This window comes from Zootoca vivipara, chromosome 16, assembly GCF_965207765.1.
Source record: "Zootoca vivipara chromosome 16, rZooViv2.hap1.1, whole genome shotgun sequence".
Lineage (NCBI taxonomy): Eukaryota > Metazoa > Chordata > Lepidosauria > Squamata > Lacertidae > Zootoca > Zootoca vivipara.
The window spans coordinates 32,227,820-32,473,169 of record NC_142599.1 but is presented as its reverse complement, the minus strand read 5'-3'; the positions used below and the strand labels follow the sequence as shown (position 1 = coordinate 32,473,169).

The 245,350-nt window shown below is 46.3% G+C and overlaps 6 protein-coding genes and 1 long non-coding RNA gene across 11 annotated transcripts; 6 read left to right on the top strand and 1 right to left on the bottom strand.

Annotated features, from left to right (window-relative positions):
* Positions 1-4,124: 4,124 nt before the first annotated feature.
* Positions 4,125-83,993, top strand: PACS1 (phosphofurin acidic cluster sorting protein 1). Of its 4 annotated transcripts, none has more exons than XM_035097680.3 (24): positions 4,125-4,662; positions 40,270-40,357; positions 40,937-41,026; positions 43,728-43,853; positions 44,916-45,060; positions 49,198-49,289; positions 51,430-51,510; positions 52,560-52,619; positions 53,483-53,643; positions 56,228-56,321; positions 57,218-57,298; positions 57,410-57,525; positions 60,169-60,307; positions 61,272-61,376; positions 62,730-62,836; positions 66,471-66,625; positions 67,594-67,704; positions 68,367-68,469; positions 69,441-69,483; positions 76,496-76,538; positions 77,376-77,511; positions 77,999-78,225; positions 78,581-78,700; positions 79,077-83,993. In XM_035097680.3, exons 1-24 carry the CDS (start codon positions 4,286-4,288, stop codon positions 79,187-79,189), a joined length of 2,913 nt encoding a protein of 970 aa, XP_034953571.2. In that variant the 5' UTR covers positions 4,125-4,285; the 3' UTR covers positions 79,190-83,993. The 4 variants fall into 4 exon arrangements, with proteins under 4 accessions (XP_034953571.2, XP_088516275.1, XP_060125464.1 ...); XM_088660149.1 differs by having other exon boundaries at positions 4,132-4,662; positions 52,563-52,619; XM_060269481.2 differs by having other exon boundaries at positions 4,158-4,662; positions 52,563-52,619; positions 61,269-61,376.
* Positions 83,994-87,291: 3,298 nt separating this feature from the next.
* On the top strand, positions 87,292-108,948 carry KLC2 (kinesin light chain 2). Its single transcript, XM_035097953.3, has 16 exons — positions 87,292-87,371; positions 92,747-93,003; positions 93,762-93,992; positions 95,291-95,363; positions 96,734-96,956; positions 97,780-97,867; positions 99,325-99,426; positions 100,635-100,808; positions 101,597-101,696; positions 102,302-102,351; positions 102,461-102,534; positions 103,493-103,601; positions 104,118-104,267; positions 104,474-104,598; positions 104,978-105,038; positions 106,530-108,948. Exons 2-16 carry the CDS (start codon positions 92,755-92,757, stop codon positions 106,608-106,610), a joined length of 1,890 nt encoding a protein of 629 aa, XP_034953844.1. The 5' UTR covers positions 87,292-87,371; positions 92,747-92,754; the 3' UTR covers positions 106,611-108,948.
* A 4,691-nt stretch (positions 108,949-113,639) lies between these two features.
* RAB1B (RAB1B, member RAS oncogene family) lies at positions 113,640-130,224 on the top strand. Its single transcript, XM_035097952.3, has 6 exons — positions 113,640-113,750; positions 122,710-122,782; positions 125,332-125,427; positions 125,648-125,743; positions 126,523-126,654; positions 128,294-130,224. The coding sequence occupies exons 1-6, from the start codon at positions 113,737-113,739 to the stop codon at positions 128,486-128,488; spliced, it is 606 nt and encodes a 201-aa protein (XP_034953843.1). The 5' UTR covers positions 113,640-113,736; the 3' UTR covers positions 128,489-130,224.
* Positions 130,225-144,411: 14,187 nt separating this feature from the next.
* CNIH2 (cornichon family AMPA receptor auxiliary protein 2) lies at positions 144,412-191,329 on the top strand. Of its 2 annotated transcripts, none has more exons than XM_035098642.3 (6): positions 144,412-144,901; positions 174,538-174,606; positions 180,987-181,034; positions 185,870-185,982; positions 187,287-187,430; positions 188,289-191,329. In XM_035098642.3, the coding sequence occupies exons 1-6, from the start codon at positions 144,821-144,823 to the stop codon at positions 188,314-188,316; spliced, it is 483 nt and encodes a 160-aa protein (XP_034954533.1). In that variant the 5' UTR covers positions 144,412-144,820; the 3' UTR covers positions 188,317-191,329. The 2 variants fall into 2 exon arrangements, with proteins under 2 accessions (XP_034954533.1, XP_088515278.1); XM_088659152.1 differs by having other exon boundaries at positions 144,534-144,901; positions 188,333-190,919.
* Positions 191,330-200,404: 9,075 nt separating this feature from the next.
* Positions 200,405-216,390, bottom strand: YIF1A (Yip1 interacting factor homolog A, membrane trafficking protein). Its single transcript, XM_035098641.3, has 8 exons — positions 216,165-216,390; positions 214,022-214,242; positions 211,453-211,557; positions 209,276-209,354; positions 207,911-207,968; positions 206,699-206,854; positions 202,871-202,964; positions 200,405-201,648 (listed from the first exon to the last, which is right to left on the bottom strand). The coding sequence occupies exons 1-8, from the start codon at positions 216,193-216,195 to the stop codon at positions 201,499-201,501; spliced, it is 894 nt and encodes a 297-aa protein (XP_034954532.1). The 5' UTR covers positions 216,196-216,390; the 3' UTR covers positions 200,405-201,498.
* On the top strand, positions 201,569-203,726 carry LOC148683154 (uncharacterized). The gene is made up of 2 exons (XR_015947362.1): positions 201,569-201,685; positions 202,779-203,726. It is a non-coding gene; the product is annotated as an uncharacterized LOC148683154 (long non-coding RNA).
* Positions 216,391-229,580: 13,190 nt separating the features above from the next.
* Positions 229,581-241,904, top strand: TMEM151A (transmembrane protein 151A). Its single transcript, XM_035099428.3, has 2 exons — positions 229,581-229,871; positions 236,797-241,904. The coding sequence occupies exons 1-2, from the start codon at positions 229,779-229,781 to the stop codon at positions 238,156-238,158; spliced, it is 1,455 nt and encodes a 484-aa protein (XP_034955319.1). The 5' UTR covers positions 229,581-229,778; the 3' UTR covers positions 238,159-241,904.
* The last annotated feature ends 3,446 nt before the right edge of the window (positions 241,905-245,350 follow it).

Sequence of the window (245,350 nt, the reverse complement as noted above, 5' to 3'; positions counted from 1 at the left end):
AAAAAGGGCAATTTTTATTATTCATAGATGCATATTTATCTCCCTCCTTTCTGTCCTGAATACAACTTAATAACAAACTGAAAAGGTATCAAAGTCAGAATGTTCTGCACTGAACGCTGAATAACTGAATGCTGGTGAAAGGAGAGGGCCCAGTGGGCCTCTCCAAGTAAGGAGGCCAAAAAACGCTTCTGTTCCAAATAACCACACTTCTTTCAGCTGTGAGGCTTCTGTTGGTGGCCTAATTGGGAAGGCAAGATCATGTGGTTCTTTACAGATCTTGGCTGCAAACCATATACTGTATAGGACTTCAAAGGTAAATCACTGGTGCTTTGAATTGAGACTGATTTCCTGAGCCTTCCTGGACTGCGTAGGTTAAAACCAACACTTTGAATTGCGTTTGGGAATGTATCGGCAGCCACTGCAGCTGTGCCAGAAGTAGCATTATATGCTCACTACTGCCTCATTTTTGTCAGCAATCTTGCTGCTGCATTCTTCAACAAAGGCAGCCCTATGTATAATGCATCTCAGTAATCTAATCTGGAGGTTACTAGAACACAAATTACTGTCCAGATAGAGGAGCAATTGGGCCACCAGTTGAACCTGGTAGGGCTGTACACCACTTATCCGACCAGAGGAACCACCTATTAACAGCATCTTGTTTGAATTGAGCCTCAGTTGACTGGTCCTCGTTTAGTCCATCACTGTGACTAGGCACATGATGAGTGAATACTGTACACCTATCATCTCAACTGCTGGGGAGGAAATTGAAAAATAGTGTTATGTGTATCAGTGGTAGACTGATGACAATACACTGCAAAACTCCTTATGACTGTACTTGGCAGCATGTAGACAAATAGGTTGGGGTCGGGTGACACCTGGCAGTCACATTGGTGCCATCTGTGCTATACATGACTACAGTATTGTTGTTGTTTAGTCGTGTCCGACTCTTCGTGACCCCACGGACCATAGCACGCCAGGCACTCCTGTCTTGCACTGCCTCCTGCAGTTTGGTCAAACTCATGTTCGTAGCTTCGAGAACACTGTCCAACCATCTTGTCCTCTGTCGTCCCCTTCTCCTAGTGCCCTCAATCTTTCCCAACATCAGGGTCTTTTCCAAGGATTCTTCTCTTCTCATGAGGTGGACAAAGTATTGGAGCCTCAGCTTCACGATCTGTCCTGTATACAATCTGATCTGTATACATCAGCTTCACGATCTGTCCTCCACGATCTGATCTGTATACATCATGCATATATAGTTCTACCATGCAAGAGGAATCCTGGGCCAATCAGGATCCTCTTTTTGGTGGACAGGCTCTTGACACATATGGGTGTTTTGAGGACCATATGCCAGGGGTGGGTTGGGGCAAGCAGCAAAAGTGGATGCAGCAACATGTGTGACTTTGGCCCTTTTTACAGTAGGGTACTTTCCCAGACACACAAAAGCCATAAATTTATACACCCGCCACACATATTTCTCTCTCCCCGTTCCCAGTGATGCAAATGTGTGTAGAGCAGGGCTGTGGCAGGATTATCTTGGGAGAGTATTGAGGGCCAAGCAGAGAAGCTCAGAGGGCCACATTTGGCACTGAGGTCCACCACCCCTGGATTATACCATAAGAAATCTGTGAGGCTTTAAGATGCTGGAAACCACCTTGGTCCTATAGGCCAGTGCTCCCCAACCTTTTTATCGCTGCAGACCAGTCAACGTTTGATAATTTTACCGCGGCCCGCTGAGGGGGACGTTGATTGTTTATATTTTATTTAGATTGTTTTGATTTAATAATTTTAATTTAATTGTATTTAAATGTTCCTTGGGCGGCCCGGTACCAATTGATCCACAGACCGGTACCGGTCCGTGGCCCGGGGGTTGAGGACCACTGCTATAGGCACTGCATAATAGCAATGTGTTTATGTTTTTAACTGTTTCCCGCTCTTGAGGACAGGTACAGTACTAACTGGACTGAGAAAAAAAAATCACCATTAGTACTGTATTGCTCCCCCTTCCAGTGTCAAATATATGCTGTGTTTATGTCTAATTATGCATTTACATTTAAGTTGCCCCTTTTCCTTTCACTTGGGTGGTACCATAGGAGGAGAGAGGGCAAGCAATCTTCCAAACTAGGAAGTGGTGGGCTTAAGTACTGTGGTGCTCCTACCTCAACAGAGACTGTTATTTTTCTCTCAGAGATCTTAACACGTGGGACACAACTTGTCCACCTAGAAATATACTTGGCTCTTCTGTGTCCCCCCATTTTCTTCTTGCGCCGCCACCGTCTATGTACAGTACTTTATAAATGTCATAATTGGCTTTGAAGGCTCTTGCAGAAAGTGGGAAATACTGTATACAGTATGCCATTCCCTACTATTTTTTGTTGGGAGCCCTCCAGAGTGGCTGTGACAACCTAGTCAGATGGGCAGCATATAAATACATAAATAATAATAATAATTCCCTCTCTGCCATAGGTGAAGCAGCAATGATAAGTTGCTTCAGATATATTGTGAAGACTGCTCTCTCTCTCTCTCCCGCTTTCCCTGACCTGCAAGGCTGGACCCTGTTTTACCTCCTTGAATCTTCCGAATTTGTTTTATTCTTTTGTTACTGTACTATTTTACTGGTTGTTGGCTGTGTTTTGGTTCAGTGTTGTTGTTGTTATACTGTACACTGCTTTAAGATATATATTTTTTGTAATGCTAAGGGGTATATAAATGCCTTCTAAATTGTTGTTGTTTAGTCGTTTCTGACTCTTTGTGACCCCATGGACCAGAGCACGCCAGGAACTCCTGTCTTCCACTGCCTCCCGCAGTTTGGTGAGACTCATGTTGGGAACACTGTCCAACCATCTTGTCCTCTGTCGTCCCCTTCTCGTAGTGCCCTCCATCTTTCCCAACATCAGGGTCTTTTCCACGGATTCTTCTCTTCTCATGAGGTGGCCAAAGTATTGGAGCCTCAGCTTCAGGATCTGTCCTTCCAGTGAGCACTCAGGGCTGGTTTCCTTCAGAATGGATAGGTTTGATCTTCTTGCAGTCCATGGGACTCTAAAGAGTCTCCTCCAGCACCATAATTCAAAAGCATAAATTCTTCGGCGATCAGCCTTCTTTATGGTACAGCTTTCACTTCCATACATCACTACTGGGAAAACCATAGCTTTAACTATACGGACCTTTGTCGGCAAGGTGATGTCTGCTTTTTAAGATGATGTCTAGGTTTGTCATTGCTTTTCTCCCAAGAAGCAGGCGTCTTTTAATTTCATGACTGCTGTCACCATCTGCAGTGATCATGGAACCTAAGAAAGTAAAATCTCTTGCTGCCTCCATTTCTTCCCCTTCTATTTGCCAGGAGGTGATGGGACCAGTGGCCATTATCTTAGGTTGTTGTTTTTTTTTGATGTTGAGCTTCAGACCATATTTTGCGTTCTCCTCTTTCACCCTCATTAAAAGGTTCTTTAATTCCTCCTCACTTTCTGCCATCAAGGTTGTGTCATCAGCATATCTGAGGTTGTTGATATTTCTTCCGGCAATCTTAATTCCGGTTTGGTATTCACCCAGTCCAGCCTTTCACATGATGTATTCTGCATATAAGTTAAATAAGCAGGGAGACAATATACAGCCTTGTCGTAAAAAATAACACAGTACAGAACAGTATATACTCTATACACCTTCACAATACGGATTCCCTCCACCCCCACCCGTTTCTAATTTAACGTGTAAATACAGGGACGTGTAGCGTGGGCTTTCCCCCTAAGGAAAGCATCGAGCACGTCTTGTTAAGAGTGAAGGGAAGGAAGTGAGGGTCGATTGGAGGAGAAAAGAATTTGAGAGAAAGAGAGAGAGAGAAGAGGGCGGGGAAAAGGCGTGCGCGAGAGAAATACACACTGTAAAAGCGCGAGCGCGAGCGCTAGATCGCTCCACCCAATCAGCGCGCGCAGAGCCGTCAAGGCGCCCAATCGCTGTCCTCCCCCGCGCGCGAGCGCCCCCTTTAATTTGGGTTTGAGCCCGCAACTGCCGCCGCCGCCGCCACCCCTCCAAATCTCCCCGCCCTTTTCCCAAGCAACCGTTCCTCAAATTCGCTGCCTCTCGCGCACGCGCTCCTCCTCCGCCAGCGGCCTCGCGCTCACTTGCTCCTCCTCCTATTCGGGAGCGCGCCTGCAGGGGCAACAGGAGTCAAACCTAGCCGCGCGCTGAAGGGGAAAGAAGGCGGCGGCTGAGGCGAGGCGGCGGCGCTAGCGGGGATTGAGGGAGACTCTTGTTGTTGTCGTCGTCGTCGTCGTCGTCTTCCTCCTCAGCCATGGCGGAGAGAGGGGCGCTCGGCGGCCAGCGGGGCTCGCTCACGCCTTCGCTGCACCAGCCGGCATCCAGCGCCTCAGCCTCTTCGGCGTCCCCGGCTGCACAGAGCGTTTCAGGGCAGCCTCCGCCGCCGACGGCGGTGCTACAGCAGCAGCAGCAGCTGCCGCCTCCTCCTGCTCCTCCGGCGGCGGCGGCGCCTTCGTTGTCTCAGCCGGCCGCTCTCGGCCCCGGAGGCGGCTCTCTGGCCCCGGGGGGAGGCGGCTCGGGGGCTCCCGGGTCAGGCGCGACGGCGGTGGCGACGGCAGGGGGGCGCCCGGTTCAGATGAACCTTTACGCCACCTGGGAGGTGGACCGGAGCTCGCCCAGCTGCGTGCCCAGGTGAGGAAGTGGGGAGGGGGGGAAGAGAGAGAGTGACTCTTATCTTCCTTTTACATTCTTTGGTACCGCCACCGTATACATTTTATGAATTCAATGACATAGAAATGTGGATTTAATAAACCGATTCCCTGAGGGGTAAGTAGTAGAGGCCGTGTCGCAGCAGCAGCAGCAGCAACACACACATAAAGACACACAGACACACGGAGGAAGAGGAGTCGTCTTTGTGGGCAAGCTGGAGGCTTAGCACGTTTATCTGCTTTTGTTGGGCTGCAGGGTTTCTTTCCCTCCAACCTCTTATATTCTTCTCCATGTCGTCCTCCCACCGCGTCTCACCCCGTTATCTCCCCTGCGTTTACCTTCGCAGGTGTGGAAGTCAAGCCCGACCCCACCCACTCCAAGACCTACTTGCTCTATCGCCTGCCAAAAAGGGAAAAGGGGAAAAAAACACGCAGAGAAAAGGCGCCTCCCTATTTTAAGTATTTACGTCCCTCCTCCTTGGGGAATAAAGGATGAAACCTAACCCTAAGACGTCATTTATCTGTTCCCCATATTTACAGTGTGTGGGGGGATGATAGCAAATTGTTTCTTTTAATCACACACACTTGAATGTTAAAGAGTGGTTCGCCTTTATGTGGAGCTGTGGGTTGATGTTTAAGCGGGAGTGGGAAATTGAGGGGGGCTGTACATAGAGGATGCTTGTTCCTCTCAATGGGGGGGGGCAGTTGCACCTAAAAGTTTTCTTACATGTGTATGTTGGGGTCCTCGACCTTTACAGAGAACTAGTACCCCCTTCCATCTATGCCTGCATGCCTTCAAAGAGAGTGAGTTATATTTTAGCTACCATCTTCCTCCTTGTGCATAAAGAAGGGGGTGTCATCCTGTGTGTGGGTGTAGATATTACTTTTAACATTTGTATCCTGATTTGAGTGCATATTTAAGTAGAAAAGCTGGAAAAGGCTAAAACAGAATAAATTAACTCCTACGTGTACAGATAAAACAGAACCAGCCCCTTCATCTTGAAACACCTACATCTGTCCCCACCCATGTAAAGGTGAATGAGGTTCTGTTAACCAGAACCCTCCCCCAGCAAATGTAAAGGATGAGGGATGTTCTCTTCCTTTATAAGTCAGAATGCTTATGTGGGAGGGGCTTGCCCCTCTGTGTGCTGGGGATGTAGGTTTTTCAAAGTGGAGCAGTTATTTAAATGATATTTAAGAGAAATATATATGAGTGAGGGGTGGGTGTTGGAATTTCAAGGTTGAGGAGTTGTTTCTCCAACAGTCATCCATATACATACAGCTCATTTTAAAACATATGTGCCCCATACCACATACTGTATAATAGAGGACAAGTCAACCTTCCTCACATAATGGAGAACTTGCCTTTTATCCTTCAAGATTTAGATTTTTCCCCATCAAAAGGACAACTAACACCCCACCCCTCTTTGTTAGGAAAGAAGGGGACCTATCCCTTTTCCAGAACATAATTTGACTCAGTACGGTAGGAAGATGTTCTGCCTAATAAAAGGAAATTATCCACAGCCCACTCACTTGGTAAAGTTGACATGATTTCCCAGGTGAAAGTAAGGTCTTCACTCATGTAGATACTATATTCTGATTTGCATATGCACACCCTGCTTCAAGGCATGAGCAAAATCATTTCCTTATTATGAAAGCAAGCTGCACCACCCCATCTTTGCCTTCATTTATGCCAAATAAATGACCTTGGCCTTTTGAAGTGAAACAGAGCACTGTTCTTCCTGTGGGGGTTTTCCATTAGGTGTTAGTAAACTTTCCCTTGGGGGAGATTGGGACTTCTGCCCTTTTCCTGTGATGATTGTTCTTTTAGAAACCCTCAGATGAAATCTGCCAAATCTTATAAAGGCAGCTACTTTCCAGTGAGGTTCCTAAAACAACCACTGATAAAGATGCTTTATTGATACAATGGTAACTCTCCATATACTCTGCTTGATAAATGCTTCTCGGGTAAATATGAAAAGAACCACCTAAGATATTAAAACAAACCTTTCTGACTCCATTGAGCTGCTCTCGCTGAAATATATGCAACAGTAGCTCCTCTAGAAATCATTCCGCATGCCACTTTACTGCCTCATTGACGGGATTAGTAAAAGTGGCTTTCCTGGATCTTTCCATCTATGCCTATGGAGTGTAGAAGAGGTGAAATGACCCAATGCTCTCTTAGTGTTAAGACCATTCAGTCCCCCTCCCCAAGGCACGTCTTTGTGCAGTCTTGTATTTTCATCCAGAAATCAAACCACTTTCAGTAGCCAAAAATGCCACCGTCCTACAACAAAACTTTTACTGTGCAACAAGGTAAGAGCTTACCATATGTGGAGTTGTCTTATAATCCTTATAATTATTTTATAATGTTCTATAAGGGAACCTTAAGAACTTCACTGTCCAACATAGCTGTCATGGTCATTCCCTTATTCTTGTCATTTGTATCTAACAACCCCTGTACACAGGACTTCAGCAGTGAAGTGTTTACTTAGGTTGGTTATGGACCAATCACCTTGCTATCCCGTGAGAGAAAGCTTGCTGTCTGCAGGTTATAGGCTCAACATAACCCCAAATGAAACATTTTGCATGAGTATGGCTGCCTTTTATTACAGCATTTGTAGCTTGATTTTCTTCACCTGGATATACTGTACTATGGGTAGTGCACAGAATTTAAAACATAAAACCTGATGAACTAAAAAACTATGAAATGCCTTCTGGAATTACAAGTTTTAAGTTCTTACTGAAAGTCTCCCTCACCTGTGTTGATGAGCACTTGTTCCACTAATTGAGTTTCTTCTATCAGAAATGACCTGTATTGTTTAATGTCCTTGTAATAACTTTGTCTATAAGTCCCCTTTTAGTTGCATGAAGTGAAACTGGCTAAACTATAAGATCAATTTTCCTCCTTGTGCTTAAAGCAAAGACATACAGTACTCCTCTCCTGCCTCTCTTCATTAAATGATATTTATTATTTGTGTTGAGCTGCTGCTGTTCTGAGGACAGCCAAGATAGGCAGGCTAGCCACTCTGTTCTGTCTGGGTGGCAAAAAAAATGGCATAAGTGGGAAACAGCAGTTTTTGTCTATTGGGAGATGAGCCACTATCTCACACTGATTGATTACAGTTTATTTTTAGTCTGCCTATACCTGTTTGATCTTGAAGAACCCAGGTGGCTGATTATTCTTCTCTCAAACAGACACCATGCTTGTTACAGGAATGCTAATCCCCTGTTCAGAACCTACATGAGACTTGGCCAATATTTTTTCTGCTAACAAGCATAATAACAGCATGTTTTTAACATCTATGATGCTGTGTTGTGGCATTTAGTGACAGCTGAGACTTGACTCAAGGGCAGTATTTTTCCTACCCACCTCTTAAACAAGAATCAAACAATAATGGGTCTATCGCTAATCTTTAGACAAAGCTTAATTGAAGGATTTGTCTCAATAGCTGAATAATTTGCTTCAAAAGCTGAATGTTAATTTGCTGTATTTTTTTTCTTCTTCATCCCCTTGGTTTGAATTCATGGTTTTGTTTCTCTGCTCAGCCACCATTTGGGGGAGGACCTTTTAAATGCGGTACATAGTTCAAATAGCTTTTTGAAAGCTGTAGGGAATAATCCTAGCCAGACTTGAACTGAAATACAGCAAAAAGCAAACCCCTTTCATGCAGCATGCAAAAACAAAAGGTCCAATATTTTAACAATTATTTCTCACCATATTAAAAAAAAACCAGTTGTAGTCCTATAACAATCATTTGTTTTGCTGAAATTTGGGATATTAAAAACCTTTCAGTACCCTGATTTTTAATGTTGTATTCAAAATGATTGATTAGTGTCCAGAGTACTGAATTTACCCCAGATGGGCTTTGTGATCCATGTCTATTGTCTGTTTATGATGAAGGGGTGGACTAACTAATGATTTGGGTTTATTTTGCATATGCAGCTTAGTTCCCTCACCCTGTTTCTGAGATAGCTGTGTTTGTTATGACTCAAGAATCTGCCTGTGATTACAGTAATCAAAAGTACACTTACTGTAAGATGGTATTCTTGTTTTTTAAAAAAAGGCTTCTGCTCTGAATAAGTCCCATGGTTTAAGGCCACAAGGGGTCATAACAGTCATTCCAGTGCAATATCTTGCCATGTTTACTTTTTGAATAAAACACAATTCTCTGTCTTAAAGCAGTAGGTCTGAGACTGATGGTTACTGGAGAGGTGTGAGCGGTTTTCTTTTTCTTGGGTGATCACTGTCCGTGTCTCAGTTGTACTAGAAATTGGTCCTCCTATGTTCTGTATTGCTTCTGGTTGATGTATCTATGAAACAGCCAAAAGTAGTTGATAAGCTCCACCTATTTCACATGGCTCTTGAGCTCAATTACATGACACCGGAAAGCATGTTGCATGCTTTACTAATACAGGAATTTAGTTCCTGCCACAGAGGAAGTTACTGTCTTTCCCATTCCAGAGGTGTCAATAGTGATTGACTCTTATACTTTGCCATTTTTATAGGGATATTTTAACATCATGTTAAAAGAATTTGGACATGCAGTATCTGACACAGTTGAGATGGCCTGAAATGAATCCTTTGCCTAGGGCAAATACATATATTTGTGTTGTTATTAATCCAACCACTTGTCTGACACCTCATGTCGTTATTATACTGTATGCTCATCTGGGAGTAAGTCTTACTGAGCATAATAGGCCTAGTAAAATCTTGTGCATGCCTACTCAGAAATAACTCTCATTGAGTTACATCAGATGTGCACCCAGGTAAGTTTAGATAATTGCAGCCTAAGTTATTTGGAACATGAGCTCAATATATCAATCCCCTCTTTGTGTAGTTCCAGGATAATAGAATTGGACAACACTTCCTTTTTTGTTTTTGTTTGTTCTCCCTATTACATTTTTTGGTATAAAATATGCATTTGCTGTGCTCATGTTTTCCTCCCTGCTGAAGGGCTCCGCTGATTTCCTTAGTGGAAAAGTAACTGTAGCAGGTGGAAAGGCAAGTTCTGCCAAAGCTACATTTTTCCCTTTCAGCAAAAAGTAACTTCTTAAATGTTTCCATTGAGTTTACTGACTTGTAAATAGAGCTTCAACATCTTTTTATAGTATGTGGTACCTCGGGTTACAAACGCTTCAGGTTACAAACACTTCAGGCTACAAACTCCGCTAACCAGAAATAGTACCTCGGGTTAAGAACTTTGCTTCAGGATGAGAACAGAAATCGTGCTCCGGCGGCACGGTGGCAACAGGAGGCCCCATTAGCTAAAGTGGTGCTTCAGGTTAAGAACAGTTTCAGGTTAAGAACAGACCTCCGGAACGAATTAAGTTCTTAACCAGAGGTACCACTGTACATAATACAACTCAGAGCAGTTTAATTTATCCAAGTTACATGTTTTTGTGACTCTTTTACATTAGAGTAATATTAGAAACCTTCTGTTGAGATAACATTTCTTCAGAGTATGCATGCATTTGAATCACACTGTTATCTAAATCTCCTTTTAAAATTTAAAACCTTTAAGATTCTTGAAAGGTTTCACTGTCTAGTATTAGTATAGCCTAAATTATTATGAGGTCTTTGACAGACAACATCCTAGCAATCCAATTTTTCCGACCCTGTACTACAGAAAGTTGTAACAAAGTGTTTGATGGTTTCTAAAGTAGGGAATATAGATTTGGTCAGTTCCTTTTAATTTAGATACTTAGCTTAGTTGCTTTAACCAAACATCGTTGCAGTCTTTAGTTATGCTTGATACTGATTTAACATTAGGCCATTTCAGGTTGGGATTTGGTTTTTCTCCCTGGAAAAAATTCCTGGAGCTTCTCTCCTTGACATGTTGCAATTATGGTAGCAAAATGTGGCAGACCACCATTCTGTGGGGATCGCTGTTTTCTCATTGTACTAATTAAATGTTGTCTAGAATGGGTCTCAGTGACAATGAAGGGGTTTTTTTTAATAAAAAAATGATGTGCAATTTTGATGGTTAATTGGTCCATTATGTATGTGGCTGGGTGGCTTCCCTCAGTGATCATGATTTGCAATTTACTTACTATTGGGGTGGAATGTGAGGCATGACTTGGGACAACCTAGAATTTAATTATTTATCTTCAAGACCTTTTGGCATATACAAGGCACATTTTGTAATAGATGAATTTAGGGTTGTTCCCTCAGAATCTTTGTGTGCTTTGTGGAACAACTAGCATTTAATACTGACACTAAATGTTGCTTTTACTTCCACCAGAGTGAGTTTTTCCTAACACCCCAAAGGTATGCTTATAATACTTTACTTCCATAACAATTTTTCTTGTTAAGGAGGTGACATAGTTTGTTTGATTTTGTCACACTGAATGAAGAAAACTCTTAGTAAGGTCAGTGCACTTCACAGCATGTTAAGCATTACATGTATTTGCCATATAACATATGGCCATCTACCCCAGGATGGGGAACCTATGGCCCTCCAGATGTTGTTGGACTCCGATTCTCAGCATTCCTGACAATTAGCCATGCCGGATGGAGCAGATGGGAGCTGGAGTCCAGTAACACCTGGAGGAGCATATGTTAGCTGTCTATGATCTAACCAATCATCTATAAAATAGTTGTCAGTTGTCAGTGGGTTGGATAAGAAATATGGCAACTCATATAACTTTTGCCAGGTGCTATTTCAGTTGCTGATTTTGTGATTATTAGAAAGCTTTTATAATAAGATGGGTGTCTAGTTAATTTTTAGTTGATTAATCCACCTACATTTTGACCAAATTTAAATGTGTATTAAGAAAAACTTTACTTTTATTCTTTGATAGTGAAGTACATGAGAATTTGAATATTTTGATTCCCCTAACAAAAACACAGAAGGCTTAAAATAGCTTCAAAAAAAAATAAACAAACTTGCCCTTATATTTTGGTTCATCCATTGCTTTTATTAATACAATTAAATTGTTTATTTTTTCTGATTAAAATGAACCCTGTTGATTATCAGTTAAAGTCTGCTGATTTTTAAAGCTTGCAGTCCTATTTCATAAATGTTTTCTGGCAGAAGTTGTGAAAGTTCAAAGTTGCATTAAGAAATAAGCAAATTGGCTTAGAAGTTTGGTTCCATTAGTTTAATTTTCTCACTTGTTCAGTTCCTAACAGTAACGCTTTTCTTCAGTGTGTTTCAATATTATTGTAGTAACTTATTGCTCTCCTGAATGACCTTGTCTGTTGTTAGCTTAGTGATAGGAACTTTACCGGTATTGTTGTGCCAATTAATCTGTTCTGGAAGTGTTTTGAATCAAGGAAAAACAAGGCCTATTCTTGGCACCTCAATCCTGCACATGTTTACTCAGATTAAGGCCTATTGTCACCAAAGAAATATAGCAAGCGGAAAAAAAGAGAACCCACACAAGTGATCCTGACACAAAACCCCACACATACACTAAGTAAAAGAATTGAAGCATTGCCACCCACCCCACCCCATACACCAGGGGTCAGCAAACTTTTTCAGCAGGGGGCCGGTCCACTGTCCCTCAGACCTTGTGGGGGCCCGGACTATATATTTTTTGGGGGGGGGGAATGAACGAATTCCCATGCCCCACAAATAACCCAGAGATGCATTTTAAATAAAAACACACATTCTACTCATGTAAAAACACCAGGCAGGCTCCACAAATAACCCAGAGATGCATTTTAAATGAGAGGACACATTCTACTCATGTAAAAACATGGTGATTCCTGGACTGTCCGCGGGCCGGATTGAGAAGGCGATTGGGCCGCATCCGGCCCCCGGCCTTAGTTTGGGGACCCTGCCATACACCATCCCCACCCTTCTCCTCTTCTCCCCTCTTTCCTTCCCAACCTTATACTGCATGGACACTAATAGGGTTGCCATATTTCAAACAGTATGTTGCTGAGGGTTTGGTTTGGTTTGGTTTTGTTTCAGAAACCCACCAAAATTGTTGTGCTTTTTTGGGAAAACCTCCCCTAAAATTGTAATTTTCAGCTTTTGGAGTTTTTTCTGCTGCTGTTTCCATCGCATTGGCATCCATTCAGGTTTTCTCTCCCCCTTCCCCATGCTATTTTTATACCTCAAAGCCAGGACATGTCAGGAATTTTCCTGATGTATGGCAAGCCTAAACACTAATGTCTCCCCAAAAATGAAATGGATCTGTAGAAAAAAACAAGTTGAAAAAATAGACAATGCACATATTTTTGTAAGTTAAAGGTAATGGGGCCCCTGACCATCAGGTCCAGTTGTGTCCAACTCTGGGGTTGCGGCACTCATCTTGCTCTATAGGCCGAGGGAGCCAGCGTTTGTCCACAGACAGCTTCCGGGTCATGTGGGCAGCATGACAAAGCTGCTTCTGGCGAACCAGAGCAGTGCACGGAAACGCCGTTTACCTTCCCGCCAGAGCGGTCCCTATTTATCTACTTGCACTTTGATGTGCTTTCAAACTGCTAGGTGGGCAGGAGCTGGGACCAAGCAACAGGAGCTCACCCCGTTGCAGGGATTCGAACCGCCGACCTTCTGATCAGCAAGCCCTAGACTCTGTGGTTTAACCCACAGCGCCACCTGGGTCCCTTATTTTTTGTAAGTTAAGAAATCTTTAATAAAAATTATTTAAAATATAAAAATAAGGCCTATTGGGTTCAGTTAATCTTATTCTGAAACAGGTTGCGTAGGCCTCAGGCTTAGAGTAATGACCAGCAATTTACATTGGTGTGGTCCCTCTGAGGTAAATGGAAATATATGAATGTTAAGTGTTTTGAGCTGGGCCCTTCAGAGTTCACATGGTTTGTGAATTAAGATTTTATTCTAGAGGTAACTAAAAGTGGGTTTAATGCAGGTTAGCCACCTCTGATCCAGCAATAAATATACCATTTAATATATATACAACTGTTGTCAAAATTCTGTGTTTATGCGACTATAGTTACTAATTTTTTTATATCCCTTGAATCCTATTTTCATCCCATCATTTTGTGTCTCATTTGCCTTGGATCTCTTCTGAATTCTTTGCTGTGGATAGACTTTGCTGGATAACAATTAATTAAACTGAGGCCAGTGGCTTTTCTGATATTGTATCTAATCTTCAAAATGAACAATTAATCCTCAACAATGCTTTCTGGTGACTCAGTTTTTATTTGACCTCTGTTCAGGGAACATTAGTGTTTGAAGTTAAACATAGGCATGGATAGGCCTGACATTGTAAATTGGATCTATTAATTGTTTTCATTTTAGATGAAAAGAAAAGAGCTCTTGTGCCGCTCTCAAACTCTGAGCAGTTTTTGGCCTACGCGTAATTAACCAAACTACAGACATCTTGGGAAAGCAATGGCTTTTTGTTGGAAAATTCATTAATGGATGCTCTCTTCACCAACTAATACTAGGCTATGTTTACAGGAACGTTTGCATTGCAGTAGCATTAGTAGACTCAAAGCAAAACCTTCATGTTAAATATCAAAATGCTCTATAACAGGCACATCCAACTCCCAAGAGATAGCGATCTACTCACAGTACTGTATATAAAAAAGGCAGTGATCTACCCATTGTCATTGGAGGATGGAGCAGAGTTGTTGTTGAGCTTTTTTTAGGAAGCCAGAGCTGTTGAGCTTTTTTGGGGGGTGAATATCACTAAGGGCCCGAAGATCGACCAGGAGCACACTGTGATCAACCTGCTGGACATGCCTGCTTAGGCCTAGAAATGTTTATTGCCATGCATGTTTTAATGCCTCATGGGAGATCAAGTTCTAAGGTGGAGCCATCTGGCAGTAAGAATTGCTGAGTTACGTGGATATACAGGATTTCTCAAAAGTTATAACCCCCCCCCCCCACTGAAATGGGGGCACAGAGGCAGAACCACTCACAAAATGGTAGCACAGGGCAGCAGTCATATCACAGAACTATAAAGTAAAATACAACGACACTATTACCAGAGATAGACCTTGAGGTCTCATTTCAGTAGTGCCCCGTGTGACACTAGAATTCAGCACCCCTGACTCTCACCTTCCATTTTTTATCATAGTTGTGGCAATCTGTGTGCTGTCCCTGAGGCTCCACATGCACTGTGCAACTGAACCAATAACCCTACCCTATATCCACCTCTGCTGTCACGATGCAGCATTGTGGGATGTAAAATGGCATCCCATGTCACCACTTCTGCTTCTTTTAGCCCTGCAGGCTTGGTGACCTTGGCTCAGTGCTTGTGAGGATAAAATGGAGGACCTCCCCAAAAACTTTACTTCCCTTGAGATAATTTAGTAAAAGGTAAAGGTAAAGGGACCCCTGACCATTAGGTCCAGTCATGGACGACTCTGGGGTTGCACACTCATCTTGCTTTACCATAGCTGCCAAGTTATCCCTTTTTTTAAGGGAAATTCCCTTATGCTGAATAGGCTTCCTCGTGAGAAAAGGGAAAACTTGGTAGCTATGCTTTACTGGCCAAGGGAGCTGGCATTTGTCCGCAGACAGCTTCCGAATCATGTGATCAGCATGACTAAGCCACTTCTGGCAAACCAGAGCAGCGCATGGAAACATCGCTTACCTTCCCGCCAGAGTGGTACCTATTTATCTACTTGTACTTGACATGCTTTTGAACTACTACCGGTAGGTGGGCAGGAGCTGAGACCGAACAACGGGAGCTCACCCCTGTCGCAGGGATTCAAACTGCCGACCTTCCGATTGGCATGCCCTAGGCTCTGTGGTTTAGACCACAGCGCCACCCACGTCCCTTTATAATTTAGTACCATTGCCAATAAAAAATTGTCTTTGGGAGAGTGACCACTAGACAGTTATTCATCTCCATTCTAAATTGTGGAAGGCAAAATTAATGCACAGGTAAAAAGAGCCATTGTGTATCCTTTTTTTCTGATACTGTATGTTGGAAAGCCTTCTAGAGAGGTTTCTTCACTTTGTAGCTTCACATTCATAGCTGTAGTATTGAATGCAAGTATAATACATGAACTAAAGTAGTCTCCTGTTTAATCACAAAAAGTAATTATGTGATCTGTGTTGGGCAAAACAAATATTTGGGCAAGGAAGGGTATAATTTTTTTTCTAGCAGGTTAAGTATTTGTTATAAAAGAATTTGGATATTGATAAAGATACCTTGTCTGTCAAACACAGACATTGTGAGTAAAATTTCTAAACCTTGAGATTTAAATTTATGGGGAGGAATCAAGCAGGACTTCACATTCCCCCTGGCAAGCCCTGCAAATTGGCTCCAGTGCATTCATAACTCTCTGGAGCATTTTTTGAGGGCATATGGAGAACCTGAAGGGAGGAGAGGAAGGTGAACTTCCGTTGCATGGGTGGAAATTTCTTACACTCACACATGGACTAGCATTACATGCAACCACTGAAAAAATCAGTGCCTTCTATATTAACAGGTCTTATTTTGGGGTTTGCTAAATTATAAATTTCTCAAAGCAAGTTGAACTTACAGTTTAGCCTCGGTATTTAAAAATGCTCTGCAGGATTAATGAAAGTATGAAGATGAATGGTAGCTGGTAGTGAATTTGAATAGATTAGATCCAGTTTAATTTGAATATCTATTTAAACTAGAAGTACAGCCTAAACAATTTTTTACAGGCTGCTCTTTTTGAATCTAAGGTGATTTGTCAGCGAGGATTAAGGTGCACAGTCTTAAATGTCATGTTATAATTTATTTTTTAGGTGTGCATAGATTACAATACAAAAATGGTTCATGTATTTAAAAACACAAAGGAAGCTTTTCAGAGCTAGAAAAATAGTTCACATTTCTATAGTTCACTCAAGTGCAGGGCCAGCTCTAGGGGTAGGCTGGGTGGCACGGGGCACCAGGCCGGCAGGGGGGCGCGTGCAGCAAAGCCGCGCCCGCCCACCAGGTCAGGGGCACCGGAGCGATCTCTGCACCACTGCGCCCAGGCGCCCGACATGCTTGAGACGGCCCTGCTCAAGTGCTTCTTGTTGTTTCCCCGAAAGCCTATTATTAGGAAGTAGCAACATAGAAATGAAGTAAAGGTGGCTCAAGGTCAAAGAATATTTATTTTCACCCAGAAGTTAAAAACAAATAATGTTCCACAGTTAAATAAGATAACAAGCTCAAGTAACTATAGTGGTGTTTAAGGCTCTCCAAAAACGTGAAAGGAAAGAATGTAAAGATATTGGAGAATAAGGCAGCATGAGTTCACCGGACCCATCATGTCTGAATACTCTGGTATATTAAGATAAGTCATCTTCTCAAAAGATCTGACATTCTGGGCATCACCAGTTTAGACTTTTTGACATGGTCGGCTATACTTCAATTACCATGTGTAGTTTCTGGAATATTAGCAAATGTTGTGATTAGGATCACATTGTGCTTATTCTGACATTTTCTGTTAATGTGAACAAAAGAAGACTCAAATAACATCATGTTGGCATAGCACTGATAGGGCCAAAAACGACAGGGATTTGTTTTGGCTGGCAAAATACTCCCAAATGACTTTAAGCTGCTCTGGCAGAAATACCTGGTCAGAACTGCTTAGCCCAGTGATATCGCAAAAACATAATAATGAGATGGATGTTGTGGAAGGAAAATATTAATTAACAGCAGTTGATTTGAAGGTTTGCATTTCCAAAATCCCACTTTGGTTGTGATGTAGAGTGAAAATAGATTGCTGTAATAGGGTTATTTAAATTGTAACCCTAGTATACCAGACTTCCCCCATTCCATTTTTGAAGAGGCAGATACTGAAAATGAAACTGTTCTGCTTTATATTGATTGCTGCTCTTGCGTATACAGTGGTACCTTGGTTTAAGTACACAATTGGTTATGGAAGTCTGTACTTAACCTGAAGTGTACTTAACCTGAAGCGAAGTTTCCCATTGAAAAAAATGGAAAGTGGATTAATCCGTTCCAGACGGGTCCGTGGAGTACTTAAACTGAAAGTACTGTACTCAAACCAAAGCGTACTTAAACTGAGGTATGACTGTATTGAGATTCTTTAGGAGTACACCCACTATGTGCATTTCTAGGGAAATTGTTGCTAGATTTCAGCTGATTCTATTCATTACCATAGCACAAAGAGTTTTGCAGCTATTTATTTTATTATTTGTATTTATAGTCCACCCTTCATCAAATGGTTCCAATTCCAAGACATTACAAAAAAACTTAATTAAAACAAGTATGTACACTGTTTAGTTAATATATTGAGAGTGGCAGATATTGCCGTGCATTGCCGTGCACTACTGTTATATGTTGCTGTTTTGTTGTTCTGAAGTTGGTGGCTTAGTTGATTTTGTTTTATACTGTAATATCTCTGAATCTGGACTTTTTGCCTTCATACAAAGCAAGATTTCACTGATAATCCTTTCTGTGGGTAGTTTCAACATGAAGGCTATAATGGTGCTGCAAGTTAGTTTGCCTTTGTTTGGTGTGGTTTTGGCTTTCATCATTGAAAGTGCATTTGTATCCACTTGTTGCTCCCAGAAACAAACATATCACATGGAGTTAATATGAGTAAGTGGGGTGCACTTGATTTTGGCCATTTTAGCTATGTTTTAATCATATATGGCAGGGTTTACTACCCCTTTTGGTCCATGGCATAGCTGCCAAGTCTCCCGCTGAAATTGCAGGACCAGCAGCGTCTGGACATGCGTCTGGGCATGCACAGAAGCAACTTCGGGTGCCGGTGCTGCCCAATTTATGGTGCCCAGACATTGGCAGAGCGGCACTGGAAGTCTCTTCTATGTATGTCTGGACATGCGTAGAAGCAACCTCTGGTGCCGGCGCTGCCCGATTTCCGGTGCCCAGGCATGGGCAGAGCGGCACACAAAATGGAGCCTCCCTGGCAGGTAAGAAATCCAGGGGATTTCCGGAATTTTTTCCTATTCAGGATAACAGCGGGAAACGGATCAAAATCCGGGGGTTTCCCGCGAAAAATGGGAGACTTGGCAGCTATGGTCCATAGGCACATTTGCAAACTTGACAAACTTTGATGTATACCACACATGTACTGTAACCAAGCTCACATCGCAATCTATTGTGTTGGGTTCAACAGAATGCTGCTTTCAATGTACTAATTTCAGTGGGGGAGGGGCAGAAGAGGTGGATACTATTATCCTGTGGATACTATTAAAGACCTCTGTAAGCACATATGCACCTTCAGGTGCCATGTTGCCGACCCCTGATGTAGAGACAATAAGTGTGCAGTTGCTCAAAGTGCGATGGAGATAGTAATTTCATACCCTTTTGATTAAACTTGCCTTTTGAACCATGGGGACTGAACTGTAGATTTTTTTGTAAAGCATTCCAGTGGAGTTTGGGATTTTGCTCTTAGTTAACCAGTGTTATAGAACTAGATTGTATAATGACATTAAGCACAATTTAATCTGTTACAGCATTCTCATGTTGCTTGAAGAGACACTAAAGCAGAAGTGACTTTGTTATAATTTTAAAACTGTATTTTTTTCCTTATTGGGGGGCCCCAGAATTCCTGCAGGGCTTTGCATATATAATTTTGCATGTAGAGTCTTTTCCTTATTTTTAAAGATAAAAAAGATGCTTGAAACATACATTTCTGCCATGATACCAATATAAAACTGGAAAATACCACACTTAAATATAGCTATGCAGTTATTAAAATTAAAAAGGAAGGTGCTGGTAGACAAACAACATCTGCTCAAGTATATGTACGGTAATTTAGACATTGGGTTGCACTGTCTATTGAATTTTTTGCAACAATTGCTGCTGTTTAGTTACAAGCTGGTACAGTACAGTAGATTGACTATGCTGCATCTGCAGTCCACTGTGCTTGTTACAACAGCTTATTTTCAACCACTAGAACCCTTTGGGTTGGGAGGGATCATCTGTGACTCATCTAGCTTGAGCACTGGGGCAGAATTGATTTAATTATCCTTAAATATCACTGATAGATGGGTGTCGAGAGAGAGCGCTCCGCTTTGGATCTCTGCAGAGCTGTTATCTGGAAGTGCCCTTGGCAATTTGTCCCACTGCCTGGCATCAAATATTTTTGCCACGTTCGAGATGTTTTTTATTATTGTGGTATTTCAGATAAAGGACTCCAGTCATGCAAGCTTGTTTATAACCATAATCAGATAATGTCCTTTAGGGCAGTGGATCGATCACAGGCATCTTCCAAATGGCAGAGTCCAACTGACTTCATTTGGGTCTCTAGTTCATGCATAGATGTTTTTAAGGAAGTTTTTAAGAAAGTGCAATGAAAATGAGTAATTCAGAAGCTGGATTTTCTGTACTATACTGGCTAAATTGGATGAGTGCTCTTTAAAGGATCTGAAAAGGATCTAGGAGTGTACAAAGGGGCTGTAGGGCCATGCCTTTTGCCCTGACTCCATTTTTACATGCAGCTTCTTCTGACTTCCCAGGGCAAGTATATGTAATGGGAAGTCAGCTGTACTTGTGTACAGCTCCCCACGTGGTTTGGAACCTTGATCATGCGGAGCTTGAAGCAGACTTCTCACTTCAGATATTTGTCCTAAACACACTGGAAACCAAAAGAGCCACGTAGCAATAATAATGGTGAGGCTAGAAGTGTGGTGAGAAACAACCAAATTAGAACAAGGAACAGTTTCCAACTTGCTATCCTGGCAGGCATGAAAACAGTATCGAGCTCATCCACTTCTTGGCCAAGCAGAACCTCCTGAGTGCTGTTCTACCTAACATTTCCTGTTACAATTTCTTGGCTGTCATATTTCATGTTTCCACCTTGCAATTTTTCTTGTTTGTATAATGGTGAGGCCATGCACTATTGAAGAACTATCTGGCAATGAATAAATGATGCAGCAGCTCTCCAGCCAACCTTAATGTACTACTTATGAAACTGCAATTACTAAAACATTTTATGAAGTTTATTACTAGATGGCAAGAATGACTCTGCAGAAATGGGCTCCTGAGATTTTAGGCATGTGAAAAAACCCTAGCTTTCAAAATTGTTTTATTTTGTCTTTTAAAAAATGAGCTGTGGTTTGGTGAGCACTGCTCTAAATTAATTTTTTCTGGTGGTTATTTTTTTATCCTTGCTGTTGGCCAATGATCCTAAAAACATGCCTCAACTCACCCTGGATGATGAAATTGTAAGGAACCATTAGCTATTTTTGAGGTAGTCTACAAGAAACAGCATGAAGAATTCTACCTGAGTTTACTTACAGAGCTTTGCTGTCTTTCTGTGCATCATAAGCTGAGTCAACACAACATGTGTTGATTTTGTAAATCCACAAACACAATAGGCTGATGGGTGAAATGGTATTGTGTGAAGGATTATTTACTGCTGGGTCTGCATGTATATGGTCAAAGAAGTTTAATACAATGATTACTACTTTATGTGTGTTTCCTCATTAGGGTCATGAAATAAGAATTTCAAAAAGAAGTGATTATGCAGCGTTTGTTCTTGGGAGTGCTATGGAACCTGGCCTCAAAGCTGTGAGGGTATTGAAATAAAGCATATATTTTAATTTCTGTGAGGATGTGGTAGGTTTGTAAAAAAAAAAATTAATTAGTCCCCCAATGAGAATCTTCTGCAGTTAACCACGCAAGCAAACATTTTTCAAAGGTTAGCTCTTTCCTTTATGCCACAAATAAAAAGCATAAGCATGTGTGGGCAAGTATTTTTTGTTATACAGTAATGGTATGATTGAAGATCCTGCCTAGAGTAGGAGATCCCCCTAGGCAAGGGATGGTGGCATGGAGTAGAGCAAGGCCTGGAGTATAGACAGGAACACACAGGATTGAAATGCATTGGTTTCCTTCAGATTAAAATATTAAACTGATCTGGGAAATCATAGGGACCAGTGGAGATTGTTAGGCTAAACCTAGGCAGTACTGCAATGTGTTGGTTCAGGATTCAGTGGTGAGGCATTGACTGTGGTCAAGAGATTCCTTAAGATATTTTGTGTAACTGAAAGCAGCTGCTTGACAATACTAAGGCTTACCTGGAAGTAGACCCCAAACTATCGCCAACATGAGATTAATTCTCACTATGGTGACCACAGTATAAAGATTTGACACAGGTGACAAGTATTAGATAGCTCATTTTTCCTGAAGTGGAAGTATTTGCTTATTAAATGTCCCTCTGGCCCTTCCCAGTGAACATAGTACAGATCTTTAAGTGCAGAGTGCTTCACTGTTCTTGGTTAGCTTATATATTTTGTGCAGCTGTAGTGAAGGAATGAACTCTTGAGGTTGCTGAAGTCATAGGCCATTCAGTTTCTTCCTGGTAGTCAGCATATGAGGTGTGTAGTAATCATGCAGAAACTGCTAATGCTTAATCATGCATTTTATCATTGGCCTTTTGCTATTGGTGTGTGAAGTGGTGTACAAAAGAGTCAAAGCAGCATTTTCCTCAAGAGCTTCACAAGAGGATGGTTGATCAGCAGGTCTGAAACTTAAACAAATGGGGACCTTGGGAATATGGCTCGAACAGCTGAAAATGGGAGCTTCTGTGTCCCAGATGAAGTGTCTGCATTTCTACAATGGGTAAACTCTCTCTGTGTGGTTTGGACTTGGTTGAATGTCACTTTATAAGCCTCTAGTGAGAGATGAAGAGAGGCTTTTGTCCTGGTGTGTCCATGCCTCTCCTTGGGTAAAAAGTAATTTTTATACAGCTACCGGTATCTACAGAATTAGATAACGGGATAGAAAGGAGCATGAATTTCTACCTGGAATGGAGGTGAGAGTAGGGCAGGTGTGTGTATGAAGAGTATTGTTCTCTATACTGGGTACAAAAAGGACTGACCAGGCTTTCTGCCTTTTAGGTGTCAAAGCTGGTGGGGTATACATGCCAAACTACTAAATCACTGTCATTCAAGCTGTTGTAACATGGTTGTTTTAACTTCTGTATGCAGCTGCTGAGACCAAGACTCTTGACTTTCCTTCTAAAATGATGCAGTTCTCTTTGATACATACCCACACTTAATGTTTCAGAAAATAGATTTTTTTTTCAAATAAGAACTAGTATGAAAAGGGTTCTGTGTTCATTGTTAAGAAATTAGTTTCAATTGTCATAATTTTTGTGCTAGTGTGTATTTGATTCTGGCTTTCTTCCATTTACCCTCAACACTTAAAAAGAGCTACTGTTGGCTGAATGAAATGTGATTTGTTTTCTAAAATGGCCACATGCTATTTCGATGCTAATGGAATCCTGCTGACTTGTATCAGTTCTAATTATTAAGAGCAGGTTACTTGACTCTGTACAGATCCTATGCAGAGGGAGAATAATGAAGAGTTTATGTAAACAAGAAACAGGTGGTAGCTTAAATTAAGTTGCTTAAACTCCCCTGCGTCGATGTAATGCCACATCTGAGAGACTGCCTTGGCTCCAGTTGTGTGTGTATTTTTGTGATGATCTTATTTTATCTTTGCAGGTCATGCTGTGTGTGTGTGTGTGTGTGTGTGTGTGTGTGTGTGTGTCTGGCCCAAGGTCCACCCTGTGAGCTTAGTAGTGGTTGAGCACAAATTTAAACCCAGTTTCTAGTGCACTGACAACAGTGCATTCTGTTAGGAGAGCCAAAGCAGGACTTTATCAAGCAGCATATACATATTTTTCCATGTGTAAGACGCCCCCATGTATAAGAAGCCCCCTATTTTTGGAGAGTAAATTTAAAGAAAATGAGGGGAGATGCTCCAAAGTTGTCGAGCTCTTTTAGGGGGAATTGCATGCATGCCATCACCCCAGCAGGGCCTTTGCTGGGGGTTGGCCAAGTGGACAGCCATTCCCCCCCAGCCACTGCAGGCACCAGCTGGCTGGCTGTGTGCAGCTTCCACTCCACGCGGTGTGGGAAACTCTCTCCTCCTGCAGTGGCATGGGGGTGGTAGTGTGCCTGTCAACCAGCTCCACCTGGTGGAGGAGCATGATTTTTGACATGTTTTTTGAGTCAAAAAACCTCGTTTAATACACGGAAAAATACGGTAGCTCTGCAAACTGGGCTCTCATCTACAGAGCCACAGTCTGTATGTGCCTTCCCCTACAGCATGTGATGAAGAAACCAGCTGCCCATCTAGTTAATTTTTGAGGTTGAGAGACATACCTGGTACTCCTGTGTTCTCTCCTTTTGGTACATTGCAGTTTAGATAGTAAGATTTCATTCTTGGGAGAGTGGCTAATGTGTGGTTTTGAAAGTTCTCTACTTTGGGGCAAAAGTGAGCTAGATATTGAGGTCTGTTATAGATAGTTCATGTGGATCTGGAACAATATTTTATTAAGAGACAGGTTGATGGCAACTTAAGTCTAACAGCGTGTGACTTAAGCCAATACACAATGTTAAAATTGTTTTTTGGATACTACAAGGGGGAAGGTCTGTGAGGCACTGAGATAGTTTACAATTCTCATATTTAAATTAACTTAAATAATAGTTACTATTAACCTTTAATTTGTGGCAGCTTAACTCCTGTTGGTGTTTTCTACACCCACATTAATAGATCTAAGAATCCATGGAGATGACTTCAGGATCTTTCATATGTGTAGTACAAAGAATGAGAGTCTCTTTAAAAGCTGTACTTATTTGCCTTCTTATATACAGCATGACTTTTGAAAATATTAAGCTTGTTAGGTTAGGTTATCAAACCAGTCACCGCTACTGACTATTTGTATATGGGGTAGTGGTGGAAAATCTGCACTTTCAGAAAAAGAGTATTCTGAACTTCTCCTCTGCCTGCTCTATTTTCCATGGTTGTCAGCAGTCAAAAGATATTGAGACACAGGGTTTTCTTCTGATGCAGGAACATGCAAGTCTGAACAGACCTTCTGTTCACTACCCTGATCTGTGAATTGCCCTGTTGCTGACTCAGGACATGTTTTGGCTTGGCTTAGTGTGGCTAATTGGCTTTGTCATAGCTTGGAATGCAAGGGAAGAGAAGTCCTTGAAATGACCTTGTTGGTAGCTGTTTAATGTGGAAGTTGTGTTTGACTTTGGAAATGTTGGTTTTTAGAACATGAGAAAGTAAGTTGTCTGTTGCCTCATTGTGAACTGGGAATTAAAATGTCACGCCTAGTGTGACAGAGTACTGTAGTACTAATGGAGTGGGGAGTAACCAGGAGGAGAAAACAGAGCAACATTACTTACTTTTGTGTGATAGTTGAATATTTAAAATACCAAAGTAACTATTTATGAAGGAGGTAGCAAAAATCACATAGAAAATACCATATATAAATTTCCCAGTTTTTGATCTCCTGATTAATATTGGAGCAGAGGGGAACTGGGAGAGTGAATGCATCATGGTGAATGCACTGTATAGGCAGGGGTAGGCAACCTAAGGCCCAGGCCCATTCACCTTCTCAATCCGGCCTGCAGACAGTCCAGGAATCAGCGTGTTTTTACATGAGTAGAATGTGTGCTTTTATTTAAAATGCATCTCTGGGTTATTTGTGGGGCATAGGAATTCGTTCATTCCCCCCCACCCCAAAAATATAGTCCAGCCCCCCACAAGGTCTGAGGGATGGAGGACTGGCCCATGGCTGAAAAAGGTTGCTGACCCCTGATAGGCCATACAAAGCAAAGCTTTTGAAGAAACGGTGTCCAGTGTCCTCAGACTTGTTTCTTAGAGCCTGCTGTGTTAGGCATCAACTATTTCAAAAGGACAAATGAATGCCCAGTTGTGTGTTACAACTCTTCATGTTGTTAGGGACAGGGGGAAGCCTTTCATTTCAGAGTTTGTTTTGTGATGGTGGTTTTTCAAATTTGTCTTATCCTTGAGTAGAGGTGCCACTGTACTTGTTTTTATGAAGAAAGTGATTTTTTTGCATTATTTCAGCACTGGCATTGCTAATGGCACTCAGGGTATTTTTCTATATGGGAATACAAATTATGAAATTGATTTTAGTAGTGGAGTTAAGCACATGCAACTCTCTCTGCTTTTGATTTACGGTACATAAAAAGGACGTTGAAAGTGCTTCAATTTAGCTACACAGGCCTGTTGCAGCCATCATGTTCACAATCTCCTAACTATGGTAGGAGATGTAGGAGTTTGCAGCCTTTTTTTCTTTCCCCTTCTGTTATAATTAATGTAAATTGTAAACTCCTTGGGACGGGGAATTGTATTTTGCTTATATTTTCTTAAAGAGCTTTTTACAGTGTTGGCACTAGATAAATTTATAATTTTGTACTATTAGAAAAAAATCTCAACTCAGCATTAGATTGTTGGCAGCCTTCCGTATGTTTTAGCTTTGTTTGAAATGCTCTGTGAAAGACAAGAGTAGTCTGGTTATCATAAAGTGGCTTAGAAACATAGCTGCAAGCAAAATGTCTGGAGGAAGTAGTTACAATTATTGCATAATTGGTTGCATTATTCTGCGAATATTAGTTGTAGAAATCAATAATGTTTAGATGTGTAAAAAGCATGTAAAGCTAGATGACAAACTTGAGTATAATGGCTTTTAAATGCTTGTAATGTGTGTATGTTTAAAATTGCCCCCCAAAATACTCTATGGTTTTAAATTATAGGAGAGACCTTTCATGTTTTAAAGCTCAGAAGAAGTAATATGGCCCCAACACATGCAAATGGACATACTCTTGACCTAGATTTTGCCATGGAACAGGCTGGTGTGAATCCATTGATTGATTGGGGGAGGGGGGCTTCTAGTAAGCCAATTGTCATGGATGGATCATTCTCTGATAAGACTTGGACTGACAGTGGCACACTGTAACAGCTGGGAGACCCATTGACTTGGTCTGCCTAGACTTAAACAAAGGCTTTCTGAATGCTCTGGGACATTTTTCCAGTTGACATGACTGACACTTGGTTGAAGCTCTGGTTTCTCTTTAGAATGGTGACAAGAGTAAAATACACAAACAGGAAGGTGGACAACTGGAGTACAAGTGGCATAAATCCTGATGTGAATCTGCCTGGACACAGATGACAGCACATTTTTGGTGGCAGCAGCAGCAGTGAAGAAGATGTAATTTTCTGCTACCATTGCAATATCTAGTATCTGTTCAACAGTGTCTTTTTGAGTGATTAGTGGGTTTGTAACATCTGGATAGAAAAAAGTGATGATGTGGCACCATTGGAGCTTACTGTGACAAATTTGCAGGACGCTAGAAGCATACAATTGCTCAGATTCACGTGGCATTGGATATCACAGAGCGAGTCCTGAGGAAATGTCCAGAGCTTTTAGTCAGGTTATTTTGGATCAGTTCCAGCTGTTGATGAGCATGTGGACAAGCCACTTGAAGGAATTTGAACAACAACATGCCCTTGCTTATCATAACTAATAAAAACTAGCTGAAGGAATGTGACTAGGCAAGCCCAGGAAGGGGTGAATGCCTTGCTATGGGTAGTGGGAGGTACCATTGGCCCTTAAGGAAGCAGTGGTGCATCCCCTTCTCAAGAGGATCTTCCTGGACTCACAGGTAATGGAACAGTTATCACCTAATAACCAGTATCCCCCTTTTTTGCAAGGTGTTCAAGAGGATAGTGATGGTTCAACAGCAGATATGTTTGGAGGAAGCTGATTTTCCGGACTCATTTCAATCTTGCTTTAGGCCTGGATAGGGCACCAAAATTGCCTTGGTCGTCCTGATTCATTATGTTTGTCAGGAGAGGGATGGGGAAGTGCAACCTTGTTTGTTTTGCTTGATTCTTCAGGAACTTTTGATACCATTGACCATGATATCCTCCTCTAGAGCAGCGTTTCTCAACCGCTGTTCCGCGGCACACTAGTGTGCCGCGAGACGCTGGCTGGTGTGCCGCGACGTGCGGCGACGAGAAGGGCGATTTGCATTGTCACGTGCCTGGCGGAAAGCAATATTTCTCCTCCTCTTTCCCAAAGCTCAGTGCAAATGAGCCTAGCAGCCGCCAATACGCAACGCTGACCCGCCGGAAAGCAATATTTGGCAAGTGTTTCTTACAGTCATAATTATAATATAGGGCGGCACAGAGTTAATTTTTTTAACTTTTTTAATGGTGGTGTGCCTCGTGATTTTTTTCACGGAACAAGTGTGCTGTGGCCCAAAAAAGGTTGAGAAACACTGCTCTAGAGGCTTTGAAGGTTGGGAGTTAGGGGCACTGTGTTTCAGAGATTTCATTGCTACCTCCAAGGCCTATTTCAGAGAGTAGCAGTGGGAGACTCTTGCTTAGTTCCTTGAGTTCCCATGTCAATCTTGTCCCTCTTGCTCTAACATCTATATGAAGCCATTGGGATATATCGTCAAGCGCTTTGGAGTGAGGTGCCATCAGTATGCCAATAATAGCTTTCTATTCCACTTGAATCAAAAGAGGCAGTTCAGATGCTGAACCATTATGTGCAGGCAGTAATGGACTATATGTGGACCAGGAAATTGAAACAATCCAGGTAACATGGAGGTACTGTGTGTTGCAGGTTCTTGAATCTGGGAAGAAGGGAGATGGGTGGTTCTGGGTGGGATTGCATTCCTGTGGAAGAAACAGGCACATAGTTTAGAGACACTATTTGACCCATTTATGTAATTTGAGGCTCAGGAAGCCTTGGTGGCTAGGAGTGCCTTTTCCAACTGATTCACCAGCTATAGCTGTTCCCGCACAAGAATAGCTTGGCTACTGTGATCCATGCTCTTGTAACTTCCAGACTGTACGTTGCTATGCATTCCATGTGGGACTGCCATGGACTATTCAGAAACAGCAGCTAGTGCAGATGTAACACCTAGTGGGTATTTATGGCTGCAGACGTTATGCCAGTCTGAAAAATTATGTACTGGTTTCCAGTCCATTAAGATGAATTTAAGGTGTTAATACTGACACAGACCCTAAATGATTTGGAGCCCAACCATTTGAATTGGCGCCTCCCACATAGACATGCCTAGGTGTTAAGATAGGTGAGTAGCTGATAGCAGCACTACCACCTTTTGGATTTTAAGGGGTAGGGGCGAGTGAGAGGGGCACCGTACACATCATTGTATGGTTTTTTGATGATTGGTCAAGGTGCACCAAGGCCTTCAGTTGAGTGGATGTTTCTGTGTTACTGGTCTGTGCAGGAGTTTACTTTATTTTGTCTTTGGTTACTTTTTGTAGTTTTTATTGATTACTTTAATATAAATGCAGTTTTAATTGGGATATTTTTGTAGCCCATCCTAGGAAGGGGAGGCTATAAGCACTAAATAAATAAATACATAAAATTTGATTACAAGAGAAATTATGCTTTTAGACCTCCTTCCCCCCAGCTCTAAAGTTAATTCAGCTATTAAAATAGCTTCCATTTCAGGAACCCATTTCTGCTGCTACACTCGAATGAAAAGTATTTTGAAGTTTACAGGATAATTAGACGGCAAGTGTCTGAAAAAATTGTAGGCATTCCAATCAACAGTTTCCCCAATTGTTGTGCTCTCCTTATAATCTAATGCATGCTTGGCACAAGACAAAAACTCTGTGTGTCTATCACAGCTGGAATGTTGCAAAGGAGGGAAGGTGTTTATTTTCTTCAGTCTATTTTGGTTTTGTTTTAAAATTTTCCTCCTCCTTTACTTTTAAATGGCACTTTTCCATTCTCCTTGAATTTTCTTTGACCATGGAAGGATACACAGCTACCTTCCTATTACACCACATACCCCTTCTTCTGCTTTCATTATTTTTTTGAGGAACTAGCAAATTTGACTTGCCTAAGCTTAATGCTCGCTTCTAAGCTGATTTTATGAGCTCTGATTCTAGATCACATCTCACACTAATAGAATCATAATCTACAATGTGGGTAGAACCAGCTTCTGAAAGCTAGTTGTGCAAAAATGGAACAGTTGTCGATGTGTGTGTGTGTCAAATGACAGGACTATGTGGAGGCAGAATTAAGTTGATGTATTTGGAAAAATCTGGTTGTGCTTCCTCAAGGTGAGGAAGGGAAACACAGCCCAGAATAAGTAAGGAGGTAGTACAAGAATACTTGGCTAGTTTAGATGTATTCAAGTCTCCAGGGCCAGATGAACTACATCCAAGAGTATTAAAAGAACTGGCAGAGGTGATTTCAGAACCACTGGCAATAATCTTTGAAAATTCCTGGAGAACAGGCGAAGTTCCAGCAGACTGGAGGAGGGCAAATGTTGTCCCTATTTTCAAAAAGGGGAAAAGAGAGGACCCAAACAATTACCGCCCAGTCAGCCTGACATCAATACCAGGAAAGATTCTAGAACAGATCATTAAGCAAACAGTCTGTGAGCACCTAGAAAGAAACTCTGTGATCACTAAAAGTCAGCATGGGTTCCTGAAAAATAAGTCATGTCAGACTAATCTGATCTCATTTTTTGACAGAATTACAAGCCTGGTAGATGAAGGGAACGCTGTGGATGTAGCCTATCTTGATTTCAGCAAGGCCTTTGACAAGGTGCCCCATGATATTCTTGTAAAGAAGCTGGTAAAATGTGGGCTAGACAATGCTACCATTCAGTGGATTTGTAACTGGCTTACTGACCGAACCCAAAGGGTGCTCATCAATGGCTCCTCCTCATCCTGGAGAGTAGTGACTAGTGGGGTGCCACAGGGTTCTGTCTTGGGCCCAGTCTTGTTCAACATCTTTATCAATGACTTGGATGATGGGCTTGAGGGCATCCTGAGCAAGTTTGCAGATGACACCAAATTGGGAGGGGTGGCTAACACCCCAGAGGACAGGATCACACTTCAGAATGACCTTAACAGATTAGACAACTGGGCCAAAGCAAACAAGATGAATTTTAACAAGGAGAAATGTAAAGTACTACACTTGGGCAAAAAAAATGAAAGGCACAAATACAGGATGGGAGACACCTGGCTTGAGAGCAGTACATGTGAAAAGGATCTAGGAGTCTTGGTAGACCACAAACTTGACATGAGTCAGCAGTGTGATGCAGCAGCTAAAAAAGCCAATGCAATTCTGGGCTGCATCAATAGGAGTATAGCATCTAGATCAAGGGAAGTAATAGTACCACTGTATTCTGCTCTGGTCAGACCTCATCTGGAGTACTGTGTCCAGTTCTGGGCACCACAGTTCAAGAAGGATACTGATAAGCTGGAACGTGTCCAGAAGAGGGCAACCAAAATGGTCAAAGGCCTGGAAACGATGCCTTATGAGGAACGGCTTAGGGAGCTGGGTATGTTTAGCCTGGAGAAGAGAAGGTTAAGGGGTGATATGATAACCATGTTCAAATATATAAAAGGATGTCATATAGAGGAGGGAGAAAGGTTGTTTTCTGCTGCTCCAGAGAAGCGGACAAGGAGCAACGGATTCAAACTACAAGAAAGAAGATTCCACCTAAACATTAGGAAGAACTTCCTGACAGTAAGAGCTGTTCGGCAGTGGAATTTGCTGCCAAGGAGTGTGGTGGAGTCTCCTTCTTTGGAGGTCTTTAAGCAGAGGCTTGACAGCCATCTGTCAGGAATGCTTTGATGGTGTTTCCTGCTTGGCAGGGGGTTGGACTGGATGGCCCTTGTGGTCTCTTCCAACTCTATGATTCTATGATTCTAAGGTAGTAGAATTATTTTTCCTGATATTTCTGATGAGCGTGTTACTCAAAAATGTATGATCTTAAAGTGGGGTGGGGAACTGGATCTGGTCAGTGGTGGGTCAAATCCTTATTTCCTTCACTCTCCCCCCCCCAGCAACAGGCAAACTTTGACAAGTGGGAAAGTTTTCCTTTCCTGCATGGTTTGAAATAAAAACTGATGTGGATAAAAGCACATGGTGTTAGTTGCAGTTGTTAGTGATCAGCTGATTGTCAGCCCTTGGAAAACCCTATGCCATGATAGTCAGCAGTTGCAAAGTGCTGCGCCTCCTCATTTGCACTAGAGAGTTTTCCTTTGGGGCTTGTTGTTAGCACTGTCAGCAAGTGCCACTTGCAGATCAACTCTTGGGCACTCAGTTTAAGAACCCAGTTGGTCAAGCAACTGCCCTGCCCTGCCCCCTGACATCACGTATGAGTGTGGTTTGGGAAAAATGGTGCCATGAGTCCAGGGGGGCACATCCTGACCTAATTAGACCTGCTGGCAAGCTGTTCCCAATCCATGGGCAAGATGGTTTCATGTTTTGATTGTACAATGCAGCTTCATATTTCTATGCAAAATGTGGAGTAGGGTGGTAAAAAAAAGGCAATGAATGCATTGTTGTCATATCTTATTGACAAAACTCCTACTGTTTTTTGAGTGGAGTAAAACATGTACTTGAGGATTTAAATGAGGATTCTCACCTGGGGAACATTGTTATGCTATTACTATCCTGGAGCCAGAGCAGAAGATATATAGTTAGGGTTGCCATACCTTCGGAATTTCCCGGACATATTCAGAATACTGCAGCCACAAGTATACAAAACTGAAAAGGCCCAACAACTTTTTGAAATATGGCAACCCTAATATAAGTATACTGTAAGTAATGCCAAGTCTGTCCAGTTTTGATCTGAAGTAGATGACCAATGGATATACCAACGTTGTTGTTGTTGTTTAGTCGTGTCCGACTCTTTGTGACCCCATGGACCAGAGCACACCAGGCCCTCCTGTCTTCCACTGCCTCCCACAGTTTGGTCATACTCAAGTTGGTAGCTTTGAGAACACTGTCCAACCATCTCATCCTCTGTCGTCCCCTTCTTAATCTTTCCCAATGTCAGGGTCTTTTCCAGGGAGTCTTCTCTTCTCATGAGGTGGCCAAAGTATTGGAGCCTCAGCTTCAGGATCTGTCCTTCCAGTGAGCACTCAGGGCTGATTTCCTTAAGAATGGATAGGTTTGATGTTCTTGCAGTCCAAGGTACTCTCCATAGCAGGGTCCCCAAACTAAGGCCCGGGGGCCAGATGCAGCCCAAACGCCTTCTAAATCTGGCCCGCGGACAGTCCGGGAATCAGCATGTTTTTACATGAGTAGAATATGTTCTTTTATTTAAAATGCATCTCTGGGTTATTTGTGGGGCCTGCCTGGGGTTTTTACATGAGTAGAATGTGTCCTTTTATTTAAAATGCATCTCTGGATTATTTGTGGGGCATAGGAATTCATATCCCCCCCCCCAAAAAAATATAGTCCAGCCCCCCCCCCCCAAGGCCTGAGGGACAGTGGACCAGCCCCCTGCTGAAAATGTTTGCTGACCCCTGCTCAAGAGTCTCCTCCAGTACCATAATTCAAAAGCATCAATATACCAACATACAGACACAAATTGCTACATTTGGGAGTTGCGACATGCAGCTTGGACAAATTTACTTAAACATTTGCTGGCAAATAGTTTTGCAAATAGAAGACAAGCACTTGACTTTAATCTTTCTCTGCTGCTTAAGCCACTACATGTGAAGTATGTATACAGATAATAAATTATCTCCACCTACTACAAGAGATATTTGTTACCATTTGTGGCTACAGTTGTCAGATTGAAGTGAGTAATGAATCTGATTGGGAGTAAAATGAAGTAAATGGATAAACAAAAATAATCTATAACGGGCAACCATATAACGTTGTTTAAAGAGGCTCAGTGAAGACCACCCAGGACAGGCAACAATTTGTGCATAGTTTGTCTTCTCTGATTTTTTTTTTAAGCAGGTCACAAGACAGAATGTTCTAGAGAACTCTTGTTATGCTGAGGATGGTCCTCCCTTCAGATTATAATATAATGTTAACTACCTGCCTCTGAAAATGTTTGTGCACAAAGCCATTTGAACAAATTCATTGCTAGCATATGAGCGTTGCAGTGGACATTTTTTTAAAAAAGTGTACCTGCCCACACAGGTGCTAGCCATTTTGTAGCCTAAAACATCCTAAGCCACTTTAAAGATTCTCTGCCTGATTGTATGAAGGCAGTTCTTACTTACCACAGGGAACCAGGTGAACAACATTTGCAAGCCTGTACTATGATTTAACAACTTCAGCTATATTTTCCTAAGGCTGCGGTCTATGAAGGGAAAACACAAGTGACAAAACATGAGGTTTGAGCTAGAAGTGGGGGAGCCATCATGAGTGATTAATTTTGAACTGACTGGGAGGGGGAAAGCGTTTTTAAATCTCCCCAAAGCCTTTATGTATACAAGATAGTAGACTTGGGCAGTCAGCCACCACTTCACATATAGCCTACTAGTACAAAGTCCCTCTCAGCTAGTGCTTAATGCAAAATGCCTGTGTGCTGCATGTGATGAGGATGCACTTTGTCGGGATATTTGCCCTATGAAATCTTTGTCCCAGACACTGCCTGTGGGTTATTCTTTTTAGCATTTAGCATGGTGTTGTTTTTAAGTGCTGCTGTTTCCCAAGTCCTTTCTTTTATATTTAACTTTCACTTGCCCTTAAACATAGGTGGCTGAATGCCAGCTCTTCAAAATCCACTTAGCCAGTTTTCCCTTTTAAAATGAAAAATTGCCAGAATGGCCATTCTCTCAAGCCTGAGGTTTAATGAAGTGTGAAGAGAGCATTGGTTAACCCCCCCCCCCGCAACGCTCTATGTTCCATTTTTAAAGGAAGAAAGGATAAACGTAGCCTTGTGAGCAAAGTATTTGATTGGTAAGGTCTGGATTTTGCTGTTTTTGATCAACCAGCAACTAGCACAGACAAGGTCCGCTTGAGAGAGGCAGACATACTGTCCTACTAGATTTCAATATGGATGAAGCCTGGGTCCAATGCTCAACTTGCTCTAGAATAGGGGTTATAATTTTTTCCATAAAACCCCTCTTTCAATCCAATAAAAAGAAATATAGTAACTGCAGTATGAACAGGGTTTGGTAGGGTTGGGTTTTTTTTGGATGATGAGACTCATGCTGGCTCAATTTTGGATACCACAACAAAACCATGGTTAAGGAGAGTTACGTATGGTTTGGCATGATGTTTGAATGGAGAAACTATAGTTAGTATCTTTTTGCTCTTCCCATGGATGCAATTGCACCACAGAATCAGGAGAGCAGACCTGGTAAAAAAATGAAAGCAGATAAGCAGCTCTTAACTATGGCTTTGTGTTTATGTTTGGAAGGCTGTCATGGTTTGGTGTGTTGTATCGTCCTAGACCCAGGACCTGAGAGAACATGATTTTGGGAATCTGTAGCATGTACTAAGTCAATTAGGGCACCACCTGCAATGTTTTTCAATCTTGGGTCCTCAGATGTGGTTGGACTTCAACTCCTATCATCCATGACCTTTGGGTAAGCTGCATGGGGCTGATGGGAGTTGCAGTCCAACAATATCTGAAGCCCCAAGTTTGAAGAACACCAGAGGAAGCTGTGCTCCAAGTAGAGAGGCATTCATTTTCTATATTAAATCAAGTTATATTTAAGATCAGCCCTTAGGGAATTATGACTGCTGGGACAGCTGTAAGCCCAATGTCTCGGAATGGTCCTGTTTTCCCATCTGTTTTCCCATCCCATCTCTTATTGAAAATGCCTTCAAAGTGATAGAAAAGCATTGTTCCAATATTATTAGATTGGATAACAAAGGTGGATGTTAAGACATCTTTCCCTTAAGCAATTCAATCAGATCAGGTGTTTCTAATGCTCTTTTCTTGATTTTGAATAACTGTGGGTTGCATTCCCCAACCTTCTAATATTAGGTTTCTTACCCTGTTTTTTTAATTTAATAAACATTATACTGCTCTTCAACAGAAACAATCAGGGTGGGTTACAATAAAAGATTCATATACTGTATAGAATTCCTTCAAGATGTCAGGCTGAGTATTTTTGTGAACTACAGGCTGAGTATTTATGTGATTCTGAATAAAAGCCTTTAACTTTCACAGAACTACCTTGTGGTTTCTTTGAGTGATTTGGCAAGGATCCAAAAAGCTGCTTGGGACACGCCCAGTCCAATTGTCACACATTAAAGCTCTCTCTCTGTGTGTGTGTGTGTGCAGCTCAAGGGCCATGTGGCAAACTATTTTGAGATGCCTCTCAGTTTCTAAAGAGCTGGGTGGGGTGCGCTGGGTGGATCCCAATCTTTGTCTATTATATCAACCTGTGGTGGTGTTGGTACTTTCACTTACATGACATTTCATAAGTTCCTTTTGTATCAAACATAACAACTTTGAAAATAAAACCCAGATACCATAGTTAAAACAACAATCAACATTTTTTAAATAAAAACAATAGCATTCCAAATCACGTAATAAAAACAATAAAATGGCACTAACTTTGTTGCCTGAGTGGAAAACAAATTAAATATTTCTGACAGCAAAATATAACCCAGGAAGTAGCTTGGTGGCTCTTACACTACAAAGGACAGATAATTCTGTAGGGTATAGGCCACTCCAGAGAAGACCTGCTTCCTAAAATTTATACACCTCTTGATTGTGAGGAAACCTTTAAGTGGTTTTCAAAAAAGATAAAACAGTAAAATTAGAAATAAAGCAATAACCATACATGAGGCACAAATAGAAAATGTATATGTAGGAAATGCATATGTAGATAATTGTGGTTGATCTGAAATCATAATCCTGAATCTTGTGGTACACGATCCACAGCTTGACAAGCTACAGTGGGCAGTGAAGGCAGTGTTCTGCTCCTGCAGTCAGCTTCTGACTTACGTTTGCTGTAGGTTAGCAGAGCATTTGTTCTGCAGTTCAATCTCACTATGAAGCTCCATGCCTCTCTTGGTGTTCATCAGTCTCTTTCCCTGTCTGCCCTTTAGAATTTGCTGCTGTTATAGGTTCATCAATTTGAGCAGATGAGAGATGGGCCATGGAAGGCTCAGGTACATCTTGGTACATAAATGGTGCAGTCAGAAAAATTTTCCTTTTAAGCTTACCCACCCCTTTTCCTCTTCACTGACAAAGATGGATGACAGAACCCTTAACAACAAAATTCCCTTCCTCCTCAAAGCCTTCCTGTGGTCCACTCATTAGATTTAGGCTTAAGCCAGCTATTGTCAACTTGCCATCTATCAAAAACCTCTTTCCTAAAGGAAGTGTGTGTTGGTCAATGATTAAAGTTTTAAGCTTTCCAAGACCTAATGGACCATCAAAAGCCACCTCCATCCATATGAATCTACCTAACCCTTGAGATCTAGTGAGATTTTGCTATGTGTTCTCCCCGTCAGTGGAAGAACGGTGGGTAAATATGAGAGAATGGCCTATTTTTTGGTGGCACAGAGAAAGTGGAATGTCCTGCCTGGCCTCATTGCCTCTAACGTTTAAAAAAATGACTAATATATGTTTTCTAGCAGGCATTATCTGCTATACTGTTTTAATGCAATGGTTTTTCTGCTACTGTCTGCCGGCTGATTTGTTTCTGTGGTGGTTTTTGAATTGATTTTTTATACATTGTGTTTTTCTTATACAGTGGTACCTTGGTTCTCGAACATAATCCGTTCCACAAGTCCATTCGACTTCCAAAACATTCGGAAACCAAGGTGCAGCTTCCGATTGGTGCAGGCACCCTGGAAACAATAGCCGACAGTCACATCGGATATTCGGCTTCCGAAAAGTGTTTGAAAACTGGAACACTTACTTCTGTGTTTTCGGCGTTCAAGAACCAAGGTTCCACTATATACTACTTTGAATATGTTTATAGAATGGTGGATTAAAAATGCTAAAAGTAAAAGATGATACAGTAGTTTGAAACTCAGTCACTTGCAGCACTTCCCACTCAGTTCTGTTTTTGTTAGCTTTTGCTGTTCAGTAACACACACTGGAGGAGACTCTTGAGAGTCCCATGGACTGCTAGAAGATCAAACCTATCCATTCTTAAGGAAATCAGCCCTGAGTGCTCCCTGGAAGGACAGATCGTGAAGCTGAGGCTCCAATACTTTGGCCACCTCATGAGAAGAGAAGAATCCTTGGAAAAGACACTGATGTTGGGAAAGATGGAGGGCACAAGGAGAAGGGGACGACAGAGGACAAGATGGTTGGACAGTGTTCTCGAAGCTACGAACATGAGTTTGACCAAACTACGGGAGGCAGTGCAAGACAGGAGTGCCTGGCGTGCTATGGTCCATGGGGTCACGAAGAGTCGGACACGACTAAACGACTAAACACAACACACACTATTCTGTAGCCCTTTGTTAAACTAATTTTATTAATTTTAAATGCATCAAAAAACCTTAATGAAAAATACCTGTTGGGGGATTCTGAAAGAAACTGTTTCTTCTTTAAGTGTGAGAACTTACTTATAGATTGAATATGGATTTTAGCTATCTGGTCTTATTTTTAGAAGAGAGGTCATAGGAACATCACTTGAAAATTGAACTCACTTTGGATACAGACTGGAAAGAAGTCATACTTTAGTTCCCTTTTGCATAAAAATTGGTGTAAGGAGGAGAAAAATGGCACATCTGTGTGGCCTGCATGAATCTTGTAGCCCTGAATTTCTGCTTTGCTCTCATTACCACTGATAAATGGTGGATTTTTAAATTGGTTATCAATGCTTCAGTTGATTAATCAGTAGATTAAAGTGTACATTCCTAAAAGATGCCTTACAGTAATTAACTGCATCTTCTCAAGGGGAAAGGCTAGTTGTTGGCTAACCTACACACAACCTTGCTCTTAATTTAGATAAAAGCTTTGGGGACCAAAGTACAGTAGTAATTTCTGGGTGGAGTTGGAGTCACCCTGTACTGTGTTTCCGCCCTGTATTCAAATCCTGCTGGCACTTGTCTGGATCTTACCAATTTAAGCTAGACATATTTGAATTTTCTGTCATAGCTGCATTCTTTCTTTGCACTTCCTGCAAAAATGTCTGGGCTTTTATGCTGGACTATAAGTTTTTAACCTTGGTCACAATGAACCCACCCCAGAAGTGTGGAAGAATTGACTTGAGCTATGTAACATTGAAGCAAGACCATTCAATTCCAGTGGGAACTGTGAACTTTCTCTCAGGCAATGAATGGGTAGAGCAGCCCTCCCCCCCAAACTAAGGCCCGGGGGCCAGATGCAGCCCAATCACCGTCTAAATCAGGCCCGCGGACGGTCCGGGAATCAGCATGTTTTTACATGAGTAGAATGTGTCGTTTTATTTAAAATGCATTTCTGGGTTATTTGTGGGGCCTGCCTGGTGTTTTTACATGAATAGAATGTGTCCTTTTATTTAAAATGCACCTCTGGGGTATTTGTGAGGCATAGGAATTCGTTCATTCCCCCCCCAAAAAAATATAGTCCAGCCCCCCACAAGGTCTGAGGGACAGTGGATCGGCCCCCTGCTGAAAATGTTTGCTGACCCCTGGGGTAGAGTAATAGAAAAAACACCTGTGCTGTGGTGTTGAGGTTCCAAAGGGTAGTTTTGCAGAGGTGGAGGTCTTGATCTGTTGGCTCCAGTGGTGGTTCATCTATGAGGAAAATATCCTTCCACTCAGACTATATTTCAAGGATCCAGGTTTTTCAAAGCCAAGATTTGTCAAGGCAATTCAATCCCAAGGCAGTATCAAGAGTTCAGGACCCAGGAAGAATTAGGTTGGCAGCTGGAGGAATTAAGACCTATTTCTGTCCAAAATTTGTACAGCTATATCTTTTCCACAGACTTGTTTTTATGTTCTGAAAACTCTCCTGCACCATTGTCAGTACTGTTGACAAGGACTGCTTGTTGACAAGGCAGAATGGGGCAAATTCAAAACACTAGGAGAGAGTATATGCCTGCAGATTTAGTAATGACTGCATTAAAATAATGAAAACATGAGCAACCGTAACTTTAGCATCCAGACATGGGAAACTTTCCCCTCTAGTCTTGAGGTCAGAGATTCTGGGTTCCCTTAGGAGGAAGGGCAGAATAGAAATTGAATAAATAATGTTCCTTTGCACAATATCCAAATGACTTATACATGAATTTATCCAGGAAATAAACCTGTGAAAACAGGCTTCCTGCTGGTGAGCAATTAAATCTCATGAAGTTTTGAAATGTTGTGATGACATTTGTGTTCAAGTTCAGAACCCAGTTTCCTTCCTCTGCATGTGAGTACTCTCCTTCTGTGCTGTGTAAGGTAGCATTTTAGACTCTCAAATTTGACCTCCGCTTTCCCTGTAGTCATCTGGGTCCTGAAGTAGCCACACACAAATGACTTGATTACTGTAATTATCAATACTTTATGTACAATACATCCAAACTAAATGTTGTACCATATTTTAAACGTAGTAATACCATTTCAGAACCTCTAGGGTTAAACAAGCTAGAAATTTCTAAACAGATAAAAAGCTTCGTATTGTAGAAATGTCAATAGTACAACAAGAGCTTATCCTTTATATAACATTTCCATTTCTTAGCTTCTGCTTACATTATTATATTAACTTTATAATATTGACAAAATGGAAAGCTTTCTAGTACACAGAGAAAGAGATGTGCATGTATGTGTTAAAAAAAGGAAATAAAAAGGACTCATTCTCCTGGCAAGTGCCACATGGAAATCTACCGTATTTTCTGTGCCTCTTGGCATGCTTGAAGCTAACAGTCTGTCTCACTGAAGTTTCAATCTGAGTCAAATGGATTCAGATTGCCTACACATGGAGAATTCATGGTAGGTAAAGGACAAAGATGGTAGCATTGCCCTGCCTCCTAAGCTGCCTTTTGTTCTGGAAGGCTGGAAGAGTGTGCTGTTCTTGATCATTTTCTTGGTAGAAATATGCAGTAAAATACTGATTTCAACATCCTTGTTTGGGGAGCTGGGAGTGGAGAGGAGAGACTGCTCCAGCTGCTTTATAGTTCAAGAAAAGGTAAACATTGTGTCCTTTCACAATGGGCAAATGTATTTATGTAAAAGTTTTTGTTTCAGGAGTTCCTGACCTATAATCTATGTTTTTAATGTCATTTTACTTGACAGATTGTTCAGCTTGACCTTGAAAAAGCTAATCATGCTGAAAGAGATGGACAAAGATCTAAATTCTGTGGTGATTGCAGTGAAACTGCAGGTACGTGTAATAAAGGAGCAGGGAATTTTTCAAGCTGTATATTGGCCATAGCAATTGCAAGGCTTGCTAACTGTATAGCTCTGAAGAGACCCAGTTCCCTTTCTCGTGCTCTTGGGGTTGGGGTGGTGGTAGTGTTAAGCTTTTCCATTTTCCTGTGGAATGGGCAAAATGTCTGGTTTGGAGCATTGGACTCTAATTCATTATGTGGAACTTCATGTTCAAATTTAACCTACTGTGCCTAGCCTAGCATCCTAGCCCTGTATACCTGAAGGAGCGTCTCCACCCCCATCATTCAGCTCAGACACTGAGATCTAGCTCTGAGGGCCTTCTGGCAGGTCCCTCACTGCAAGAAGTGGAGTCACAGGGAACCAAGCAGAGGACCTCCTTGGTTGTAGCACCCACCCTCAGGAATGTCTGAAAATGGCTCTGAAAATGGGCCAATTCCCTGGATTGATTAAAAAATTAGTACATATTAGTGTCCTTGTACCGGTTTCTTCAGTATGTTGTTTGGGGCTCAAGTACCCCCATGCTGAAGACTAAAAACAATGATGCATGCCTCTTGTTCTGTGTGAGTTGCAGGGTTCAAAGAGGATTCTGAGGTCCAACGAGATTGTCTTACCTGTCAGTGGACTTGTGGAAACAGAGCTTCAGTTGACTTTCTCCTTGCAGGTAGATACAGTTTAAATAAATTAATGGGGGTGCATAGATGGGAGGGATGCTGGGGGAAGGAGGGGATAGAAGACCCTTTCTCCATAAACTTCATCAACATACATTAGGATCTTTCTCCAAAACATACTAAAGAAACTCCCTGCTGATGAGGCAAACACAGTCCGTGCATGGAAGAGAAAAGTAGGCAAACTATCCCCATCCTCACTAACCCCCCTGGCCTATCACCCACTATTCCAACCCACAGCACAAAACCTCCAGAAATAAACCTGACAAGCCAAAGGCTTACACTGTCTTAAAAGACTTCTACAAAAACAAAAAAACCCAATACCAGCACAAGAAGTACAAGACAAACTAGGGGACACCCAAATACTTTGGCTAGCACACCATCAACTACATGCCCCCTTAAACAATCCAGCAGTAAAATCAGCAGCCACTAGGCCCCTGACCACCTTCAAAAACCTTCTCCTGTCAGCAGAGGGGCATGACAAAGGGATGGTATCCACAATATATGAAATACTTCTCCAAAATCCCACGCCCCCCCCCCTTGACACAATCAAACAATTGTGCATGAGATAGGCTATGAAATCAACCCCACCCAAAGGACTAGAAAGTGGTCTAAACCTCCCTTTAAATCCATCTCTGCCAAAAGATGGGAACTCACTCTGAAACTCATTGACAGGTGGTACTTAACACCACAGAAACTGGCACTGATACGCCCAGGAATCTCACCAAGATGTTGGAGAGGCAACATATCCACAGGCATATACCTCCACATGTGGTGGGAATGCCCCCAAATCCAACCCTTCTGGACAGCAGTCCTACAAGATATATGCAAAATAACTAAACAGGTATTAGAACTCACTCCAGAACTGGCCTTACTGAACATCTTCCAAGCTCATAATGACCAATCGCATTATACAGAGCTCATAACCTACCTAGCCAGACACTGGAGGGATCTGTCAGGAGTGAGCATAGACCAATGGTATCAAATAGTATGGGAAACGGCTTAACTAGAAAAACTAAACAATAAACTGAAACTGACACAGGGACAAATAGAAGAGGATGCCTTCGCAGCCCAATAAGACCACAACAAGAATCCACCGACAGCAATCTGGCTTACCTGACCAAACAAGCCCCCCCCCATGCAAACAAACCCTTTTTTAGCCAGCCAACCACACCCTGCCCCCCGATACCTCTCACTACCAAGGAAATGTAATAAATGAATAGAAAGAGAACCTACACAGTTGATGCCGACACAAAACGCCACATGTATACTATATAAAATAATATAAGCCTCACCACACCACCCCTCCTCTCCTTACTCTTCTTCCCCAACCTTATATTGTACTCAACACTAATGTCTCACAACAAATGTAATTGATTTGTAAGAAAGACTGTACAACCTAAAAAAAGAGAGAAGGCATGTACTTTTGTAAACCAAGAAATTCTTTATTAAAATTTTTTTAAAACATACCTTAGCATCTAATCCTTAGTCTTTAAGGTACCACAAAACTTCTATTGTTTTTAATGTAATAGGCTTAACATGGCTTCTCCTTTGGAAATAGCATAGTGTTAGTGTGCTTCAGATTTTCTAAAGAAGAAGCTTAATAACTGTAAAGTGCTTTGGGGATATTTGAAGAGAGATTGCTGTGAAATTTCAAATCTCGTTACACCCACACTTCCATATTCCTAGGAAGCGATGTCACACTCTTCCTGCTGTGTGCCTAGCATGATAGGTTTTCAGATTGAGAATGTGAGGCTTATGCAATGTGTCAAAGATAGCTTTCCAGTGGATTTCTCTTCTGTGCTCCTTTTCTTCAGGGAAAATGCTCAACTTCTTTTTCTCCCTTTCATGCTACATAAATAGCCATTTCTCAACACATGGAGTTAAAAAGCATTGGACCTGTAGAGAACTGTAAACTGTTTGCAATCTGCATTAAACTGTTCAGCTTCACTGCTGTTTAGGGGGTGAATTACATTCTTAAAGCATCTGAAATGTTTATCTAAGATGGGACAGGGAGGATTTATACCGGTATGTTATCCTCTTCACCTTGCTAGTAAAATCCAGTGCAATCACAAAGCCAGGAGGTGATGAATCTGGGTGTTTGGGGGATGGTGATGTGCAATTTGTTTTAATGAGTTTTCTTCCAGAATCGTTCAGACATTACCTCTTCCTGAACCAGCTGTCTTGCATGGGGAAGTAAGCTTTTGAGTTGCACAGTTGTTGGATCCATTTTTAGACCATGTCCTTTATACTGAAGTGGTAATCATTTTTGGAACTTCATTCCTGACTCTAAGAAATGGCAAGCAACTATACAATGGGACATTTCCTCACACTTTAAAATCCTTTTGAAGGCATGAATTGAATGGAATATATTGATTGGGCTATTTGAAACCGTTTCCTAATCATCTGGAGAATATTTTAGCTAATAAGGATGATGAGTTTTGGGAAACATATGTGGGACCAACTGGCTGATAGTACTGCTTTGAAGCTTGACCATCTTGTTGACCATCTTGATTTCTGTCAATAGCTGCAGATTAGTACTGAGCTATCTATAACCTGAATACTTGCAATTCTTGTATTAAAGTTGGTTCAAGAAAACATAACATTCAGCCTGATCTCCTTCTATCAGGACTTACTGCTGTACAAGTTTGGTCTGCAACTTATTTACATGCCATTTCCTTTGGGTTCCTCTTGCAGTATCCCCACTTCCTGAAGCGAGATGCCAACAAGCTGCAGATCATGTTGCAGCGAAGGAAACGGTACAAAAACAGGACCATTTTGGGCTACAAAACTCTAGCTGTTGGCCTTATTAACATGGCTGAGGTAAGGGAAGTTGGGAGAACTGGTTTTATTGAGAAAAATAATAGATGTTGATTATACCTCCTAGTTGGATAATGTTTCTAGGGAAAGCATACTACATTGTGAAGCATTACATTTTTTGAAGGGGACTTTAAAAGTGAGCATCTCCCCCCGCCCACTACACTGTGAGAATTTATTTGGGGAAGTGCAAGCTTGGACAGCGAGGTTTTGCATGCAGGAAGGTCCCAGGTTCAATCCTCAGCATCTCTAGGTAGGGCTGGGAGGGACTCCTGTCTGAAATGCTGAAGATTTACTATTAGTCAGTGTAGTACTGAGCTAAATTGACTAAGTAGCCTGACTTGGTGTAAGGCAGCTTCCTATGTTCTTATATATTTCTCTCCACAAAAGTTGTGGCACTATAAACAGATATTTGGGGAAGCAAAGAGAGGTAAATTTGTTTCATGGTTTTTGGGTAGGAATCCAAAAGGTTTCAGCAAATTAAGTTCAGTCGCTGGCAGTGCTGTGCCAAATGTAGGTTGGAGGCATTTGCATCCATAGCACTCCCTTCCATCTTCACTACCCTGTTTCTCATATTTTAAGACATACCCATAAAATAAGCCATAGCAGGATTTTTAAGCATTCAAGGAATATAAGCCATACCCCGAAAATAAGACATAGTGATAGGCGCAGCAGCAATGCCGGACGCGGCAGGAGGAGGAGGAAAAAAATAAGACATCCCTTGAAAATAAGCCATAGTGTGTTTTTTTGAGGAAAAAATAAATATAAGACATGTCTTATAATATGAGAAACACGGTATTTTGTATGTTTAACCCCTTTAACAAGAGTGAGCTTTCCCAGTTGATTGAGCTTTTTGTCTTAGGCTCACATTGGTGTGTGCTTCATGTTCCTTGCTGTAGCAATCTCTTTTCTTTAGTAGATTGACTTACATAATTGCCTGCTGTGCGTTTTAGTTTTGCAATTTTCAGGAAATGTAATCAGATCATCTAGCCACTTTGCTATTCCTGTTTTCTCTATTTTTAAGCTTTCTGGCTGCATTCCTGAAATTGTACTGTGTTTCTTCTCCAGGTTATGCAGCATCCAAGTGAAGGAGCCCTGGTGCTGGGACTCCACAGTAATGTGAAAGATGTTTCTGTCCCTGTTGCTGAAATTAAAATCTATTCCCTGTCCAGCCAACCAATAGACCATGAAGGTCTAAAATCAAAATTATCTGGTAAGAATGTTTGTAAGACTTTAATTTCTAGATTTTGAGCAATCCCAGTAGTTGACATGTACTAATGCAGGACACAGTCCTCAAACAGTTGTCAAAATTTCATTTCTTTCACTTTTAATTTGTATACTACCATTCTATATAATTTTAATTTCTATACCACCCTTCACCTAAGGATCATGGAGCAGTTTACAATATAAAAACACCATGGGAAACTCCAGGTCTTAGATGTAGGAAGGTTCTCTGACCAGACTTCTACCCTGTATCTTGCTTTCTGCTTCTGATTTCCTGGTGCAGTTGCTCTGCTTCCCTTGGATATTTGTATTGAACCAAGAGTGAGCAACCATTTTTCCATGGCTATCTTAACAACCTTTTCTCAATAGAAGCAAACCAAAACATATCTGCAGTATTTGGACTAAAATCTGATTAATCATTTTCCCACAAGAAATTTGTTGTATGCTGTATCTGAGTATGCACCTTTGGTTTCTACAGCACCCATATGTTTAGGGTGTCTTTTGTGGTGGAGTGGGAAAAGGTGATGGGACACATAAAGTATCTGTTATTACAGAGAGGACTCACGGTATTCTCTAACAGCTGCAGTTCCAACAGTTCCTTGTGGTGGGGAAGGAGACCATGCCTATTAAGCTACTTTAGGTTGGGAGTGATAAATGTGGCCCAAATGTAATTCTAAATCTGTGACTTTCCAAAATACAGTTGGCTTATTCTGCCCATGTGCAGTGTTATATAGCTGCTATGCCAGTCAAAGCTGCATTGTTGGTTTTCCCCTCTTGTCTTGTGCTGATTGGCTAAGCCATAGCTCAGTGGTTTTGCATGCAGAAAATCTTAGATTGAATCTATGGCATCTCCAGTTGAAAAGACATCTATCTGGTAGCAGAACTAAGGAAAGCCTCTGGCTGAGATCTTAGTGATTTGCTGCCAGTCAGACTGAGCAGCACTGGGCTGTCTTGGTTATAAGTCAACTTTGTATGTTCTCCAGTGCATACATGTATCCATGCAAAGTCCATACAAAGCAGAGGAGATCTTGTGTTGGATTCCCTGCTGTGGTTGAAATTGTCCTAGTGCCAATAATATGGATGCTTGAGGCACAGTGAAAGCAAAGGAGTGCTTGTAGCAGCAGGCTTACAGCTGGTGCTTGGCAGCCTGTGGTGTGCTCAGTTGTTAGTCTTAAAGTGTGCAATTTTTCAGGAGAACAATCCCAATGCTTTTTGGATCTAGTACAGTAATGTCCACTCTTGCTGTGTCTTGTTTTGACAATCCAACCTAATTCCTTCAAACACTGCTATATTTAGCCTTCTGTCTTGGATTTTTCTGCTTTATGCTACTCCCTCCTGGATGGCTGCCTAGGCAGTAAATCTGGTTGCTAAGGAAACTGATGGAGATGCAGACTCTGTGCTGGATTTATTCTGATATTTGGGTTTATTACCAGCAATGTTGTGAGTGACCGGATGCGAGGGAAAGCTGGGAACTGAGATGAAGTCATTACACTAGGCTCCAGTGGTATTAGTGCATTTATCTGAGAATAATGGAAATGGGTTCACTTAGTTGCATAGTGTCAGAGTTTTAATCTAAAAATGATCTTATGCTCTTTATAGTGGAGAAAGACACAAGATACATGAACTAATATCCACTGTTAAATGGATATTCAATGGGACAGCTTTTTTTAAAATTACATTTGTGTATTGTTCTTGAGGGTGGCATGCCTGTGTATATTTGGTGGTGGTGAGGTACCATATTGGCCTGAATATAAGCCGCACTTTCCCTCCAAATTCTGAACGTGAAAAGTTAAAAGTGCAGCTTATATTTGCAACTTTACGGTATGCAGCCAGGAGCATGGGGCAAACAGTGGCAGGAGCGTGGTGAAGCGGTGCTCGCCCTGTCCTCTCCCCAAGGCTGCAAAGGGAGAGAGAGAGAGAGGAAGGGAAAAGGCTGCCGGCAATGCAGCAGCAGCACCACCACCCCCGCCCAGCATGCAGCCAGGAGCAGCAAGAAATGGAGCGGCTTATATTCGGGTTTTTTTTCCCTCCCCCCCCTCCAATTTTAAAGGTGCAGCTTATATTCAAGTGCGGCTTACGGTATATTCGGGCCAATACAGTACGGTATTATGATATTTACCCTTGCAACCAATTTGTGAGTTAGGCTAAGTGGAGAATGATTGGTCCAAGGTTTCCCCAGTTGGCTACTTGGCTGAGTAAGGATTTGAACCCAGATCTCTGCAAACCCAACCCAGTATTCTTTCTATTCCATGTAGGCTATCTTAGTGAGAATATGCTGATGGGGTTGGATTTGGGCACAATTGTCCTTTTAGTCTGCATTTGTGAGACTTAAAGCCTGCCATTCTAATACTGTTCACTAATCAGGATTCAAGCCTGGTTAAAAGCAACACCTACTGCCAGACCTGGGGATAGACTTTGGTAACTTAGGTCTGAGTTGAAGGAGCAGCAGTCAAGCAGATTCAAAGTCCTTGTTTAAGCCCGTGTGTTAGATGGTATCCCACTAAGGCCAGCATAATATACTTCCATTTCCTAATCCCTACTGCATGTAGGAGACAAGCAAGTTCAAATTGTAAAGCTTATTCAGATAGCTGAAGTCACTTGTATGGCACATGGACACACTGAAAAGAGAGGGGTATCTGCTTTTGTCAGGCTAACCATAAAAGCAGATTTTGTTTGTGAAATATCTGCCTAAATAATGGCTCTAGCCTATGTTTATATTCTCTTTAATTACTTCCCCTAAATATCTGGGAAATGTTTGCTGTAGGTGACTATGTATTAGGCTTGATGGAGCATTTGGCTGATTGGAGAGGGCAGTTGTGAAGCTTGAATTGTGCTGTTTTGCTTGTAAGCCCCATCCTCAAGAATGAATGATTAGCTGTCAGTCTGAATGAGAAATATCAAGTTTGAGGGCACCCATGGGGGTTATGCAGATGCAATGATTTTCATAGCTACTTATGCTGTCTGGTCAGACTTGAATCGACCCTTTGGATGAATATTTAAATGCAGATCCCTCCGGTTGCTTCATTTCCCCGATATGATACAGAAATATCATGTTCTTCAGTTATGATCCAAAAGGCTCATATTGGCCTGATTTGAAGGACACAGTAAGCCATAGTAGGAAACAAGCTAAGGCTTACTGCCAACAAGCAGCATGCTAGTGCAAACTCCTCAGTTATCCCCATTTTTCTCTGCCCCGCCTGGAGCTGAAAAACAAATGATAGAGCAGCTGGCTTAGTGTTACATGTGGCCCAGTGCTCATCATTCATATTTTCTCTAAACAAACCATGAGTTGAAGCTGCTTGTTTGTGGTATTCCTAACTATGGCTTACTGTCAAGTACTAATGGGGCCATTTTATTTATTACTGGCTCACCTAATGTGTTTGTTGTATTTCTGGGACTCTGTGAATGTTAAAATTGTTGGCATTCCTGCCAGTTCAAAAATTAAGATCTAATCTACACAAACAGTCAAGTGAGGTGATAAGATCCTGAAGTAACAAGGGTAGATTGTTTGCTGAATTTGAAGAGCATAAAGGGGGGTTCTCGGTTGATAACAAACAGTGCCGTCCCCCCTGCAACTGGGAAAGCAAAACTAGTATCAGAGACAGATTCAGCCAGCTCACTCCCTGTTTTGTTAGTTTTCTATTTTTTTATGCTTTCTGCCTTGGGAGGACTTTGCACAGAAAGGCAGCATGCACATATTGAAATAAACTTTTTAAGGACTTAGATTTTTTTATGTAAGAAAATATTTTGTTAAAAGGAATATATCTCACCTGCACCCTGAAGTGGTACAGCGCGGTACTCTACCACTTCATTGTGCTGTATGCAAGAAACACTTTACTGACCCACCATGAGACTCCTAGAACTGATTTTCATGACATGTATAATCAGTAAGACAAGATGACCAACGAAAAGTGGGGGGAAGTTACATATTCTGTTGGGGCACAACATGCTGGCCACTCAACAACCAGATGCCTTCTTGCTTTACATTCTTCTGAATTTGCATGACCTTTGTCCCTTGAACCTTCACACTGGGGCAGCCTTGACTCCAGTTTGCATATGAAAATGTATTCAGTTTAGTTGCAAGTTTGGCAAGTTGGCATTTCATAACTCTCAAACTATCCTCCAGATCGCTCTCCTGACATTGACAACTATTCAGAGGAGGAAGAGGAGAGCTTCTCTTCTGAACAGGAGGGGAGTGATGACCCCCTACATGGACAGGTAAGCTTCTCCTTTCACCTAATCAGTCCCTTCTGTGAGGGCATGTTGTGAATGAATCGCTCAGCAGACTCCTAAAGGAACTTGGGAACTCTGACACCTGTTCACAGATGATTACATAATAGTTTATGTGTACTACTTCCCTCTCCAATATCCTTTATTGCATTAGATTCATTTTAACCTTTTCTAGTTGTTTATTAAAGCTGAGTTGGAAACCTGAGGAGGAGCCAGGTGAGCCCTCTAAAAATAGTTGCTCACCAAATCCTGATGTAAGCTGATTAGAAAGAACATAGTGTAGCAGAAAAGAGTTCATGGGAGTTGGCTGTATGCCACTTTAGAAAAGAAAGAAAGAGAGTCTTCCAACCAAAATTATGCAAATACTGTCTGAACACAAAAACCAGATTAGCATAATAACACAAATAATTAAAATAGTAACAACAAGCAGTTAACAACTGCTATATCATGCACTACAAATCTTTAACAAACTACAGTAGTTTCACTTATGCAGTATACAAAGAATACAAAACTATATGCTATTTTGATCCCTTTGGCATTGTTTACAATTTTAAAAAATTCAATGTGGCTTTAATGCACTCCCAACAGTGAGTATCAAATTATATATTCCTGAACCTGATTCACTTAATAGATAACAAAAGTGATTAATTATTCAACCAATTTATCATAATGCTGTCTGCCTTCTCTCTTGATGGTTTGGTTGACCATACAAACTATGCCCCATGCTTTATTTAACCAACCAATATTGGAGACCAGGAATTCTTCAAATTATAAGCAAATGTTATATGAGCAGCTTCTTCTTCTTTCTTTGGTGATCACTCGTAGCCGAGTAAGATTGTCTTCCATAAACACAGTTTTAACAATGAGTCCATAAGTGACTGTGGAGGCCAATTCTGGATCCACACGTCCTTCCACAGTGGGGACATTGGTTTCTGGGTGGGAGTTGATCACGATGTGGATTTGCCAAGTGTGCCTTCCTCTTAGCATGTTTCTCCCTTGAGTCCTGAGTTTGAGTGTCTTCAAAACCCATGACACTTTTGGTAAAGGCTGTTCTCCAACTGGAGCGCTCGCAGGCCAGTGTTTCCCAGTTGTCAGTGTTTATATTACATTTTTTAAAGATTTCCCTTGAGACAATCTTTAAATCTCTTTTGTGACCACCAGCATTACGCTTTCCATTTTTAAGTTCGGAATAGAGTAGTTGCTTTGGAAGACATCAGGCATCCGCACAACATGACTAGTCCAACAAAATTGATGTTGAAGAATCATTGCTTCAACACTGGTATCTTTGCTTCTTCCTGTACACTGATATTAGTTCACCTGTCTTGAGCAGCATTCAGCAAATGAAGAACCATCTCTTGTTGTTTGTTAAAGTTGAATCTTTAACATAACCCAGCAGGAGGGATTAGTGGATCTACTGATAAAGAACAGCTTGTTACACTTTCTGTTTCTGTTACTACATCAACCCAAAAGTGCCTTAGGACAAGACCATGGCATTTCTAATACTGAAGGCCGACTCAAAGTGTCATAGATCAGAGGTAAAAGGTAAAGGTAAAGGGACCCCTGACCATTAGGTCCAGTCGTGACCGACTCTGGGGTTGCGCGCTCATCTCGCATTATTGGCCGAGGGAGCCGGCGTATAGCTTCCAGGTCATGTGGCCAGCATGACAAAGCCGCTTCTGGCAAACCAGAGCAGCACATGGAAACGCCGTTTACCTTCCCGCTGTAGCGGTTCCTATTTATCTACTTGCATTTTGACGTGCTTTCGAACTGCTAGGTTGGCAGGAGCTGGGACCAAGCAACGATCAGAGGAGGTTAAGATAAAAGAGGCAAACCTGTTACCAGTTAATATCATGAATAGGAATGGCTGAGAATGAGATACATAGGCTTCCTAAGTAGCTTTGGCCAGTGTTGACCATCATGGAATCTTCAAGTATGGCTGTGTTCATGAATGAAACTCATGAGATAGAACTACACAGGTCATTCGAAGCCAGATCAAAATGCCAAGTCTGGTATCCCTAATGTTTCATGGGCAAAGAATGAGATTTTGTCCTGCTTTGGAGGACCCTGTTCATAACTGTGTGGCTGGGTGGTTTGTGTTCTGAAGTGGTTTCTCCCTCCCACCCCCTAGGATTTGTTTTATGAAGAGGAGGACCTTAGGAAGGTGAAAAAGACTAGGAGGAAACTGACCTCAGCTTCTGCAATTACTCGGGTGAGTAGCACTGCAAGTGGACTTGTCAGGTGAGGAGTTTGGGGCCTGCCTCTTCGTTCCCCCCATCTTCCAGTCCATCCTGCATCTGTCTGCTTGGTAATCCCAAGAGACCAGGCATAGGTGGCTATAACATACACCAGTGAAGATGCTTCACAGTCTCAAGAAGAGCAAATGTTTACCTCCTGTATTGTGTGGCCACAATGTGCCAAATATTGAACTTCTGTTGGTTTGTGTGTGATTAGAAGCTGTATTAAAAAGGGTCTCCCATGTTGGTACTCAGCCATACCTGCCTAATTGACTGTTACCAGATTTGTTTTAGTACCAAGATACAGAATGAGTAGCTGACCTTTGATGTTGAGTTTTGATACTCTACCAAAAAGAATCTGCGAGCTTTTTTCAAGCAAAGCTTAATGAGAACAACCATTAGTTGACCACCACATTCCCACACCTCTGGGGGTAGCAGCAGAGTTTCCAGGCAGTCTTGACCTGCTTTTTAATAAATTAAGCACTTATAAGATCTTCCCTCCCCCCCTTTGTATGCATTGCTCCTTAATGCTTAGCTTTAACGATGAGTCTTTGAGAACTAACTTTCTGAGCTACCTTCATGAAATATGTACGCTTTAAAGCTGAACTCTTGAGAGTTGCATTCTTATCAGGTTTGCAAGCTAAGCAGTGTTGCTCTGGACCAGTTACTGGAAGGAGAGTTTGAGTAATGCAGAGGTTCTGCAGAGGTGTTTTTTTTCTGGCGTTGTGCTGCAGAGCTACTATTTTCCCCTCCCATTTGGTGTAGGTTTATGGGCTTGTTGAACACACTGTGTTACTTGGGTTCAGCTATATATGGTGTGGTGTTCTGACAAATCTGCTACCATCATGTTCTGTGGTTGGGTTGCTAAATTGTGGGGAGAATTGTCTTAGGATTTTCAGTGTGTGTTTCACCCTCCCAGCCTCAGCACTCATCATGCACTGTGTCTCAAGAACTCTGCTTGTGCCTGTCCTAGTCAACTGATAGGTGGCCTTTCTAATAAGTAAATGGTACCTCTTTTTCACAGCAGCCAAATATTAAGCAGAAGTTTGTGGCTTTACTGAAGCGGTTCAAGGTATCGGATGAGGTAGGTATGGCAACATTTATGGTCTAGATTCCTGTAAGTGTGGTTCCTGGTTATTTTGCAAAAGCCATGGTAATAAGTGGATATTCAATGATGGCAACTTCCACATGAAATGTACCTGGCAATGTTTGATCTAAAGAGAAGGGCTGAAGTTCATTGGTAGAGCACATGCTTTGCATGGAAACGATCCCAGTTTCAATCCTTGGCATCTGGTAGGGCTGAGGAAAAACCCCTGAAGTCAGTCCATGTAGACAATACTGGCTAGATGGATTACTTTGGAAGTATAAGGCAGCTTCCAAAGTTCCTAAGTAGTAGTAATAGTAGTAAATATTATATTATATTATATTATATTATATTATATTATATTATATTATATTATATTATATTATATTATTTATACCCTGCCCATCTGACTGGGTAGTTTTATGAGGGTAGTTTTGGGATTATTGGTATGGCCTGGAGGAACCCTGCTTACATTTCAGTAGCAGGGGCTCCTTTTACCTCTGGAAGTTAGATTCAGGTGTCTGCATGTGTGGGTACAATCAGAAGATGATTTGGCTTGCTGTTTTTGTCTTGTATTTTCATTATAAGATGTGTCTGTCGCTTATATATTTAAGAATACAAAGCAATATAGTTTTGTTTGTGTGATCTGAAGGAAGACACAAAATTTGCTAATAGTTTTCAGGTGAAACTTTCAAAAACCACACATTTGCATCACTATGCAGAAAGAAGATACAGCATACAACTTAGCAGAAAGTTGCCCCTCTGAGAAACAAATAATTCTGGGCCTGTCTTAAAGAATAGGAAGTAGTGTATTTGGAGCCTAGGAGTTTTGAGCACCCTGGTAACTATGCCTTTTTTAACAGGTCGGGTTTGGACTGGAACATGTCTCCAGGGAGCAGATCCGGGAGGTAGAAGAGGATCTGGATGAGCTCTATGATAGCTTGGAGATGTACAACCCCAGTGACAGTGGCCCTGAGATGGAAGATACAGAGAGCATCCTCAGCACACCAAAGCCAAAACTCAAGTAAGTGTGACTGGAAAAGTTGGACACCTTCATGTGTGTCAGAGCTGGGAACCAAGATTCCTGTGCGAGATATAAAACTGCTGATATGCTGTTCTTCCACAAAACTCTGAGGCCTGAGTGACTATGCTTAAGTTTTGTTTTCTTCTAACATCAAAAAGATTTCTATTTTTGAGTGAATGAGGCGACAGAATGCATCACTATGCATAAAGAGGATACAGGGTTGGTGTCAGTTGTTAAAATTTTAGGGCTCTTTAACCAAGTATCAGTCCTTGGGAAAATATTGACGGACTTCTATGGTTTGATTCTGGAACCTTTTGTGGATAATGCCCACTGTTTTTAAAGCATTCCTCTGCCACCTTGAGACCCAGCAACTTTAAAATACAAAGCCTCAAAATTTTCATAAAGCTGAATTATGTGGGAAATATATGTGCATGCTGTGTGATATGCTTGTTGACGTGCATGACATATATTCAGACTTGTCCACTTTTAGGGGTGGATTATTTTCAAGCACTCTGAGTTTCTTTTAAATTCCATTCCCTGTCGTATTTGGATGGCTGCATGAAATGTGCAGAACCTTGTTCTGTAGTTCTAAGCATGCAATAGGAAAAAGAAAAGTGAAGTTTGTGCATAATAGAGGCAGGGAGGCAGAGAGTTCTTCCTCTGGCCTCCATTCTAAGGAAACACATTCTCTTCCAACAGGATTATTCCACGGTAGCTGCCAACCCACTCAGTTCCCTGTGCAGTCATTCTGTTCCATAATATGTCACTGTGTGTGTGTGTGTGTGTGTGTGTGTGTGTGTGTGTGTGTGTGTGTAAATCATGAAGGGTGGACCTTGCACCCCTCCCTGATTTTGGGATTTGTATTTCGCCCATTTCCTTTCCTTTTACAGAATCATTTTTTAAACTGAAGCTTAATCTTTGTGGTTGGATTATGTTACAGTTCTGTCAAAAACAATTGATCCCAACTTCAGGCAGAAAACAAAAAGTGAACAGAAATGCAGCTATTTCTACTGCACGCTTGTATTAGCTATTTGCGTATTGCCCCTTTTCAACCAAGAATGGTTTGTTACATTAGAAAGCAGTTTTTGTTTACTAGGCAGCAAGCACAATAAAACCAAAATACATAATGATGTGACAAAAATATAATACAGATAAGTTGATTAATTTATTTTTTAATTAAAGAACAGTAAACTAAAAAAAACCACCTAGCAGAAAGATAAAACTTGATCATGAAAGTTGATTCATACAAACTAATAAAGTCCCAAATGTCTTGGGGAATAGGATAGCAAAAAATGAATCTGAAAGGGAGTGGCATTTCTAAACCATCCATGCCACTCTTTAGAAGGTCCTTGGTAACCCCTACCATGAACACCCCACCAAATTTCAATATAGCAGAACAGGAGCTCCCAACTGAGAGGTTAAAATGCCTATGGAGGAAGTATGGACCACACCAGCAGAAGTACAGTTACAGCTCCTTGTTTAGCTAGCAGAGTTCCTTTCTGTTGGAGACAGGAAAATCAAGCTTGAGACTCAAAAGTAGATTGGGGCAGGTTTGGGTTGTTGGTTGTTTATTTTTATTTTTATTTTTATTAGCCTTGCACCTGGTCACAATAGAAAGCAGCAACAAGTTTCTCATGGGTTTAGTAAAAGTGACCTCACAGCTAAAAAGGATTCAGTTTCTCCCTAGTAACAAGACACACCAAACAGCTTCTGTCCTGTTCCTGAAGCCATGGTCCCTCCCATCTCCAGGTTTCTTCCTTAGGAAACCCTCTCCTGTTCTTCAGAAATTTTAGTTCCTGGTAGATGAGTCTTCCTGAGTTAGATTAAAACAAACAACCCAACAGGGAAGGATCAAGGTGAAAGCTGTCATTCACAGTGTGGACCTGATTTACCTGAAGGTTCCTATGCCTGTATTAAGGTATCAGAGCTGTAGTTTGTCCCAAATAGCTTATTTTCTGTGCCTTGGCTTCCCTTTTTATGTTTATTTGCCAGCCTGAGAGAATGGGAACTCTGAACCAAGAGTTTGGAGTTGTCATTGGCTATAAAGAAATGAAACAATGTGGTGATGAGTTAAAATTTTGCAGAGGCTTCCTGCAGTAGTATTTTCCCCACTGTACTACTTGAGAAGTCAAATTTCAGCCTTTCGGAGGGAGTAAACTATTGTAGATCAGGAGTGGGGAACCTCAAGCTCGCGGGTTGAATGCAACCCTCCAGGCCTCTCTGCCACTTTGGGCTCTGTGCCACTTCTCTCACTGTCCCTGCTCCACAGCCTCTTCAAGCATGTTTGCCTGGCTGGAAATTTGCTCTTGAACTCTGATAATGCTTCTTCCTTTCATGAATGGAGACCAGAGAGAGGTGTGTATAAAAAGGGTTTCCCATCCCTGTTGTAGATCATCTATAAAAGAAAGCCAAGGTTTGTTCCACTATTAATGCAAGTGGAAGTTCTAAATGGAGAAGAATAGCTGCTGTGATCTAACTACGGTACATTGTTTTTTACGAATGTCAGTCAGCCTTTTTACCCTGCCCCCTGTAAGAATGTCTCCCCCCACTCCCCTCTTGATTTCACTGCTTTGTTCTATACTAGGCCTTTCTTTGAGGGAATGTCACAGTCAAGCTCCCAGACTGAAATTGGAAGCCTTAACAGCAAAGGGAGCCTCGGCAAGGATGCCACCAGCCCAGTAAGTAACAAGGATGGAGGAGCCATGGATTGTTCTTATTTACTCTACCAACCTTATCATTATGGTGAATTCTAATTAATGCAGAAGGAAACCAATCTCAGCCTTTTACGAGAATTATTACCATATTCTACTGGTTGTGTCCATGTGGAAACAATGTTTTTCAGAACCACTGTTGTGAACTGATTGCTGTGTCCCTGTCTGAAATGAATGAGATTGGTCTGTCTTCTGTCTACATGCTGTTTGCAAAGCTAAGATGAAACCCAATCTGCCTCTAGCTGTGTACCTGTATTCCAATGAAGGGTGGAGTGTGTAGAAGGGATCAAATTGGCCGGGTGTAACAGTTCCTGTGATTTATATTCATATTTATTATTTTTAATATTTAAAAGGGGATGGGACAGCAGGGCAATTTGGAAGCAGTTCTTTTAAACTCCTCTCCCCTTCCTTTAGGTGCTGTTAGTCCTGCAATTAAAGCTTAGTAACAAAGAAAATGGGAAAATGTGTCCCAGCACTGAAGGCTCTTCTTATGGAAAACTCCCCTCTAGAGCATGGCTTGTAATCAGTAGTGATGGGTGTTGTAGTTCAACAACTACTGCAGGGCCACATTACACCTCAAAATTCTTTGCCTTTCCTCTCCTTCTGACTCCAACACAAGTTCCCTTCCTGAAGGACTAGAAACTTGTGTTTGGAAACTGGGTTTCTCAGGGATTTGAAGGGTGATTTACCTTCGATGCTAAGGATCAATTGTTGTCACTCCCAATGCTAAGAAGTAAAAAGGTCCTAGCTTTATAATCTGCATAAACAACAAATCACCTAGTGACTGTAAATATGATCCTTCTGAATCACAGCTTGCTTTTTTCATTTTTTCCTATTTCTCTCCAATGCTGTTATTTATCCAGATGGAAGCATCCATGGGGGACAAACTGAAACCTACCCGGAATAAAAATGCAGATGACAGTATCAACGAAGGAGACACACTGGTAGGTACATTTGTCCTTTACTGCTGTTAGCAAATGTCCTCACCAATAGTATAATCACCTACTTTTATGACTAATATTAATTCTGAATGCTCTTCTTCTTCCCTTCTCTAGGAAGGAAATGGTCAGGATACATTTGGAGACTCAACCACCACCTTGGTCATCCCAGAAAAAGTCAAGACACCTATGAAGACCAGCAAGGGAGATCTTCAGAGCATGGCATCACCTAGGTAGTATGCACCAGGTTTTGCTTCCTTACATATTGCTCTTCCAAAAATTGGCCAGAACACTCTGTCAGCTACAGCAGGGGTGGGGAACCTGTGGCTCTCCAGATGTTGCTGGGCTCCCATAAACTCCAGCCAGTATGACCTGTGGTCAGGGATGATGGGAGTTTGTAGTCCCAACAACATTTGTAGGGCCACAGATTCCCCTTCCTTTAGCAACAGTATATCTGAAATTCCATGACAGGGCAACTAGTAGCTTGTATTTTCGCCAAAGAGATAAAGATGAGGATAAAAAAAGGTCATTTCCTCCTCCCTGCAATTGAACAGCATCTGCCATCTTTTCTTGGAAGGTTAGCATCAAATTCTTTAGCTATCTTGAAAAGAGGAGATTTTACTAAATTGTTCATGAGTAATTTACCTAGATTGCATACATACACTGCCCCACATTGGTTTGAGTAACACCAAGGGGGGTGTCCTTACCTCAATGAACTTTTAAGTCACAACAGCCTGGGACAATGGAAGATGCACTGAATGAAATATGAGCAAACTGCAGATACACATATTTAGGCTTCATTTCAATAGGAGTTGAGGACCTGGGGGGTGTAAGCCAAAGGCTGCCCGGAAAAGGAGAATTTTGAGGAGGGGTTTGAAAGAAGAGGAAAGGGGCATGGCTTACGTAGCCTTGTCAAGGCATAAAAGGAAGAAAGGGGTGAGTTGTATAAATGAGGAGGAAACTCTCAGCCCAGGGCAGGTCGCAGGTGGGGGGAGGTACAACAAGGCATAAGGGCAGAGTTTATTTTCAGAATGCTTTCCATCGACACTGAGTAACCATACCTGCCTTATGGCATTATTGGTGGTCCAGGTCAGAAGGTGTGGCTTTTGGACAGGTTTTACCCCTGGCATCTCTCTGGAAATTAACTCCTGGATCTATGCATTTCTGTCTTACGTGTTCAACACCTCCCACCCTAAGACTCAGACTGCCTCTCCCAAGATTGATTGATTCTGTGTTCCCCAGTGAAAACTTGCTACTGAGCAGTGGTGGTGGGTGAGCATGGAAAGATTCACTGGGCCAGTGGCTGCTCAAGAACTTGCCCCCTTTTGTGCATTCTGAATTTTCATGGAAATACATATATTTTGGGGGTGGGAATGGGGAGGGTGTCTCCAGCTGCCCATATGTCATGCATGGAGAATCTTTCCCCCCTCCCAAGAGTTGTGTTCCCTTGGTGGGTAAGGCAAACCCATGCAGCTTCCCACACACCTATCCCTCCACACACCCCATTCATCAGCCTTCTATTCATTTCACACTGTCCCTTGCACACTGTCCCTATTCCATTCCTCTTCTCCCACCTCCTTCCTCCCAGCATGGCAGTTATGCTTTAGAAGGAAGGCCTCACTTGTGCTAAGCCTAAATGTTGCATTGTGGGAGTGCGACCAAGGAATGGAAACCATGGGCTAGATGCAATAGAACTGGGCCTTCACCACCCATTGCTCCTCGTGTCTTTCTCAGTTGAATTGTTCAGTTTTCTTGTGACTAGTAGTGACTCTTCAATCACAAGAGTTCAGCACTCAGCTTCTGATAGCAAATGGTGCAGCTTCTTAAATTCCTGTGACTCAGGCACCTAGGTAAGAATTTGACCCCCAAGTGCTCTGTTCTGTTAGAAGTCTTTGCTGTTTGGTTGCTATCTGAAATGTGCCACATCTGCCTTTCTCTGTGGTGCTTGGGGAGGCAGCAGATGACTACTGCTTAAATGCAAAGGTGATACATTCCTAGGGCACCTCCTGCTTCTCCTTTTGCAAAGCAGATGCTTAGCAGCTGACATGCTCAGCAGCACTTTGTTTGTTTGCTCAGCTCCTCCTCTTTGTTTCCTTTTTTCCTTGTTCAGCGGTGGCGGCAGCTCTATGATCCACTTATTTACAGAGGGCATCAAATTCTCAGAATGAGAGTTTGCACCTTTTGCTGAATGCCTCGGATGGCAGCAGAAGGTTGGATGTGCCTTCGGGCTCCCTCAAGCTCATTGCCATTCTGGGAAATGTCACTGGATAGAGGGTGGTTTCCTTGTAGCATCCAATTCGAGACTGAATCTTCAACTGTTTTTCTACCTGATTGCATTGTGATTCCTCTGAGAGTTGCTCTCTTTCTCTATATCATGAACTTGCAGTAATTGATACCCAAGGTTGTGCACATTCTTCTTTCTCCCCCACTGCCACCAGGTTCCTTATGTTTATTAACATTCACTTTACGTAGCTGATATAGCCTTAAGGGTGTTCATTTTTCTCTGCAGTAATGAGGGCTAGAAACTTGGCAGTGTGTGTTGTTTTTGGGGGTTGTAAGGTGTTAGAATATTAGATGTTACACTATGGTAGTAAGCCTGCAGGCACAAACACACCCTTGCAAATTGTCTCAACTTAGTGGAGCTAGAAAAAAAATCCAAGGCTCTGTTGGTTGGCTGGCTGGCTTGCTTCCTCGCAAGTATTAAATGTAAGATGGGATCAGTTAGTTCTGAGACTCTGCTAGTTTCTTTGCAATGACCTTGGATCAAAGTTTCTGTGTTCCCCTGCAGGTATAACATGGTTTGCATTCTTCTTTCCATGTTCAGTAAGTTTGGAGAAGATGAGGCATTAATATCATTGTTTTTCTACCGGTCACAGCAAAATGGACAGTGCTGCGCACACGCCCCGGCAGAAACGCAGCACTCCACTCAAAGAGCGTCAGCTTTCAAAACCCCTCAGTGAAAGAACCAACAGTTCGGACAGTGAAAGGTCACCAGATCTGGGTCATAGTACACAGGTAACCAGCATTCAGAGATTGCAGCTCTGGGGCTTAAACATTCTTTCCCTAATTTTGGAGGAGGAGTGGAGGTGGCATTCCTTAAATACAGACTTGATAAAAGCCAACTGTTGTTGGGGTAGCTAGTTGCTGTAAGCTTATTTGAAGTACTGCAGTATCTTTCCAGTTGTATGTAGTCAGCTCTAAAGAGATCCTGAATCAAGTAGGCAAAGTTGTTTGTTTGTTGCATTTACATCCCATTTTTCCTCCAAGGAGCTCCAAGGTGGCATACATGGTTCTCCCCCATGCATGCTATCCTCACAAAAACCCTGAAAGGTAGGTTAAGTTGAGAGACAGTGACTAGTCCAAGGTCACGTTAGTGAGCTTCATGACTGATTTGCAATTTGAACCTTGGTCTCCCAGGTCCTAGTCTAGCATTCTAATCACCCACACTGGAATTTTTGCTTCTAAACTTAAATCCAAGAAGGAAAGGAGATTGGAGCTGTATGATTAATTAGTAAAGGGTAAGGAGCATTTGCTATGAGAGATACAAAACCTTTCCCCCCACTATCCGTCAGACTTGGAAGCTTGTCCAAAGTCCTCTTTTTATTTTCTGAGTTTTTTCCAGATACCAACCACTTACGTTGGATTTTTTTTTTTTTACAGTCACAGGACTTACAAGTATTTCCCCCTTCACCTGCCCAATAAATGTAGGCATGAGGAATGTGCATTTCTCAAATTATAGTATCCTGCTGAGGAGTAAATAAGTTGTGGGGGAGAATGTAATTTCCCATAGTATTAAAAGGTGCTCCTAGAAGTATTGTCAGACAGCAAGAATAAGAGGAATGCGTCTCTTTCTCTCCCCATCCCCTCTCATGACATATGCATTCCTGCTCCATGTTGCAGTTGATATTATTTTACTTTATATTTGAGTTAGCAGTTATGTCAATGAACCATGCTTAACCATGCAACTTTCCCCCAGCAGATTCCTCGCAAGATTGTTTATGATCAGCTGAATCAAATCTTAGTGTCAGACTCAGCCCTGCCAGAAAACATCATCCTAGTGAACACTATTGACTGGCAAGGCCAGGTAATGAGGTTGTTGCTGTGTGTGTGTGTGTGTGTGTGTGTGTGTGTGTGTGTGTGTGTCCGTGTGTCTGTCCTGTTCTTTGCACCATCCCAGTCTCTGGTCAACAGAATTAAGTAAATTAGAAAAAAGAATGTGTGCTGTTGTCCCTAACTGGTTCCATTTTCTGAGTGCAGAATGTAGCTTTGCCTGTAGAAACCTGGACTTGCTCCCCAAATATTAAGGAATACAAATTATTGTTATTATTATTTAATAATAATAAAACAATAGTGATATTCTTATGCACTATTGGTAAATGTAACAATTTACAGAATAACATAAATAGGTAGCTTCCAATACAAATGTTTAACAGTACTAAGATAATGGGTGGGGATGTCTTCTTATTACCAGTTAATAAAGGTAATTTCCCCAACCATCAGAACCAGATCCTGCAATTCAGTCCCAGCAGAATAAATTATTCACTTTAAGCACATTTTTTCAATGATGTTTGATTTATTAGGTAAACTCAATTTAGCATTATTGGCAATCAGAAGTGGTTGTGCTTAATCGGTGTCACTGAAGCTAGGCTACATGGAAAATTAAGCACCAGTGGGATTGTGCAATATTGGCAAGAGGATACTGAGTAGGAATGAAGAGCCATAAAGAAATTTTGCCCCTTCAACTGGCCATTAAATTTCATCCCAAGCCCTGTCTCATGTCAATATGTAGAGAAAATGTATTTATCTTAACTATATCATTGAGGCTGTTTGGTTAGAAGCCAGGTGTCTTGTATAAAATGAAAGTTAGCATATTCAGAATTTGACAGCTAACCCAGATTCTTCACTGAATGTCATCCAGTAACTGAATGTTTCTGCCAATGGGAAAAGGGGAGGGTATATTGGTGCCAGTGAGAGGCCATGTCTGGGTTGATTATCTTGAGATTCTGCTTTGTCCTGTTGAACCCTCCTTCGTATAAGCCAGGACCTTAAGTGACTGGAACAAGATCCTCAAAAAAGGAGGGAATCATCTTAAAACAAATGGGTCTGTCACACAATATTTCATACCCATTGTTGTCCCACTGCACCTTGATTGCTTTCCTCCACTCTTACCTACTAGGGCAGCAATAAGATGAGTTTCAGATTTCCATCACCTGAGTCGTAACTGTGTCATGTTAAGCTTGTATCCAGGGTGCTGAATGGTGCTCTGTTACCAAACCTTTTGTCTGAGGTCATGTGGCCAGTGATTGCTAATCAGGGAAGAAGGGGTGTTGTGTGGCAGTTGTGTAAACAGAGCACCAAATCCCTTGCTTGCTTGCTTGCTTGCTTGCTTGCTTGCTTGCTTGCTTGCTTGCTTACTATGTACTTGTTTTACTTCCAGTATGTAGCTGATCTCCTTCAGGACCAGAAGAAGCCAGTTGTTTGCACATGCTCCACAATTGAAGTGCAAGCTGTCCTCTCTGCAATTCTCACGAGAATCCAGCGATAGTAAGTGCACAAAGCTATATCTGTGGTGTCCCCATTTTTATACTATGGAATTTGCCCTGAGAAAATGGGAAAGAAAACCAGATTCCAAATTGCTTGAAAAGGATGCCCCAATCCACTTTGATTAGGGCTGTCCATCCTTGTCTGCACTCAAATAACTGAAACATCACTTATCCTTAGAACTAAAGACTCTTGTCTGGCAGGAAGTATGGGGGAAGGATGGTCTTTATATCTGCAAGCTTTCAGTACTCAAATGTGTTTACAAAAGTACCTGCCTCCTTCCTAAGGCAGGCACACAGAGAGAAGATAAGGGTTGTGTACAAGGCATGCTTTGACTTCAGCCACAGGAAGGGAACACAATCCTATTGTGAAAGCTGCCTGTATGCAGAGTAAGAAAGGGGGGGGGAGAGGAAGAATTCAGTGTAAGTGCGCAAATCTCCCATCTGGGTTTGATGCCTTGTAGTCAATAACCTATACATAGATGAGTTGCAGATGAGGAGCATCTGTGAAACCTTCTCCACATTTTAAAAGTCTCAAATTCTTCCCAGTGCCTCTTGCAGGACACTCAGTTTTGGGAATATGTGTTCTGAAGTTACGGTTCTTATGACCACAACTCAAAGAGGACACATTGCAGGTCAATCAAAGAAGACACCTTGCTAAACAACAGGTCACTGATAACAACCCAGTTCCTACCATACAGGATTGGCATCATCACAGATCTCTGGTGGCTCCACTCCACATTGCTCTAGTATCATGAAAAGCAAAGCAGCCTGAGGCCATTGCTGCAGCTGGAATAGACACATACATGCCCCCCCAGTGTTGATCCTCATTCCTAAAAATATTTTATTTGTTTAATCGTTAGTACTTGCACCTTCAGTAAAAGCAGCTTCCAGGACAGCCACTGTGGAACTTATTGGAAAATATTTTAACAAAAAGCAACCATCTATTAAAAACCACAGAATCAAACACAGCATCATTGGTGGGGCTAACTAGAATAATTAAATTGCTTTTGAAATAAAAAAAATAAAAAAATTGTCCAGTAGCACCTTAGAGATCAACTAAGTTTGTTCTGGGTATAAGCTTTCATGTGCATGCACACTTCTTCAGATATACAGTTGCTTTTGAAAGTTCCTTTTAAAAGGCTTGGGAAAACAAAAGGCTTTACCCAGCATGACAGTGAGGATGAGAGTCAGGTCAGGTTCTATCCGAAAATGCACCCTTCACAGCAGTGGCGGAGCTAGGGGCTTTGGCACCCGGAGCGGGGGTGGCATGCCGCCCGTGGTGATGTCACCCCCCCCCTCAGGGATGGAACCAGGGGCGGTCCGTCCCCCCTTCCTACGCCACTGCTTCACAGTTGCCATCTGCTTGACTTTAGAAAATGAGAGTGCTCAGGAAAGGGCCTTGGAGTTCGTAATGAAGGGGTAGATGCTTTTAAGCTTAAATGCAGATGTAACCTTTCTCTAGCACATTCTATTGTTACATCGGCTTGAGTCACCAGAGGAACAGCAACTACATTGTTTCAGTAACATAAGGACAAGCCCTCAATATTTATTTCCATCCAGCACCATAATCCAATAAATAAGATTTAGTTGTGTGCTCCTGGCTCCCCTGGGCTTCTTTGCCATTTTCATGCCAGAGTCATCCTGGAAGCTGCTGAAATGCAGGCCTGCTTTGCCGGCATAGGCTGGACTGGCTGCCTACAAAAGAGGCTCTGCCCTCAAATTCCAGCATCTTCCTCTCTCACAGCCATGATGGGAAGTCAATACCCGTATAATTAGAAGGACCTTTCTTCACTGTACTCTTTGTCACTGCAAGATGACAGTGGTTGGAGAGGGCAAAGTGCAAGTCTCCCAGGACATGATTCACACTATACTGTTTTGTCAGGTTAACTGGAGTCATCGCTTAGCTCTGTCTAATGCCAGGGCACAGGCCTCAATGCATACAAAATAATGAGTGCCTTTTGAGCATGTGCTTGAGTACCCACTGTCAGGCACCAAACATGGAAACAGATCTTTAAAAGCAGATGCCATGCAGGATTGAGCCCCAGCACCTCTCAGAAATTAAGTACATGCAGAAATTTGGCTGCTTTTAATTTCAAATTCTGCATCATGACATAAAGATGCCTGTGTACTTTTCCTCTGCTTGAGACTACACCTTACTGAAATTCAAGGTAGGAGAGATCTCTGTGCTTGTTGGAATCGAGGTGAATTAGGTTTGGCTCTTCCCTCATCTCTCCCTAAAGTTCCTGCTCCTCATAGACTCTACACTGAGGGTAAAAGTAAATGTTTGGGTTCTTAAAGAGTTTGCAAGCTTTCCTGGTCCTGCTTAAAAGAAAAATACTGTGTTATGTGTTCTCAGTGTTGTGTCTAGAAGCAGTAAAGCTGTAGGCATCATTGAGGGGTGTACAGTAAATGCATTTTTCTCCAGCTCTTCAGTGCCCTCTAGTGGCCTTTGGTCATGCTGCTGATTTACAGGTTAAGACGGATGCTTGAAGCTTTGAAGAAGTGCTCACTTGTTCAGTGTGCAGGAGCTTACAGTTCACAAACAGTGAATCCCTCCCACCCTCATAAAATACATTTAAATTGCTCTTTCAGATGTATGGAGCATGTAAGGTTCCTAATAGCTGAGATATAGTCTGCAGAAGGTTGTCGGCACATTGTAAAAAAAGTGGAGCTACCATTTCACCACTGTGGCTTGTAATGTGTGAAGGGGAGATATTTATATCTCCTAACATGTGCTTGGGCAGTGCAGTTCATAGCTTTTGAGTGCATATTCACCATATGTGATATCACACATACCTGGCCTATGCACATTAGTGGGCATCATGGGAACATGTGGTGGCTAAATGAGAGCTCATATTTTCCTGTAAAGTTTGAAGCAGCCTTCTAACTGAGTGTGAGTGTTGACAAGCTAGTAAATTGCAGTGCATTTAAATTAATGGCCTAGGAGCCATAGGATTGTTGGGAAGTAAGTGACTGTGGTCTTGATGAGTGCCTGGATGAGAGAACCTTGCAAGTCCTTTAGGGCTATCTACAAGGAAAAGTTGGAGATAAATGAAATAAAGGTCCCTTTGAAAGATCAGGCTGTGCTTTAATTAAGCCTCGGCATGTATTAAGGCAGGGTCCCCAAACTAAGGCCCGGGGGCCGGATGCGGCCCAATCACCTTCTCAATCCAGCCCGCGGACGGTCCGGGAATCAGCATGTTTTTTCATGAGTATAATGTGTGCTTTTATTTAAAATGCATCTCTGGGTTATTTGTGGGGCATAAGAATTCGTTCATTTTTTTCCTTCAAAATATAGTCCGGCCCCCCACAAGGTCTGAGGGACAGTGGACTGGCCCCCTGCTGAAAAAGTTTTCTGACCCCTGTTAAGGCCTGTGGTTATATAGTCCTTAGTCTGAAGAAGCCAGAGTTGTATTGCTGTGGCACCTCCTATTTTAAGGAAACAGTTCCTTGCAACTCCCTACTTACTTGGGTGGGGTGTAGGTAGATCATATGCATGGTTTCTTTTTAAAACTAAGAAAGAATTCCCAGTTCCACCACTTCTGTTTTTCCCTTCTGCAGGTAGATACTACTATAAATGCAGAGCCTGGTGCACAACTATCTTAACTGTCCTCTTCTTTCTTTCCACCCATCAGCTGCAACTGTAATTCCTCCATGCCACGTCCTGTGAAGGTGGTGTCTGTCGGGGGACAGAGTTATCTCAGCTCCATCTTGAGGTTTTTTGTGAAGCAATTGGCAAACAAGACATCAGACTGGCTGAGCTATATGAAGTTTCTCATCATCCCACTAGGTAATACCGCCTGTGGCTCGCTCGATTGGTAGGTGGCTATTGAGTTACACATCTGAAACCCGATAGTTCTACATTTCAGTGACCCAAAAGCCACCAGGTATAGTAGCTCTCTTCTTACATACAGAATGAATGAGCTGAACTGACATACCTTCCTCTACTCAGTCCAAAAAACGAAGCCACCAATACTTGCCAAAAGCTCACTCAACGCAACATTCTTTCTCTGGATTTTTTTACAGCCCATGATACCCTTCCTCAGAACCAGTGGACTCAGTTTCAGTTGTTGAGGGCAAAATTTAATTGGTGGGTCTGAGCTTTAAAAACGTACTTGCTCAGTTTTTGAGGCTGTGTTTTCATTATGATGTGGTACTGAAGTAGGGAATGAAGGGCAAAATGTTGAGGTGGATGTTTCCTTTTAATAATGAGTGACATCTTTTGTTATCTCACACCTAAGTGTTTTCTAAAGTCAGTTTTGTTGAGTATTTGGGAATAAGAAAATGCTTAGGTTTACGCTAAAGCTGGTAATCAATTACAAAAATAATAATGGCTGAGCAGCCTCAATTTTTTTGTAGTGAAATATGTGATGTGAATTTCCCAATCATTGGGGGGTAGTTTTCTTGGGCTACAAAGAGATTACCCATTTTTGTCTGTGAATAATAAGAAGCACTCTACAAAAGGAGTGTTGTGGTAAAGACAGTTGCAGTTTCTATTTTTTAATGGCTTTCTGATGCCAAAGGGTCTGTTGCCTCAGCAGCCATCTGTCGGTGCTAGATATGTGTAGCTTGCCAAGGAAAATCATAGCAACACAAAGGGAGAGGTGGGAGTATTGGGTTGTTTTTGTTTTTATTATGTATTTTGTGTTTTTATATTGTGATTTTATGTTATGAACTGCCCTGAGACCTCCGGGTGTAGGGCAGTATACAGATTTAAATAATAATAATAAATAGGCCTTCCTCTCATTTCTCCACCAGGTTCTCACCCGGTAGCCAAGTACATGGGCTCTGTGGATAGCAGATACAGTGGTATGTTTCTAGATGCCACCTGGCGAGAACTCTTCAGCAAATCTGAGCCACCTATGACGGGTAAGAGCAAGTTTTCAGTTCACAGTGAGTTATAGAAGTAACATCTTTCAGAAAGGTCTTTATTCTGTCTTGCCAGACTGAGGACTCTCTTGTATATGTGCTGCTTTTATGTAAGTTAGAATCAAATTAAGGTGAGAATCCAAAGAATTTGTATGGGTCTTTTGGTATTACACCAAACCAGTGCTTGGTAGATGTGGACCCCTCCCTGTGTCCAGCTAGTGTTTAATAAGACAGTGTTGTCATTGGCAGACAAAGGTAGGCCATAATGTCATTTGATAGAATGAGCAATTCCAGCCAAGATGCAAAGTCACCTTTCTCATGACACTTGTAAGTTTGAAGACACAGAGAACTACATATTGATCAGCAGGATTATGGACTAGGTGGAAAATTTGGGCAGCTAGGGTTGGGGTTGGGTGAGATAATGGCATTTACCACACCAGGATAGGGTCCATACTTACACTTGTACATCTTTTTGTTAATCCGAGTTCTCCTGCCTCCCTCTCCCCATCAGCCATATCTCTGGCTTGTCACTCTTTGTGCCTCAGTGACCAACTCCTGTATCTTAAAGCCAGCATCTTGAAGGTTCTCCCACTTGCTGGCTTGGGTATTGCTCTGTGTGCCTTTCCTGCTTGACGCTCTCCTTGGGTTATCTTCTTCCTCAGAGCCTTTTGATGTGGTTGGCCGAATCATGCAGTATGTCAGTGGAGCAAACGTGACCCACCAGCTGCCTGTGGCCGAGGCCATGCTGACCTGCAAACACAAATTGTAAGTCCTTCCCCACCCACCCCTCTGTCATGGGCTTTTGATTTCAGCGTGGTGGGTGAGTGGGCTCAAGTTGCCTCACCCACATAGCTAGAAGAAACCTAAATGTGAACTATAATGTTTGCAGTGTCTGTATTTATTGAAAGTTCATTCAGAATCCCCTTTCTCAGTCTTCATTTTGTTTGTCTGCAAAGCAACACTGAGATAAACCACTGTAAAAAAAAGTGGAAGGTGGCTTGCTTGTGGTTCTCAAGGAAGGCTAGTCTGTGCATTGCGATGTACTGGTGAAAGTGTTGTGGGCACATTGCAATGACACACACGTGTACTCACGTGACAGCAATTAGGTTTGAAAAAGTGTGTTGGCTTTCTCTCCCCACCCTCAAGCCTAATGCGGCTAGAGATTATCTTCTTGGAGAGTATTGCTAGGGAGGCACAAGTCACTCTTCCATCCTCAGCTGCAGTTTCCAGGAAGGTCACTTCCTTACCCACAGCAATTAAGCTTGAAAAAAGGACTTCTATTGGAGCCAGTAGAAGGCTTCTTTCAAGCCTAATTATGTGTGGCTGAGGAGGGGGGTTAGCTAGGGAGAAAGTTTACTGTGTGCCCATGTGAAGCTGCTGTAAAACAATCAGAGCTATAAATTCTTTTGGAATCTCTTACATATGGAATTATTGGACCCATGTGGTACCCTTCTTTCAAGAGTCAAGAGTCCCAATGTGAAACCCGTTGCCAAGTGGAAGCATCCTCCACACTGAGGCTATAATGTGATGGGACTGACCTTCCAGACTTCATGTTCTTTTTGTCTAGTCGTGTGCTTGCATAATGCTGTTTCTTGAAGCCCTAAGTTTATGTTCCAGTTTCATTTGTCAGATACATAAAATAGAAAAGAAGGTGGGGAAAGCCTTTGCCTTTCAGCATTGTTTGTTTTCTCTTTTCCTGTCATTTGGATTTTTAATGGCTGTTTCTTTACCCACAGCCAAGATGAAGATTCTTACCAAAAGTTCATCCCTTTCATTGGGGTAAGAGTGTTACATTTCTTGGATTTTTCATCTCTGAATATGAACGTATCTTATTCAGGGCCAGTTTACCTGAACTCTTTTATAGCTCTGGTAACTTAGATAAAGCCTACTTTTTGAAAACAAATGTGTGTGCATTTCTGTAGCTGTAGTTTAACTTTGGCAGCCACCTCACTTGCAGAACTGTCATTTTCACCTACTGTGTTCCTTACCCTGCTGATGCTGAACGGAAGTTGTTGTTAAAATTGAGATGTGGTATTTAATCAAATGACATTGTGTAATTTAGCTTGGGCTAAATTTATCTTTCTGAGTCGAGGACTTGGGAGTAAGCCTGCCGGGATCCCATCTGATGAGTGGTGAAGTCATAAACAAGTGAAAGCAGGCTTCCCATGTTGAAGAGCTCATATAATTAGACTTGTTTGTTTGGTTTTTAAATACCAGTTTCACTGTCCCTAAATTCAGGCAGCTAGCAGAATGTTGGGGGTGGTTGACCAGTTTGTAACCAGTTTGTAACCTTGCAAATAGAGAGGTTGCATACCTGAAACATGGTTTTCATAGTGCAAATCTAATGCTTAACCATGGTTAATGAATGCAATAGTTAATTTGCATACATTCTAGCCATGGTTTCACCTCCTGGTTTGTGGGTAATCCTTATCCACAGCTAAGTTTGCTTTCAACTGTAACACTTAACTATGGTTAAGGAAACCAAACCAGGGGGCAACGCATTAAGTTTCCAGATAGCTGTAAAGTGAATGTAGCTTTTTAAATAAAAAAACCCACCCAACCCTGACGTTCAGAAGCAAAATAAGGAAATGATGACAGCAGCACTGTTGCAATCCACTTGCAATCTGCTAGATATTGGTTAACATCACCATCCCTTCATCACTTCCCTGGTTACTGCTGCCAAGAAAATGCCAGAGGTAAAAAACTATGCAGCTGCCTCTGAGGAGATGCTCTCGCCCCAAGCAAGGATGAAATCATGTTGGGAAAAGATAGCTTTATTCCCTTGTGGCCACTGTGCAACCTTTGATGAGCAGTGCTTGTAGCATTTTTGTCACCACTGCCTTTTTTTAAAAAAAGCTCTTAACATTTCCTGTGTTTGCATTTCTGTTTTTATTATGAAGTGCCTGTTGTCAGCCAGAAAGTCAGTCAGAATGTAAACATTTCTAATAAAATAAATAAGCTTGCACATTTAAGATCAATGCCCTGTATATTACCCCACCTTTTGTTTCCATAGGGCACTTTGTGCTCTTGCAATATACAAGGCAGCTCACTTTAAATTGAAATGTTGCATGAAAATACATCCTGTACAATTAATGAAGCATAAAGTGGGGGCTTTTTGCAGCAACTGTCTGTCTGTGATCTTTGAGCTTAATTTGATGGTGACTGAGGAAGGCCAAGAGGGGTGTACTTGATTATATTTTAATGGTTAGAGGGGAAACTGTTGCCTCACCTACATCACCACTGGTCTAGGTTTATCTTGACTCTTTTATTGCACATGATTTTGGGGGGGTAGATGGTCACAAATAATTATTTGGAAGAAACCTTTTCTCTTGCCAAGGCACTCTATCTCAGTTTTTGCAATTGTGGTGTTATAAATCTTTTGGAGATTTGTTATTTGCAGGCCTCTGCTGCATCCTCAATAATTGAATCTGTTTCAAAGCACAGATCTCCCAAGGGAGGGCCCATGCAAAGCAAAAAGTTATCTTTCCTCTCTCTCTTTTTTTAAAAAAATTATTTAATCGATTTTTTGATACAAACATCAACCACAAAAGACACATACAACAAAAACCATAAGAACAGTAATAACACAATTTGGCAATTCAGATTTGGATACACTAATATACCTATGACTACACCTTTTTAAACAATATTTTCCCACCTCTCTCTCCTCCCTCTACTTCCCACCACTATCTGCCTGATCGCTTAAATATTAGTTCCAGATTTCTACATATTTATTCATTCTTATTTTGCGTTGACATGCAATTCATTCATATGTAGCTAATCTGTCCAGATTATCAATCCATGTGCTCAATGGAATCTTTTTGCGGCTCTTCCAATTCATCAAAACAAGTTTTTTTTTGCTTCTAATATAGCATAAACTCCTGCCTGGCACTCAAAGTCTCTGCTAACAAATTTGCTCTCCCTTTTCTCTTCCCACCCTCACCCAAACATATTGGGCTATGTTTGACAAACTAACCTCTGCTTTGACAGAGGAGGATCTTAAAGGTTAAAGAAAGCTCATCGTGTTTGCTAGTGTGGCCATTAGGTGGACATGAGGGGACAACTCTTTCCCTGCAAAGGAACTGGTGTGCCTGGCAAGAAAGGCAATATTCCCCCCCCCCCCCAAAAAAAACCCTGCAAAAAGATTATTTGCTCTCCTTTTTAAAGCACAGAGGAAATATGAGTCAATCTGAACCAGGCAGGGGTGGAGGGAGTGACTCAGCAGACTGTGACCCACAAGTGTGCGCTGGAACTGCTGATGTGATGACAACCAATTAAGCCGAAACCACAGATGCATTAGTTTTTAGAATGCTCTCAAGCCCCCATGCTATTTACAGGAGGAAAGTAAAAATGTGTGCATTATTTGATGGAACAGTGTGGGGAGCTTGAGAGTTTCAAATTTCAGGCTGTTAGCTTTTTTAGGAATGTTGGCAAGTATATCAGGCAGACCTCCTGGTTGCAGGGCACATCTGAAACACAAATCACCTGATGGCAAGCAAAATCCTTCTCCAGCCTAAGAGGACCCATGGCACAAAGCAGAAAGTGTGGCCTTGAATCAACACTGCCAGAACCACCATGCCTGAATTTTGTGAACACTTCTCTCATTCCATCGAACAAGCTCTAAAGAACTGCACCAGAGACAGTGTCGAAACAAGGTGGAACCTACACCAAAGACGCAATCTACAACACAGCTATGATCTCTTTTGGCAAAAGAGAGCAGCAGATCTGCAACTGGTTTGAGGCCGGCATTAAGGACATGGAGCCTGTTATCACTGCAGAGAGCGAGGCTCTTGTGAACTGCAAGCGTGCAGCCTGTGGCAAGACGCTGGCTGCACTGAGAAAGACAAGGAGTGGTGCTAAGCAGATTGCCAGATGATGTGCCAGTGACCACTGGCTAAAAGCTGTGTCAGAGCTGACACTGTCACTGCTGACAGTGGCAATGCTTAAAAATGTACAAATGCATGAGGACAGCCTTTGGAGTTTGGAGCAACAATCAGGAAAACTGCACCACTGAATACCTTGTCTGGAGAGGTCATCACAAACCGCAGCAAGCAGATGAAGCAATGAGCAGAGCACTATCAAGAACTGTACTCATGGGAAAACATGGGCTCTGAAACAGCAATTGACAGCATCCAGACTCTTCCTGTCTTGGAAGCGTTAGATGTCCCTCCCTCGACATGCTGAAGAATGCCATCAACTCTCAGGCATGTGGTAAAGCCCCAGGACAGGGCAGAATCCCAGCAGAAGTTCCTCCCTCATTATGCACCTCCATGGTCTTCTCTTGCAGTGTTGGGGGAAAGGATCTGTGCCACAAGAGATGTGTGACCCTCTGAGGCTTCCGGATTCAGCGCCAGCGTCGATCGGCGGGGTTTCGTCTCGTCTCCGAGACGGCCCGTCTCTGCTAGGAGTGGGGAGGGCAGCGAGAGCAACGCTGCGCCCCTTAGAACCTCGGGAAGGGCGTCCCGAGGGCAATTTGCTCGGCACAGACCCAATCCGGACTCCCCAACTCTTCGGTTAGCTCTAATAAGAGCTCCGGAGCGAGGAGGGTAGAAGTCGCGGGGGCCATTTTGAGCGGCAACGTTATTCTAGCAGGGAGAAGCTTCAAGCCGAAGGCGGAGAGCGCTGGATTCTTCCGAAAATAAAACGATTGGAAAAGACTGTAAGTAACCTCACGATTTGGATTATAAAACAATTTGGTCTGGGAGAGAGGGGAGAAAAGAGGAAGCCACCCCCCCCCCCCACGGCAACAAAGAGACAGTAAATAGAAACCCGAAGCCATAAACAGAAGATTTGTAATTCAAAAGGATCCCTCAAAGGCATCAAAGAGAATATCCCCTTTGATGCAGGGTGAAAAGGGGAGAGAGACTGTGGTTTATGACTGCCCTGCAGCAATGAGGTAAAGCCTAAGAAAAACCTTTCTTTCCCTCGGGAGCCGGCAGCCTAGGCAATTCAGTGAGTTGATCAGGATTTATAAGTCAATTTTTACTTCACTTTGTATTTCTGGACTTTGTGGAATTTCTTTTTTGGCTTAAGTGCTTGTGAAATGTGAGTTCGAACTTTATTGTTAACAAGACTTGAAGAATGCAGCCAGCTTGTTAAAATGGAGTCGAGAAAATAAACTGTGATCATATTCCACCCCACGTGATAAGTTTTGACCTTGGCAGGACTGAAATATGTCAACAAAAAAGTGTTCCCCTGAGTTCCAGCGGTCTGTTTTGACCTTAATGTGGGAAACAAGAATAGAGTTATGTCAAGAGGAGACACGACGACAGGAGTTACAGCAGAAATTTCAGGAGGTGATGGCGGAATATGATTTTCTAGGAGATGAAGCTTTTGACACTGAAAAAGAGCAATGTGAGAATGACAATGATGGGGAAGGAAAAGATGAAGATGAGGACTGTGATGATTCAACACAAAATGAAACACACCATGAAAAAAATGATGACTCTACTCTACAAAAAGTTGGATGGAGTGCCCTGTCTTTGAGGGGGGCACGATTGGTATTATTGGAACTCCAGAACGCCCACAGGGAAGAAGGAAAAAATATGCAGAGAAGAGAAGAAATTCAGGGGTCCTGTATGGTGACCTGGATGGCAAGAGACTGTAAACAGGGGGTGGGGTGAAGGGAAAGTGATGTTGTGATTATAAGGATGGATTAACAGGTTTATAACTGGTCTGCTGATTTTGGAATTTGCTGGATTGGGGGGGGTGGAGCCGGTAATCGGGGATGTAAGGTTAAATTGAGAATAGTTATAGTTTTAAAAGTGAATGGATTTTGGAAAATGTGAAAATATGGAGGCTTATAGAGGGAGAAAAAAAAAATTAGGCACGGGAAGAGAAAATGGGAGTTTGAATTTTCAGTGATTTGAATATTAGATGAAAATGTTAACAATTGATTTATAAGTTGTATAAGATACAAAGGTGTATTTTTATAAAGTAAGAAACTGTTGCAGATGATAAAAAAGGGATGAAAACCGGGGAAGGGGGGGAGGGGAAGCCCATAAAATATGGTTTTTCAACTATGAATGCAAGAAAAATTTTTCTGTTTTGTATTGTTTTTTTCTTTTTCTTTTTTTTCTTCGCCCTTTCTTTTTCCCCTTTTTTTCCTATTTCTATTTTTCTCTTTTTTTGGTATAACAATAGATGGTTGGATGGATGTCCTCCTGCGTACTGCCCTGGTTTGCTGGAGCTCCCTGGTGGCAGGGGGGGGCTTTGGGGTCAGGGGAGGGGGAGGAGGACAGAAATCCAAGCATAAAATGGACCATTTCTGACTGTTCACAAACATGGGATACTTCTGTGGCAGGGGAGGACCCATGTGGGTGGGTAGGAAGGAGGTGGAAAAGGGGTTTAAGTATGTACCGTTTTTTTGTTTTTTTGTATTTTGTAAAATTAATAAAAAGTATGTTTAAAAAAAAAAGAGATGTGTGACCCTCTATAAGAGCAAAAGTGGCCACCATGATTGTAACAACTACCATGGAATCTTCCTGCTGAGTACTGTGTTACTCACTGACAGGGTCTATCCTGAGTCACAATGGGCTTCAGAGCTCATGTCGAACAATCAACATTATTTTCTCACTGTGCCAGCTGCAGGAGAAATGCTGAAAGCAGAGATGCCCCTTGTACATCGCCTTCATAGACCTGACAAAGGCCTTTGACCTTGTCAGCCCAAAAGGACTGTCCACACTGCTCAACAAGATAGGGTGCCCACCTAAGCTCCACAAGATGAGCATGTCTTTACATGACAACATGCACAGCACCATACAGTATGACAGTTCATCCTCAGACACCTTCTTTATAAGAGTGGTGTGAAATGGGGCTGTGTTCTCACTCCAAATCTCCTTGGCTTATTCTTCTCCCTGTTGCTCTCCTGTGCCTTCAGCTTGACCTAAACCCACATTCCTAGCATGTTCTCACTTCTGTTTCAGCATCATCTATGCTGGTTTGGTCATGTACACAGAATGGAAGATGACAGGATCCCCAAGGGCATGCTCTATGGGGAGCTGGCTTCAGGCAGTAGGCCTGTTAGTAGACCAACTATGCATTGCAAAGATGTTTGCAAACATGACATGAAGGCTGGCAACGTTAACCCTTCCACTGCAGACAATTGCAGTATCTGGAGACAGTCAGGTTTTGTATCCATAGCAGTGACCAGAGGAGGAATGACCACTAGGAGGAGCACAGAGAGAAGATTTCCAGTTTTGCTGCTTCAGGTGCTCTATGGCGTATAGAGCACCTGAAGCAGCAAAACTGGAAATCTTCATCTGCCCCGCCATCGATAAAACATGTCTCTCCCATATCAGTCTCTACAGCCACAGTAGGGGCTGTAACTCTCCAACGGTTTGACTTTATCTCTGAAGGCACACTATTCCATTTGTCTCCTAAGACAGATGGATGCCAGCAACAACAGATCAGGCTAAGAGCAGAGGGCCACACTTCCACTGTTTAGAATAAGAAAGAGGGGGAAAGAGATTTTCATGCTTGAGTCTTCAGCGGCTTCCTGAACTAGGTCCCAGTTTCAGGCCTCAAACAGCTGATAGTAAATACTGAGCTGGGGACAGATATGGGAAGAAAAACCCTAGGTATGTACTATGAATGCCATGTTTTCATTATAGTTCTAGAAGGGATAACTGTCCTGTGCTTCTCTTCTATAACTTTGAGATAAAGTGACTTTCCTTAGGAAAGTCAAATGTGTTTCTTTTCCACCTGTAGCTAAATTCTTTGTCAGGCTTTGTTTTTGAAGTGATTTGCCTTCATTGTTTGCTCTCTCCTCCTCACTCCCTGCCCCCTGCAGGTGGTTAAAGTCGGCCTCATTGAAGACTCGCCTGCGGCTACAGGTAGGGCACACCCACCAAGATCCCTGTGCTGCTTAGAGCAAAGACTGGTTATCCTAGTTACTCCACTTCCTCCGTTAAGTGAATACGAGCATGAAATTGGGTGGTCTGCTTCAGTAATATTGACTAGGAAATAGCTGACCCAGCTTGACAGAGCATGAAAAACCTATGCTTTTTATAGTATGCTATAGCTGTACAGTATCAGCCAGCAGTGATTTTACCAGCTGGAGTGCTAGGAAGGGTCTGAAATGTGCCTGTAAAAAGTTAAGCTACTAGGATGGATCCATCCAATACTCTATGCCTAGAGTGGGGAGGTCCTCATGCAGCATTAATCCCACCTCTCTCTGCCAGCCATCGAGCAAGGGTATCGTAAGAGGGGGTTGTGGATAAAGATGTCCTGGGATGCAGCCTGCTATTCGGCTGACAAGTGTGGAATAAATCCCAGGTGCATATCTATTGTTCAGAAACCCCCAATCCAATTCCTGAGACCTGAATTGACTGAGTAAATAAGAGTTTAGGAGACAAAATCAAAGAGATTTATCCCATAGTTGTAAGGAGGATGCCTACCCATTGTTCCAGAAGCTGATTAGAATACTGCATGTCTTTGTAAAAGCAAAAGTGTAGGTGTTTCTAGTCTAAGAAAAGTAAATGCCATGACCCAACTATCAGACATTTGGAAAATGCTGGCATAAGTAATAGTGCTAGAGAAACTTTCTTTAACTTAGGATAAATGCCTTGTAATTAAAATGAAAGGCTCAGCAAGAGAACCTGAGAATTAACATTGCTTCTATTTAGCAGGTAAATCTTCCTTCTCCATCTCATGATTTCCTTCCTTTGCAGGAGAGGGAGATGATTCTCCCATCATCAGCCTCACAGTTCCCTCCACTTCTCCCCCTTCTTCTTCTGGGCTTTCCAGGGACGTCACTGCCACCCCTCCATCATCTCCCTCTATGACTAGTGGACTGGCTGTCATGGGGTAAGTCTCTGGGTATGAAAACAATTTGTGTGGATGGAGGTTGTGCTATTTCTCCTTATCAGGTTGGGAACCCTGGACATATTTGCTGGGAAAATAAATTATGAAAGATCCTAAGAGCAAAGTAAATGCCATAGACTGTGTACATACCACCGTCTCTTTACTCTGATCATACATTAGAATACTATTCTAGTCAGTCTCCCGAAGTATCGGGGCATCAGAGCTTAACTCCCCGTTTACTCTTATCTCCAGAGTGAATTCAATAGTCAAGATTTATGCCTGGCTATCATCAGTCACCACATAATTATCTCCATCGGCAGCCTGCCAGCAAAAAACATTCAGTCCGCCATGTTCTTTCCCCAAAAGTCCTAAAGTCCCTTTTTCAAATATATCTGTTGTCAGTGCAAATATGTCAGTTAGCAATAGCTTTTTCAACAATGCAGTACTTGCTCATGTTTTTTCCCCACTTTTTCCTGTCACTTGATCACAGGTCCCCCAATAGCCCTTATGGCGATGTCATTGGGTTGCAGGTGGATTATTGGCTAGTTCAAGCCATGGAAAAAAAGAAGGAAGGGGAGAAAAAGGATGCCAGCTCCAAAAATACACTCAAGAGTGTCTTCCGCTCGGTGCAGGTGTCACGGCTTCCAAACAGTGGGGAAACCCAGTTGTCTGGGACCATGGCCATGACTGTTGTCACCAAAGAGAAGAATAAGAAAGGTGAGTTATGGAGAGTGACACTTCCTCTTTACTGGAGGTGCTCCTTTCTGGAGGGCAAATTGCCAGCAGGCTTTTGCATGATAGTCTGCCCCTTGAACCATTTAGCACTGCTGAAGACTTAACCCTACACACTGGCGGAGGAAGAGGAGTGCGGGTGGAGTGCACCGCCCCCAGCAGGGAGATCCCGTGGGGTGCCATCGCGGCTGGCCCCCCACCTGCCCTCCGCCCCCTGGTGCCAGAGCATGAAGCTCCACCACTGACCCTGCAAGTCTTGCCATAAGCATGCCAACTCTTCTACTTCATGTTTTAAGAGAGAGACTAGTTTTCACTAATTGGAGGTCCTTGTGCTTTCTAGTTCCCACAATTTTTCTGAGCAAGAAACCCAAAGAGAGAGAAGTAGATTCCAAGAGCCAAATGATTGATGGAATCAGCCGGCTGATCTGCTCTGCAAAACAGCAGCAAACTATGCTGAAAGGTAATGCTTGCCCCTGGGATCAGGGATGCCTGATAGTATTGAAGGTGACTGGGAAGGATTTCAAAATGGCGAGGGACCTGATAAACCAGAAGGGATTTCATTATATTCTTTATAATAATTTATAGTGGGTTAGGGAATTGGATCCAACCAAAGAGCCAGATCCAGAAGTGACCAACTCTTCATTTCTCAGCACAGCTGTTGTGTTGGGGAGCAGAACAGAGTTCAGTGGATTTAAGAGGTCCCAGATTCAATAACTGGAACCAAGCAGTAGGGGATGGGAAAGGTCCCTGCCTCTAACATCCTGAGTGTACCAATGAAGAATACATTGTATAAGACAGCTTCCTATGTTCATAGGAATCTTCTCTCTTCTCCCTAGTTTCCATTGATGGTGTGGAGTGGAGTGACATCAAGTTTTTCCAGTTAGCTGCCCAGTGGCCAACCCATGTGAAACACTTCCCTGTCGGACTCTTTGGCTCAAAACCGGCCTGATGATGACAACATGGTGGTCCCTCCTGTGTCCTCATCACTCTGCTGCAATGCGGCATCACCTATGTCCAAACCATCAGCCAAATCAGAGCTGTCCTGTGGTAACTTCACCCATGTTGCATTACTGTGTGTTGATCGGGTCTCGCCAGGGAGGGACCAGCCTCTGGTGCCAAGAGAGATGCTACATTTTTGTCTCCAGCCAAGGAGCCACCCGCCAATTGCTTTCTCATATTTTTCTGCCACATCATGTCGTGGGTGTCCAGCTTCCATCTGTGCTGAGTGCATTGCATTTTGGGAACGAATCCCAAAGTATTTGGATTCTATTGGTTTCCCATCACTCCTGGCGCACACTCCTTCTCTGAGCTGGCATGCCTCTGTCTTCCTGAAGAATGTGTTTGAGAACTTGTGGTCCACAAAACTTCGCCTTTAACAATATTGTTCTTTTTTACATTTTAGCTTTTGCTGAGCCAACCGAGAGCTTTACTGAGCACCCACTCTCAAAGTTCTCCTTTTCAACCTCAGCCTTTCCAAAAGCACAAAGCTTGCAAAGCCCACATTGGCTGTTGTGTTAGCAACCAAACTCAACCCTATCTGGTTCTTGCCATTAGCAGGCAAGGCCTTTTCTCCTGCCTCCAACCCATCCTGTGTCACGTTGCTAGGTCAAACATGCCAAGTTGGTGGAAGGAGTCTCAGCAATCTTGCATGGTTGCCACTTATTGCAAAGATGAAGAGCAGAAAAGTCAGTTGTAGGGAGCTAGAAGCAGACGCTTTTCTTCGACAGCCACATCCACTGAGCTCCGGTGGCTGTGTCCCTTCACTCTTTCATTTTTTGTACTGCTCTTTTCTTACACTTCCCCTCCTCATCTCACCTTCGAAATGTTTTTTAAAAGATCTTAGGTCACTGTTTGCCTAAGATACATTTCCATTTCTTTGTAAGACTCCACTTGCTAGTGTGGCATCACAGTGCAGTGAGGGGTGGGGGAGGTTGTCCACCATACTGAAGAGTTGGATAACTTCATTAGACAGCCTGTCCTGAAACTCACCCTGTTCATCTGTGTTTGGCAACAGTTCTGAGAGGTGTGTGCTCTCAGCCACATGCTACAGTCAAGAGGAGAAGTGACACCCTGTTCCTCTGCCCTCTTTCTGGCTCCTGAGCCTGCCTTGTGGTGTGATGCAGCTCAGCACAAGGAGATACTTTTTTTTGGGGGGGGGGGACCTGCTCAGCCATCTGTGCAGTCAACTTGCCACAGCCATTTATAAGGCATGGTTGGGATCCCAGCAGCATTCCTTCCCTTTGGGCATTTCAGTTTTGGGGTTTTTATTTGAAGTAGCCCCATGTTGCAGAGCCTCTGGGAACTCTATGTGCCATACCAGAAGTAGCAGACCTTGCCAAGCATTCCTCTTCTAAGCGCTCGCCTTGGCATGCAAGAGATCAGCCTTTGCCCTGAGACTTGAAGGGAGCAAGTTGAATAGCTGCAGGGGTTGGATGCATGGCTGAGACCAGAGGTTCCTTGACAGTGATGCAAAATGGTTTTACCAATGGCAACATAGTGATGCTTAAGGAAGGCTGGAGAAAAGGCTACTTTTGTGTAGTAAGCCTGCACTTCAGAGGGCAGTTTTTATGTGCTTGATATGCACTTCTGTCCCTCAAAGACCTTCCCTCCTTCCTTCTCCAAGCATTGGCACTCCTGTTTTGTTTTTTGTTTTGCTAAGGTAGTAAAACATGAAAACAAACCGGGGGCCCTGAAGCTGGTATTGCAGGGGACAAATGGGAGCCACCTTGCCTCCTCTCCTAGAGCGCTTTGTCAGCAGCTCTGAGGTGCTTCCAGGGAGCTGTGCTGCTTTTTATCTGTCCCTGACCAGCAATAAATCAAACCACCCCTACTGTGGGGGTTGGCAGCACATCATCAGCCCACTTTATTGGCTGTTTGAAACAGCCATTATAATGCTTAAGCACTTAACTGCTCATAGCATACAGTGTGGCTCTGTCAAACAGTGGCGTGTACAATCCACATTCAGTCTTTTAGATGGTTTTTAGATTTTTGAATCCACATATATTTTCAGAGGCCCCAAAATTCAGCTTAAAGTAACTGTGTGTGTAAGCAGAGTGAAATTTTGTCTAGCTGGAAGTGGTGATTCTGGTTTCTATGCTATTACAGTGGAAGGGGAAATGTGGAGGTGGCAGGGAGAGAGCTGGATTTATAAATAACTCTTGAGCAATCTGCTCTGCTTCCCAGATTGAAAGAGGAGGATCCAGGCAGCTCTTTGCCTTCAAGAAGTTTCTCCCCAAGGCCAGTTCTTTTAGGCCTGTCCTTAAGCCACTGCAGCTGTTTCTTGAGAGAGAGATCCCAAGAAGAATGACTACAAGTACCAGCAGCTTCGTTCACCTTATGCCCCTGGGTGGGGTGTCCCCTCCGAGGCTTAACTGGCCGTGGGCCCCTGGATCGGATTGCATCTCCCTCGTTGTGGAGTCTCAGTGGCAGATAAAAAAAACCTGTACACTTTTTTCCGTTTCCTTCTCTTGGCTCCTGCTGCTGTGACTACGTTAACAAATGTGGCTTTTGTACTACTCTGTCCCAAGCAATGCTCTCAGAGCCACACAGTGAACTTGATCTTGTGCGTCTGTCCTGAACACTGCAGCCCCCTGCTTCAAGGAGGAGATGTCACAGATATCTTGGCATGCTACATATTTCCTTTTGAGTTAGATCTCTTTTTGTGTCCTCCCCACTCATTGAATTCTGAATAAACTCCTTGGCTCAAATGTGGGAGCCATGGGCTTTGGGGGCATGAAAGGGAGCAGTGAGGTGCCACCCAGAACACGGGGTATTTAAATAAGCACAACTCTGAACATTTTCTTCCTACTTGCTGTGTAGAAATGCTTCCCGTCTCATTTTCATATTCATTTGCCTTCCTCCATAAGCAAATGTCACTTCCAGTGAAATTGCTTCAGGTCAAGGGTCTGAGAGAGCCAGCAAAAGGCAACCCATTTCCAAGTTGGGAGAAGCAAGGGAGCAGTTTGGCTCCAAGTAGCCAACGTCCAGGATTCTTTGACACGGAAACATCCACCCTAATGGGCTTCTATTTTAAGATCCTTTTTTAAAGTTTGGCCTGTGAAACTTACGACCTTCCCTAAACTGAGTGGGGTCCACCAGCAGCACATGGTAGCCCACCAGGGGCTCAGTAAGCTTGCTATTGTTGTTCAAAACTTTAGAAATGGAGAGATTGTTGAGCACCTGGCAGGCTACGGTCAGTGGTGGTGGTGGGCCAGGGTCACAAGCTGTGCATCTCGAGAACAGGGTGGAACTTACGAGTGGATGGGATTCATTCAGCAGCCAATCAACTCTGCCTTCACCATGGTTTAACTTTTATGACTTCCTCTTGGTTGCCTTTGGCCAATCGGAAATGGATGTGGGAGAAGGGCAAGTAGTGACAGAAGTCTGTGTCTGTAGCTGCATCCTGGGCTTCTATAGAAGTGCACACTATTGCCCCCGCCCACTCCGCAAGTCAGATTGGTGCAGTGTTGACACCGTATGTGCCCATCTGTCAGTCAAACCAGCACAGGACCGCCTCACATGTGTTGGATTTTTCTTTGTGACCTGGCTGTTCAGATTCATGCTTTGTAAAGGCACGCACACACTCTTGCTCTCACAGCTGTGGTCAGGGACAGAGAGGGGCTTGTTGAGCTTGGGCTTGTTAGAATTTGTGAAACCACCTGCAGGACTAGGGGCAGACAGCTGGCTTGGTTCCCCCCTCCTTTTTCCCTTTAGGTTCTCCAGTGTTTAACCTTCCTGCACCCATAATGCACAAGGGAGTGGAAGGGAGGTTTATTCCAAGAAGCAGCTGTCCAGATAGCTCTGGAAACCAAGTCCTTCAGCTGCTTGCTTTGGAATGGGTGCACATGCAGCATCCTCCCAGTGTAAACTGTTGGCACTGTAGGAAGGATCCTGGCACTCTATCCAATCCCTTCTGAATGGGTGGTCCTTTCTCTTCCCTGAGGAATGCAGGTTCAGGAGGCTAAGCTGAATGGATGTGCCTCCGAGGATGGATAGGCAGGAGTCGCTCCCACATTAAGCACTTTGTCCTTTGTGCCTAGCGAAAGGTGAAAGTAAGTCACAGACTCCTAGCCTGGAAGGAAAATCACCCTGCCTCAGGGACATGCAGATGGGGTAGCAACTCAATGACCACACACATCATATTCATTCCCTGAGCATCATTTCACTTGGTTCCTCCTTACCCCAATACCCACCTACCACTCCTGAGCCAGCCCCACGAAAGAGCCTACCAAAGAGTACACTCTTCCCTAGGGAATGACACTCCCAGGAAAGAGCCAAGATAGGGAGGCACTCTGCTCCAGGGAGCTCTCCAAGGTCTCTGTTCATTGCTTCCGTACAGCCTTGCCTCAGGCCTAATTTCTCATGTCTCGACTGTTACAGTAAGTGTGTCCATCTGAGGACCATTGTGTTTCCTGTTTTTGCTGTGTGGATTTTGCACATTCTGGAACTTTTGTCTATAAATTCAGATTATCTGGATTTTTGTGTCTGTTATGTATCCCAGCCACTGTACATAAATATGAGTTTTGTATATAATCTCATTTTATTCTCCTTTCTTTTTGTAAGTGTGTTGATTGTCTTGGTTTGTACTGCAGGCTCCAAGTGATCCACATTAAGAATCTCTGCTTGGTTAAATTTTGGAGCCTTGTTGGTATTTGATGCATTCTATCCTTGGCAGGTGGGGTCTGTTGTCTCCCCACTCCCACTCACTATTTTTGGAGTTTTTCATTAAATAAATTGTGTTTTTTAAAATAATACTTTAAAATCTCAAGCTTGATCACTTTATGCTTTAGTTCCTCCTTAAACCTCATTGGATATGGTCCACATGAGAAAAGCAAAGGGGCAATACAAGATAATTAGCCACTAAGACTTTACTTTTCCAAAATCTAAAAGCAGAGAACTGGGGCGGGAGGCCTTATAGCTGAAATGGAGAAACTGCATTTCAACTTGCTATGTTTTGCTTTTCTTTGCTTTAATGCACAAAGAATTTGAATACTTTGCAACTGGCACAACAGTCCTCTGGGGGAAAACAAAAGCTTATGAATCACAGAAGCAAAAATATTCTGACACTTTGGCAATGGGTAACAGCAGTGTGGAATTTAAAGCTCTCCTATACCTTATACCAGAGGTTTCCAACCTCTGAGTCCACTGCTCCGTTGACAAACTACATTTTTCTGCAGCACCCCTGTGGGGCGTAGAAGCCCAATTATGTTACCCTTGCCTCAGAACTGGCAGTCTCTCACCCTTTTTCAAGCACCCACCCTTGTGGAGTGTTCCTTCAGCCTCCTCTCCCCTCTCCTTGGGAGTCCTCTGGGCAGTTGCAGCTTCTGCCCCTGGTATCTGAGCTCCCCACCCCACCCCAAAGAGAGGTGCTTCCTCCCACTGTCCCACAAGGGTCTGGGAACCACCCCCTGGCCAGTCCCAGAGGCACCATTTGCCTGCGGAGCTTTTAGCCAAGGCTGCTGCACCAAACAGCTGTGCAAGCCTTAGGGAGGCAGAGATGCAAGAGGGCATCAGAGGAGGGAGGGAAGGAAAAAGGGACAGAGGCCAGTGTTGCCCATGGTACCCCTGACCATCATTCAAGGCACCCTAGGGCACCACGGCACTCTGGTTGAAAACCACTGCTTTGTACAACAGGTGTTTGCCTGCACTGGTGCCAGTCTAGAAAGAATTGGGAACCCGCACAGGAAGGTCCCCCTTTGTTGTAGAACCTTAGCCCAGATGAGCAGACCTCATGGTTGTATCCTTCCGCAGGACACAAATGTTCCTTCAGCTGCTTCTCAACTACTTTTCATGACACGGCAGTAAAAAACTATCCTTATCTTTAATATGGTCAGAAAGCCATAAACATGGCCATAAAGCAATCTAGATAAACAAAAGATACGCAATATTAAACCACATTGCTAGGTCCATTATCTAAATGAATTTTATATATATTTTTATTGCTGGTTTGTTTGCCATTCTGGGCTCCTTTGGAAGAAGTGTTAGGATATAAACTTAGCAGCAGCAGTAATGCATGTTATAAAACTCACGTCGGGTTAGCTAACAAGGCACACAAATAAAACTACTGTAGGAAAGAGTGTACAGTGCTAGATAATTCCTTTAGCAACATACACATACATTATCCTGACACCACTCCTCAAACGTGCTAAAGAATGGGATTGCCTTTTTAAAAAAATTATAGGTGTCCTATGGGGTTTCTGGAATAATTATTTCAGTACAAAAACTTAAAACACCTGTCTACTAAAATACATTTTCAGATTACTGTATAATAAAGTTTTCTAATCGAGTAACAAACTGGTCTTGCTGTGTAGATATTAGGAGCTTCCTTTGAAGAGAAAATTTCTTTAAACTTCCCACATAAGCATAGGAGGAGAGAAACTTGCATTATAATCCCACAAATGTTTATGCAAGCTGCAAACCTCCCAGAGTTCAACGAAACTGATTCTCTCGTTAGTGTGTTTGGGATTATTGTCTTTGGTATCTCTAAAAAGAGAAATCCCATCCTGGAGGGCTGCCACCTAGCAAATAAAAAGAAATGGTGGAGGCAACAGCAGTAGGCAGCTAGAAGAAATAGAGGAGCACTAAGTTCTTACCTACTTTAAGTGTAGGCCAAACCTACACTATACTAAACATTGCCACCACAATCCCCTCTCCCCCTTCTCTCTCCCCTCCTCCTTCCCCTACCTGATGTCTCACATCACATGTAAAAAAAGACTTTACGATTTGGATTTGGGAAAAGAAAAAGATAATGCACATTTTTTGTGAACCAAGAAGATATTTAATTAAAAAAATTTTTTTAAAAAAAACTTGGCTCTTCTCAGTGGAACTTACTCCCAGTTTAAGTATGTGTTGGATGGTTGCTCATTCAGCTATACATTGAGGGAGTGAAGACAGGGGAAAACTGGTAATGGAAGCTAATGTGGTGTGGTTAAAGCACTGGGCTAGGACCAGGGGGTGCCCAGGTTTAAATCCCCACTAACCCTCATGAAATTCATTGCGTGACCTTGGGCCAGCCACTTCTCTCAGCATACGTGGCCACATTCACAATACTGTATACAGGTAAAGCACTATGATGCCACTATGATGCCATGGTTCCCTCAAGCATTTCTGGGAGCTGTAGTTTAAGGGTGCTGAAAGTTGTTAGGAGACCCCTATCCCCCCCCCCCCGAACGACACTTTTCAGAGTGGCTTAACAATCACTTGATCTTCATAGGGAACACTTGGGCAAAATCAATTAACTAAATCAGCCGACCTACGGAATCGGTCTCTCTGCGCTAGGATCATGCATAATCCCCCCTTCTAAGAAACAAATTCCTAAGCGGGGGGGGGGGGTCAACCGGACGCCAGAGTAAGTAAAAGGCCTCCCCGCAACGCAGCCAAAGGGAAGAAAAGGCTCCATTCCCCCTAAAAAAGAGGGGACTTAATGGTAGGAGAACTTTCGCACGCCAAGGAGGAGGCGATCTATGCACCGTTAGCAGGGCGCTAAACCACATCGCACACGAAGATTTGTTTCGGAGCAAACTTGCCTAGGATAGGACCGGGTGACTCACCGTTTTAAGAATAAATTTGCAATTTGCGTTCTGTTTGTATGTATGTTGTTGTTGTTCCAGAGAACCCCTGATATGAGGCGATAACGATAAAATGTAGCGAATAAATAAAATGAGAGGCCCCCGCCCCTTTAAACACAGCGGGACTTTTCTTCGTAAACACGCAGTTTCCCGCTCAAACAAGGTGGGGGATAACAACCCCCCCCTCAGCTAGTAGGGGCCCGTTACCCCACCCGGCCGCATTTACTGACATATAAAAAACACGTGCTTACTTATTAAAGATACAAAAGGAAAAGCACCAAGTAAACTGGTAACGACATCGGAAAGAGAACCCAAGGAATCCTTCCCATCCCCTTTACGAAGGACCGGCGGCGCTCGTCCTTATTTGTCCTCCGGCACTATTTTCCCTGGTCTCCCCGCCACCAACAACTTGCAGCGGGCAAGCTTGCCCCCTCCCCTTTAAGGCGGTTGTTTTGGGGCGGGGCCGCGCGGCTGCCGGTGCCGCAGTGCCTGCCGGGAAGGATGTGAGGCCGCCGGTGGCTGGAGAAAGAGCAGAAGCGGTGGCGGCGAGGGAGGCGCCCGCAGGTGCGTTGTGTCGTGTGTCGTGTCGGCGGTGGTGCTGAGGTGATGGGTGATGGGTGATGGGCAGAGCCCCCCCCCCATATATGGCGGAAAGGAGGGGGTGGGTGGTCGCGACGAGAGTATGTGAGGGGAGGGGGGGTCAGGTAAGGAGTCGTCCTCCCCCCAAGTAAAAGCCCCCTATAGGATGAAAATGAAGGGTGGGTGGGTGGTCGTTCGTCGAGTCGTCCTGTCCCCCCCCCCAAGCAAAAAGCTACCCGAGTGCCCGGTTGTTTGGGCAGGGAGTCTCCATTCTGCCATGTAAAATTCCCCCCCCCCACGCCAATGGGGTGAAAACAAGGGGTTGGGGGTCATGCAGAGAGGGCCACCACCACCCCACACACACACGCTTAGGGTGAAAAGGAGGGAGGGTGGTTGGGCAGAATGTATCCCCCGCCCAGGATATAAGTGAGAGGTGGCCTCTCTCTTGAGCAAAAACTGCCCCTCGCAGAAGATGGAGATGGGGGGTGCAGGTGGGTGAGCGAATTCCCTCAGCAGAGGATTGTACGGTGTTGCTACCCCCACCCCAAGAATAAGTAAATTGTGGTCCTTCCTTCTCAAAGCTTCCTCCAATGGGGGTCAAGTGGAGGACAGGTGGGCGAGTTCCTTCAGCTTGTTATAAGGGCTTCTCAAGAAGAAGCCGATGGGGCAGGCAGAGGATACCCCCACCAATTTCATAAAGGTGCCCCCAGAAACACACATTGTGAGTGGGGGGGGGGTGGCTAGCGGGGGGGGGGGAGGATGAGTTATCCCAGACGAAAGAGAGGGACCTAAGATAGATGTTTGTTTGCATTTCCAAAAAGATGGGGGGGTGGGATGGAGTGGGCAAGGACAAAACCTTCTTAAATGGAGGGATAAGTTTTCCCAAGCCAGGAGAATGAGGAATGTGATTAGAGGGGAGCCTTGCAAGGGATTCCCCTGCACAGCAAAAAATAAAGACAGGGTTGGGTATTCAGAAGTTGTGGGTGGGGGAGCTAATTAGACACTCTTAAAAGGATGAGGGCCTCTCTAAACCAAAAGGGGTTCCTTCCACCAGCTGGATGAGGAGTTGGTCAAGAGGTGAGTCCTCTCAAGACAAGAGGTACTAGAGAAAAGGAGAGAATTATTCCCCAAAAGGAAGGTAGTTGGGTAGGTAGAAGAGGGGACCCCCTAAGTCCCTCATAACACTGAAATATCAGAAGAGGCTTTTGCAAATCTTCAGCTAGCAGGAATAGAGTAGAGGGAGATAGAAGTTATTAGAGTTCTCTCGATAAAAAGAGAGTGGAGGGGCACCATTGTAGCAAGAGGGGCAGCAGAGTGTCCAAAATATGGGACCTAATGTATTGTGTGTATTTTCGGGGGGGGGGTGAGATGAGGGTACCTTGTGGGTTGATTTGAGACAACCACCCTTCAATGAAAGGGTGACGGACGTAAAGTTTGGCACTCTCTCTCTCTCCCCCCCCCCCCCCCGCCACAAATCAATCATGGATGAAAATGCCTCTGGAGTTGAAGTAGATAATTCCCTTTAAGATGGTGGAGATTCAGAAACTTTTACCCCAGAAAGAAGAGATGGAGGCCCCCAGGAGAGGGGGGGTATATATAGGTGATGTGTGAAGGTGAGAAGATATTTGAATAGCAGGAGATCCACCTGCAGAAGGGCATTTGCTGGGCCACCAGAGAAGAGGAATGGAGACTTGTATATATCATTGCTCTGCTGTAGTGACTCTTGTATCACCGTTTATTTTATTTTATTTTTAATATATAATATAAACTTTGGTTAGTAGGCAGGTATAAATACTCCTAAATAAAAATAAACAAAAAGTGAGACAGGTGTATCCTACCTTCAATATGATCAAAGAGAGGAGAGACGTAATGTACCTTGAAGGAGCACAGTCAAGGCCAGCAGAGGAGGAGTGTTGCTAACTGGTTGGGCACAGACTGCAGAGAGAAAAGGAGGCATGGTGGGTTGGTTAAGAAGTTGGGAAAAGAAAGGGTGAAAAGCAGGAAGATTGAAAAAAAAACCCCCAATAAATTAGAGGGATTCTGCAACCAATGAGACTATCCTCCTAAAGGTTTAGGGGGTGGCTGAAATAGGAGAAAGGGGTGAATTGGTAACAACCCATAATTCATGAAGACTGCCAGCCTGAAGATCAGGCTAGGGAGACAACCCAGTCTAATTGGAGATGAGGAGAAGGTGAAGCGGATAATATTGAATGAATTAGGATCACCCCTTGAACATCAGAGGACAGAAACGAGCTGGGTTAGGGGGAGTGGAACCCCAACACTAAAAAAAATAAGCTGTGAAGGCCTCAGAGTCAGTACCATTTCAATGCTCTGGAACAGGCATCCCCAAACTGCGGCCCTCCAGATGTTTTGGCCTACAACTCCCATGATCCCTAGCTAACAGGACCAGTGGTTGGGGAAGATGGGAATTGTAGTCCAAAACATCTGGAGGGCCGAAGTTTGGGGATGCCTGCTCTGGAAAGAACTCAAGTAAAAGGGGATAAATTTGAGGGGGTGGAACAACAAAGTAGCCCCATGTCCCCCAATTTCCAGAAATAATCCAAGGCTAAAAGGAAAGGTTTCTGGACAAGAGATGTTTTTATAGGCCAAGAATTCTGGGAAAGGCACATAGGATGCTCTTGAGGGCTTGGTTATATCTCCCTTGCATCTTACACTTGATTTTGGAGGTGCTTATCTACAGTTGTGTGGGCCTAATGCTGTGTGTATGTATGCATTGTTGTTTTGTCGTGTCCAACTCTTCGTGACCCCATGGACCAGAGCACACAGCAAGGAAAGGTCATCTGTTCAGAAGTTCAGGTCTTGTTTCTTCCTTTTTTCTTTGTTGTGATCTTCATCAGAAATCCTGACTATCCAGTTTCTCGACATGACGGACATGCTTGTTGGATGGTAAAGAGGGATTTCCTTTAAACAAAATCAGAGATGAAAAGAGTACAGAAATCTCAACTTTTGTCCTTTAAAAAGCCCCAGAGTGGAAAATCAAATCTGCAGAATACTTTACAACTGGGGTGGGCAGGTGTGTGTGAGAGAGAAAGAACAGATATGCAGTGCTTTGCCCTTTGTGATGTGGAGTGGATGGGTGGATATCTCTTGTGTCGTCCCCCCTCCTTTTTTTGTTTTCTGTACCTGCCCTAGGTAAATAGCAGATCCTATAAAATGGAAGAAACTGCCCAAAGTTTCTCAAAAGATTCTTAAACCTCTGACCAAAAGCATTTCCTTCCTTATTTCAAGGGGGGGGTTGCACCAATCCATCATTCATCCTTTCCCCTCTCCTCTTGATAAAGACACTGTTAAAAGGGCAATGGAAAGGAGATTGAAAATAAAAGGGTAGGCTGTGAGGGAGAAATCCTTTTATAAGCAAATATGGCTGGGGGTGGGGTGGGGGACAGAGCACACTTCATTTAAATTTGGGCAGGGATCAGTGCGGTTCTCATCTTTGGATACAAGGACTTCTGAGTTTCAGCGCTTTCTCAGATCAAGTAGAGAGGGTCAAAGTGAGATATTAGACATGGCAGTCTGGTAACTTAAAGGGAAAAGAAGTGTGTTTGATTCTATCCTGTGTTTCTGTGTGTGCATGCGTGGGAGAGGTTAAAGCGATCCCTATTCCGCTGCGGCTTTGGTTTGGTTTGCTGGGCACGGGACTCCACGCCGCATTGCGTCTCGATTGCTGGGGCCTGAGCCAGCCACCTACTGGGGGAGCCGGGAAGTGCAATGACAGCCGGACAGGAGGAAAGGGGGGGGGTTCCCTCTGCCCCTCTTCTCTCCCGCTTTTCCTTTCCCTCATTTCAAAAATGGTAGAATTAGAAAAGGTTCAGAAAAGGCCAACTAAGAAGATCAAGGGGGTGAAGTGACTCCCCTATGAGGAAAGATGCAGCATTTGGGACGTTTTGAGCTTGGAGAAAAAAAGCCGAGGAAGAGGTGGCACGATAGAAGTTTAGAAAAATCATGCCTGGTGTGGAGAAAGTGGAGAGAGAGAAGTTTTCCTTCCTCTCTCATAACACTAGAACTCGTAGGCATCCAATGAAGCTGAATGTTCAATTGGGGGAGAAGAAAGTCCTCCTTCACACAGCACATAGTGAACTATGGTACTCGCTCCCCCAGGAGGCAATCATGGCAACCAACTTGGGTCACTTTGAAAGAAGATTGGATAACTTCATGGAGGAGAGGGCTATCAGTGTCTGCTAGCCATGGAGGCTATGCTCTGCCTCACTAGAGTCAAAGGCGGTGATTCTTCTGAATACCAGGTGTTCTCAGGTCCAGCTTGCAGGTTTCCCATAGGCATCTGGGCAGACACTGTGAGAACAGGATGCTGGACTGGATGGGCCATTGTCCTGATCCAACAGGCTCTGATGTTCTTTGATTCCTGAATTGCTGGGGGAGGGTCCAGCTGCACCTTCTGCCAGACCTTTTTCCTCATTCCTGATGGAGCTGTGACTCATCGCCCCGGCGTTGTAACTACAACCATTCCAAAGTTGAACTCGAGCATACCTAACAGGTTCTGGTGCTCAGCCTGGCCTCAAATTAAACCCCACCCTGTGCCACATCCTCGCCACAGGTATGCAAAGCTCAGGTGTCATCTGGGTCACTTAGAGCACAGGCCTCTTGCACTCCAGAAGTCAAATCCCACTGTGGTTGTTTGATGGTAGGGTTGCTCCCTTGTTTTAGGATTGCTGCCTAAGGGTACGTGTGGCTCCCCCATGTGGGAATAGCAGGTAGTAATGTTCATTAATGTTCATTCAGTAATGTTCATCAGTAATGTTCAGTAATGTTAATCAGTAATGTTCATTCTCATGTGCCTAGGCTTTAGAGCAGGGTTTCCCAACTTGGCTGTTTTTGGACTATAACTTCCATCATCATCACTGACCACTCATCCTGCTAGCTGGGGATGACCTTCCAACAAGCCTTTTAAATAGAGATTAAGATCCCAGTTTCCATCTGTATCAGAACTGTTTTTAAGAGGTTCTCATTGTTTTATTGCTTGTCTGTTTGCCACCATGGGCTCCTTGGGGTGGAAGGGTGGGATGTAAATTTAATAATAATTATTAATGAATCCATAAAAATTCACTTCTTCACATGTACTTGTATACCAGCAAAAGTCATGTATTTCCTCTAAGACAAGAAAACCAACTTGTGTGGTGCTTCTGCGCTTCCTCTTTCAGTCTAACCTACCTCACAGGATTGTTGTCAGGAGGGGCCATGTGTGCTACCTTGACCTACTTTGAGGAAGAGTGTGACAGAGCCATCATTATTAAAACAAATAAAACAACCTTGGTTTAGTGGACCTATTCCAACTCTCTCCACCATACTCTTTTCTTTCTCTCTCTCTCTCTCACTTTGTGAAGGCTCAGTGATGGCGACCATGCTGTACCCCCGTGAGGAGAAGCTGGAGAAGATGAGCCAGGACGAGATTGTGTTGGGCACCAAGGCAGTGGTGCAAGGCCTGGAGACACTGCGCACTGAGCACCACTCGCTGCTGGCCGCCCTTCTCGACACCGTCAACCGCCTGGAACAGCAACACGAAACAAGCGCTGCCCAGGAGAAGGCCAGCCTCTTGCGCAAATCTCTGGAAGCCATCGAGCTTGGCCTTGGGGAGGCTCAGGTAACAGCCACTAGTTCAGGGATGAGGAACCCTGTGGGCCCTTTGGACATTTGGATGCAGAGAAATGGTGGGAGGAACCAGCTGGGGAACCACAAAGGGAAGTGGTGGCGACATAACGATGAGTGGTCAGAGGGAGAAGAGTGGGAAGAGGAGCTGAAGAGGTAATAGGGGGCTTAGTGAGCTGGGAGACTCTGTGGCAGAGAGAAGCTCAGAATCGGAGACCAAAGCTGAAGCAGGAGAGTGGGATGAGGGGGGCTAAGAGGCACAGATAAGTCCAGCTGGTGAAGAGTCACAGGTGCCTCTCCCACCTGCTGTGACAAGCTCCCCTCCTCCCTTGTCTCCCAGAGCCAGAAGAGTCATGAAAAGCGTGGAGGAGAGGTTGGCTGCACGCAGGAGCAGTCTCTGATTGTTTGGGAAAAGCCCTGGAGAGGAGATCTAGACGGCGGTGGGGAGGCGGAGACCTTTAGTTTCATAAAGTAAGGCCTAGAGGGAATGAATGGCTGCGCTTGTTAGGCCTGGCACTCAGCCAAGTCTGTGAAGATCATGTTTTTACTAATGAAGAGTTAATGTCAACTTTAAACTGCATGACTTACTGACTGGATCACTCAGTGCCTGCTGAGCTGACTGGGGTTGATGGGAGTCCCAGCAGTATCTGAAGGGCCAGAGTGTCCCTAACACAAGTGTTCCTTTGACACCTGTGTCCCCTTTCCTAGTTGGAATTTCACAGGCCTGTGTTCACACTAAGTCTCTGGTTACAGGTGATCATTGCCCTCTCCAGTCACCTGAGCGCGGTGGAGTCGGAGAAGCAGAAGCTGCGGGCTCAGGTGCGGCGCCTGGTGCAGGAGAACCAGTGGCTGCGCGATGAGCTGGCTGGGACCCAGCAGAAGTTGCAGCGGAGCGAGCAGTCCGTGGCCCAGCTGGAGGAGGAGAAGAAGCACCTGGAGTTCATGAACCAGATTAAGAAATTTGATGATGATGTTTCGCCATCGGTGAGCCTTCTCTTTTTCTTCTTCTGATTTTTCTCAACCCTACGCTCTCCTACTCATGACCCTCCATATTTAGAGAATGAGCTGCACTTGCAATGTCCACCAACCTAGATGGCTGGTGATTGATTGCTTGTTTCATGCCATTTGCCCGAAGGCCCGAAGGCAGATTACAGCATTAGAACACAAGAGCAATTTAAAACAACTTAACATTATACAAATAAGGTATGTCTTAAAAGCACAGAACTCAAGCATCAAAGGCCCCTAAACCTCTGAGGGCAGAGGAAATGCCAAGGTGGCCCCCTCTGCCATTCTCAGCAGCCAAGAGAGATCTGTAGGGAAGGAGGGGTCATTACAGGCATTTGGGGCCTAAGTCATGTAGGGCTTTAAACATTAATGTGAGCACCTTGAATTGGATGCAGAAACAAACACAGGCAGACAGATTTATGAACGATAAGGTTCTCATTAGCTACTAGCCTAAACCAGGCAAAACCATTCCTCTTCTCCCACACCTTTGGCTTTTAAACTGGGGGGAGTATTGCTTTTGTTTACTATGTTCTGTATTGTTGTGTTTTTATACTGTAAACCACCCTGTGATCCTTAGATGAAGGGTGGTATAAAAATGTAATTAATCAATAAAACAAAACAAAATAAAAGTCACAGTGGCTGTGTTCTTCCTCTGCTGTCCTTGTACCTGAGAGAGCCCAGTATCTGTGTACAGTTCTGCTCACCTCACCAAGAATATTGTAGAGCTGGAAAAGGTTCAGAAAAATGGCAACGGAAATGATCAACAGGTTGGAACAACTCCCCTGTGAGAAAAGGCTACAACGTTTCGGGGCTTTTTAAGTTTAGAGAAAAGGCAAGTAGGATATAATATAATAAATATAATATAATATATAATATAGGTATAAAAATTAGGTAGGGAGTGGAGAAAATGGGTAGAGAGAAGTCCCACTCCAGCCCTCTCAACAGTAGCATCTACCTTAAATCAGGGGTCGAGGAACCTGTGGCTGTCTGCATGTTGTCAGACTCCCATCAGCCCCAGCCAGCATGGCCAATGATTAAGGATTATGGGAGTTGTAGTCCAGTAATATCTGGAGGGCCAAAGGTTCCCCCATCCTTGCTATACATGAACATCAGCAAATTGGGAGTGGAACACTGCAGGTTTGGCAGTCCCCAAGGACTGAATCAGAGGTGTGAGCTTTGGTGATTTGGGTGGTGCTGGGCATTCTTGCCATTTCCTTTTGCCCTTGAAACAGTAGGAGAGTTTCAAGCCCCCATTATCTTTTTTTCTTTCTGCCCAGGATGAGAAGAATGGGGAGACGGGCAAAGACTCCTTAGATGATCTGTTCCCGAACGACGATGACCAGGGACAAGGTGAGCTACCTTGGGTTAAGTAGACCATTCTGATCCAGCAAGTCAGTTCTTACGACAAGGAGCCAGAATACTAGAGACAGTGGCCTTCAGAGTGCAGCATTTCAGTCCAGGCTGTCAATAACTGCATGAGGACTAGAAGCTTAAAGCTGGAATGGCAAGGAGTGTTCTGTTTAGGAGTATTCTGCATCAGAGTCATCATCCTTGTTAACATCAATTGACCAGAAATAAATACTTACATACCTAGGAGCAAATATATTGTATAAGAATGACTTGATCTGACAGCTAAGGAGATCACCAGGGAAATAGATTAGTGATGGGGAACCTGTGGCCTTCTAGATGTTGCTGCACTCCCGGCTTCCATCAGCCCTATCCAGCATGGTGATGGGAAGGAGGGAACATCTAGAAGGCCAGGAGTTCCCCCACCCTCAATTTAGATGATCACAGGTACTGGAATAAAAAGTACAAGACCTGGGCAAACCCTAAAGTTGTTGGAATTCCAGCAAAATTTGAGGAAACTAAAAATGTTCATGGTTGTAGGCAGTGCTACTCCTGCTTGGGGTAGACCCATTGAAATTAATAGACATGACTAACCTTAGGCCTGTTAATTCCAGTGGGTCTACTCTGAGTAAAACTGAGTTGGGCATCTCCCCATGTCTAGCAAACATAAACACTTTTCAATATCTCAACCACAAATAGGTTGGTTAATATACTCTTGACAGAAGAAAGGAATGATCATTTATTTATTTGAAAGCAGTTTTGCCCTGCTCTTCATCTGAAAAGGCAGCTAGAGCGGTTTACATATCAGTAGCAAACAAGACAATCCCTGCCCCTCATGTGTACAATGTTAAAAGACGTGACAAATTGAAAAGGGGAAGGGGAGGGGATAGGAGAATATGCAAATTCAGGCCCCTTGTCCCATGCATTTACCAAATTCTTAGGCTGACTTCTCTTCCTTCACATAGCTCTTAATTCCAGCCATGAAACACTGTGATCATATAAATTCCATAGGATGATGGTGCATTATGTGAAGTCCACTAGCTCTCTGTCCTGAGCCTGCTGCCTATTCGTTTTAAGCAGGCATCCCCAAACTGCGGCCCTCCAGATGTTTTGGCCTACAACTCCCGTGATCCTTCGCTAACAGGGCTGGTGGTCAGGGGTGATGGGAATTGTAGTCCAAAACATCTGGAGGGCCGAAGTTTGGGGGTGTCTGATTTTAAGTGTGTGTAGGTGTTTGTGTTTCAGGATTGTGTGTTTGCAGGTGTATATATACCTGCTTTGAGTGTGTCTGTATAGCATACTGAAGAACTGCTTTGTGGAGAGTGTGGGCAGCAGATCCCACCTCCTTTGATGATGCCAATGTATATCTTCAGGGCAGACACATGGTAGTGGAGATGCAGCAGCCCAACATGGTGGTTATGAGATTCCGGCACGGCTACGGACACTCCACAACCTGGTGATCCAATATGCTTCCCAAGGGCGCTACGAGGTGGCTGTACCGCTCTGCAAGCAAGCACTGGAGGATCTTGAGAAGACCTCAGGGCATGACCACCCCGATGTGGCTACCATGCTGAATATTCTTGCGCTGGTTTACAGGTGTGAGGCTTGTCTGACTTGGGCTGAGGGCAGGGGACTGCTTTTTGACCTTAGATCTAACTTGGACATGCGGAGAAAGCGTGTGGAGCTGCCCTGCTGAGACTGTATCACTTTAGGCTGCAGTTATTGAATTGCTTATTTGCAGACTCTCTTATGCTGAAAGAAAAGAAACTCAGAAAAGCTCCCTGCATTTGGAAAGTTAGCTTGTCAGGAAGATGACAAGTTCCTTGGTTCCAGGTTCCTTGGAGAACAGTATTCAGACGTGATCAGAAGCCACCCCCTAGCCTGACATTGTGCAATCTAGAAAGGACTGTACCCCATGCCTTTTGTGTACTGTACATTCAGATGTGGGCTTTTATAATTTATTTTATGTTCTTAATAGCATTTAGAAACAGCTTAGTATTTTTAAAAAATCAATACAGTATAAAAATGAAAAATATAATCGGAACAAAAGTACAACCTGAAACCAATAAAACAGCAGTTTAAAGACTTATAAAAGCATATTAAAAACAAATGAAACAAAAATTCAAACCATTCACTTACATAAAAATGGGCCCAGTCTTATGGGTCAGGGAAAGCCACTCAGCTCCCTCGCCACAGCATTCTGCACCAACTGCAGCTTCCAGACCAATTGCATGGGATGTCCCACATAGAGCTCATTACACTAGTCCAGTCAGGAGGTTACCAACTCATTGAATCACAGTGGCTAAGCTACCTCTGGCCAGGAAAGGGAATAGTTGGTGTACCAGCCTAAACTGGTAATAGGCACTCCTTGCTTTGGAATTCTCTAGTCCAAATGATAACTTATTTTTCTTCCTGCTAGGGACCAAAATAAGTACAAGGAGGCTGCTCATCTTCTCAATGATGCCTTGGCCATCCGGGAGAAGACCTTGGGAAAGGACCACCCTGCCGTAAGCACCCACATTGAATCTTGGTTCTCTGCACTTGGAAGCATTTTCAGGTTCTGCAGGTCGAAGAAATTATGCATCGGGAGGAAATGGGATAAGTTTATATCTCATTTGTTCCTTATGTTTGCAGTTCCACCGATGCTCTCTCCCTCTCAAGAACGTTGGAATATTTTGAGCGCTAGCAATGTCAGGGCGACGGCCACACATGCAGTGGACAGAGTCCTACACATGTTCCTTGTTCTTTTTTCTTTTTAAAAAACTTGTACACTGCTTTATTAGGAGACACACTCAAAGCAGTGTACAGTGGTGCCTCACTTAACGAATGCCCTGCTTAACGAAATTTCCGCTTAACGAAAGGATTTTTCAAGCAGAGGTTGCCTCGCTAGACGAATTCGTTTTATGAAAAATTTGTCTAGCGAATCGCGGTTTCCCATACCGGTAGGAATGCATTGAAATTCAATTAATGCATTCCTATGGGCAAAAAAAATTTCAATGCATTCCTATGGGATTTGCTAGATGGATTTTTCGTTATAAGAAAAGACCCGTGGAACAAATTAAATTCGTCTAGCGAGGCACCACTGTATATAAAAGCATTTTAGGTTATTAAGAACTGAAGTAACCAAATCCATAACTCAGACAACAATGCAACAATAATATACTGTTGCTAAGGATTAATTCTCCCAAAACAGCAGAGTAAGATATTCTGAACCTGTTTCAGGAGTGCTGTGGAAAGGAATTCTGGGGCAACCACCGAGAAGGCTCTGCTTCTTATGAAAGCCAAGCTAGCTCCTATGGAAGACTGAACTTGAAGCAGGGCCTTATTAAGTGATTTAAAGTTTTGGTGGAAGGCCATATAGAAGGTGATCGTGAGTGGGGAGGTGGGGTTGCAGGCAAATTTGCTAAGTTCCGTTCACTTGAGCGACTCGCCCAGATTTCCTTTCCTAGGGCTCGTCCCCTCCCCTACCCTGGAGAAATATTCTCGTTACCGCTGAATTGGAGCGAATGTCAGTTGGGTTTTCCATGAATTGATGTTTGCTCCGATTCAGCAGTAAACAGCAGGTTTCCCCGGAGAAAGCGGCTGGGCAAACCGAAAACTGCTTGGACCCATGTTTTTTTTGCACGGGATAAGCGGAAGTGCAGAGGAGCCTTGATTTTTTGCAAACCACTTTGAGGTCTTTTTTAAAAACAATCAAGCAGTGTATAAATTTTATTAGATAAATAAATAATTTCAGAGCCTCTAGCAGAAACCATCTGGATGCTTGAGGTTCCCCCTCCCCCTCGATAACCATGAGGACTAGTACCTTAGATCCTCTCTTTGCCTCCTTTTTCTTTAATGGATCACCTTTGATTCTGAATCTGCTAGCCTGCTGTGATATCCTGTTTGGAAGTAGACTTCTGAGGTTCACACAGCAATCATATCCTAGAGTTTTGAGTTGTACAATGTACCTTTTCATCCTTAGGTGGCTGCTACCCTCAACAATCTGGCCGTGCTGTACGGTAAGCGGGGCAAGTATAAGGAGGCAGAACCGCTGTGCAAGAGGGCTCTGGAGATCCGAGAGAAGGTACTTAAAGAAAGCTGCTACAGGCAGCAATACTTGGGGCATACCCCACCCACCCACCCCCATGCTTTCTTTTTCTGCATTTTTCAAAGTTCATCAGTTACAATGCATGGATGCTAACTATGAACACAATATAAGGCAAGCTTCTCAGCTATCAAGTTTTTAGCTTGTACTAAATTCAAGTAAAAGGTACATGGTAAATTAGGTCACTTTCTAGGATATCATAATTGTTTCCCAACGCAAACTGGAAATTTTCTGATGCAAGTTACCCTGATGAGCATGGGGGAAATGTTCAGGATATAAACAAATAAAATATGGAAGAAAACAAAACTGTTAAACAAAACAAAATGCTGGAAGATCTGATAAGTCCGTGGCCTGCAGAGCCATTGCCTGTGGACTATGGCTTCACCCTCCCCACTCCACACACCTTTGTTGCTGTTCTGTTGTCGGGGATCTTCATCCCCACCCTTTTGCTCAAAGTCATATTCCCTTGACAAAAATTACAGTACATGCACTGCGCTTGTTAAACAAGTTGCTTCTGTTTAACCCCGTCTCTTCCAGGCTGTCTCTCCCCCCCCCCCCCCGCGCTCTTCGTTGTCTGCTGTCCTCCTTTATTCAGAACATTGAGGACTAGAATCTTATTTGGGAGAGTGGCCACATCTCAGAGCATCTGCTTTGCATGCAGAAGGTCCCAGGTTCAATCCTCAGTGGCATTTTCAGGGAATAACCCCTGCTGCCAGTCAGATGGGATGAATAGCCTGATCTGGTTTAAAGTAATTTTCTATGTGAAATTGATGGTTTGGGCGATCAGCACTGGGAACTGGGATTTGGCAATAACATGGACAAGGTTTCCTTAGCACCTCAGCCCTTGCTCCCCCCCCCCCCGCAAGACCAATTGCAGTCATTAACAGTCGTTAACAGTCATCAACAGGTTTACCACTCCTATCAGCCCATCACCCATTCCCATCACCCCCCACCCACCCTCTGAATATACATAAGGGTCTGGTTCTGTTTCAGTGTATCTGAAGAAGTGTGCATGCACACGAAAGCTCATACCAAAATAAAAACTTAGTTGGTCTTTAAGGTGCTACTGAAGGAATTTTTTTATTTTGCTTCGACTCAGACCAACACGGCTACCTACCTGTAACATGGACAAACTTTGCTTTCTTTCTTTTTTAAGTGATCAGTGTCTCCTCTTCCCAACCTCTCAGGTGCTGGGGAAGTACCACCCAGATGTGGCCAAGCAGCTCAACAACTTGGCTCTCCTTTGCCAGAACCAGGGCAAGTACGAGGAGGTTCAGTACTACTACCGCCGCGCTCTGGAGATCTACGAGTCTCGCCTTGGGCCAGACGACCCCAATGTGGCCAAAACTAAAAACAACCTGGTGAGAGGGGCTGATTGAAAAAGTCCAAGAGAAGCCTTTGGGGGTGTGGGGATGATTTAAGGGGGATGGGGTGGAATCTATGCAAAGCAGTTTTCTTCCATGCCAGATTTTGGTTGGACTACAACTCCCATCATCCCCAGACACCTTAGTTTAGGGATGATGGGAGGTTTAGTCCCAACAACAGGGGACCCAAGGCTGAAGAACACTGATAGCATGCTTTAAAGTTTGTATTAAGTGCTTTAAAGTTCTATTAACTTTGTGACATTTAACAGTGTGATGTTTACTGTGGGCCCCAGGGCACTGCAGCCCTCCAGATGTTGTTGGACTACAATTCTCATCAATCCCAGCCAGCAGGGGGTGATGGGAGTTTTAGTTCAATGTTTCCTAGACAACGGCAGCTTCTGTAGCCCCTGATTTGCATAGTGCTCATCAGTTACATCAATACCGTTGCCCTGGTGGGAGGCAGGAAGGCAACTTCCAGGTGCGCCTGGAGTCCTTCCATCCTCCTCCCCTGCCGCCTACTGACTGGTGCCTTTCTGCTGTTTTTCTTTGCAATCATTGGCCACGCCACTGGAAAGCAGGTTAATCCCCTGACTGACCAGCTGGGTTGAATACTGGCCTGTGCAGTCTGCCTCTTCTCTCTGCAAGCGAAAGGACAGCACTTCATAGAGTTATGCTGCTAGTAGAGAATTCTGGTGCATGTAGCATCCAGCTTTTACTAGGCATCGATGTTTCCTGATCCCTGTTGCCACAGCCTGTTCATCTGACCTCAGAATATGCCCCCACAGGCCTCCTGCTACCTCAAACAAGGCAAATACAAGGATGCTGAGGCCCTCTACAAGGACATCCTGACCCGAGCACACGAGAGAGAGTTCGGCTCAGTCAATGGTGAGTGCAGGAACAGGTGGTGGGACCTCATGTGTACAGAGGAGGGTTGCTTCCTTTTATTTTATGCACATCAGGTTTGGGGCAGGAAAAGACACAGCTGGGACAAAAGGGGGGTTGTGGCTGCTGTCAATGAGCTGATAAAGGGCACCGCTAAAAGCATACCCTTTGCCAGCGCTGACTATCAGCTGATTGGCAAAGCAGTGTGCCTTTGCCCACAAGGTTTTAATGTTGTTGTTGTTTTTGTTATTACATTTGTTTCCCACCTTTCTAAGGAGCTCAAGCTGGCATACACAGTTCTCCCCTTTCTCCCCCTTTTTCCTCACAGCAACCCTGTGAGGTGGGTTAGGCTGAGAGCGTGACTGGCAAATTGGTTGGTGCACTGAAATGTGGATTCTTCGTAACCCTCCCACCCAACCCCCCTGATCGTGTTCTATTTATAACAAATTTATATCAAGCTTTTATTTATAATTATGCAAATGTACAAGAAATATTTTTAATGTCCTGAGGAGTCCCACAAAATGAACTGATGATCTGCCTTGGTTCAAGGCAGGTTCTTCACTGCTGTAAGTTCTTTTCCGTTCTCCCCCAACCACCATTCTTTGTAGGAGAGAATAAGCCGATCTGGATGCATGCAGAAGAGCGAGAGGAAAGCAAGGTACCTCTGCATTGGGAGGGAGAAGGGAACCCGACTTTCCCTTGGGGGAGGATCCAAGCCTTCTGACACACACCCTGCCCTTTAACCTTTAACCTTGCCTCCCCCGTAGGAGAAGCGCAAGGAGAAAGACAGCGCCCCCTATGGGGAGTATGGCAGCTGGTACAAAGCCTGCAAGGTGGACAGGTAAGGGGTAGCCCCCCCTTTCCTTTTTAAAAGGTTTTTAAAAGGTTGCTCCTGGCTTTGAGTTGGGGCTAGGACAGGCACCCCCAAACTGCAGCCCTCCAGATATTTTGGCCTGCAACTCCCATGATCCCTAGCTAACAGGACCAGTGGTCAGGGATGATGGGAATTGTAGTCCAAAACATCTGGAGGGCCGAAGTTTGGGGATGCCTGGGCTAGGAGCTTGAAATGAAAGAGAAGACAGATGCTTAAGAAGAAGAAGAAGAAGAGTGAAATTGCTGCTGCAAGTTAAGGCAGACATAGTTTCCTTATTTCACAATGGTTATTTCACAATGGTTAGGATTCATTGACTGTCTTGATAAAATGAGTGAACCTAAGTACATAAGAAGAGCTCTGCTGGATTAGGTCAGTGGCCCATCTAGTCCAGTATTCTGTTCTCACAGTGGCCAATGAAATGGCCTTGGGAAACCCATAAGCAGGATCCGAGCACAAGAGCCCTCACTGCTCCTGTAGTTTCCAGCAACTGGTACTTAACTGTGTTGTCTAACATGTGTATTTTACAACTTATCATATAAGATTGTTTCTGCATAAAAGAAACAATGCAAGTACAACAGTATTGGCAACCGTAATGCAGAGAAAAGGCTGGAGCGAAGTGTAGAAACAGCATAGGTGACCTATTGCTGGGCAAAGCAATCCAGTGGTTTAAACAGAGACCATATTTTAGCCCAGTGTGTCTGTCTTAACACAGCAGCTTTAAGAAATTTAACTGCAATTAGGACAGTCATAAGATGCGTAAATGAACAGAAAACAAGACAATTGATTGAAATGATTATAAAGACACAAATTTGACCCTTTATGGAAACTTTATTTTGTGAAAAGTTCCTTGAGGACAGCAAAAGTGCAAGGGGTACAAAGAACGCTCTTGACCTATCTGTCTTTGCATTCTCCTTTCCACCCACAGCCCCACAGTCAACACGACTCTGAAAAGCTTGGGTGCTCTCTACCGGCGCCAGGGGAAATTGGAGGCTGCAGAGACGCTGGAGGAGTGTGCCCAGAAAACCCGCAAGCAGGCAAGTGCTGCATCATGGTGGTTGGCGGTAGAAGGATAGGCAGAGCCTGCTGCTTCAGACAAAAAAAAAACACCCAGGTGGAATGCTCACAGGTGTCCTGCCGCCATCAGTACTGATTTGGTGCAAGATCGCAGCCATTTGGAATGAGATCTCACCCAAACTCATTCGAGATCTTGTGCACTTCACAAGATCTCACATGATTTTGGGTGAGATCTCGCCCCAAATCAGCGCTGATGGTGGTGCTACTTTGATGCGGCAGGGTTTGCAGTGGAGACACAGAGCAGGCAGTGGCAGCAGAAGCAAGGCAAAACAGCACTTATCGTTTCACACACACTGCCCCTGAGGATAAGCAGTGTTGTTCCAGCAGTGGGATGGATGTGTGTGTGTGTGTGTGTGTGTGTGTGTGTGTGTGTGTGTGTGCTGGGGGATAAAAAACAAATCTGCTCCCCCCTGCTGGTTTAAATAGGCAATCTGGCCCTTGGATGCCCCTGTAGATAATCTCTGTCTTCCAACTAGGGCATGGACGCTATTAACCAGAGCAAGGTTGTAGAACTACTGAAGGATGGGAACCGCTCTGAGCACCGATCAAACTGCGAGGGGGTCCTCAGCTCCAACAAGTGTGAAAACGGGATTGACCCGGAAGACCGAGCGGCTGAGTGGTCCAGTGTAAGCAGCAGCAAAACTTTACAAATTAACCCTAAAATGGAGGACACTTCAGTGTAATCCTATCCAACAAGGTGTGGGGAGTCTTTGGCCATGGGCCCTGTGTTTAAGCTTCCCTTCAAGGAATGTGGTTGGCCTCTGTGGGAACAGGAAGCTGATTTAGGCATTTGGTGCTGATCCATTTTCTGCTTTTCTCCCCACCTTCCCAGGCGGGCTCTGGAGCCTTGCGACGCAGCGGCTCCTTTGGGAAGCTGCGTGACGCCCTGCGACGAAGCAGCGAGATGCTGGTGAAGAAGCTGCAGGGGAGCAGCCCGCAGGAGCCCCGGAACCCAGGGTAAGTCTTCCGTCTGGTGGCTCTGCTTTGGGACCTGGGGTGGGCAGGATCTGCTGCAGACTGGCTTATGCTTTTAAGAGAAGACCAGTCCCAAGGTCTAGCCAGCCCATTTTTTATTATGATTGTTTCAGCAGTATATAGCTAGCTGCATGTCTCTGGGGAAACCCACAACCAGGGCATGAAGGCAACACCCTTAGTCAATATCAAAAGGGGCTGTGTCTCAACTGCCTTGCATGCAGAAGGTCCCAGGTTCAAACCCTGGCATCTTCAGGGAATATCACATGCCTGAAACCCTAGAGAAAGCCATAGATCAGTGAGCAAAAGGCCTAACTCCTTTGGCACTTATTATTATTATTATTATTATTTTGTCTCTCTGCAGGATGAAGCGGGCCAGTTCTCTCAACTTCCTCAACAAGAGCGTGGAAGAGGAGGCAAGCCAGGTATGCACACAGACTGCAAAACCCAGACTGCCTCTCTCTCCCTTCTGAGTTCTTTCTCTGTTGGGTAGGGGAGGGAAGTGTGGTTACTGAGAAATCACAGGTTCTTTCCTAACCACTACCAAAGCCCTGATTGAAAGGGCAGAGCAGGGACCCATCCAGAAGCACAACAGGCAACCTCATATACAAGGGATAGTAATTTATGTTGCATCTCTGTAATGAAACCCAGTGCAGATGCGCCACAGAATTTTCCACCCCCAGCAGAGGCTGATTGGGAGAAGGCACATTCAGATCAAAAGATCATGCAGAGGCACAGCAAGCAGACTCATCCACCCAAGACTGGGTGCTTTAGATCAGGCATCCCCAAACTTCGGCCCTCCAGATGTTTTGGACTACAATTCCCATCTTCCCCGACCACTGGTCCTGTTAGCTAGGGATCATGGGAGTTGTAGGCCAAAACATCTGGAGGGCCACAGTTTGGGGGTGCCTGCTTTAGATCATGGGTAGGCAAACTAAGGCCCAGGGGCCGGATCTGGCCCAATCGCCTTCTAAATCCAGCCTGTGGACAGTCCCCGGGAATCAGCATGTTTTTACATGAGTAGAATGTGTCCTTTTATTTAAAATGCATCTCTAGGTTATTTGTGGGGCCTGCCTGGTGTTTTTACATGAGTTGTGTAAGGGTGCTGTTGTGGCTACTCTTGAGTAACAACGTCTAAGACTGCTCTGTCTTTAAGAGTTTTGTTGTACATAGTATTTACAGTGCAGAGATAGCAAAGAACATGACCTCTCAGTCACTCGCAGAATCTGGGAGTGGACGTTTCTGGCTTCTGGACCAGCATAAGAGTTTGCGCACCCCGAAACGCCTCCTCCCGACCTTACGTTTGGTGGCACGCCTTAATTCAGGCACCAGAAGGGGCTGCCTGTTCCCCTCCACCTCTTGTTCCTGGCGGCGCAGGGGCTCTCCAACATCGCTGAGCCCTGACATCTCCATCCCGCTAACTTCCTGATTCCCCTCACCTGACCCACTGCTGCTGCTCTCACTGGGCGAAGTGCTGGTCAGCAAGAGGGGAGGAGGCTCCCTGTAGGAAGGCCCCCTGACAAGTTGAATGTGTGCTTTTATTTAAAATGCATCTCTGGGATATATGTGGGGCATATAACCTGCTGAAAAAGTTTGCTGACCCCTACTTTAAATCTTTGGGAGCCTTCAAGGCAGCGGTAGCCAATGCAGTGTTCTCCAAATATGGGAATACAACTCCCATCAGCCTCAGTCAACATAGCCCAAGGGTCAGGGATGACGTTTATAAAGCCCTGGCTTTTGAGTGGCTGGCCTGTTCTACAAAAGTATGCCTTGCACCCATACCTCCACCCACTTTTGCCCCTGCCCCTCCCCACCACTGGCATGAGGTGTTGTCCCCATGAATGGTTGCCCACAAGGCAGTGCAGCCCTCTGGCTGAAAAAGGTCTCTGACATGTTGACCCTTTCCCTTTTTCCAGGCATCCAGCAGTCTATCTGACAGCCGTGGCCTTAGCGCCAGCACCGTAGACCTCTCTCGGCGGAACTCTCTGCTGGCGTGAGGGTCAGCTTGGCCTGCACCTGCGTTGCATTGTTGAAGACCTGGGCCACGTCCGACCTTCTGCCTTCTCTCTTTCTCTGTCTCTCTCTCCCTGCTGCTCTGCCTGTGACCACTTGCGCCCGTGTTTAGCAGCAGATGAACCTCCCACCCCATTGTTACAGGGATGTCCCGTCACAATTTGCCCTGTGTGGAGCAGTGTGCAACTTTCTCACACACTTTCTCACACGTGTGCATGCACTCACGCATACACACACACACAGCATGCTGCTGTCACCCTCGTTGTTGTACTTTGCTGCTGGAAAAGAAACTGTAGTTTGCTAGGGTGAGTGTGGCTCTTAACTCTGCCATCTGTCCATCTCCTCTGCCAGCAGTTTAGCTTCTTGTAAAGGATAAGGTGATCCCACCTGCTCCAAGGTACCCCTAGGCTGCACTCCTCATCCATATACTGTATGCACTATATGTTTTTCAACTGCCCCCTTCCTGTGAATGCTAAGAATGTATCTCTTTTGGCGGGGAGGAGGAATCTGTGTCTTTCAGAACCCGCCTCCCCCCAAAAAAGGAATGGGCAGAGAGAGGCTTCTTACAGTGCTCCTAAATAAGCAATGCCACACCCTACTATAGCAAACCTCTGAGAGAACTGTGCCTGGGCTGAGTTACCCAACAATTCAGTTTGATTTGTTTGTCCCCAGAAGGGAGAATTGGGTCTTCCCAGGGCACCTACAGTTACCCTTTGCCATGTGAAGTGTCTCTCTTCTTTTCCCGCTGTGGTCTTCTCCCCATCTCTTTGCTTTGCATTTTTGTTTTGGCCTCAGGGAATCGCTGTTCTTTTTCAAAGTCCCAACCTCCACTTATGCAATTCTTCTCCCCCATTTCCTCCCTCTTCTCTTCTCTTCTTTTCCCCACCCAACCTCACCGGTCTCCCCTCTGCCTATGTACAGCAGCCTCTTTAGAATTCTTTGTCTTTCCATAGTTGTTTCGCTGGGGCTGTGTCATTTGTGCACAGAACAGCTGTTGCCAGTTTTGCCCTTTCCCTCTCCAACCCCCCTAAAATATTTTACGGCCAGGGGAAGAAGGCAGCTGTGGAGTAGCATCTCTGCAGTTTCCTGTGTCATGGATGCTGGTGCTGTCACACAAGCAAAACTACCACCCACTCTCTTCTATCAACAAAACTTGACTACATGGCATTTGCTGTTTCCCCTTCCTTCTGGACTGAGCAATAGCAAGGCATTGTGGAGCAGCAATGGCTGGCCTTCAGCGCTGGACGTTGCACTTTCTGGGTCATTCTGCACTGGACAACAAATTTCCCTGGAATGTTTGTCTCTGTTTCTATCAGACCGATGCACGGGAGTGCAGTCTAGGGGGACTTTTGATTCCAGGCGTTTTCCGTCTGCTGGGAGGAGTATGGCATTGGGAGTATGAAGGTATGGGTGATGGACGGTGTAAATTAAAGTTCTCCCTTGTAGTAACCCCCATAAATCAGTGCTGGAAAATATTAGCCCAACCCCTCACTCTATCGTGTGACCTTACTAAAAATCACGTTAGACCTGTAAGCACTATAAATGGAGCTGCCTTATTTCCTGGTGAAGGTTTTAAGCTGCAGGTGCAACGTGGCATGTGTGGTGGAAGAGTAAGGAATTTGAGCCATTCTCTCAGTGGCAGCCAAGCTGGCCCCCTCCATGTGACGATGGACTTCAACCCCAGTCATCCCCAACCATTGGACTTGCTGATGGGGAAATGGGAGTCCAGCAGTGCTTGGAGGAGGGAGAGCACCACTTCTGTTCTAAATTGACCCACCCCTCCAGGAGAGCTTTCTCCTTTGAGTCTGCTGCTATCCTAGAGTTTCTAGGCCAGGATCTGTGTGCCTTTTAGTAGCTGTTTTAAGAGGGAGACCATTTAAATGGTTGCAAATTCTCCATTCTGCCTCGGTTGGGAGGCAAACTCAGCTGGCATTGCTCCTTCCTGCACAGCTATTAAAAAGCATGGGTGGGGGGTCCTTGCAGTTTAAAGCTGGTGACTTTCCTTTGCCTCTTCATTAGTTGCTCTCTTAGCTCAGTATTTAAGCGAGAAAATGTTATTTAAACCAACAAAAAAGACAATAACACAAGCAGGCCCTCTCACCTGACTGTATCCCTCTCTTTCAGGAAAGTACATACAAATGGGCAGGGCCCAGAGTGACTTAGCATCAAGTGGGTGGGGGGGGGTGGATAACCTGATAGCTGCTCTGGGGTGGGGTGGGCTGAGATGAAGGGAATAAATGGGATGGGGCAAATTTTGCTCTGTATTTAATGATATTGCTGTAGAAAACGTAATAATAATAAAAATGAAAGCTCCTTACTGTACCTGGTTTTCTCTTTCCTGCTTCTCTGGTAATCAACTTTGCCCCATTCTTTAAGGTCACATCCACACCATACAGCTAAAGCACTATTATTCCACTTTTAAGTGTCAGGGAGACTCCTTGGAACTGTAGTTTAAGGGTGCTGAGTACGGTAGCTCTGGAAGGTCAAAACCCTTAACAAATTACTGCTCCCGGGATTCTTTGTGGGAAGAAACCATGATATAAGAGAGCTATAAAATACCGTATGTGTGACTTGGGAGGTCCGCCTCAGGCAGGTAGACTATCTCACTCTATATGTCTTGTCTAGATCTCAAAAATGTGGTGGGATAATTCTACTGGTCTCTGTAGCCCAGTAGGTGGTGAAGACAGGCTTCATGTGAATCATTAAATCGGAGCTTTCCAAACTTTTCATGTTGGTGACACACTTTTTAGATCTGCATCATTTCGTGACACAGTAATTCAGATTTACTAGCAAACTGGAGGTTAAACTAACCCATTTCCAGCCCCAGGAGAAGCGAGCAAGGTTTGTACGACACACCTACACACTGCAATTGACACACTGATGTGTCGCAACACACAGTTTGGAAAGCTCTGCATTAAATGAAGTCTGGACTCAGCATCACAGGGGAGCAACTGGCGACCTTCAAGAGAGCCGGGGCAACATGGGTGACCCCAGTCCCCTCATGCCAAGTTTAGAGTAGCAGTTGGAAGAAATCCTACTTACATTTTTAACATTATGAAGTTTATCTGTAGAAAGGTAATTTAAAACACACAACCAAAACCGATGTTTTCTACCTCCCTAAAACCCCACCTAAGCAACTCCAACCCCTACCCCTAAATATTAGTCTAAAAATATACAAACCTATGTGTAAAACATTACAGTATATAAAATTATGAAGGAGTGGTTCTGATGCTTCTTCAGAACTTTGAGGCACCTGACAGTCTGTCTGAAACATCTTGTTGAAACATCTCTATTCATATTCATATCTCCATTCCATATATCCTGATTTCTAAGAGAACTACCCCAATCTTTTAAATACAGTATGAAATGCACACCTCCCAGGTTTAGGGCTATTTATAACACAGCAGATTAGGCAATCTGCTTTACAAGCAGAGGTCTCAAATTCAATCCCCAGCATCTCTATGTAGGAATGGGATTCTTCGCTGTCTGAAACCCTGCAGAACTACTGCTGATACCAGTGTTGATAATAGTGGGGTAGATAATAGTGGTTTGCTATGATATAAGGCCAATTCCTATATAGATTCCTATGTTGTCTTTTAACTTGAGAGCCAGCAACCTTTCCCACAAGACACAATGATTAATTTACAGTATTTCTTTAACATAAAATATAAGATCTTTTTCACATATACTACTGGCAAGCCAGGAGTCTACTATCTTACTGTATATCTGCACGGCTGGTTATTATCGCCTAAGTGTAGAACCTTACATTTGTCCCCATTTAAATTCATTTTGATAGCTTGGGCCCAGATCTCCAATCTGTTAAGGTCATATTGAATCCCAATTCTGTCTTCACCCGCATTAGCTACCCCTTACATGCTCTTCCATAATTCTCGTTTATTTCATTTGGAATTGCATAGCTGCTTCCAGAACATGTCCATACCATCAAAGCTGAGATGGTGGTGAATAAAATAATGATTGCTTCCCTAAAGGGGTCCTAGCCTCATAGGGAGGACCGGACCCTCGGAGAGAGCACGTTTGTGGAGGCTCCTTACCGGTTGGGAATAACAGGAATTCCAAAGCAAAGTCTGATCCTTATTTTCAAAGACAAAGAAAAACTGTTGCAACAGGGTTCCCCAAACAAAGGAGCCACTTTTACTTATATACCCTTTCATTCACATACAGATCAATGGTACAGAGAATGACAGAAATGGCACGAAGAGAGGATTAACATAGGCAAGTAGAATGTTGTTAGATCTTGGGTGGTGTGAATGGAGATCTCATTTTCCTTGAGGTTTGAAACAAAAGGTGTTGAGCTCTTTTCTGTTTCTATCAGATCTTGGCTAAAATTTATGTTTTTCATTTATTTACAGGAAAGAACTCCGGAACTTCTGGGGTGATGAGCATGCAGATTCCATGACTGGATTTTCAGGAAATGGTTATCAGTGTTGGTGTGAAGGCCTGTTCTGCGTACTTATATTAATTAAAGTTAATTTTGTTTGCATTTTTGTGTGTATTCATGGGTTTATTTGTAGATCCAGTAGATGGCGCTGTGGTGTTACAAGGTATTTTGACAGTTTGTGAGCGGCAGACGATAAACTTGCTCACAGATTAGGTATACAGTACAACAATGCAGCAATGAAAGGAGGATATGAAGACATTAAACTATACAGTACAGTGATACAAAGTCCTCAATGATACAAGGTAAAGAAATACAAGCAAAAAGATACATTATTGAAGATACATTCTTGAAGTCAAAAGCACAATTCCTTCTCAAGAAACAACATTCCTTGGTAGCATACAAATACAAAAATGTGAAGCAAATACAAATATAGACAGGGCCATTTTTGAATTCTCTCTGATCATGGTTTCTCTTATGACAGTGGTGGTAGCTATATGTTTCTCAAACAACCTACTTAGGAACAATGTTTAAACTAACTTAAAGAGCACTAATCTCATCTAGACAGTTGGGCACAGAAAATCCAGTTTCTGAATTATTCGTTCTCATTCTATAAAACATTATTCTGTAGACACCTATGCATAGGCTAGGCCCAAATGAAATCAGCTGGGCTCTGCAATTTGGAAGTGATCCACTGCCCTAAATCAAGGAAAGGATATTATTTGCTAGGTTATAAACATATCACAAAAATAAAAACATATTGAACGTGACAAAAATATTTGATGCCAGGCAGTGGGACAAATTGCCAAGGACACTTCTGGATAGCAACTCTGCAGAGATTCAAAGCAGAGCCCTCTCTCTTGGTACCCATCTATCAGTGATATTTAAAGATAATATCTAACATTGTGTATGCCATCAAATGCCAACAGTGCCCTTCAGCTCTCTATATTGGACAAACAGGCCAAACCCTACGCCAAAGGATAAATGGACATAAATCTGACATCAGGAACCAGAAGACAGAAAAACCAGTAGGAGAACACTTCAATCTCCCAGGACATTCTATACAAGATCTCAAAGTAGCTGTCTTACTACAAAAGAATTTCAGAAATAGACTGGAAAGAGAAGTTGCTGAATTGCAACTTATCACCAAGCTCAAAACCATGGAGGGACCTGGTTTGAACAGAGATATCGGATTCTTATCTCATTATACATGATAAGCGATCTTCAGCCATCTCAACCCTTGCTTTTTCATGCAAAACCATTTGCAGTCGTTTCCGGTCATCAACAGCTATCAGTCAGTCAATCACCCATTTCCACCACCCTTCTGAGTGATCCCCCCCTCCCCATCCCCACCCCTCCCCACCCCTTCTCTACATAAGTGCCTGGAAACTTCCATTTCACTGTATCTGAAGAAGTGTGCATGCACACGAAAGCTCATACCAAAATAAAAACTTAGTTGGTCTTTAAGGTGCTACTGAAGGAATTTTTTTATTTTATTTAAAGATAATGAAATCAATTCTACCCCACCCCAATGCACAAGCTAGATGAGTCACTGATGATCCCTCCCAACCCAAAGGGTTCTAGTGGATAAAAATAAGCTGTAGTAGTAGACTGCAGATGCAGCAGTCAATATACAGCATGTAACTAGGTAAAGGTAAGGGACCCCCTGATCATTAGGTCCAGTTGTGACTGACTCTGGGGTTGCGGCACTCATCTTGCTTTATTGGTCAAGGGAGCCAGCATACAGCTTCCAGGTCATGTGGCCAGCATGACTAAGCCGCTTCTGGCGAAACCAGAGCAGCGTACGAAAACGCCGTTTACCTTCCCGCTGGAGCAGTACCTATTTATCTACTTGCACTTTGACGTGCTTTCGAACTGCTAGGTTTGCAGGAGCAGGGACCGAGCAACAGGAGCTCACCCCTGCGCGGGGATTCGAACCGCCGACCTTCTGATCAGCAAGCCCTAGGCTCTGTGGTTTAACTAGACAGCATGTAACTAGACAACTAGACAACAGCAATTGTTGCAAAAAAAATCCAAATAGCAGTGCAATCCAATGTCTGAATTATCTTACTAAACTGGAGCAGAGATTGTATACAGTACCAACACCCCCATTTTTTTATTTTGATAACTACATGTCTATATTTGCTGTATTTTATAGTTTTATATTGGCCTCAAATCAGAAATGTATTTGTAGACATTCTTAGTAAGATCTGCGTTTGTAAGATCAAATCATTTCATCTCGCCGCTCCCAGAAAGAGAGTCTGCTGCACTTTTGCTCAGTTGAGCGTTGCAACGCGAACTACACCTCCCAGAGACCTTTGGGCAGGCAGGGGGCGAGCCCAGGTCACGCGGTGTGAAAGCCGACTCGAGGCGGGGCATGCGCGAGAGGGAGGCTGACGTAGGATGCGAACTGCCTAGAACTCCCTTCCCCACAATGCCTCGCGGGGCCAGGAGGGCGATGGGTGGGGCTGCCGGAGCAAAAAGCATCTCGAAAACTGCTATCGAGGGCGGGAGGGGGAAGGAAAGACTACATCTCCCGGCGTGCTCCGCGCCCGGGCGCTTGCGCAGTGATAAGTCGCACCTGAGGGAAAGGGGAGGAGGGAGCGGCCGCCATCTTGCGTGAGGGAGAGACCGGACCAGCTTAGCCAGGAAGGAAGGAAGGAGGGAGGGAAGCAGCTAGTCAGCCGCCGACCCACCACCGCGGAGGAGCCGCCATGAACCCCGAGTAGTGAGTGTTTCTCTGCTGGGCCTGGCTGGAAGGAGGGGGCGGACTGGCTTCTACTTGGGCAAGGGGAGGGGCTGAAGTTCCGGGCTCTCTTCTTCCTCCCCCCCCCCCCATATGAGGCCTAGATAGACTCCCTCCCCCGGTTCTCCTAAGGGCGCCGGTGACAGTCGGTGTCGAGTGGGGGGGGAGAAGAGGCTGAATATATATACATATAATATATACATATATATACACGCATGCACACACACCTTAGCCCATTCCTTATAGGTGTGGGGAGTAGTATACATATACCTGGTTGGAGGGAACGGCTGAAACTCGACTCTTGTGCCAGCCCCTTCCTCTCCCACGAACTGTTTAGCCCCATTGCGCTATGGTGCCTCCTGTCCTTGGTGGCTTTTTACGTCTGTCCCCAACTTCCCACTATGTGTCTCCTACTAGTCTTCTTCACTGCACATTGGTCTTGTGCCATTCTTCCTCCTGCCCCCAAATTGCCCACTTGCCTTGTCTGTCTTTCCCTAACTTTCTGCTGTGTTTTCCCCGCAACCACTCCTCTGCCTCCGCCCTCCCCTTGCACTAGCAGCCTCTTGTGCTATTATTCCCCCCCACCCCACCCCGCACGGTGTTCATGATTCCCCCCCCCCTTTCCATTTCTTTTTTTACACACCTGCATACCACTCTGTTTCGATTATAATGCATTTAGTTCACTTATTTAGTGAAATAGCTAAAACAATGTGTGCAATTAAGAAAAGAGAGATATTTAGCCTGTTTTTAAGGACCGAGTCTTCACAGGGTGTTTGAAAGCAGATAGTGTTTCCTTAAGATGCATGATAGACAACCAGATGGTGGAAGAGGAAGATGAAAGCTCTATTCCCTGATTGAAGCATACATAAATGTTTTATACAGGTGTACCTGTGTGTGTGTGTGTAAAGCAGGGATGGGGAATCTGTGGCCCTCCAGATTTTGTTGGACTACCACTCCCATCACCCCTGGGCCATTGACCATGCAGGCTGTTGGGAGTAAAGATGCATAGAATCAGGATGTAAATTCCTGTGTCTATCTCACTTTCTGTTCAGTGGAATAGTCTTCTAGTTCATATAAACATCTTCAAACTCTATCTTGTGCTCCCACTATATTTTTGTGTGTGTTTTTTACTTTGTACAGGAAAGTATCCACCCAATCAGGTGAGTCCAGTGGTACCTTGGGTTGAGTACCCAATCCGTTCCAGGGTGCCGTTCGCACCCCGAAAAGTACTCAACCTGAGTGGTGCTTTAGCGCATGCGCAAAGTGCCGATAGAGCACTTCTGCACAAGCGGGCAGACCGCTTCTGCGCATGCGCGCGTGGCGGAACCCAGAAGTAAACTCTTCCGAGTCCGCCGAGTATGCAACCCGTAGCTTACGCAACCCGAGGTATGACTGTAGTTGTTTACAAATCTGCTGTTGGAACCTCCTATATTATATACCTGGCCACTTAAGTGACCACTTGCCACAACATGTGGTTTCTGACCTAGGAAATCTTATGCCACAGTGAACAATTAAGGTCTTTAAGATGCTGCAAGATGCTTTGTGTTTGCTGGAGTTTGTCTTCTGTAGAAGCTATTTAGGTGGCCTGGCCTAGCTTCTGTAGTTGACACTGTTCAGCTGACCGCATTCATTGAGGCCTTGTGAGGTTATCCCAAAGTTGTTTCTGGTAACTTTTCCTGCTGTGTAAATAGTCCTACAGCTGTGGTAGAAAAAAGTGGGGGGCTTTTACAAGTAAAGTTCATGATGCAAGCAAGCAAGCAAGCAGGGATTTGGGCATTAACTCAAACTCCTGCTTCTTTCAAACCATTAAGAACTTGAAACAAGTTTTGTTAAACTGAAGTAGTTTGTAAAAACAGTAATATCAAACTGTGTACCAAGTAAACACAGGTATTTGGGAGCATCTGTATTCCCATCTGCTCAGAATGGGAGATCCCCTTAACACACTATTTTGTGTATGCAGAGGCACTGGCTTGAAAGCTATTCTGTTATGGGCTAGCGCAATCACATTTCAATCCCATCTGTCTGTTTTAGCTAGTCCTACATAGAGTAGACTCATTGGCATTACTGGATACGACCAACATTGGGTCGACTCTGAGTAGATTGGACACAAGAACTTACATAGAACATAAGAAGCTGCCTTATAAGCTAGTTCAGATCACTTGTCCACCTAACTCAATTTTGTCCACGCTGACTAGCAGCGGCTCTTCAGACCAAAGTCTTTCCCAGGCAGCCCAGGACCTTTTGCATGCAAAGCATTGAGCTACATCCTTCTAAGACTCTGAGCAGAATATGCTGTTGTTTAATTCCCAAAAGTCAAGTAGTTGGACTTTTAGTCATTGAGTATGAAGGGAAAATAGGACATGGGTGGCGCTGTGGGTTAAACCACTGAGTCTAGGGCTTGCCGATCAGCAGGTCGGCGGTTTGAATCCCCGCGATGGGGTGAGCTCCCGTTGCTCAGTCCCAGCTCCTGCCAACCTAGCAGTTCGAAAGCACGTCAAAGTGCAAGTAGATAAATAGGTACTGCTCCAGTGGGAAGGTAAACGGTGTTTCCGTGTGCTGCTCTGGTTCGCCAGAAGTGGCTTTGTCATGCTGGCCACATGACCTGGAAGCTGTACGCCGGCTCCCTTGGCCAATAACGCGAGATGAGCGCCACAACCCCAGAGTCAGTCACGACTGGACCTAATGGTCAGGGGTCCCTTTACCTTTACCTTATTAAGGGAAAGCACTATGCAGGTGCTCAAAGGCACACTTTCTTGCAGATACAGAGTTCTGGCCATTGTATGTAGCACGGGAGACTCATGAATCTCATAATGGGCGCATGAAATCTTGGGGCCCGGCAATAGTGGGCCTGAGGCCAAAATAAGTTTTGGGACCTTTGGCCCTTTCTGCTGCATCTCTGGCTAGTTCTGACTTGTAAAAAATTACTTGCCTGATGTTCTGTAGAGACTAAATAATGCTTTCATGAAATCAACCAGGAGGTCATTGATTTTACATTCTTTCCAGGGATGGGGAGCCTGTGGCCTATCAGCCCCAACCAATGGTTAGGGTTGAAAAGAATTGTACCTCAGCAATATCTGGAGTGCCACAGGTTCCCCGCATATGTTTTATTCTAAGCTCTTGGTTTTCCAGTGTGGGCAAGCAGGCTAGAACCCCCCTCTTTGGGCCAGTTTCTTCTGTGGACCATAGCTGCCAAGTTATCCCTTTTTAAAAGGGAAATTCCCTTGTGCTGAATAGGCTTCCTTGTGAGAAAAGGGAAAACTTGGCAGCTATGCTGTGGACTTTGTTTGCAAAGGATTAACAATTACCCATCAGGATGGTCTGCTGCACCTTTTGGGAATGGCTACTCCAGGCTTCCTCAACCTCGGCCCTCCAGACGTTTTTGGCCTACAACTCCCATGATCCCTTGCTAGCAGGACCAGTGGTCAGGGATGATGGGAATTGTAGTCTCAAAACATCTGGAGGGCCGAGGTTGAGGAAGCCTGGGCTACTCTGAGCCATCCTCAGAAACATTCATCCTCATTATCTAGGGTTGACTGTGGTTGCCATAGCCTCTGCAGAGGCTACTGGAGATTGTCAGGGCAGCTTGGTTTAAAAAACAGGAGTTTCTTCTCTGTCAGCTCTTACTTGGCTGGTCATGAATGCCACTACCATTGAAGTGATGTGTTAGCAAAGTTACAACTGGTAGTGGCTGCAGACTTAGTGGCCAGACTTTGTTTCATTGGCGCCAAGGACAGGAGTATCTTTTCTCAGCATTGAGCCCAGGCTATATACCGTGTTTCCCCTTTTTTAAGACGTAGTCATTATATAAGCCATAGCAGGATTTCTAAGCAATTGCGCGATACAAGCCATACCCCGAAAATAAGACATACTGATAGACCCTTCACCCACTAGCAATAACCCCCCTCCTGCCAGCCAACTCCCCCCTTAAAAATCTCTCCCCATTTTGCTGTCGCTCCACAGACACGTATTTCCTTTAAAAGCTTGTAAAAATGCACCGAACAGCCGTAGCTGCTGGCTGCCGAAGCCTTGTGATTTCTCTTCCCCGTTTCTGAGAGCATTTTTTTAAATAAAAAGATCCAAAAATAATTTTTTTAGCCAAGCTGTGTAAGCTCTACTTGGTGAAGGGGAGAAAAGTGGGGTGGGGAGGAGATGAAGGCACGAGGAAGAAAAGAGGGGCGATTGAAGAATGCAAAGGCTGTTTTCCCTTTTAGGGAGAGACCTCCGTGCGCGCGTCTGTCTCTCTCCCCCCCCCTGCGTCTCTCTCTCTCTCTCTCTCTCTCTCTCTCTCTCTCTCTCACACACACACACACACACACACACACACACACACAGCCCACCTCTCGCTTCCCCCCACCTTTCCCTAAATTCCCTTCCATTCAATGCACGTTGATTTCCTCTTAACGGGAATCTCCCGTGTCTGATTGTTGTCTCATTGCTTTTACCGGGCATAAAGCAGCCTTTTAAAAATCCTGCTGCAGTTTTCTTTCTACCTTATGCTGCTTGGTTGTCTGTGGAGCTGCCCCTTTAAGGATTTGTAAGTAGTCTGGATCGCAGTCCTTGCCTTGGGGACTTTTATTTATTTATTAAGGACTTTTTCCTTCGCTGTTTGCGAGCTGCTAAAAGGAGCTGCTAAACGCTGCTTTACACAAAAGTTAAACTGCCGGTCCTAACAACACGTGCTTCCTCACCTCGCTGGCTCAATTGCTTCTCAATTGCTACCATTTACCAAGTCAGCAATCTTAATTGCTGCTTAGCTGGCTTCTTTGTTCTCAGCAGGTAGCTTCTTTGCTATCAGTGATAGCACTGCAAAGTGCTATGTTGTTGGAACTTCAGACAGTCTTGCAGTCTTGGGCAGCTGGCTGGTAGAGATCCTTACTTGCTTTAGGTATAGGCTACTGCTAGGACTGTATCACACAGATAGATTCCATTATACTGGTTTAGATTTAAGAAGCTCCAGTGTAGCAGATTGCTATTAAGTGAGTCCCCACCTTGGAGGAGAGAGAGAGCAGCCCTTCGCGAACATCCCAGGGCCGGGGAGAGAGGGCTGCACCAGGGACGCACACACCTCCCTTCCCTCAGACTCGTAATAAAAATACCAGTAAGACATCCCACCAAAAATAAGCCACCCTGTGGTTTTTTGAGAAAAAAAAGTAATAAGACGGTGTCTTAAAAAGGGGGAAACACGGTAGTTTACTGTGGTGGAGAGCTAACAAAGCATAGTGGCTAAGAAACTGAGCTGTGGAAACAAGAAGTTCCCAGTTCAAATCTTGCCTCTTCTTTTAACTCATTAAGGGCAAGCTAAGACACTCTCAGCCTTCCAGCTGCAATGTGGGGAATCATAATATTGATCTACCTTACAGGACTGATGTATACATTACTGATAAGATGTCTGTGTAGCACTTTGCTACATGCTAATCATCACAGTAAGTGCTTGGCTGCACAAATCCAGAAAGCATTTTCAGGGGTGAAGGTGGAACATGATGCTGCACTAGCAGAAATCTTGGGTTGCTCAGCCCTTGGGTCTGTAAACATTTACTATGGATGGCACCTCAAGAACTACAATGGTTGTTTTGGCTTTGTACAGACCTCTTTCTTAAATAGGTAGAGGTTTCTAGCCTTGAAAGGATGTCAGTTACGTCCTATAGCAAGCTGGTGTTCTGAAGCAAAGGGGTGTTGTTTTAAAATAAGGAGAAAGGGGAAATTGTCTTCTGTCTTGCAGGGGGAGAGAAGTGTATATAAAGTGTCAACAAGATGGTTTGATTGTCATAACTACTCTGAAAAACAATCTTGAGGTCTCTTTTAAGGGTCTTCTTTCAAGTGTTCAAAGAAATGACCTGAAGATCATGTTCCATCCTTTCCTGGCAGAATGGATTTGCTGTCTTGCTGCCCTTAACTTTCTAGGACACCTTGGTCTTCACAGTTCAAGTTTGTTGACTGCCTCTTTAGCAGCTGCTGGCTCCCCTACCCTGGTAGCTGTGAGTTGGTTGGGGAGAAACAGATGCGTTCTAGGTTGCGGTGCAATCTTGCAAATAGATCAGAAGCATGTGATCTGGGTCAGATGCCTTTACTCTGAATTTAGGCTCAACAGAATTGGGGCTACCTCTAGCTCAGGCTAAAACCTTTTGAAGTCTGTTTTTCAGTTGTTTGTCCCTTTGGGCACAGGGCTTGCCCTTCCTTTCTCAAACCTGCAGTGAGTGAGGAACAGCTGGGAATTGGTGGCATTCCTAAGGTCAGCTGAGTCCATGACTGAGGCTTGGGACTTTAGATTTTATTGGCATTCATTTGCTTTGTGAATGGCATTGCCTCCCCCACCCCCCAAGATTAGGGATAGTCCCTTCCCTCTGTGCTTAATCAGGAAAAGTGCCAGCACACCATCTCGTGACTCGCCTGCTTCCTGTCACCTCTCCCGCACACTAGTCAAACACTCCAATTAAGAAACTTCCTTCCTTCTGACTGTTGGCTATATTTGCAGTTTGGTACATGGGAGAGAACAGCCTGACAGTCAAGTGCCCTGTTGTGCTTTTGGGGTAGGGGGATCCTTGGCAGCAGTGCTGGTGGTGTGGCAAAGGGGTGGTGTTGTGAAACAGATTCCAGAAGGTTTCTGTGGTAGTCCCCTGAGCTGCAACTTCAGATGAATTTGGGGATAATGGGAAGTGATTCTGGGGCTTTTCAGAACAGGAACGGCATAAGACAGTGGAACGATCTCCCTCTGTGGAGGTTTTTAAGTACAGTGGTACCTCAGGTTAAGAACTTAATTCCTTCCGGAGGTCCGTTCTTAACCTGAAGCTGTTTAGCTAATGGGGCCTCCGGCTGCCACCACACCGCCGCAGCACAATGTACAGTCATACCTCAACATCTGAACGCTTCGACTTCTGAAGTCGACAACCCCGGAAGTCTTTTTGCCGTGCGTGCCTGGCGTGCATGGTCGGTGCATGCGCAGAAGCGCAAAATCGCGCTTCACGCATGTGCACAAGCGGCACTTCGACAGCGGAACGGATCGTCTTCGTAAGTCGATGTACCACTGTATAGCGATGGTGCTAGATGTGTCTCTGTATGGAGGGAGTTCCACAGCTTAGGAACTGCCATAGAGAATGCACTCTCCCAGGTCATCCCTGTCCTGAGCTTCTGAGGGCAGAGGATCTTCTCTTAATACCCAATACCCCTTCTGCTGATCTGCACACCTGAGAAGGTCTGTATGGAAGGAGGCAATCTTTCATATATTTGCTTGCTTTAAACCAGGCACCCCCAAACTGTGGCCCTCCAGACATTTTGGACCACAACTCCCATCAGCCCCAGCCAGCACATTGTAGTCCAACATTTCTGGAGGGCACCAGGTTAGAGGAGGCTGCTCCAGGTGGCAGAAGCTAGCCATGATTTAAAATTGAGCCCGTGTGTGAAACAGTTTGCAAAGCTAACCATGGTTAGAGTTGATGTCGCTGTAGGTTAGCTCTGACAAAAGTGAAGCAAGGCGGGGATAAATTTTCACTAGGGTGTGTGGGGAGGAGAGTGCATGAATCACTGACTCACTCCCTGTTGCTTAACCATGAGTAAGAGATTGAGAGAATTATATTTCTACTGGGCCTTACTGTCCCTAGTGCCAGTTAACCATACTGATTCATAGGAATTATTAGACATACTGCCAGAAGTCCGCTGCTGCATTTGTCATTGGCGACTGCATCTTTTAATTGGGCAAGGGGCTCTACCCCTCTTGTTGAATCTGGAAAAGGTAAGGAGATGCTCACCTTGAAGTTCAGACTCTCAGAAAGCAGTGAAACTTCTTACTTCTTTTTTAGTGCCTCCACTACAACCCATCCTTGGAAAACCAGATATTGTGGCCTACAACTCCCATCATCCCTGACCACTGTCTGTGATGGCTGGGGCTGATGGGGGTTGGAGTACACAGGCTCCCTGCCCTGTTCTGAGCACTTCTGAAGCTAGCATTATAAGTCCCCCCTCCTTCCCAGGTCCTCCAATGCTCACTTGAAAATTGGAGCGGAGACCTTAGCCCACACCTTGGTGAGTGCCGAGGCCAAGCAACATTTCTAAAACCCAGCAGAGTACATCATCATGGCGTATACACAGAGCCTACCCTATGACTTTCCAAGGAAGTATCTGCTTTCGATGAGTAGTGCATTGTGACAGTTCCTACAAAGATGATTTATTTGGATAGTGAAGTCAGACCTGAACAATCAAACAGAACATGCAAACATTGCTCAAGGCTTGTGCATACACAGCAAACTCACCTAAATGATAACCTTGTCAAAGTAACAAATATGGTGGGGTATTTAATGCAATTTGCTGCATGTCAAATACATGTTTTGCTTTGTGTAGAGGTGCTCCTTTACAGAATATCTGCCGGCCACAGATAATCTGGGGTTTAGCCATATCTCAGTGCCAGAGCATCTGCTTCTTATGCAGAAAGTCCCTGGTCTAATCCTGACATCTCTAGGTAGTGCTGGGAACATTCCCTTGCCTGAAACTTTGGAGACCTGCCTCCAGGCAGTGTAGATGCTACTGAGCTATGTGGACCAGTGGCGTGACTTGGTATAAGACAGATTTCAATTTCCTGTTGGGTGAGCAGGGACATGAGCTTGAACAGTGAGGAGGCTGATTAATTTGGGGGGGCAGGCAGCCCCACTTGGGACCTAATGGTTTCTGCTTTGGCCTGCTCTGACTTCTGGTTTCTTCAGTAGATAACAATCAAGATGTTTTTGTACCTCCCTTGAGCAATTTCACAAGAGAACTTGGATTTTTGGGGCAGCCAGATCCTGTGCTATATTACTTTAATATTCAGAATACTCAAGCTTAGTGTAAGAATGTCCTCACTCTGCCGAGTCAGGTACAGATGATGATGATGATGATGATGATGATGATGATGATGATGAGTGTTACTTTTTCTATCCATACAAAACTTGTCTGTTCTCCTCTTTCTATTTTTCAGTGACTACCTGTTCAAACTGCTTCTGATTGGTGACTCCGGTGTGGGGAAGTCATGCCTCTTATTGCGGTTTGCTGTAAGTATTTACTTTTGCCCTAAGTGGCAACCTTTCTTCCTAGCCTGGGGAGCAAATACAACCCTCTAGGGCTCCCTGCCTGGTCTTTGGCATGCTCCCCAGGCCACACCCCCTCCTCCAGACCACATCCTCCTTAAGGCAGCTGCCTCAAGTGGCGGAATCCATGTGGTGGCACTATGAGTGCCACATGGGTTCCTTGCCTACTGCTGGTGGAGAAGCTGCAGCTTCTGGTGAGATCTTGCAGGGCTCCTGCGAGATCTTGTTGGAAGCTGTGGCAGTCAGCACAACTCTTCTTCCATGGTGGGGCACCACCACTGGAGGAACAAGGAGAAACGGCAGTGCTTCTGGGTTCTGACAAGATCTTGTGGACCTTCAAATGCTGCATTTTGAGAGGTCCACAAATCTTGCCAGAAGCTGCTGCTGCTTCTCCTTGTTTCTCCAGTGGTGGTGCCCCACCATGGGAGGAGAGTTGCGCTGACTACCACAACTTCCAACAAGATCTCACAAGAGCCCTGCAGGATCTCACTGGAAGCTGTAGCTTCTCCACCAGCAGCGCATTTTGCACCTGGCTACCAGCCACTTGCGACCAAGTGAAGATGCCCAGGCACCAGGATGGCACCTGACATCTCCACCATCTGAAGATGCACGCCTGGGGATCCTTGGATCTTGCCTGTTTTCACACACACCATGTAGAATTTTATCCATGATATTTTATCTACACAATCGGAACAAATTTCAGGAAGCAAAAACTAGTATTTAGTAATATGACTTTCAAGCCACCTGGCCTCAAAATGGCAACTAGACATTCCATTTTGTGGACTGTAACCCTGATTTAAGGAGCCATTTGGCGCCTAGCTTATATATCTGAGTTTGAACCCTGATAAGTGAGGCTTCAGCAGGGGCAGTAGTAGGATGCTTTCCTGTTTCACCTCAGGTGGTGAAATGAGATGGGCCACCCCTGACTCTGCTCATCCCTCTTTATTTTCTGGATGGAGGCTACTCTGTTCACTTTTGCCTTTCTCCCCACCCATCACTGGCATGTTGCCCTCAGAAGCTTGCCCAGAATGGAATGCAGTCCTCAGGGTGAAGGGGTTTCCCCAACCCTTGTCCTAGCCCAGGCATCCCCAGACTTTGGCCCTCCAGATGTTTTGGACTACAATTCCCATCAACCCTGACTACTGGTCCTCTTAGCTAGGGATCATGGGAGTTGTAGGCCAAAACATCTGGAGGGCCGCAGTTTGGGGGTGCCTGTCCTAGCCTATCATTAGTGAGCCTTAGAGAAAGCAACTGACTGGAGCTGCCTCTTGGTGATGAGTTTTCTTAAAGCTTTTCAGGGGATTTGAGCCAACGGAAGAGGCACAAGACCTGTGACTAATCCCCTTGGAATCTCTTATCTCACCCCCCTCCTCAACACACACAAAAATACAACATTCATTATGGGGAAGCTTTGTTTTCTCTGTTTGCCCCTCAGGATGAGCAGCTATAGAGATACAGTTTTTAAACTTTTCTGGTCTTTGGGAAATCCCTCTCCCATACCAGCAAGTCTGCCAAGGAACCCTAGTTTGCAGTGTAGAGAGTTTTGCTAAATGCATTGCTCACATGAACTGAGCACAGGTTAAGAAACAGAGTAGTCATAATGAGTCTAAAAATTCTGAGTATTATTTATTAAATTTCTATCCCATCCTTCCTGCCAAAGAAGCATAGGGTGGCAAACATCAAACAGTTTAAACGATGCAATTTAAAATAAAATAACCTATTTAAAACATTTGAAAAATTATCTAAAAACATTTAATGGCAATCACAGTGGTACTGCCACCAGTAAGAGACCTCCCATTTCTGGGTGCTGTATTAGACATACCACCTTGTCTGCAAGCTTACAGTCAGAAGGTAGAAACAAAACAGGAGGAGGAGGAGAATCAAACTGGAGAAAGCCAGGATGAATAGCCATTGCACTGGAGTTGCCTGCTAGCTACCCCAACCTTCAGACTCAGACACTGATTGTCGAAAGCCACAAGAAAACCTTTATTAACTGTGACGTTCTTGCTGCTGAACTTATTCCCATTGAGAAATCCTAATGGGATCTTGAAGAACCTCTGAACTTGGAACAGTCCTGGGGGCGAGGAATCATTGGTCTAGACTGCGCAGGAAGACGAGGGAAAAGTTGGTTTTGGTGGATTCCTCCCCTTCCCTCCAACTGTGTAATGCGTGGTTTATACAGTGGTCTCACACTACAGTTCTTCCTTGCCAGTTGGCATTCTAGGCATATGCCAGCCTTCCCCAACCCTGTGCCCTTCAGATGTTTTGGATTACACCAACTCCCAATAACCCAATCCAGCATGGATGTGCTGGCTGAGGTTGGTTGGATATGAATGCCGTTACCTAAAATGTACACTGCTTTTGTTTCATATGTGTTTGGGGATCTTGAATGTTAGAGTTGTTGGTTGCATTTTGATACACCTTTTCCCCCACCCGAAAAAAGAGAATTGAGAACAGGAACGATGACTTCTGTCCGCAGCTTCTTATTGTTGATGAAACACTCTCTTTCCTAGGATGACACCTACACAGAAAGCTACATTAGCACCATTGGGGTGGACTTCAAAATCCGCACCATCGAGTTGGATGGCAAAACTATCAAGCTGCAAATTGTGAGTCTGTAAATCTCTTGGTTTCAAAAATGACTTTAGAGGAGTTTTTGGAAGTGGGAACTAATCCCAGAATTCTGGGTTGTTCATTGATTCCTCTGTGGAGAAGATGAATCGCATTCCTATAGCTCTGTCTAAAGGTTTTGCAAGGTCCACAGTTTCATCCATGGGTTGTAAACTAATGGTGCTGAGCCACAACTGTTATTGTCCCTTCCCTCTCCAGTGGGACACGGCCGGGCAGGAACGGTTTCGAACCATCACCTCCAGTTACTACCGAGGGGCACATGGAATAATTGTGGTGTACGACGTAACGGATCAGGTAGACTAATGGCTGCATTGTGGTGGTTAGAGCAGGGGTGGGAGATGGGGTAGGGGAAGATGGAAAAATCTGTGTTTGTCTGTTTAGGGAATCCAACTCTGGGGATGAGGAGGAACAGTGGGAAAGAGGGACCATGAGTGTAAAAGGCAATCACCTCATTTCTACAGAAGATTGTCTATGGCTGACATCTGTTCAGAAGGGTGTACCAAATGCTCCTATTTCCAGATGTTATGTTGGTAGTGATATCTTGAATCAAAAGGCAGCTCTGTCTAACTAGAGACCACGAGAAGCAATTCTCTCTCTATCCCTGATTAACAGCTGCAGTTCAAATTGTAATGTCAAGACACCCAAAATGATGAAAGCAGAACAGTTAACTGTGAGCAAAGCTCCATTCCAGCACATTTTTACCTCTCTTCTTGATGCATTTTGCTGATTGATGCATGGGATGGATGTCCTACTTGGAGTAGACCCATTGAAATGGATGGACCTAAGTTGTCATGCTCATCAATCTCAGTGGATGTTCTCTGAACAGGACTAAAGTTGCTAGGGCCATAATTTCAAAGAGCTCAGAATTTCCTAAGTTCTCCTTAAGGCTGAAGTTCTTGGGGGGTCTGAGTTTTGCACTAAGTATTCTGTGATAATCTTTCTAGTGATGACGCTGTCTAGTCTGCCTGCAGCCCTTTCCAATGCCAAGGGATTATCAGGTTGATGGCCAGGCTTGGAAGTCAGAGCTCTGCTGCCTCTCATCCTCTTCCCTCTTCTGGGCTCCCACCTTTCAGGAATCCTACAACAACGTGAAGCAGTGGCTGCAGGAAATCGAGCGCTACGCCAGTGAAAATGTCAACAAGCTCCTTGTGGGCAACAAGTGCGACTTGACCACGAAGAAAGTGGTGGACTACACAACTGCCAAGGTGAGCCGCTGGAGGCAAGGCAGATGCCAGAGCCTGGGAAGAATAGCAAGTTCGAGGAGTTGCTCTTGTGCTTTAGGGCTTCCTGTCACAGACATCTGGTTGGCCACTGTTAGAAAAGGATACTGGACTAAATGAACCACTGACCTGATCTAGCAGCCAGGCTCTTCTTACGCTCTTCAGATGTCTTCTTATGTTCTTCAGGCAGGCGCAAGCAAACACTGCAAATCAGCAACCTTTTCCCTCTCATCCTCAAGGCAGGAAGTGGGGCAACATTCCCTTCCCCCGTCAACCTTCTGGAGGCCATATACCAATGGTGGGCGGGGCCAGAGGCAAAAGTGGGTGGGGCAACAAATGTAATTTTTCATTTGGCAAGTTCTGTTCTGCGCATGTTCATACACTCTCCCTCCTTTATCCTCAATCCAAACAAGTGTGATCAGAGTTCGACACAATACCAGCCAGCAAAAGCACTCCAGGAAGATGTGGGAGGAGTGTAGCCTAGGGAGAATTCAGTGGTCCAGGTAGATGGCCTGGAGAGGCACATTTGACTCCAGGCCTGAGGTTCCCCACCTCATCATAAGGCCTGGTCTGCATGTGACAGAGTACAATGTTGTTGAAAGGCAGCATAACTCTGCAGGCAGCTTAGGCACAAATAGTCCTTAACGAAACACCTAGCAGCCATAGGCATAGTTTAGTGGGGGGAAATGTTTTTAAAAACACAGAATTCTTTATAGGCTTGGCTCTTGCATATAACACTTCAGCGAAGGAAGGCAAAGCAATTCAGTTCAAACACCCCATTGTAAACAGCTGTCCTGGATCAGCAAATTAATTATTATTTAGTTTTGCCTTTCAGGTGCTCCGAATAGAGGCAGTGTTCTGCTTATTTTAGCTTTTCAAACTATACTTGATCTTATGGCACAGGCAGGTGTCTAGATCATATCTTTGAATGTCAGAATGCCTTGGGAACCTCCTGGCCCTTCCCTGGAACATTTGCTTTTATTTGCTTACATCAGGGATAGCCAACAATGTGCTCTCCAGACTGTAGCACATCAGCCCTAGTGAGCAAGGCTAAGGATGGTGGGAATCGTAGTATAGCAATGTATTAATGGCACCATGTTGGCTACTGCTGATTTACATTATTTATATCTCACACCTTCAACCTAAAGCCAGTGGTGGTTAGGGTGTTGGATTAGGGCCTGGGAGAGCAGGGTTCAAATCCCTGCTCAGCAAAACATGCTCAGCCTAACCTGCCCCAAAGGGTTGTTGTGAGGATAACACGGGGAGGAAGAGAAGCATGTACACTACCTGAATCTCCTTGGAGGAAAAGGGGGATCTAACTGTAACAAATAAATGTCCAAGGGCAGCTAACAAGAATAGAAGCAAAGTACATTGTATTATTATTGTATTATTGTATTATTATTAGTAGTAGTAGTATAAAAACAGCAAATTAAAGCAACAAATTGAAGGAGAATGTGAAGAAATGCCTCAGGCAACAATCTCAGTGTACACGTGGATTGATTATGGGAGATGGTTCAGCTGCTGGCCTTGCAGTTGAGGTCCTGCAAGGAGCCTCTGACCTATATAATAAAACCTGGGACTCTATGCTCCTTCCTAACCTCCCCTCTCTCTTTTCTCTGGGCAGGAATTCGCAGACTCGCTTGGGATCCCCTTCCTGGAGACCAGCGCCAAGAATGCCACCAATGTGGAGCAGTCATTCATGACTATGGCGGCTGAGATCAAGAAACGCATGGGCCCGGGTGCCACAGCTGGCGGCGACAGACCCAACCTGAAAATTGACAGCACTCCGGTCAAACAAGGAGGCGGCGGCTGCTGCTGAGGAGGAGGGACATGAGGATAGCGTGGGGGGGCGGCGGGGGGGCAGCCTGGGGGGCAGGCTGTGGGGAGAGGTGGCCTGCCCCTCCCCTTCTGGTCCAGCCCCACCTGCTGCTTCTTTTTCTTCTCCGAAGGTGGCTTTCCCGGATGATACCTCGCCGGAGGGGGACGGGACCTCCCTCCCCTTCCAGCTCAGCTGCTCCAAGTGCTGTTGAGTATCCTCGGCCTGTTTATTTCGGTTTTGGGGTTTTGTTTCTTTTGTCACTTAACTCTGTAGGGGATTTTGTGGGGGAGGGGTATTGGGGTTGCGGGAGGCAGTGGGTCGGGCTGAGGGTGGGCTCTGTACAGGTTGCAAGCTTCCCTACAACATGGGGAAGTGGGGGGTGATGACACGCTTGTCTGCCTTGGGGCCCTCCTTCCCCCTCCACATCCCCCAAGGTAGGCAAGGCCTGGGCAATGGTTCTCTTTGCTGGTTTCGTTATGCTGCCCTCCCTCCCTTCCTTCCATCCCTTCTCTTCCCCCACCTCCAAAACTGTGTTTCTAATCTGGGGCAGAGCGTTGGTTATCTTTTGCTCCAGTCTCCCTTTGCTTCCTGCCCCCATGAGTCTCTGGACTTTGCTAGGGCAAGCCTGAGTTCTTGTGTCCTGTCCTCCTTACTGGCATCTGACTGGTTTGTCAGCAGGCAGGGTTTAGCTGGCAAAGGGCTGAAGTGTCTGTGCGTCTCCCCCCGTCTCCAGGCCCCATTTGGGCAAGATGTTGTGTGGCCCACCGCACTCATTCCCCTGCATGTGGCAACTGCTTTCTTTTTCTGCCTGGGGCAGGAGCTTGGTGTCCCTTGCTTCCTTGCCATTTTTTTCTACCACCACATCCTTTCTGCCCCGGCCACTCCTAAAACCTTTCCTCTCAGGGCACCCTGTCCCACAGCTCCTCACTTTCCTAGGTGTCTCCTCCCTCCTGTGCCCTGTTTTTCCCAGCCTGCTCTAGGAAAAGACATCCTGCTGGCCTCTAGTAGGAGGAGAAATGTGTAATATGGCCTCCCTCCATCACTAGCGCTGCTGCTGCTGCTGCTTCCCCTTGCCCAAGTGGCGGGTGGTTTATTGATCTAATTTAATCCTTCTTGAAGCCTGAACTGGGAGGAAGGAAGGTGGCTCACGGGGTGGGGTGGGGGGCTTCCCAGCTCCTGCATTCCACAGTCGATGAATGTATCTTTTGGACAGCTGGGCAAACTCTGTGAGTGTGCTTCAGGTGTGGTCTGAGCAGGGCCCTGCTCACCTGTGGCCATCTTGGCATGCTTTGGCCCTGATCTTCCTCCCATGCCACTCATTGATTCCCTTGTTGATATTGCAGGTCCGTGTAGCCAAACCCTATTATTTCCCACCCACCCACCTTCCTTCCCTGGATCATGACCAAACCAAGGCCCATCCGTCCCACCCTGTCGCCCCCACTACCCCCGGTTTTGGGCTCTGGCTCCCAGGAATGCTGTATCGTCTTTTTTTTTTTTTAAGCACCAGGAAGCTGCATTTTCCATATTGCTTCACTACTACATACGTCCCGTTGTCTTTCCCCCTTCCCCCACCTTATTTAAGGAACGTCAGGGACCCCGCTGGGCCAGGAAGTGGGTGGAAGGTGGTTTTGTTCGTCAGCTTCTTTTTCCACAAGTGAAATTTAAACACAAATGAGAGGAAAAGAGAAAAAAATCCAATAAAACATAACCAGCCTCTGCAAAATGAGGGATTTTCAGGCTTGGCTGTGTAGTCCTTATCTTCCTTCCTGCAAGGGATGCAAAAGGGTTGAGCTGTGCTTGTGGATTGTTGGGGTGGTGGTGTGTTGCACTCTTGAAATGCTGCACCCAGAGAGTGGAGGATGTTAGTGGTCTTAACTCCCACAGCTATGCTGGTAACCCCAAGCATCTCCTCTTCTTTCCATTCCCTGCCCTGATGAAAAGCGATCAACTGAATTTGCAAAAATGTCGCCATCCAGTTCTGGCTGCAGGGAAATAAGTGTCAGCTGAAAGAGCGTGCCAGACAAGAGTCTTGTGTCCTTTTCAGGAAAAATCAGGTTCCTTTGGGTCTTAAACATCTTCTTGAGGGGAGTAAACTGCAGCTGGGAATGTGTCTCTGCATCTTGTTGGGCTCCCTATGGAAAGATTTGCCTTCCAGCTGAGGGCCACTAGTTTTTAATGTTTATTTTTAGCTTGGTGTAGCCAGTGCCATGTCTGCTTTTGTGCCTCATCCTGGCTGGTAAAATCAGCCTCCATCTGTGACCTTATTGTGCAAGGCAGAGTTGATACTCCAGGGTGGGGCTCGGGTACTCTTTCTTTCATGATTCCACAGAACTGCCGAAAAGCAGAACGCAGGAAGCCTGATTGTGCAAGGTGGATTAGGCAAACACTTCCAGGTTATCTGTAGATTTGTGGCTTTCGCTAACGAAACACGGCTATCTTTTTAACTGTGGCTCAGGCTGACTGTGCTGGCTCCTGGCCTTTCATGAAGCGGGATTCAGAGAGCTCAGATTCTCACTGCCCATTCTCCAGGTCACACCCTAGAATTGCTGTGACCAATGTGGTATAATGGACTTAGGGGCAGGGAAGACTTCAAAGCTATGTCAAACCTGTGCATGTGAACGAGAGAAAAATGGTAGGCTCCCCCCACCCCTGCTCCACACGGTGCCATCCAGAAGCCCTGGACCACAACTCTTATTGACACCAATGGTTATGCTGGCTGGGAGTGATGAGATCCGCAGTCCAAAACATCTGGAGCACACCAGCCTAGGAAAGGATGAAATAGACTGTTTCCTAAATGGCCTCGGCCCAGTATACCTGAAGGAGCATCTCTACCCACCTCGTTCTGCCCGGACACTGAGCGCCGAGGGCCTTCTAGCGGTTCCCTCACTGCGAGAAGCAAAGCTGCAGGGAACCAGGCAGAGGGCCTTCTCAGTGGTGGCACCCGCCCTGTGGAATGCCCTCCCACCAGATGTCAAAAAGATAAACAAGTACCGTACCTGACATTTAGAAAACATCTGAAGGCAGCCCTGTTTAGGGAAGCCTTTAATGTGTGACATTTTAATGTATTTTAATCTTTGTTGGAAGCCGCCCAGAGTGGCTGGGGAAACCCAGCCGGATGAGCATGGTACAAATAATAAATTATTATTATTATATGGTTATGTGGGCCACGGACTTACCTGTCATCAGGCATGGGAAAAGGTGCTTTCAAAGCCTCCATACAGTGGGTTTGCTCTTCTGGCAAAGCTTGTTGTGCAGGATGTGGCTGTCGGAACACACTGGGAACCCCCAGCCACTTGTCAAGCTCCTTGATCATGCAGCCGTCAATGAAATTTAGGCAGTGGTCTCCTGTTACCTGCTGGTGCTTCTTGCTGAAGAGCTCAGCCTGCAGTGGGCAGGAGAAGTGGTTCCTCCAGTCTCCAGCAATGCCTTTCCTCATGAACAGACTCTTGCTTGTATCGATCATCTCATGAGGGATGTGTGTACCATTCACGAATCTGCAGTGCCTCCAGGTGGAATCCAGGTCCTCCTGCAGCTCATCATAGGTGACATGGGAAACCTCCAGCTCCTCCTTGCAGCTGAGTCAGACTTTGGTGTCCTCAAATCAGGAGCCATGATGCTCTGTGCCATCCAAGTAGCTGAGGAGAATCTCATGGAAGCAGCCAGGGTGATGGAAGAAATTGGCCATGCTTAGAAATGAGAGGACGACATGGCGACGCCTTCAGGGTTTCTGACCAAATGGATCACCTTGGGCTTAGATTTCTTCAGGGACAATGTTGGACATCCCTAGACGAGGCAACAACTGCAGTGTATCAGCCTTCATCGGCATGCTGTTGTTGAACTACCCTTAAATCCAAAATAGTTTATCGCACATTCCTTCAGTTAGAGGGAACTGTAGTTATGGGTGCTAGGAACTTAGCTTTGTGGGAGGTAAAGTTCCCAGGATTCTTTGGGGGAAGCCATGGGCTTTAAATATATGGTGTGGAGGCGACCAAAGCCTTTAGGGTACCACAAAGCTCTTAATGTATTATTAAAAGATTTAGGAGTAACGGAGATTAGGGATGCAAGGGCACTCATAACTGCTAAGAGTTAGTGTATGTCAGAAATTAGTAAAATGGTAGAATTTAGATACTATTTGGGATTCTGAAGGGAAAATACAGGCTGCAGCAGTTCTCCTGAACTGGGCACACAGAAGTTCCTGAGTTCACGTAAATGAGCCTTGCTGGGCTAGCTAAATGCAGAGTCATTGAGAAACAATGAAGAGTCAGGTACTGGGTTATTAAGGCCCATTGGCAATGCATAAAGCTATATTTTCCTCCTGCTCTGAGATTTGGGCAGTTGCCCAAAGAGATGGGGGGCAGCAGCATGGTGCCACACAGGAAAAATGTGCCCCTTTTAAATGGAGAGGCTGCTTAGCAAGTGTTCTTGGGAAGGGGAAGGAGGTGCCAGAGCTCCAGGCAGAGGCCAGGTGGGGCAGAACCATATTGGCAGGCTGGGGGAAAGGCATGGAAATGGTGTGCAGGATGCCATGAGCTCCAATGCTGTGAACTCTCTTCCTCTACCTAGATCCAGGTGTAAGGTAAAGGGACCCCTGACCGTTAGGTCCATGCGCGGATGACTAGCTGGCGTTTGTCCACAGACAGCTTCTGGGTCATGTGGCCAGCATGACTAAGCCGCTTCTGGGGAACCAGAGCAGCACACGGAAACTCCGTTTACCTTCCTGCCAGAGCTGTACCTATTTATCTACTTGCACTTTGACGTGCTTTCAAACTTCTAGGTTGGCAGGAGCAGGGACCGAGCAACGGGAGCTCACCCCGTCGTGGGGATTTGAACCACTGACCTTCTGATCGACAAGCCCTAGGCTCAGTGGTTTAACCCACAGCACCACCCACGTCCAGGTATACAGAGGTGTAAAAGAAACCATATATCTTAAAATGCTACAGTCTCTTACATGCCTGAATTCCTAACGGAAACAGGACCCTGGGTAAGCGCTTGGAACCCCCTGGAAATTTGCTACCACTCTACCGCGATTGGGGTGGTGTGCAACCTTTGTAACAGTATCTATATAGGCTCTGTACACACGGGGATTAAAAGCACATTTGCAAGAGAGACTTTCCGTCATAGAATTCTGGGCACTGCAAATTTTCTCCTCCCAGAATTACAATTCCTAGCAACCCTTAATAAACTACAGTGCCCAGAATTCTTTGAAGAGGGAGGGAATGTGGTTTAAAAGTACAGTGTGAACACAGCCTTAGTTGTCCAAAGCTGTCCCCAAAGGAGCCACTAGAGGGTGCTGACCCTCTAGGAAAGTTTTCCAACCAAATCTTAATTGCCCCATTGTGAACCCAATTTGCTCTCAGGTAGGAAACAAAGCGTGACTATAGGAGACAATAAGAATTTGCTTTGCTCAGCAACCTCCAGCCTGGCCGACCTGTGCCAGGGTGGCTCAGAACAGCCGGCGAGGGACTCTGGGCCGCCATGGAGCAGGTTGCTTCTGCTGCCATTGGTAGTGTGAATGATCTATATGCTATTGTCCTGTTTCTCCCCAAGTCTCTATTTTAAGCCCTCAGCCGGCAAGTATTAAGGTCAGTTCAAGGCAATGGGAGCAGACTCAGCAAAGCATTTCTGCACAGGGGAAAAGTCTACATGGCCACAGTGATGCCCACACTATATTTTCTGTACCCTCAAAACACACCATACCCCCAATGCAAAACTTTCTAGACTAGAGGAATAACAGCAAAAAAAATTAGAAGTTTTGTAACAGCTTTAAAAATAACAAATGCTTATGATGGCAAAAGCTTATGTAGCAGTTTGTCAGATGCATAAAAGGTTATCCTCGTTTAGCAGGTATATAAATACTTGTTGTTATTGTTAATTTACTACCTGCCCTTCACCCTAAGGTCCCAAAGCAGGTTACAGAATTAAAAACAACATTTAGAACAACTTCCATGATGGTCTAATGACATTGCAATATAACAATTAGAATACCAAACCAGAAAAACTACTGTATGGAAAGTTTGACTGTAGCATAGCATGAAAATCCTCTGTTACAGAATATAACTATGCCAGCTAATTTTAAACAAGTAGCTGGACATTTGTTAGAAAGAATATTATGTAGCTGCCTCCTTTATCTTGAGCAATCAGGCAGTGATGGAGGGCATAGTGGTAAATTTTGAATGGCAGGTGCTTATTCTGGTAGCCCATATAGTCATTATTAGGATGAGAACAACTGCAGTCCTATGAATAGCTTCTTAGGAGTGTTGGTTAGTTCTGACTGCATGGGTTCAGCTTATGAAGCAGGCATCTTTTAAAGGTTTTCATCCCACTGAAATGCAACGTCTAATTAGAAATGCAAATAGGCGTTATTATCTAAACTGCTGGCATGAAGCTGGAACCTCATCAAAGGAAAGGAAAGAAGCGCCTAGCCTCTTGTTTCCCTCTACACAGTATTCTAATCTGTTACAAATTTGAAAGCTTTGTTAACACTTCACTCACTTGCCAGAACAAGGAAAGTTATTTAACACTACCAGTGCTCCAACCAGCAGGTGACATCATTTGCTCCTGCTCTGGGGTGGGGAGTAGTAGTCCTAGAGCTGTGTTTTCCCTCCACATTACACCACTGCTAATACTTTCTATTAGGTAAAGGGTAAAGGGACCCCTGACTGTTAGGTCCAGTCGTGACTGACTCTGGGGTTGCGACGCTCATCTCGCGTTATTGGCCGAGGGAGCCGGCGTACAGCTTCCAGGTCATGTGGCCAGCATGACAAAGCCACTTCCGGCGAACCAGAGCAGCACACAGAAATACTGTTTACCTTCCCGCTTGGAGTGGTACCTATTTATCTACTTGCACTTTGACGTGCTTTCGAACTGCTAGGTTGGCAGGAGCAGGGACCGAGCAATGGGAGCTCACCCTGTCGCGGGGATTCGAACCGCCGACTTTCTGATCGGCAAACCGTAGGCTCTGTGGTTTAACCCACAGCCCCACCTGCGTCCCAATACTTTCCATTCAGACCAGCTAACATAGTAGAAAGGAGAAAGCCAGCTTTTGTGTTCAAGGTTTTGTTTTGTTTTGATAAATTAATGCTTGTTTCTTTCACTGTGACCTTTTTGAGGAGGTGCAGGGAACCTTTGGGCCTCTGGATGCTGCTGAACTACAACTCCCGTTTGCCCCAGCAAGCGCAGCCAGTGGTCAGGGATGATAGGAGTTGTAGTTCAGCAACATCCAGCGAGCCAAAGATTCCCTGCTGCTACTTTAGTTGTTCCCTAATGAATACTGTAATACTGTATGCGCTAATAAGCAGTTCTCTTGCGTGCCAGTGCTTATGGATCTGCATAACGTTCCAGAGCATTGGCCGTAAAAATAATAAATAAAAAGTAAAGGTGCTACAAGAGTCCCAGCAGATTGGCCATGAAATAAGTGACGCTGCTATGGATGTTAATGGCAACAAAGCTAGAAAGATTGAAAGCAACGCAACTACTGCTGTTGTAAACAGGCACAGTGCTTATCAGGGCTGGGGGACCTTTGGCTCTGCAAATGTTGCTGCACAACATCTGGGCGTGAGAAGTGCTTTGAACACTTGAGAGAACAATACAGATGGGAAGCATGGTATTCTTTATAGCAAGTGTAGCCAATGTAGTGCCCAATATGGTAGAGGGAAGTGTGGGGGGGGGGCAGATGGGGCTGGGAAGGTAGCCCATCTAGGAAAAGGAAAACCCTGACCCTAAACCTCCACTCCCTTACGAGGTATCTTTGGGAGAAGAAAAGGCTAAGGCAGTTGTTTTCAACAAGTGTGCCGTGGCACCCTGGGGTGCCTTGAATGATGGTCAGGGGTGCCACGGGCAACACTGGCCTCTGTCCCTCTTTCCCCCCCTTCTTCTGATGCCCTCTCTGGTATCTTTGCCTCCCCAAGGCTTGCACAGCTGTTTGTTGCAGTGGCCCTGGCTAAAAGCTCCACAAGTGAATAGTGCCTCTGGGGCTGGGCCTCGGAGTAAGCAGGCAAGGGAACCCAGCCAGCCAGCCCTCCAGCCCTTGCTGTTGGGAATGGACAGTGTGAGGCACGTGAAGTGTAGGTGGGTTCCCACAAGGCAAGACACAGTGATAACAGAAAGAAGCTTTATTGAACTACATAACTGGGAAACGGGCAAAGCAACCGCTTATACCGTGTTTCCCCCTTTTTAAGACACCGTCTTATTCTTTTTTTTACTCAAAAAAACCCACAGTGTCTTATTTTCAGGGGATGTCTTGTACCTTAAGGCCTCCTCGGAGGGGCCAGGCAGCTGGCTCGGGGTGCTGCTGGGCGCTCTGTGCGGTGCTGCTGCAGCAGCCGGTTCCAAGCACCAAGGCAGCAGGCTGCTGGCTCAGTGCTCCGCCTGGTGCTGCTGGGCGCTCCGCTCTGCAGCTGCCGGTTCCGGTGGCAAGGTGGCAGGCAAAAAAAAGGAAGAAGAAGAGGCCAGGCCGCTCCGCTCCCTCCAGCGTTGCAGGTTGCTCCGAGCGATCGCCGCTGCGGAGCGCTCTGCTGTGCAGCTGCCGTTTCCGGTGGCGGGGCGGCAGGCAAAAAAGGAAAAAAAAGAGGCCAGACCGCTGCGCTCCGCCCGGCGCTGCAGGGCGTTTCGAGCGCTCGGCGCTGCGGAGCGCTTCGCTGTGCAGCTGCCGGTTCCGGTGGCGGGGCGGCAGGCAAAAAAGGAAAAAAAAGAGGCCAGACCGCTGCGCTCCGCCCGGCGCTGCAGGGCGTTTCGAGCGCTCGGCGCTGTGGAGCGCTCCGCTCTGCAGCCGCCGGTTCCGGTGGCGGGGCAGCCGGCAAAAAAAAAATTAAAGAGGCCAGGCCGCTGTGCTCCGCCTGGCGCTGCAGGGCGTTCCGAGCGCTCGGCGCTGCTGAGCGCTCCGCTCTGCAGCTGCCGGTTTCGGTGGCGGAGCGGCAGGCAAAAGAGAAAAAAAAAGAGGCCAAGCCGCTGCGCTCTGCCCGGCACTGCGGAGCGCTCTGCTCTGCAGCCGCCGGTTCCGGTGGCGGGGCGGCAGGCTGCCTCAGGCAGGCAAAAAAAAAAGAGAGGCCAGGCTGCTGGCGCGGGCGCTCCAGGCGCTCGCTGCTGCAGCAGCAGCCGGTTCCAGGCCCCTCTGGCTGGCTGGGTCCCGCTGGCTGGCTGGGGCGCTCGACGGTCTCGTTCTACACGGCATGGAGGTATGCCTTATTTTCGGGGGGTGTCTTATGTTTCACTAATGCTAAAAAATGCTGCCATGGCTTACTTTCTGACTACGTATTAAAAAAGGGGAAACACGGTATACATTTCTGAAAGCATGGGCCACTCCCACTCACAATGTGATTGGCTGTCTAAGCTTCCAAGCTGCAAATCACAACTCAGAGTTCAAGGGCCAATGGAAGAGGCCCAAATCCTGAAATGTTCTGTGATTGGTACATCATGTATCAATTCAGAACACATGAGCTCAGAATCCTTAGTCCAGACTCAAGCTCAGGCAAAAACAGACCACTGAACACATAACACCACGTCTCTTTGGGGTGGGGGAAGATCAGAGACCAGGGGCGGCAGCAGCAACAGCTGGTGCCGGAGGACTCCCAATAAGAGGGGAGAGGAGAGGAGACTGAGGAAATTCCACAAGGGAAGGGTGTTCGGAAAAGGATGAGAGACTGCCAGCTCTTCAGGCAAGGGGTGACATAACTGGGCTCCTGAAGAAGAAGAAGAAGAAGAAGAAGAAGAAGAAGAAGAAGAAGAAGAAGAAGAAGAAGAAGAAGAAGAAGAAGAAGAAGAAGAAGAAGAAGAAGAAGAAGAAGAAGAAGAAGAAGAAGAAGAAGAAGAAGAAGAAGAGTTTGGTTTTGATATCCCGCTTTATCACTACCCAAAGGAGTCTCAAAGCAGCTAACATTCTCCTTTCCCTTCCTCCCCCACAACAAACACTCTATGAGGTGAGTGGGGCTGAGAGACTTCAAAGAAGTGTGACTAGCCCAAAGTCACCCAGCAGCTGCATGTGAAGGAGTGGAGACGTGAACCCGGTTCCCCAGATTACGAGTCTACCGCTCTTATCCACTACACCACACTGGCTCTCCCCTGAGCCCCACAGGGGTGCCACAGGAAAAATGTAGTTGGTCAAGGGAGCCGTGGACTCAAAAAGGTTGAAAACCTCTGGGCTAAGGAGTAAACCCTACAGAAACCGGAGTCTGTAAGATGGTGGGTCCTGCCTGCCGGCTTCCTCCTCCTCAGTCTTAGTGTTGCTCAGCGAAGAGGAGGATGTGAGCAAAGCTAGAGTTCGCTGACTCTGCCTGTCCTTGGCTCTGGCTCCACCTGATTTGGGGCTCCCTGCCTTCTGCCCCACAAGTCCCCATGGCACACCAGCCACCATTGTTTACATGGGATGCATCCGCACGAACTTGGCTGCATGAACAAAGCCTGTGAGATTATCAAGGTTGCAAAGTCGAGGATTTCAGTTGCCTGGGAAACCTAAACCGAGCCTCCTCTCCCCCAACCCCATCGCTTTTCGGTTAGTGACATGGTCTTAAAGCCAGGATCACACAGCGACTGCTGTTTCCCTAAGGTTCTTGCCTCACTTGGGTGCTCTGGGCAGGGAGAGAGGGGCTGGTGGGTGGATCTCAATGTTGTTCTTGCATCGTGTAATCCAAGAGATGGGATTAGTTCCTTTAAAAGCTGCGTGAAAGAAGAGCTCAAAATTGAATTAACAATACTGAGGGATTTGGGGGAAGGTCGGGGGGGGGGAGAGCCCCAATGTGTTTCGAGCAAATTGAACAACAACAACAACAAGTAGACAAAGCCTCTAAGAGTACAAAGCCCAGATTCCGGGGATTTGCATGGGGTTTAGAGCCGATGTTTTTGTAAGGTATGTTATGTGCCAAAAACCGCATCTTCTTGTGTGTGCCCTACCCCACCTCCCTGGCCTGTCAACTGATTAGGGCATTTTTTTGGCTGACTTAATTTGGATCACTTGCAGCTGATCAATCAGTTAATAAAGCTAAATGCATGTGTGTACTGCCCAAACCAATATATATATTATTGCTGTTATTGTGATGAAACATTTGCAATATCTGAACCCACACATGTAGAAAATCCGAATCTGTGTCCAAGCCTTTAAGGGGGGGGGAGAATTCTATTGTTGTGGTTATTACCAGTATTTAAGTTTATACCTCGTCCTTCCTCCTGAAGGAGTCCAGGGCAGCACACACAGAGAGCAGTTCACACCTTCGAAACAATCCCAGTACAGATGTAGACTGGGGGGAAATCTCATCTTAAAGGACTTGTTAAAAGGTCTGCAGCAGGTGCTGGAATGGCAAGAGAGACCATGATTAATGGGAGGGAGATCTAAAGGGGTAGGTACCACACCACACAACACAGGCCCAATTCCCATATCAAAAGATGATATCTGCCTCTCCTGCACACTCCCATCAGCCCATCTCCCATTCCCACCCACCACCCTCTGTATATATATAGGGTCTGACACTTCTGTTTCTAGTGTATCTGAAGAAGTGTGCATGCACACGAAAGCTCATACCAAAATATAAACTTAGTTGGTCTTTAAGGTGCTACTGAAGGAATTTTCTTATTCTCCTGCACACAGTGATCGATTGGGTATATAATCTTTAGGTATCCTGGTCCCATGCTTGTAAAGGGGCTGTATAGGCCTCCCTGAAATAAGGTTCATCCCCATTTATTAAAATGTGGCGATAGCATCACCTTTTTGACATAATTGAAGGCTGCAAGGCTGGTGTCAATGGTTGGCATGGCTGGGCATTTTGTTTTTCAAAGTAGGTTTCTAGTCCTCAGGAGTGCTGGGGTTCCAGTTGGAAAGGCAGAAGTCCGAGCAGTGAGGAGCGACTCACTGAAGGAGAGAGGCCATGGGGTCTTGTCCAAAGGTTCTCTAGAAACCTGGTACTGGGAAGAAGTGTGAGAAGGTACAAGCGAGCTGCTGCACATTACTGTAGTAGGGGGATAGTGCTCTTGCATAGCCTTTTCCCGTTCTTTTCGACTGTAACACACCAGAACCAAAATGGCCTCCCTGAAATAAGGTTCATCCCCATTTATTAAAATGTGGCGATAGCATCACCCTGGTTCTGAGGCAGGTGGTTGGAATGGTCAAACTAGGATTAGGGAGACCTGGGTTCAAATCCCCACTCAGCCACGAAGCTCATTGGGTGACCCCAGGCCAAATCTCTGCTTAACCTACCTCACAAGATACTGTTGGGAGGATTGAAGGGTAAAAGATGTGGGGATGAAGAGCTCTTTGGAGGAAAAATGGGGTATAAATGGAATAAAGAATTGCATATTGAAGGAGCCCTCTATTATTATTATTATTATTATTATTATTATTATTATTATTATTATTATTATTAACATTTATATCCCCACCTTTCATTCAAGGAGCTCAAGGTGGCATACATGGCTCCCCTCCCCCCATGTTATCCTCACAACAACCCTGTGAGGTAGGTTAGGCTGAAGTACAGTGAATGGCCCGCAATCATGGGCTGGATGCAGATTTGAACCCTGGTCAAAGTTGGGGTTGTGAGTCCAGCGCTCTTACCACATACCTCTTAAGGCTGCCTCCATTTTAAAAAGTTGTGATGCTGAATTTGTTTAGAATGGAATATGAATGTTCAGGAAGGAGCCTGGAATATCCCTGAGGAGAGAGACACACACAGAGACACACACACATTCCAATCACAACTTAAATGAATAAAATATTCATTATTGTGTGTAACTACCGACTGATTCATTGGAGCAATAATCTTAATTGGAATAACATGTATTATTGAAGTTCTGTTGAAGGAGGGGGGGTGCTCAGACACTACCACCCCATTTAAAAAAACACATGAATCCCCAAAAAGGGATCCAACAGCTTGCTTTGGCAGCTCCCGTTGACAACTGATCGATGCTTCTGACAGAATAGAACATTTTGTCAGATTTCACCAGCGTGTGAGGAAAAAAAGCTCTGAATGTGTGTGTTAAGAGCCGTCTGTCTTTTTTAAGAGTTGAAGGGGGGAAGGACACACCGAGAGACAGGCACAGTGACCAGGGCCACGGACACTCCATATACTGAACACACATTATTTTCTCCTGACAATCCCGGGAACTGTAGTTTACCCCTAAATAAGCTACCATTCCCACTGGTTGTGCTGGCTGGGGCAAGTGGGAGTTTTAGTCGAACAGCATCCAGTCAGCACCATGTTGGCTGCCCTTGTACCTTGCAGAAGGCACTTCTATGTAGGAATTATTGAATAAAACACGCGTACATATTTGTTGGCTTATAAATTTGTTGACTTAAAAAAGAGGTTCTCATAGCATCTTTCGGCCCATGCACACCACACATTCCTCTCACACCCTGTGCTTCTGACAATCAGTCACTTGGCATCTCTCCTCCAGGGCTCAGGATGCATCGCAAGCACCGGGGGAAGATGCTGCCATGGACACAGCCAGGCGGGACAGGACACACAGCCTGCGGGAGTGAGACAGAGGACACCAGGGGTAGCCCAGGGGTAGTTGTGTGGGCTGCGTGCCAAATGTCACCCCCGGGCGCGCCGCCCACCCGCGACTCCCAACTTGGCAGGGGGGTGGTGGCAAAAAAATGTGCCCCGGGTACCACATGACCTTGCTATGCCCCTGAGTCGCACCACTTTCCCTCCCTCCCTCCCTTCCAGTCACAACACTATCTCCTCATGTTTTTACACAAGTGTGCCCATGCACACCAAAATGGAGCTGCCCTGGCTTCCCATTCTGCTCCCTTTCCCTTCACATGGAGACCCCGTGCGATTCTTACACCCACGAACACACCCCTCTTTGTTTTCCACCTCAACCCTTGTCTGTTCACACGTCCTGCCTGTGGTGAAGGCACTGTGTGTGTGTGTGTGTGTGTGTGTGTGAGAGAGAGAGAGAGAGAGAGAGAGAGAGCGCTTGCAAGAGAAAGATAACAATTGCATACAAAAGGGAAACGTTGCGAGGAAACCGTGAATATGAGGGAGCTGGCTGAAAATACGGGTGAGAGGCAGGAGGAGACATAGGAATGGATTTGGGCGGGAAAGAGAAGAATTAGGTGTGAGGAAGAGCCTGGTACGACATAGCACAAACACACTCCTTCCTCACATTTCCCTTTCATGTTTCCCCCTCATAATCCACACTCCTACACAAGCCTTTCCTATTCACTCTTTCCTGACAGGATATGTGCCCCATTCTCCCCTGTCTGTCTGTCTGTCTTTCTGTCTGACACACACACATACACACACAGCTCTGCAATACATTTAAAACACAGACAGAATCCTGGCAACAGCCGTTTATTCCTTACAGAACTACAACTCCCAGCACCCTTAGCGAACGACAGTTCCCAGTTTATTTGGTGGTGGGGAGCCATGTGCTTTAAACGTATGGCGTGTAGGCAAGCCAGTTGCCCCCTCGCTCTCCTCTATGCTCTCACAGGCCCCCCCATGCATCCACACAATCACAGCGCTCCCCAATTTCCTTCCCCCACCTCTCATTTTTGTTTTATGCATCTATTATCCAGATGTATTAGCCACCACGCCATTACATAAAACTTTCCGGGGCTCCGAGCAATAAATGGGGACGTGCGGGTTCCAACTAAGTTCTATTCACAAGCAGAGTCGCTGAAATGAAGGGGCCTAAATTAGCAGTGTGCTTTTATTCCAAAGTGGCTACACTTAAGTAGATGTAACATGATGGGCTGCTGCTCAAACTATGCATGTGTATATGGGATCGTGCCCCCCGAACAAACACGACCTCTTTCACACTCCGCTTCCACACACTGGCGCGCAACCACATCCGCTTCGATGTTTTCACATGCACCTGTATGCAGCCCCCGCTAAACCACGCCCCCTTTCAGACATTCACAGCCGCAGCCACGCCCCCTCCGGCTCACACTTGACGCCCACGAACGATCGCTGACAGCCACGCCCCCTTTTCACACGCGCGCACACTCTGCAGGCTCGCCCCCTTTCAACGCAGCACCGCAGTCATAACATCTCCTTTTACGCATCATTTATTATTATTACCCAAGGTTCCAGGGCGGGTTACGATATAAAACACAACATTAAAAAAACTTTGAAAAGTGGGTCCTATATCTTTGTACTGTAATACATGTCTTTATATCTCTATACATCTCTATACATGTCGAAGGGCAGCAGGGGAAAGACACCTTTAATACCTCCACACTACTGTATGAAATCCTTTACCCCCAGTGTAAAGGCGTAGCAGGCACCCCCAAACTCGGCCCTCCAGATGCTTTTGGGACTACAATTCCCATCACCTCTGACCACTGGTTCTGTTAGCTAGGGGTGATGGGAGCTGTAGTCCCAAAACATCTGGAGGGCCGAGTTTGCGGATGCCTGCCTAGCCCAGGAGTGCTAAGAAAATCTGGTGGGGCAAGTGAGCCCTGTCCCGCACCATCAATTACACGGCACGGCACACACACACACCACTTAAATGGCAATGCTCAACTACTTTATTGGAGAGGGGCAAAGAGACCCCGGGCCCTAGGAGTTGGCTCCTACGGTACGCTCTAAGCCAGGCATAGGCAACCTCGGCCCTCCAGATGTTTTGGGACTACAACTCCCATCATCCCTGATCACTGGTCCTATTAGCTAGGGATCATGGGAGTTGTAGTCCTAAAACAGTTGTAGGGCCGAGGTTGCCTATGCCTGCTCTAACCACTGCACCACCACTGCCTTATTCTGACTGTAGCCCCACGAGGCTCCCTCGCCCTTCCTCCTCTCCGGGCGCCTTCCCCCACCAGCGCAGCTCCGCCACGTGCTCCTCCTTCCCTGGGAGCCGAGCAGGGGACTCTCCCTCTTGCCCCCCACCCACCCGGGGGGGGGGAGAGCGGTGCGCGCACCCTTCCTAGGGCGACGGCGGGGGGGTCAAGACACCCTCCTCCCCGCCCGCCCTCCTCTTCCAGCAGCTCCTCCAGGTGGAGGGAGCCCCGCCAAGGAAACTCTCCTCGGTGGCGCCGCCCCGCTCCCTTCCCGCCGCCGCTTGCAGCTCCTCCTCCTCGTTGTCGGCGAGGGCGCCTCGGTCTCCCTCTCCCGGCAGACGGCGGCGAAGGAGCAGGATGAAGGGGGCGTCGTCGCGGACCTCGCAGCAGCAGCAGCAGCTCCTCTAGCCGCCTCCTCGCACCTTCCTCGCCTGCCGCTCTGCCCCATGGCGGAGTAGCTGCGCGCCCGCCTTTGCTGCCTTCGGGGCGGGGGGTGGGGAGGGAGGAAGGGAGGGGAGAAGGAGAAGGAGGTTGCCAAAGTGGGGGGAGGTCGCGTGCCGCCCCCTCCCTCGACAGCACCGCCGCTACTAGGACGACCACCGACGGCGCGCCACCTCCGCGCCATGGCCTTCACCTTTGCCGCCTTCTGCTACATGCTTACCTTGGTCCTCTGCGCTTCGCTCATCTTCTTCGTCATCTGGCATGTGAGTCGTCGTCTTCCCCCCCACCCCGGGAAGGGGGGAATGTGGGGTGAGGGGTGAAGAGCTGGGCTGGGTGTATGTATGGGGAGAGCTGTGGGACCTTCCAAACGGGGCAGCATTTATAGGCAACAGGACTGGGTGGGCGGTTACAAGTGGGGCAGCAAAGGGTGGATTTAAATGCACCTGGGGGTCGAGGCAGATCCAAGCAGGGGAGGCTCTGTAAGGGGCTGGGGGTTCGCTGGAGAGCCCTTATGGAGGGGAACACCTGGGGTGCCCAGGGTGGGAGGAGAAAGAGAGCAGGGTCTCTGGGGGGGACACAAGAGGCAGTGGGGGTGCAAGTGCAGAATGAGCGGTTCGTTGGGATGCTGTGAAAAATGGGGGAAATAGGGGTGGAGAGATCAGGAAACAGGGGGGGGCAGTGAGGGAGTAAATGGGATTAGGGAGGTGGGGGGGCAGGGGACTCCTCAATATGGGACTCAAAGGAGGAGGAGGAGGCAGCTGCCAAAGTGTGTTGGGGTGGGGGTGATATGAGACTGCAGAGTTTTCCAATGGGGCAGGCATTGGGGTGGGGGAGTAGGGAGGCAAGTGGGGTGAGAGAGGGGTCAAGATAGGGCAATTAAAAGCGATAAGCAGTGGAGGGCTAGGGAATGGAATGGGGGGGAGCGCAGGCAGGCAGTGTGGGGGGGGGGATAGATGGCAGTGGGGGGGAGACTGGAGAAGACTGGGGCTGGCGGAAACCCCACAGGGAGGTTTGGTGATGGGGAAGTTGGGAGAGCTCATCTCCAAAAGGGTTGGTGGCAGGGCAGTGGTGTTTTCACCCAGTTCTTGCTTGGCTGCATGTCTTTCCCCCCAGTCCCTTGAACCCAGAGCCAGCTGTCTCCCATCTGGAAGGAAGTAGAGGGGGGTTAAAGTCCCTAAGGCTGTTGCCCAGTGAGAGGGCATGAGGTTTTTGGGATGGGGGTGGCGGCAATTGCTTGATCTCAAATAGTGGGTGCTGGGGTCACAAAGCAAAGAGGGTAGATGGTTCAGGTGGGCAATGGCAAGGCGTCCTGGGCAATGTGGTTAAACGCCAAAGAAACAGGCCCCCAAATGTGGGGCACTGTGAGCAGCTCTCTTATCTGCAAATCTGGTCTGTGGGACGGTTTGTGGGGTTTCTTTCTTGCTCCCTGCTGGAACGCAGGTGGGTTTCTGAAAAGAGGGGAGCATGTGGATGAGAAAACCAAACAGTGGGGGGGGGGGATTTATTTGGATGAGTGGGGACTAGGTGTGGTAGGTAGAGATCCCTCTGCGTTTGGGGGGTCCGTAAACATGGCACTAGAGATTTTCATGGGTTTGGGTTGGGAAGTCGGGCAGTCGGCATCTTGTATTCCAGGAACCAGTGTTTCTGTGCTACAAAATCCAGCATTATTTCTGGGCCTATTGGATACTCTTTTTTTGGGGAGGGGTGGGTTTCTGTTACCGGGCAAAGAATCCCATTTAAGGGGACAGTGGGAGAGGATTTGAGAAGCCAGCAGATCTTACTTTTGCTTGATCCAGCCACTACCTGCTGTTTCTTTCCCCTTGCTTCACCTCCTCTGCTCTCCCTATAGTTATTAAGGTTTGTGGGTTTTGTTTTTTTGTGGCTGGGGAGAATTGCACCTTGCACAGGGCTGCACCTCTGGCTTGATATTTAACACCCTCCCTCTCTATCTTGCCCATTCCATTGTCATTTGAAAACTCTTTTTCGTTAAAGAGGAAGAAGAAAGACAGCGGTGAGGAGGGTAGAAGAATTTTTTTTTGGGGGGGGGGAATATGCACTTTTTTATCTTGTGGGGCTCAGAATCCTCTCCATCACCCTCCCCACGTGTTCTCCCTATTACAGTATTGCATTTTTCTCTGCCTGAAGAGTCAGACAGAAAATAGGGGAGGTTCGTATTAAAATAGCTTTGGTTATCTATCCGTTTGTATTCCTCATGTGCCTTTTTCTGGGACGACCTGACTCTCTGTCCTCTCTCTACCCCCCCTTTTTTTGTTCCTTCCTTCCTTCCTTCCTTTTCGGTGACGCTTCCAGGAATCCCAGAAAAGAAAAGAAAAAAGGGGGACACACACACACACACACACACACACTTTCCCTCCCTCTATTCCATCCATCCCCTCCTAATTTTGCTTTCCCTTCTCTCTCTCTCCCCCTCCCCACCCTCCATCCGTAACCAAGGAACCTGGCTCTGGTTGCCATGGAAACTACATATGTTTACAAAATGATGCTCCCTACTAATAATCCGGATGCTACTGTCTTTTAACCCCTCGGCTGCTGCAGCCCTGTGTCTTCCTCTCCCTTCTTCTGCTTGTTGGATACGTTCTTCCCTCACCCACATACCCATGCACGCCCACATGCCTTCGTTGGCATCGATAAGTCGGTGGTGGGGTGGGGTGGGGGTTGTTTATTATTAACAATACGTTGAAAGGTTAGGGAACAGTTTGGGGAAATGAGGCTCACAAATGACAAGCCGTGGCAAGGAATCCTGATATGTGCGGTTTAGAACAGAGCGCCCTGCACAAACCCTTCTACAGCTCTGGCGCATAAGACCCACATAGCACAGTCCGGTTACCTCCATCAGGAGCTTCAAGCCTTATCAGTCATCTTATGCCCTACCAGAGTGGCCTGGGGATGGAGGCAGCCCCCAGGGGTGTCTGCTTGCCATCGGGACTGATGGAGCAGCAGGCAGGGAGGCTGCCAGCAGGTGGCGCCAGAGCCAATGGCAGGCAGAGCCAGCTGAGTCCTGCTTTTCCCCCCTCCCTCCCCCTCCCTGCTGAATCAAGGGGCAACACTGAGACTAGGGAGGAGGAAGAGGAGGAGGAGGAGGAGGAAGCTGGCAGTCAAGGCCACCCTCTGGACTGGCTGTAAGTAAGAAGGTAGGCTGAGAGCAGGCTCAGGAAAGGGGCATAGCTGCTTTTTTGGGGGGGGTGTTAATAAACATTAAAATGGGAGGGGAGAGGAAAGGGCCATAACTTTGTGGTAGAGCACCTGTTTTGTATGCAGAATCCAAGTTCAATTCCCTGCCTCTCCAGGTAGGAATGGAAGTGTCCCTGCCCAAAACTCAGGAGAGCTGCTGCCAGTCAGTGTAGGCGTTCCTGCGCTATATGGTTGGCATTGTATATAATAAGGCAACTTCCTATGTTCATACAGGGGGTGGGGCTGTGCCCCCATTCGCCCTACCAGAGTCGCCTCCCTTGGCCCCTCTTCTGTTGTGTTAGGGGCTGCTTAGGGTTTTGTTCTGTGCTTGTGTGCGTGGAATTGCGTGGTGGGTGGGCAGTGATGTGGTTAGGCAATTTCAGATTCTGGACGAAACGTTCTTGTAAGAGTCTTGGGGTTCTCCTTGGATAAAAGTGGGGGTTATTTAATGCACTTCAAAATGTGGTAAGCCAGCCCCTCCTTTGAGAAGGCCTTCCCTGACAGCTCCAGATTCTCTCAGATGAAATTACGCCATGTGCGTCAAGTGTGCCGTCCCCAATATGGCATCCCAGTCTGCCCTTCTCTCTGTCTCTGCCTCCTACGCTCAGGTATAATATGCACAACTGACTGGCATGGCTTTTCTTAGCCAGGCTTAATTTGAAAGGCAACAGCACAATCGAGCATGTGCAGAGCACCTTTGGTCCCCCCCCCCCGAGGATGTTTGGAGAGGGAGCTTAACTCAGAACTGCGCCGTAGAATGTTTTCTGTGCAGGATGTTCCAATGGTAATTGAGCATGTGCAGAATGCATTTGCTTTTTCCACCGAGGGAGGGCTCGTAGTGCAGCAGTAGAGCATCTGCTTTCAGGTCCCAAGTTCAAGCCGCGGCCTCTCCAGCTAGGGCTGGGAGAGCCCCCTGCCTGAAACCCGGGAGAGCTGCTGCCAGTCAGTGTAGACAGTACTGAGCTAGACGGACTGGTGTTTTTGCTCATTATAAAGCATCTTCCTCTGTTGCTAAGGGAGAGGGAACAGAATCTCTCTCTCTCTCTCTCTCTCTCTCTCTCTCTCTCTCTCTCTCTCTCTCTCTCTCTCTCTCTCTCTCTCTGCCTCTCTCTGCCTTAGAGAGCCACTGCTGGCCAGAGTTGGCAGTACTGGACTAGATGAAGCTACAGAGGCTGCTCAATAGCCTGATTCCTTAAGGCAGCTTCCTGCGTTTCTAATAAAGCAGTACTAATGCTTTGTACCTAATAGAAAACAGGGGGCTGAAAGGTCACAGAATCTAACCTTGTATATGAGACACATCTCTGTGTTCCATCCTGTGTTTGCCGATGAGACTAAAAGGGCTTTTCGAACTTCATGCCTTGTGTGATTTGTGTAAGCCAAATCAATCGTTTCCGCAGAACCGAAAGCAGAAGGTGTGTTGGGTGTGTGGGGTTGTAACGCAAGTGAGTCTTCTGACCAATTCATTCCTGGGACATTTATTCATTTAATATCCCCCCCTCCCCCAGTTCTGCATGGAGCACAGGGCTGGCTTGCACGGCTCTCCTCCTTTAATCCCCACAACAGCCCTGCAAGGTAGGTTAGGCCGATAGCCAGTGCTTGACTCCAAGATCACCCCGTGAGCTTTGTTCATGGCCGAGTGGGGGATTCGAACCCTGGCCTCCCAGGTCCTGCCCCGACACTCTACCCACTAACACTGCACCGGCTCTCATCCCTGACCATTGGCTGTGCTGGTTGAGGCTGGTGCGGGTTCGAGTCCAGCCACATCTGGATGGCCACAGGTTCCCCAACCCAGTCTACCCACGCCCCCGTTGAAGCAGGAACGGCTTGGAGCCTCGTGTGTGGAGCCGGGGATGACAGCTAGCTGAGCATGCAGAGGCTTTCAGGCTGACGACCTGCCGCCTCCGTTAAGAAAAATAGAAAAAGGACGCTGGGATCAGTGCAACTGCTGGTTTGCCTCTCCTGTGTGCGTATATCTCTTTCCACCCATCTGTGATTACTGTGGAGGGAATCTATCTCAGAGTACACGATGTGCGAGGCTGGGTTTGAAGTCCGCCGTTTCTCATTTTGAGGAGCATGGGGTCGCGGTGACATGCCAGTTGCGGCAATCTGTGCCGTGGTCTGGGAATGAATTATAAAGCGGTGGCAGCAGTGGTGGGTGCAGCCCTCTTGCCTGCTTCTTTACAATACATTTGCCTTGGACCCACTGGTCAGGGGGAGGCTTGCCGGATGTTGCAGGGGGAGAAACGAAAAGCCATGTGCTCGGCCAGCTTGTTGGTGAGAACGAGTGTCCTGCTTACCAGCCATGAGGCTGTGTGTGTGTGTGGGGGGGATCTCCTTTTCTTCTCCACCCTTGCAAAGTCAACATGGGCTGCCCCTCGGGATTTGCGAGCCCGGGGAGTCAAGCGAGTCGGCTCACCGCAAGCCACAGGGTCAGGCAAGTTGACACACATTCTCTGGTTCACTCCGAGAAAAGCCGGATTTTAGCTTCCAAAACAGAAAGCGAGGGCTGCTCCGCAGGCCAGATAAGGCAACAAAGGGTGGGGAGGGAAAGGATATCTGCTTCTGGACGAGACACCCCCTCCTCAATCCAATTGGTGCCCCCCCCACATCGGGCGTGTGCACATACCTTTGCCACTTCAAAAACACTTGCTTCCTTCACTCACACGTTGAACTTTTAAGTCACGGAAGCCGTAATGGCTGCCTAGTAGCATTCGATGCCGCCCTAAGCTTCTAGTCCTCATGAGGAGGTAGGGGAAATCCTTACGTTTCAAATACACATAATGCATTTGGAGCACATCCTGCCTGTGCCCCCTCAAAGGACCCTGGGAACTGGAGTTTGTTAAGGGGGTGCTGGGAACTGGAGCTCTGTGAGGGATGCAAACTACAGTTCCCATGATTCTTGGGTGGGTGGAAGATGTGCTTTAAACGTCTTCCTTATTTGGGTAGCTTTGAAGCCTGCAGTCATTGCCGGAATATTTAAGGGTTTTTGCAGGTGTGCAGGTAGCTCACTAATCTGCGTCTTTGCCCATCAATCCCTGTTTTCTTTATTTCCATTTTTTACATTGCCTGCGGGAAGCGGGTTGAGGTGTGTCCCCTCCTCCTAGGAAGAGCCCCTCTGCTCAGGGTTCCTGCCAAGAAGCAATGCTGCTGGTGCCCATTGGGGATGTAGGGGCAGAGGGCAGGGGAGCCCCAAAGGGGGCGGAGCCAGAGCTAGTGACAGGCGCAGCCCTCCCATTCTCCCCTCCCCCTCCCTGTTGAGTTCTTCAAGGGGCAACACTGAGACTTGGGAGGAGGAAGGTGACAAACAGTGCCACCCTCTGGACGGGATGTAAATGGGGCAAAAGATTCCTGCATTGCGGGGGGGGGGGGTTTCCTTCCAGCTCTCCAACTCTATGATTCTAAGGCGGCAGGCGAGGGACGCAAGTGGCGCTGTGGTCTAAACCACTGAGCCTACGACTTGTTGATCAGAAGGTTCGAATCCCCAGGACGGGGTGAGCTCCCATAGCTCGGTCCCTGCTCCTGCCCACCTAGCAGTTCGAAAGCACATCAAAGTGCAAGTAGATAAATAGGTACCGCTCCGGCGGGAAGGAAAACGGCGTTTCCGTGCGCTGCTCTGGTTCGCCAGAAGCGGCTTCGTCATGCTGGCCACATGACCTGGAAGCTGTACGCCGGCTCCCTCGGCCAGTAAAGCGAGATGAGTGCCACAACCCCAGAGTCGTTCACGACTGGACCAAACGGTCAGGGGTAACTTTAACTTTAAGGGGGCAGGCAGGTGGGGGCTGGCCCAGGGCAGACTGAACAGACCGGCCCTTCTGAACCAGCCTTCGCTGTCTGCAGGATGCTATAAGCTCAAACATTTTTGTTATTACAATGTTTGTATATCACCTTTCCCTCAAGGATCTCGAGGTGATAGATATGGTTCTCACTCCTCCAAGTTATCCTTAGAGCGACCTTGTGAGGTAGCTTAGACTGAGAGATGGCGATTGGCCTAAGATCGTTTGTATGTGTGGAAACTGGAACTCTGGTCCAACATGTGGCCCACACCTCCCAAGTTTTTAGCCTTCTACCTCCCCCCCCCCCACTCATTCTGTGAGTGATGAGGGTGTTCGATCCTCGTTGGGGTGTTTTGAGGATGGGTTGCCCTCTTTGTTTAAATATTTCTTTTCATTTCTTCAGCCCTCGAGGTTCCCTCGAGCGTGCCGATACCTCTCCCTCTTATGTCTCAGTTCTGCAGATTTATTTAAAAACCTTCTCTTCTTGGGTGTAAAAAGAAAAAGAGTGAAATGTTTGTTTTTATTTTATTTAACAACCTTTATACATTACTTGATTGTAGTAAAACCTCCCAATGGGTCGCAAGCGGTATTGAAATTATAAATAAAAAACAGTGAAAAGCAGTGAAAAATAATTAGAAGTAAAGGAGATTAAAACAGGTCAACCGCTGCCTGTCTGGATAGGCTCAAGCAAAACTCCTTTAAGCAGGCACCAAAATTATTGGTTAGTGAATGTGGTAAGTACAGTTTTGCAGGCCCATCTATCATATGCAGGTATGCTTGTAACGGAACAATGTCAAACGTGGTGTGGTGGACTATTAGGAGTGTCTCTCTAGGACTTGGAAGACCAAGTACAAATCTGTCCACGCTGGGTAACCTTCCGGCCAGAACTCTCTCATCATCAACCTCATAGGATGGTTGGAAGAATGGTAGAGTCATAGAATGGTAGAGCTGGAAGGGACCCCCGAGGGTCATCTGGTCCAACCCCCTGCAATGCAGCTAAGGCACCCCTGGCAGATGACCACCCAACCTTTGCTTAAAAACCTCCAAGGAAGGAGAGTCCACATCTCCAGGTAGGTCTGGGGGTGTCCATTGTGGTGGGAGCGATGGCCTGAGTCAGTATAAGACGGCTTCCTAGGTTCTGTTGTGGAAGGGCCATGGGTGGCTCAGGGGCGGAGCATCTGCTTTGCATGCAGAAGGTCCCAGGTTCAATCCTCCCTGGAGAACCACGGCTAGCTTAAGAGACAATGCTGAGCGAGATGGAGCCGTGGTCTGATTCAGGAACACAGGAAGCTTTGTTTATCCTGTGTTCTCATCTTCCACGAAGGTGTTCTGCATGGGATGTGCAGAGTTTCTTGCCTGTCTCCCATTTAACTGTCCTGGACCCATTTTGCCCCGTTCCTCCCGCAACATGTACCCAGAAGCTCGAGAACAGCTCTTGTTCACATTTCAAAACAAGGCTCCCGATTTATTCCAGAAACTTATTTTAAAAAAACTAAACAAAAATTGTTGCGCAAATACCATAAGCAATTCATCTATAAGTAGCTGCGCCAAGCCTTTGCATCATGCCAGCCCAGTGATAAACTCCGCAACGTGGCCCCTGCGAAATGCAAGTTATCTAATAACATAAATTATCATCTGTGCTCAGGTGCAACTAAAAACATACGGCATATTTAGCACCACCAGCAGCAGTTTGAAAAACAGGGTTTTAGAAAGCCAGCAGCCGCAAGACCTAAACGCACAAACGGTGTTCAAAGTGTGTATACTCAAACACATATGAGCTCTGGCTGGCAAGCAAGACTCCAACAATTTCTTTGAAACTTGGTACCCTTTTTTTGGGGTAATGTTCTCCAACGTTTTATTAATCTCTGTTCCACGGAGGGGGGAACAATCTGGTGGGATTTGTTTATTTGTTGTTTTGAAAAACCAACAAATCTTTAAAAACCAAAATGTGCAAACCTAGCTCTAAACACGTAACAACAGACCCTCTGTCGGCTCTCACTTGGGGGCTTTCCCCATAACTTCCTGCGGCGGTTGGGGGCAGTGGGTCAGCCGCTGAGGTCAGGCCCATGCCAGCCTCTTGATTTGCCACCCTTCGTGCCGGGCTGCGTAAGCAGGTGCCCCATCTCACTTGGCAGAAGGGTCTCCTTGGCCGAAAGGGTGTTTTAAAATAGAGCCTGTGTGTGTGTGTGTGTGTGTGTGTGTGTGTCACGCAATGGGTAGCAAATCGATGTTGGAATGATCTTGTGAACGTGCCCTTGGAGAGCTCTGGCAAGGCAATCTTGCCCGCTGGGTATGGTTTTAACTCGCTGGGTCCCCTCAATTGGCAGCTGTTGTTGCCCTGGCAACCAACCGTACCTCCCAGGTCTGTGCGGTTGAGGTGAAAAAGACTCTGCTGTATTTATTTCCCCCCCTCCCCCTCCTCCATCATCTTCCCCCCTCCTTCCCCATTGGGGGCAGGTTCTTTTCTCAGTGGGAACAGGGCAGAGCTGTGCATCTACGGGGGCGGATGGAAGTAGAACAGCAAATGAGCTCCCAGGCCTTTGATATCCGTTCTCACTGTGGGGCGGGGAGAGGAACAGCTTAGTCCTGAAAGTAATGATACGTGGGGCACACGTCGCCCCCAGTTTCAGTTGTTTGGCTCCAGATTTCTCAGTGACGAGGTGATAGGGGACGGGGGGGGGGTGTTTCTTCACGAGGAAAGAACAAGGACTTGTGGGGGGAAATGGCAGGTATCTAGGCAAATTGCATGCCCGGATGCTGAAAAACCAGTGGCAGAGATGACGGGGGGACATCTTTTCAAGAGCCAGCGTGGTGTAGTGGTTAAGAGCGGTAGACTCGTAATCTGGTGAACAGGGTTCGTGTCTCCGCTCTTCCACATGCAGCTGCTGGGTGACCTTGGGCTAGTCACACTTCTCTGAAGTCTCTCAGCCCCACTCACCTCACAGAGTGTTTGTTGTGGGGGAGGAAGGGAAAGGAGAACGTAAGCCGCTTTGATACTCCTTCAGGTAGTGATAAAGCGGGATATCAAATCCAAACTTCTTCTTCTTCTTCTTCTTCTTCTTCTTCTTCTTCTTCTTCTTCTTCTTCTTCTTCTTCTTCTTCTTCTTCTTCTTCTTCTTCTTCTTCTTCTTCTTCTTCTTCTTCTTCTTCTCCTCCTCCTCCTCCTCCTCCTCCTCCTCCTCCTCCTCCTCCTCCTCCTCCTCCTCCTCCTCCTCCTCCTTCTTCTTCTTCTTCTTCTTCTTCTTCTTCTTCTTCTTCTTCTTCTTCTTCTTTTTCTTCTTCAAGAAAGAAATGCAAAAGGGGTTTGGGGTTGTACAACTTTGGCAGCCTGGAAAGGCAGGAGTTGGAATGGCTGGCTCAGAGATTCATAATAAAACTCGCTCCCAGGGTCGTTGTACGCAAAAGGGGAATCGTGAAAATGTGAGGTCACCATGGATCCATTGGTTGCTTGCGTCAATTTTGTTCATGGAACTGTAGAGTCGGAAGAGACCCCTGTGGTCATCTAGTCCAACCCCCTGCAATGCAGGAATCACAGCTAAATGATTCCTGGCAGGTGGCTGCCCAACCTCTGCTTAGAAATCTCCAAGGAAGGAGAGTCCAACACCTCCCAAGGGAGACGGTTCCACTGTCAAACAGTTCTAACCATCAGGAAGTTTTTCCTAATGGTTAGTCGGATACACTGGCCTTCACAAAAGAGCTCTGGGTGGTGTCCATGGGTGTCTCCCCCCCCCCCAAAGTCTATCCTAATATCATCCTTGTGAGGTAGGTCAGGCTGAGAGGTCAAGAAGAGCCCTAGAAGAAAGCCCTGCGTTCATCCCCCAGCATCTCCAGGTAGGACTGAAGCCTTGGAGAGCAGCTGCCAGCCATTGTTGACCAGGGGTGGGGAATTAAAGACCCAAGGGCCACATTCTGCCCTCCCAGCCTCTCTGTCCAGCACTCTGGACTTTTCCCAGGTCACAACACCTCAGTGGTGTAGCATGGGTTGCTGGCATCTGGGGCGGGGCAAGTGTTGTGCCCCCCCCCAGTGGACTGGGCAGCTGGGGTGGGGGCACACGCCAGGGAGGGTGAACTTTGCCCACTTCCAACAGGCTCCTTGCCCACTGCCTCCATCCACCTGCTCACTAGACCAACCCTCCTGCTTCCACGCCTCAGCTGCCAGGGCTCTGCGCCTGTTGTGGAGGCACCCCTTAAAAAATGTGCGCCCACTTTACCTCTGCAACACCTTTCCAGCCCTGCTTTGTACCCTCTTTGAGGACTGTGTCCTTGAACTGTAATAAAACGCCCTGCTTGCCTGGAATGAAAAGCAGTGGGTGAGAGTGTTTAGGAACCACTAGTTTTCCCCTGGCTGCAGCTTAGCCTGCTATATAAAAAAAGAAAGTGTATAATAATAATAATAATAATAATATATTTGTACCCTACCCATCCGGCTGCGTTTCCCCAGCCACTCTGGGCGGCTTCCAACAAAGATTAAAATACATTAAAATGTCACACATTAAAAACGTCCCTAAACAGCACCTGTTGCTCTGCCCATCACTGACGGGGAGCCCCAGGAGGGTGCGCCACGAGGCAATGGAGGTCTCGGCCTGACAATATGTCCCCCACCTCTGAGGCCCCTTCTGCACTCACTGTGCATTTAAAGCAGAACCGTGGCATTTTAAACAACCATGGCTTCTCCCAGAGAATCCTGGGAATTGGAGGGTGCTAAGAACTGCCCCCTATTCTCTTTCCAGTTGTTAAACTACTCTGTGAACTGCAGCTCTGCGAGGGGCATAGGGGTCTCCCTACACACACACACACACACACACACACACACACAGGATTCTTGGGGGTGGGGGGAGCCATTGCTGTTCAAAGCGGAGCCTTAAAGGCATACTTCAAATGCATACATTGAGTTGATGAGCCAGTTTTCTGATGTGGCATGAGCCATCTTTGTAGGGTGGGTGGCCTAAGAAAGTCAGAAGAGTCTGGAAGCTGGATCAGGCCAAAGGCCCATCTTGCCCAACATCCTGCTCTCACAGGGTCCGACCAGATGCTCCGCCGGGAAGCTTGCAGGCAGGACCCCTGAGCACAGCAGTCGCACTCTCCACCTTGCGATTCGCAGCAACTGGTCTTCCGATATTGGAGGTGGTGCCCAGTGGGGAGGCTGGTGACGTGTTTCAGAGTTTGTTATGGAATCCTGATTAGTCTGCACAACTGAGAGAATATGCTTAGCTTAGCTGCAGAGGGAAGGGGAGGAAAAATAAGATAATTTCTGCCCAGGGCTTCATTTGAGTGAGAGTTCTCTTCAAGGTCTGGGTTTGGTCCCCCACCCCCCCTTTAATGCAAGTTCCTGAAGCATATGAAATAATCATGCTTTATGAGCTTAGGGAGTTTGTTGTCCATGAAGTGCAGCGACCTGAGATGGCCTTTTAAAAAGGACTTGGACAACTTTGCAGAATCAACTGCTTTTGGCAGTGATTAGAGGAGAATGGAGCCCCTCCTCGCCTTCAGAGGTGTGGTGGTGATAATAATCCTGCCCCTCCAGTTTGCCAGATTTACCAGATGTTGGGATCAACCACCGATAGCAAGCAGGAGAGGAAGGCGGCTGCGCTGATTAACCCTCCCCTCCCCAGAAGTGACTTTTCACTGACACCCAGTGTTAGAAATTCGGATATATAAGCTAGGCGCCAAATGGCTCACTAAACCCAAGGTTGCAGTCGCCAAAACGGAATGCCTAGTTGCCTTTTGGGGGCCAGGCGGCTCGCAAGTACGACTTTTTGGTTCCTGAAATTTATTCCGATTGTGCAGATAAAATATAACTGACAGAATTCTGCAGGATGTGTTGCTACAGTGTGTGAAAACAGTCCTGATCCAAGGATCCCCAGGCAGGAAACTCCAGAGAGTGGAGAAGTCGGGCTCCATCCTGGCACCCGGCCACCTTCACTTGGCTGATAGCAAGTTACAAAATGTGCCTGGTGAATTTTGAACGAATTTTGACACCCCATCCCTGGAATGCCTATTAGGCTTGCGAAAAAGTTTCATGGGCATCTAAGGAACCTTCTGGGTTGTTTTTTTTTGGGGGGGGGGGAATAAGCCTAATTGTTGCAAAGGGAGGAAAGCCACAAACTATATCTGGCTCCTGGGAAGCAGGTTTCGCACCCCGAGCTATTTGTAGAACACAGGAAGTTTCCTTTGCTGAGTCCATCTAGTTCAGTGCTTCCTACACTGACTGGCAGTGGCTTTCCGGGGTTTCAGGCAGGGGGTCTTTTTCAGCTATTCCTGGAGATGACAGGGACCGAACCAGGGACCTTCTGCATGCAAAGATGCTCTGCCAGTGAGCTACGGCCCTTCCCCCCATAAGGTAGCAGGTGATGGCAAGTGCCTTTCTCTGCACTGCCAGGCCTCTTCCAGGCATCCATTCTTATTTTTCATTCATGATGGTTTGTGCTTCTGACGGTATCAGGGCAGTTATAAGCCACATTTCCACAGTATTTGTGTCTTGGACAAGGGCACCTCCTTCAACTCACGGAAATCTCCGGAATAATCTACTGAGACAATGAACGTGACGTTACCTAATGCCCATGATTGATCTCGATTTTTACGCGTGATTTGTTAGATAAATCACCTCTGTGCGAATGATATATATCTACACAGGGAGCGAATGGGGAATAGGAGGCTCTTTTGAGCCAGGCGGTTTATCTGTCTTTATTGCCGAGGCTGTATAAATAAAGGCTATTACAAAACATCATTTCTCCCCGTGGAAGTTTTGGGTGTCTGTGAGGTTTCGGTTTAAAATCGGTGCCTGTCCTGTAACTTTCTGCACCGCAAATGTTCTGCAGGTTGCGTTTCTTTGTCCCCACTTTTGTTGTGCTGTAGTAGCCTCTCTAGGCAACAGTGTTGTGGTAGCGTTGAGGAACTGCCACAGAACAACAGATGGAATAAATCAGGCATCCCCAAACTTCAGCCCTCCAGATGTTTTGGACTACAATTCCCATCTTCCCCAACCACTGGTCCTGTTAGCTAGGGATCATGGGAGTTGTAGGCCAAAACATCTGGAGGGCCGCAGTTTGGGGATGCCTGGAATAAATCAATCACTAGTGTGTTGTTGTTGTTCTTGTGTCAAGGACATGTTGCAGAATTATACCCGCAATAAAACCCCAGTGTGGAGGGGCTTTCTGTCAGAACTGATAGTACATGGCAGAGAGGGGGCTCTCCGAGGTTTGGGGTGGGTGGGGTGGCCTGGGAGGGGCTGCCACAGAGAACAGCCCTTCAAGCTGTGGGATTCCCTTGCCTGGCACCCTCACAGTACAAATTTGGGGTGAATGCTGAAGACAGACCTCTGTCCCCTGGCCTTTGACACCTCAGATGTGTGTTCTCATGACCCACCCTGCTCCAGCGACTGCCAACTGTTCCTGTTTTTGAAATAACCTTTATTAAATAATAATTGTTGCATGTTGAACAGGAAAGAACTGACAAGCTGAGGAGGTTTCTCCCCCAAAATCAAACGGTATATAAAGTTTACGAAATACACATACACCCCACTTTTCCCCACCCACCCCAGCTTGAAGACATTGCTCAGCTCTAAACAGGAACACCAATCGTTTATGAAGGAACTGGCATGTAAAGCGTCCACAAGTTGTTAATATTGATACAAAGGAAAATGTTAGCATAACCATATATTACGGAATGAGGCAGGTACAGTTTGTCTTGTAGCGACTCTGTGGGTGCTAAATAAATGGACAGTCTCCCAGGGGTTTTTGCCCTCTAGCTACACAAAGTGTTTGCGTCAGTTTTTCAGGAAGTGCTATGTCCCAAATTACATTATACATTTTTTTTGTACATTTAAACCCTTTGTGTCTTTTCAATTCCTTGCTGTCAATATTATTCTTGCTGCCACTAATAAGTCACCAATTAAATGTTTATGTAATGACCTTTTGGTTGCTTCCTCTGTCATTTGTTTTGGCTGTTTTTAATAGTGAATCTTAAATTGTTTGTTAACCTGCCCTGGGACCTGCTGGAGAAGGGCAGGCAATAAATTTATTATTGAGAACAATTCTGAGTTAGGTGAAGCCATAGTAGCCTGATCTCCTAAGGCAGCTTCTTATTGTTCTCCTATTCCGGTAACAGATGGGGGACCTATCCATAGTCCTGAATCTACAGATACAATGGGAGCTCATGTGATTTTAATTCTTCCTCCGATGGAGGCAGAAGACGACATAAAATCAGTGGGTGGTATCCAAATTCTACTTAGACCCCTTGGAAGTAATGCACCTAAGTCAGTCATCTTGATTAATTTCAGCAGGTCTACTCTGAGTAGGACTAACACTGGATTTGTTGTTTAGTCGTTTAGTCGTGTCCGACTCTTCGTGACCCCATGGACCAGAGCATGCCAGGCACTCCTGTCTTCCACTGCCTCCCGCAGTTTGGTCAAACTCATGTTCGTAGCTTCGAGAACACTGTCCAACCATCTCGTCCTCTGTCGTCCCCTTCTCCTTGTGCCCTCCATCTTTCCCAACATCAGGATCTTTTCCAATGATTCTTCTCTTCTCATGAGGTGGCCAAAGTCTTGGAGCCTCAGCTTCAGGATCTGTCCTTCCAGTGAGCACTCAGGGCTGATTTCCTTCAGGATGGAGAGGTTTGATCTTCTTGCAGTCCATGGGACTCTCAAGAGTCTCCTCCAGCACCATAATTTAAAAGCATCAATTCTTCGGCAACCAGCCTTCTTTATGGTCTAGCTCTCACTTCCATACATCACTACTGTGAAAACCATAGCTTTAACTACCGGCATACGGACCTTTGTTGGCAAGGTGATGTCTCATTTAATCTGAGCCTAGAAAATTAGAATTGTAGAATTGGAAGGGGTTATTTGTTTGTTTGTTATTTATTTGTTTCATTTAATTTATATACCACCCTATACTTGGGGGGGGGCCCTCAGGGCGGTCATCTAATCCAACCCCCTGAAATGCAGGAATCTTTTTGCCCAACGTGGGGCTCGAACCCACGAACCTGAGATTGAGTCTTGTGCTCTATCCACTGAATTATTTAGCACGTAGTCAGTGTTAAAATGGGCCAATGACTACATAATGATTTGTGTGCAGGGTTGCCTGAAGCCCTGCTTTCCCCGGGGTCCTTTTTTTGGGGGGGGGGGGAGAGCTTCCCTTTGGTGTCCTGCTCTGATTTCTGTTTTTTTTCCCCAATTCATTTTTATTGTTTTTCCATATACAAAACAAAACATCCAAAGAAAGGTATCACAAAAAGTTCAAAAAATATTTTAACAAGTCTATATACGTATTTGTCCTAATTAATACATTCCAGTATATACAAATGTTCTGCCAAACCTGACTTCCTTCTTTCCCCTCCTTGGCTTTCCATTTTCTTCTCAACTTTCTGATTTCTGGATGTACCAGAGATATTCCTTTTGGTGGGATCAGCATTTCTTTGCTGTCTTCCGCTGTCTGCCTGTCTCAGACCATCATTTGTCTGTCTGAGTTTCTTGGTTTGCTGCATTTCTGTCTTCTCCCTCCTCCAATAATGTCGGTGACTCTGTGTGTGATGGCGAAGGGGGCTCATATCAAAATATCCTGGCAACGACCTGGGAGGTAGGCTTCAGTGGAGAGAAAGCAATTCAGCCAAAGCTCTGGTGAGCTTTTGTTCCTGAACAGGGATTTAGATTTGCATCCTCTGGGTTTTCTCCAACTGAGTTCTACTTGGCAGTAGACCCATTGAAATTAATGGACGTAAGTTTGCCCTGTTTATTAATTTCAATAGGTCTACTTTGAGTACAGGTTAGACTGAATACGGCCCGCTGTGCCCAAACCCAGCTTTCAAAACTACTAAACTGTGTTCGCTGTCTGATCCTGGAGAACCTGTTATAATATGTAGCTTTCTTTTTTTCTAATTTATTTTATTGGATTGATTGGTTTTTCTTTTAAAGCGTCTGTCCTGCCTTTTTGCACCAGGTAGACTCTAGAGTGGCTCACCGTGTTAACACCTTAACAGGGTACAAGAAATAAAGAATTATATCCTGCTTTTCCTCTACAGCAGGGGTAGGCAACCTAAGGCCTGGGGGCTGGATGTGGCCCAATCGCCTTCTAAATCCAGCCCATGGACGGTCCGGTATTCAGCGTGTTTTTACATGAGTAGAATGTGTCCTTTTATTTAAAATGCATCTCTGGGTTATTCGTAGGGCCTGCCTGGTGTTTTTACATGAGTAGAAGATGTCCTTCTATTTAAAATGCATCTCTGGGTTATTTGTGGGGCCTGCCTGGTGTTTTTACTTGAGTAGAAGGTGTCCTTCTATTTAAAATGCATCTCTGGGTTATTTGTGGGGCCTGCCTGGTGTTTTTACTTGAGTAGAAGGTGTCCTTCTATTTAAAATGCATCTCTGGGTTATTTGTGGGGCACAGGAATTCATTCCAAAATATAGTCCAGCCCACCACCTGTTCTGAGGGATGGTGGACCGGCCAACGGCTGAAAAAGGTCGCTGACCCCTGCTTTTATCCCACAACAACCCTGTGAGGTAGGCTAGGCTGAGCAATAGTCAAGGCCACCAGCTTTGTGACTGCCTATTTGAGCCGAGCGACTGAATCCCATCTTGTGTGCACCAGGTCCCCCATCCTGCAACAGGAGTTCCTCTCCCCACACACTGTCAAGATCCGCACCAAGGGTCCTCCAACCCCTTGGTGGTTGGAAGGGTGGTTTCCGTTGCACAAGCAAAGGTCTGAGTGTGGATTTAGGCAGAAGGAATGAAAGGGAAATGTGTGTGAGAGAGAGGAATGTGTTTGTGCATTATGAAGTGCCTGGTCTTTCCTCACACCTAACAGTTCTTTTCCCCACCCAAATCCATAACTGTGTTTTCTTCCATCTCTCACACATATATTTGCAGTCAACCCCCTCCTATTCAAAGTTTCCTCGCAACGCATCTCTCTCTCTCTCTCTCACTCTCATACACACACACACACACACACACACACACACCATATTTTTCTCTGTATAAGACAACGTTAAGGTAAAGGTAAAGGGACCCCTGACCATTAGGTCCAGTCGTGACTGACTCTGAGGTTGCGCGCTCATCTCGCATTATTGGCCGAGGGAGCCGGCGTATAGCTTCCAGGTCATGTGGCCAGCATGACAAAGCCGCTTGTGGCGAACCAGAGCAGCACACGGAAACGGCGTTTACCTTCCCACTGGAGCGGTACCTATTGGTCTACTTGCACGTTGACGTGCTTTCGAACTGCTAGGTTGGCAGGAGCAGGGACCAAGCAACGGGAGCTCACCCCGTTGCGGGGATTCGAACTGCTGATGCTGACCTTCTGATCGGCAAGCCCTAGCCACAGCGCCACCCAGTCCCATTGAGACAAGGTTATATTCTTTTTAAAAATATGCTAAAAATTCGGGGTCATCTTATACACAGATAGGGGAGAAGTGGGTTGGCCGATTGGTGGCTGCTGTGAGCAGGAGATTGTCAGCCACGTTTTTGTGGGCGATCGGTGGGCACGTCAAGGTCTGCCAGCTGGTGCTGCAATCGGTTGTGGAATTGGTTGTGGCGATCCTGCTGGTGTGCTGGTGAGCAATCTTCGGCAACCCCTCCTCCCAAAAAAGCTCAACAAGTCTGGGCACCCCCCCCCCCATTTTCTCAGTTTGGAGTCTTATACACAGGGGCGTGTTATACGTGGAAAAATACGGGGTGTGTGCACGCGTGTGCACATACAGTTATTTCTTTCACTCAGAGACACACTACCGTCACTTTTTCAGATAAGTGCAGGGAAAGGCAGGGTGTGTGAACAGACACAGGTTGGGGTGAGTAAGAGAGGTGTGTATGTATGTGTGTAAAAATTATATTGTGAAAGAAAAGGAGGAGAACGGGAGGCCAGGGCACCTCCATTTTGGTGTGCCCGGGCCCACTTGTGTAAAAACAGTTGAAGTAGCTCATTCGGCAGAGCCTGAGGCTCGCGGGTTCAAGCCCCACCTTGGGCAAAAGATTCCTGCCTCGCTGTAGGGTTGGGCCGCTAAACAGACAGCTTGGTCCCTTCCAGCTCTACAATTCTGTGTAAGAACGTGAGGAGACAGTGTTGTGGCTGGCGAGGAGGGAGCTGTCTGGGAGAAAATGGTGTGAGTGAATCACAGAAATGGCGAGTGTGCCGGGGAAACTCTGAATCCGACGCTCTGACCATTGTCCCACACTGCTCCTTCTGGCCGGAGTGCAGAGAGCTGCTTAAAGGTTCTGCCCGCACCACTGTTCCTTTTTGACGCCTGCATGCTTGTGGCGAGGGGACTCACTCTGTCTCTTGAAAATTGTTTGTTAAAAATATTCCATTAAATTCAAAACCGAAAATGTCGTCTTATTAGAATGCGTCGATGAAGTGAAGGCACCCTCTTTAAGCGTCTCATCGCTCCCAATTGATTTATCCTTCTAAACTCCGCAGCTTAAGAAAATGTATCTCATTAAGAATAGTGTACCATATCTAAAATAAAATAGTAAATAGGATCAAGAATGCATGGCAATAGCGCCAAACAAAATTCTTCAGCTGATGAGGTCTTGGGGAAAATATTCTTCTTTTAGGAATAAATCCTTTTTAAAAAACCTGCTTCTAATATTACAGATGCAATGTTATTGTTCTTAAATTCCCCATATCAAAATGAATGGTAGTGGAAATCTTATTAATAATCAGTATAAACCATATATTTTTGGCACTGTTCTCCTGTGGCTGGAACTATACAAACTATACTTTTTTTATATAGCTTTCGGAGGTTTTTTATTTTTATGGCACTTTTGAGCAACCATAAAACATACTTACTTGAGGGAGTGCCTTATCCCTACATTGCAGGGGGTTGGACTAGATGGCCCTTGGGTCCAACTCTGCAATTCTATGATTCTATCCCATATGTACTGATGTGATCACTTCAATCTGCAGACTTTGCCCTTCTTCAGGAGTCATGCAATGATCATTCCATGTTTGTACGGAGCCTTTTCTTAAATGTGGCCTGTTCTTTGGAACTCACTGCTGATTGACGCCACCCCCACCCCCATTTAGACCTCTGTGGAAAATGTTTCTATTTCAGCGGGGTCTATCCAAACATGTGATTTGGTTACATCTGTTTTTCAATTTGTTTCAAACGTTTTGTTGTTTTTATTTTATTTTATTTTATTGTTATTCTATTTTCTTTACCAATACCCTATCGTTAGGTGTGTTTGCTACCCTGGGCTCTCTTTGGGAGATAGGATAAATAAACAGATAGATAGATATTTTAAAAAAATAACTTACGAATAACATAAGAAGCATCAGACGTTAAGGGACCAGGATAGGAAAAATACAAGAATACAACACCAAAGTTCTTTTCCTTCAATGACAAAACAGCAAAAGAACTATAGGGTTGAATATTGTCTTGGGATTTATCGTTCTACAATATCAGAAAAAGACTCCATTGCTCTCTAAACTTGTTTGGCTGTTGATCTTCAGACCTGCTTTCGTAGTGTGTCAATTTAGGTAGCTGTAGTCTGTATTTTTTTTATATAATAAAAACCCAAATAATTTGGTGCCATTTCCCCCACTCCTAAAGCTGGTCACTCTACTGTTCCCAGCAGCAATGATAAGAAGGATAACCATTTCCAAAACACCACCAAGGATTAAGCCCTTTAGATAAACATATTGGGGTTTCGTGGCAATTTGGGGGTGAAAATTCAAGGTTCTATTAGAAACACAATTGGTTGTTCCCCGCCATAGAACATAAAAAGGTTAAGGTACCCCTGACCGTTAGGTCCAGTCGCAGATGATTCTGGGGTTGCAGCGCTCATCTCGCTTTACTGGCCGAGGGAGCCGGCGTACAGCTTCTGGATCATGTGGCCAGCATGACAAAGCCACTTCTGGCGAACCAGAACAGTGCACGGAAACGGCGTTTACCTTCCCGCTGTAGCAGTACCTATTTATCTACTTGCACTTTGACGTGCTTTCGAACTGCTAGGTTGGCAGGAGCTGGGACCAAACAACGGGAGCTCACCCCGTCGCGGGGATTCGAACCGCTAACCTTCTGATCAGCAAGCCTTAGGCTCAGTGGTTTAACTCACAGCGCCACCCGCATCCTATTTTCCCTTCATACTCAATGACTAAAAGCCCAACTACTTGATTGGTAAGCCCAAGAGGCTCAGTGGTTTAGACCACAGCACCACCTAGTATTGACACGCAATCGAATATTATGCCGATTGGCGTCCTTCTGGCTTGTGGATTCTTTAATCCAGGGATGGGGAACTTTGGGGAAACCTTCAGAAGCTGTTAGACTTCAATGCCCATCAGCCCCAGCCAGCACACCCAGTGGTTGGGGATGATGGGAGTTGGAGTCCCACACTCTCTGGGAAGGCCACAGGTCCCCTGATTTACCGTAATCTACCCTACCGATTCTCACATTCCTCCGCACTCAATGCAAGGGGTGTGCATTGCATACATCCTCCTCTTGCCATTGCCTCTTAGACAAACACGTTTACTCAGACATGGCTATAGCCTCATACAGAGTCCCAGACCATTGACCCACCTATTTCAGTGTTGTCTACACTGACTGGCAGCAGCTCTTCAAGACTTCAGGCAGGGAACTCTTCGAACCCTCCCCAGAGATGCTGGGATTTGAACCTGGGACTTCTACATGCAGGGCAGGTGCTCAACCACTGAGCTACAACCCTTCTTCTTTCTTCCTGCCATCCAAATACGTTTTTTTAACTGCAGCCCTGTCCCCAGGACTTTAACCACCTCATCCATTTAAATCCCACCCCACCCCCACCCCACTCACTACACAGCAAAAATCTTCCATTATTATTATTATTATTATTATTATTATTATTATTAAAAACAAGCCCACCCCAATCTCATGCTTACCCTTATCTAGGGATTGGGGGGGATCTGATTCAGCTTGCATTTAGCAGGCGGTCCTCCCTAATTTCTGAAACAATAAACGAACTGGAGAACAGCCATCCTTTGGGATTTGCACATCTCCAAATTCTGCAGTTGTATGTCCTCCAGGCATGCAGCGCATACGAAAGCACACATATTAAGGGAACGTGTGCGCATAAATCCATACATTAATGAAAATGACATCTAGAAAACAAGACTGTAGGTTGAAAGGCACGACATAAATAAATGCACGCTTTAGAGACAATTGCTTGTGCAAATGTGTACATTAAGGTGAAATTGTGTTGCAGAAATGTACACATTGAAAGAAAATTCACACTAAAATGCTGCCATTAGACTCTTCTCCTCCCTCCCCCAGTGCAAACTGATGTGGAAATGTGGAGAACTGAAGATGGGTGGGGGTGGGGGTGGGATGAAATCCTGCATTTGACTTATTTGCTCTCCTTAATACTGCTTTTTTGTATCATTTCCTTTCAAGGTCTAGGCTGATGACCTCAGGAATCTCGCCCTCCCCTTCCTGCCCTGCCCCTGCCCTGGCCGTGTTTTTGGGCACTTGATGGCCAGTGAAGGAGAAAGGGAGGAAGCAGAGGTGGTTGGGGTAGGAAGCGAAGGAACCCAGGGCTGTGGGAATGTTCTCCTGTTCCAAACGGAGGAGAACGCAGCGTGCAAGTGTCGCTAGGCAACCCACTACATGCGCCTGTAGCGCACAGTGTGCCTTTGACAGGCGATGAGTGCCGGTTCAGTCGTGGCTGTCAGAGGAACGAAAAGGGGAAGAGGGAGACCTTAGGTGTGCGGAGAACACTGTTGGCCAGAGCTTAGAACATTAGCAGGACTGTGGAAAACCACTGCAAAGGGGAATGGCCTATTCAGAAGATCCCTCCAGACTGGCGGTGGGTTTTCCATATGTGCGTGTATTCTGCAACAATGCAATTGGCACACTCATAGTGCAATAGGGGAGGATTTTTGCAGATTGCTCCATTTTATTGATGGTGTTCATATCGCTACTCCCCACCCCCACCCCCCAAGGAGCTCAAGGTGGCGTAAGTGGTTCTCCCCCTCCTTGTTTGATCCACACAACGACCCTGTGAGGTAGGTTAGGCTGAGAGGCAGTGACTGGCCCAAGGCCACCCCGGTGAACGTTGTGGATTTGGTCTCTCCCAGCTCCTAGCCCGGCACTCTATCCACTATGCTGCCCTTGGAGTTGTTCTGCGGTGTTTCCCGCAATGTTAACTGCGTTGCAGGGGGTTGGACTAGATGACCCTCGGGGTCCCTTCCAACTCTACGGTTCTATGATTACCATCCGGAGGGAGCTGTCTTGCGTTGCTGCAGTGCAGCGGAAGCAGGATAAAACAGCAGCAGCAGCAGCACCCCCAGAACATTTTGACTGCCTAAGGACTAGCGCTCAGATAGTTATTTGTGTGTTCCATCCCAAAAATTGCATGTTGCATTTGATTGTAAGAAGAAGAAACTTCAAAGCGGTTTGCAAAAAGGATACAAAACAAATATATATAAATTCAGTAAATAAATAAATAACAATACCAATGAAATCATTTGTTAAAAAAGTTTAAAACAACCATTTGAACATTCCAAAGATAATGGAAATCAACGATAAGCTAAGAACCAGATTAAAATACATGTGACGTTCTATATGCCTAGGTAGGCTTGCCTTTAAAAAAACCCTGCTTTTGGCTGGCTCCGAAAGCAGTACAACGAAGGTGCCTTTCTAAATGTCAATAGGCAGGGAGCTCCGAAGTGTTGGGTGCTGCCACACGATAAAAGATTGGCTTCTTATAAATGTAGAACGAGAATTATGCAGCACCTGTAATAATAAATATCATAATAACAAATTTTTATTTATACCCCGCCATCCCCAGTCAAAACCAGGCTCAGGGCGGCTGACACCAATAAAATTACAGTAAGACGTAAAAGAAAGAAAAACAATTAATTAAACTATGGGTTTAAATACAATTTAAATTTAAAATTTTTAAATGCAGCCTCTTTTTAAAGTAGCCCAAATCAAAACCATAAAGGAGGAAAACACAGGGGTCAGACTGAGTCCAGCCCAAAGGCCAGGCGGAACAGCTCCATCTTGCAGGCCCTGCGGAAAGATGTCAAATCCCGCAGGGCCCTGGTCTCCTGTGAGAGAGCGTTCCACCAAGTCGGGGCCAGTACTGAAAAGGCCCTGTCCCTAGTTGAGACTGATCTAACCACCTTATGGCTCGGGATCTCCAAAATGTTATTATTTGTGGACCTTAAGGTCCTCCGCAGGGCATACCAGGAGAGGCGGTCCCGTAGGTACGAGGGTCCTAAGCTGCATAGGGCTTTAAAGGTCAAAACCAGCACCTTAAACCTGATCCTGTACTCCACCGGGAGCCAGTGCAGCTGGTAGAGCACTGGATGAATATGGTCCCGCGGCCGGGACCCCGTAAGGAGCCTCGCCGTGGCATTCTGCACCCGCTGGAGTTTCTGGGTCAGCTTCAAGGGCAGCCCCGCGTAAAGCGTAACAGGGCTACAGTACTAGTTACAGGTAGGTAGCCGTGTTGGTCTGAGTCGAAGCAAAATAAAAAAAATTCCTTCACTAGCACCTTAAAGACCAAATAAGTTTTTATTTTGGTATGAGCTTTCGTGTGCATGCATACTTCGTCAGATACCTGATGTGTGCATGCACACGAAAGCTCATACCAAAATAAAAACTTAGTTGGTCTTTAAGGTGCTACTGAAGGAATTTTTTAATAGGGCTACAGTAGTTCTTCAGAGTGGGCATATAAGGTGTAAAGGGGTTTATATGTTTGGGTAAGGCAAATTGAGACAGAAATTGGTATGTACATATGAGACTTAGTTAAAGCTTCTTAGCATAACGCTAGCGAGAAAGAAGGCTGAACGCTTGTTTTGGATGCTCAGGGCTGCCATCAAGGAAGGCCTAGGTCAGGCACTTGTATTGGGCCTGGTCTCTGGAGGTCCTGGCTCCAGCACCGCTCCACAGCTGCCCCACTTACTTGCAGATTGCATTAGCTGACCCAGCAGGAGGAATCCATTTAACGCACCCGGCAGCCGCAAGGACAAGTTTCAGAGCGAGGCGAAGGAGCCCTTGAAGGAGCTCAGGGGAGCCCAAACCCAACCCTCTCCACTGGCAGGCCAGGCTTGTTCTCGGGAGGGGCCCATGCCACTCTGCCCCACAGCTGCTGCCCCACTTAGTTGTGAGCTGCACGAGGCAAGCGTGTCGATTCAGCTGCAGATAAGGAAGAGGGTTGGTTTGTGCACCTTCGAGTTTGTGAGCAGGGAAATCTGTACAGCGGCACCTCGGTTTACAAACAGTCCCGTTTACAAACGCCTCCGTTTACGAATGCCACGGACCCGGAAGTGTTTACATCCGGGTTCCGCGGCGTCGGATGCGCAGACGTGCTCTATCGGCGCTTCGCGCAGAAGCATGCCTTCAGGGAGCGAATGCCTCCGTTTACGAACGCCTCCATGGAACGGATCGCGTTCGTAAACCGAGGTTCCACTGTATCATCCTCCTCTATATGGCCACATTTGTTTGCATGTGGTATATAATTTGTGTGTGTATGTGGGGGAATTCAACAAAGTTTTACCCAGAGTAGACCTATTAAAGTTAATGGACCTACGTTAGCAGTGCCAGATTACCAAACAGACCTATGGGCCTCACGCCTTTTAGAGCGCCCCCCAATGGATCAAAATAATACTGATTTGATCTTGAAAGAAAATAAAAAATGTATTAGGAGATAATTTGCAAAGGGGTCCCTGAGATTTCAACTGTCTAGGGGCATCCACATGGTTTAATCCAGCATTGCACGTTAGTCATCTCCATTCTTTCAATAGGTCTACTCTGGGTAGGACTAACATTGGCTACAACCCATATTCCCCCACTAGTTATAGGAAAGAGCATAGGATGTGACTTTATACCAAACTGAACAATCCATACCTGTTGTATTGTCCAGTTTGCACCTAACACTAAACCACGGTTAACGTAAACCATGGTTAAAGGTACCTAAACTTTGGTTTATTGTGTCACAGAATAGTTTAAAAGTGACAGCAACCAAGACCTTGAGAGAGGTCTGAACTTTTGCCTCCCTTTTCTCACAGCTCTGTAGATTTTGGGCATTGATAGCTCCTTAGCCATAGTTTAAAAGAGGTCAGGGTCTGTGTTCCCACATACTGCTAAGCCATGGTTAACCTTAAGTATGGTTGATAAGCCAACTAGAAAACCTCGGTTAACAAGCTGCGTTTAACCATAATTAATCAACCTTAGTTAAGATGATGGGCTGGGTTCACACAGAACAATAAGCCGTGGGTTTCATAAATCACAGTTTAATAAACCATGGTTTAGCATTCTCCAGGGTACTTTTTTCCAGGGTACTACTTTCTTGGGCCTACATGGAGATGCTTGGGATTGAAACTGGGCAAGTGCTCTCCCGCTGAGCTACAGCTCCTTCAAGAAGACAGAGCTCACACAGGCAGCCCCCTCCCCAGGTTTTCCTGTAGCCCTCATTCATTCCATGTATAAATGTTTGATTCCATCGCCAGTGTTGGCTGGCGACTATTGGAACCGGTAGGGCAGAATGCAGGGAGCCCAACAGCAGGTGGCACCAGAGCCAATGACAGGCAGAGGCGGCTAATTCTAGTTTTATCCCCATCCTCCTCCTCTTTAATAACCTAAAATCTTTTGTTGGGCTCCTTTGCCCAGACTGCCCGGAGAACTCTCAAGGGGGCTGTAATAATTAACAGCGCAGCAGAGAGATTAAGGAGGAGGAAGCTGACCAGAAGGGCCAACTCCCTAGAGCAGGCATCCCCAAACTTCGGCCCTCCAGATGTTTTGGACTACAATTCCCATCTTCTCCGACCACTGGCCCTGTTAGCTAGGGATCATGGGAGTTGTAGGCCAAAACATCTGGAGGGCCGCAGTTTGGGGATGCCTGCCCTAGAGTACCGTAAAAAGGCAGGCAGGTAGAGGCTGGCTGAGGCCCCTAATGGACCACTCTCCAAAGTGCACAACGTCTTTGCAAAGGATCAGAAAGCAAGTCCCTGCTCCTGAGGAGCTTACAATCAAAAATCTGATGACAACAGAGGCGAGGGCGACCACGGGAAGGATGTGCAATTCTATTTATGTGGAAGACTAAGCAGTTGGCCGTGCCAAACGTTTCAAAGAACAATAATGAATTTTTAAGAGTGGTAAATGACGGATTAATGCAATGTGTGGTGTTGGGACCCTGTTCCATCCTGTTCCCCAACCACTGGAACCACTGGAATTGTTCAGCAAGCCCTCTGGCTTCTGAGAGCACTGAAAATGCAGGGTAACATCTCTCTTCAACTGGGATGAATAAAGACATAGGATTCTTATCTCATTATGCATGATCAAGCTTTCTTTAGCCTCAGCCCTTGTTTTTTCCCCCGCAGGACCTATTGCAGTAATCAGCAGTCGTTAACAGCCATCAACAGGTTTACCACTCCTACAGCCCATTCCCATCACCCCCCCCCCCTCTGAATATACATAAGGGTCTGGTTGCTTCTGTTTCAAGTGTATCTCACGAAGTGTGCATGCACACGAAAGCTCATACCAAAATAAAAACTTAGTTGGTCTTTAAGGTGCTACTGAAGGAATTTTTTTATCTCTCTTCAATGTTACCTAGCATTTTTAAAATTCAGATTCTCAAGAAGCTAATAGCTGTCTTGACTTTGTATACCCCCCCTTCTAAAAGCCCTCTAAATCTAGGTTTCCCTGGACATTACTGGGATTTCAAAGGCGGAATTGACATGGGGGGGCTTTTTGAAAGGCTGCATTTTGCCCTAAAACAGCATTTTTTAGCCCAACAACTTTTGGGGTGTCCTGGTTTTTACTTTTTTGAAACACGGCAACCCTATCTTAAGCTAGCAGCCACCAGCGGTTCACCTCTTGTGGCAATGAGTCCCAGGGGATGTTGCAATTGCGTAAGAACATCAGCTTGGTGGTTGGCAGAAACCCTCGATCAAAAGGCTCTGCCACTCGGCTAGTGATGATGGGGAGGCGGCACCTAGCCCCGTGGGTGGCTTCGGCACATGCCAACCAAGCCCTGGGGGCTCCGAGCCAACATCCTCCCCCAACTTCCCCATCCCCACTCTGGAGACTTTGTCACTCTGAAGATCTAGGATGACTCACCCGGTTTGGCTGCTTCCTGTAGGCCTCCTTGTTCCTGAGAAGCTGCTTTGGGTAGGAGACCATATGGCACTGAAGAGAGAAATGGAGACACCAGGGGTCGGCATGTTAAGGGAACCTTCTGGGTAATTAAATCCACCCCCTGAGCTCCGCGAAAGAGGCATGACGTCTGGAAATTTCTTGTGATTTTGAAGGGCGGGGGAGTTGCGCATAGTGGGAAGCGAGGGGTGAACCGAGAAACCGGAGAATCCTGAGTTATGGCAGCACAGATCAGAATGAGGCCGTCAGATGAAGACCTCTTTCTCGGAGTTTGATTAAGACCTTTAGAGGCCCTAAGCACTGAGGAGATTATGGTGCCCCGTCCCCCCCGCAACCCATATATAATTCAAAATAAAAACCAATGCTAAACCATAAAACGTTTTATTGTGATGAAGCTACACGAAACTTACAGGCATGCCCAAACTGAAATACAGTGGTACCTCTGGTTACAAACTTAATTCCTTCCGGAGGTCCGTTCTTAACCTGAAACCGTTCTTAACCTGAGGTACCACTTTAGCTAATGGGGCCTTCTGATGCTGCTGCCGCCACCGCACGATTTCTGTTTCCTTATCAATTATATATTTATTTAACAAAATTTGCAGCCCGCTTTATCTGTAAACAATAAAACGTTTAAAGCGGTTTACAAAGACTGTAACATACGTATTAAAATTGTTAATAAAACAAAAGTGATGTTAAAAACAAGTTGATTTTTAAAACAATCATAATGTTATGGGCAGTTCAGGTTCATGCACATTTTTTGCAGCTGAATGTCCAGGTGGCCGTTGTGGTTGTTTTTAAAATGGAATGTCCAAAACAGGCATCCCCAAACTGTGGCCCTCCAGATGTTTTGGCCTACAACTCCCATGATCTCTAGCTAACAGGACCAGTGGTCAGGGATGATGGGAATTGTAGTCCAAAACATCTGGAGGGCCGAAGTTTGGGGATGCCTAGTCCAAAATGAATCTATCTATTATCTACCTTTCTGTATTGCTCAGGAGGCAATGGGCGGTTCACAAGCTCATAAAATTTATTTATTAATGTATTTATTTCACGTGATTTATCTACCGCTTGGTTGCAATAAAACCTTAAAGCAGTTTACATGAAGAATAAAACAATAAAATCATCAGTAAAAAAAAATTGTCTAACACATTCAAATAATAATCAAAGTTAACAATAAGCTAAAATCCAGATTTAAAGCACACCAGCATTCTACAAGTCTGGGGAGGGTTGCCTAAACAAAAATGTTTAAAGCAAGCACTGAATAGAGTACTGCAAATGTGCCTGCATGTTGTTAATAGGCAGGGAGTTCCGAAGTTTTGGGTGCTGCCGCCACGCTATGAAAGATTGAATTCTTATCAATGCTGAACAAGTATTATGTAGCACCTGGAACAGTGCTAATTCTGCAAAAAATGCCAGAGATGAAGAATAAAAATAAATAAAGAGAGTGAAATCTGTGGCAGATTAATGCATCTGGAGAATAAAGCCACTGGCAAGTGCAAGACTGTAAAAGAAAAAAGGAAAAGCCATATTTGTTTTATTTTCAAAAGAGAAGGATGGAGCAGGTTCCCAGCCTCCAGATGTATAACTGGTGGGAGCTGCGTCCTTCCTCCGTTGCTCCATCTCCTCTTACCCCTTGCATTGAAAAACTCCCTTGCACAAGGAAACAGCAGGAAGAAAAGCAGAGCACTGGATATAAGCGAAGCCATTCAATAAACGACAGGAACATATCCTTGATTTACATAAACACCTGCGTTGGCGCTTGCTGATGCTACAGTTTGATGTTTGCATCTCATAGCTTGACAGGTCCTCTCAATAATATCTCTCTCTCTCTCTCTCTCTCCCTCTCTCCCTCTCCCCCCCCCCCCATTTAGATAATTGCCTTTGACGAATTGCACATGGACTTCAAGAACCCCATCGACCAGGGCAACCCAGCCAGGGCAGTAAGTCTATACATGTCGTGTCAGGGGTGTCTCTGTGTCCCATTCGTTCATCTTTCCCTGCCTCCAAGTCCTGTCCTTTGGCGGTCTTCCTCTTTCCTTTGTCGTGCAGACCCAGGCCCGGTTTACATCTAAAAACCGGCGAAATGCAAGGCATTGTGACAGGCAGGAAGAATATGCAGGGGAAGCAGGGGGGAGGGGGGGCGGTGCCTCTCTAGGAGTGAACTTTCCCACATCTCAGTGGTAAAGCTCGGCATTCAGAAGGTCCCAGGCTTACTCATCGCCTTCTCTACTTCAAATTTATTGTGATTTATTTTCGCTTTTTATATCCCACCTTCCCTCCACGGACCTCAGGATGGCGTACTCACCCTCTCCGTGTTATCCTCCCAGCTACCTTGTGAGCTTTGTGGTTGAATGGAGGATTCGAACCCAGGTTCTAAGGGACTGAAGGAAAAGGTTGCAATTTGGGGTTTTAAACTGTAGGGGTAGGGCAAAAACTCTTTCATTTGAAGCGACAGGTGAAGATTCAGGGAGGAGCCTGGAATATCCTCTGAGGGAAATAAGCGCACACAGGGAGTCACGTGTTGTCTTCCCCACTTTCCTTTCTGGCATTTCCTGCCATTGCCATGTGGCCTCAGCTCTGGTTGTGTCCCCAAGGGGATCTGGGACTTTTTGCAGTTAGGAAAGTGACAGGGGAAAGTGTTGTGTAATGATGAGAGCATTGGGAGAGACAATGGTTCGAATTGCCTCTCATTCATGAAACTCGGCCTAGACCACCTCGCAGGGTGGTTGTGAGGACAAGTGGACAAGAGCCGCGGGAAATTAATGTAATAAATAAGTAAAAGCAAATCCACTGGAAAGTTTGGGGACGAATGGAGGCAGTAGGGTAGCCATCTTAGAATACCTGGAGGGCTACCTCAAGGAAGAGGGAGCAAGCTTGCTTTTCTGCTGCCCGAGAGCGGAGGGGTGAAATGGCAGGAAAGGAGATTCTGACTAAATGTTAGCAAGAACTTTCTGGTGGTACGAGTTCTAAGGAAGTGGAACGGACTCCCCCAGGAGGCGGTGGGGCTCTCCTCGATTGGAGGTTTCTGAACAGAGGTTGGACGGCCACCGGCAGGGGTTCTTCAGCTGCGATTTCTGTATTGCAGGGGACTGGACAACTGATCCTTGAGTCCTTTCTATGATTCTGTATCTTGGTGGATGGATAGAAAAGCTGAGGTGCCTGGAAAAGGCCCCAGATTCAGCCCTTGGCATCTCCTAGCAGGGCTGGGGGAGACCAGCCACCTGCCATGCATGCTTTGCAGGGGGTTGGACTAGATTGCCCTTTAGGGTCCCTCCCAACCCTACAATTCTATTATTCTATGACCTCCTGTCGGAAACTCTCAAATAAATATAGGAAAGGCCACCGTGAAGCAAAAAAATAGCAGCTGTGCGGTTTAAAGCATCAGGAAATCACCCGCCAGGATGTTTGTTCGATAACCCCCACCCTCCAATCTGGGTCTGTAGGGTGAGCTCTCAGAGCAGAGCAGATACATTGGACCCTCTGGAGAAGGAGGTAGAGGAGGGGGAAGATGGGGTGGGTGGGTAGTGAGGAAAGAGCTGCTTTTGAAAGCTGGCAGGGCTGTTGTACCGCAATTGGGAGGATAAAAGGTGGCTTTCATCCGCCGCTGAAAGAGCACAAAGGAATGGCAGGAGCCGGGAACATTCAGCCATAGGAAACCCTTTGAAATCCCGCCCTGAAAGTGTCGCTCAGCAGCCTCCCCGCAGAAGCAGGGGGAAGCCGCTGCCCCCTCCCCAGCGCTGCGCTGCCACCCCCGCTCTCGCTGCCGAAGACAGGCTGGTGGATGTGCTGGCGCTGTTCTTTCAGAGATAAATATCAGAAGAGGGAAGATATCAGGAGGTTCTCAGTCCAAAGGCCCGTCTGGTCTAGCATCTCTCATCCCCCAACCAGGTGCGGATGGGAGTCGGACAAGCGGGACAGCAACAGATCTGGCTCCATCTGCGCTCTCCAGCTAAAGCAGCGTCACACCACTTTAAACAGCCCCAGAGGATCCTGGGAAGTGTGGTTTGTCAAGGGTGCTGAGAGTTGTTAGGAGCAGACGCTTCCTCCCCTTGCATAGCTACACTTCCCAGAGTTCCTAGGGAAGAGGGCTTCGTTTTTATATATAGCTCTGTGTGAGGGGAACAGGGATCTCCTAACTACTCTGGGAGCCAGTGTGGTGTAGGGGTTAAGAGCGGTAGACTCGTAATCTGGGGAACCGGGTTCATGTCTCCGCTCCTCCACATGCAGCTGCTGGGTGACCTTGGGCTAGTCACAATTCTCTGAAGTCTCTCAGCCCCACTCACCTCACAGAGTGTTTGTTGTGGGGGAGGAAGGGAAAGGAGAATGTTAGCCGCTTTGAGACTCTTTCGGGTAGTGATAAAGCGGGATATCAAATCCAAACTCTTCTTCTTCTTCTACTCTCAGCAGCTTTAAAAGTCATGTTTTCCCCCAGAGGATGCTGGGAACTGTAGCAGGCCCATGTTCCCCTCACAGAGCTACACATTCCATAGTGGTTTAAAAATGAAGCCCTCTTCCCAGGGAACTCTGGGAGTTGTAGCTCTGTGGGGTGAATTGGGCCCTCCCAACAACTCTCAGCATGCTTCAGCTCCCATAATTCTCTGGGGGAAGCCATGATTCTTCAAAGTGTTATGATGCTTTTTAAAATGTATGGTGCCGATGGAGGTACAGTGGTGGGGAGCCCTTTAAAAAATAAACGGGGCTGAAAACCATTCCCCAAGTCTGACTTAACGTTTTCAGAATGGAAGCTTTGCTTTGCACACTTCAAACTGCTGTGCGTCTCAGGATTCAGGGATTGCCCTATGAAAGAGGACAATACAGTTCTCTATTGTCAGACTTCAACTCCCATCAGCCCCAGCCATGGGCATAGCCAAGGGAGGGTAGGCGGGCAGCTGTCCCCCATCAAGTAAAACAATAGAAATACTTAACTAACTGACCAATCACATCAGTTCTGCCCCCCCCCAAAAAATCTTGGCTACGCCCACGGCCCCATCCAGCTTTGTCCAGTAGCCTGGAATGATGGGAGCTGTAGTCCAGCAGCATCTGGAAGGCCACAGCCCCCGCCTCCCACCCCCCTTCCCTGGTGCAAAGGTTCTGCAGGCCATTTTTGGCCCTCATTTAATTGGCACTGACAGCAGGCCAGGAGACGGCATTATATGAGTAAAGTCCACTATCCTCTGTGCTATCCACTTCATAGGATAGTTCAAGTCGGTAGAGCATGAGACGCTTCATCTTAGGATTGTGGGTTCAAGCCCCACGTTGGGTGAAAGATTCCTGCATTGCAGGGGGTTGGACTGGATGACCCTCGGGGTCCCTTCCAGCTCTACAGTTCTATGAAATGGAGGTGCAAAAGATCAAGGACAGCTTGGTAACAAAAGTTTTCAAGCAAGGGAAGGAAATATTAGGTTAGCTCCTGGGCTGTCCCTGATAACTCTCAAACACAAGAAAGAAAGAAAGAAAGAAAGAAAGAAAGAAAGAAAGAGAGAGAGAGAGAGAGAGAGAGAGAGAGAGAGAGAGAGAGAGAGAGAGAGAGAGCTGGCACAGTGCCAGGAAGGTGGCACGTATTCTGGGTTGCCCCCTCCCCTCCCCTCCTGCAAGTATAAATAGTTTTGTTTGACCTCAATTTCTCTCCACGTGTCACAGGCGCCAGAAGAGGAACTCACGGCGCAGGCCAAGGCTAATCTCCCGTCCCCGTCCCAAATCTCTCCTGGGATTCACCACGTGGCCTAAGGGGAGGGATATTGGGATTTTGGCAAGTGGGCAAAATGGCCTCATGGGCTAATTTGGACAGGTGGGTGGGGACGGCCAACTGCCAATCATTCCTGACGTCACAATGACACCAGGTTCAGTTTTTGTGCCTCAACTCGGCAGAACCACATGCAAGAGGACACCCAGCTACCATTTTGGGACGGGGGCCGCAGCCCATTTGGAAGGGACACTGTTTGAGAGTTGGCTCAGCAAGGCACCCCACAAAGCGCAAGATAGCAGGAACAGAACTGACTGGCAAGATCGGAAAAAGTGGGTTCAGGCTGCAAGGAGAATGGCAGGGTTCATGGGTCAGTGCCGAAGGGTGTCTCTGCGTGGAGCCGCTGCTCTCGACCTCCCAAACGATGCGGGTCAGGATTTGAAGGGCTGCTGCCAGGGCTTACAAAACAATTACCACCAATTAGTTAAAAAAAATACAATTTTGGGATTAAGGGCCTGCAAACCAGATAAGGACAGAGCGCTGGATAAATGCGATTTTTGAACGGTTCATTATCCCCGTTCGCTGACAGATGTATTCCCCACGCACCCAGAGGATTACACGGCGTGTTGCATTTTGAGAAAAGCAACCTGATGGGCTGCTTTGCTTATGTTCATGCTTCCGGTTCAGATTGCGGTGCTGGTGCCAGGATCCAGCCTCCGAGGGTCAGCAGCCTTGTTGGATTCCTATGTAGCATGGAGAACTTTGCTTCTTTTGCTCTGGCAGTGGCAAGGAATAAATAGCTGCACCCTACTCTCTTATTCATCTTTTATTTTAAAAATGCCTGCTTTGGTTTGGAAAAAATATTTTGTGCATGTTAGTCAGCCTCTCTCTCTCTCTCTAGTTGCTTTAGGGCAGGCACCCCCAAACTTGGCCCTCCAGATATTTTGGGACTACAACTCCCATCATCCCTAGCTAACAGGACCAGTGGTCAGGGATGATGGGAATTGTAGTCTCAAAACATCTGGAGGGCCGAGTTTGGGGAAGCCTGCTTTAGGGCTTCTTGTATTTAGAAAGTGAAAAGGATAGTTGTATGTTGTTCTAAATTCCTTTGGGAGTAAAGGCAGAAGAGAAATATACCATAATCCCTGTGGTCAGAGTGTCGGACTAGGACCTGGGAGACTAGGGTTCAGATTTCCACTTGGCCATGAAGCTCAAGGGGGTCACCTTGGCAGCCTAGCCTACCTCACAGGGCCGTTGTGGGGATTAAATGAGGTGGAAGAGACCCATGTAACCCTTTTTGAGATCCTTGGAGAAGAAAGGTGGGATATAAAGTGTGTGTGTGTGTGTAATGTATATATCTGTGGGTTAAACCACTGAGCCTAGGGCTTGCCAATCAGAAGGCTGGTGGTTCGAATCCCCACAACGGGGTGAGCTCCTGTTGTTCAGTCCCAGCTCCTGCCAACCCAGCAGTTCGAAAGCACATCAAAGTGCAAGTACTTCCAAGCGGGAAGGTAAACAGTGTTTCCGTGTTCTGCTCTGGTTCGCCAGAAGCGGCTTAGTCATGCTGGCCACATGACCTGGAAGCTGTACGCCGGCTCCCTTGGCCAATAACGCAGGATGAGCGCCGCAACCCCAGAGTCGGTCACGACTGGACCTAATGGTCAGGGGTCCCTTTACCTATACCGGTATCATCTATATCTATATAATCTATATCTATATCTATATCTCCCATACTCTCAGTAGACCTAGTGAATGAGTCTACTCTTGAGTAAGACCAACATTTGATATGTGTGTGTGTGTGTGTGTGTGTGTGTGTGTGTGTGTCACTTTTAACCCCCCAGAATGAACTCTAAGCAACTTGTGGAAAACAAAGATTAGGAATAGATAAAAAGGAAGGATAAAACCAACCTAAAATGCTCATATTAAAAGTACTCCTGGAGATGCCAGGGACTGAAGCCACCTCCTAAAAATAAAGGAAGATCCCCCTTCTTGTGGTTCTAGATGGAGCCCAGGAAGCAGCGGTATGCTGAGTCAGACCACTGGTCCATCTAGCTCAGTTTTGTTGACCCTGACTGGCAGCTGCCTGTCTTGGAGAGACCATGGCTTGAACCCGGGGCCTTCTAAATGCAAAGCAGATGCTCTGATGCTGAACTACGGCCACTCCACACATCAGAAGGCTTTTGCAAGGCAATCTTAGAAGAAACACAAAAACATTTAGGGGGGGGGGACTCCAAAGGAATGGGGAACAGGAAATGACCCGCGGCCCAATAAGGACTCATCAGCAAGCTCACTGGGTGTGGAATGCTGACTGTTGGGGGGTGGGAATGGAAAACTGGTCCAGGGGGGGTGGAGGAGTGGAATGGAGTATCCAGGAAACGGGCCGATCTGCCTGGTTAGCTGGCATCCACAATAAGAGAACTTTGCGGTGCAACATTCTGTTGCTGTTCAAATCCCCCCCACAACCTCCCCCTATACAAATCCTTACAGAGATAGTTAATGTTCTCTGGTTACATTCCTGAGGGTCCATCGACTCTCCCCCTGTCCTCCCCCTCCTCCCTCCATCTTGCCCGCTTTGCTCCCCTAGCAGTTTGACTAGTGTTTATTTCTTTTTTATTTTATTTCTATATTTCTGCGTAGAGAGAGAGGTTGAAAAACATTGAACGCATCTGTTGCCTCTTGAGAAAGGTGAGTGTCTTTTTGCCTCTTTGTTTGCTGGTATCTTTCACCCTCATTTAACCTTCTCCCGTTGAGGACCATATGACTCTCATCTCCCTGATGGGCAAATCTGTCAATTCCGGTTTCTCTCGGTTTCTCATCTTTCTGGTGTTAAGGTCAGTCCTCCACATTTCCACATCAGTTTGTGATTCCCACCCCCTCCCCCAAATTTCATGAAAATTCATCAGCACTTTAGTGCAAACTTCTTCTAATACACACATTTTTCTGTGACATTTTGCTCAATATATCTATGCTTTTGCAAGCAGTTCTCCCTAAAACAGCCCCTTTTTCAACGTTGGTTTAATTAATATATGCATTTATATGCATATGTTTTTTGCACTTTTGCCTACTATACGTGTTTTTTTGCAAAGCATGTTTTCCATCATGTTTGTATTTCCACAAATATATGTTATTTTCATACACACACCCACACACCCACACCCACACACCCACCCACACACAACAAAACTCATCTTCGGCACCCCTTACCTTACCCTATAAAAAGCATTATTCAGACTAGCAGTTTGCACAACCCACTAAGGAAGATAATAACACAATAAAATCCAAAACAATAACAATTAATTGCACAGCTATTCAAAATGTGATTAAAACTCTTTAGTTTAATTAATTCAACAAAACAGAGGGGCTGGATTCAGTGATACCAGCTTTTCAAAGTCTTGCAGTCATTCACACCTCCAGTGCCCCTCTCCTGCCCCCTTGCCTCTGAGCACCCTCCTCCAAGTAATCCCACTGCCTCCCAGAGGGCGGCACTGCCCAATTTGGGAACCACTGCTGGAATTTTTCTACACATTGTTAAGAGAACTTCATGGCAAACCTTGGAGAGGTGCAAATTCCTAAGGCTGTTGTTTTGGGCCACAAAATATTGGGAAGTATGAATTAGTGTAATTCAACTTTAAATGCCTGTTGTCTTTGTCCATGGAGTTTTCTTGGCAGGGATACTGGAGTGGCTTGCCAGTTCCTTCTCCAGGTGGATCACGTTTAGTCGAAACTCTCCACTATGACCTGTCCATCTTGGGTGGCCCTGCATGGCATAGCTCAGGGGTTCCCAACAAAATTTTCTCGAGGACCCCTCATTGAGCCGCTATTGTGACAAGGACCCCCATTAATTGACTTACTTGCTTGAACATCAAATGCATTATCTTCCTCTTCATCTGTAGGCCTTTGTCGTTTTAACGAACCACTTTTTAACCAACAGTCCATTTTTAACTACGCGAACTGTAGCTTCCGCAAAAAACAACGCTTTGTTTACAAACACTACTGTTTTGCAAAGAGGCAGCGCGCGCCAGGGAGGAGGGAGGGGAATGGAGAAGACAGGGTACCTGCGCAGTAGCGCACAAATGAAGCCGACGTGCGCAAAGCATCTTGGGGAGGTGAGCGTTTAGAATGCGCGCGCTGCCTCTTTGCAAAACAGTAGTGTTTGTAAAGCGCCACCTAACGGCATACAGCAGAACTACTACCTCTATCTAATTCTAGTTTTGCGCTAGACTCTGCTCATGCAGGAAGCGGACAAAACAAAAGATCTGTAATCATACGAAATATAATTAATATATTTTTTATTCTAATAGCATCTTGCGGACCCCTCTGGCATAGCTCGCGGACCCCTGGGGGTCCGCGGACCACCTGTTGGGAACCACTGGCATAGCTCATAGCTCCTCTGAGTTATTCAAGCCCCTTCTCCACGACAAAGCATTGATCCATGAAGGGGATCAATGCCATACATCACCTTGCCTACAAAGGTCCGTATAGTTAAAGCTATGGTTTTCCCAGTAGTGATGTATGGAAGTGAGAGCTGGACCATAAAGAAGAATGATCACCGAATAAGTGATGCTTTTGAATTATGGTGCTGGAGGAGACTCTTGAGAGTCCCATGGACTGCAAGAAGATCAAACCTATCCATTCTGAAGGAAATCAGCCCTGAGTGCTCACTGGAAGGACAGATTGTGAAGCTGAGGCTCCAATACTTTGGCCACCACATGAGAAGAGAAGACTCCCTGGAAAAGACCCTGATGTTGGGAAAGATGGAGGGCACAAGGAGAAGGGGACGACAGAGGACGAGATGGTTGGACAGTGTTCTCGAAGCTACGAACATGAGTTTGACCAAACTGCGGGAGGCAGTGCAAGACAGGAGTGCCTGGCGTGCTATGGTCCATGGAGTCACGAAGAGTCGGACACGACTAAACAGCAACAACTTTAAATGCGAACTGAGTCGAATTTCTACCCCCCCCCCCGGCACACTCTGGGATGATCCTCCAGAGCACCAAAGGTGTCAGCTGATGAGCCATCCCTCTCTCTGATGTTCTGAGTATGCGTTCTGCTGTTTACGTATCCAAAACTGGGATAGCTCAGTCAGTAGAGCACGGGACTCTTAATCAAAGGGTCATGGGTTTGAGCCCAACGCTGGGCAGAAGATTCCTGCATTGCAGGGGGCTGGAGTAAATGACCCTCACGGTCCCAACTCTACAATTCTGCGACTCTGTGAAAACTGCCCCACCAATGCAACAAGGGGGTTATCAGCAGACATGGGAAGAACCTGGAGCTTTGCAGGATTACAAAAAAAGGAAGAATACTCTTTTTTTTAATAAAAAAACATTTTTATTCAATTTTCCAAATAAACAAACAAACAACACAGAAACAAAAAGCATATTAAACCTCTTATCTCCTCCTCTTACACATTGCTCTGCTGAGCTATGACTTCCCTCCCTCCCGCCATTCGGCTTTATTGTTCAATCTTATCTCACAGATCCTTGTTACCCACATTGTGCATCAATTCGTAGGATTTATTTTAGACCTGGAAGTGTCTTTAAACTTCTACAGTTCTTCTCCATATAGTCAATGAATTTACTCCATTCTCTTTGGTACTTTGAATCTCCCTGGTCGCGGATCCCGCAAGTCAGCTTTGCTAATTCTGCATAGTCTATCATTTTCGTCTGCCACTCCTCTATCGTCTGTATCTCTTGTGATTTCCATTTTTGGGCTAATAAAGTCCTAGCCGCGGTTGTAGCATACATAAATAGTCTCTGATCTCTTTTTACTATTTCATCTCCCATCAATCCCAATAGTAAAGCTTCTGGTTTTTTAGGAAAAGTATATCTAAATTTTTTTTTCAACTTGTTGTATATCATTTCCCAAAATCTTTTTACTTTTCCGCATGTCCACCACATATGATAAAGTTCTCCCTCTTTATCTTTACATTTCCAGCAAACTTTACTATTTGTTCTATACATTCTAGCTAGTTTAACTGGTGTTAAGTACCATCTATACATCATTTTCATCACATTCTCTTTCAAAGCGGTACATGCCGTGAATTTCAATGTTTCATTCCACAATTTCAACCACGCATCATATTCAATATTATGCCCAAAATCCTTTGCCCATTTTACCATCACATCTTTTGTCAACTCATCTTTCGTATACCATTCTATCAAAAAGTTATACATCTTTGACAACAGTTTCACTCTGCCTTCCAACAATTCTATTTGAAATTTGGACCTTTTTTCCTCAAAACCTATCTTCTTGTCCATTTTCGAAATGTCATTTACCTGGTGGTACTGCAACCATCCTGTCATTGTCTCGTTTATTTCTTCATATGGTTTTAATTTCCATCCTCTATCTGATTTCATTAAGATTTCCTCGTACGTGGCCCTCCTCCCTTCCAGGCCCCCCCCCCCAAACTGTCCAGTGAGGACTGAGTATATTCAGTGGCTACAGAATGCTGACTGATGGGGGGAAGTGGAAAAGAGAAAAAATGGAAGGAGAATAGAATGTAGTGATTAGGGAATCTAGAACAGGGAGGACTCTATACTGCAACATTTAGATGCAGTTCCCACTGGTCAAGACCAAGGCCACACCTACACCCATTTAAAGCACTGTGATACCTATTATTATTATTATTATTATTATTATTATTATTATTATTATTATACCCCGCCCATCTGGCTGCGTTTCCCCAGCCACTCTGGGCAGCTTCCAGCAAAATATTAAAATGCAATAATTAATCAAATATTAAAAGCCTCCCTGAACAGGGCTGCCTTCAGATGTCTTTTAAAAATCTTGTAGCTGTTTTTCTCTTTGACATCTGGTGGGAGGGGATTCCACAGGGTGGGCGCCACTACCAAGAAGGCCCTCTGCCTGGTTCCCTGTAACTTCCCTTCTCACAGTGAGGGAACCGCCAGAAGGCCCTCGGCGCTGGACCTCAGTGTCCGGGCAGAACAATGGGGGTGGAGACGCTCCTTTAAGAGTCATGCCCTCCCCACAAAGAACCCTGGGAACTGTTGCTTGTTAAGGCTGCTGAGAGTTGTTAAGACACCCTTCCTAGAGCTACAGTTCACATAGTGGTTTAACAACGCATCCATCTTTCTAGGGGACTCTGGGAATTGTAGCTCTGTGAGAGAAACGGGGGGGGGCAGCACCCTTAGCAAACGAGAGTCTCCTGGATTATTTGAGGGGAATATGTCCTTTCAATGTGTGGGAGGCATCCAGCCACACTTAATTCCTACACAGCTACAGAAGAGCTGTAGCAAAAGAAGGGTGCCCGGGTGCCCTACTTTCCAGGTCTATGTTCGAAGGACTTCTCTGCTTGAAGGTCTTTAGGTTCTAAATATGGCAGGCAGGGTGGGGAGAATTGGCCCACAGGCTCAGGGAGTTGTAGTCCCAACATTTGTGAGACACCAGGTTTTGGGGGAGGCTGTTTTTAATAGGGTATTTTTTTATCTGCTGTGTGTCACACTGAGTGCAATATGTGCCCAAAATAGCCTCACTTTTTGACCAGAGGGTTTCTCTTGCAGCTCGTCGTTCCCGAATATTCCATCCATGGCCTTTTCTGCCTGATGTTTCTCTGTGCAGCTGAATGGGTGACTCTGGGACTTAATATCCCGCTGCTTTTCTACCACTTGTGGAGGTGAGGCTGAACTCCAACACAGCCTAAACACACCCCAGTGCTTCCATGCTGCAGTTCACGACAGGGAGATTGTAGCCTTCCACATGTTGTCGAACTGCAACTCCCTCCAGCCCTCGCCGTTGGACATCCTGGCTGGGGGAGACGGGAATTGGAGGCCAACAATATCTGGAGGTTCGTCGTCCGTGGTTTAAGCACTGGGAAGTAGTTTAACACCAGAATCAATTTGTACAGCCGGCAGGAAGACACTGAAATCTTTCACTTCTGTTTTCAATTAACCACAGTTTAGTGTTACATCCAAACCGTAAACTGTGGTTATTTTTAACTTAGATTTGTTTGAAACAAGCCAGCTTCAGAGATCATAATTTGAAGCTGGCTTATTTCAAGCAAACCACAGCCACAGTTCTGGCAGTTTCAGACAACACAAGATGAATTGCAATTAATTACAAATGGAAACTGTAGCTGATATGTAACTTACGTTAAAAGAAAGGAAAGTTGGCTTATTCGTTTTTTGAAATATAGCACCTGGATTCCAGGACTTATTGTACTGGGTGCTGAACTGAAGTTTGGATGAAATTAAAAACAATATACACCCCCCCCACACACACACATACCATAAAACCTGACGCAGGTTTTTTAATTGTGTTAGCTGTGAAACTTGACCTGTTTGCAAAACATAAATAAATAGCTTTAGGGGATCATCTCATTCCCTGCACTGGGACAAAACTGTAAGGATAGTTAGATTATAGTCTATTTCTGTATATCTCTGTAGGTTTGAAGTTGCAGCCCAGGAAATTGATGCTTATAGAAACTTGTGCAGGAGAGGGGATTCAGGAAGCAGGAGGGGAAGGAAGAAATGAAATATTTCAGCAGAAATGAAATATTTAAATTGTATCATTAGACCATACCTGCGCCATGTTTCTGGGTCTGAGAAAATAGGAAGCTGCCATATACCCAGACTATTAATCCCTCTAGCTCACAGTTATCTACTTTGGGGCCCTCCAAGTTGTTGGACTCCGACTTCCATCAGCTCCAGCCAGCATGGCCAACAGTTGAGAATCCCAAAGGTGACAGGCAGGGGAGGAAAGACTAATTGTGATAATAAATAATGCCTTGCCTAACTGATCAGGGAACACCTTTTTTGCACGTCTTATCACGAGGTTTTCAGTAAATGAATCTAAGCAATTAATTGGCTCAAATGTAGCAGATCTGCTTTAAGACAACCACCACCTCCACGAGAAGGAAATTTGGAGGAGAGATTGGACATTTTCACTCACCTCTTTCCTCCCCCCCCCCCCGCCCTCCAGGTACTTCCACCGCCCAGCAGATGGCTCAGAAGTGATGTACGATGCTGTCTCCATCATGAATGCCGATATCTTAAACTACTGTCAGAAAGAATCGTGGTGCAAACTGGCCTTTTACCTGGTGTCATTCTTCTATTACCTGTACAGGTGAGCTTCGCGTGGTCAGCTCTGATTTTAGAGAGGTGTTGCCTTTGGGAAGTTGGGGGGGGGGCTGCTGCAGACTCACTATGCACAATAACAATCTGCTGTGTAGAGGATCTTTAGGGCACAATCTTTGAGGTCCACGGGGGCTGCAGATTTAACTACGCTTTAGCAAAGGCGATCCTGTCTCTCCGTTTCCGTGCAAATCCTTAAAATGAGAAGGAGTTCTTAGACAATGCTGCTATTTTAGAAATGGATGTTGCTGCTCTGTCCATTTGAAGCGATACATCAGATAATCGCCGCTTCAAAAGCCGCGATAGCTCCGGGGAGGGAAGAGATAATCCTTCCATCCTGTAATTCGTGGGTAGGGGAACCTGTGGCTTGAGGGCCAGATGTGGCCCTCCAAGCATCTCGGGACCCCCCCCCCCCCGCCACATTCTCCTACTCTCTCTGCTTTGCAATCTCCTTTGGTGTTTCTGCCTGGCTGGAATATGCCTTTGAAACTTGGATGATGCCTCTTGCTTGCTTGCATGGATGGAGGATGTTTAGGGAAGTTTTTAATGTGTGACATTTTTATGTATTTAAATCTTTGTTGGAAGCCACTCAGAGTGGCTGGGGAAACCCAGCCAGATGGGCGGGGTACAAATAAATTATTATTATTATTATTATTATTATTATTATTATTATTATTATTATTCAGAGGGAATCAAAAAGTATTCCCCGGCCCTGCTTTAATTACTAAATGTGAAAGGCTCAAGGTAGCTCCACGCTCCTTATTAATCCTGCTGTCTTAGTCCTGACTTTGGTGATGGCTTCTTCTTCTTCTTCTTCCTTTCTCGCTGCACGTTCCTGCTGGCTGTCCAGTATGGTTTATACGCTGGTGAGTTTCTAACAGACACCCTTTGCAGGGTGGGGGACGCCCACCTCAACTGGACTACGAAGTTAATGTGCCAAGACTGTGTGGCAGGGTGGGACGGACCCATGACAGGCCCGAGGGCCCCACCCCACCCCACTCCCATGTCCGAAGCCAATTAACGCTGCAAGACTGTCCTTTTCCTGGCTGCCTTGGACAATGATACTCTGCTGCCTCATATCGGATGGGGGGGCCTGCTGTACCACCACCGCCACCACCAAACCCCCCCAGCCCCAGAAGTAACGACCGCCGGCTCTATATTTTGGAAAAGGAAGCCGGAGCCGGCCTCTCCGCCGATGGACATTCCCGTTGCAAGGAGCTCATTGAGGGAGGCCGCAGTTGGAATGGAGTTTTTGGTTAAGGGGTCCAGACAGTTTTGGGGTGCAGGGCACTATGTGTAAAGCAGAAGTAGGGTCTCTCTCCAGCTGCATTTATCTCCAGCTCTTGCTGGACAGGGAACCTTTTGTGTGTATGTGTGTGTTCTTCTACTGCTTTGAGATATTTATATTAAAAAAAAACAATCTGGGGAGAAGGCGTGTGTGTGGTTCACCCCACTCCCCGACTTCTTTCCATGGCCCCAGCTCCTGGGGTGGTGTTCCTCGAGATATAGTTGAATGTCGCGTGTCCCCCCCCCCCCCCGCCTTATTTTCCCCGGTAGGTTTGGTGACGGTAACAACTTCTCCACAGTGGAAGGAAGTGGAGGGCTGGAGAGGGGAGGGAAAGCGTCAGCAAAACCACGGTGGCAAAGTTGGGTGGCCATTTTGTCACCCTTGCTAGTGGAGGAGATTCGGGGAGGGGGTTTGGAAGGGGAAGCCCCCCTCCCCAATTCTTCTGCTTTTGTTTCCCCTCCTCTTGCTCCAACAAGAGCAATCAGTCTGCTGTGGGAAGTGGGTATTCAGCAAGCGCAGTTTCCCTTTTCTTCTCCTTTATTTCCTTCTGAATTGAATTGCTGAATGTTGTCAGATGGGGATGTCATGGAGGCACTCTGTCGTCATGGCAACTCGCGGGCCTATCTTTCCCGCTGGCGCTTTTCCTTTTTGGTACAACTCCTGGCTTTCCTGGGAGGGGAGTGAGAGGCCTCATTGTGGCGTCCACTTTCATGGGAGGCGAACCCTGGTTTTATTTTATTTTATTGATAGGACCAGAAATCACTCCCTGCCTGAAACGCTTGAGCTTCTGCAAGCCAGTGTAGACAATACTGAGCTAGATGGATGGTGGTCTGATTCGGTATAAGGCAGCTTCTTGGGTTCTTTTCTAAAAACCAGCCCTTTCGCTAGAACCATGAGGACTGGAATCTTCTTTTATTTTTAGGGGATAGGGCCAAAACTCACATATTCCAGTTTTTTTATCTGGAGAAAGTGCTGGCTCTTTCGGTTGGCGCGGTTTTGCGAAACAATTGGCGCGGTTTTGCGAAACAATTTATCCCCCGGGAAAGTGTGGAATCACCGTGCGAAATGTGTGCAAGATCACAGCAACCCCAATGGCTGCCATGTTCTCATTATTTAAAAACAAAACAAAACACGGGAAGGTGGCATCCTGGATTTGGGCTTCATGGTGTTGGAGGGTATGAACTCAGTGGCGTAACACCTGCCTTGCGTGCAGGAGGTTCTGCCACCATCTTGACCCTAAAGGCAGATGTTGATAAATCCAAAATAAGAACCTACAGTATATAAGAAAAAAACAGCCCTGCTGGGCCCTGGGCCCAAGTTCTTCTTAATCCAGCGTCCCAAACAGTGGCTAGCCAGATGCTTTGTGAGAAGCAGGGCTGGAAAGGAAAGGGCCTTGCCCTCATGTTGCTTGCCCTCTGCTTATGCTAACTGCTCCTGAACATGGAGGCTCTATTACCTATCATAGCTGACAGTTGTTGATAGACTTATACCCCCACCCCCTTCAAGAATGTGCCTCATCCTTTTCTAAAAGCCATCTGAAGAGAAAGCCCACATGAGCCAGGAAGGACCACAACTCAGTGGGAGAGCATCTGCTTTGCAGGCAGAAGGTCTCAGATTCGAGTCCTGGCAGCTCCAGGTAGGTTCCCTGTTGCAGCTGCTGCCAGTCAGTGTGGACAACACTAAGCTAAGATGAACCCACGGTCCGGCTTCCTCTGTTCCTAAAGGCCCTCACTGTGTCTTGAATTGAAAATCAATTCGGCATCAGGATTTTTTTTAACAAGCCTTTTCTTTTGAATGTTTTCTTTTATTGCACTTAAAGACTCCACTTTGCAATTAAAACAGCTTACAGATAGTAAAATCCACATCCCAAACTTAACTGATCCACATAAGGGACACTGCAGTAAAATCAGATAAGTGGCTGTGTACAAATAATAAAATTATTATTGGGAGTCAGTTTAAAAGAAGTATAATTAAATGAAAAATACAGATTAAAACAGTAAGCAGCAGAGAAAAATCAGCCCAGTAGTCCTCAGCACTTAATTTTAAGTGAAAGGGGGGGGCTGCCTATTGATGGATGGCTATCAATGATATCCAGATACTATTTTTTGTAAAATATCTAAATTTTTTAATGAATAATCATTTAAACCAGGCTTTTTTCTGGTTTTTAATATCCTAGTCCTTGAAGCTGTTTTTCTACTCAAAAAAAATCCAAATCCAAAAATATATAGTTATCCCTTGGGTACTACTGAAATCATTGAGATTTATACACAAATAATTTCTTCTGGACTGAGGTCTGAACATGGTAATTATTCTCACTCTTACCTCTTAGTCTAAGACGCACACACACAAAATATATACGTACACGTATACACACACGCACACACGTACGGAAAATATTTTTCCCTCAAACAAGTAATGATATTTTTAATCACCGAGAGGTGGAAATAGCAGAACCAAAGCTGGGTGTTACATCATCTGTCAGGCCAATTTGTTGCTCAGCCCAGAGGTTCTGCAATACACCATCTTATTTTATTTTATTTTTTTCATAAAATATTATATACCGCTTGATTGTAAAAAAGAGAAAAACCTCAAAAGCAGTTTACAGAAAGAATAAAACAATAAAATCCTCGGAAAAATAAATAAAAACCTTTTCAAACCAATTATTGAAAATCAACAATAAGATAAAAAACCAGATGAAAGGCCAGCATTTCTACACATTTGGGTAGGCTTGCCTAAACAAAAACGTTTTTAGCAGGTGGCAAAAAGGTTCCTGCTTGATGCTAATAGGCAGGGAATTCCAAAGCAGTTCTGCTGGCACACTTAGACACTGACTTCATACAAATGTGGAATGAGCATTATGTGGCACATTTGCTGCTGTCATTTGGAGCTGTCAAGTGGGCATATAAGGGGCAAGGCCACCTTGCAAGTAATATCGATGGATTGATTCGATTTCTTCACCTTCCTTCACCCTCGATAAGGTCCCAGGGGCAGGTTACAGCAATACAATTGTAAAACAACAACAGATAAAGCAGTTAACAATCAAAACTGTTCCCAATAGAGCAGAACACTACAAATCCAACAAAAGAGCTGGAGTCCCACAAACCAAAATACCTTTAACTGCAAAATACCTCTCCTGCTGCATACGGCAGAAGCTGTGCAGTGTGACAATGCTATATAGACACCTCTCTGTGCAGGGGGAGTCCCAGCCATTCAGGGAGCTGCTACAGAGCAAGCCCTCTCCCAAAAGGTCGTTCCCTGAACTGCCGAAATAGCCTCCCCTGCGCCCCCTCCCCCCGCCCCCTGGTAGATCATTACACCCAAGAATGGTAGGGGTGGAAACGGCCTTTCAAATCCATATATTTATGTGCGAGTTTTGATTACAGATCTGGATACCCTCTCCATCAAATCCCACATAAATCTATTTGTGTGCGTGTGTGTTTGCGTGAAAGAGTGAAGGCTGTGAAAGGCACTCTGTGCGTTCTCAGAGGCTCCTCCTGCCAGCATTATTTACAGCGCACGGAAACTTGGATGAAAGTCCTGGGCTTAGGGGCTGCCAATTTAGCAGGTTTTTTTTTTAAAAAAAATAATAATCTAAAAAACAACCACAACCCAAAACCCATCCTGGCCTGCTCCTGTGATTTTTATTTATTTATTTATTGAACACTTGCTTGACCTTCAGAAACCAGCAGGGAATGTGTTTCAGAACATGTGGATGAGTATTATCCTTTCTTAACATTTGTAAGGTTTTCGGAGCAATGGTCAGTTAATTAAGTTGACCACCCTTTCTTGGGACCTGGTTAAATTTTGTGTGTGTGATATAACCCTGTGACAACCTGCTTTCTGTTTGGATTTTCTTGCCTTGACTGTGCTTCTTAGCTCGTTAGGGGAGAAATGCTTTTGTCTGGATCCAGCCTGCTTATGATGCATCCAGTTTAGGGGTGGTCAAAACAGAAACAAATGGGACGGACAGCAAATGAAATCTGGAAAGTCCGGTCCTAGAGGATTTGGGGTGGTGGTGGTGGGAGCGGTCACCTCACCCCCGTGGTACTATTGATTCCTATGCCCCTTCCCTTCCTTGCGCTCTTTTTTTAAAACTGATACCCCCCCTCCCCAGGGGACTGTTGTATAAAGAAATTCTGTTGGAAATAAAAAAAGAAACGATTTGACTGTGGCTGGTGAATAGTCCCATGATCCTGATATATTGGGGTGGGGGCTGGGGCTCATGCACACAAACATTTCCCTCCAAGGGTTAGAAACTCATAAATATAAGCTAGGCACCAAATGGTTTCTTAAACCAAGGCAGAATGTTTAGTTGGCAAGCAAGATGGCTCCAAAGTCTTATTTTTCAAATATTGGACTGGTGGATTCTCAGTTAAACATCTGGCTAGTTCAGATGACAATCTTGAGCTCGGTTAAGAACTTTGAGAATTTAAAAGAATAAAAAGGCCCTTGACCCAGGGATAGTCCACATATATATTAGCCTATTCTGACCTCTTTTTCTTAATGGTGACATGAACCATTCACAATGTAAGAATATTCTTCACAACTGTGAGCAGGGCAGTTGGGTAAGTGAAGACAAGTGACAACAATGCACTATTGCATTGCTCACTGCCCCCTGGCTCAGGCTGCACAGGAAAAGAATTTTTGTTCCTGAAATTCATTTCAATTGTGCAGATAACTGATAGAATTCGACAGGATGGGGTATTAGTGTGTGAAAACAGTCGAGATCCAAAGACCCCCCAGGCTTGCACCTCCAGATGGTGATGTTGGCCGTTGGTCGAGTGTAAAATGTGCCTGGCTCATTTCAAACACTGTTCCCTCCTCTAAAGTGGTTTGCCAACTGACCAGGAAAAGGCCAGCCAGGCCTGCTTTGTGTGTAGCGAAAGCACTTGCTTGATTGGTTTTCCACAGCAACCAGCTTTTATATCCAGGGCTGGGGAAACGGGCCAGAGGTTGCCCATCGCTGCTCTGCAGTTATGTCCCAACTCACAACACCAAATGTGCCTCCCTGTACAAGGACAAGCTAGACCAGGCCAAAAGGGGGCAGCATCCTGTTCTCGCAGTGGCCAACCAGAAGCCCTAATGCAGGCATAAGCAACCTTGGCTCTCCAGATGTTTTGGAACTACAACTCCCATGGTCCCTGACCACTGGCCCTGTTAGCTAGGGATCATGGGAGTTGTAGTTCCAAAACATCTGGAGAGCCAAGGTTGCCTATGCCTGCCCTAATGTGAAGCCCACAAGCAGAAGCCGAGTGCAACAGCCTCGCCCTTCTGCATGCAAAGCAGCGTTCCTTACCACCGAGCGGTGTGCTTAAATGCTCGGATGCACTTAAGCTACGTTTCGTTTGGGAGAAAGGATTACAGAGGGAAGGCAAAGGGCTTAATAGGAAAAAAAATTGAGCAGCAATTTGGAATAAAACAAAGAGGGAAAGACAGAGTCCTGCTGGATCAGACAAGGCCTCCCTCTGTAATCCAGCAACACACTTCCTACAGCCTTCTTCTGCTATTCAACCCTGGTTAGAGGCTGGATGACTTTAAGGCTGTTTGGGACAGAGGTGGGGATCCTTTAGCACCCCAGCTGTTGGTGGACTACAACTCCCATCATCCCCCATTGGCCAAGCTCACTGCAGCTGGTGGGAATTGCGGTCCAACAACTGGAGGGCCGAAGGTTCCTCAACCGTGCTTTAGGGTGTCCCAGCACCTGTTTGAGGTGCCTCATTCACCAGGGTCAACCCCAGCCAGTGTGGCCAATGGCCAGAGATGATGGGAGCTGGAGTCCAGCAAGACCTGGAAGGCTACAGGCTCCCCACCCCATCCCTGCTATAGGGCATCAGAGACTGTTACTGTTCTCACCTGAGTGATGCACAGATGTATCCCACGGAGCTTCAGCCGTCTGCAGCTGGATTCCTCTTGAAATAGCAACGCTCTCTCGAAAAGCGGCAGTCCCGGCAGAAATTCCCTCCCCAGAGGAGCCAGTCAACCTGGAAACGTTCTCTGCCTCCCGGCTGTTCCTTTTTCTGCAGCGGTGCAGAGGCCTCTTGCTTGATTTGAAACTAATGCACAAATTGATTTCGTCCAGCCAGGTGAGTCCCTCTCTTTTCCCATGCTCACAGAACCCAGATGCTTTGCCCCAGGGCAGAATAAATCCCGCTGTTCCACACACACAACCCAAATGTGCACCTGGTCTCCTGTGACTAGCAGGAGTGAAGGATTGCAGCTGGGCCCTTTGTGTGCAACAGCATCTCTCTCTGGATGTGTAACAGAGGGGGAAAGGAATTGGTTTTCCGTTAGTTCCACAGGCCCACATTTAGCAACAATTGGAGAATTAATGGCGAGCTGCGCTCTCGTTTTGAAGCAGCTGAGTTATTGTGCTGCGAGGTGAGTGGCTCTCAGCCTGTTTTTAAACAGCAAACCTGTGTTCACTGACTGAGAGACCGTTCCCTAAATAAAACACACACGATTTTTGTGACCTGCATTCTGTGACAGAGGGCAAGTGACCAACGGCTCCTGAGGATCTAAACTTGTAAAGGTACAGGATCTGTCCCAGAGCATTGCCTCTTATCAAAAGAATCCTAGGCTGCTCTCTGCCGGTTTCCCTGCAAAACCCAGCACGGAGTGGGGTCAGCTGTTAGACTGCGCCTGAGAATATTCTGGGGGCCAGGGGTGAAATGCGGATGTGTTTTGTATAGGCACAGTTTATAATAAGTACTGTGAATGGGGTGCCTGCGAGAGGCAGGGAAGACAGGACACAGAGAGACGCAGTTACACACACAAACAGCCGCCCCCACATCCACGAATGTGTGCAGATCTCTACTTGTATAGGCTGCAAAAAAATGTAATCTGAAGCCGTTTGAAGGCTGTCAGCAGAACCATCTCTCCATCCTTCCACACGTCCCCTCCCTCTCTCCCTTAACCTTCTGCTTGCAAGGCTAAACATAGCCAATTCTTTTCAGTCTTCCTTTCTCCTCTTGTTGCTTAGGATTTTTCCCCTTCTTCTGCCTCAAGCCAAAAGTGTAATTGTGCTCCATGATTTGGTTTCCTTTCGTGATTCATTTTAAACGCCGTGCTAACTGTTCTGCGTCCCCTGCATATATTGGGGACAGACGTGCCTTTGTGAGAAGGGGGTGTGTGTTTTGAACTGGGGAGCGGTGGGGGGGCAGTTTCCCCTTAGCATGCAAACTGTGGGACTCCCTCCTGCAGGAGGCAGCGATGGCCACCAAACTGGATGGCTTTAAAAGATTAGACCAATCCATGGCTGGAGCAGTGGTTAGAGCAGGCATAGGCAATCTCAGCCCTCCAGATGATTTGAGACTACAATTCCCATCATCCCTGACTACTGGTCCTGTTAGCTAGGGATGATAGGAGTTGTAGTCCCAAAACATCTGGAGGGCCGAGTTTGCCTATGCCTGGCGGTGTTGGGACTAGGAGAGACCAGGGTTCGAATCCCCCACTCGGCCACAAATGAAGCTCACACTGGGTGTAACCTTGAGCCAGCCACTGTCTCTCAGCCTAACCCACCTCACAGGGTATTTATGGGAGAGAGAACCATAAGGGGAAAAAATATGGTATGATACAAATGTTCCAGTCCTGCCCTCTAGGGAGCAGCAGAAAACAATCTTCCTCCATCTTGCAATGTGACAGCCCTTTAGATATTTGAATAAGGCTATCGTGTCACCTCCCTACTTCCTCTTCTCCAGGCTAAACATACCCAGCTCCTTCAACCGTTCCAGCAGGGCTGCCTCTATGCCTGTTGCACCCCTGCCTTCTCTCCCGACTTCATTAGCAATGCCGCAAACACGCCGCCTCTGCCCACACAAGCAATGCCCACCCTCCCCGTTGCTTTCTGCGCTCGTGGACCGAAGAAACAGCCGCTGCACGAAATCAAAAATTAAAGAGGTTTTGAGTTTCTGCCTCGGAGCACCTGGCATTTGAGATGCAAAGGGTGAAGCCCTGGGCCTGGGAGTTTGGAACGGAAGGGGGTGTACGGAAAAGAGGCTTTGCGCAAATTAATTCCTGACACCGCAGTTTCGCACTGCAAGTTATGCAGCCTCCGAAGGGCTGCGTACGGGCACACAGACATCTAAGGCAGCTTTGAAGAAAAGACAGGTGCTTGCAGGTATACATAGGTTTAAGTTTCTGAGTGTGGCTTCACACTTGCCATTTCAAGTGTTGACACCTGACCCGCGAGAAAGTGCCCAGTTCAAATGTAGCCTGAACCTCCCAGCACTAGGAGGAGACTGGGTGTCCCCGAGGGACGCATTTCGACCATATCCACAACATACAACATTCCACTTAAAAACAGTGGTGGCTTACCCCAAAGTATCCTGGGAAGTGTAGTTTCCTAAGGGTGCCAATAGATGTGAATTGGCACCTGGGAATTGTAACTCTGGAAGGGGAATAGGGCTCTCCTGACAACTCTCAGCTCCCTTAACAAACTATAATTCCCAGGATGGTTTTGGGGGAAGCCACGTCTTGTTTAAAGTGGTATGATCTGGCTTTCAATGTATACTGCAGATGGAGCCATAGTCAAAGAGGAAGGAAAAACCCAACGGCAAATGCTAACTGCACGCCAGGCAGATAATCATCTGCATATCTGCGTTTTCAAGTAAGCTTTGCTGCAGAAACTTCACTTACCCTGTTTTCCACCCCCGATAATGATGCCACAAGACAATGAAAAAAACCAACAACCTCCCAATCAACTACCCCCTTTCCGTGTAATTGCAACTGTGCAGAAGGTGGCAAGATGAGGTCCCCCCCCCCAATGCACATTTTATTTTGCAGGAAAAGCTGCAGAGGTTAAAGGAGGAAAGGCTTTCACATCCCATGTCTCCTTTTCCTGCACACGGGATGTCAACAAACTGCATTCTTCCCCAAAAGCAGCGTTAGAAACACAGGAAGATGCCTTCCTCCAAGTCAGGCCACCTCTCTCCTTGCCTGTACACTGACTGGCAGCCCTCCGCCAAGGTTTAAGATAGAGGTCTTTTCTCCCAGCTCTACCTGGAGATGCCAGGAATGGAAGCAGGGTCCGTTTGCATGCAAAACCAGCTGCTCTGCAAACGTTAAGACGAGCCCTGCTGGATCAAACCAATGTCCCATCTAGTCCAGGATCATGTTCTCAAAGTGGCCTTCCCAGGTGCCTCTGGGAAACCTACAAGCAGGAACAGAGTACAAGAAACCACTCCCGAGGCTTCCAGCAACTGCCATGCAAAAGCATTGCTGCCTCCAACCACGGCAGCAGAGCGCTGCCAACCCAGGCAGTAGCCGTTGATAAGCCTTACCCTTCAGGAAGAAGGAAATAGATCTTTGGAACTCCCTGCCTATTGACATCAGGCCTTTGCTGGGCCGTTTCCCGATACCTGCTGTTGTTGTCATTTAGCTTTTGTTATTGTCATTTAGACAAGCCTATCCAGGCATGTAGAAGAACACGGACAAGTATTTTAATGTGGGTTTTTGTGTGTCTGCGCATTGTTGACTTTAGCTTTTAAATGTCTCCAAATATGTGCCAAGCTTATTTTCAAAGGATAATTTTGAAGTTTTAACTTTTTTTTTGCAAACCGCTGTAAGGTTTTTTTTTACTACAGCTGAGTGTTATAGAAATTTTGTTAAGTAATAGCTATAGAAATATATAGATAAGAGAATGGTTTTGGAGGGCCTCTGTGGTCCTGAGCTTCCCCACTTCTGCTGTGCATACAAATATTATGTCACAGAGAGTTCTGTGGGGCTCGGTGCTTATTATGCAGTTATTTATTCCTGCTGACGACGCAAGAAAAGAAACAGGAAGAGTAAACACCGGAAATCTCCTTAAAAGCTGCATCCTGCCATGACCCCCTGCAGCAGAGGGCTTTGGCCTCTCACCTTTTTGAATCTCACCTGTGTGAACTGACAGCCAAAGGGAGAGTAGGCAAGGCCCGGCAGCTGCCAGGGAACCTCCCCTTCAACCCCCTCCTGGGAACAGGAAACTGCTCCTCTGTGAAGTTCCCCCATAATTGCAAACAGTGAACAAAATATTTTTTCCCCTTCACTCCAATAAACGCTCCTTCAGACAAGCCATTGAAACACAAACATGTGCACAAACATGCACACAAACATCCCACACACAGCCAAGTACCAAACCAGTCTCTCAGCAGCCGCTCCATGGTGTGTCTGCTGCCACCTGGTGTCAGAGGTGAGTAACTATTCTAAGCTAAGAGGATGGGAGGGTTACGGCGGCCAACCTCCAAGCGGTAGAAGGTAGCAGGGAAATGAAGGCCCACATTTGCTCCACACGTTTAAAAGCACTAGGGTACCACTTAAAACGGGACGCAGGTGGCGCTGTGGTCTAAACCACTGAGCCTAGGGCTTGCCGATCGGAAGGTCGGAGGTTCGAATCCCTGCGACGGGGTGTGCTCCCATTGCTCGGTCCCAGCTCCTGCCAACCGAACAGTTCAAAAGCACGTCAAAGTGCAAGTAGATACAGTGGTACCTCTACTTACTAATAACTCTACTTACGAATGTTTCTACTTACAAATGGAGCTTCGTCTGCCATCTTGGATGCGGTTCAGATAGGATTTTTTCTACTTACGAATTTTTAGATAGGGTTGCTTCTACTTACGAATTTTTTCTCCCAATGCATTCCTATGGGATTCGACTTACAATTTTTTTTGACTTATGAATGTGCATTCAGAACGCATTAAATTCGTAAGTAGAGGTACCACTGCAAATAGGCACCGCTGCAGTGGGAAGGTAAACGGCATTTCTGTGTGCTGCTCTGGTTCGCCGGAAGCTGTATGCCGGCTCCCTCGGCCAATAACGCGAGATGAGCGTTGCAACCTCAGTGTCGTCTGTGAATGGTCTTAATGGTCAAGGTCCCTTTACCTTTACCACTTTAAACAGCTGTGACTTCCCCCACAGAATCCTGGGAAATGTAGTTTATTAAGGTTGCCGAGTGTTGTTATAGACTTGCCTATTCCCCACTCACAGAGCTACAATTTTCAGAGTAACCCTAGCCATTAAATCACTCTAGGAATTGTGGCCCTGTGAGGAGCTAGGCCAGGCACCCCCAAACTGTGGCCCTCCAGATGTTTTGGCCTACAACTCCCATGATCCCTAGCTAACAGGAACAGTGGTCGGGGAAGATGGGAATTGTTGTCCAAAACATCTGGAGGGCCAAAGTTTGGGGATGCCTGAGCTAGGCAGTCTGTGAACGATACTCAGCACACTTTGGGGAAGTTTTTAATGATTGTTTTTAGTATTTTGTTGGGAGCCACCCAGAGTGGCTGGGGCAACCCAGTGAGATGGGTGGGGTATAAATAATAAAATTGTTGTTACTAACAGACTCCCCTATTCCTCACAGGGTCACAGTTCCCAGAGCGGCTACACAATATATCCCCCTTCCCAGGGAAATCTGGAAATTGTAGCTCTGTGAAGCAAAAAGGGGTCTCCTCACAGCACCCTTAACAAATGACAGTTCCCAGAATTCCCAGGGCAGTTTAAAGTGTTATCATGCCCCTTTATGGTGTGGGTGTGCCCAACGAGAAAACCACACAGGGCTGCTTTTCGCGGCGGTACTAGATCAAGCAAAGCTTATTTAGTCACACACCGTTCTTAAAATAAAGCAGCACAGGCACTTTGCTGGGGCTGGGGGAGGGAGAATGTTGGCAGCCACCCCCAGCCGGATGAAATGTGAACAAACGCACAAGTTGTCAAGCACATTTTTATCGTCGCTTCCAAGAACGAACTCTCTCATAAACAGATGGGGGGAAAGTTGAAATGTGAAGTCTTTCCTCTGAAAGTTGGCTACAAGACACAACTTAGCGGCTTTGCAGATTTTGTTAAGATTTCCCCCCCCCCCACCTCCCTGTCTACCCAAACCCACCTCTTTGCTGGCTTGTATCTGTGGCAGTATAGACATTCTTTAAAAACCCCAGCAAAGGTTAATATATATAAAGAAAACAAGCGGAGAAAAGTTTGGAAGTACCTCAACAATACAGCATCCGATGAGTTATGAGCAATAGTACACAGTCCTTGAGAGGGGAGGGTCTCTGCTCTCTGACAACACAACAGCAGAGGGTGGGGGGTTTTTTGGGGGGGGGGAGCTCCTTGCTCAGCAGGTGTCCGCTGTCAATGCTCCGGTGTTGGTGCTGGGGGGGTCAAAAGACCACGAGGTGGGGGGCAAGCAGGAGAAGTCATTTAAAGTAAACCAGCTGATTTTCAGAAGAGAGGGAAAAGGGTGCTTTGCTCCAGAAGGCAATAATAATAATAATAATACACCAGAAGTCCTGTTCTTAAAAAATCTTTGCATAGCAAAACTGCTCCCAGGAGCACGAAAGGGTATGTGTGTGTGTGTGTCTGAAACAACCCTGCCCCACCCTATCTGAGTCTGCCCCCATGCACACCCCAAGCAAGGAGACGTTTGCAACGACCAGTGGAAATGGAACAGGCCACAGATTTGGGAGTCAAGCCGGGGGTGGGGGTGGGGGCAGGCAGTGTCAAGCCTGGATAGTTTTGACAGTCCTCGCTTCCCCTCCACTCTCATGATTTAGGGGGGGGCGCGGAGCCCCTCGAGAGGACGCGGCACCTCCCTCATTCGGCATCATTCCTTTCATCAACGGAGCCCCCGTTGGATGGCCAGGAAGAATTGGAGTGTGTACGCCAGGGAATTTGGGGACAGTGGGTGGGAGAAATAAGAGGGCAGAAAGAGAGGGGGGGGGTCCTTGCAAAGCCAGCCCCCACCCCACCCCCACCCCAGGCAAACGTTGGGGCCGCCATGGATGGGTCCTCTCCTCCACTTCTCCTAATGAACCAGCTGTGCTGTCAGCCAATAGAGGATCAGAGGCTGGAAGGCGGCTGCTGCTAGGGTGACGTACATCTGCGCCCTCCCGCTAGGCCGGCTCATCCCTTCCTGCACCATCGAAGGAAGGATCTTCATCCGCAAGGAGCGTACCTGGTTCGGAGAGAGGAAATATGCCACACATCAGAGGGTAAGGAAGACGACTCTCCCCACCCCACAATTCTCTCCCCAGCCCACAATTCACTCCTTTATTGTAAAAGCAGGGGTGGGCCAACTGCCGCCTTCCAAGGTGTTCATGCACCTAGAAACTTGTGACCCTGCTATCTCACAGAATAATATCAAGTTGAAAGGGGGCCCTGGGGCTCATCTAGTACCAATCCCCTTGACCTGCAAGAATAAGCAGCTGTCCCTTAATGGGGATCGAACCTGCAACCTTGGCGTCATCAGCACCACGCTCTAACCCGCTGAGCAATGTTGCTGGACTCCTCAACTCCCACCAGCCTGAGGCAGCATGGCAAATAGCAGGCATCCCCAAACATCGGCCCTCCAGATGTTTTGGACTACAATTCCCATCTTCCCCGACCACTGGTCCGGTTAGCTAGGGATCATGGGAGTTGTAGGCCAAAACATCTGGAGGGCCGCAGTTTGGGGATGCCTGCTTTAAACCGTCATGGCTTCCCCCAGAGCACCTTGCAGTTTGCTAAAAGTGCTGGGGAGTGTTATGCGACCCCTTTTTCCATTCAGAGCTGCATTTCCCAGAGTTCCCAGGGACAGATTGTATAACCACTCTGTGTGATAACTGTAAGCTGGAGGGGGGGGGAGTGCCTCCTGATAACTCTCTGCTCCCTTACACAAACTGCAGCTCCTAGCAGGGCCGTCTTACCCATAGGTGCTAGGGGTGCAGGGCACTCGGGCGCTGGGCTCTCAAGGGCACCAGGCCTAGAGTCTGGGGCCTGAGATTTGAGTCCGAGGAAGAGCCCGTCCATCTGTCGGAGCGCCACAGCAGGCTCTTCTGCTGTGGGCAGCTCTGCGCCGCGAGTTTGGGGGCGACTGAGGCAGCGAGACACTGAGGCGGCCGGCCAGCTCTGCCCTCCTGCGCACCTGGGACTGGGCAACTGGGGGGGCGGCAGGCGGACATGTGCACCCTGGTGCTACATATGTGGGAAGCCACGACGGATTAAAGTGGGCCCATAAATGTATCCAATGTGAGTGTTGTTGTCGTTGTCATCTAGCAGCATGCAGAAGCTCACGGGCTCCTCATTCCCTTTCGTCTGATCTACCAGGAATTTTTGTATGTCCCCGGGAAAGGCCTGCCGACGAGACCTCCTGCCCCACGGCATCCTGGGAGTGCCGGGGCCCCGATCCCAGTACTCACCATGAAATACATAAGAGCACAGGAAGCCCAAGCCAAGGCGATATAATAGCCATTGCTGCCAAACGCGAGGCCGCCCATCACAGCGAGGATCATCCTGGAGGAGGAAATGGCAAGTGTGATCGTGGCTGTTAAATCCCCTCCTGTCAAGGCTGTCATCCGGACCCAGCATTCTGAGATTCACAGCTGCTGTTAAGATCTCTGCCAATCACCCCCTTTTAGTCAGGCGAGACGCATGTCAGTTCTCAGCACTGAAAGCTTTATAGAAATTTTAAAAAGCTTAAGAGCTGCAGGGACACAAAGGTGCCTACTAGGGTGATGACTTTTTCAATTTTTTTCTCAAAAATTATTTCCTTTAGCACAAATGGATGAACTTTTGCTTATTAATGACTAAAATGAGGTATATTCCATTGAAATATTAAAAAAGGTTACGCACAAACCGTTTTAAATTCTTTTGTATGCCGTTTTACAATTTCATAAAATTGTATTAACAATTCTATATATATTTCGTATCAAATTTGGACACAACACCACATTCCACAATGTGTTGTATTCTTAGCAACATAGGGTATACAAATGTCACACCTGTGCAAGGTAAAAGCCCCTTTTTGGGACCTCAAAACTTAGCCAGCAGACCCTGCCGAACATGCTGGGAAAAGAACCTACAGGAGAGGTAGCAAAACATCGTCCTCTAGCGGCATCTATACTGTTACTGCAGCTAAAAAAAGCTTCCTTGTGTGTTTGATGACCCTATATAATGTTGTATATATGTGACTCTAAAGCTTGGGTTCAATTTTATATCTGCTTACAGTCACTTCAAAAATGGTCAAAAACCTGATAAATAAAATTTTTAAAATCATTTTGTGTGTGAGGGTTTTTTTTATTAAATCTCTTTGAAAGTAAGATTTTGTCTAATCTTTAATGAAAGCTCATCAAATTATGATACAGAGAAATGAAGTTGTAAAAAAGTCATCACCCTAACGCCTACCCAGAGCATATTAAAAAGAAACTTTGGGGAAACGATGTGATCGTGAGGGCGGGGCGGGGGGGGGGAGATTCTTAAATTGTTGGCATAAATATATTTGGCGCTGGAATCATACCAGTTCAACTTAAAATTTTGGGAGAAATAGTTATAGGAAATATGTTCGAAAAATTAGCAATAATGCCATATCCATGCCAGCTTTCGAGTGATCAAGGGACAATACGAAGTAGAATTAGAAATGAAGGAGACATAAGTCTTTTGTTTTTTAGAATGTATTAGATAAAATGCTTACAGGAAAGGTTAATATTTGGAGTACATTCAATTTAAAGGGGAATCATATGCATTGGGATATTGACAGGAAGTCACCACGGATTTTTCTTTTTCTTTTCTTTCTTTCTTTTTTTATTTTACTTCAGGGAAGAAATAGAAACGTAATAATATATTTAAACATTATTGTATTAATCTGGAGGTATCAATGTTTGGAGGTATTAGTGTTCATATTTTTTTATCCTGTCATTCTTTCATTCTGTTATTTTGTTATTCTGTTATGTATGGAAATAAGCAATAAAAATAATTATTTAAAAAAATTGGGGGGGGGAGTAATACTGGAAGCATTATGGGAGGCAAAAATTCTGTTTATTTGTAAAAGCAGGTGGCGGTAGTTTTTTAAACAAGGTAACTGCAGAACTGTTTCCCTATATGTGACATTTATGTGTATGCATAATTTAGGGTTGCCAAAAGTCCGGAATACAGCAGTCAGAAACAGTGTCCAGGCAGAATTCGCTTAAATGTCCAGGAAAATCCGGACGTGTGGAAACCCATGTCCGAAGTCTAGATTTTGGCGACTATCCTTAAAAACAGCTCAAAAACTTAGGGTTGGGGGTTTTTTTGTTTGTTTGTTTTTGAGCTCAACAACTTTTGTGTCCTAATTTTCACTTTTTGAAATGTGGCAACTCTAGCATAATTATAGAGAGCCCCTGGATACTGCAAATATTAATCCCATATTTGCATTAAAAAATCGGTGCTAACTTACTGTGCTAGAAAATTTCCCCAGTACAATCTTTTTAGTTATAAAATTTAAATGTATATCACAATTTCAAATTTAACCAAAAAAATATGCCTGTGCATGTGTGTTTTTAAAAGGCTGCCTGTACATTCACCTTCTGAATCAGAAGTCTTTGCTTCCCATCTGAACATGGATGGGACATTAAGTGGTGGCTGTATTTGGCAAATGCCCAGAGGCACATTATAGAGAATTTTTGGAGAGTGGCAGGACCTAGAATGGATGGAGAATGGGGATGGTGCTCCACGTGTTGCTGGACTACAATTCCCATCATCCCTGATCACTGCTGGCTGGGGCTGATGGGAGCTGGAGTCCAAGAACATTCAGAGGGCTGCCCCTCACTGAGATGCCATCACAACACTGCATGGAGGTGTGTGGTGAAGTCATTGAAAAAAGGGAGTGGATAATAATAATAATAATAATAATAATAATACTCTGTATATTCCTCACAAAAGTGACCCAAAGCAACTTACAAACACAAGGTAAACACTATAAACAACTAGTCTCATTCAGCCTGTTAAGAAAACGGGCGCTAGAGGTACGACGGGGCCGCGGCCTTCCCTCCCTTTCTGCGCTCCGCCGCGAGGCGCGCCGGGAACACAATTAAACAAAATCGCTCTCCCGTCGTGTCCTGCGGCCGAGCGCAGAGAGGGAGGGAAGGCCGCGGCCCCGCCGCTCCTCCAACGGGCCAGGTAGGGTTGTCAGGAGGAGGAGGAGGCGGACCAAGATGGCGGCATTGGGGTCCGGGGCAGTGGCGGTGACCCCGGAGCCCGATGCCGCCATCTTGGTCCACCGCCACAGGGAAACGGGAGGCAGAGGGTTGAGGGGGGAGAGAGAGAGCGCATGTGTGTACGTCCCGCCTCTTCGTCCAGTCCCTGTGTCCGTGGGGCACATGCGCATTAGCGCGGACACAGGGACACAGGGACTGGACGCAGAGACACAGGGACTTTATTATATAGGATTACAGCAAACACAACCCTTCAAAACACAAACCAAAAACACATTATACGTACAAAATACAGGTCTTACAGATCCAGTCCAGGCATCCCCAAACTTCTGCCCTCCAGATGTTTTGGACTACAATTCCCATCTTCCCCGACCACTGTTCCTGTTAGCTAGGGATCATGGGAGTTGTAGGCCAAAACATCTGGAGGGTCGCAGTTTGGGGATGCCTGATCCAGCCCCACTAAAAGAGGCCACGGGTACTCTGATTAAGGTCACACTAAATTAAAGTTATTGCCTGGTGCCTATAGCTAGATAAAGAGGGTGCCAGGTGAGCCTCGCTGGGGAGAGCATTCCACAAGCAGGGAGCCACCACTGAAAAGGCCCGTCCCCATGTTGCCACCCTCTGGACATCCCAGAGAGGGGTGCACAGAGAAGAGCCTCAGAGAATGAATGCAAGGTCTGGTTCAGTTCACATGAGGAGAGGCAATCCTTGAGGTATTGTGGTCCTGAGCCACATTAAAGCCACAACGAAGAAAATACAAAAGTCAGTTTAAGCACCACTTGAGACCCAAGCGGAAGAGCCAGGTTGGATGAACATGTGGCAAGAAGTCTGACCTCACGTAAACACAGCCTCCTAGGGTCCCAAGGACCGCTAGGCCAGAGATGTGGCCCTCCTGGTGTTGCTGGACCCCAGCCACCATCATTTCTGACCACTGGCCTTGCTTGCTTGGGCTGATAGGAGCTGGAGTCCATCCAATATTCAGAGGGCTTGTGGTTCCTTCCCAGAGCGCTAGGCCCGACAGTGTACCGGCCACAAGGCAGAAGGGAGAGGCCCACTTACCCGACGTATTTGTAGCCGCAGTAAGCAAGCAGGTCGAAGGTGCCCAGGTCGCTCTGGACTGTCACAAGGTACAGGCCCAGCAAAAGGGCGAGGACCTCAATCACGACCCACACGAACGCCGTGCTGGCACACACGCCCAGGACCTCCGGTGAAAACCTAGGAAGGAACAAGGCGGAAAGAGCAGAACGGAATGACACAAATATGTCAGAAGCGTCTGGCTGTTGGAATGCAATGTTAATGTGCTGTCTAAAATGCCTAAGATATTATTGGAGTGTCAGACAAAGGACAAGCAAGTAAAATCCTCAATGATACATTGGGCAATAGATATTGGTTATAATATAGATACGGAAGCGTGGGAACGATTGTGGAATACAGATATAAAATTCGCAGTATGCTATGGCTTAAGAGAAAACTACTGTATATAAAAGTGTTGTATAACACCGAGTGAACTGGCAAAAATGTATAAATCAAAATTGAATAAGTGTTGGAATTGCAAAGAGAAAGAAGGGACTTTTGTCATTATGTGGTGGTCTTGTGGCAAGCTTACTGGGAAATGATATATAATGAATTGGAAAAGATGTTTAAAATAACATTTGTTAAAAAGAACATACACACACAAAAACACACACCAGAAGCTTTTCTTCTGGGAATTATAGGGGTAGAACTACCTAAACAGTATAGAAATTTATTCCGCGGCAAGAATGTTATTTGCCCAAAAATGGAAAGAAGAAATCCCAACGAAAGAAGAATGGATACAAAAATTTATGGACTATGCAGAAATGGCGAAACTTACAGGAAAAATAAGAAATCAAGATAACGAGCTTTTTTTTTTAATAAAAGCATGATATGGTTTATTGAATATTTAAAAAAACAAATTGCAAACAGATGAGGACATTGGCAGGATTATTGCAATAACAAGCAGTTTCATAAGAGTATACAATTAAAGTAGATGAAGAAAAGAATAAGTTAATTTGTAATATGCAGAAAATGATAAAAAATAAATTTAAGGAACCACAGAAAGAGGAAGGAAGGAAGTCGAGTTCTACAAGAGCATCTCTGCCTACTTGTAATCATAGAGTTGGAAGGCTCACCTGGTCCCTCCCAACTCTATGATTATTTAGCGCCATTACTACAGAGGGCAATTTATGAAATGAAGCCGGAATAAGGAATGTGTGACCTCCAGGTGTGGGAATTAAGAGCCTCATTTCTTACCTTTTCTGTAATCCAAGTGTCATCCCAGCAAGTAAGATATAGGTAATGAAAGCCATACCTGGAGAGAGGGGGGAAATAAGAATCACACTCATGAGAACCAGCCACTTTGATGGAACAAACTGCAGTTTTCTGGGGTGGCATGGATGGAAAGGGGAAAGGGTACTGAGAGTTGTTAGAAGACACCCTCCCCAATTCCCCTCACGGAGCTGCAATTTCCAACGCTCCCTGTGAAAAGGGATTCATGGTTAAGCTACTCTGGGAATTGTAGCTCCGTGAGAGGAACAGAGAAGTCTCCTAACAACTCTCAGCACCCTCATAAACCTATTCCTCTGGCCCTGCCCACAAACTGAATGCGGCCCCCAGGAGGCTGCACACACAGAAATGTGGCCCTCGGTCTGAAACTCAGCCACCCCCCGCCTCTGCTTTAGAAAGTGCTTTTTTAAAACTAACAAGCCCTGGGTATTAGGGCGGAGGTGAACGTCAAGAAACGCTGCTATGAATCACCTGTCCAGTTTCCCCCACAACTATCATCAATATGTGGACAGGCAACATAAAACCTTGCCACTCTAAATAAATTTTGGCATGGACGTTAGCTAGGATTTCAGCAGCCCAGTAATGGAAAACCCTGGAAAACAATATGCATTTGTGGTAAAAAAAAAAAAAAAAACTTGTGGACCTTGGCTACTGCGGAAAAAATAAACTGTGTTTCTGGGGGTACAGAAAGATGGCAGAGGATCCAGAAGACTTTCTTGTCATCGGATGGGATTTTATTCCCTGTGCTTCGTACTCCAGTGCTAAACATTCATCCTCCACAGCAGCTCAGGAAATAAGGATGGCCTGATTTATATTGGTGTGCCACCATTTATTTCTAGTGCTACTGATTGATTGATTGATTGATTGATTGTTTGCTTTGAATATGGTACGATGAAACACTGTGCTACTGTACCTTTGGGTTGTTAAAGTAAAGGTAAAGGGACCCCTGACCATTAGGTCCAGTCGTGACCGACTCTGGGGTTGTGCGCTCATCTCGCATTATTGGCCGAGGGAGCCGGCGTATAGCTTCCAGGTCATGTGGCCAGCATGACAAAGCCGCTTCTGGCGAACCAGAACAGCACACGGAAACGCCGTTTACCTTCCCGCTGTAGCGGTTCCTATTTATCTACTTGCATTTTGACGTGCTTTCGAACTGCTAGGTTGGCAGGAGCTGGGACCAAGCAACGGGAGCTCACCCCGTCACAGGGATTCAAACCACCGACCTTCTGATCAGCAAGCCCTAGGCTCAGTGGTTTAACCACAGCGCCACCTGGGTCAAATAAGGAAGAAGTAAAGAAACCCTCCTATGTTCAAGAGAGGGCCTCCACTCACTAGGAATGTAGAGGTCTGGAGCGTTGACGTCCTGCCGAGGAGTGAGGGGGACATCTCTGTGGTAGCGGACTTCCCAGTTCTGCAGAGGAAAGAGAACAGGCACAGGTGAGAGCTGGCTGCCCAAAACCTGTTTCAAAACACTACTATTAACTATTATTATTATTATTATTATTATTATTATTATTATTATTATTATTAAGGGGGGTTCACATCTGTTCTCAAATGGCACTGAAGATGAGGTGGGCAAAGCTCAGATATTTTATTTTTATTTTTCTGTACAGCTGTATCGCAGAATATTTGAGCAGCGTTCACTGTTAAAACATAAAGCATCACAGGTTTTGTTTTAAAAAATACACATAAGCATTGAGGTTGACGGGCAATTGAACTTAAAACATCTGCCTAGGCCCATAGCTGCCAAGTCTCCCATTTTTCACGGGAAACCCCCGTATTTAAACCCGTTTCCCACTGTTATCCCGAATAGAGAAAAATCCCGTGAATCCCCCGGATTTCCTACCTGCCAAGGAGGCTCCTTCTGCGCATGTATGGACATGCGCAGAACCGATTTCGGGTGCCGCTCTGCCCATGTCTGGGCACCGGAAATCGGGCAGTGCCGGCACCGGAGGTTGCTTCTACGCATGTCCAGACATGCATAGAAACGACTTCCGGTGCTGTGCCGCTGCTGATCCCGGATTTTTCTTACCGGAAGTTGGAGGGTATGCCTAGGCCTGATAGCATTAAAAAGTCTTCAAGAGACTCATGAAAGTCAACAGTGAGGGCGCCTGCCGCATCTCTGACTGAAGCGTGTTCAACAACTAAAGGCCCAACTTCGAATTGAAGACAGGCGGGGGTCTCTGTAACACAGGGGAATAGCAAGTTGCTCTCCTCTGAACGATCACAGTGATTGAGCTGGGATAAAAGGCCTCTCAGGTGATCCTTAAGGTATCCTGCACCCAAGCTGTCCCTTTCAAACAAAGTGTAAAGAGCATAAGAAGCTGCCTTCTAAGATGCCAGTCCTCATGGTTCTGAAATAAACGGCTGACATAACTAGAAACACAGAAACCTGCCTTATAGTTAACAACATACGCCATGTGAAGAAGTCCTCCCTTTCACCTGTCCTGAATCTACCCCCACTTTACTTCATTGGATGACCTCCATTTCCGGTTATTATGAAAGAGGGAGAGAGAAAAAACTCCTCTATCCACTTCTTCTGTAATTTTGTAAAACTTCACCTCGGCTCTGTATACCTGGAGAGTCCCTCATTGCGAGAAGTGAGGCTACAGGGAACCAGGCAGAGGGCCTTCTCGGTAGTGGCACCCACCCTGTGTAACGCCCTCCCATCAGATGTCAAGGAGATAAACAACTATCTGACTTTCTGAAGTCATCTGAAGGCAGCCCTGTCCGGGGAAGTTCTTAATGTTTGATGTTTTGCTGTGTTTTTAATCTGTTGGAAGCCCCCCAGAGTGGCTGGGGCAACCCAGTCAGATGGGCAAAGTATGAGTCATTGTTGTTGTTGTTGTTATTACTATTATTATCATCATCCCCAACCACCCCCCTTGCTGAGGCCCAGGCCAATGGCATGCGAAGGGTGCTCTGTACGTGCTTGGAAATATTGTGGGTACGTCTTCTCTTTTTTGAACACACCCAGATTCTCCCCCACACACACACCAATAGCAGGGAATGAAACCCAGCAGTGTAGTCTCTAAGTTGCTATAACGACCCTTTAAGTCCCTTCCTGTGAATATCCTAACTGCTGCCAAGTTAGCAGTCTGAGGAAAGAACTATGTGGCAAACACTGCCCTGTCCTCCTGAACTAGATGTCTGTCACCTGCTCTGCTCCAGGATCTCACCCATGGGGGCGACACTGCTCTTTATCAAGGGCAAGAGTGCCAGAACCGCCACTGACACAGACTGTACCGATAAGAACTGTAACTTTGGGAACCTGTGCTTGAGCTTGCTATTTTCCTCCTCCCTCCTCCCTCCTATTTCCTCACATGACATATCTTTTTAAGGTGGCTAGCCTGAGGGCAGGGAGGGACCATCTCAGAAGTGTATGCCACTATGAAGGGCCTTTTCCAGCTGAAGGGCAGGATGTAAATGCTGTAAATAAATAAAACCAAGACCCCCCCCCCCAAAAAAAAACAAAAACAGAGGGCAAAGCGCCGCCTCCCTATCTGTACCTGGTGTACATAAGGAAACACCAACAGGGCAAGCTTCTTCATCACGTAAGTGGTGTCCACTGCAAAGAAGTATTTCAGCTTGTTCATGGACATGAACCGATGAATCTGATGGAAGCAAAATTATAATGATTAAACCTGCCCTTGATAATACACACACACACACACACACAAAAAAAGAATGCCACCATGAAAATTATCCAGCTCAGAGGAAAGTATTCTTCTGAATTACACACCTAAAGGTAAAGGTAAAGGGACCCCTGACCATTAGGTCCAGTCGTAACCGACTCTGGGGTTGGGCGCTCATCTCGCATGATTGGCTGAGGGAGCCGGTGTATAGCTTCCAGGTCACGTGGCCAGCATGACAAAGCTGCTTCTGGCAAACCAGAGCAGCACATGGAAACGCCGTTTACCTTCCCGCTATAGCAGTTCCTATTTATCTACTTGCATTTTGATGTGCTTTCGAACTGCTAGGTTGGCAGGAGCTGGGACCAAGCAACGGGAGCTCACCCCGTTACAGGGATTCGAGCTGCCAACCTTCTGATGAGCAAGCCCTAGGCTCAGTGGTTTAGCCCACAGCGCCACCTGGGTCCCGAATTACACACCTACTATACACCTACTATACCTGGGAGATAGCTCAGCTGATAAGAGTGTGAGATTCTTAACCTCAGGGTCGTGAGTTCGAGCCCCACGTTGGACAAAACATTCCTGCATTACAGAGGGTTGCACTATTGACTAGATGACCCTTGTGGTCCCTTCCTTCTCTACAATTCTACGATTCCCTAAGGAATCTGACAACTGGACAGCATAAATGGATTCTCTGTGCCCTTACTACACCCAAAAGACCGATATTGATGCACTGGGAATATAAATCTATGGCCCCTTTCAGTCAATGGATATCTCAGCAATCACAACTTATGAACCCATTATTTGCTAATGGTGCTTGGAATTGTAGCTCTGCGAGGGGTGAACTACAGTTCCCAGGAATCTTTGGGGGGGGGTAGGGAAGGAAATACGCTTTAGATGCATGACACGCATGCAACCATGGAAGTTTATGTTACAATGACTTTAGGGCCCCCCGTGCACCTTACATTAAAAGCAGCATCGTACCACTTTATACAGGCTTCCCCCCCGACGACCTGGGAACTGTAGTTTGACATCGTTCGGAGACCCCTAGCCTCCTCCCAGAGCTACAATTCCCAGATTTCCCTGGGAACAGAGACTGCTTGCTAAACCACTCTGGGAACTACCAACTCACGGCACACTTAAACTACAATCCCCAGGGCCCTTTGGGGGAAGCCACAACTGTTGAGGAAGAGGTGTAACGTCATCATCATCATCATAGACTTTTATTGCGCTAGCCATAGGCCATGGCATCATTCAGAAAAATAACAAAAGGAAAAACAGCAATAACTATAAAAATCATCAGGCACCACACATACAATATAAACCACGGTCACAACTACTAAGATTGTTTGTGGCATAAAACAGAATAGCAGAAAATTCTCTAGTAAAATGTGCCAAATTAAATATCCGAATCCCCTTTGCAGCTGACCGCTATTTTATCTAGTTCTTTCCTCATGATCTTCTTAGCTGCCAACACATAGAGTGCTACTTTATAAGTCAGAAAATCATCAGTATCGCTCAGCAGCCATTTCACCCCTTCCACCCTATTCAAGTGAGTTCCATTCGGAAACAGGGGTTTTATGAATCGGTCTCTTGGGTCTATATATAACGGGCACTGCAATAAATAGCGGCACAGGTCCTGCACACAGGGTTGCCCACACAGACAAAGTCTCTCTTCATAATGTACTTTGCTATAGCGTCCGCCGAGGGCAACGATTGGAATCGTAATTCTGTGAAAGCGGTTCTAAGCCCGGAGAGTGGGAGCTTTGACACGTAACTGGCCCGGGTATGCTCCGTTTTAATAAGTGGGAACCATGGCGAACTCTTGGTAGAAGCCATCATGGTTAGATCCCTTTCTGCATCAGACCTAAAGAGCCAATCTCTTAAACGCCTCTTGTCTATCTTCATAGTCCCCTGAAAATCTAGGAAGAGGTGTAACAGCCGAGACCACATGACACTGGTCCTGAAAGACCTACATTGGCTCCCAGTACGTTTCTGAGCACAGTTCAAGGTGTTGGTGCTGACCTTTAAAGCCCTAAATGGCCTTGGTCCAGTATACCTGAAGGAGCGTCTCCACCCCCATCGTTCTGCCCGGACACTGAGGTCCAGCGCGGAGGGCCTTCTGGCGGTTCCCTCGTTGCGAGAAGCCAAGTTGCAGGGAACCAGGCACAGGGCCTTCTCGGTAGTGGAACGCCCTCCCACCAGATGTCAAAGAGAAAAACAACTACCAGATTTTTAGAAGACATCTGAAGGCAGCCCTGTTTAGGGAGGCTTTTAATGTTTAATAGATTGTATTTTTTGTATTGTATTTTTCTGTTGGAAGCCGCCCAGAGTGGCTGGGGAAACCCAGCCAGATTGGCGGGGTATAAATAATTTATTATTATTATTATTTTGGATGTACAGCACCGAGGCAACCCTAGTCCATAGGATGAATGCCGCTTCCTACCTCCTTGTGCACGATGTCCTTGCCCTGAGATGCGATGGTGGTGCCATAGGCCATCGCTACGTTGGCCACTGGGTCGGCAAAGATCTGGTTGAAACCCATGTCAATGGGTGGGGCGGGGTAACCCGGCTGCTGGGGGCCGTAGGCTGCACTGGTGTCATCAAAGAGCTGTGGGGCATCTGTGTTTTGCGGCACAGGAGGGATCCTTGTCCTGTGTTTAGAACCTACAAGAGACAGGGTTTAAGGAGGGAGGAGAGAGAATTTTTTTAAAAAAGAAAAGAAGGCATATCAGATGGTCAGGTATACCCTTGCCAAGAGCTTGGAAGAACAAACGCCTACCATGGGTTACATAATATCCCAAGGATCTTATCTGAGCACAATTATTATAAATGCCAATTTATGGCTTATTTCCTTACGGGACACTCCATTTCACAATGGTAGTTAAGAATCTCAGGAGGACCAAGCTCCTTCAGGAAGGAAACTAAACTACTATCGCCCTGTAATACGGTGGCTGCCAATTAGATACGAGGCCAAGCTACCTGGCCCCTGCTCAACGAGAAAGTTTTGGGGCCATGACAAAACAATCACCAAGAGAGGCAAGCCCAGCGAGAACATTTATGCTCCTGTGAGGGCCTCCAGCACCAGGAAATGCTGCTTCTGAGCCCAAAGGTGAAGAGTAGGGAAGGAAAGGGGCGACATGGTTTCTTGCTAAGCACGGCAGAGAGTCTTCTGCCTGCAGAGAACCAAGTGGGAGGTGAGAGACGGAAGACTGAGTGTTTGTGTGTCTGAAGGGTAGAAATCTTGAGAGAAAGGCGACTTGGCGGATGAGGTTTGCCTAAGGCGGAGGAGACTGAGATAGCTCAGTCAGTAGAGTGTGAAACCCTTATTCTCAGGGTTGTGGGTTCGAGCCCCACATTGGTCAAAAGATTCCTGCATTGCCGGGGGAGGATTGGACTAGATGACCCTTGGGGTCCCTTCCAACTCCACAATATGAGATGGGGGTGGGGGTGGGAGAGAGTAAAGCTTGCCATGCTTTTACTCTGACAGAGCTGCACACTTGTAGTTACACTTCAACTCCCATCAACCCCAGCCAACATGACCAATGGCAAGGGATGATGGGAGTTGTAGTTCAGCAGTGTCTCCCAAATTCCCATGGAGAACCTCCACAGGAATCCTCATAATTTTTTACTAAACTACGGCCTACTACCCCTTAAAGCCCACCGCTACAAACCTCTCAAGAGACCAGCAAACCCTCCTTTTCACGAGACAAGACTTCACTCCAGCTAAGCCAGTGTTACCGTATTATCCACCTGGCAGTGGTTCCCCCTAGCCTTCCCCCTTTTAACTGGGAATCCTAGGGGTTCATTTATTGGAATAAACGAACTAGATTTTCTTTTATTTGGAAAGGAGATTTGTGTCCTGCCTTTCCAATTCCAAAAGGGGTGGGGACTCAAGGTAGTTTAAATATACAGTATAATGAAAATCAATTAAAAACAGGAAAGGGAAAACACCCACCCGGGAAAACACCCACCCACCCACAACTTTTACAACACGTCACATTCCGGTAGCAATAACAACAAACTGTATCCAATGCTAGTTCGGAATAGACCCACTTAAATTAAAAAGCTTGACTAACTTAGGTCCATTAATTTCAGCACTTAACCCCAAGTGGAACTGAGTTGGGATACAACCCAGGACTAGTAATCATAATTTTAAAAACACACCAGAAAGTAAACGAAGGCACCAACATCATTACTGTATTACTTTCCCCCCTAAGGATTTGTGAAAGAGGCAAAGTCTCTCTTTCTCTCTCTTATCCACGAGGGCAGAACACGTAGCAAAGAGGACGCTATAATTATGATTATAAGTCTCTTTGGAATTGAACCCAGGAAAAGCACGTGCTCTGCGGCCGAGTTAAGGCCCCTTCCACTTAGCTCCCCTTAGGAAGCAACACGATTATCGGGGGCGGGGGGAGAGAGGTCTTTGGGTGCTAAGGCCCTTATCACGAGGCAAGCGCCCCCCTCTTCCATACTGTCTGGATACAACTGCGTGGGGGAAGGAATCGGCACCCCAACATTCACGCCACGTCCAGGGCCTGTTACCCCCTTTCCGTTTCCCCCCCTCCGAGTCCTCCTCAAGGTCTTACCTGGGCCCCCATAGCCAGGGGGATAAGCCATGGCTCCCCGCGATAGTTTGCAAAACGGGCCCCCCTCTTCTGAAAGTATGATCAACTTGAAATCAAAGTGGGGGGGGAGGGGAGACTTGAAGATAGATCAAAAGGAAGGGGGAGGGAGACGCAAGTCCAAGCCACGTCCTCAAAGCCTCCGGCGCTGCAATCATCAGCCTCCCATTGGCTGCTACGGTGGCTGCGCTCAGGGCCCTGAGCAATGATTGGCGGGAAATGTATCCATTTCACTCTCTTTTTTTCTTCGCTTCCTCGCAGCTGTTCCAAAGGGGCGGAGTTCCCCCTGTACATTCAGTAAGAAGTCTTCTTTAAGGACGCATGCGCGCGAGGAAGTTCCATTTTCCCCGCCCCTCTTTTGTCAAAGCAATTATTAGCAGTTAACTGTACAGTATATGACAATTGAAGAGTTTATGGCTCCTCCTATTTTTTATGCCAATGTGGTCTTTTTACAAAAAAATCTGTATGATCCTTTTTGTTGGATGATTCAAATAAAACGTTGGTTTTTTTGTTTTGTTTTTAAGATAAGCTTTCAAGATGCTGTATGAAATATAAAATGTTGAAAGCTTTCCCAAAGGCTTCCAACCTAAGAAGACACAATCACATTGGGCAGTGTGAGAACACCATGCTGGACTATTTGTGTATTTGGCCTGATCCAGCAGGCCCTTTTTGTTTTCTGATGATACAAGAGGAAGAAGGAATGCGGAGGGAAGAGGAAAGCAAGGAAGTGGAATGCACAGGGATGAGATTGATGTGTCCAGGCAGATAGCACTCTGTGATGCTCACAAGCAAGGCATAAAGAAACAGCATCTTCCTTTGTATACCAACCACCCAGCATCTGTTATTTATGGGTAGCTGCCTCTAACCATGGGAGTTCCATTTTCTTATCGTGCCCGATACTGCTTTTAATAACAATATATAAGCCAATGGCTATATTGCCACATCTTGTCACGACAAATCCCACTAGTCTTTCTTTTCAGAAACTTTCCCAGCTCCACAATCTTCTTTTGTCCAAATGTGGTCACTGGGACTGAACTGTATGCCAAATGTAGCCAGACCACAGATGTAGAATCATAGAATCTTAGAACTGTAGAGTTGGAATAGACCCCCTCCCCAAATGGTCATCTAGTCCAACCCCCTGCAATGCAGGAATCTTGACTGAATCATCCATGACAGCTGGCCATCAAACCTTAAAAACCTCCAGTGTGTCAAACACCTCTTACTGTCAGAAAGTTCTTCCTGATGTTTAGTCGGAATCTCCTTTCTTGTAACTTGAAGCCATTGGTTCGGGTCCTACCCTCAGGAGAAGAAAACAAGCTTGCTCCATCTTATATGTCACAGCCCTTGAGATATCTAAAGATGGCCATCGTATTTCAGTCTTCTCTTTTCCAGGCTAAACATACCCAGCTCCTTCAACCGTTCCTCATCCGGCTTGGTTTCCAGACCCTCAATCATCTTGCCCTCCTCTGCACACCTTCCAGCTTGTCAACATCCTTCTTAAATTGTGCTGCCCAGAACTGGACACAGTGTTCCAGGTGTGGTCAGACCAAGGCAGAACAGAGTGCACTTTTCTGTTTCTTTCTTTATACTTCCTGGTGTGGAATCTACTCACTGTAGTTGCACCCTTGAGTAAACTATTCCCAATGACCTCAAGATCCCTTTCCTACTCTCCACTAGTGGAGGCCCCATTGAGGTATAGAATGGATGGGTAACACCTGTCGTCCTCCACTGAGACCATTTAATACTGGTCCTGAAAGACCTACATTGGCTCCCAGTACGTTTCCAACCACAATTCAAAGTGTTGGTGCTGGCCTTTAAAGCCCTAAACGGCCTCGGCCCAGTATACCTGAAGGAGCGTCATTGTTCTGCCCCAGACACCGAGGTCTAGCTCCAGGGGCCTTCTGCTGGTTCCCTCACTACGAGAAGTGAGGTTGCAGGGAACCAGGTGGAGGGCCTTCTCGGTAGTGGTGCCCGCCCTGTGGAATACCCTCCCGTCAGATGTCAAGGAGATAAATAACTATACAGCTTTTAGAAGACATCTGAAGGCGGCCCTGTATATGGAAGGTTTTAATGTTTGAAGTTTTGTCATGTTTTTAATATTCTGTTGGGAGCTGCCCAGAGTGGCTGGGGAATAAATAATAAATTATTATAAAATTATTATTATTATTATTATTATTATTATTATTATTATTATTATGTTGGGAAAGATTGAGGGCACAAGGAGAAGGGGATGACAGAGGATGAGATGGTTGGACAGTGTTCTTGAAGCTACGAACATTAGTTTGACCAAACTGCGGGAGGCAGTGGAAGATAGGAGTGCCTGGCGTGCTCTGGTCCATGGGGTCACGAAGAGTCGGACACGACTAAACGACTAAACAACAACAACAATTATTATTATTATTATTATTATTATTATCCATATGTTATTATCCCAGACAAATCAGGCCCCAGCCAATCAGGGATCACATATTAAATGCACCTGTAGAGGTATAAAGAGAGGGTGGGAAGCCTGTGAAGCTCCACATGTTGCTAGACTCCAGCTCCCATCATCCCCAGCCAGCAGGGCCAATGGTCAGGGATGATTGAAGCTGCAGTCTGACATCTGCAGCAGGAGTTCTGGAGGGAGTCAACAGGAGAACAGAGCTTTTTCAGTGGTGGCTCCCTCCATGTGGAACGCATTCCCCAGGGAAGCTTACCTGGTACCACCTTTATGTATTTTTAGGCACCAGACCAATACTTCTTAGCCAGGCTTTTGGCCCTTCATTTGAAGGTGGTTTTTTTTGTAGTATTTGTGGCCTATTTTAGTAGGACAGGATCTCTAAAGCTTTTTATTGTTTGTGCTTATCCTAATTGGTTTTAGCATTTCTCTGTTGCTTTCAGTCATTTCCATTTATTTATTTATTGCATTTATATCCCACTGGGTTGTTGTTGTTTTCTTCCAAGGAGCTGAAGGTGGCATACATGGTTCTCCCCCCTCATTTAATCACCCCAACAACCCTGTGAGGTAGGTTAGGTTGAGAGGCAGTGACTGGCCCAAGGTCACGCCCAGTGAGCTTCCTGGCTGAGCAGAGGGGGATTTGGACCCTAGTCTCTAGGTCCCAGTCCAATGCTCTGACCACTAGGCCACACTGTATTATATAAGAACAACAACAACATATTTATTATTTTTATTGTTATTGTAAGTGCAAGCAAACACATGCACACACACTTTTCTATCCTGCTTCCATTTAATGAACGGCTGTGCGGCTGTGCCCATTTCACTCCGCCCAGGTTAAATTTAGAATACATTCACATTTTCTTAATTAACATCTTCTTCCTGGTTTTGGATGCGAGTCGCGCGCTCCCTTGTCACAATCTGTTCAGGGGTTCCTGCCCTCCTCCCCGGCAAACTCTTCCCCCCCCCCCCGTGTCCCACTCTACTTCCTACCATCTGTGCTCAGAGAACTGAATCTGCACAGGCTCCTTCAGGACATCTCGAATGTGTGATCGAAAACATATGGGCCGTAAAATCTCCGGAGGGAACCTGCGTGGCAGCAGCAGCAACCAGCGAATTCTTCAAGCCGTCTCCTCTTTTCAAAGCGCTGGTTAGGCACTGCACAGCCCACGGAAAGAAGGGGAGGCAAGAGAGGGGACTGGACCACTTTTGGCTGCAGGGCAGAGGTGGGGGAATTGATGTCACCCCCAAGGGCCACATTCCCTTCTGGGCAATCTTCCAGGGGCCATTTGCCAGGGCTGGGTGGAGCCAGAAGCAAAAGTGGGCAGAGCATTTAATGCAAATTTTACGAGTAGCTCTGGGCTTGTTTCTACATGCACTCACACACCCTTCTCTGTGCTCTTCCATGCAGGGGTCGAGGAAGGAGGCGGTGGGGGCAGGCCGACCCGGGTGTCCCCACTGAGGGGGGTGACAAAATGCTGGGCGGCACTCAGCACGGGGCCTGCAGCACGCCTGAGCCACGCATCTCACCTGGGAGTGACGCGGTGGCTTGGGCGCCAAAGGTTCCGCGCTGCTCCAAACGGTCCACCTGCTGCCTCCCCCTTAGCTGTAGAGCGGCTGAGTGGGAGGAGGCAGGCAAACTCCTTGGAACCCCCACGGAGCGTCCTGTCCCAGCTTACCCCGCCCCTGGGTGCAGGGCACGCGCGTTGCCCCAGGCACCCGATCGGCTTGCTCCGCTGCTGCTCCCAGGCAAGCATGATCAGAGGTCAAGGGCCCATTTCAGCCAGGCAACAACATTCAAGGAGGGTGCACAGCAGGGCTGGTGAGGGCTGTGGCTTGGGGCACTAGCGTGGCTACGGGGGAAGAAGAAGAAGATGAAGAAGAAGATGAAGAAGAAGAAGAAGAAGAAGAAGAAGAAGAAGAAGAAGAAGAAGAAGAAGAAGAAGAAGAAGAAGAAGAAGAAGAAGAAGAAATTTTATTTATACCCCGCCCTCCCCAGCCAAAGCCGGGCTCAGAGCGGCTAACACCAAATATAAAACAACTGGTTAAAATACAACTCAACAGCAAGACTAAATACATCAAAATTAAATTAAAAATGCAGGGAAAAGGGAAAAAGAAAGGGAAAATGGGGGAGGGGATCAGGTTGGCTCCAGGCCAAATGCCAGGCGGAGCAACTCTGTCTTACAGGCCCTGCAGAAAGAAATCAGGTCCCTCAGGGCCCTGGTCTCAGGAACCAGGTCGGGGCCAGTGTTGAGAAGGCCCTGGTTCTAGTAGAGGCTACTCAGATTTCCTTCGGGCCCGGGACCTCTAAGGTATTACTGTTTATGGACCTCTTCCATGGGGCATACCGGGAGAGACGGTCCCGTATGTACGAGGGTCCTGGGCCATAAAGGGCTTTAAAGGTCAAAACCAGCAGTTATGACCAGTAGGGGTGGCCGCATGTTTTTTGGGGCGGCACAACAAGAGGAGCAGCAAACTCCGTGACCGCCTGGGCGGCAAAAGCCCTAGCTATGCCTCTGGCCTGGGGAGAGACCCAAGGGCCAGGCAGACGCCCGGAGGGCTGCATTCTCCCCTTGGGCCCGAGGTTCCCCATCCCTGATGTAGGATGATGTGTGTGTCATTTTTGAATGCTTCCCCCCCAGTTTTTTTAAAAGAAACACAACCCACTCCCTGCAAGTAAATAATTAGCTCATCAAGGAAATAGGTTGTATCCCGGCCCTTTCCTTGCTCTGTCTGTTTTCTACTTGATGGGGTTTTGGTTTATGGATATAATAATAATAATAATAATAATAATAATAATAATAATAATAATAATAATAATAAATTTATACCCCGACCATCTGGCTGGGTTTCCCCAGCCACTCTGGGAGGCTTCCAACAGAAAACTAAAACACAGTAATCTTTTAAACATTCAAAGCCTCCCTGAACAGGGCTGCCTTCAGATGTCTTCTAAAAGTCTGGTAGTTGTTTTCCTCTTTGACATCTGTTGGGAGGGCGTTCCACAGGGCAGGCGCCACCACCGAGAAGGCCCTCTGCCTAGTTCCCTGCAACTTGGCTTCTCGCAACGAGGGAACCGCCAGAAGGCCCTCGGTGCTGGACCTCAGTGTCCGGGCAGAATGATGGAGGTGGAGACGCTCCTTCGGGTATACTGGACCAAGGCCATTTAGGGCTTTAAAGGTCAGCACCAACAATTTGAATTGTGCTCGGAAACATACTGGGAGCCAATGTAGATCTTTCAAGACCGGTGTTATGTGGTCTCGGCGGCCGCTCCCAGTCACCAGTCTAGCTGCCGCATTCTGGATTAGTTGTAGTTTCCGAGTCACCTTCAAAGGTAGCCCCACATAGAGCGCATTGCAGTAGTCCAAGCGGGAGATAACTAGAGTATGCACCACTCTGGCGAGACAGTCTGCAGGCAGGTAGGGTCTCAGCCTGCGTACCAGATGGAGCTGATAGACAGCTGCCCTGGACACAGAATTGACCTGTGCCTCCATGGACAGCTGTGAGTCCAAAATTACTCCCAGGCTGCGCACCTGGTCCTTCAGGGGCACAGTTACCCCATTCAGAACCAGGGAATCCTCCACACCTGCCCGCCTCCTGTCCCCCACGAACAGTACTTCTGTCTTGTCAGGATTCAACCTCAATCTGTTAGCCAAGATCCATCCTCCAACCGCCTCCGCTCTGGTACCTATTTAAGGATGTGCATACACAGAGGGGATAATTGTAAATATGACCCCTGCAGTTAATATTCTGAATGGCACAGCCTCGAACTCTTAGCACCTCATTCAGAGCCAATCTGCTCAATTGATTTCTCAGATATCTTTTTAAAGTGTTGCACAGACTAGAACCAAATGAGTAATAGCAATTAATTTCAATGGGTCTTCTGGGGATGGCATTGGCTAGAACCCTGAAACTACCGTATGTATATCTGGCATTCCTGTCTGTCCCAAATCTCCCAAAATTCAGTTTTGGGGATTAGCCCTGAGCTCTAGTGTTATGAGAGATGGAGAAAAATTATTTTCTATCCACCTTCTCCATGCTTTAAATCATTTTATACACCTCTATCATGCCCTGCCATCCCAAATGCTGGTACATTTATTATAATTTATATAAAGGTAAAGGAGCCCCTGACCATTAGGTCCAGTTGCGGATGACTCTGGGGTTGCGGCGCTCATCTCACATTATTGGCCGAGGGAGCTGGCATACAGCTTCCAGGTCATGTGGCCAGCATGACAAAGCTGCTTCTGGCGAACCAGAGCAGTGCACGGAAATGTCATTTACCTTCCCGTCGGAGCGGTACCTATTTATCTACTTGTACTTTGACGTGCTTTCGAACTGCGAGGTTGGCAGGAGATAATTTATATAAGTAAACAGTAATTAATGACCATATATCCTCAGGCAAGCCTTTACCTGCCTACATCCTTGCCCCAATCAACATACCATCACACAACCCATTACTGCAATATGATCATATTCTTATATTTTTACAAAAGAATATTAACATTTGCTCCCAACGCTAATACTACTCCCTTAGGACTAATTCAGGTGTATTCCTCAACTCAAGCCTGCCATCTACTGAGCAGCTCTGGAAATGCAAGTGTTCAGCGCCAGCCGGAGGGAACTCTGCTCTGATGCGGTTCCATGCAGGGATGTGCAACCGTCTAGGGCTGATGGGAGTTGTAGTCCAAGACATCGGGAGGACACCAGGTTGGGAGAAGCTACCATAGGCCATTATCCCTCATTTGATAAGAAGAACCCGAGGACAAGCCAATAGCAGCTTTCCCAAATTCATGCAGCTAATCCACAACTTTATGGATTGAGACGAGGCCATGAGCAGGGAACCTTCCCCCCCCCCCCTGTCAAGGGCCACATTCCATCTGGGGTATCGTGTTGGGGGCTGTATACTAGCAGCTGACACAGCCAGAGACAAAAGTGGATGGAAACACTCAGTTGGTAGAGCATGAGACTCTTAATCTCAGGGTCACGGGTTCGAGCCCCACGTTGGTTCAAGGATTCCTAAATTGCAGGGGGTTGGACTGGATGACCCTTGGGGTCCCTTTCAGCTCTACAATTCTATAATAATAATAATAATAATAATAATAATAATAATAATAATAATAATAAGCGGCTGCCAGCAAAACACCAAAATACAGAAATCCATCAAACATTAAAAGCTTCCCTAAACAGGGCTGCCTTCAGATGTCTTCCAAAAGCTGTATAGTTATTTATTTCCTTGACATCTGATGGGAGGGTATTCCACAGGGTGGGCGCCACTACCGAGAAGGCCCTCCACCTGGTTCCCTGCAAATTGGCTTCTCGTAGCGAGGGAACCGCCAGAAGGCCCTCGGCGCTGGACCTCAGTGTCCGGGCAGAACGATGGGGGAGGAGACGCTCCTTCAGGTATACTGGACCGAGGCCGTTTAGGGCTTTAAAGGTCAGCACCAACACTTTGAATTGTGCCCAGAAACGTACTGGGAGCCAATGTAGGTCTTTCAGGACCTATTATTCTCTCTCTCCGTCTTTCTCTCTCTGCAACCCCCTGCACACACACTCTCTTCCATCCCTCCTCTCTCTCTTTGCCACCTTTTCTTTCTCTCTCTGCCACCCCTCCCTCTGCCACTCCTTCTCTATCTCTCTCTCCCTCCCTCTGTTTCCCCTGCCTGCCCAGTCAGCTGCTTGAAGAGGGACAGGTGTCTCTTGCCAGAGGTCTGAAGTGACTGGTCTCAAGGGTCAAAGGCTGCCCACCCCTGGAGCAGGATATCTGAAAGCCTGCCTTCTTCCCTATTGTTATGAGTTCAGGGGTGCCAGACTCCCCAAAATTCCTTGATCTAGTAAATGTTAGAATTTAACCAAGTCTCCTTGAGTGAAAATATAAGCCTGACCAGTTTCCCAATGAAATAATTGACTGGGAGATGAGCCATTAGAAAAATAAAATGAAAGGTAACGGTCCATTAAGAAAGGAGAGGGGGATCCCTGCCAGATGCCGAAATGGATGGGTCCCCTCCTCCAGCTTAGCATTACTTAGAAGAACAAAAGCCAGGCTTTAGAGTTGGCTGGAATATGACTCGGAGGAAAAAGGTTGCAGTCTGGTAAATGCGGCAAGGTGGAGAGAGGGTCAGAGCACAATGGTCGATGTCTGGTTTTGGATCCAGGCTGTGCCTACGGGAGAAGCAAGATACTCTGGGAGTGTTAGTGCTGTGAGCCCCTCCATCTCAGGCTCAGGTTGCATATATGTGTAAATAAACCATATATCAGGCATAGGCAACCTTTGGCCCTCCAGATGTTTTGGACTAGAATTCCCATCATCCCTGACCACTGGTCCTGTTAGCTAGGGATCATGGGAGTTGTAGGCCAAAACATCTGGAGATGCCTGTTTTAGCCGCTGGTTTAAAAGTGGCACTGGTTTCTTTGGGGTTTTGTGTGTGTGTTTTATACCTCCTGGGCAATGAAAGGCTGCTACTAAATAATTGACTAAAAATCTCCTCACCAGCAAGCCTCAGGAAGACACCGTGTTGGATCCGCGTAAGCATCTATTTGCAAGTTTCCCATCTTATACTTGAAATGTACCCAGGTGGTCTCTGTTTGCTTTCTCTGCAGGGGATGATGGAGAGAACACACCTCTTGAACTGCATATTATGAAACCCTGAATTGATAAAGGGAGAAATATAATCTGGATTATATGAATGAAGTTGGCACATGACTTCCCCCAAAGAATCCTGGGAACTGTAGTTTACCTCCCACAGAGCTACAAATCCCAGAACGCTTCGCAAACTACAGTTCTCGGGATTCTTGTGGGGACGTCAATTTAAACCTATGGTGTGTACATCCTCGAAACTCATTGTGCCTTGAGGAGGCAAAAGACTGTTTTAGGGCAACACAGCTAGAATAGAGAAACTTCCAGGTCGCAGGTGGACTCTAACCCTCAACAACCTGACCATTGGCTATGGCTGGGGCTGATGGGGGTTGGAGTCAAGCAGCACCCGGAAGCTTCCCAGCTTTCCCATCCCTGTTTTCTAGTTTCGACATCACTTGGATCTGGTCCACACATATTCTATATACATCAACTGATGCCTCAAGGGGCTCCGTACGTGCCTGGAAGCTGAGGTTGCAATCCTATGACCTCCTTGCTTAGGAATAAGGTCCATTAGCCTCAGAGAGGCTGACTGCCAACTCCTGGGGAGGCTGGTGCTCATTGGGCAGAAGGCAGGGAGGCTAACAGTAGGTGGCGCCAGAGAAACGGCAGGCAGAGCCAAGTCATTCTAGTTTTGTACCCATCCTCATTTTTGCTGAATTCTGCAAGAGGCAACACTGAAGCTTCAGGGGAGGGAGCTGGCAGGCGGGGCCACCTCCCCCCCCCCCGGGGGGGGGGGCTGGATGTAAGTAAGAAGGCAGGCAGGAGGGAGCTGACACAAGGCGGATTGAGGCTGGATGGAGCAGGGCTCCACTAATTTGGATTGCTTTCAAAAGATTATCAAACAAATTCATTGGTATATCAATGGCTACTAACCAGTTTGGCCGTGCTATGCTCTGAATAGGAGTTGCTGAGAAACAGGGGAGTTTTCCCTTTTAGTCAAACCCTGCTTGCTGGTTGCCCACAGGCACATGGTTGGCTTCTGTGAGAATAATAATAAATAATATAATAAATTTCTATTTATACCCCACCCTCCCCAGTCAAAACCACGCTCAGGGTGGCTAACACCAATAAAATTACAATAAGACATAAAAGAAAAGAAAACAATTAAAATACAGATTAAAATACAATATTAAAATTTAAAATGCAGCCTCATTTTAAATAGTCCATGAATCCAAACTATGAGGGAGTAAAACACAGGGGTCAGACTGAATCCAGCCCAAAGGCCAGGCGGAACAGCTCTGTCTTGCAGGCCCTGCGGAAAAATGACAAATCCCGCAGGACCCTGGTCTCCTGCGAAAGAGCGTTCCACCAAGTTGGGGCCAGTACTGAAAAGGCCCTGGCCCTAGTTGAGGCCAATCTAGTTGAGGCCAATGGCTCGGGATCTCCAGAATATTGTTGTTTGTGGACCTTAAGGTCCTCCGCGGGGCATACCAGGAGAGGGGTCCCGTAGGTACGAGGGTCCCAAGCCGCATAGGGCTTTAAAGGTCAAAACCAGCACCTTAAACCTGATCCTGTACTCCACCGGGAGCCAGTGCAGCTGGTAAAGCACTGGATGAATGTGATCCTGCAGCTGGGACCCCGTAAGGAGCCTCACCACGGCATTCTGCACCCACTGGAGTTTCTGGGTCAGCTTCAAGGGCAGCCCCGTGTAGAGCGAGTTACAATAATCAAGCCTGGAGGTGACCGTCGCATGGATCACTGTGGCCAGATCAGGGCGAGAGGGGTAAGGGACCAACTGCTTGATACGGCGGAGATGGAAAAATGCCACCTTAGCTGTGGCTGCAACCTGCGCCTCCATGGAAAGGGAGGCGTCGAAAGTTACACCTAAACTCTTGACAGAAAGCGCTGGCACTAATTGAGCCCCTGCCAACCCCATGTCGTCCCGACCCAGCCAGAGGACCTATGTCTTCGAGGGATTTAGCTTCAACCGACTCCCACGTAGCCATCCAGCCACAGTTTCCAAGCACTGTGTCCGGAGCCAAGGCAGGGCAGCCGTCCATCAACAGATAGAACAGATAGAGAACAGGATGTTGGACTAGATGGGGAGTGTGCCTCCAGGGGAGAAGTCAAACCACTGTGTTAGCAGCACTGAAGTGACCTCCCCGGGGCTCAAGCCTGGGCAGTGGTGTATGGTGGTCCTGGGTTTCCCAGATGACAAGAAGACCAACCCCCTCTCGGCCTCACTGATTAGAATAGAATAGAATAGAATAGAATAGAATAGAATAGAATAGAATAATTTATTGGCCAAGTATCAACCATACTTGGAATTTTGCTTCGACTACATTGCAATGTAAAGAAAAACGTACCTCATACAAACACCACACAAACACTATTCCCCTCACAATACAACAGCACAGCGAAAAGACCCCATACCACCAACTGGCCTCCCTTCCGCCCACAAATACAGATTCAACATTTGTGCCTAGACGTTTTTGTATATAGAGTCCTGTACCAATGTCCGGATGAGAGTAAATCAAACAGGTGATGACCATATTTGCTGATGAACTCAGCAAAAAGTCAGCATGGGTTTCTGAAAAATAGGTCATGTCAGACTAATCTGATCTCATTTTTTGACAGAGTCACAAGCCTGGTAGATGAAGGGAACGCTGTGGATGTAGCATATCTTGATTTCAGCAAGGCCTTTGACAAGGTGCCCCATTATATTCTTGTAAAGAAGCTAGTAAAATGCGGGCTAGACAATGCAACCATTCAATGGATTTGTAACTGGCTTACTGACCGAACCCAAAGGGTGCTCATCAATGGCTCCTCCTCATCCTGGAGAGTAGTGACTAGTGGGGTGCCACAGGGTTCTGTCTTGGGCCCAGTCTTATTCAACATATTTATAAACGACCCGGATGATGGGCTTGAGGGCATCCTGATCAAGTTTGCAGATGACACCAAACTGGGAGGGGTGGTTAATACCCCAGAGGACAGGATCACACTTTAAAATGACCTTAACAGATTAGAGAACTGGACCAAAGCAAACAAGATGAATTTTAACAGGGAGAAATGTAAAGTACTAATAATGAAAGGCACATATACAGGATGGGTGACACCTGGCTTGAGAGCAGTACGTGTGAAAAGGATCTAGGAGTCTTGGTAGACCACAAACTTGACATGAGTCAACAGTGTGATGTAGCAGCTAAAAAAGCCAATGCAATTCTGGGCTGCATCAATAGGAGTATAGCATCTTCTAGATCAAGGGAAGTAATAGTACCACTGTATTCTACTCTGGTCAGACCTCACTTGGAGTACTGTGTCCAGTTCTGGGCACCACAGTTCAAGAAGGATACTGACAAGCTGGAACGTGTCCAGAGGAGGGCAACCAAATGGTCAAAGGTCTGGAAATGATGCCTTATGTGGAACGGCTTAGGGAACTTGGCATGTTTAGCCTGGAGAAGAGAAGGTTAAGGGGTGATATGATAGCCATGTTCAAATATATAAAAGGATGTCATATAGAGAAGGGAGAAAGGTTGTTTTCTGCTGCTCCAGAGAAGCGGACACGGAGCAATGGATTCAAACTACAAGAAAGAAGATTCCACCTAAACATTAAGAACTTCCTGACAGTAAGAGCTGTTCGGCAGTGGAATTTGCTGCCAAGGAGTGTGGTGGAGTCTCGTTCTTTTGAAGTCTTTAAGCAGAGGCTTGACAGCCATGTCAGGAATGCTTTGATGGTGTTTCCTGCTTGGCAGGGGATTGGACTGGATGGCCCTCGTGGTCTCTTCCAACTCTATGACTCTATTCTATGAACAGGATGCAAGGGTCTACAGCAATTCTCTCTGCTCTGCTCTCTTCCTGGCTCAAGCGGCATAAAGTGTCTCTATTGAAGGCAAACTAACACCAATTACCCTCTCTGCAGTTCTTACTGCTCGTTGGAGCCTGATGTGGTCCAAAAAGGACCATCTTATAATGCCAAGGTGCATAGAACTGCGAAACGTCTGCAGGACTCCTCTTAAAACAAAAGCAAGGCGCCTTCCGAAGTGTGAACATAAGATAGGAGAGGAGGAGCAGGAAGAGGCACTCTCCGGAGTCGCGTGTGCTGCGTTCAGACGAGCAGCAGGCCAGATCCCCTTGACCGTGCGAATCACGGGGCAAATACGTGGGCATCTAGACAGTGCTTAGTCATGCCCCCAAGAAAGAGATGGGGGATTGGAGCGAAGCGGCAGGAGAGCTCCGGGAGGCGCTGAGGCGGAGGCCGCGTGTGGCCCCTGGCTCGGGCCTCGGGCGGGGGTGGCCCATCGCGGGGAAGGCGGCCGTGGCTTGGTGCGGGCTCCCTTCCAGCCGCTAGGAGGAGGGCGGAGCCGGAGCTGAGCGCACGGGCGGAGAGCGGAGAGCCCGGGGAAGGTGCGCGCCAGGCAGGCAGGCAGGCAGGCAGGCAAGCGAAGGCGGCCGTCTCCATGCCCCGCTGCAGAGACTGGGCGAGTCGGGGCCGCTCCTGCCTCGGGGCCGCGGAGCCCCTCGCCCGCCCCTAACATGCGGCCGGGGCGCCTGCTGGCGGCGCCACGCGTGAACCATGCCAGGCTTGGCAGAAGAAGAGGGGACGCAGCAGCCGGGGGCGGGAGAGCTCCCCACGCTCACCCCCGCGGGGGGACCCCCTCGGGAAGAGGTAAGGCCGCCGGCCAGCCCCCCCCCCGAAGCCGAGAGCCAGAGAAAGGCGCGCTTTGCGCTGCGCCCTGGGCGCATCGATTTTGAGACCCGGCCGGGGGGCTTCTCCAAACTCCGGAAAAAGCGGGGTGGGGTAGGTGGTCGAGACTGCTGGATCGGGGCCCGCTTCTCCGAGCTTCGGGCCACTTACCCCCACCCCCGATGGTGGGCGAGGCTGCGTGGGGGTGGTTTTTTTGGATGGGGGGGGAGGGAGACGACGGCGATTTTGCTGCAGGGAACACGTGCTGCTTTGTGTCTTATTAATAGCCAGACGGGGGTTAAAAATAAACGGGGATGAGGGTGGGGAGCGGGTAGAGGGGACGGCGCGAGCAGGGCTTCATTTGTCCCATCATCACCATAGGGACCCCCCCCAAAAAAAAAACCTCGCCCCCACCACCCTCAGCGTTTTTTGTTGCAGCGTTGTGATTTGGAGTTGTGTATTGTGCGCCTCCAGAAAGGGTTGACGGTGGCGGGATTTCGCGGGGGGATTCCGAGCTCGGGGGTGGAGGGAGGGAGAGAAATCGGTTAGGGCGCTAGAGGAAGCCTTTATGGATCTGCAAAGAAAGGGGTGTGTGTTTTGCTACCGCCGTTGGGGGAGGGGGTCGTGGCGGGTGGGGGGAAACGTCCGCCCGCACGAAGTTCTGCATTGCACCAGAAGCAGGCAACGTCCTTCTCTCCGCTTTGCTGCTCTCTCTCTCTCTCTCTCTTTTCCTGCTGGTGGCAGCGACTCCTGATGGGGATGATGGAGGGATTGTCTCCGAAGAAAGGGGAGTTGTCGGGGGTGGGAAGACAAAGCGAGCAGGCAAGGTGACGAGGGAGGAGTGGTGGCTTGGTGGGGTTTTTTATGTGAGGGGCGTCCGATGGCGAGGGGGAGAAAATCCTGCCACCAAGCCTGGCAGGTGGAAGAGAAATAATGAAAAAAGGGGGAGGAAAGGCTGTATTTTTGGAGTTGATTGCTCACCATTGGGAGTTGATGATGGTGCAACCTTTCCACCATATCTCTCCTAAGCCTGCAGAAAAAGCTGGTGTTAGGTGTCTTGTGGCAAGAGGAGAGAGATAATTGGGAACAGTTTCTCCTTTAGCTGATTGGAGAAAATTCAGATTTATCTGGAGGACAAACCAGCCCTGCTTCCTTCCTCCAAAGCTCCCCAGATCAATATCCCCACGCATGCACACGTATTTATTGTTTGTTTACTTACAGGAGGGGTTTATACCCCGCCCTTTTGCGAAAAAAAGGCTTTCTGACAGCGGCTTGCGAAAGTCATTCAGAGACGATCCCTACCCTTGAGCTTTTTAATCTGAAGAGACATGACACACAAGGAAAAAGGAATGGGGAGGGAGGAGGATAAAGCAAGCTTAAACACAAGTATACAGGTTACATGTTTTTAAACGCAGTTTTAAATGGTGCAAGCAGCATTCCTGGGTTTCTTGGCCTTGATAAACAGTGCCCGCCCAGTCGGATCCAGGAGCAGAACTGATGACAACAGCCAGGCCAGGAGGACAAGGTAGCTCCTGCAGTAAGGCCTGATACTTGGCGGATGCTAGAATCCACACAGAAGCGAGCTTATTGGAGTCACCCACCTCCCTCATCAACAACAGAGGCAATATTTAAAGTACATACAGGGAGCTGAAATGGGAAGGAGAATGTTTTGGTGAGACTTCTGATGGATTTGCTCATAGAACATAATAAGTGCCGGCTGGATCAGGCCAATGGCCCGTCTAGTCCAGCATCCTGTTCCTCGCAATGGTCAACCAGGTGTCCTGAGTCTGCAAGCTGGACCTTAATTCATAGCTGCCAAGTTATCCCTTTTTTACAGGGATTTTCCCTTATGCTGAATAGGCTTCCTCGCGAGAAAAGGGAAAACTTGGCAGCTATGCCTTAATTGCAACCAAATCTCTTCCTGCTTACGATTCTCATCAACTGGCTTTCAGATGTGCCGTCTGCACTTCAAGCAATTTCATACTGCTTTAAACAGTCCCGGCATCCCCCAAAGAATCCTGGGAAGTGAAGTTTGTTCAGAGTGCTGACAGTTGTTAGGGTACCCCTATTCCCCTCCCAGAGCTGCCGTTCCCAGAGTTCCCTGGGAAGAAGGATATATTGTGTAACCACTCTGGGAACTGTAGTTGTTAACAGACGCCCCTGTTCCTCACGGGACCAAATTCCCAGAGTGAATTAATGGTCAGTTCATCTGCCCAGGGTGCTCTGGGAATTGTGGCTCTGCGAAGAGGAATGGGGGAGTCTCTTAATCTATTAAAGGATTGGCTGCTAAGTCTGGGAATTGTAGCTGTGCTCAAGGAACAGGGGTCTCAAAACAGCGCTCGGCACCCTTAGCAAACTGCAGTTCCCAAGATTCTTTGGGGGGAAGTAAGTCAGGACAATTGAAAGCGATAGGATATTGCTAGCCTTTAGCCACCGACTTCACCTTACATCTTTCAAGGTCCCTCTTCCTGAGCTGCCTCTTTCCTGTCTGCCAATTCCAGTGCCCTTCACCCCCCTGATCCTGCCAAGCGGTGGCACCAACTATTTCCCCTGCCTGTCCTGAGATGACAGTTGTTCTGAGCCCCAGTAGAATATCAGGCAAAGCCCATTCCTCCACATTGGCCCAGTGGATCCTCCTGTCTGGGTATGGGGTGGACCGGTGGCCCCTCGGATGTTGTTAGACTCTTAACCCCCATCAGCCCCAGCCAGCATGGCCGATGGTCAGGAATGATGGGAGTTGGAGTCCGGCATCATCTGGAGCGGGGTTTCCCAAATGTGGGTCTGCAGCTGTTGTTGGACTACAACTCCCATCATCCCTAGCTAGCAGGACCCCAGTGGTAAGGGATGATGGGAGTTGTAGTTTAAAAACAGCGGGAGGCCCAAGTTTGGGAAACACTGATCAAGAGGGCCGCTGCCCTTCCTGCTCTGATCTGTTATGAAAGTGAAGGCTAGACATTATTCCTGCCAAGTAGGAAGGGGGTCTTGATGGCTTCTCCCCTCCAGGAGGCAGTGGTGGCTGCCATCTTGGATGGCCACTGTGAGAACAGGATGCTGGACTAGAAAGGCCACTGGCCTGTTCCAGCAGGCTCTCTTTCTGCTGGTGTCTTGATGAGCGAAGCCAAGGATCTCCAGCATTTTGTGCCCAGCCTGAATTTTGAGAGGGTGCTGGTGGCACCAGTCACAAATGAATAGCTATGGAGGGTGTGTGTGTGTGTGTGGTGTAACACAAAATGGCTGCCACAGGGAGCACGTCATAACACGAAATTGGAGAGGCGGCCACCTCTGGCAAGCTTACGTTTCCTGCGGGATGTCAGCAGCGTCCTGCTGGCCCTGATTGTGAAGATCACACAATATTGATTACACACACACACACAAGCCCTGGCGCTGCTTTTGCCTAACAGCAACAGGGAGCATTCTTCAGCGCCAGGAGAAATATACAAGGTAGCTGCAACGCAATCTCACTTCACATAAATCGCTTGGAAGGTTACCTGCACATTTTGTGCATTCCAGGTGAGCTAGAGACTTTTAAAGAGAGAATGAAATGAAATGGAAGCTCTCGGCCTTTGGTGGTGATGGATTGGCGACTCCTGGGCTAAGCCCCCTGCCGCTTTCAGAGGCACCTGTATTTCAGCGCTGCAAGATCCTTTTATCCTAGATCCCATGAGCACCTAAAAATTTTACATTGGCATTCCAAATATCTAAAACATATTTTTTTCAAAAATCTTGACTCGGGTCGGCGTTTGAATGTTGTTGGGGAGAAAGAATCTTAACCATATCTTTATATAGGTAAAGGTAAAGGGACCCCTGACCATTAGGTCCAGTCGTGACCGACTCTGGGGTTGCGGCGCTCATCTCGCGTTATTGGCCAAGGGAGCCGGTGTACAGCTTCCAGGTCATGTGGCCAGCATGACTAAGCCGTTTCTGGCGAACCAGAGCAGCACACGGAAATGCCGTTTACCTTCCCACCAGAGCGGTACCTATTTATCTCCTTGCACTTTGATGTGCTTTTGAACTGCTAGGTTGGCAGGAGCTGGGACTGAGCAACGGGAGCTCACCCCATCACAGGGATTCGAACCGCCGACCTTCTGATCAGCAAGCCCTAGGCTCTGTGGTTTAACCCAAAGCGCCACCCGTGTCCTTTTTATATCTCTTTTTATAATTATGATTAAATAACATATTCAATTCAGTAATTAAAAAAAATACCCTTCAGGCATACTGTGCACTTAAGCAACTTGAAGCAGATATACTTTCCATGATGCCCTGTCCATTTCCCATAATTCCTTGTGCCCCCAACCCTACTGGCCAGGAGTGGTAGTGCAGGCCAATGCCGTGTTGTGTGTTCCAGCCTGGATGGAAATTCTACTAATACCAACATGAGAAATTTAACAAGGGGGCTCTCAACTTGTTTTCGTCAACATCTGTGGGGTAGTGCGGCCCTTTTCAGAGCCAGCTGCCCGTGCAGTTTGTGGGCCAGATTATTGATTCCATCCCCCCAGTCTGGTTTTAGTGTTTTCATCCCTGTTTATAACACTCGGCAGAACTGGGTGTGGGCTGAACCACACCAGGCTTTTGCTTGCAGCTGGTGGGAGGAGTTTTGCATGTTTAAATGCAATTCCACTGAAATAAAGCACACGTCACTGTGCATATAGAAATGCAGAAAGCGAAGGAGAAAACTTAAGCTTTCCCCTGACACTCTGGCTTTTTACATACAGGGAGTTTGCTGCAATGGTGATGATAAATTTCATTGGGGGGGAAAGGTGCCTAGACATTCTGTTGTGGAGACCGAACCAAGGTTTAAGATGCCCGTTGGCAATTAGCTCATAGATCCGAGTTTCTAACACTGCTCTGAGGAATGGGATTCTGGACTCCATAGGCTCTTTAGTTCAACCAAACCGCATTCCTCTTACGCTCTCATCGCGTGTTTCCCTTCCTCTTCTCTAACTCCTGCTCCCTGAGTGCAGGACTGCAAATGGACACGCTCCTTCCTGATGCCTCTCCCCTGCCCCCCCCCCGGACCACCCTAATAGCCATTTGCTCTTGGCACATTTCCCAGAAGCCTTTGCCAAAAACCTTTGCATCCTGAGATGGGAAAGCACGGTGGGAGGATGTGGGCAGTGTTGGTCCGAGGCAGAACGACTGGTAATGGGCACATAAACCCAGAGCATCGCTTCCCACAACAGAGGGCGCAGTTCGCTAGGGAGCTGGGCCTACCGTAAACCTCGTTGAAAAGTTTTAAGCCAGGTGAGCCATGTGCCAAGGAGCATGGTTCGATCTGCGTCAGGAGGACAGCGACAGCACGCAAAATGAAAATGCACCCCTGCTCGTCCGACCTGGAACCAGTGTAGTTGCAGTGAAACTCAGGGGTGAGGGGTGGGGACAAGGACCTGACAGCGGTACAGTTTCTACAGGTCCAGAAGTTTGTTGGGGTCCGAATGGAGCCGCCATGCTCAGGAGCAGTCTACCCCTAATGCTAAGGGGTTTCCAACGGAAGGAAGACATGCTGGTTTCCTCGAAACACCAGCCTTTCCACCGTGAGAAGCAGGGTACTGGGTTAGACCCCTTGGGTCCGATGTAGCAACAGCATTCTTAATGCCCCTAAAAAGACTGCTTCCCTCCGGCCTAAATCCAAGTCAAGTGTTCCTTCTAATAACATGACGGCAACATCAGGATGTGGCCAGGCCTGTCATTCATCATAGTTGCCCCTTGCCGGGATGCAGGATTGCAGTAAAATCTTGTTTCTCTTAACCATCAAATGGTCAGAATCCTGCCAGTAGGCCTATGCTTTCCCCCATATACTTTCCAGGCTGGTCTATTGGGGCAAATGGGGCACTGCTGCATTAAACTCTGCCTGCCTTCTTACTTCCAGCCAGTCTTGCCTGTCCTCCTTCTCCTTAGTCTCAAGTGTTGCTCCTTGGAGAACTCAGCAGGGAGGAGGAGGACGTGGAAGAAGCTAGAATTCATTGGCTCTCTGGCTCTTTCACTGGCTCTCTGGCTCCCCCTACTGTTGGGCTCCCTGCCTTCCACCCTACCAATCCCAGTGGGCACCAGCAGGAGGACTAGCGACTTGCGTTGCATATGCTGCTTTTAACAGAAGCTGGGCATTCAGGGACAGGGTCTGCAATATCTAACTGTTCGGGAGCCAGCCAGCAATAAATCACACAGAGTACGCAAAGTTAACTTTTTTATTAGAAGAAACAAGGCCTGCTCAGGGCAGCCGAGCCGAATGAGCACAGCTCTGGGGGGCAGGGGTGGGGAGCCTCCCCCATCTCTGCTTCTTCGCCTCCCTTCTCTCCTACTTCAGCACTCACTAAACCCTGTTGCCTCTTCACCGTCTGACACCTCTTCCCCACAGGCTTCTCCCTCTGCCCCACAACCATTCCCTGAGCTCTGAGCCTTGTCCCCTTGTTGGTTCCTCAGCTGGTTGTTGTTGTTGTTTATTGAATTTATATACCGCCCTATACCCGGGGGTCTCATGGCGGTTCACAGAATAAAACCAAGATATAAAACCACCAAATCCCTAATAGAAATAAAAACAACAACCCAATAGCCCCCCTCCATTTAAAATGGGCATAGAACGTTAATCGGATCAACCAAAGGCCTGATTAAAAGGGAACATTTTTGCCTGGCGCATAAAGGTATAATGAAGGCAAACTTCCCTGGGGGGAGCATTCCACAGGTGGGGAGCCACTGCAGAGAAGGCCCAGTTCTCGTGTTGCCACCCTCCGGACCTCTCAAAGAGGGGGGCACACGAAGGAGGGCCTCAGGAAGTGATCTCGGGGTCCGGGTAGGTTTGTATGGAAAGAGGCGGTCCTTGAGGTATTGGGGTTCCTCCACCATTTCTCTGCGGCCAGCCAGCCCGCGACACTAACCTGCCATTTTGTGTTTCTCTCTCTCTCTCTCTGAGCAGCAGCGCCCCCTGAAGCAATCTCTGAGCAGCTCCCTCTGCCGTGAGTCCCACTGGAAATGCCTGGTGTTGACGCTGCTGATGTACGGCTGCTTTGGCGTCATGGCTTGGTGCCGCCTCTCGACAGTAACACGCCTGAACTACGTCGACTCCTACCGCGACGCCTCCCTGGTCTACCACGACAGCCCTTGCTCCAACGGCTACATCTACATCCCCCTGGCCTTCCTGGGGATGCTGTACGTGGTCTACCTGGTGGAGTGCTGGCACCGCTTTGCCAAGGGCCAGATGCAGTTCCGCGTGGACACGGCCAGCGTCTACGAGAAGGTGCAGCGCATGCAGCAGGCCACGCCCTGCATCTGGTGGAAGGCCATCAGCTACCACTACATCCGCCGCACACGGCAGGTCACCCGCTACCGCAACGGCGACGCCTACACCACCACGCAGGTCTACCACGAGCGGGTCAACACGCACGTGGCTGAGACCGAGTTCGACTACGCGGGCCACGGCGTGAAGGACGTCTCCAAGGAGCTGCTGGGCCTCTCCGATTACCCCGTCACCAAGCTGCGCTTCACCAAGTGCTTCAGCTTCGCCACGGGGGAGGCCGAGGCGGCCTACCTCACGCAGCGGGCCCGCTTCTTCGGCGAGAACGAAGGCCTGGACGACTACATGGAGGCCCGGGAGGGCATGCACCTCAAGAACGTGGACTTCAAGGAGCACATGATGGTCTTCCCCGACCCTGGGCGCCCCCCCTGGTACACCCGCCGGTGGGTCTTCTGGCTGGCCTCGTTCCTCCTCCTCTCCTGGCCCTTGCGGGTGCTGGCAGAATACCGCACCGCCAACGTCCACTACCACGTGGAGAAACTCTTTGGGGCGGACGACGGGCCCAGCCCGCTGGACGCGGTGGGAGGCTACGTCCGGCGCATCTCCCGCGTCAACACCGTGGACATGACCGAGCTCGAGTGGCACATCCGCTCCAACCAGCAGCTGGTGCCCAGCTACTCGGAGGCCGTGCTCATGGACTCCACCGTGGTGGCTGGGGCGGCCTACCTGCGCAGCTGCCAGCGCTGCCGCCGGACTGTCAGCAGCAACTCCTTGCCCTCGCGCGGCACCCGGGCCCTCTATGCCCGGCTGCCCTTCAGCTGCAGCCGCTTCTCGCTGAGCGGAGCCCGGCGCTGCGGGGGGATCCTGCGCAGCCTGAGCGGCAGCCACGTGGGCAGCAGCATCGAGACGGAGCCCCTCGAGAGCCCCCCCTGCTACCAGGACGCGCTCTACTTCCCTGTGCTGATCGTGCACGGCGGGGAGGGCTGCCACCGCAACGGGCAGAGGCCGGGTCCCGCGGGGAGGGCCTCGGGGACTCCGCTGTGACCCCAAAGAGAGAGAGAGAGGAGCCCCACCGGGTGGGAAGAAGAAATGGAAAAGGAACCCAAAAGCCTCCGCCCTGGCTTGCTTCCCTTATTACCTGAGTGCCCCAGCAAAAAAAACAAAAACAAAAAACGGGCTGTAGGTTCATTTGGCCCACTCATTTCCAACCCCCTCTAAGTTATCCTCTGGGGGATGGGGAAATGAAGGACCCATTTTGTGTGTGAGTGTGTGTGCGCGCGCACGCGCGTGTACAAACGGGGCCAGTCACGCAAAGGCTGGCTTGTCTTGCACAACCCATTGCTTCAAAACAAAATGCCCTTTCTTCTTCTTCTTCTTAGAACGTGGTTGTTCAACAAGTTCTCTGAGAATAATTGGGGGGAGGGACACAGAGGAAGGGGTGTCTGGATTTGAAGCAGGCCGTTTCTGGGGCTGAGGGAGAGAGGAGAGACCAAGAACAACATGGGGTATGTGAACCCCTGTGTTTGGACTGCTTTAGAAGCCTTGACATCACTTCTCCCCTTAAGTTATTTTGTTTTTTTTACTCTGCACCACTGAGCTCCTCCATGATCACGAGGGCTAAGAATCACACTCAGGGTGTCGGGAGCCCCGCAGCTCTTTCTGGCATTGTAGTTACAGGAGACTGACTGCTCCTGGCCTTTAGATGCATTAAAAGGGGGGCGGGAGTAGAGGATTCCCTTCTGAAGCCTGACTGGGAGTTGGGTGGCCCCATTTTTCACCGATTGAGGATCTGTGCCTTTGAACAGCTTTGTAACAGGAAGAGATCAAGGGGCCAGGCGCCTCGATCCGCCCCAGGTTTTTTGCCAGCCGTTTAAAAGGACAACAACACACATGCACGGCTTTCTTTGTGGGCTCAGCCCCTTGGCTCCCTAAATGTAGCCTCTGGATTCAGGGACAGTCCAGGCAACTCCCCATTTATATGCATTCAAGGCACCCGAGCTTCGTCACACACCCAGAAGTGGCAAAAGTGTCATTTTAAGAGCGCGATAGCAGCAAAAATATCGCCCAGCGATCTCAGGTCTTTGCACCGACCTCTGAGGCCTGTGGAGAGTTGGGAGTTAGAGTCAGGAGGTTTGGAGGGAGCAATTGTGGTGGAATTTGGTGCATTTTTAAAAAAATGGTTTTTCAAGTCTTTCCAGAGGTTCAGAGGGTGTTTTCCGGCTTTTTCAACGGCGTTCCCAAAATACGCAGTTTCACTTGGGATGTAACCACTGCGTAAAAATGGGGAGTTGTCTGTATGCCTTCGAACGCCAGGTGCTGGGGACCGGTAAATGGGGAGAGTTCTTGCCTTCCTGCCTCACTGGTCAGCTGTCGGAAACGGGATGTAGACTAGACGGACTTTGAGTCTCATCCAGGGAGACGGTACTTCGCTTCCAAAGTAAGCTGTCGGGGCAGGCGAATGCCCTCGCTTTTGGCTATCCACCCATCAAAGCTTTGTGCAGAATCTACGGACCAAATGTTATTGCGGAAGGGGCGGACACCTCCACCGCAAAAAAATAAAAGAAATAAGCGTGACTGAACGGCTTCAGGAATCCTGGGACCAGGCAGGGCCGGTCCTCCCATTAGGTAGAATGAGGTGGCGGGTGTTGAGGGGCGCTTGGGCGGAGCCCTACTCAGCTGTTCCTCCTGATTGGCTGTCCAGCAGTGACGCTTCCTCGGCTGCTTGCCTGACTGGCTGTGTTGCCTGTTCTCTGCGCAGCCTGACGGGAAAACTTTGCTGGCCTAACAAGGAAAAGCAGAAAAGCAGCCAGCCCCGGGCGCACGCTCTAGGAAGCGCTTCGTAAGCGCATGTGCGCCTTGGCTCCTGGTGGTGCTGCTCTTTGCGGTGTCTGAGCTTGGCAGGGCAGTGAGCGAGCAGTGGGAGGAGGACGGAGCTTGAGTGCGGGCCATAGAGATGGCCCCCTAAACTAGCCTGCGGCCCTCAGGTGCCTCTGTAGCTAGTGGGGAAGCTATCGTCTGCTGCAGGCATCCCCAAACTGCGGCCCTCCAGATGCTTTGGCCTACAACTCCCATGATCCCTAGCTAACAGGACCAGTGGCCAGGGAAGATGGGAATTGTAGTCCAAAACATCTGGAGGGCCGAAGTTTGGGGATGCCTGGTCTACTGAGTTGGTTTGCGTACATGGAAAGCAAGATTCCTGGAGACGTAGCCACCATCCGGTGGTTCAGGGCCGCTGAGGATGCTGGAAGGTGGGAAAGGATGTTGGCGGACTTAGGCTATAAACCAAGACAGGACTTGGCTGACCTGTCCTGGCCTGCAATGGAGGGCCCAGGTGCACATTCTCCATACAGTCATTCACGCCTGTCTCCTGTGGTCGTGGGCCCTGTCCACACCGTGCGTTGTGGCCAGCTATGTTCTACTCAAGAGTAGACGCACTGGTTTTTCAATCCTAAATTAGTCACACCCAATCGTTTTAATGGATCTGCCTTGAACGTTGGGAACATCACCACACAGTTAAAACGGCCCTTGAACTCCCACCAAAGAATCTCAGGAACTGTAGCTTGTCAAGGGGGCTGAGAGTTGCTAGGAGACCCCCCTTGTGCTACAGTTCCCTGCACCCTTAGTAAACTACAGTTCCCAGAATTCTTTGGGGGCAAGGAGCCATTGCTTAAGGTGACAGGAGGGTGTTTTTGCCACAGCTTTAGGCTGACTTAACAATTCATTCTCCCTTAACTGAGCAAATGACGGGAGCACCATTAATAAGGCTTCGGCTAATTCTGAGCACTCCTGGAACGCCACGATCCCCCGGGGAGGATGGGAGCCTCAGCAAACCCGATAACAAGCTTGTAGTGTAGATACGCCCTGGAATAGCTCAGTAGGTTGAGCATCAGACTCTTAATCTCAGGGTCATGCATTCGAGCCCCCGTTGGGAAAAAGATGCCTGCACTATGGGGGAGGGGGTTGGATTAGGTGACCCTCATGGTCCCTTCAAACTGCGATTCTATAAAAAAGTTTATAAAGAAACACATTTGCTTTCTTCCCGCCTCTTCCAGTACTCTGGATCCCAACCATTGTTCCTTAGATAGGACTTTTCTGGACTGCCGTGGTTCTGCCTCTCCCAAAATCTTAAGGAGGCAGGGCTTCTTCCAGCCTTCAAATGGCCTCCTCCTCCCAGGGACTCTTTAGTTGTGGCTCCTGCATTGCTGCGGGTTATGTCAAGGGGTGGGACTTCAACCCCCCCTTTTTCCAGGCTTCCTGATGCTCCTTAGACTCTACCATGCGCAGGCTACAATGCTCTCCTCTCACCTCATGAGGAAAGCATGCGTGTGCACAAAGGGACCGGTGTGTGTGAGTGTGCGGGGGGAGATGTTGCCATTCTCAACCCCACCATCCCATTATTATGACTGTGGGGGGGGGGTGTCTGCACATGTGACAGGCCCAAGGAGTCCCAGGTGGGGGCCTCCATCGCCATGCTGTTGTAACTTCAGTGTGAGTTTGCATCGAGACCACTGGTATCTTCCTGTTTTCCTGGGGGGCGGGGTGGGGGCGAGGTATAAAAGCTCCCCCCCCCACACATTCTCCCTCTCTCCTGCGCTCTCTCCTCCCGTCTCCATGCAACACGGGCACAATTCAAGAGAAGAGACTCTTTATTGTGCAACACGAATGCGGACGTGGAACTGTTAACCTAAATTGGAGGGGGTGGGGGTGGGGGTGACGTTGGGACTTGTCGATGTTGGAGCGAAATAAAAATTACTTCGAGTCCCCTCGCTCATAGGACAATAAAGATCTTTCGAGGTAGGCAGGTGCCTCTCGTGTCCTTGTGGGGGGTCTTCTGGATGGGGGGAGTGGGAGGGGAAACATTGGAAAGGAAGGTTGGGGTTCAGGGACTCCCAACTCCCATCAGCCCCCAGCCAACAGGTCCAGCAGCAAGGGATGATGGGAGCTGTAGTCCCAACAGCCTCTGAAGGTTCTGAGCCTCCTCTCTGCAGAGTTTGTTCTCTACTACTGACCTGTGACCTCTCAAATATACCTGCCCCTTGCTGTTATAGCCAGTTGGGGCTGAGCTGATGGAGTGATTGACAGGCACTCGATCCAATGAAGGGTGACTTTCTGCCACCTTTCTGCAGCCTGGTGCCCTCTCTGGATGTTTTAGACCAGGGGTAGGCAACCTAAGGCCCGGGGGCCGGATGCAGCCCAATCGGCTTCTCAATCTGGCCCGCGGATGGTCCAGGAATCAGCGTGTTTTTACATGAGTAGAATGTGTGCTTTTATTTGAAATGCATCTCTGGGTTATTTGTGGGGCATAGGAATTTGTTCGTTTCCCCCCTTCAAAATATGGTCCAGCCCATCACATAGTCTGAGGGACGGTGGACCGGCCCACGGCTGAAAAAGTTTGCGGGCCCCTGTTTTAGACTCTAGCCGAGGGCCAGGCACAAAAGCTGGGAGGGCCACATTCTGCCCCTTTGTTGCAGTTTAGTCGTTTAGTCGTGTCTGACTCTTCGTGACCCCATGGACCAGAGCACGCCAGGCACTCCTGTCTTCCACTGCCTCCCGCAGTTTGGTCAAACTCATGTTCGTAGCCTCGAGAACACTGTCCAACCATCTCGTCCTCTGTCGTCCCCTCCTCCTTGTGCCCTCAATCTTTCCCAACATCAGGGTCTTTTCCAGGGAGTCTTCTGTTCTCATGAGGTGGCCAAAGCATTGGAGCCTCAGCTTCAGGATCTGTCCTTCCAGTGAGCACTCGGGGCTGATTTCCTTCAGAATGGATAGGTTTGATCTTCTTGCAGTCCATGGGACTCTCAAGAGTCTCATCCAGCACCATAATTCAAAAGCATCAATTCTTCGGTGATCAGCCTTCTTCTGCCCCTAGGCCTGCACTTTCCCAGCCTTGGTCTATAGTGACCACTCTGGCATTTCCCAGCCCTTGGGATGGTGGGGATCAAACGGGTTAGCCATGCAAACCACAGCTCTTTCCCTCTTGAGTTAGCTTCTTAGCCAGGGGTTGGCAAGGCGTACCGGGTATGGGCTGGATCACTCCCGTGGAGATCCTCTCTGGACCGGGCCAGTGCATTGCGACTCTGAAAATTGCATGTCTGCGGCACCGGAAATCGCTTCTGCGCATGCCCAGAGGGCAAAAATTGCACCTGCACAGAAGCGATTTTCGGCATCTGGGCATGCACAGAAGTGATTTCCGGAGCTTTGGAAGAGAGCCCCCCCCCCTGGTGCTGCAGCGGTTTAGCGCAGTGCATGGGGACTCACCGAGCGGGCACCTTGGTTTGGGGGCAGCTCATGAGCTGGTTAAGCGATCCTCATGGGCCGCTTCCAGCCTATGGGCCTTAGGTTGCCGACCTCTGCTCTTAGCCCATCACATAACAGTCCTGCTGTTCTGGTCCTGCTGACCATCTCCCCAGGGGTCTCAGACACTGCTTAAACGATTTGTAATAGTAAAAAGAAGTACTGTAAAGCCGAGTGTTAAAAGAATAGAATGAAACTGGCATTTTCCCACTTAAAATTGGGCAAGATGCCATAATTTGCACCCAGGTTTTTTGACTTTATGACTTAGGGGGGGGATGTTGACGAATTTTTGAGATTTGGCAGTGAAAGAACCATTTAAAAAACTCCAACTAATTTTTTTGGGGTCTCCGGGGGGGGGGGTACTTTCAAACCAGTACAGTATATAGTCCAATACAGTATATGCTTCCTTGGTGCTTACTCCCAGGTAAGAAGGGCAGCTTAGTTCCAACCAACCCCCCCATCCATCAGTGGAAAACCGAAAGGGAAACAAGGAATTAGATTGGGGTGGTGAGCCTGTGCTGTGGCCCTCTAGAAGTTGCTGGACTGCAATTCCCATTGTCCATTGCCTGTGCTGCCTGGGGCTGATGGGAGTTGGAGTCCAACACCATCTGAAGAACCATGGATTCCCCATCCTCTAAGTGCATTTGGTTAGGACATGTGCCTGTGACAGGAGTGGGGGGCCCTCGGCCTTCCACATGTTGGACTCCCATTGTCCCTGACTATTTTAGTGCTGGCTGGGGCTGGTGGGAGTTGGAGTCCAACCCCCCCCCCGCTGGAGTGTACCCAGTTGGCTACCCCTGCTCTAGCCCATCATCTGTTGGGCCCTCCTGATGGACTCCAACTCCCATCAACCCCAGCCAGCATGGCAAACGGGGATGATGGGCATTGTAGTCCAGGAACACCTGGAGAGCCACAGGTCTCCCCATTGCCACTCTCATCCCTCTCGTTTATTTGTGTGTGTGTGTTTTATTTTTCATGATCCATTAAGCCCAGCCAGAGCGAGGCCAAGGTTTTGAGGCCCTGCAGCCAAGTTGTCTGTATCTCTTTCCCGCTTCTGCCCTGGCAACCGCAGCAGCAGCTGAGGAGAGATGCCCGCCTTGGCAGCGAGCAGATGGGAGTCAATTGCTCGGAAGTAAGTCGCTTCTCCCCGGGTGGTGGCTGCAAGGAAGCCTGTGGTGCCGTCCGATCCCTGCATCCTTGCACGCCTCAGAGCATCCTCTCATCCTCCCGGCGTTGCCATGGAGATGGTGGCAGAGTGGCGGGGAGACTCAGGCAGGCGGGAGAGCCAGGAGCAGATCTCCCCTTGCTCTCCCCTTCCCCCCCTCGCACGGCTGCCCAGTCTTGGCCTGCAAAATCTCAACCTGCTGCCTTTTTCGCATTGCCAAGAATATCAGCAGAGCCCAGCTCCATCCAGCCCACCATACGGTTCTTGGAGGAACATTGCTGCCTCCCAATAGGAGAACATAACGTGGCTAGCAGCCCTTGAGGGTCTTATCCTTCGTGATTTCGCCCAATCCTCTCTTAAAAGCATCCAATCACTGAACAACTGCACCTTTCAAAACCAATCATTTCCCACACTCTCTACCTGCAGGTTCTCTCTTCCTCTGTCTACCCCATCCCTGCTCCCCAGCTTTACCGAACGGCATATTCCATCTTTCATTTGATTCAAGGAAGATGGTGCTACAGGGGCAGCCTCGTTAGGGCGTGGGTAATTGGGCCTGACTCAGATGGCCCCAGATCTCCTGCCCTTCCCCACCTTAAAAAAATAAAATAAAAATGGCCCCCACCCACAGTTTAAAGGGCATCTGGTCTCACAAAGACCCCAGCACTCCCATTTTTTATTTTGCCCAGAAGCGCAAGTTTGCACAAATTCTTATTTTATTATAATAATAATAATAATAATAATAATAATAATAATAATAATAATTTATTATTTATACCC

What these genes read in the sequence shown, in the direction of transcription:
- RAB1B (XM_035097952.3), top strand. An exon ending in GCCTCTTATTGCGGTTTGCT is followed by an intron (nt 122,783 to 125,331) that starts GTAAGTATTTAC and finishes TCTCTTTCCTAG; the next exon opens with GATGACACCTACACAGAAAG. An exon ending in TGGACTACACAACTGCCAAG is followed by an intron (nt 126,655 to 128,293) that starts GTGAGCCGCTGG and finishes TTCTCTGGGCAG; the next exon opens with GAATTCGCAGACTCGCTTGG.
- PACS1 (XM_035097679.3), top strand. Translation starts at nt 4,286, where the DNA reads ATGGCGGAGAGAGGGGCGCTCGGCGGCCAGCGGGGCTCGCTCACGCCT. An exon ending in TCGCCCAGCTGCGTGCCCAG is followed by an intron (nt 4,663 to 40,269) that starts GTGAGGAAGTGG and finishes TTTACTTGACAG; the next exon opens with ATTGTTCAGCTTGACCTTGA. An exon ending in ACACCAAAGCCAAAACTCAA is followed by an intron (nt 53,644 to 56,227) that starts GTAAGTGTGACT and finishes GTTCTATACTAG; the next exon opens with GCCTTTCTTTGAGGGAATGT.
- YIF1A (XM_035098641.3), bottom strand. Translation starts at nt 216,195, where the DNA reads ATGGCTTATCCCCCTGGCTATGGGGGCCCAG. An exon ending in TGTTTCCTTATGTACACCAG is followed by an intron (nt 209,355 to 211,452) that starts GTACAGATAGGG and finishes TTTCCTCTGCAG; the next exon opens with AACTGGGAAGTCCGCTACCA. An exon ending in TCCAGACCTCTACATTCCTA is followed by an intron (nt 207,969 to 209,275) that starts GTGAGTGGAGGC and finishes CCCTCTCTCCAG; the next exon opens with GTATGGCTTTCATTACCTAT.
- CNIH2 (XM_088659152.1), top strand. Translation starts at nt 144,821, where the DNA reads ATGGCCTTCACCTTTGCCGCCTTCTGCTACATGCTTACCTTGGTCCTC. An exon ending in AGGGCAACCCAGCCAGGGCA is followed by an intron (nt 174,607 to 180,986) that starts GTAAGTCTATAC and finishes ATTTCTGCGTAG; the next exon opens with AGAGAGAGGTTGAAAAACAT. An exon ending in TCTGTTGCCTCTTGAGAAAG is followed by an intron (nt 181,035 to 185,869) that starts GTGAGTGTCTTT and finishes TTTCTCTTGCAG; the next exon opens with CTCGTCGTTCCCGAATATTC.
- KLC2 (XM_035097953.3), top strand. Translation starts at nt 92,755, where the DNA reads ATGGCGACCATGCTGTACCCCCGTGAGGAGAAGCTGGAGAAGATGAGC. An exon ending in CTCTGGAGATCCGAGAGAAG is followed by an intron (nt 99,427 to 100,634) that starts GTACTTAAAGAA and finishes CCAACCTCTCAG; the next exon opens with GTGCTGGGGAAGTACCACCC. An exon ending in AGAGTTCGGCTCAGTCAATG is followed by an intron (nt 101,697 to 102,301) that starts GTGAGTGCAGGA and finishes CATTCTTTGTAG; the next exon opens with GAGAGAATAAGCCGATCTGG.
- TMEM151A (XM_035099428.3), top strand. Translation starts at nt 229,779, where the DNA reads ATGCCAGGCTTGGCAGAAGAAGAGGGGACGCAGCAGCCGGGGGCGGGA. An exon ending in GGGGACCCCCTCGGGAAGAG is followed by an intron (nt 229,872 to 236,796) that starts GTAAGGCCGCCG and finishes CTCTCTGAGCAG; the next exon opens with CAGCGCCCCCTGAAGCAATC.